The following is a 285,312-nucleotide window of genomic DNA, read 5'->3' as shown; positions in this document are numbered from 1 at the left end:
AGGAAAAGAATAATCCTGCCTGTGTGACAGCTGCTTTATTAGTTATTCTATGGAAGGGAATGTACCCCATGAGCAGGGGCAGGGAGACGGCCTGATTTACTACAGGGTTTTGGGCAAATCACATAACCCTTTCATGCCTCAGTTTACTCAGCTATAAAATGAGGATAATGTGGGGTGGAGGTCATTTCTTGTTAGACACTTGCAGCTGGAGTAGGGTTCAGTGAGGCTGAGTGCCAGATGGATTAAAGAATCTAGCAAGAACACATTTATCAAAGGAAATCTCAGGAATGTGCCAAAACCATTGGGAATGGGCCTCTCCCAATTCCAGGGAGCTGTTGACATGGATGGCGGCAGGATGGGGCCCTGGGCAGGTTTGCCCTGAAAGGAGGAACATTAGGAAATCCATGAGTTAGTCTTTATGAGCAAGATTCTCAAAGGTATTGAAATCAAATGGCAGTTACATGCCTCAGTGCCTTTTGGGGAGCTGGGCCTCTGTCGCCAGGATGGTCTACCTGGCACATTGCCCTAAGGTTTAACTAGCCTGGATTACTGGCTTTGTCATACACTCCCTTTGTGAACATGGAGAAGTCACTGCCCCCCTGTATGTCTCCGTTTCTCGGTCTGTTTAATGGAGATATGACTTCCCTGCCACACATCTGGATACATCTTTGCCAAGCTCTCTGAGAGCTTTATTGGGAGAGTCTGTGAAAGTGGAACATATCAACGTTATGTTAGCTCGTGGCTGCAGCCAGCTTTTCTGGGAAGAGATGTCATGAAGCATTGCATCACCTTTATCTCCCAGGATGTGCGTTGTGTAGGCTGGTGGCACAAGGGGAAGTGGAGGTCTTTTGGGGAGAAAAATTTGCGAGAAAAATTCTATTTTTAATGAGAAGTGGCCTAAATTTTAATCCATCGCTATTTGCACCTGCAAAAATGGATGTTTGGTTAAGGCTGGGCTGAAAAGTGAGACCTGCTTTTTCAATTTCAATGGGGCTTCATTGGTAATCAGCACCTTTTAAAAATCAAGCCATAGGTGGCAGGTTAAGACAGCTGATTAGTGCAAGGGCTGGGATTAGAAATCAGGAAGGCCTTGACCACTGTACTATACTGCCTTTTGCTGGGAGCTGTTTAACTTTCACCTGCTATTTAACCACACTGCCAGCAGGGCAATAATAAGACAAGGCCAGTGTGGATAGCTGCATAGCAGCACGGCAGAGGGATTGAAATCCTTCTTGTTCCCCTGTAAGCAAAGAGAAGCTCCTGGTGCACTGAGCCAACAAGCATGCATTGCCTGAGTCCCTGTGACCCTTTGCATTCTGCTGAGAAGCAGGAAGGGCACAGGTGGGAAATGTATCCTTTGTGACAAAGGCAGGGAAATGGTTGTAGGCCCTTCTCTTCCGCAAAGCAGTTGAAGGGAGCGGCCTCAGGAACACTTTGTACTAAGCTCCTCCGTCAGCTCCTTGCTGTGCTCCCACCACTTGGTCAGCTGGGGGATGGGCAGTGGAGACATCTGTGATGTCCTTTGTACTTTATCTCATCCAGAGGCTTGAATTGCACTGATGTGAATCTGAAGTGCCGCAAGCCTCAGGGGTGTTTGGATCAGGAGTTTGGTTTGGCCCATTATACTTTACCTATCTACCTCTATCTCTCTCCCTGTCTAATATCTATCTACTTGTTTAATCCACCTACCTAATATCCACTTACCTGTCTAATCTACTTATACTTCACCTCTCTGTGCCTGTTTTCCTTCCTACTCTGTCTCCCTCATCTATTTAGAATAGAATATCAGGGTTGGAAGGGACCCCAGAAGGTCATCTAGTCCAACCCCCTGCTCAAAGCAGGACCAAGTCCCAGTTAAATCATCCTAGCCAGGGCTTTGTCAAGCCTGACCTTAAAAACCTCTAAGGAAGGAGATTCTACCACCTCCCTAGGTAACGCATTCCAGTGTTTCACCACCCTCTTAGTGAAAAAGTTTTTCCTAATATCCAATCTAAACCTCCCCCATTGCAACTTGAGACCATTACTCCTCGTTCTGTCATCTGCTACCATTGAGAACAGTCTAGAGCCATCCTCTTTGAAACCCCCTTTCAGGTAGTTGAAAGCAGCTATCAAATCCCCCCTCATTCTTCTCTTCTGCAGACTAAACAATCCCAGCTCCCTCAGCCTCTCCTCATAAGTCATGTGCTCTAGACCCCTAATCATTTTTGTTGCCCTTCGCTGTACTCTTTCCAATTTATCCACATCCTTCTTGTAGTGTGGGGCCCAAAACTGGACACAGTACTCCAGATGAGGCCTCACCAGTGTCGAATAGAGGGGAACGATCACGTCCCTCGATCTGCTCGCTATGCCCCTACTTATACATCCCAAAATGCCATTGGCCTTCTTGGCAACAAGGGCACACTGCTGACTCATATCCAGCTTCTCGTCCACTGTCACCCCTAGGTCCTTTTCCGCAGAACTGCTGCCGAGCCATTCGGTCCCTAGTCTGTAGCGGTGCATTGGATTCTTCCATCCTAAGTGCAGGACCCTGCACTTATCCTTATTGAACCTCATTAGATTTCTTTTGGCCCAATCTTCCAATTTGTCTAGGTCCTTCTGTATCCTATCCCTCCCCTCCAGCGTATCTACCACTCCTCCCAGTTTAGTATCATCCGCAAATTTGCTGAGAGTGCAATCCACACCATCCTCCAGATCATTTATGAAGATATTGAACAAAACGGGCCCCAGGACCGACCCCTGGGGCACTCCACTTGACACTGGCTGCCAACTAGACATGGAGCCATTGATCACTACCCGTTGAGCCCGACAATCTAGCCAGCTTTCTACCCACCTTATAGTGCATTCATCCAGCCCATACTTCCTTAACTTGCTGACAAGAATGCTGTGGGAGACCGTGTCAAAAGCTTTGCTAAAGTCAAGAAACAATACATCCACTGCTTTCCCTTCATCCACAGAACCAGTAATCTCATCATAAAAGGCGATTAGATTAGTCAGGCATGACCTTCCCTTGGTGAATCCATGCTGACTGTTCCTGATCACTTTCCTCTCCTCTAAGTGCTTCAGGATTGATTCTTTGAGGACCTGCTCCATGATTTTTCCAGGGACTGAGGTGAGGCTGACCGGCCTGTAGTTCCCAGGATCCTCCTTCTTCCCTTTTTTAAAGATGGGCACTACATTAGCCTTTTTCCAGTCATCCGGGACTTCCCCCGTTCGCCACGAGTTTTCAAAGATAATGGCCAAGGGCTCTGCAATCACAGCCGCCAATTCCCTCAGCACTCTCGGATGCAATTCGTCCGGCCCCATGGACTTGTGCACGTCCAGCTTTTCTAAATAGTCCCTAACCACCTCTATCTCTACAGAGGGCTGGCCATCTCTTCCCCATTTTGTGATGCCCAGCACAGCAGTCTGGGAGCTGACCTTGTTAGTGAAAACAGAGGCAAAAAAAGCATTGAGTACATTAGCTTTTTCCACATCCTCTGTCACTAGCTTGCCTCCCTCATTCAGTAAGGGGCCCACACTTTCCTTGGCTTTCTTCTTGTTGCCAACATAACTGAAGAAACCCTTCTTGTTACTCTTGACATCTCTTGCTAGCTGCAGCTCCAGGTGCGATTTGGCCCTCCTGATATCTTTCCTACATGCCCGAGCAATATTTTTATACTCTTCCCTGGTCATATGTCCAACCTTCCACTTCTTGTAAGCTTCTTTTTTATGTTTAAGATCCGCTAGGATTTCACCATTAAGCCAAGCTGGTCGCCTGCCATATTTACTATTCTTTCGACTCATCGGGATGGTTTGTCCCTGTAACCTCAACAGGCGTTCCTTGAAATACAGCCAGCTCTCCTGGACTCCCTTCCCTTTCATGTTAGTCCCCCAGGGGATCCTGGCCATCTGTTCCCTGAGGGAGTCAAAGTCTGCTTTCCTGAAGTCCAGGGTCCGTATCCTGCTGCTTACCTTTCTTCCCTGCGTCAGAATCCTGAACTCAACCAACTCATGGTCACTGCCTCCCAGATTCCCATCCACTTTTGCTTCCCCCACTAATTCTACCCGGTTTGTGAGCAGCAGGTCAAGAAAAGCGCTCCCCCTAGTTGGCTCCCCTAGCACTTGCACCAGGAAATTGTCCCCTACGCTTTCCAAAAACTTCCTGGATTGTCTATGCACCGCTGTATTGCTCTCCCAGCAGATATCAGGAAAATTAAAGTCACCCATGAGAATCAGGGCATGCGATCTAGTAGCTTCCGTGAGTTGCCGGAAGAAAGCCTCATCCACCTCATCCCCCTGGTTTTAATTTACATTAAAAGCTCTGTAGGGCAGCGACTGCTTCTCACTACGTGCTTGCACAGCACCTCACTACTGCACTACAAATAAACATCATAATAAGCTACCTACCTATGTTACCTCAATGCCCTCCTTCACTATGGTACCTAAAGATACAGAGAGATGAGCCGATCGCAAAGTTTGGATTGGGATCCGGACATAAATTTCCTCGTGGTTTGGAGTTATTTGGATGCAGCAGCATTGCTCATTTCATCATCCCCCTTATTTTTCAAAAATGTTGGCAGAGGGCCCTGGCATTGCTTCCAAGTTTGAGTCCTCTCCACATCCGTGCAAGGATCTAAACACTGGGTTCAGAATTGAAAATCTGAAAAGTCTAATGCATCAAATCTTAAAGTAATTATACTGCCCTAAACCTTTATTGGCTTTCAAGATTAACTTCCCATCTCTGGCAAGCTGGCTCCACTTGCTCCTTCTCTACAGGTTTCACAATTTGAATATGAAGACAAATGAATATTGATCATCCTGGAGATTATTAAATGGGATTTTTCTATTTCTTTTTTGCAATTTAGATTTTTTTTAAACAAGATAATGTCAGTAAAACTGTTATAGGAGTAAGAGAGGGATTCACTAACCACTCTGTAAAAGATAGGCAAAGGATCACAAAACTCCATTTACACCAAAGCCTGTTCCCTGTGAAGTCAGTCACAGAACTCCCATTGACTTCAGTTCAATGGAAGCAGACTCAGGCCATTAGAGAAGGAGCAATTTACTAAACACTGGTAAAAGCAGGGAGTGATTCACTAAAACACTGCTGAACCAGCCATCCAATGATGTTTTGCAAAGGCATCATTAAGGAATAAATAATAATGATACCTGATGCTTATGAAGTGTCTTTCATCTGGATAATCCTATAGTGCTTTACAAATTGTATATATTAGGGCCTCTCAATCACCACTGAATTGCAGGCAATTCTGGGATGGAATGCAATGGGTATTCTGCGCCACCAAGAATATAGCAGGAGGTGCTGGGAGAGGGAATGAAGAATGTCAGAGCCGACTGATGGCATAGGGAAATGTCCTTTCCCAGATTGGTATATGGCCAGTGTGGCAGGTCTAACGCTCCTGCAAACGTACAATGTCACATTACTCTCTAAGTAATCAGGCGGAGTCCAGGACGAAATCTGATATCTTCTCAGTAATGGGGGCGGGAGATTGCTGTTGTTGCTAGTGTAGTCTCAGGTTCCAATGAAATTACATCCAGAACATAATGGATGACACTGGATTCAGTTTCTCACTCAGAGAGACTCTATCTGCCTCCATGTTTCTCTGAAGCCTACTTACTCCCTGCTCCTTTACTCCCTGTTAGATACATGCAGTGTCGACAGTTGGCACTATGCCACAACACAGCCTTTCCTAATTTCTTTCAACCTGCCACAAGTCAACGTTTTGGGGCCCTGATCCCCAAATCAAGAGAGACAGGAAAAAGTCTTCAAGGAGGAGAGTTCAGACAGCCTGCGAGGATGTTTTTACTCTCTCACAGACAGTATTTCCTACAGCTTCAGATTCCTGGCTCAGCATTCCCTGCTGTGCCTCGCTGACAAGAGGAAAAGTGAAACGAGGTGACCTTTAGGCGGGACACAGCCAGGTTACCATGAGGCTAACAAGTGAGGGTAGTGTCAGTCCAAAACAACCTCCAGGGCAACTGAGAATGAAAGTTCCTAATACACAAATCCAAGGGTCAGATGGTTTTCCACACCAACATGTTTGTATAGACCTCTATCGTATCTCCCATCTCTTTTCTTCTCTGAAAAGTCCCAGCCTTTTTAATCTCTCCTCCTATGGAAGCTGTCCCATGTCCTAATCATTTTTGTTGCCCTTCACTGCACCTTTTCCAATTCTAATCTATCTCTGTTTAGACGGGGTCACCAGAATTGCCCCATCTAAACAGAGATATATTAGAATCGGTGTGGGCGTTTCATGGATTCATATAGTAGCATTATGATATTTTCTGTTTTATTCTCTTTCCCTTTCCTAATAGTTCCCAACACTCTGTTAGAGTTTTTGACAGCCGCCACACACTGAGCGGATGTTTTCAGAGAACTGTCCATGATGACTCCAAGATTTCTTTCTTGAGTGGGAACAGCTAATTTAGGCCCCATCATTTTGTATGTATACTTGGAATTATTTTTTTCAGTGTGCATTTCTTTGCACTTATCAACGCTGCATTTCATTTGCCATTTTGTTTCCCAGTCACCCAGTTTACTGAGACCCCCTTGAAAGTCTTTGTAGTCAGCTTTGGACTTAACTACCCTGAGTAAGCTTGAGTAGATGCTGCTATGACTGACAGAGTGGCCATCCCTTCTTTGATACCGACTCAGAGATGCAGGTTACGAAAGCCATCTTGAAGCCCTGCACATCTGAATTCACATGGACTTTGCAAAACCTAGGGCAGCATTCAGGGGGAGAAAACTGTCAGGCACCGGCCTGTTGGTGTCTGAAAAGGATGGCAAGCTTGGCACTTCAATTACTGTTCAGTCTGGATCACTTCCCTTCTCTTCTGTTGCTTTCTTATCTGCCTCACTCCCAGCTTTGCGCAGGGCACTGAAAAACAGAGTAGGTATTGCCTGGCAGGGGTCCATCTTGGCATGATAATACTCCATCTAGAGGAGAAGAAGAGAAGTAGCAAACTAAAGAACAAGTCAAAATAGCATCAGCTCTGCAAAAAGATTAAGTAAATAACCAGACTATCTTCCCTTAAGTCCCTCACTCATAGAAAAGAGGTGGGAGGGTTCTTCAAACACCTGCAATAAGACGTCTGCAGTTATTTTTTTGTCTCCTAGAAACTGGTAAATAATTCAAAAGTACTTTTTTTGTTTTGTTTTTCATTTTAATTAATCCATGTAGAATTTAGTCCTCCATGCATAATCATTTCAGCCCGGAAACAGCAGGTACAGAGAATCTCATTACCGAGCTTAGCAGCCAGATCCTGGAGCCGTTATTAATAGAGACTTCATTGCTATGAAGAATTAATAAAACTCGACTATAAGAGGGAGAAAAATGCTCTATTAAGAATGCACTGCCCTCTTTGTTTTAGACTCAGAATATAACACTTTAGAGACCGCTCATGCTGAGAGACAATGCACTTTCCTGTTTGGCAAAGTCTGGGGAAGCAACAGAGAGTTTGTATTCATCAGATTGTGCATTGCCATTATTAGACTACTACTTTCATTGCAGCTGAGGTAAAGAATGCAATCTGTTAAGCTGCTTTAAATAAGGAAATGCACGCAGTATATGAGGGGCAAAGCTTGTCTCTAAACTCAAGCTAGGTACTGATGGCTCTTGTAAGGATGCATGATCTGGCTAGAGCAGGGACCTGGGAGTCAGAGACCTGAGCCCAGATTGCGTATTCCATGGCAATATCTTAGTTACTTGTATGATCTCCATTAGTGTCATAGCTGATCATCTCACAATCTTTAATGTATTTATTCTTACAACATCCCTGTGGGGGAGGGCAGTGCTATTATACTTTTGGCCCCCAGCAATTAGTCACCCTGTGGGTGTTCCAATTAGGAGCAGAAAGTGTTTGTAGTCAGGTATTTCTTTGATTATTTACAAAGGAAGTACAAAGCCCTGTGTCTCTGAGCGCAGAAGGAATCAAATAGCAGGATACAGTTTCTTTTGCTCACGGCACCAAGTGCACTTTTTCAGCACCCGTGGCCCAAAAATCTCTCCTCAGATTTCTTCCAAAGTCAACCACCAGGCTTTTAGGAGCTCCTTTTTGCTGTCTCTTCTTGGTTTCTTTTTGTTTTGCCTTCACACTCACCAGCAATAGCTCCTGGGCAGGTTCCCGGTCTCCTTTTGTCTTAGCTGAGGCTTATGCTTACAGTTATGTTAAGTGCAGGGTGAGTTTACGCATAGCAGCCTCGCTTCCATAATAAGAACGGGAGGACTTGTGGCACCTTAGAGACTAACAAATTTATTTGATCATTTGTATTCCTGTTCTTTTACCAGATACAGACTAACACAGCTGCTACTCTGACTCCCATAATAAGGTTTCACCCTGCTCATAACAATCCCCATTTTACTGATGGGGAACTAAGGCACAGAGAGGCTAAGTGACTTGCCCAAGAACACATACTGTCTGTGGCATAGTAGGAAACTGAACATGGATGTTCCAAATGCTAGGTTACTGCCCTACCCATGGACCCATCCTTCCTTGAGATCCATGATACAGTGCTCTGGGAGAATTGAAGATTCCCCCTGCAGGGTTCCCCTAGGATCTATTGAAGGAAGAGGGTTTACTTGTCTGGAATGGGCAGCGGTTCTGCCACCGAAACACATAAGATGTGCCAGAAGCCAGATCCATTTGTACTGAGTTCTCCAGTCCTCCATCTCAACTCTGAATGCATCCGATGAAGTGAGCTGTAGCTCACGAAAGCTTATACTCAAATAAATTTGTTAGTCTCTAAGGTGCCACAAGTCCTCCTTTTCTTTTTGCGGATACAGACTAACACAGCTGCTACTCTGAAACATCTCAACTCTGGGACCCTCCTCTGGCCCCCCGGTAGTGCAGATTCCCCCAGCTATCCCTGCTCCCAGCCTTTGCCCAAGGAAATATGCTTAGCACAAGAGTCACAGAACAGATAATACAGCCTTTAGCTTCAAAGGAATTACTCCCAGTTTACTCCAGAGAAACTGATAGCAGTAGCTGATCCTTGGCTTTTACTCGCTCAGGTCCACATCGATGAAAGCTGAGAGCACTTCACACCTTGCAGGACCAAGGTTCTATGTTAATCACACAGAGCAAGGGAGGGATGTTTCTGTATCATGCAAATCAAAGTGGGATTCCCAGGCAGCATTATTCATGTGTTCTGACATCCAGAAAACACCTTCTTCATTAATACCAGATGATGGGTTTCTCCTTGCCTCAGGAAGGCAAGTAAATCATTGATCTGACAGCATTTAATAGTTGTCTTAACAATGAGCTAGATTCTCCGCAATTCTCAAACTTCACTGCACTGCGACCCCCTTCTGACAACAAAAATTACTACATGACTCCAGGATGGGGGACCGAAGCCTGAGCCTACCCAACCTCCATCACCCCAGGCGGGGGGGCCAAAGCCCAAGCCCAAGGGCTTCAGCCCCAGGCAGGGGGCCTGTAAACTGAGTCCCACCACCCAGGGCTGAAGCCCTGAGGCTTCAGCTTCAGCTTTGGCCCTGGGAGGTGGAACTCGGGCTTTGGCTTTGGCCCTGGGCCCCAGCAAGTCTAACACAAGCCCTGGCAACCCCGTTAAAACAGGGTCACCACCCACTTTGGGGTCCCAACCCACAGGTTGAGAACTGCTGACTGAGTGCACCCAAAATTCAATCCCTATTCTCTTTATTCTCCAAAATAAGTATACAATGAAATATCAGGGGTTCGAAAACAGCCAGTCAGTGCTTTGGAAAGGAGAGTGAATGGTGGCAATTTACTAAGGGCCAGATTCTGATCCCTGTACTCCCATGTCAATGGTATTTCTAGTGGAGTAAGATGCTGACCAGTGGGAGTACAGAGATCAGCCCTTGGCCATCTATCTGGGCTAGATTGTTCCCAGCCTGGGAACAGCCTCACATAAGGGATAGGAACCCCCGTGAGGTCCTCCTCTAGGAGTTTCCATTAGCTCATTTGTCCAGGGTGTGAGGGTACAGAGTCCTCCACAGCACTTCCCTCCCATGCACAGAACAGCCAGGGGTTCAGCCACCAAAACCCACAGAGTTCACAAGATCTGCACAGATATTAGCAGAGCTGTTACAGACAAGAGCCATTGGAACAGACTCCACACCCCTCTGCATGGCACCAGAGTCCCTAGGGCATCACAGCCATGAAGTGATGCTACTAGGGGTTCACCTGAGGACACTGCCCCCAGTATACAGGGCAGTTCCACACCACAGAGGGAAACCACCTAATGTAATGCTGACTCAGCATTAACTCGGGCAGGTTGGCCTGCATGATACCATGAAGGATAATTGCCGTCCTACCCCCAGACTTGCCCATGCTTGTCCTACCCCCTGTCCAGATGCAGAACCCTAGAGAGAACCTGCCGCGTGGTGAGAATTGGGAACCATGACACAGAAACTGCCCACACCCAGGTCCACTAGGCTTTCCTCCCCTCTGCCTGCAGAGGCCAATAGCTGCAAGAGGGGCCTGCACCGGATGATGCTGCTTCCAGAGAACAAAAGCAGTCTCTCTGAGAGAGCACCAGTCTCCAGGAAACCACACAACACAACTGCCGACAGCAGAGTCCTTAGCAGTTTAAATGTGCAGCATGCTAGAAACAGAGGTATAAAAGCTACCAGCCAAACAGACCATATCCGTGAGCAAAATGTCTGGAGTGAATGATCCAAGCCCTGCCTGTTGGGGAGAAAAAAAGGAGTACTTGTGGCACCTTAGAGACTAACAAATTTATTAGAGCATAAGCTTTCGTGAGCTACAGCTCACTTCATCGGATGCATCCGATGAAGTGAGCTGTAGCTCACGAAAGCTTATGCTCTAATAAATTTGTTAGTCTCTAAGGTGCCACAAGTACTCCTTTTCTTTTTGCGAATACAGACTAACACGGCTGCTACTCTGAAACCTGTTGGGGAGAGGAACTGTCACACTGGGTCTCAAGGGTGGGAGAGGACTAAGAAGTGAAGGGGAAAACTGACTGCCCCAAGGATTCATGGTGATGGGGGAATCATAGAATATCAGGATTGGAAGGGACCTCAGGAGGTTATCTTGTCTAACCCCCTGCTCAAAGCAGGACCAATCCCCAATTTTTGCCCCAGATCCCTAAATGGCCCCCTCAAGGAGGGAACTCACAACCCTGGGTTTATCAGGCCAATGCTCAAACCACTGAGCTATCCCTCCCCCCATCAATCAGTATTCAGTATTAAAGGACTGATCCTCAGTGGCCCAACACCTATACATAAGCCCTGTGGCCTGAAGTCCCTAGAGGGTAGAGAGTATTGAAACCTATTGGTGAAAAGAAAGAAGAAGCCCAGAGCTGTTTGAGGACTCCAGATGGACAGGGACTCCATAGGAGAGGGAGCTCTCTGCCGGCCTCTGTTGGCAAGCAAGGTGAATGGACTGAGTGGGCCAAGCCTCATTTGCATTTCTGTTATGTGACAGTTTGGGACATTTTGGTAAAAGTTCAGTTAAGTTTTAAGTTTGGAGGCCATGAAACTTTATTATCCCTGTTGGAAAACTAAGGGACCAGTGAACTGTATCAAGCATTTCTGGAGTGAGGGGTCACCCTGACCAGCAGTTTAGTCTGGCATGGTTGTGTAAGGGAGCCTGGACAGCCTAAAAAGGAAGTGGTAGAAAGGAGATGTTATTCTTTACTAGGAGTATTTTAGTGGTGATAAGGACTTTACTGAGGTGGGTAGTGCTACTTAGGTAACTTGTGCTGAAGCTACATAGTGTGCTATCCTTGTTGATTGACTCTTGGGAGGCCTTCCTATCCAAGCTGTAATTACTTAAGCTGGGAGAGGTGATAGATTCCCCTAGAACAACCTAGGCAGTTCTTCCCTTTGGGACTGCAGAGGGACTTGCCTGGATTTTGGACTCCGCCAACATTAGACAACAAATTGTGAGTGGGGAGCAGCAGAGATGGGGTTGTGGGGAGTGGCTAGCACTAAAACATATTGTCTCAGCCATTCACAACCATGAGAGCAAGACTGAGGGTTAAGCTATTGCTAAGACTCCCAGGTGGGAGTGTCTTACCTAACAGAAAGTGTTGATTTATTAATTGCTGACTTTCCTGTGTTGATTCCATGCACCCCTCCCCACATAAAGTTCTCTTTGTTTGAGACCCCTGGATTCACTGCATCAGAGTGGGGAAGTATGACCTTTCTAAGATGCTCAGGGAAGGTAATTTAGTTTTCTCTGGTTTCTGGCTGGGGGATCAGCTGGCGGTGTATAAATTTTCAGGAGGGAGCCCTAGATAATTGAACCTGGCCCTTTTTTGTTGCCAACAATGCCTGGTAGAGGGGTTTTATATATATATATATATATATATATATATATATATATATGCACCCAACTCTCACTGATGTAAATGACCACCCAAGGTGCTTGGCAACAGAGAATCAGGCCTTCAGACTGTGTCACAGGTGGATTGGGCCCTGGAAAGAGGGAACTGGTCAAGCCCACCTGCACTTGTGATGGAGCTGATAGAGGGAAGGTGGCCCCTGTAAAGGGGGCCAGAAAGAGCAGGGAATAGGAGGAGGAGGAGGAGGTAGCGCTAGCAGAGACTGTAGAAAAGCTGCAGGAGGCTACTGCAGGAGGTCCATGAGTGGAAGAAGAGTTTGGGCCTGAAAGAACACTCCAGCTAGGAATGGCTGGGAGTGGCCGGCTAAAAGCAGGGAACGGAGTTGGATTTTGTAGACTTTGTTTGCGGACTTTGGTATTAAGAAACCCAGAACTTAAGGAGGAAAGTTTGAATGGAGACAAGCCTGTGTGTGAAGTTTATGTAGTTGCCTGGAAGAAGGGAAACTGAGGCAGGGTATTGCAGGGCCACCATAGCCATGAGGAAATGTTCTAGAGATGGTTGACCCAGTTACAGACTGCATTACAGAGGGAACCTTTATCCCAGTAGATCTTGTATGCACGGCATGCCCATGTAACGAATCACAGGAATGACAAGACTGGTGGCATCTGAGCTTGCCTGCACAGACATTGCTGATTGACAGGACACAGTTGTCCTGCTATTTTTTCCCCTCAGTTGAAATCTTTTCTTCGAGTGTGCTGAGGCTCATTGCTGTGGATCCGCACCTAAGTTCAATCCGCATTCTGCTGCACTGGGTCACACAGAGGTGTGATTCACTTAGGCTCCATGGCATTTTTGCCTTGATCAGCTACACTTATACAAACAGCAGTACATCAATAAGCAGCTTTAATTAGCAGTGTTAATAGCAGTGGGAGCGTGGGGTAGCCCATCACAGCAGAGGGAGAGAAAACTGCAATCCAAGGTGAGAGGAGGGGCCAGACCAAACAGGATTCTCGGGACCCTCTTTTCCTGTAATTCATAACCAGCGGGTGAATGAATGAAGCCCTAGGAGACCATGGGTAATTGCCAGGGAAATGTAAACCCCATGCTGGTTATTCTGAATAATTCATGCAGGTTTTAGCATACATTCATGTTTTATGGATGAACCATAAAGCCAAGGCCCTGACCACTTGTGATCATAAACCACCTCCTGGAAAGATCCCTTAGGATGAAGTGGTACAAAGCTCAGCAGGGGATCTGGAGCTAGGTATCTGAGACCTGGGCTGTAACTCTCTTAGGGTGCGTGTCAAAGGAGGTGCACTTTCCCGCATGGCTGGGACAGGTAGATTTGTTGTTCAGTAAAAGTGTTGCCTCAAAAATGAACCCCTCGGGATCTCAGTAAGAGAAGGGGTGCCAGCCTTGGGGGATCCCCAGGGAGGATTCCTTCCTGACTCTCTCCAGAGCCCCACAGCCCCTAGAACCTCCACAAAGGGGGTTCAGACCACAGAGGGGGAAACTGGGTAGTTTAATGCTGATTCGGTTAGTCCCATGGGGCAACAGTTCCCTGGAGAGCAGCTGTCTGCCTGGATTCACCCTCTCCTGATCTCTGTGGATTCCATGCATTCTCCTATTTCACAGACATTTGGATTTGCAGAATCCTTGTCCTCTGGGCCCAAGGCCCTTAAGTGACTTGCCAAAGGCCACAGAGGGAACCTGTGTCAGAGCCAGGATTTAGAACTTGCTTGTTCCTGACTCCTGGACCAGTACCTAAGACTATTTTACAATTGTGTAAACTGAAGCACAGAGTGAGTCAGCCACCTGCCTAGGGTCACAGAGGGAATCGGCAGCTGAGTTTAGCAAAACACCCAACAATCTTGGCTTCTGGTTTTAGAATTGCACCTCTAAGATACAGAAAAACTGGCAGCTGGCCACCCCCCGAATCCAGCCCTTGGGGAGCCTCATCGCTGTCCCCTCCCAGGAGTTCCCCTCCCCAACTCCTTACCCTTCCCTCGGGTCTATCCGGTTCCACTGTCTCTGGCACCAAGCAATGCTGCTGCAGGTCAAGAGCCTAGCATGCTGAGCAGGACCTGGGTACTGCCTGCATTCTCAGCCATGCGACATGCATGGTAGTTACAAGGCGCCCCGCGCACACACAACTTAGAGGCAACGTTGGGATAAGTGACAGGGCAGGTGGAACAGCCCATTAAATCTTTCCACCAACAACTGGCAAGTCGGTACAAAAACTGGCCAGGTAGCTACTCTATCTGGTCTCCAAGCCCTATGCCACACAGGATCACAGTGCCAAACAGGTTTGCCCTGGTGGCCCTCGTTTGGCCTGGCAGCCCCTCCGTTGGTGGGCCAAACCTGAGTGGTGCTGTGACCCCGATGCCAGGTTGCAATGCCCAGAGCCAGGAACTAGGCCTAGTCGGGCTGCCGCTGTGGGGTGAGCACAGTGTGGGCTCGCTCTCCAATCCCCCCTGCTCCAGCTTCTCCTCAATGGTAATTTTTTTGTAAGGGGAGGGGGCTCCATTTCAGATTTTTACCCTGAGCCCCAAATCCTCTGTGTGGCCCTGTCCACTAGAGGGCAGGCTGTGTCAGGGAGGGCACATTTTCTCTGCAGCCTCCATCAGCAGGGAGGGCTTCCATGGAAATAACAGCTGTCCCCGTGGGAGGGTGTTGGTGGGAACGCAGCCGGCCCTCGCTGCGGCCGCTCCCCACCTGGAGCCTAGCAGCCTTTCCTTTGCACAGCCAGGGAGAATCCGGCCCGAGAGCTTTGTCTAGTGGGGAGGGAGAGGAAGAGACTAGTAAGCCTGACCATGACGTATACTTCAGCTGAGAGTCACTGATATCCAGGGATACCTCAGGCAGCTCCATGAAGTGGTAATCGAGCGTGAGTCTCTGGCAGGCCAAAGAGGCCAGAATCTCGTGGGCTCAAAGGCACCACGCTGGGAATGGCGTTTCGCTCTGGTGAAGGACACCAAGGGGCTGAGTATTGGCTGCGGCCATGCACTCTAACTTCCCTGCTTTCCTCCCTTTCCATCTGCCTGGTGATGGCTGGCACTTCTAACATGGCCATCCAGTGGGCAAGCCAGATGCAAAGAGGCACCGCTCAGGTTGTCAAATCAAGCTTGAAAAGCCAGGTGTGAACCAGTTCTTACTGTTCTGCACAGTGTTCCCTGCACCGCCGGCCAATGCTCTGGTATCGCACTATGTCCTGCAGAAAAACACACACGCACCGCTCCTTCTAATGACCCTGTGTGACTGACCCCTGCCTCTTTGTGGCACTTGCCCCATAAACACCCTCCTCCAGTCTTCAAAGTGCAGCTATGCAGGCGTCAGAAAAAAGAGAGAAAGGATACCATCCAATCCCCAGGTAAATCTGTGCACTGGCAGAGCTCATGTTTGTGCAGCACCTTGCGTCCCTCAAGATCCAAGAGAGCTTTAACATAGGCAAAAGAATTGCTACTCAATCAAAGCAGAGGACAGTGAAGGACAGAAGCTCCCAAGGCATCCTCTGAGGTGCTGTTGAAACCACAGTGGGTGGGGAGGATGGAGATAGGCAGTGTTTAATTACCCAGGGTCCTGGTGCTATCATCCATGCCCTGGCGTTTACACAAAGTGCTGTCACTGGATCTTCTGTGATCAGGACATTGGTTTTACAACTCATCCAAGTGGCGGGCACTTAGCCCCATGCTGGCACATGGGAGCACTGTGGACCTCAGAGGGAAGAATGTCACAGTTTGAACCACAAATACCTAAAGGTGAAAATCTGACCACAACAATGGAAAGTGCCAGGGGCACTTTTTTTTTTTTTTAAGTGCTTGAGAGGCAGGAAGGAATATACGAATTTAGCTAAATCAGAGATTGTAGATTGCAGTGACATCAAGGGGAAACAATTAACCTGGATATTTTCCAGGCATGTGTCTTTCCATTTTACTTGTACCTGTGATCCTTGTGCTCTCATTGACTAGTGACTTGGTCCACAAATGGTACCATTGAAAAAAACTGGAACTACACGTGGAGTACGGTACTACTCAACACAAGCAAAGGTATCAAAATCCATCCCTTAATGTTCTCTTGTTAGCCAGGATGACTTGGATTCTTGTTCTTTGGGGGGGGGGAGGTGGAGAGGAGGGGGAAAACAGCATTCTGTGAACTAAGCAGGATACAGTACGACTGACTGACTTTGTGACCTTCAGTGGCCACCTTAACATCTCTCTGCCTCGGTTTTCCTGTCTGTAAAGATAGCGATGATGACACTTCACCATCTTGTTAAAAGCGCTGTGTGATTTATGTATGAAAAGGGCCATGGAAACATTAAGATTTCTTGTTCCTATTAATCGTAACAGATAATCCCAATAGAAAACTCGTCACATCCCTGCTCAGAATGAAATTATTTATTTTCAACACTAGAATTATCTTTTCAAAAAATCTGGCACTGCAAGGGAAAAGGGAATTAAAGCTAACCCTCCAAGAAATTGTCTGCCCCTGGGATATCTTCCAGTTAAGCCTGCCCTCCCTAGGGTGACCAGACAGCAAATGTGAAAAATCGGGACGGGGGCAGAGAGTTATAGGAGCCTAGATAAGAAAAAGACCCAAAAATCAGGACTGTCCCTACAAAATCGGGACATCAGGTCACCCTAGCTCTCCCATGCAAGAGCTTCCCCCATTTGCTGCCAAAGACAAGGTGCTGAGGGGCAGGAAGGAAATCAAAGTGACTATCGTCACTCAGGGAATGTTTCCCAGCTGCCCCAGAATGAGTAAACACCTGTAGCCCTCACCCAGGCACGAGGGAGATGCCAATAGAGGAAGCAGATGCTCTTGCGCTGACACTCCTGGATGGAAGGCAGAGGCTGTGCTTAATTACAGAGCACTGCAGAGCCAAGGGTATAATGGACAAGAGAAGTTGTAATGAGAAGGGGCTGTCGCTGTCACTCACAGGCTGCTGGAGGTCCCATGGGAACATAAGGAGTCAGCTGTCAGCACCAGCTTCACCAGCTAAGGGGGCAGTTGCTCGCAGCTTCTCTGGGGTGGCTGTCTGCTCTGCTGGGCAGGGGCAGCATCAGAAACGGCTCTCAGAGCCAACCATCGATCCCTCTGGTGAGCAGCTACTGGAGAAGGATGGGGATCATGGCTGGGTGGATTTGATGGGTGGGGCTGTTGAGAGGCAGGGTGGTGGGGAGGATGCTATGTGGCCAGGTCCAGGGCCCAAGGGACAGTTCAGTCTTTCTGGCTGTGAACAGGGCCTGCTGATCCCAGAGGAGAAAGTCATGTTAGATACTAAGGCTGGCTCTGGACATTTACCCTCCTTAGTCTCTAGCATGAGAAACAGCTGGAGATGCCTATGAATAAAACCGTGAGCTGCCTGGGATGCTCTTAGGTATGAGTGGGATTCAAGGACATTGGGCTCAAATAGCACATTCAGTTAGGCCCTTTGAAAATCCACAGGTGTGGTGTATGCACAGGCCCTTCTGGGGCTGAGGGAAGTCATGACAGGTCCCACCCACCAGTGGTGTTGGAACCATTTTTACAGTGGGGATGCTGAAGGCAGGAACCCTGTATTTGGGTTGTTATTACTAGTTCAAGCCAGGGGGTGTGGCAGCACCCCTAGTTCCAGCACCTGTGCAAGACACCTGCTAAATCGGGAGGGCTCAGCCACATGCTCCAGCACTTTCACTGCCTGCCTCATTTTCCCTTGTAAAGACACAAGTTCCAGTGTGTCTGTAGCATGTAGTGCATAGCGCAGGGCTGTAGCACCAGGCTCCCATGCAAAAAGCGCATAGGTTCAGTTAATATCTGCTCTGGTCACCCGGTCCTAGGAACTTTCTTTCATCAGAATGGGAGAAATGACCTAGATTTATGTTCAAACAGCCACGAGGCCAGCCCCTCTCATGCAAGGAGGCTGAGCGCATGTGCATGTCCCCATAAGGTGCTGATCAGTGTGAATCAAAGTAAACGTCAATTCTCCCACCACACACACATTCTCCCACTGGAGAACAGTGCCCCCACTTCACTGCTAGAACACACATGCACGCTGCTGAATAACGATAATTAATAGCCTTCTAAAAGCACCTTCTATCCACTGACCTCAGCGTCCTTAGAAGACACTGTCTAGCTAAGTCTCACATCTCCTGTGCAGTAGACGAGTACTCTTATTCCCATTTTGATATGGGGAAACTGAGGCACTGAGTGGTGACTTGACTTGCCCAGGGTCATGCTGAAACTACTCAGTGGCAGAGCTCAGGAACCCTGACTTCCAGGGTGTGATTCTCAGTTACTCCTTTGCTGAGGTGGGAGCAGAGTGTGCTCCCCTGTGTCCCGGGGCTGTTCTGGGCCCTGTCCAGCTTCTTCAGGGTGCCTCTAACTTATACTCTGCTTCCAGGGGACCCCCAACATGGCCCCTATGCCAGGGGCTGGGAGCAGGGCTGGCAGTGAGCCCGTGTGCTAGTTATCCTAGGATGGGGAGCCCCCCTATACAGGGGATATTTTAAAGGGGCTAGAGCAGCATCAGGGGACTTTGGTGTCACTGAGAATTAGGCCCTCAGTCTTTTGCTCTAAGCACTAAACCCAGAACTGCCTAGAGCCTTCCCCATGGATCACCCAGATGCAGCATGGAGGCACAGGGGCAACGGTATCTACTGCCCATTTCTTAGTTCCCTTCAGACAGGAGGCCATTTGTCTTAGGCCACGGCCACGTGAGAAGCACTTTGCCAGCATGGGGATACCAGTCCGCTGTTCCAGCAGCACTCCCAGTGCGGGCGCCGTTCTTCCGGCAAAGCTGCGCTCTGTCCCAGGAGAGTGCCGCACAAGTAAAACAAGCTGTTCCGGCAGCCAGCGCAGCGACGCCCTCAGGGATCACACCTCCCCACGCCCTGGACAGATGTAGCTGTGCCGGCTGAAGTCTGCAGTTTCGACCCGGCCTGACTGCAGAGACAGCCATAGAGCGAGGCCACGAGTGCTGCATTCGCTCCCAGCTTGGAGGCTGCATAGGCCCCCTCCTTGGTTTCCTCTGCTTTCCTGTGGTTCTAGGCCTGAGGCGTATGGCAGCGTCCAGGAAGCCTGGGTGGGCTGAGCTGCGGTGACGGTCTCACTCCAGGGGAGGAACACACAGGGGAGGGGGGGGGATCTTGGAGCATCTTTTTTGATGTTGAAATGTGCAATCTTCAATGCTTTTAGCGCTGGCATTGCCCTTTCATGTGCGATTGGGAGGGACGCTCACCTACTGTGTGCTATAAGCATGAGCCTCTGTCTCCTTGGAAACGGAGCTGCAGTAACTGGCGGGGGGGGGGTTGTTATTTCCCTTTAGAAGACATGTGAAGATGAGTTCTGAGTCCCTCCGTGTTCATCTTTCCGCTTGATATCCCTCAGCAGGCAGGCAGGCAGAGACCAGGAAGTGCTCCCAGCCTTGATGTGCCAGGCAATGAATGGCACCAGCAGTGAAAATGACTTTTCTTACATGTTTCAGAGTAGCAGCCGTGTTAGTCTGTATCCGCAAAAAGGAGTACTTGTGGCACCTTAGAGACTAACAAATTTATTTGAGCACATATTTGCTCAAATACATTTGTTAGTCTCTAAGGTGCCACAAGTACTCCTTTTCTTTTTTCTTACACGGTGGATCCTCAGAGCAAGGGTTTACTGTAGGGACTAGAAATGGGCCCAAACCAAAGAGCTGGATGTGGACAAATATCCCCTGACCATAGGGACTCCCTGTTCCAAATCCAAACTTCTCAGACGCCCTTGCAATACGCTAGTAGTCCCTTTCATGACCAGTGAATCTGGGACAGGATTTAAGCAGACCCAGGGTGATAACCTTAGGCAAGACAGCGGTGAGAGGTGAAGCCAGAGGATCAAAAGACTTTGCCTAGGGAAAGCATACAGGGAGAAAAGAAGGGAGCTGAGAACAGAGGCCAGGAAAGGTGGGAGAGGCTAGAAGAGAAGCCACTAAAGGACATGTTGATGGTAGCCAGTAAGACAGGAGGTGAATCCAAAGAGCAAGCTGTGGAAGACGGCATGGAGAAGGAGGAAGGGACTGAACGTCCCAAAGGCAGTGGGAAGATAGTCCCCTATCATCTGATGGCTTAGGTCAGTGAGCACCCTCCTTGGAAGCTATCAGGGTGGCATGAAACCAGTGAACCATGCTTAAGACTGTGAAGTAAAAATGTCACTCCCTATTCTGTTCCTCGTGGGATAATACAGGCTGATGAAATGCAGCAATGTTTTTATTATAGGATAGTGCAGGGGGATTTGCCACAAGGGCATCCTGTTGCCACCCCAGCTACCGCATGTTAGTAGTACCATTAACATCCGTGAAGGCTTTTCCTCTTGATGCAAAGGACTCAACCTGCCAAAAGATAAACGTGTGAGAAGGACATCCAATAAAAGACACGACATTAAAGAACCGAGAGGAACATTTCTCTATTCCGGACAGATTTGCCTTTGATCTCCGCTTCCTCATTCTACAGTCCTGACAATTAATTTCCCTTGATAAAAGCGAAATGAGGGGGCAGGTGGACTTGTGTCTGAAATGAGCAGTGGCTTTCTCAACACAGGATGTGCGGGAGACAGCAGGGGTGAAAGGGTTTCTCAGAGACACAGCATGATCTTCTGACCTGTACCTTGCAATATCCTTCCAGGAAACTGCCCCCTCTAGCTCTGCCTCTTTTGCCACCACTATGCTCTGAAGAGATGAGGTGGGAAGACCCTCTTGCACTGATGCAAGGAAAGAGGCTTTGAATGTACCCAATATGGCTCTGTCTACACTACAACCTTTAACCAAGTTGGTAACTAGTTAATGGCAAGATTGGCGCTAAATGCGGTTGTGTCTGCACATAGCTAATAAATACCCTGCTAGGAACAGTGCCACCTAACCATGACCCCCGTTCGGCAAATCATCAACTTTCAATGCGGGCTTCAGTCCATCCCTGTTCAGCAAAACACTGGAGCATATGCTTAATTTGAAGCTGGAACTGGTCAGAGAGGGGTTTTGTTTTGTTTTGTTTTTTTAAACCTTTTTCCATTGGAAAATGCTGTTTTTGTCTAAGCCAGTTTCTTTCCTGAAATCATATCTATTGTGATGAAATTTCCCACAAAAGTTAAAGTTGAAATAAATTTTATTTTGAAATGAAATTGTTCAGAAACAAAATTTTCAGAATGGATTTTTTTTGTAATTTGTTTTGTGGGAAGTTTTGCCAATGTTTGGATTTGTTCTGATTTGGACCAAAAACAAATTCCAAAACATACTGTGAAATGGAAATTCTAGGAAATTCAACCAACTCTGCTTGAAACATGTGCTGCCAGTCAGCCCAAAGTTGGGCTTAATGTTTAGTACATGCTTAAGCACTTTGCTGAGTTGAGGTCCTGGCCTAGGCTGGCAAATGGTGGTTGCCTTGAAGCAGATCATTGCCTGGCTTTTTTGCAGGGTGGATGGCATCTATCTATCTTAGAGTTTTACACTGAAGCCCATCACAGTAGTATCTGAACGCCTTCCACATAAAATGCATAGGAGTAGTGACGCCTCTAGTAGACTTCCTGGAGTCTGTGGCTCTCCTTCCTTCTCGGGGTCAAACCTCTGGGGTGGGCTTTTTGGGAAGATGGGAGTTTGGTGATAAAAGGGGTGTTGAAACTGTGAGTGTCACTTATGGTGGAAAGACTTTTTCAAAGAGGACTCCCAGGCCTATGTACCTGCCTGTGTCAGCTCTCCTTCCTCACAGTTGTCTGTGCAGTGGGACATTTCAGGGCACATTGTCCCATCTGCTTGGAGGCATTGCTCTTGTGTGCATGTCCTCCGAGCACTCCGTCCCCTGCTGAAGCATTGCAGGCCCGCGGCCCAGCTTCTCCCAGAATACACTGATACAAATACATTAAGGCAGGGATGAATCTACACATACAGTTGCAACGTGGCTGCAGTGTGTGGAAAAACTGGGGCACAGGCACAGCTCAGCTGTGTTGGTTGTAACCAAGTTGGAAGAGAGTGTCACAACCGAAAAGTGCTTGTAAGCTGAACCAGAGCCTTTGTCCCAGTCCCTCCAGTTTGTTCCTCTGTTAATGACCAGGGTAATTTCACCAGGATAAATCAACGCAGTCACAATTTACACCAGTGCCACGTGTCTACGCTAAGGGCAGCAAAGCCCAGCTGCACAGTGCAGCTATGCCAGTAGCAGCTTGACTCCATCAAGTTTTCTCTCTGACAGACTCTGACGCCCCCTCCCTCACCGTGTTACTCTGTTTTGTTTGTTTAAAGAACGCCAGGGAAAATTCAACTGAGCCAGGCCATCTCTGCCTGCAGCATGTTTCAGACATTTCAATTACAAAGCCTTCCTCAGAAGGAAGGCCAGAAACCTGAGCTCCTGAAATGCTGCCGGCTAGGAGGACAAAGGCAAGTAGTGCTGCTGTACTTGGACACTGTCCCCAGCCCTAATCTATCATTTACAAACCATCTAAATGTGTGCCAAGCTTTGCCTACAAAGAGGAGGGGAGTAGTAGATAACATCCTCCCGTCAGTAAGTGTTAACTGAACAGCGTTACTGTAACATGGCATTGATCAGGAAATGGTTTATAGCCATGTTTAATGAGCGTGTTGTCTACCCAGTGATGAGTTATAGCATTTGGTTTATCCAGAGAAAAGTCACCTCAGTTTATATGTTTAAGTTTATATGGAAATGGGTCATCACAGCATCCGTGATTTATACAGATAATGGGTTATTACAGAAGCTGCGGCTTCTAAGGAGATGGATCATTATAGCCTCCGGTTTATAAGGGTATGGGTTACTAATTATAGTGTGTGGTTTGTATAGAGTACAGCTTGCTATATCACCGGGGATTTATAATAACATGGGGCAGAATCCTTACCTCACTGAAGTCAGTGGAAGCTTTGTCATTGATTTAAATAGGATCCAGATTTCACTTGTAGTTTATTATTGTGTAACGTCCCCAGATGGGTCACATATGGGCACTGAACCTGGGACCTCAAAGCATGGGCCACCTTTGCTTGAGCTGAAGGACCATGTCCACTCATAAACTACTACATACTCTAACGACCAGAGAGAGAGACACAGCCACACAAGGTGCCACCGGTACTCCTTTTCTTTTTGCGAATACAGACTAACACGGCTGCTACTCTGAAACAGCCACACACAGTGCCTGCTCGGTGCAGGGAGTACATTTGTAGCATTATGATAGGCTATGTCTACACTACGAGCTAGGGGTTTGATTCCCTGCTTGCGCTAAGCTCTACTTGAGCTGGTGTGAGTATAAACAGCGGAGTAGCCATGGTAGCACGGCTAGGTATAGCAGAAGCTCAGCTGGGCCATGTTGAGCACATACCCACAGCCATGCCTCTGCTGCCGCCACTACACCCTGCTAGCGTGAGTAGGTGTACGTGAGCAGGGGAATCCCACCCCAGCTCGTAATGTAGACGCAGCCATAGTAGGATGTTGATAGTCTTTGGAGTATTCTGTTTTTGGGTATTAAAAGCTCATGTAAAGAGCTGCACACAAGAAGTCATTTGCATTGCACCATAACAACAAAACCAATCCCAGGACCATGTTCTTGAGTGCCATCTACTGGCACTTTACCTGGTAACTATTCACATACAGTGTAACCGACCTCTCTTTTTACAGAGCCCTCTTGTAACGGTCACCATTAAAGAGAAACCACAGATTAGCAGCTAGATCAGACAGACTGACGTGGGTTAATATAGCATGGGGTTTATATGGTTACAGGCTCTTGTAGCTTGTGGCTTATAACTGTCGGATGTTACTGTGTGTAGCTTATGAGTAAATAATTTGCACGCGACACTTCACACGTGACCGTCAGCAGTGCAGAGCTCAGACTAAACCCATGTACAGGGTAGGCCAGTTCTGTTTTGGACACTGCTGTCCTGGTGGATGGCAGAAAACGATGCCTCCACCATCATTCTGGCATCTCCTTATCTTGACGTTCCAGCTGCCACTGTACAACGGCCCTTCTAATAGCACAGCCGGGACAGAGTTTCTGTCCTGGCCATTGTTAATTTACACCTGTGAATGCCGCCTCCAGGGGGCACTGGGGTCAGCCTCCCTTCTCCCTGTTCCCAGACCAGTCCCCAGGTGCTGGCTGGCATTGTCACCCCAAGAGGGGGATCTTCACTTAGGGCTGCAACCCAGAGATATGCTGGGCACACAGGTAACTCCCACAGATGCTCATCAGCTCTCAGGATGTGGGATGTACCCCTTAAAATCCAGCTCTGTCCAGTCAGAAAGGGCCTGCTCTGGGACTGAGCCTGGCACTGCAAGTCTCTTGCTCTCCGCAGCATTGACTTCATAGTACATAGTTTGTACGCCTGGTTGAAAATTTTCTAACGGAACAGTTTTCTGTCAACAAATGCTGAGTCAACTAAACCAAAATGTTTTGCAGGAATGTATCAATTTTGTCAACATTTTGGGCAAAAGATTATCAAAATGTTTCATTTTAATACAGTTGAAGTGCTTCATTTTGCCTTTTACAATATGATCATCAAAACAATCAAGTTAAAACAGAGGAAAGTTGTTTCGATATTTCCTAAAGAATTTGGGGAGGAGTTTTGACTTTTTGTTCCTGTGTGGGACAAAAGGAAATTTCAAACTGTCGGGCTTTTTTACTGAATGGAAATGCCGAGTTCTGGCCAGCTCTCATTTTTGGTGTTAAGGACACGTTTCTTCTTACTGCTGCCAGGTGTTGAAAGGTGGTTTATTCCTGTGTAGCTTGCTGGAGGTTCTCTCCCCTGGAAAAGATGCTTCTGTGGGTTAGCAGCATAGGTGCTGGAACTAGGGGTGCTGGCTTGAAGTGGCTTCCATTATATAGGGTTTACAGTTTGGTTCAGTGGCATTCAGCACCCCCACTATAAAAATGGTTCCAGCGCCCTTGGTTAGCAGCACCCACTGCTAAGCAGCCCTGTCACAGATACTGTCTAATGTGACACATACTGATCTGGTTCTACTGAGGCAAGAAAGCATGGCATGGAAGAGTGGGGTGCTCAGATATTTGCTGTATTTGCCCATGCACCCATTGAGAGGATCCGGGCTTTATCATTTTCACTGCCATCTAATTATTGATCCATAAAGATACTTATTTCTGCCTTTGCAATCCGCTTTCCTTGTGGTCCGGGCAAGGGGTGTAGGTTGCTGCAGGGCTGGCTTTTCTACTGCTTTGCTGGTTGCAGTATGTCAGGGGTGTTTTTTTGTTGTTGGGGTGGAGGGCTGTTTTCCCACGTGTAAGCTGCACACATGCATGGTGGCGTCAGCAGATGCACAGCAATCTTCTAACTATGGTGCGCCGGTGACATGGCTGGGAGCGCTGCTGGCACAGTACCCAGGTCCTGCTCTGTGTGCTAGGCCTTCAACATGATGAAACAGTGGCAGCTCAGGCTCCTACTCCTCTCAGTGTCAGGGATCAAAAAGTAGGATGGATGAACCTGAGGCTTGCCAGCAGGGAGGGGAAAAGAGACAGGACTATGGTGGGGTAAGCAGGAGCTCCTGGGAGAGGATGGTACTGGGGCTCCCTCTTGGGCTGAGGTTCTTTGGATGGGATGGGTGTAGAGGCTCATGGGCCAGGGATTTTTAGGCCTGGGTGGGGGAGGTGCCTAAGAGGGGAAAAGGAAGGTCAGGCTGTGGGGGCGGGGCTAGAGTCTGTTTTTTCTGCGTCTCGGACATGGCAACCCTAAATGGGTGGGAGGAGAATCAGAGGTGGTGACTTGACCAAGGTCACCCAGAAGATCAGAGGCAGAGCTAGGAATAGACCCCAGGAGCCTAACTCAGGCTAGTGCCCAAGCCACACTTCACACAGGTTGGCTAGTGGTTTGATTCCATTGATTTCAGTGGCACTCCTGAAAAGCAGAATCAAGTCAGAGGTGTAGACAGGGTCAAAGTAGAAAAAACACCCCACCCCAACCCCCCCAAAAACTAGGGAAATTTCCCAGCAATTTTTTGTAATGTTTAATGCACCCCCCATGCAAATGCCCACTGACCTGTCTCATACATATTAGACCTGCACAAAGGCCCAGATTCAGCCAAGCACTTATGCATGTGTTTAACTTTAAGCATGTAAGAAGTTTATTTGTCTAAGTTATGTCTCTGGCCCCCATCACTGGAGTATCTGAGCACATTACGCTCTTTAACATTTATCCTCCTCACCCTGGGGAGGGAGGGATGCATTAGCACCTAGAGCTGAGCAAATGATTGACCTTTTGGTGTGGCGGCTGAACTAAAATAAAAAAATTTGCAGACTGAAACTGAAATTTTTGGGGTTTCTCTTGACAAAACGAAAAACAAAAACAGTCTGTTCACGTCGAATCAGAGCGCTATTTTCTAATTGACATGTCAAATCAAAATGTTTTGACGTTTCCCAAATTTTTGGTTTTTGGGATTTTTTTTCCAGCTCCCCCAAAATGCATTTTTCAGCAAATTTACTATTTGCTGAAAAAAATCTGCCCATCTCTTCTAGTACCCCGTATTACACTGTGGCGGTCAGAGAAACTAAATGACTTTACAAAGATCACACACTAAGTCTATGGAAGATCAGGAAATTTAAACCACGTCTCCTAAATCCAAAGCCAGCACTCTAACCACCGTGAATTCAATGGGATTTAAGCATATGCTTAAGTGCTTTGCTGAGCTGGAGCCTAAGCAACCAGTGAGAACTGCAGCAATGAAGGGAAAAACATATGGGAATGGGGAGCAGACTTCAAACTTATAAATGAGCTTTTTCCTTTCTCCAGGACGCTGGCTCCTGTCGAACCAGCCATCAAACCAAAAGGGTTGCATCCAACTGTGGGGCGGGGCAGTGGGGGAAACACATCCTATTAAAAATTATAAAAACCACCTTGACAGAGCCTTTTAATGTAATTAAAAACCCTATTTACAAGCATGCCAAATGTTTACTAATTACACAGCCACTTTATTCTGTAAAAATAGAGGTAGTTCAGGCAAATGCCAGTTTTTTAAGAAATAATTTGATAGGAAATGAGTTACTAAATTAAACCATTTTATGCCCATCCTTTATTGTGGGGGGGGGAGTGTTTTTGTTGTTTTTTCTTTCACTTGTGTTAACTCAGTCATTGTCATTAAGCCCCCTCTTGCTCACCTAGGCTCAGTGGTGATTTCTGTTACAGACCGACTATACCCTGCTTGGGCTCGGCTAGCCAGAGTGCTCCAGCCCGGGTGCCGATCACCTGAATTGCCCAGAAGATGTACCCCTAGAAAGGAGAAACTGGAAATATATTGCAGTTAGCTGATTTGCCCAAAGTCAGCCAGCCAGTCAGGAGCAGATCTGTGAATGAACCATTTCAGAGTTAGCCTGGGGTAGGGAGCCAACAGGAATTAAACCCAGGTTGGTTCCATAACTACCTGCCAAATGTGCCAGGCCTATCCTGATTTCCCTTGGAACTCAGACTGGGACTGCAGCGCTGGAGTGAAAGGACCAGCAGAGAAAACCTGCCTACCGAAGCCACTGTCACACATGGCACTCATGGGCACTGGCTGGCAAGCTCATCAAAGAGGGCAAAGATTAAGTGGGCCATGGAGAGGGAACGCTCCCTCCGCGCAAACTGGGCCCTCCTGGTTAGGTCGGAGGCATAGAGCAGGGGTGCCTTGCTGAGGTGACTGTTCTGAAGTGAGAGGAAGGACTTCAGACTCCATGGCTTCCATTCCGACTTCTTGATTTTGTTTAGTGAAAGGAACATAGGCCCGGCTCACCACCTCCCATAGGAGAGGCTGCATCACCCCCCTCTGCCTATCCCAACTCCCCCACCCGCCCCGCCTTCACTCTGACCACTGAAATGGACACAAATGTATGCAGAGATCAAAATAAGAAATCAGCAGGAGACTGAGCAGCCCCATTTCCTATTCAAGGATCTATTCCCAATAGATGGGGGGCCAGCTCCTCAGATGGTGTAAATCAAGGTATCTCTATTGAAATCAGTCTGGCCCTACAACACTAGCCTATTATTCTGCAACAGAACTTACTGTGAAAAATAAGTCAACCTACAAATGTCCATTGCTACGGAGTATAAAATAGTTAAAAACATGGGGCCCAGTTGCTCAGCTGGTGTAGATCAGCCTAGCTCCATTGCACACACATACCTAAACTTGCAGCATCATAGAACCTGCTCTTTTGTTAACAGTGAACAGAATCGATCAATCCAGTTTTGTACACACAAATGTGTCCTCCTGCTCCATCTCATGTCACCCCACAAGGCGACTGAGAGGTCTGATGTGACATAAGGTCCTTATGGGCTCCATCCCTCCTGAGATCTTTATTGAACAGGGCCAGATCCCGCAAACACTGGGGAAGGGCGGGGTGTGTGTGTGGGGGGGGGGTCATCCTGTTGAATTCATTTCTCTTCCCTCGGTGGACAAACTCAGCTGCCTGTGGTGCAATCTCACCTCGCAGTGGTGATCAGCACACTGCATTCTGCATCTCCCCACTGTTAAGCGTGGCTGCTAGCAGGCTTTCCCTGCACTAGTAGCCCAGGGCATGTGTAGGCTTACAAGTTTTCAAAACTCCCAGGTGGGACCAGACTTCCCAAAGATCTCACTTGATTTTCGGCACCTCAGTAAAATGGCCAGATTTTCAGAAGCGCTCCGCACGTAGCAGTTTCTGTTCTCATTTGCAGCTGCTGGTTGCTGAGCTCTATTGAAAATCTGACCCGTTAAATGGATAAAATGCAGTGCTGCCAGGCAGCAGCAGCATCTTGCTTTAGACGGCAGATGTGCCACCCGGATCCCAACCCCTCCAAAGTGTGGCAAAATTCCGGTTTAAATTTAAATTTGAATTTAAATCCAAATTTTGCATCTCCCCTTTATACACTGGCTTCCCATAGACCATCATATCAGGGTCTCAGTCCTTATCTTCAAGGCACTCAATGGCCTGGGCTCACAATACCTAGAGGACCGGCTAAAGCTCTGGGACGAAGACCGTGGTCAACACCTTCACTCGGGCTCAAAGGAACTTTCAAGAAGAAGGGTAAAGTTCAACTGTGCAGCAGTCAGAACTTTCCTGAGGGATAGTCTAAGACTGTGGCATGAACTCCACCTGGAACTAAGGGCCAGCCCAAGTCACAGAATGCACATTTCTTAGACCTCCCCTTCTGCCAGGGCCCCACAGCTGAACCCAGCTCCTTGCCCTCATCCAAGTCAGCTAATGAACGTGGCCTCCTGAAGAATCCAGCAGGCACATTCTTAAACCCTTGTCTACTCGGATTGTAAACTCTTCAGAGCCAGCTCTGTCCCTTACTACATCCATGAACAGCACCTAACACAAGGGGCCCTCTAGCCTAATTGGTGGCCCCATTGGCGCAGTAATGCAATCAATTAGTATGCACAGTGACTGCAGGGCCAGCATGAGCTGCAAATCTCTGCTTTTGTATGTGCAAAGCCCCAGGACTTTAAGGGTTAAAGTGGAAGGATGCTGTGTTCAGAACTGGTTCAAAAATCAGCTAATAAAATCCTGCTCTTCCCATCCAGCAGCGGCAGAACTGTTATAAATAAAATGGAATTTAAGCAGTCTACATCTGCCACCTCCTTCTGCAGATGGCACACAAAGCCACTCCTGGCCAAGGGTGCCTCTTACTCACCCTTCTGTGTGCGAGAGTGTATGGCAATCCATTCTACGTGGGCACATAAACCATCCGGTGCTTGTTTCATCCGAGTTTGTGTACATGTTTCTCAGCCCACCGGATCCACTGGCTCCTTCAAAGGGGAGGCGCAGACTTCTCGGCAAGGCCAATAACCCAAGTGTCTTCATTCAAGGGGGAGATGGAGATGGAGATGGTGAGGAGGAAATGAGGCTCTTGTGCATACTGCTAGCTTATTACGACTCTTAAGTGTGGCTGGCTTGTCGGGCCTTTGATAGCAGATGGGGAATCTGATTGCATTTGCTGATAATGGATTAAGAGGTTTCAGAGTAGCAGCCGTGTTAGTCTGTATGCGCAAAAAGAAAAGGAGTACTTGTGGCACCTTAGAGACTAACAAATTTATTAGAGCATAAGCTTTCGTGAGCTACAGCTCACTCAGTTCAGCTGTAGCTCACGAAAGCTTATGCTCTAATAAATTTGTTAGTCTCTAAGGTGCCACAAGTACTCCTTTTCTTTTTGCGCATACAGACTGGTCTCTAAGGTGCCACAAGTACTCCTTTTCTTTTTGGATTAAGAGGCTTATCTTTGATCTCAGCTTTCTCCTGGTTAGCCGATTTGCTGAGGGGCTCTGCGGTGAGGTGTTAGATTAGATTTATTAAGATGAACTCAATGGGCACGACTTCTGCAAAAGTCCCTTTCTCCTGATGCACGCTTAGAATTGGGGTGGGGCAGGGGTGGGAGTTGCCCATGTGAATAGAGCCAGAACCCCACATTCTTGGGCACCGTTTAAGGGACATTCTTCACAGTAACTGCTCCCTCCCTACTTAGGAGGGGCAGAGCTCTAGGGGGAAATTATCAATCATGTGGTTTTCTTACCAGCCAGTCCCCTGCCTGGATCGCTCAATGTCCTAGATAACTTTGCCAAGAGTCAGAGGCGCAACCAGAATTTTCCTAAGAGAGGACCCAGGGAGAAGTCTCCTCACAGCAGGGCACCTGTCCCGGGATGCCCTGCAAGCATGGCTCGGTTTGGTGCATGGCTTGCTGGGGGCAGACCCAGCCATGGACAGGTTTATGGGCCTGCAGCCAGGGAAGGAAAGTGCTGGGACTTGCTGAGCCCAGGCCCCAGTGCCAGGGCAGGCCACAGCCTGGAGAGTGCAGAGGGAGGCATCATGTCTACAGGCCCTAGCACCCCACTTCCCATGGAAACCCCAGGATCTGGATTTCTACCCCACCACTTGCTGCTGCCCCGCCCAGGACAGGAGACTTGGGGAAGTGCTGAGGTCTCCCAGCCCAGCCCACAGCACTGAGATTCTGGCAGGGACTCCAGCCTGCTACCTTCTGTACAGGTCGTGGGTCCCCAGTCATAGGCTGCCCTGCACTGCAGTCTCAGGCATGTCTGGGTGGGGAGGCTGAGGCTGCAGGGTCTCCGCTCAGAGCCAGACGGGGGGGGGGGTATCGGGGGGCTGTGCCCCCTGCCCTCTCCCTTCCCGTTGTGCCCCGCTAAGAGTATTTGACAGCATTTTCAAACATAGGTGCCTAAAGTTAGGCAGGGAGGAGCCAAAGTCCTATGTACTTCTAAGGAGACATTGACTTCTAGTGCCTAAAGGCAAGATTTCTAAAACACATTTAGGTGCATCAATCCCATGGGAGTTAGGTGCCTAAATACCTTTAAACAGTCTGGCCCAAAGTCACTTTTGAAAATGGGACTTGGGCGCATAAGTCACTGAGGCGCTTTGGAAACTGTGAGCCCTAAATAACAGCTGCTGGCCTTTCCGAGGTGCTGAGCACCCTCGGCTCCCCCTGAAATCAGCGGGGAGCTGCCAGGCGCTCTGCTCCCTGGGAAATCAGCCCAGTATTCTTTAGGGGTGGAGCTTTAGCCCTCTGAATTTGAAAGTGTTGCTCACTGTCTGCAGCAGCATTCTCTCTAACTCCAGGGGCTTTGTGCCAGATGACCTATCCTAGGATCTAAGCACAGCTCGATGGCTCCAGAGAGCGGTCGCGAAAACAGCAACAATGGGAAATGGCCACAGGCCCCCAGGTGTGTCTCTGAGAATACTCCGCGGTGTGCTCACAAGATGATGCTCTCTTACCATAAGAGGTACCCTTGAATCCACCGCATTATAGGGAGATGAGACACGCACTGATCAGCCCTTTCAGCCCAGAGGAAGTTGGGAGGAGAAAGAAAACTCAGACTTAGAATCTCCCTTATTTTCCTGCTTCAGCAGGAGCACTAATGCATGAACAGGGGTAAATCACCATGGTCAAATCCCTCCTGACATATGACACCCCAGATAATCTCTCCAGACCTTTCATAATAAGAAGCATATACATTGCTTTAAGCCTTCTTCTCAGCTGCCTACTTTGTACAGCACCCCCTAGGGGCTCCCACAAACCCTGGGAAAACCATCAGTTCTTAATAACCTTACATCTGGGGAGCAGACAGTTCCTTAAGAGTTAAACTTGGTAGTAGAGTTCTCAGCACATCTGTTTACAGCCAGAATATCCCAGTTATAGTCCCTCTAGAATCCTAAATGCTACCCTGCTAGCATGCTATGGGTACCCCATGTCAGACTCGAGCAGCTCCCCATAAAGGTGAAACCTAAACCAGAACAAGAGTCATAGACAGCTGCAACTACATATTAATTATAATTAATACTTTTCTCCAAAGCAGCAATAAGTGCACCATGAGGATTTTAGCAATATCCCCATCTTGCAGATGGGGAAACTGAGGCAGAGAAGGATACAGTGACTCGCTTAAGGCCAGAGAGGGAGTCGGGATAAGCACTTGAGAGTTCCAGGCTCAGACCACCAGACTTGTATCTCTTGTGCCACTCAATCACCCTGAAAGTGCTAGCTTTGGTGCTTTTTATTTCAGCCCTGGTTTTAAAAGGTGGCAGTGTCCCTTAGCTGTTTACTAAGCATTACAAAAAAGGAGGAGCCAGGAGAGGGGTGGAGAGGAGAGAGAGAAAGTGATGGGTGAGGGAGGAAAGAAGCAGAGGAGGGGGAGGAGTGAGATAGGAAAGCTAGGATGATAAATGTGCAATGAACTTTTGAGTCCCGATGGAGTTTTTACAGGCACCGCTCAGCAATGCTTTTTTTTGCCACTAGGGAACTAAACTGCCCTGTTTGTATTTGTGTCACTCTCAAACCTTCCAAAGGCTTTTAGCACAAGCAAAATGGTACAGCTGCCTCAAAGGGCTGTGCAGCTGGTATGCCAGGTGCTTGTCCTTGGAAATGTTGGGCCTGAACTTCGGGCCAGATCCTGTGCTGTGCCTCTCAAGGTGCTCTCACTTTTCCCACTGTTCCTTCCCAAGGAAAACAGTCAAGACCTAACAAAAACACAGGTCCCTCCCAATGTGGGTTATAACATCTCTGACTAGCCAGCAATTTCCATCACCTATAGGCTCCCATAGTGACTTTGGTTTTCTTTGATGATCTACAAATTCTTCTTTCTCTTCATCTGATGAAACAGCACATCGGGAGTCTTTAGTTCTGCATAGAAACTGAAATCCTTCCTGAGTTATTACCAGCTGAAGTGTATGCCCATCTTCTGCCTCAATACAGTCTGGGGCTAAAATATTTGTATAATTCCTTTTATTTCAGTAACACCTAGAAGCCTCAGCCAGGGACTTCATTGTCCTGAGCACTCAGGAAATGCTTCCCCAAAGATCTTATAATTTAACTAACTAAATAAGTAATTTGTAAGACTCTCTCAGGCCCTCAGGTCTGGTGCCTGTGTTGTATAAATGTATACAGTCCCAGGAGGGACCAGCTCTGATTAACATAATATTTATTAAAAGCAATAGCAGAGTTCTGCGGTGCTAGAGTGAATGAATGTTTGATAATGAGTGCTGAATGAATGTTTGATGATGCACCAAGTGTGGGGGCAAATTGGTGTTGCGATTGCTTTGTGCCTCTTCATCCATGTAGCTTGATGGGGCTGTTTCACTTCACTTCAGTTCCTATCTGCGTTGTCTTTGTTTTGAGCTTTGCACTCATGATCTATCCAGATACTTATAAGGGCCGCATCACCATAATATTCATGATCTCCCTAAAGCCCCCGTGGATCACTTGAACTTGGAGAGGCAGAGTGGCTAATGGATAGAGCATTGTCTAGGAAGTGAGGAGACGTGGGTTTTGTTCTTTGTTCTGCTGCTGGGTGGCTTCTGGCAAGCCATGTCACTGCTCTGTGCATCATCTGCAAGATGGAGATGATAAAGATGCTTCCCTCCTTTGTGAAGCACTTTGATTTCTCCGGACCAAAAGAGCCACATATTTTTACTGAACAAGGTTATAGTGCCAATGAAGGTGATTCTGATGCCATCACACACCACCATGCCCCCTAGCCATACAGCTTTGTTCGCAAAGAGTTTTCCCCCCACTGTTTATTCTCTGGAGCTGGTCAGGGAAAACATTGAATTTCAAAACTTTTGGCAAAAATGTTCATTAAAATGTCAATTGTTGGTAGGAAAGAGTGACAAACTCCTGAAAATCAACTTCCTCTGCCCCTCTTAAAATGCCTCTTTCCCACATCCCAACAGGGGGTCTTCACTTTAAACCTGAAGGGCTGAATTTACTGCTGTTGCATACAGGTGCAATGTCAAAGATGTCATTAGAATCGCTCTTGCTTATGGTGAACTTGACTCAAAGAGGTTAACGATCTCAAGGGGAAACTATACTCTGGGTCTAGGACATTCTGTTGGGCCAGGGCTGCTGTCTCTGCATGAGATCCTTCCTCAGAACATCATGATAGGCCTCTCATTGCTTGGGATATTCTGTTCATTTCAAAACCAATTTTCCCACCTCAAATAATTCCCTGCCTATGGAGCCTGGGATTCAGGTCCCAAAGCATTTGAAAATTCAGCTATTTTCTGTCTGGAGGGAAGAAGGGGGTTGGAGGGTGGGAAGTGGGGGAAGGTGTTTCCTACTGGTTAAAGCAGGAGACTACAAATCAGGAGTTCTGAGCTCTGTTCTTATCTCTATCACTCCCTCACTTTGTGACTCTGAGCAAGTCATTTAACCTCTCTCTATCTTTCATCAAGGGACAAAATTCTTCTGCCTCCATTTCCCAACTTGTAGAACATGGATAGTTGTACAGTAAAATCTCAGAATTACGAACACCAGAGTTACGAACTGACCAGTCAACCAGTACTTATTTGGAACTGGAAGTACACAATCAGGCAGCTGAGACCCCCAAAAAAGCAAATATTGTACAGTACTGTGTTAAACGTAAACCACTAAAAAATAAAGGGAAAGTTTAAAAAAAAAATTTGACCAGATAGGGAAACTGTTTCTGTGCTTGCTTCATTTAAATGAAGATGGTTAAAAGCAGCATTTTTCTTCGGCATAGTAAAGTTTCAACGTTGTATTAAGTCAATAGTCTGTTGTAAACTTTTGAAAGAACAACCAGAACGTTTTGTTCGGTTATGAACATTTCTGAGTTACGAACAGCCTCCATTCCTGAGGTATTCATAACTCTGAGGTTCTACTGTACCTACCTCCTAGGGGAATTGTGAAGTTTCATATGCTCTAATAAATTTGTTAGTCTCTAAGGTGCCACAAGTACTCCTTTTCTTTTTGCGAATACAGACTAACACGGCTGCTACTCTGAAACATTTAATAATAAGTAACTCTTTTATACAAAACTTTTTATCTATAGATCTTAAATCACTTTACAAAGGACAAGGAGGTAAGCATCATTATTCCTATTATATAAGTAGGGAAATTGAGACACGGAGCCGTGAAGTGAATTGCCCAGTAGGCCAGTGTCAGCTGGGAATAGAACCTGGTCTCTTGAGTTGCAGGTCAATGTTCTATCCACTAGATCGTGCTTTCCCCCCCTCCCCACATCAGTGCTTGTACAGTGCTTTGAGATCATCAGATAGCGCTTCCGTGATGGGAATTTTAGCACCACTTGGAGAATTCCAATCTGCCATGTACATCCAAGGCATTGCATTTAGCAGCTTGCAGAGCTAAGCTACTACGAGAAGCAGATAGCTTTATGCCCGTCATGGCATTTCAAAGTGAGCTGTTAAGTCATATGATATGAGCAGCCTTGGGCAGGAATCCAGCCTAGACAAGCTGTCTGGCTGCACCAGGGTATCTCCTGTTAATAAACAGCAATGGCTTGTGGGAAAGGCTTCTTATTAGCACTGGAGACAGAGAGCAGCTGCCATTGTCGGAAACAATGAGAGAGAATGAGGAACGAAAGGACTAGACACGGACATATCTTTGGAGAGTCCTGGGGTCCCTGCATGGGTCTGGGGAGAAGGCTGGGGTGGCTTGGCCCCTGTCCCCATGGGCACTAATGAAACTAATAAACACAAATACAGTTCCAGCCTGCAGCGAAAGAGAGGAGTTCAGCTCTCTAGCCAGGTGCCTAGCTCAGGGAGCTCAGCTAAGGTAGGGGGCTATGGGGCCTGTGCCATCACCAATCAGATTAGAAGGAGAAAGGGGCATCTCTAGGTCCTCTCATTTTCACTCTGGGGAGCATTTCCCAGGTCGGTAATGCAATCGGCACTGTCTGTGCCCAGGTGTGTTACAGCAGCTCCTGACTTGGAGAACAGCACAAATCCCGCCCAGTGACACTCCATGCTGGGGGAGAACAGCTGACTCTCTCAACCTGCTAGAAACTCTCTACCAGGGCCCAGCCCGCATTTGCCTCTGCATGCCAGTGTCTGCATTTGAAGGGTGGATGCAGTGGGGCCGGCGGAGTGGAGCAGAACTGTCTATGTCAGGCGATGGTAGGAATTTTAGGAGCTGACAGGCCAAAGCTAGACAATATGAGGGGGAGGGGGTCTTTCCTGCTGTTTGCCAGAACTTTGGACTCTAGTGATCAGGCCCCCTGAGGCGGACTGTCCTATCTCACAAACTCACTGCTAGCCTTGGAACAAAAAGGCAGGCAGAAAGCTGTCCACAGTGATACTCTCCTCACTGCCAGCATGCAAGGAGGGATGGAAAAAGACTGTAAGGCCTACCACATGCATCTCAAGCACACAGAGGAGTGTGTTTTATTTCTTGGAGCCTTCCCTTCCTCAGCTGCATGAAAGCTCAGGTTGGAGAGGGACCTTGGCAAGAGCACACTTGGGGAGACGCCCAAGACTCGATTTTGATCAGAATGTTATTGAGGTGAAAAAAAATCATTCTGTAACGTGTTGTTCCCTTACCTCTGTGCCTGAAAACATCTGGTTGCAAAGACAATGTGAAAGTATCTGGTCCCTTCTCTTGGTGCCCCACAGGAGCCAACAGTGGCTCAGACTGAAATATGGCAGCAATGGAGATCCCATCAGCAAAGGGATCAGTGAATGCCATTCCACTGACTACATAAGAGTGCCACTGGCTCATACCAGGGCTATGTCCGGTCCCACATGTCTGATATCACACCATGCCCATCATATATCGGCCTTGGTACTTGTTATGTAACCTACTGGCCCCAATTGTCTGAAACCCAGATGCTTATAACTGCATCCACACTAGGTGCCTACTGGGCACATTGCTTGCTCATTGGGGATGTGATTTTTACACTTTATAATCTAAAGATCAGAATTAAAGTGTGTCCAGCTTCTAACTGCATTTAGAAATATTAAAAAGCGGGCCTGGCTGCTCAGAAATGGACATCTGTGCCCATTAGGGAAGCAGCTTATACCATACATGCAGGTAGAAAATTTGCGGTTGCACATCAATACACAGGCCAAACCAATTGTGTACGTCCTGCCTCCATTTCAAATACCAGCGTTTCAACCTCCCCTTCATTTCCAGCATCAGGTTTCCATTTGGTAAAATGGAATGGGGGCTGTCCTGTGGATTCTCTGTGGGAAAGGCATGGATTTTGGGGTCTTGGGTGAGAGAGATGGGAGTTCTGAGGCCTGGCAAGGAAAAGGGGACTCTTGTGACCCACAGCCTGTTGGGGACATAGATTCTCAGCTCCTGTGATCTGTCAGGGATTCTTGGGCCCTGTGGCCACAGATCCTTGGACTCTAATTCCTCCTGGAGATGGGGGTAAATTCTTAGGTTCCATGGCCAATAAACTGCCATCTTCCCATTACCACAAGTGATTGCCCTGTTCTCCTATCTCCACAGATGGGTGTTCTAATATCTCTGTCATAAGCCCCTAATGCCCCCACCCACAAAAAACAAAACAAGGCAAAAAACACTTGGGGCCAATGAGCATTTGGTAAGAAGAACCATTAACTGGGACATAAGAATGGCCATACTGGGTCAGACCAATTGTCCATCTAGCCAGGTATCCTGTCTTCCAACAGGGACCAGTGCCAGATGCTTCAGAGGGAATGAACAAAGCAGGGTAATTATTGAGCGATTCGTCCCCTGTCATCTAGTCTCAGCGGCTGGTAGTCAGAGGTTTAGAGATACCCAGAGCAAGGGGTTGCATTGCTGACCCTGTTGGCTAATAGTCATCGATGGACCTGACCTCCACGAGCTTTTCTAATTCTTTTCCAAACCCAGTTATACTTTTGGCCTTCACAACATCTTCTGGCAGTTCCAAGGGAGGGGGGGGGGGGGGGGTGGGTGGGTGTGTGTGTGTGTGTGTGTGTGTGTGTGTGATTAAATACTTCTTTATTACTTGTATGATACAAAAGAGCCAGGGAACAGTGGTAGAATGCTAGAGGGGAAATATATAAGCCCAACGCTAATTAAGGCGTGGTTCCCTGTAGACTAGGGAGGGTGGCTACAGGTTAATTAGAGCACCTGCAGTCAATTAAGGCCCTGTCAGGATCCTCATAAAACCCTCTACTTCAGGCTGTTAGGGAGAAGGAGAGAGGACTGGAGCTTGGAGGTGTGCTGTAAGATCTCAAAGATTAGAGAACCGAAGTGAAGGAGACTCCCTCCCCAGTGTCTAAGGACTGAAGGTACCCCACCCTAGGGAAAAGAGGGTAAGAACCCGCAGGGGTTGAGAGGGGCTGGGGCTCAGAGTGAGGAGCAAACCCAGACCTCTTCCCTGTTTCCCTTCTCTACCACCTTCCCGGGCCACTAGTGGGGACTTTGGTGGCCCAAGAGCAGGGGCAAGGGGTGGCGTCTTAGCCCCCTGCCAAGAAAAGCGCAGGACCCACCATACTAACATTGGCCACCTTGTCATACTTGTCATTTATTGAGTGTCGCCCATATGCTTGGGGCTGCATAGTATGGCGAAGAAGGCAAGGTGGCTGCTCAAGAGTGTCTTTATAAAGCTACCATCCACTTGGCTTGTCAGTGGGGTTTGAACCCACAATGTTCAACACTGAAAGTGTAAGCCTCTACTGGTCCCTGCTGGCCTTAAAAATCTATGGATCTATTGCTTGAGCTAACTGGTATTCTCTTCCTTAGATGAGCCAGTAGAGAGAGAGAGAGAGAGAGAGACCCTGTGCTAGGGTGACTTTTGCCTGCAAGGATGTGCTATTTGATCCTTTCTTAGAGCTTGTCTGCACGCGCATGTTGTACTGCCTTAACTATACCAGTACAGTTGGGGCAGTACTCCGCCCCTAGTGTGAACACTGTTATAGTGGTATAAAAGGTATTGGTATAGCAAGAAGCTCCCAACCAAGATGCATACATTTGCAATAGCTGCCAAAGGTCATGCAAATCTTGAATTGGACTATTCAGTCACATGAGACATTGCAAACCATCTATGTCATAGGCTGCAATTCCCACCGTCCTTTGCAGACTAAAGGATGCCAATAAAGAAAAATAATGATTTCTATATGGGAAGAGGAATAAGCTGTACTGGTATAAGGCACCTCTCTAGCAGTACAACTGTGCCCACACTAGGGGTTGTACTGAAATAACTACGTTGGTTAGAAAATCACACCCCTACCTAGCACAGTTATATCAGTACAAAATCTGTGTGTAGACCAGGCCTTAGAAGGTGAGGCTAAACACGAATCTGAATGGGTTTGAGCCCCTGAAGGCTGGAGGACTCCGAAATCATTTTGTCACAGCCTATTTATTCCTTAGGTTGCTGGTCCTTGGGCTGCCGCTCAGCTTCCCATTGGGATGCTGTCATGGTTACAGGGCTAGTAAAAAGAAAAGGAGTACTTGTGGCACCTTAGAGACCAACAAATTTATTTGAGCATAAGCTTTCGTGAGCTACAGCTCACTTCATCGGATGCAACCGAAACGAAAGCTTGTGCTCAAATAAATTTGTTAGTCTCTAAGGTGCCACAAGTATTCCTTTTCTAACAAATTTATTTGAGCATAAGCTTTCGTTTTGGTTGCATCCGATAAAGTGAGCTGTAGCTCACGAAAGCTTATGCTCAATCAGACATCAAGAATTATAACATTCAAAAACCAGTTGGAGAACACTTCAATCTCTCCGGTCACTCGATTACAGACCTGAGGGTGGCTATCCTTCAACAAAAAAACTTCAAAAACGGACTCCAGCGAGAGACTGCTGAATTGGAATTAATTTGCAAACTGGATACAATTAACTTAGGCTTGAATAGAGACTGGGAATGGATGAGTCATTACACAAAGTAAAAATATTTCCCCATGTTATTTCTCCCCCCCCCCCCACCCCACCCCCCACTGTTCCTCAGATGTTCTTGTTTACTGCTGGAAATAGCCTACCTTGCTTGTCACCATGAAAGGTTTTCCTCCTTTCCCCCCCCGCTGCTGGTGATGGCTCATCTTAAGTGATCACTCTCCTTCCAGTGTGTATGATAAAACCCATTGTTTCATGTTCTCTGTGTGTGTATATAAATCTTCCCCTCTGTATTTTCCACCAAATGCATCCGATGAAGTGAGCTGTAGCTCACGAAAGCTTATGCTAAAATAAATTTGTTAGTCTCTAAGGTGCCACAAGTACTCCTTCTCTCTCTTCCTGAGTCCTATGCTCTGAGACAGCACTTTTTTCATTAGTAGACCTCAAAGCACTTCACAAAGAAGGTCTGTATCATTGTATGTCTTTTACAGATAGGGAAACTGAGGCAAAAAGAGATGTGACATGTTCAAGATCAACCAGCAAACTAGTGGCAGAGTGAGGAATAGAATCCAGGTCTCCTATGTGCTATGCACTAGTCCACTCTGCCTCTCCTTGGTATTAAAGGCCCATTCCAAAGGCCACTAAATGAAGACTTTCCATTGACTTCAGTGGGCACAGATGGGAACCAATGCAGAGATTTCCCCTATTACCTTGGTGCAGGGGTGTCTGGCTTGGTTTGTAGAGTTGCTGAGCACTTGAAACTCCCATGGACTGAGTGAGTGGGAGTGGCGGGTGCTTATCCCCCCCCCCCCCCCCTGAGCATCAGCTTAATAATGAGTGCCCCCTAGCATAGAAGCAGCAAACAGCAATGCTGCTTTAGAGTATGATCCAAAGCCCACAGAAATCAATGGGAGCCTTTTCACGGCTTGCAGGGGCTTAACGGAGTGGGAAAAGGCATTGGAGTCCCATGCATTTGCACTGTGGGAAAAGCGACTGGGAGGCAAGTCAGATTCCCCAGATGCTGTTAATGGCTGTAGCTGACTATACACATCAAAACAAATAAATAACCATACTGTCCAATTTGTCTGTATTCTCTGCAGAGTTTGTTAGTGGGACCCCAAATATACAAATCAAACTTCCAGCTTCAGCCGTGGGCCTTATTGTCATCTCTCTATTGTACAGCATCACACATGCTAGCTAACTATCCTTAACTAGTAACAATGATCATTACTAACAACTTGTATAAGTATCTGGGAACATACGAATTGCCAGGCTGGATCAGAGCCAAGGTCCATCAAGACCAATATGCTGTCTCAGGCAGTGGCCAGATCCAGATGTCTGAGAGGAAGGGGCAAGAAACTTCATAGTAGGCACATGTGGGACAATCTGCCCTCCATAATAGATTCCACCGTGGTCTTGCAGAGTTAGAGGCTGGGGTTTAAACCCTGGAGCACAAGGTTTAATATCCTTTCCAACGTTTTTGTTGTCATTAATTATGATAACTCTGGATATATGGTTGTTTGTTTTCTAAGTTCTGTGCAGGCAGCAGCTAATAACTAACATTCTGTACTTCTTACCACCTCTTGGTAGGGTTGCCCATTTTGGTTGGATGTATTCCTGGAGGTTTCCTCACATGACATAATCTCTAATTACAGATTAATTTTAAATTCCTGGCGACTCCAGGACAATCCTGGAGGTTTGGCAATCTTACCTGTTGGTGCACCGAAAAACTGGCTTACTAAACCAAGTGTAACCCTAAGCTCTAAACCAATGCTTCTGCAAATAAAGTTGCCAAGGAGGAAAAAATATGAAATAGAACATGGTTGGGTTCCAGCAAAAGATTTTTAATTTTTTTTTTAAGTTGCATTTCAGGAATATGCTGGTTGATAACCTCCCTGAGTTACAAGGAAGGTTTCTTGTCAGAGCTGACCTGAGTTGGATTTAATTGAAAGTGTGCTGTTGGCAGTGGGAGTGAGATATCTGAAAGGGCACTTTCATGGCATATACGAAGAGCAACTAGAAATGACACGCAGAGACCTTGTATTCTGGAATGGGAGGGCAGACACTCCAGTGAGTGAACAGCACCCTCTACAGGCCAATCCAGATAAAGCAGCCAACAATGGTAGCCAACATTTTCAAAAGTGATTTTGGAGGCATCCGTTTACTGGGACTCGCCATGAGACGCGGTGCTGCGTGCCCAGAACTCCAAATGAATAGGACCAGCAAGCGCAAAATGTGCTTGTATGATTTTATTCAGTTAAATTAACCCTGAGCCACTATTCAGCAGTTAGCTTTCTAAAACATTGAGCTCTCTTCAGTTTAAAATGCACAAAGGCAACTACTATATGAACCAACTCTGCATACAAACCCCCACAGGTGCTGGAACTAAGGGTGCTGCTGCACCCCTGGCTTGAAGCAGCTTCCATCATATAGAGGGTTTTCAGTTTGGTTCAATGGCTCTCAGCATCCTCACTATACAAATTGTTCCAGCACCAATTGTTCCAAGGGGCTCTGCCAGGGCTGGTAGGCCAAAAGTCTTAACTCCAAGCTGTGCTTTAGACTTGGGGACTTTAGACTTGCCCAGTTCAGGGCATTTGTCCAGTCTGCATTCCCAAGATACTAGCCCCTCTAATAGCTTCCATGGACATAGCAACTTTTTTTCTTAGCCCCCCTGTCTCCCAGTGTGGAACCCCCTCCCTGAAGAGATCTTGGTTCACTCAGAACCAAATGCAAAACCCATCTCTCTCCATACCTTATCTCCACCCCCATCAGCAGTGATAAACCTAATATCCTCCAAAAATTACCCATCGCTACCCTGCAGCAATCAGCAAATCACAGTGACCTACTGAACCACTCAGCTACCACAGTGATTAGAATGGCATAGATAGACAAGTAGACTGGGCACTTGGTACAGACTTGAACCCTTGCCTTCTGCCTCAGTTTACCACCTTCTACAGTGGATGCAATAACACTGACCTAGTGCCACAAGGGGAAGTAATAAGACTTCATTGGGCTTTCAGTGCCCTGGCTTGAAAGTGCTATCTGCATACAGAACACTATTATTGTGAAGCATCATGATCCAGAAGCCTGAGTACAGGGTTAGGCGGCAAGTAGTTATGAGTTCTAATCCTCATTCTGCTAATGATCTTGGGAAAGTCACTTCACCTTCTCTCTCAGATTGTCCCAGTCTGTAAAATGGGGTCATATTTCCCTACCTCAGAAGGATGTTCTGAAGACGAGTCAGCGAATGCCTGTGCACAGTGCTTTGTAGAAAGCACAATAAGCTGTTAGAGCTATATTAACTCTTTTTAATTCCAATAGAGGACAACATGTTCATCAGGCACTTCAATCATTCACCAGGAAATAATCCCTCTTACTCTTTAAGTTTCTAAAAATAGTCAGCAGCTTGCAGGAGAATATTGCATTCCTGGCCACCACACCATACTTTTAGTTGGTTGTAATTTATCTGGCTATTCCAGCTTCTTTCTATTTTGACACTATTCTAGCTAATCCCATAATGTTCCAACCTTGTCAATTTTTGAAACGGGGTTTAATCTTTCATGGTACATTGTTATCCTCCACTCCATTTTAAAATAAGTCGAAGAGGAGAAACAAACCCACCCCAGCACATCCCATGAGTTTAAAAGGTAACAATCATTTTTTACTGCGTACAGCCCCTGTCCTGCAACAAGCTCCCTGCAGAGAAATCCTTGTACCCGCACAGAGGCCTATTGAAGAAAAGGGGCTTCAGGCAGGCACAGTGGGCCATACACACACACAGAGCTCTTTGGAGAATCAGGTCCTATCTTTGCATTATGCCAAATTGTTTCCACTGCCATCTCTTTATTTTTAATACAGTGCATTAGAATTTAGTAACTGACCTGTTTTAATAGGAAAAATAATCTTCTGCTTTATTATATTTATTTGTGTGCCACTAGCACCCAGAGGCCCCAGTTGTGCTAGGCGTTGTACATTCCATGTGGATTTTAAATAAGCATGTTTAACATGCATTTACCTGCCAGACTGGAATGAGCCCTGAGATGTTCTGATCTATTGAGCCCAGAATGCTTGCAGCTGCCTGCATCCAGAAACCTCAGATTCAGAGATGGCTGCTCTACTCTCTTCAAGGGAGTGCTCTGGCCATAGAATTGGAAATGGCCTCATTCCAGTACTGCACTATGTATGTTGCAAGAGGGGCTTGTGTAACAGGTGGGGAGCATTCCAATATCTTTGACGAATTTAAATCCATTTTCCTTTACTGCCATGATACTTTTTCATCATCTTTGCTGTTTGCCCCAGCTAGTAGAGCTGAACCAAAGGCTTTGCGTCTTTGTGAATCCAAGTTTGTCTTTCCCTTTGATCCTGAAGTGAAGCCGGAATTGGAGATGGTAAAAGCCTGAAAGTTTGGATCAGAACACAGACTTCTTTTAGAGCACAGATGCAAGATTTGGGTTTGACCCATGAGAGCAGCTTTGCAAAACTACCATAGCTCTTCATTCATCAGCCCAAGCATCAGAATTGATTTCACCCTGCTGACTGGTGGTGGTCTTTCAATAGTCCTAGTGGCTGATCCACAGAAGAGGCTAATGAGTTTGCTGCAGCTACCAGTTAGGGACCTTAGGGCATAATCCAAAGTCAGGTGGAGTAATGCCATTACCTTCAATGAGCGTTGGATCAGGCCTATAGTCCTTTAGGTCAAGTAGTAGAGACTTGGAAAAGAATGGGATACAGCAAGCTAGAAGTTTAAAGGTCACCTGCAAATAAAACCTGAACACTGAGAGAACCACTGACATAGGAGATGAAGCCCCAGCTAACCAGGCTTTGGCTCAGGCAGCACAGAAGTACTGTCAAAATAAGCTTTTAAAGAAAAATGGTGTTCCACAAAAATCACTGGGCTGGTTTTGGGTTCACTTAAGCCTCCCCTAAGCACATCACCCTGGGTTGTCACAAAGCTGGCCAGATGCAGGACTGGATCAGTTCAGAGAGACTCAGGTAAAATAGAATTTTCTTTGCAACCACGTGTGTGTTTTTCAAACTTCCCTTTTGCACTGTTGCATAAGTGGGGAATTAAAAAGAGGAAAACTAAAACCACTCGGTAGATGGACTTTCCTATTTGTAAATGTTTTTCCAGGGGGCAGTGGCTAACAGATGAGATCCTTGCAACAGGGATAGTTCAAGAAAAACTGGTGTTCCCTGCAAAGCCATCTGATTGGATTCCCAGGCAGCAAGCCCCAGGAGTCTGTTTGCCAGCTCCATTCTTCCCCCGTCCCACCCTTCTGTTCTATACCCACAGCACAGACTAACCTTTTAGGCACAGATCTCATAAGGCAGCAGTTCTCAAACTGTGGGTCGGGACCCCAAAGTGGATTGTGGCCCTGTTTTAATGGGGTCACCAAGGCTAACGCCAGCCCTGCTGGGGCTGAGGCTGAAGCCCAAACCTCACTGCCCAGGGCCAAAACCTGAGGGCTTCAGGTTATAGGCCCCCTGCCTGGGGCCAAAGCCCTTGGGATTCAGCTTTGTCTGACCCCCCCCCCACCCGGGGCAGCGGTCTTAGGCTTTGATCCCCCCCTCTTGGGGTCATGCAGTAATTTTTGTTGACAGAAGAGGGTCATAGTACAATGAAGTTTGAGAACCCCTGTCGTAAAGTATTCTAGCTTGGCAGATTCCTGCACCTTCCTGAGCCCCACTGACTTCTGTGCAGCAGAAGCCAGGCTGTCTCCCTGTTTGGTGCCTGCGCACCATTCATGATGGCACCAGGGGTGTACACAACGTAGGGGGCTGTGGTAAAACGCTGCCTCAGAGTCAGCCAGGAGATGCGCACATCTTTTTTTTTTTTTTTTTTTTATGCATCCCAGAAAAGATGGTATGTATGATCCTGTGGTTAAATGTCTCGGAACAATGTAACAGCTGATTAAAATGAAACTTCTATTTAGAATCAAGTCTATGTAATAACTAAGACGATGTATCCATCTAGATTATATCAAGGAAGAGGCGACAGTTTAGTCACTATCCCTTTAGGCAAGAACGGGGTGCCACCTCATGCTCAGGCTGACCCTAAAAACCTCTGACTGCTAGAAGCCAGGAGGAAAGACAGGCATGGATTTCTCCAGAGTTCCCCATTCTATAAACTCCCGGCTGCTTGGAGACCAGATACTGGGCTAGACGGCCCATTGATCTGACCCAATATGACTTTTCTTATGTTTTTAAGAATATATCGGGAAGCTTTTGCAGACATGTGAAGCCTCCTTGCCTAAATCCTTAGAGTTGCTCAATGGGTCGATCCAGAGCAGCTCTGCTGCCTATCACTGACATGCTGTAACACCCTATCCCACCCCCCCAAAATTTAAGAGCAGGAGTCTACTGGCTAGGAGGAATGTGAGGCATCAAAATAGGAGTGTGTGTGAAAGGTGCTTGTCTGGCTAGACTGCTGGGGAAAAAACACTCTTTACACACTGCAGCGCTAGCTATAGTAATTGCCCTCTCTCCAGCAAAGTTTGACAGGCAGCTTCACTAATGAGTGGTGTTATGAAGTGTCTGAGAATTACTCACCACTTGGGTGAGTTATCTGGGTAGCACATTTGGAACCTCAGGCTTCTATATTGCACCAGTTGAAGCCATCATGTCCTCCCAACACCTATGATGGGGGCTTATTTGTTCACTGCTGACTCTTAAAAGCATTTTATTGCCTTGTAATCTTTTAAATCTGATTTTTCTTTGTATGAAATGAAACTCAGCCTGTAGCCCCCTCAGGGTCATAGATCTAAAACCAAATCACAGTGATATGAGCAAGGAGCCTTAAGGGAAGAGTTAAGGACTAATCCTGCAGAGTGCTGAGTGCCTTTTGGGTAGGACTGAGTGCCCTCAACTGCCACTAAAGTCAATGAGAATAGGGAGCGTTTTCAGCACTGTACAATGAATGCTCAGTACCTTCCAGAATTAGGTCCTCATAAAGTATAATGATTATTATTATTTACAGGCTTTGCTGGATTTAACTAGAGCTACTGCTGTTAAACTTCAGTGTGTTCACTCTGCAATAATATACACTGTAATCCAATGGTAAGACTTGTATGTTTCAGTTTTACTTCCAGGATTTCGCTCCTGTAGTATTTTCTTTTAAAACTTTAAATTATGGGATAATTTGTCATTCTCATTGGTGGATTTAATACTGACTAACTGTCCTAAATCCGACGTGATCTAACAAGCTAATGACGAGTGTCAGCTTCCCACCACAAACAGGCTGTTGGCTCCAACTACTGATGAGGAACTGCAACTCACTGCTGTTTCACTGTGGGGGAATAGCGTCCAATTTTGTTATGCTTCAAGTTTGAGGCATTGACACCCACATAGAGACAGACGCCTGAAAGATAAACATGAGCAGACTGATGTGTAGTCCCCAGCCTATATTAAATTGGGCCTACTGACATTGTGATACAGTACTTGTTTCTATCATTTCTTTTTGCTGCTGCTGTTATAAAATGCATACTGTGAAAAGCAGCCGTCTATAAATTTAGGATCAGACAATGTGGAAATTTTATCATGGGGGAAAATATTTAAGAGTCCACTGCTATCCTCTTGCTGCCTTTTTCTCTATCAGTCATTCCTGGTTGAGTGGGGAATGTATGTGTGTTTTAAAGAAATAACAGAACTGCATCCCACGGTTTCAGAAACTTCAACCCAATTCTTAAGTGGGTCTCAAACTTCCACCATTAAGACAAATGCATTCAGTCTATTGCTAATGAAGCACGTTGCATACATGGGAGGATTCCTTCTATGCTATGTATTCAGAGCACTGCCACATCACAGCCATCAAACTTCCAGTCAGAAAGGCACCCATAAATTCCCTTTGGAGCCCTTCATTTCTTTGTAATTGACTAAAGGGGCAATAAGGGACCTGTGACGGAAATTGAAAATTGGGCATGTGCCCGTGACATATGAAGAAAGCCTGATATTTCTTCCCCTGGCTGTTTTTGGGGTTGGTTTGCCCTGACTCTTTGGTGACTGGAGACTTAGTGAAGTGACAGCAACCCACAAGAGTGAGAGTTGAGCAACTGAGAGAGTAAGGGATTTTTAGACACATTGTTTAAAATGCTTTGGGCCAGACATAGCTGACAAGCAGACTGTTCCCAGCTCCATCACTGATTTACTGTGTGGCCTTAAGAAAGTCACTTCACTGCTCTGGCCTTGTCTTCACTGGGAAAAGAGGCGTGTTTTTACCATCTTTTTTTTTTTCCCAGTGTGGATTCACCTATTTTTCCCTCCCACTCTTGGACAGTCTAAATAGACAACAGACCCACGAAGTTCCTACCACAATGGGCACTGATCTCAGTTGGGGTCTCTCAGTGCTACTGTAATGCCATTCTGTTTATGTACATATGTGGCCATCATCACTATTGCACGAGCACCTCACAATCATTAATGAATTGTATCCTCAGAGGACCTCTGTGAGGGTAGGGAACTATCCCAAGCTGTAAAAATGAAGCTCAAAGTACATTGAGCAACTTGGCTCAGATCATAGAAGATTAGGGTTGGAAGAGACCTCAGGAGGTCAACTAGTCCAATCCCCTGCTCAAAGCAGGACCAACATCAACTAAATCATCCTAGCCAGGGCTTTGTCAAACCAAGCCTTAAAAACCTCTAAGGATGGAGATTCAACCACCTCCCTCGGTAATCCATTCCAGTGCTTCACCACCCTCCCAGTGAAATAGTTTTACCTAATATCCAACCTAGACCTCCCCCACTGCAACTTGAGACCATTGCTCCTTGTTCTATCATCTGCCACCACTGAGAACAGCCTAGCTCCATCCTCTTTGGAACCCATCTTCCGGTAGTTGAAGGTTGCTATCAAATCCCGTCCCACTCCTCTCTTCTGCGGACTAAATAAGCCTAGTTCCATCAGCCTCTCCTGGTAAGTCAGGTGCCCCAGTCCCTAATCATTTTCGTTACCCTCTGCTGGACTCTCTCCAATTTATCCACATCCTTTCTGTAGTGGGGGGGCCCCAAAACTGGACACAATAGTCCAGATGTGGCCTCACCAGTGCCAAATAGAGGGGAATAATCACTTCCCTCGATCTGCTGGCAATGCTCCTACTAATGTAGCCCAATATGCTGTTGGACCTTCTTGGCAACAAGGGTACACTGTTGACTCATATCCAGCTTCTCGTCCACTGTAATTCCCAGTTCCTTTTTTGCAGAACTGTCACTTAGCCAGTCGGTTCCCAACCTGCAGCAGTGCATGGGATTCTTCCTTCCTAAGTGCAAGACTCTGCACTTGTCCTTGTTGAACCTCATCAGATTTCTTTTGGCCCAGTCCTCCCATTTGTCTAGATCACTCTGGACCCTATCCCTACCTTTCAGCATATCTACCTTTACCCACAGCTTAATGTTATTTGCGAACTTGCTGAGGGTGCAATCCATACCATCATCCAGATCACTAATGAGGATGTTGAAAAAAACTGGCCCAGGACCGACCCCTGGGGCACTCCGCTTGATACTGGCTGCCAACTAGACATCGAGCCATGGATCACTACCCATTAAGCCTGACGATCTAGCCAGCTTTCTATCCACCTTATAGTCCACTCATCCAATCCATACTTTAACTTGCTGGCAAGACATGGGAGACCGTATCAAAAGCTTTGCTAAAGTCAAGATATATCATATCCACCACTTTCCCCATATCCTCAGAGCCAGGTCTCTCATCATAGAAGGCAATCAGATTGGTCAGGCATGACTTGCCCTTGGTGAATCCATATTGACTGCTCCTGATCACCGTCTTCTCCTCCAAGTGCTTCAAAATGGATTCCATGAGGACCTGCTCCATCATTTTTCCAGGGACCGAGGTGAGGCTGATTGGACTGTAGTTCCCCAGATTCTCCTTCTTCCCTTTTTTAAAGATGGGCACTATATTTGCCTTTTTTCCAATTATCTGGACTCCCCCAATTGCCACAAGTTTTCAAAGATAATGGCCAATGGCTCTTCAATCACAACAGCCAACTCCCTCAGCACCCTTGGATGCATTAGATCCGGCCCCATGGACTTGTGCATGTCCAGCTTTTCTAAATCGTCCTTAACCTGTTCTTTCACCACTGAAGGCCACTCACCTTCTCCCATACTGTGCTGCCCAGTGCAGCAGTCTGGGAGCTGACCTTGTCTGTGAAGACCGATGCAAAAAAAACACTGAGTACTTCTGCATTTTCCATATCATCTGTCACTAGGTTGCCTCCCCCATTCAGTAAGGGTCCCACACTTTCTCTGACCTTCTTCTTGTTGCTAACATCCCTGTAGAAACCCTTCTTGTTACCCTTCACATCCCTTGCTAGCTGCAACTCCAACTGTGCTTTGGTTTTCCTTATTACACCCCTGCATGCTTGAGCAATATTTTTTATACTCCTCCCTAGTTTCCACTTCTTTAAGCTTCCTTTTTGTGTTTAAGCTCACTGAAGACTTCTCTGTTAAGCCAAGCTGGTCACCTGCCATATTTGCTATTCTTTCTGCACATCAGGATGGTTTCTTCCTGCACCCTCAATAAGTCGTCTTTAAAATACAGCTAGCTCTCCTGGACTCCTTTCCCTCTCATATTAGCCTCCCAGGGGATCCTGCCCATCAGTTCCCTGAGGGAGTCAAGATCTGCTTTTCTGAAGTCCATGGTCCATATTCTGCTACTCTCCTTTCTTCCTTTTATCAGGATCCTGAACGCGACCATTTCATGGTCACTGCTGTCCAGGTTGCCACCCACTTCTACTTCCCCTACCAATTCTTCCGTGTTTGAGCAGCACGTCAAGAGGAGCATGGCCCCTAGTTGGTTCCTCCAGCACTTGCACCAGAAGTTGTCCCCAACACTCTCCAAAAACTTCCTGGATTGTCTGTGTCCTGCTGTATTGCTCTCCCAGCAGATGCCCTGTGATCTGGAAACTTCTACTAGTTGTCCAAAGAAAGCCTTGTCTGCCTCATCCTCCTGGTCTGTAGCAGACACCCAGCATGACATCACCCTTGTTGCTCTTGCATCTAAACTTAACCTGAAGGCTTTTCTCCAGTTTCACACTGAAGCTCTGAGCAATCATCCTGCTCTCTTACATACAGTGCAACTCCTCCACCTTTCCTCCTCCTCCTGTCCTTCCTGAACAGTTTATACCCATCCATCACAGTGCTCCAGTCATGTGAGTTACTCCACCAAGTCTCTGTTATCGTAGTTCCTTGGCTGTGCAAGAACATCCAATTGTTCCTGCTTGTTTCCCAGGCTTCTTGCGTTCATGTACAGGCACCTAAGATAACTAGCTGATTGCCCTACTTTCTCAGTATGAATCAGGAGGCCTCCCCTGTTGCACCCTCCTTCTCATGTTTCCTCCTGGTATCTCACTTACCTGTGGGCTTAGGTCCCCATTCCCCAGCGAACCTAGTTTAAAGCCCTCCTCACTAGGTTAGCTAGCCTGCCTGCGAAGATGGCTCTTCCCTCTCTTCGTTAGGTGGATCCTATCTCTTCCAAGCAATCCTTCTTCCTGGAACAACATCCTATGGTCAAAGAATCCAAAGCCCTCTCTCCGACACACCGGCATAACCACGCATTTACCTCCACAATTCGATGGTCCCTACATGAGCCTTTTCCCTCAACAGGGAGGATGGACAAGAACACAACTTGCGCCTCAAACTCCTTTATCCTTCTTCCCAGAGCCATGTAGTCTGCAGTGATCTACTCAAAGTCATTCTTGGCAGTATCAGTGGTGCCCACGTGGAGAAGCAGGAAAGGGTAGCGGTTTGAGGGCTTAATCAGTCTTGGCAGACACTCCGTCACATTCTGAATTCTAGCTCCAGACAAGCAGCACAATTCTCGAGTCTCCCGGTCTGGACGGCAAAGGGATGATTCTATCCCACTTAGGATGGAGTCTCTGACCACGACCACTCATCTCCTCTTCGGAGTGGCAGTTGTGGAACCCCCATCCCTAGGACAATGCATCCTATACCTTCTGGGTGTTGGGGTCTCCTTCTGATCCCTTCCCTCAGATAACTCTTCCAAACCATTCTCCACCATAATACCTGTGCAGAGAGCCTGAGAACAGTTTCTTTCCTCTATCTGCATTGGAGGTACATGGTTTCTCCTCTTTCTTCTTCTGGAGGTCACATGCTGCCAATTTTCTTCCCCATTCTGCACTGCCCTCTGATTCTTCAGCATGCTGTGCCTGCACTACTAAACGCTGACTTCTATCCAGAAAGTCTTCATTTTCTCTGATGCAACACAGAGTTGCTACTTGGGTCTCTAGTCCTTTAACCTTCTCTTCCAATATGGAGACCAGCTTGCCCTCTATACAGACGAAGTTGCTTCTATCCTCTGGAAGAAAGAGGAACATGGCACATCCTGTGCAGGTCACAACAGCTGATTGCCCACTATCCATAATATCTTCCTTCTCAGAGCCTCTTCAGATGTTCTATTTACTGCTCATAGAAGCCTGAACGGCAAAAGCACTCTGGGGGAACTCTCCCCAGGTGAACTCCCAGGCAAACCTTTTTGCCTGTCCTCTGGTCGCTGCTTACTTGATTTGCAACTGGCTGCTTTTTTATAAGGCTGCTGGCTTCAAAAGCAGTTGGCCCGGATCAAAGCCTTCCCTCCAATCAATCACTCAAGGCCTACCTCGAAGAAAGCACTCCCAATTCACAGTTTTCATACAAACAACCTCAGGGTCAAACAGTCCCTGCAACTAGCTCCAGTCTAACAAATGGTCACAGCAGAACACAAAGGAAATCTGTGGCTGAGCCAGAAATGGAACCTATATCTCCCACAGACCTATCCACTAATCATCCTTCTTCCATAGCAATCTCCACTGGGGCCTGTTGATGCTACTGTGACATAAATAACAATAATTCCCATTACTCCAAAGATTATCAGCCCCTATTGGCTGAAGTAGCCATACATGGGCTCAAAGAACAAAAGCTGGGTCCCCGTGTGACAGTGCAGACAGTCCCTATAAGGCCCAGAGCCGGCAATTAAATCTGCTTTTAAAACAGCTGCTTATATTAAAAAGGAGGAAAATCAGTACATTAGAAACTTCATTCACTGCTACCGGAATACACTTAGGTCCCAGTGAAGCACATTTCTATTGAACGTACATTTGAAGGACTTGCCTGTGAGAATGTCCTGCCTGCAGTGGGAGGAGAAAACACATTTCAGCTTTCCCTGGTACAATCATTTAGCACAAGAACAGTTAACAGAGCTGTATATCCCATTCCTTCTCCTGCAATCATGAAATAATGTATACCTATGAGGCTCTTTCAAGCAGGTTATTATCTATGTATTTTTTTCTTTAAAAAGATTTAATATTAGAAACAAACCCATGTAGGGCAGCCATTACCATATGATGAATGGCCCTGACAATAAGCAGAGACCGTTACATTTGCTATGCTTGCTTAATTGGAGCTAATGTCAATAAGTGACCTTAACAAATGGCTATTTTCCTTTAATATGACAGAATGAGTAATTTTTCATTTGAGGCACAAACCTCCTTTCTATATTTTTTTTTTTTTTTTTTCCTTCAGGCCATAAATGTGAAGTGCGAACTCCAAAATGGCTTTTTGGAAAGAAAACAAATCTGAATCTATTTTGTTGATTCCAATTCTTGACAAAAAAAAATAAAGTAACTGTTTGAATACAGAGATTTAAGGAAGGAACTTAAATATGAAACAGCAGAACTACTAACTGTGGTATGTAACCCATTGCTTAAATCAGCATCTTTCCAGATGACGGGAGAGTAACTAATGTAATGTTGATTTTTTTTAAAAAAGGGCTCCTGAGGTGATTCTGGTAAGCCTAATTTCAGTACCAGGCAAACTGGCTGAAATTTATAGTAAAGAACAGAATTATCAGACACACAGATCAACATGAGACAACTAAGGGGGGATATGAAAGATGTCTGTGAATGGGCAACAGGGGATGGATCATTCAATGATTACCTGTTCTGTTCATTCCCTCTCAAGCACCTGGCATTGGCCATTGTTAGAAGACAGGATACTGGGCTAGATGGACCATTGCTTTGACCCTGTTTGGCCTTTCATGATTTTATAAGAACATAAGAATGATGTAGAGAAAATGAATAGGGAAGTGTAATTCTCATAACACAAGAACTACAGATCACCCAATTAAATTAATAGGCAACAGATTTTAAATAAACATAAGGTATGTTGATAGAAGAGAGGTCCATTAGTGACTGTTAGCCAAGACGGTCATGAACACGAACACACACACACACACACGGTTTCCCTAAACCTCCAAACACCAGAAGCTGGGACTGGATGACAGGGAATGGCTCAACTGCTTATTCCTTCTGCAGCATTTGGCATTGGTCACTGTCAGAAGACAGAACACTAGGCTAGATGGACCGTTAGCGTGACCTAGTATGGATGTTCTTACCTCCTTAGAAATCAGAATATTGAAAGGATCCAATCCTCACACTAGTAGGAACACACTGAATTTTGTGGATGTGGGATATGCAGCATCCTCAGAGGAAAATGCAGCAGAGCAGCTTCCTCTGTGCTGGCCCTTCTGCATGCAGGTGTTTCCTACCCATGCTGCAGTCTTCAGATTTTTGTCCATACACCCTCCCTCATCATCCTCAGTTTTGGCATCTGACAGCCAAGAGAATTGTTACTCGAGTTGCTACTTTTCTAGTTTACTAGAACCATCACCTTTCAGTTCTTCATCACCTGAAGAAAACTCTGTTTGGTTCAAATGGTACATTTTAGCCAATTAGCTATCAGATTGAACAAAAATCTCTCGTCACTTGCATCTAATCTGACTCTTCAATAGATTCCAAAGCACCACAAAGATGGAGCCCATTAAACTGACTGATTTTACAAGAGACAAGGTGGATGAGATAATATATTTTCTTGGATCAACTTCAGTTGGTGACAGAGATGAGCTTGAAAGCTTGTGTCTCTCACCAACAGAAGTCGGTCCAAGAAAAGATATTACCTCACCCACCTTGTCTCTCTAATATCCTGGGACCAACAAGCCTACAACTACGTTGATTTTATAAGGGCATATCACAGGGACATGTGAAAGGAGTTGTGAAGGGAATATCAGAACTTGAGAAGTATGTTTATGGGTGGTAGATAAATCCCATGCTATAAAACTGGATGGAACCAAATCTTCCTTTCACTGATTGGGTCTAGTCTTCATAAAATGGGCTTGCAAATGGAGTGGGATGGGACAACTGATCAAGGAGAGGAAGTCAGATCTGTATTTCCACAGACATCTCAATATTCTACTCTCTATGCCATGATGGCTAGCACGAAGTGAAATCCTTCCTGACTGAAATGGAGTGCTGGTGTTCCAGGACACGTTCATTTTCTAAAGCAAGTCAATATAGGTGATGCAAAAACTTTCAGACATCAATCAACCCACATATTTTGACTTAACTTCACAAAGCCTCTCGCATGAGTCCACAGCTTAAAACGGTGACAACAACAATTCCGACAACTTAATAGGCATATTAGCAAAAATAAAGGCCATGATTCACTTTTATTTGTGTGGCTGTAACCACAAAAGAAATAGAGTAAGGTGTCTGTTTTTACTCAAAACACTCGCATACGATCAGTGTCTTCATTATAACATGGCTCCGCTTTCAGTTAATGTGACCTCAATTATAGCCAAAGACACCATTTTTAATGTAAAAAAGGCTTAAAACTATTTTAATAAGACTTCTGCATGACATCAAAATGTAAACAAAACAGAAAAGATGGCTTGGAGGAGGGCTTGTCAACACTGAAATAATAATTTAGCAGAAAAGAAATTGAATTAATGCCAACAACTAATTCCCTAAACATCCTTTTCATTGAACCCTGACCACCTCTCCCCTCACATGCTCTTTCTGACGCACTCTCTCTGCTTCCAAATATCCTTTCGGTTGCACTCCTATAGCTCTGAGCATATTTCTTTCACTACCTGCTCATTAGCACTTAATGTAGTGCTAGATAGTTTCTAAAATGACATTAGTTGAGTGTGCTAATGGAAATTGTAAAAAACAGGAATCTCAGCCACTGAACTAAACAGGTGATGTCACTGTGGAGTGTCTTGTAAAACAGAGATCTCTTAGACCTGGTCTACATTAAAAAGAGGTCGACCCAGTTATGCTACTCAGGGGTGTAGATTTTTCACACCCCTGAGCAATGTAGTTAAGCTAACCTAGCCACCGGCGTACACAGCGCTAGGTTAACAGAAGAATTCTTCCACTGACTTAGCTACTGCTTGTTGGGAACGTGGATTACCTACACCAATGCAAGGGGTTCTCCCATTGGTGTAGGTAGTGTCCATGCTGAAGCACTACAGCTGCAACACTGCAGCCCGGCCGCTTTAGCACTTCTAATGTGTACTAGCCCTTAAACGTTCCTTACACTGTGTTTTCTCTAAAAAAGAAAAGGAGTACTTGTGGCACCTTAGAGACTAACAAATTTATTTGAGCATAAGCTTTCGTGAGCTACAGCTCACTTCATCGGATGCATCAAATAAATGTGTTAGTCTCTAAGGTGCCACAAATACTCCTTTTCTTTTTGCGGATACACACTAACACAGCTGCTTCTCTGAAACCTGTGTTTTCTCTGAAATTCTACTAGGGCTGACATTTTACCATCATGTCACCTACAAAAGGTTAGAAGACATGGTGAAATATACATTGGAAGCTGGTCTCTGCTACTCCTCCCACTGTTGCTAGCACTGGTACAGCTGCAAGAACTCCAGAAGAATCAGCGTAGACACAGCCTTATAAGACTCATCTTTGCTAGAAAATTAGGTTATGTTAAACATGATTTAGCATTCATTGTAGAGAGAAAAATCACAATTAGCATTCTGCCAGCTGATCACAGCTAAAGCTATTGTTCGAGCTCAGTATACCCATGTCCATCTGGCATGATGTTAAACAAAATGGTCACTGTCTATATTGACTGCAAAGTTGTGTTTAACATTGTGCTACTTAACACAACTCTTCAAACATGACCTAATTTTCTAGTGAAGACACACTCGTAGGGTAATTTCTGTGAGAATAGTTAGCAACATTCAAACAGAATAGTAGCCATGGATCACTACAACTTTTGGGTCCAGATCTTCAGCTGATAGAAACCGGTATAGCTTCACTGAAGTCAATTGGTGGTTTGCCAATTTATACCAGCTGAGCATTTGGCCCTAGTTTTGTAAAATAAACCACTATAAGAGTTTCCCTTCTCATCCCAACCTACTAGTGTAGATTATACTCAAAATTAAAACAATACAAATTAAAACGTATCAATTAGCGAAGAACAAGGAATATAGACATCCAGACTGCAAAACATCTTTCCATACATTTTGCTGTTTTCATAAGAATCTAAACTTTTGAGAACTGCAAAATGAAGAGAAATTTACATACACCCTTATGCTTTTTCTGATGAATACAGGCCTATTTTAAAAAAAAAAATCAAGGGGGCGGGGGGTTGCATTCAAAAGTCAGGAATATCAGTTTTTACTTCCTCTTTGTTCCTAAGGATTTTGCCATTTGTTTAGAGGACTCACAAAGTGACATCACAGGAAGTTGAAACCATTACAACATTAAGAGTAAAGGGTACAAAAAACAAACAAATATATTTCTTTGCAGCTAACCAAGTTCAATCTATAGTTCTGCTTCTGGAGATAATTTCCCAGTATAAACCAATGCACCAGTGATTTTGAAGCATGCAAACCAGACTACAACAAATTCACAGAAAGCCCGGCCCTGCTCAAATTCACATTGAAAAAAATGGAAAGAACACAACTGAATTCAGTAGGCAGTGATTCAAATGCCAAGAGAAATGTGACTTTACCCCACTCATCTCAATTGGCTCTTACTGCCAGTGCTTAGATATGGTGATAGGAGCTTTAGAAATGCTTACAGAGATGGGAGCATAATTAGATGTCAACATTATTACCTTTTTATTGATCATCGTATCCAAACAGCTGACTAATGTGCTTTATTCTGTGCAGCTGAATGTATTTTTCATGTTCTGACATTCCACAGGAATAAGTCTGCAAGTTTAGATGTAGTTATATATCATATGGTTGCCTGAATAATTGAGGGTTTTTTTCTACTTTTCTTAAAAATTCAAATTAAAACATGATAAAGAGAAAGACAAGCTTCCAAGCTACACAGAGCTCTTCCTCAGGTCAGGCTCTGTGTATCTCAAAAGCTTGTCTCTTTCACCAACAGAAGTTGGTCCAATAAAAGATATTACTTCACCTACCTTGTGTTTCTAATATCCTGGGACCAACAGGGCTACAACAGTAGTGCATACATTTATAGGGTATGCAGTTTTAAAATGTTTGATATTCGTAATGTGGCTTGAAGAATTTTGTAAATTTCTTATCAAACTTGGTTCAAAAAAGAAAACTTAGTTCACTTTAATAACCTAATAAGTAATTCTGAGCCTTCCTTGTGTTTTACATTATCTGGTTTTGAGTCAAACCAGATAGAATAGAAAAAGAAAAAGGCTCTGGATGTTCACAGGTGCTGAGAACCCCCAACTCTAATTGTCAGCAGTGGGAGGTCGGGTACTCAGAACCTCTGAAAATCAGATCCAAAATACTTGCTGAAATTGTGAAAATTTAGAGGTGAAAATCTTTCCCTACAGATTTTACTAACGCATTCTGTATACTTCTGTTATCCCAGATGAACAACACTGCACACAGACATCCATTAAAAAAGCACCATTTTTAAAAGCAATCTCATCATAAGTATTACCTTCTAAAATGAAATTGTATTATTTTAATGCATTTGCAAGGCTCTCATCACCATAAGCACCAATTTGCTCACCCACGTATTACCAAACAGAATGATCCTTGTGATCTTTTAGCAATTAAAATCTTCTCCCACTGGTGTGCAGAGAACAGACTACAAGAATAGTATGAAGATTGATTTTTTCTCTCTCTTAATTAAAGTTCTTTATGCCTTTTGGTACTTTGAAGAAAATATAAAAAAGAATGCAGTAGGAAAATACCTAATCACTGAAGGATTTCATAATGTCTTTACTTTTCCCCCCCTCATGAATGGTATATAAAAAAATATTATATTTGAAAAAAGAAAAGAAGTACTTGTGGCACCTTAGAGACTAACAAATTTGAGAAACAAATTTGTTAGTCTCTAAGGTGCCACAAGTACTCCGTTTCTTTTTGCGAATACAGACTAACACGGCTGCTACTCTGAAACCTGTCATTATATTTGAAATTACTGAATAAAAGAAGTGGATGGGAGGCACTAATGTGCAGCCAGCTACATCATATAAATTGATTCAATTTGGTTCCATGTCCTGAATTTCCCCTTTGGTTTGACTGACAAAGTAGAATTGTTATATTAACCCTTTCTCCCCTTTCATATTCTTCTCCATCTCACTCCCTTTTACACTTTATTCAGTGAAACTCCTGCTGACCAATAAGGTTTCCTTGAGTTTCCCTCACCTATCCACTTCCCAGCTAAGTATCTGGGGTTTCAATAATCCTCTCACTAACACCTTTCTGACCTCACAGCAGAAACCTGGAGTGAACCCAAAGCCAATACCCCTAAATCTGTGTACAGTGCCATTTTACTATGCACAGGCTTGGCTGTGCATAGGGTGACCAGATGAAACGGACAAAATATCGGGATACATGGGGGAAGCAAAAAAAAAAAGGCTGCCAGAGCGGCCAAAGCCACAATATTGGGACAAATGGCATCCCGACCATGCATCAGTTGGGATGTGGGACAAAGAACTAAAAATCAGGACATCTGGTCACCCAAGTTGTGCCATATGAGGATTTCACGTAACGCACCACTTTGAGACGGGCACGAAGATACAGAAAGGTACAGGGTTCCCCTAATTCAATACCAAATTTATCCTCCATACTCGCCTAAGTAGTTATGACATAGTATGAGAAACTGAAACATCATTTAAATCTTTCTTAATCATCTTTAAATACAAGAAGCCAACGTACCAACCGTGCTCATCAAAAGGTTTGCAGTCTAACAAAGGATGGTACTTTGCTAAAAATCAAGAATGTTTCTAATAAGGTGTTTCTAAAAAGTTTCCACCTTGGTATTCAGATTTATTCTTAATTTCTTCAGAGTTTTTGACTAGTAAGCAAATTGATAACTGCCAGCACTGGAAGTTCAACTAGGTAAACAAAATCTAGGTGTGTTATATCTGCTGCATACATTATCACCAATTACAGTATAACAATTCTGCATCCAAAACTTAGCTGCCAGGTTTTTTTGATGATGCAGAATAAATTATTGCATGTTCTTCCTATGTTCTATTGAGTAATAAAATATGTTTGTCAATCAGCTATTCAGATATTACTTAGATGATGCACATGGAGCAGATACTGTTTGTACAGTAACGAGACAATTTTTACAGTCCTCTTTCCCCTCTAACCAGGCTTTAAAGAGGTAAATGGGAAAGCGTGCCCATCAAAAGATGTCATTACTAACATGTACATCTAACATAAGCCCTGATCTTGTAAATACTTGTACACCTGAGTAACTTTAAGCATGAATAATGCCAGTGAACCCAATGTCTGTAGGCTGAAAGCCGTGTCTTTATGACTCCTTGTATAGCATTTCCTGGAGAACGTACTGGCAGCCAACCTAATCTATAGCCTGATCCTGAGAGGTGCTGAGCACTTACAATACCTGTTGATATAAATGGGGATTCAGTTGCTCCACATGTCTCAGGTTCAGGCCCTTAATCATCTTGGCCTTTACTTACCCTTCTGATAAGCTTAAAATAAAGAAAATCTTGTCCAAATTTATCGAATATACTTTACATCAGCCCATAATACTTACAATCTCTCTTTTTTTAAAAACTGATCCTAGATAAAATTTTAAGCTATAAAATAGGGTATCAACAATGTTACGTACTTAGGAACCAAGGGTTGGAGGGGCACAGCATCACAAAATATTCCCCTTAGAACACCTCTATTGCGACAGAAGCCCCTGGGTTAGATTGGCTTCTCGGATACATAGACATGCTGCAGCACACTGTATCCTCATACACAGAAGGAATTTTTACAAGTTAAGAGTCTGCAGAGCTTGGATCTAAGTAAAATTAAAACTATTTGAGAGGAATGAAACTAGAATTTCTATAGTACCCGATCACAAGGAGAGAAATTAAGAGAAATAGGCACTCAGCAAAGGGATGTAGCCGAATAAAATTGATCAATGCACAGATCCCCAGTTTTCCTTCCATTTTCTAATATGTGATTTCTGCACATCAATGTCAATTAAAATAAGAAAGAAAGCCTTTTAATTTTGGCATTTTGTTTTTCTATGTTTCATTATGACTGTTCCTGTCAGTTACACTGAAAGGGCTTTAACAGAGGCTTCCTTCATCCCTGCCTCTCTAATGTGATCTTTTCACCTTCTCAAGTCATTTCAATAAATATGTTTCTGTGCATCTCCTCACATCAGGCTGATGGAACACCTGGATCAAATGCTCCTGTAATCAGAGCCACGGGCAACAAATGCTGCTGCTTCCCACTCCACAGTAAAGAAGGAGATTGTTCCAAAGAACCCAACCACTGCCATGATCAGGAGCTGCCACTGAAGAAGAAGGTAGTTGCTGTAGAAAAATGCGACTGCAGCACAGATGGACTGAAAGAAAAAACACAAAACACAGGCTATCACTGCAGGTATGCAGTCTAGCTGTTCTATGTAAAGATTATCATTACTGACATGCATACAGAATGATATTTAGCCTTTAATTCTCTTAGAAATGTACTCCTTTATCAGATATTAAATGTAAAAAGGCTTCAATATATTTATTTTGGTCTGATACACTGAAAATTCAGTTTTAATTTCTGTCATTTTAAATGGGGTTCACTGGATGAATTGAACACCGCACAGAAGGGTGTTTATAGTATCCTATATGCAATTCTCTGGTACTGAAACCACTGTGTCTCATGCACAACATATCCAAGGAATGAGTACAGTATATAAAACAATAATCTGAATAATTTTTTCCCAGTATTACAGCACTTTATTACAGAACCAGAGGCATGCATGTATGACATAACTGCAAATTTCTACCAAGTGTAGCTCTTAAATGCACTCCATCCTTGTTAAGGATTCAAGCTACAACTCATTAGCTCCCAACTAGATTAAAGAACTTTTATAATTAGCTGACCCATCATCACGTTAAATACTTAACTATCTTGGATAATGTTATCAAAACAGAATGGTGCATCAGGAAATCACTGGAAATAATAAAGTCCTTACAAACACAGCAGCTGTGATCTAGTGGATTAGGCACAAGGCTGGGAGACAGAACACCTGGGCTCTGTTCCCAGCTCCAATTTATTGTGTGACCCTGGGCAACTCTTATCACATCTTCATGCCTCAGTTTTCTGATCATCACAATCCAGGATCTGGGAAAGCTCAAAACCACAAAGGTTTCCACTTGGGCTCCATGTCTGCTATTTATCAACCCATTCAGAATAGGAGAAAGCAATCATTTATGAGAAGGGCTTCTAATTTAATCCACAACTGACAAAATTATAAGTATTTTGGGGGTGATGGTTTAAGACATGTGAAATGACCATTTCAATTCTTCTTATGCCCAGGCTCCCCTCACCAACTGTTGGGCACAACTGGTAACTCCAAGTGACATGTGGTACAAACTTTTAAAAACTTGGAAACCAACATTTAACCAATACATTTGCTGTTACCTACTACCCAATCTAAAGACTTCTTCCAGTAAATAAATATTTAAACCAAAAATCAGAATCTGCATATCTGAACATGCCTTTAGACATTAAAGCAGAACCCACCATTATCAATAGCTCACACTCAAAAACCTGAGAGTGCCTGATTCCTCAATACATTAACACAGCACTTTTATATTGTTCTCCTGAACCAAGGGCTGCTACTTGAACCAGTTTTTGCATAGAAGACAGAACAGGCTCCCATCCTTTCTGGGAAAGATAGTATTAAATTTATTGGCTCACTAAAATAAATCTGTATTATTTCAGTAGAATACTAATTATTCATATACCCAAAAGACATTTTCACATACACAGTGACTTTGCTATTTGACTAAATATAATACCTGGACAAACTTGAAGACAGCGAAAGCAGGTGCACTGTCTTCTGAATAAAGGAACCCCAAAATACTGAGGAGTTGGGTGTTAAAGCAGCTGTCTCCTAGTCCCAACAGAAAGCTGCATAAAATGGCCAACTCTTTGCTGCAGGGAAAAATGAAACCAACTTTAATTCAGCTACTGGCTAGTGCTAGTACACATAGAGATTCTCAATATAAACAACCTGTTTTGTCAGACTTGTCTTGGAAATAAAAGTAGAAAATTGAATTCAGGTTTAAATTTTGATGGAAAACTACTGATGTGGGTTGTAGATATATTTCCTTACAGGATTTTTGTACTCTAAAATTCTAAATTTTCTGCCAGTGCTACAGCCAGTCAATCCTACACTGAATTGGAGCTGCTAAAACAACTATCTCACTTTGGGACTCCTCTTCTGTTAATGGGCAAGCATATCTGGATCTTAATGCCTGCAGCCACCAAGCTCACAATGCTTTTCCAGGCAATAGAAAAGTAGTAACACAAATCTGATAGCCACAGATATGGAGAGCATGAAAACTGTATGAATACGGGAGGCTTAAAAAGCACCTTTCAAATTGCAGAAAATTTCAGATATAATGCTTAACGCAAGTCCATTAATATGTTCACAATTTCTTACATTGGCAAATTAGCAGTTACTTGTATTTAAACATGGGATTGCTCCCTTTCAACTCATTCTCCTTCATACATGTGTGTGGAGGAAACAAGATGGTAGAACAATGGGGGCACAGAAACAGAGTAATCCTGCAATATCCTGACCACAGACATTAGAATTCTTCTTGGCCCTTACCTGGCTCATGCATACACAAGGCAAGAAAGTTTCTGATGCCCACTCCCCAAACTGAGCACCCAGGAAATGGACAGGCAGAATCTGGCCACAAGTTAATGGAGTGGACCTGGACAATGAGTATTCAATTGGCTTTAGAAATTGCTGTCATAGTGTGTGGTATAGTTGTGCCCTCTGGTATATTAGAATAACTGAAATCACTGGCATCTATGATAACTAAAGTCATTTCTCAGACCATCAATAATAATGTTCACAGACAATGCACTAGTATGAACTGACACCATTCTGACCTGCCATTTAACCCCATACATTTTGTTATGAATTGCTATAACATCTGAAGCTACTGAGAATGGAGAACTGTGGGTGGAAACCTTCTCTAAGATCTTGATCACTAGTCAATGAAAACAGCTTGAAGCTGCCTTTCCAACAGAAGAACAAGCTGCTTCTCTCCAAGGTTGTTAAAAAGAGGACAGCGATAAACTCTTTTCCACATCCAGCCAGGATAGGACAAGAAGTAATCTGCTTAATCTGCAGCAAGGAAGATTTAAATTAGGTATCAGGAAAAACTTTCTAATTACTGTATAAGGATAGTTAACCTCTGGAACAGGTTACCAAGGGAGGTTGTGTAATCCTTGTCATTGGAGGTTTTTAAAAACAGGGAAGACTAACACCTGTCAGGGATGGTCATGATATATTTAATCCTGCCTCAGTGCAGGAGGATGGACTAGAAGACCTCTTGAGGCCCGTACCACAGCCTTACATTTCTATGCTTTCGAATTACACTGATCAAGAGAAACAAAACACTTTGTACCTTGGATTCATATAAGCACTATTATCTGTTCCTTCGAAGGAAGCAATGGGGGCATCATTTGGTATGTTGTAAAAAATTATATAAAAGGCTAAAAAATGGACCACAATGCCAAGCATCACAACTGGGTTCCTGCCAAAGCGATTATCTTTGTTCACTAAGCCAAAGAATCCTCCACCTGTAGGAGGGGAAAAGAATACATAATTATTAGGTTTCAGAGTAGCAGCCGTGTACCCGTGGCACCTTAGAGACTAACAAATTTATTAGAGCATAAGCTTTCGTGAACTACAGCTCACTTCATCAGATGCATCCGATGAAGTGAGCTGTAGCTCACGAAAGCTTATGCTCTAATAAATTTGTTAGTCTCTAAGGTGCCACGGGTACTCCTTTTATAATTATTAGGATTAATGACAAAAAGAAAGAAACATGTTTAAAAAGTTTCCATTTAATTATATATGTATAGTGTAAAGAAAGAATCCAAACTTCAGATATGGCAGCACATGTTGAAAATGTACATTAGAAATTTATCTATGATAGACCCTGAAGGAGGGACTGGCAGAGTTGAGATCAACCAAGTGGTACCTTGGTTCCACAGTGGGAGGGATGCAACTTGACAGGAAACAGAGGTGAACTCTCTGGGCTGTCAGAGCCATCAGTGAAAGGTGGGCAGGAGCTTTGTGGAACAGTACTGAAAGGGCTAATTGTATTGTTGCAGCTGCTCTGCCAGTACTTACTATCTACAGAGGGATTGCAATGGTGAAGGACAGCAGGTCTCAAACTGTGAGTCAGGACCCCAATGTGGGTTGCGACACCATTTTAATGGGGTCGCCAGGGTTGGCATTAGACTTGCTGAGCCAAAGCCTGAGCTCTACTGCCCAGGGCCACAGCCCAAGTCCTGAGCTGTGGGTGGTGGGGCTCAGGTTACAGGCCCCCCACCTGGGGCTGAAACCCTTGGGCTTTGGCTTTGTTCCCCCTGCATGGGGTCATGTAGTAATTTTTGTTATCAGAAGGGGGTCGCAGTGCAATGAAGTTTGAGAACCCCTGCTGAAGGGTAATAGTGGTGGATAATACTATGCTTAGCCTCATTCAGAGCAAGTGCAATTACAACCATGGTGCGAATGCCTGTGTGGATTCAGGGTGTTTCACAAGTTGTGGGATTTCAATGGTGTTAGCTACATGAAAATACTCTAGTGTAAGCAAAGGGTAGGATATTTTGATTTAGTAAACTGAGATTTGTATTCAGTCATTTTAATTGAGTACTAAGTTTACTCTTGGTATACGTTTAGTCTTTCATCTCTAAGCGTACAGCCTTAGCTTTTTATTATAAAAAAGAAGATTTAGACTTAGCAATACAAAAATCAGTTTCAGAGTAGCAGCCATGTTAGTCCGTATTTGCAAAAAGAAAAGGAGGACTTGTGGCACCTTAGAGACTAACCAATTTATTTGAGCATAAGCTTTCGTGAGCTACAGCTCACTTCATCAGATGCTGTAGCTCACAAAAGCTTATGCTCAAATAAATTTGTTAGTCTCTAAGGTGCCACAAGTACTCCTTTTCTTTTTGCCAATACAAAAATGTAAATCAGACGCAGCTAACCATAAAAGCATGATGTACAAATGCTAAAAATTGCCTATTAACACTATAGACTGGATTCACTATTGTTCTCGTCTTACATAGTCATTTATATCAATGCAAAGTGGGTGTAAAATGCTAAGACTCTTATCTGGTAATATTCCACATCCTTCTCTGCATTCAATTTGTACTAGTGTAAATGACTACACAAGATGCAGCACAATAATGAATCACAGAATTATAGGGTTAGAAGGGACCGCAAGGGTCATCTAGTCTAACCCCGCCAAGTATTGTAGCAGATTTTAGTTGTACTTTACTTCTTGCATATGCAACTTTTCCTGCAAGTCTGACATGTATAGTGCACTGTACATTTGTTTAGAAACAACCTTTTCAATAATCTCAACAACTTCATTTTTTATACTTAAACTTTAATTTCTTTAGACTCACCTAAAATTTCTCCAATGCCAATAAAAATACCAGAGAGTCCAATAAGACTTTTCTCTTCAGTGCCAAATCTATTCACAGCACCAATACAGGTTCCATATACTCCAGAAAAGAACGTTAATTCCAGACCTTTAAGGAAAGGCAGACAAAAGTTGACAGCTGTAGTATTATGCATTATTTCAGACACCATTATGCAAAAGTTCCTTTTATCTAACCAGGTTTCAGAGTAGCAGCCGTGTTAGTCTGTATTCGCAAAAAGAAAAGGAGTACTTGTGGCACCTTAGAGACTAACAAATTTATTAGAGCATAAGCTTTCATGAGCATCCAATGAAGTGAGCTGTAGCTCACGAAAGCCTATGCTCTAATAAATTTGTTAGTCTCTAAGGTGCCACAAGTACTCCTTTTCTTTTATGTAACCATTCTCTCTCACAAATACATGGTTAAAAGATGAAGATTGTAGATGCAATCACTTTAGTTTAGGAGTATTCCAAGCCATATAATTATATGACTTTCATAAGTCGGAATACATAAACTATTTTAGAAAAACCCACACACCATGACATGTGAAGTTAGTGTCATATCTGCACCTGGGGTGAAATTCTGGCTCCATTGAAGTCAATGGAAAAAATTACATTGACTTCAATGGGAGTAAGATTTTACCATGGGTCTTTGACCTCCCACCAAACACTTAATAAATGTATGACAATATAACCACACACCTATTGTGTATCACTACTTTCAGATACTGTGGAACAATATATAACTGGAAGTTGGTTATAAGATTATACAATGGGGATGTCAAACCTATAGTCCCAGTGACACACCTAGAATGATCATTTAATATTATATTAAGTAGGCCTGCTGCCAGCAGCAGCCAAAACAGTGCTTCAGTCATTTACACACACTTCAAAAAAGCACATTACAAAATTTGGAACTCTGTGAGAGCCTTAAGACTTATAGTGGCTTTCACAAAAATAGGTACTGCAACATGGGCTGCACTAATGCTATGTTTCTGAGGTCACTACAACACAGAAAGACGTTGGTCATTTCTGGTTAGATCTCGGCTTGGGAAACTCTTTTCTGACTTGTTAAATTCTGCATGAATATTCACCTATACCATGAAGCATCACTATTGTTGTTACATTGCATATACAATGCATATACCACTTTGTTTATTTTGTGTATTATATCCATTCATAATATTTATCGTATACTCTTCATCTTCAAAGTGCTTTACAAAAAATCCCTAATCCTCATAATACCCCTAACATGAAGTAAGTAACCATTATTATCCCCATTTTACAGAGGGAAAAACTGGCCCAAAAATGCTAAGTGACTTACTCAAGGCCACATAGCAGTCAGAAGTAGAGTTAATAATAGAACTCAGAGCTTCTGACTACTAGTCTAGCTCTAACCACTAGACAAACTGCCCTTGGATTGTTAATACTTTTCTACACAAATTTTGTTCTTTGTTTCGTAAACTTTATATATTTCACAGCTAAAAAAATACCTAAGGTGCTCTATAAATAGCTGTGTTTAATTAATACACTTCCCCTAATGTTCTAATAAGATATGGTATTTTTCATGCCCTGTCCTAACCTGTGATGTACTGTTACTGCGGAATGTTGACCAGCTGCGGTGTTCCATCCCAGAGGTAGCTCTATTTTAGTGATGAGCAATGTGATCCCTACAGACAATATGTATTTCAGTTTTCAAACTGTTTTGGGAATTCTTGCAGATGAAAAGTTCCACAGAATTATTATAAATATCATTTCAGGGAAACAGTCATATAGTCAAGTCTTTAAAGCCTGACTTCAATGCAGGAAAAAATTCTTTTTTTTTTTTTTTGGTCCAGCGATGGCATTTGTGAAAAAGAGCCCTTGTCCAAAGACTTATAAAGGAAGTGATAGATTCCAGGTTAAGCTCCTAATATGTACTACTACTTTCAATACACTTATAATTAACTAAAACTTAATAAAAGTAAAACTAAACTCTATAAGACCAATATTTTGCTTGGTACTTCTCTACCCTGACACTGTCATTAACATGAGAGAAGGTAACATGGCTGAGTCCCAACTAGGGTGACCACAGAACCATGAGTCATGCAATAAGATTTTTCAATATAGAGAGTCCATTTTATCAATGTCAACTCTTCCATAGCAAGTATATTTACAACAGTGCAAAGAGATTTACTTAAACCAACACAAAGCCAGGCCAAAAATGAACTCTTAAGTAAACCTCTTTGGCCTTTGCTATTGCAGAAAATATAGTACACCATATAAAGATCTAGTAATAGTAGGTGATTTTACATGGAATGTGAGCAGTAAAGCCTCACAAAACTTTGAACAGTTTCAGTAACAGAACCACAACAATTCAGAATCACTATCTGCTTTTGGAGCTCTTACGATGAATTGTACCAAATCACTTTACAGTACAGATGGTAATGGTGAATTTGAGCCACCAGATGGCAGCAACATATTTCAAGCTAGATGAAGTTTCTGACATGGTTACTTTAAGAGCCCAATGCAGCCTGAGTTACACAAAACTCCCATTAAGAACAGGAGTACTTGTGGCACCTTAGAGACTAACAAATTTATTTGAGCATAAGCTTTCGTGGGCTATAGCCCACTTCATCGGATGCATAGAATGGAACATATAGTAAGAAGATATATATATACATACAGAGAAAATGAAAAGTGGAGTAAGAGGCTAATTAATTAAGATGAGCTATTATCAGCAGGAGAAAAAACTTTTGTAGTGATAATCAAGATGGCCCATTTAGACAGTTGACAAGAAGGTGTGAGGATACTTAACATGGGGAAATAGATTCAATATGTGTAATGACCCAGCCACTCCCAGTCTCTATTCAAACCCAAGTTAATGGTATCTAGTTTGAATTTCAAGCTCAGCAGTTTCTCACTGGAGTCTGTTTTTGAAGCTTTTCTGTTGCAAAATTGCCACCTTTAAGTCTGTTAATGAGTGACCAAAGAGGTTGAAGTGTTCTCCTACTGGTTTTCAAATGTTATGATTCCTGATGTCAGATTTGTGTCCATTTATTCTTTTGCGTTGAGAAAAAATTCTACGCAAAAGAATAAATGAACACAAATCTGACATCAGGAATCGTAACATTCAAAAACTGGTAAGAGAACACTTCAACCTCTCTGGCCACTCAGTAACAGACTTAAAGGTAGCAATTTTGCAACAGAAAAGCTTCAAAAACAGACTCCAATGAGAAACTGCTGAGCTTGAATTAATATGTTCCATTCTATGCAACCGATGAAGTTGGCTGTAGCCCATGAAAGCTTATGCTCAAATAAATTTGTTAGTCTCTAAAGTGCCATAAGTACCCCTGTTCTTTTTGCGGATACAGACTAACACGGCTGCTACTCTGAAACCTGGCAAAACTCCCATTGATTTCTTCTATCAACTCAGCACTCTCTACACTAGGGATTAAGCTGACTTATCTACGTTGCTCAGGGGTGTGGACATGTGTCTAGTCAGCTGACCACCAACTGGTCTTAAAACAGGGCACCTGTCCTGGCCCCTAGAGGAAGGTGATCACAAGATGAAAGCTCAGCTGTCTGAGAACAGGAGAGACAAAGCCTGGAGAATCAGAGACTAGAAGTATCTAAAGAGAGAGAGAGAGAGAGAGAGCGAGCAAAAAGTTGCTTGGATAGAACTACAGGAGACCTGGTAGAGAGAGATGAGTTTTTCAGAGAGCTGGATCAGAATTGTTGGTGAGACCTGACCTAACTGGGAGCCTCTGATGAGCAGAAGGCTTGGCCAGGGACCCCTATCCAGCCTGGTGAGAAGAAGCTGGGCCTTGAAGCAAGAGTTTGGGCTCTCAGCATGGGTAGGACTTAGGCAGGGAGTCCTGAGGCCTGGAACATAGTGAGGAGCTCTCTTGTGGGCAACCTGACTTGAGGACTGTGGTAAAGTTCATGAGACTGGTCACTCAGCTGGACAGCCTGGAGAGTAGAGCAAAAAAGGAAATGGGAACACCGTGCCACATTGACTCTCAGGTGGGTGATCTGGAGGCATTGTCTCTGAAGAGAGGACTGGAAAAATTGTTGTATCTTAGTATTCTTACTGTGAGTTTGTCAAGAACAGTTAAGTTGCAAGGGCTTTAGGGGAATTACTGCACTGGTATATATGAACAAATTATGCCGAGAGGCAGGTTTTGTATCAAACAGTGAAGGTATATCTACACTACGGAGACTATACTGGCATAGGTATGCCAGCATAGCCCTGTAGTATAGATGCAGCCTTCAACAACAGTTTGGGTTTTCCTCTCAGCATAGGAACACCACTTCCCTGAATAAAGTTGGCTATGTCAATGGAAGCCCTCTTCCATCGACATAGCTGTGACTATATTTTGTCAGCATCACTAAGTCAGTAAGGGATGTAGTTTTTTCACAGGCATGACACAGGCATGCAGCTATAACTTTTCAGTGTAGACCAAGCCTAAGAGTCTGTCATGGGCAAACAAACGGGAAACTGAGGCAGGTGCAAGGAGAAAGGTAAATAGTGGTGTCTCCCAGGGATCTGTACTTGAACCAGTATTATTCAACATATTCATAAATGATCTGGAAAAAAGCATAAACAGTGATGTGGCAAAATTTGCAGATGATATAAAACTACTCAGGACAATTAAGTCCAAATCAGACTGCAAAAAGCTACCAAGGGGTCTCACAAAACAGTGTGACTTGACAACAAAATGGCAGATGAAATTCAATGTTGATAAATGCAAAGTAATGCATTGGAAAACATAACCCCAACTATACATATAAAATGATGGGGTGTAAATTAGCTTTAACTACTCAAGAGAGAGATCTTGGCATCATATGGATAGTTCTCTGAAAACACCCACTCAATGTGCAGTGGCAGTCAAAAAAGTGAACAGAATGTTAAGAATCATTAAGAAAGGGACAGATAATAAGACAGAAAATATCATATTGCCTCTATATAAATCCATGGTACGCCCACATCTTGAATACTGTGTGCAGATATGTTCGTTCTATCTCAAAAAAGATATATTAGAATTGGAAAAGGTTCAGAAAAGGACAATGAAAATGGCTAGGGGTATGGAACAGCTTCCGTATGAGGAGAAATTAATAAGACTGGGACTTTTCAGCTTGGAAAAGAGATGACTAAGGGAGGATATGATAGAGGTCTATAAAATCATGACTGGTGTGGAGAAAGTAAATAAGGAAGTGTTAGTTACTCCTTCTCATAACACAAGAACTAAAGGTCACCAAATGAAATAGGCAGCAGGTTAAAACAAACAAAAGGAAGTATTTATTCACACAACGCACAGTCAACCTATGGAACTCTTTGTCAGAGAATGTTCTGAAGGCCAAGACTATAACAGAGTTCAAAAAATTAAATAAATTCATGGAGGATAGGTCCATCAATGGCTGATGGGCAGGCATGGTGTCCTTAGCCTGTTTGCCAGAAGCTGGGAATGGGCAACAGCGGATGGATCACTTGATGATTACCTGCTCTGTTCATTCCCTCTGGGACACTTGGCATTGGCCACTGTCAGAAGACAGGATACTGGGCTAGATGGACCTTGTCCTTTGATCTGACCCAGTATGGCCGTTCTTATGTTTTTACTGTGTAGAGACCTGTCTCAGGAGAGCACTCCACGTGGGGGTTGCCCTACTACAGAGTCAAATCAGTGATTGCAATGTAGGAAGTCTTTGCAACATTTTCCTAATGCACACATGGTTTTAGGACAAGGGCTCTTACAAAAGTCTCCTACACTTCATTGCAAGTCTGATGGAGCTGATATTAAAGATCTCATCTATAAAAATGAGTTTAATTACCATTATTAGACTTCACTGCAGTTTAAATGTGTTCTAACATGATTCAATCTGGCCAGTATGAACAGGGACAAACTGTGTAATAAAACAGATTCATAAACCATGCCCTAGCCAAGATATAAATTGGCTGACCTTAAACTGGGTTTAACAACTCTTATTAAATCCCATAATTTTGGCAGGGTTGGGTACAAAAAAATTAATCTATAGAAGAGCATTTTTCAGAAACAGAGTATAAAAATACTACAAAAGGGTAATAAACTCCAATACATTAAAGTAATATATACTGGGATACAGAAATATAATCCTGATCGAGGGGTACTCATTTAGTGTCCCATAAAATGCCCTGGCACTAGCAAATGATTGTGTCCTTTTGCCTGTTTCATTACCTGTATAAGCTGTTGTAACACTAAGGAGCAAAATCTCTTTGGTGAAGTACAGCTTAATAGATCTCTCTGCAAAGAAAAAATATAAATGAATAAAATTCATTGACATTAAGGGTATTTTTTTTTTTGCTGTTTACCAAAGGCACAAATATGTTAAAGTGATGCAAATCATGAACTGATTTTTTCTCTCTTTGATTTAATAAGGCTGCTACATAGGGGGCCTTTAACTTAAAAGGCCAATCTGAATGTGGGGGGGCAGGGTAGAGAGGGAAATCAACCCAAATAAATTTTCCAGTGACTAAAGGCTGAGTGGTTTTATGTACTGTACTCTTGTAATCTCAATTCAGAATATTTTTATTTTAAAATAATTAATTGAGTTTTTCTAAATGTTTTGGGGCCAAATTCTGCTTTCAGATATCAACAGTTAAGTGCCACTACTTACAAGCTCCAATGGGAGCTGCACACATGTATCTGAATGAAGAATTTTTATTTTTTAAATTGTTGAACTTTATTGTAAATGTTGATGTAAATTCATACAAAAGGTAACTTGTACTTCATCTTGCTATTTCTTTAAGGGGAAACATTTTTACTTTCATAGAGTGGCTTTTCCTTTTTTCCTCCCCTCATCCCCATGATCTCTCCCTCTCACACCCTGTCCTCCCTTCCTAGTGTTAACCCTCTTTTTCACTTCCCTAGACTTGTTTCACTTCTGTCCTGAGATTGTCAAATATCCTTTGCTTCCCTCTCAACTCAGCAACTCGCACAGTTGTTCATCAGTCCTCTTTAATCTCCACAGAATGAGATCTTTGCTCTTTCCACTGACCCTTGAACCAGTAGGTGCCTAGAGCCTTCAAAACACAAATACAGCCTACTCTTTGCCTCAGTGTCATGTCACTTTAAAGCAGGCACCACTGCTGAAGACTCTAAAGATCCTGGACTGATCTGGGATATGAAGGATCTGGGCTACATGATACATTGCCTGAATGAAGAACAGAGGAGGGAACTGTGAGGGTTGTTTAGCTGAGTGATAAACAAAAGAAGATTAAGTGTCTCAGGATTAAGGAAGGGGAGACTGCAGGTCTATTGCCCTGCATTATTAAAGCCAAATTTCTGTTTAAAATTATTTATATATGGTTGTGTACAAATAGCATCATTTGACAGTTCATAGATCTGTTGTAATATTTTTGAGAAATGGTTCTAAAGTGCAATAATACTTACTAAATGCATCCACTGCCCTTGTCGCTTTGCTTTGGACAGACCTGGGTAAATATTTTTTTAAGATCAGAAAGATGAACCAGAGATAACCATGCTTTTACCATTATGATGGAAAATAGACAAATTCGTATTTTAGTTTTCTGTACATTTTCCTGCCCATAATTAGCAATTTCAACACACTATGTTTAATAAAACATTTTTGTGAAATAATCCTCTAGTTGAAAAAGATATTTGCCTTTAGTGTGGGTGTATGTCATTCACTGAGTATCCTTTTATAGCAATGTGTCTCTGGGCTTTGTCTGTATCAGACTTGTTCTCTCCACTATATGTGCTCTCATCTTTCTAATTATCCTACAGCTAGGCTAATAAAATAACTGTATCTGCAAATACTGTTTCAGAGAGACTTTAGTGCTTATATCTATACATTTCTAATGTGCACATCAGAATGGTACCTAGGTCATTTATGTGTGATCTGCAGCTAAATAATAACTGATAGCTGAACAGATCTCTACAGGTTATTAAATCTGTCCAAACCTCCCCTGCCTACCACTGTGGCATGATATTTTTTTAAAACTGTTGGCCAGATAATCAGCCTACATTGCCACTGATATGACAAGCCTTGTTGAGCAGATGATTTTGAAAATCCAGACCCATACACAAAGCACTTGCCAAAGGGACAAAGTAATAAGAATTCTAAGCCCTATCTCCACCAGCAAACCAAAATTACAAACCACTTAGCTTCAAATAACTAATAATGGACAATGAAAGAATTGTTTAAGGTAAGGGGTGTGGATAAAAGGGTTTAGAAACCTACAAAGCTCTTAGAACTACAAAGGCACTTGACTACCAGATAAAAATTCTGATACGAGTGAATCAAGCTTACTATAATTCTCAGAGAGGCTCTGAAGGTTCTTTCTGTGCTGTTCAATAAGGAAGTCAGTCCTCTCTTGCAGAATTATTACAGAGACACAAATTGAGAATGTGCTTTTAGAAGGGAAGTAAACAGTCTCATCCCAATCTGACCCCAGGTCTTTTTTTACCTTCATAAACCCCCTGTTCTGCTTCTATCCCCAAATTACTTCCATGGTTGGAGACCAATAGTTACTGTTTGGAGATAAGGGCAAGGAAAAATATGAAAGAACATACATACGCTTAATAGTGAGAAGAGGGAGATAAATGAAGTCTCCCCAAAGACCCTTACTCACCAATGGAAAAACACTATTTGTTATGCCCTATCCCATGCTCAAGTGTACAGCCTATGAGGAGAACAAGTAAGGATTGCATCAACTAGTTAATGGCTCCAGGGACTCTCCTATACTTTATTCAAATTCTACATGCTTTTGGTTCGGAGGGAGAAGCAAATAAGGAGTCTTCCATTATGCACTAGGTACACACATAATTGGCTAGATGGTAATGTGTTATTGCTATAAGCACTTACGAGTTATCTACAGTGCTTTCATCAGTGGAGGAGACTTCCTCCTCCAGTGTGTTTGACTCCTCTGGTTTCTTAATCAGAAAGAACAGAAATGTACCCACGAGACTGAAGACAGTTAGAGCAATAAAGACAGTCCTGCGATCACTCTCTGTGGAAAATCAAAAAGGTGTCACACACCGGTCTGCATAAAACAATTCAAGTCTAGTAAACTATCTCCACAAATAATGGTGCACATAGCTAAGTTGTTCCCATGCTAAAGCAAGGTACAGTTTATAAAGAGGTGTATATAAAACATATTAACTTCAGTGGTGTTGTCTGACTTACTACCTGTGGAGCAAAGTGTCCTGCATGTTTGGCAAGTTCCTTTGTCATTGCTGATATGCCAATGGAATACAGGCTGATCAAAGAATATCACCACCACTTTTGGCTGTGGCTAAGTGGGGGTAAATAAAAGGGAAGAGAAAGTGCAGAGGCTGTTCAATAACAGTATCGAGTATTGCTTGCAGGGCAGAGACTACATCATCTTCCCTACACTGATTAGAAAAAACTGCCTTCCTCTCCAGCCCCAGGAACTAATGTTACATCATGTGATACTATAAATTGGTAGACCTATACATTTCAAAAGCCATAGGCTCATGAAACTTCACAATTTGACAAAAGATAACAGTGAGCATCTGGAGGAAAGATACCTGATGTTCCAGGCACCAGTCCCTCTACACTAACCAACTTGTTTGGCACAGTAAACTCTTTTGTGCAGAGGCTTCCCCTATTCATCACGCAGAAAAATTGCTGAGAAGCAGCTAATCATGGGTTGTGTTGAGACAAACTAACCTTTGGGCTCCCACTTCTCAACCCTAAAGATACTGCCTACGCTCTTATATTTATTTCTCCAATGGCTTAAAGGTGAACAGAATTTTTTTAAATACATTTTAAAAAAAAACCTGTGTAAGATTCCAAATCAATAACAATGTGTCTGTGTGTGTGTAGTTTTAAAAATAGTATTTTATGTGCATGTGCAAACAGCTCTTGTGGGAACCTGAAATAAAGTGTGGCAAGGAGGGACTGATGTTCAAAGGTAGGAACATTCACCTTCTAATGAAATGGAAGGAGACTCCTAAATTGTTTCAACATGCTTCAAGGGACTTTAATTCACTTAAAGTTAAAGGAAAACTTCAGTGTGAGTTCTGTTAAATGCTGTAATCCGAGGTGATTAGCAGGAGCAATATAAATCAGGAAAGATAGAATTTCAGATTCCACAGATTTATGTTTTTGGAAGAATTTAAGCTTTTGCTTTAATTCTTGGATGTTTGAATTTTTTATTTTTATATGTAGGCTGTGCTATTCAGTCTGCAAAGAGCCTGAATCAATAGTACAGTAACAGAGATGTGAACTGCCCTTTTCAGCACAAGAGGGTGCTACCTGCGAAGTTTGAGATGATCATTTAAAAGTCAATATTTCAAATTGTCTTTAGCAGAAACATCCTCCTAAAATGTTTATCCAATGAGGTTGAAAATTCCATTTATTTGGAAGGATGTCCTACAAGGAAAGGTTTCATGTTTTAAAGATGTGAATAGTTGAACGGTCTATCCGATATTTGAGTTCTTTTTTAGTACATAATATAGGAAACTCTCCTCCTCACATACACCTTACAGCAGGATCATCAACTCCATTTCGTATTACATTCTGTTTTTTTTCTGGGTTTTCTGACTGATTATATTAAAACACAGGCTTTGTCACCATTTCCATATAAATCAGTTGGCTTCTTAGGGCATGGCTACACTTGCAGTTGTAGAGTGCTAGGAGTTAAACCAGCCTTTGGAGACCGCAGCAGGGAAAACGCTGCCGAGTGTTTACACTCTCAGCTGGAAGCACACTGGCGTGGCCACATTAGCAATTCTTGCAACGCCACAAAGAGCAGTGCATTGTGATAGCTATCCCAGCATGCAAGTGGCTGCAATGTGTTTTTCAAATGCAAGGGGGGGTAGAGTGTGACAGGGAGTGTGTTGTGTGTATGTGGAGGGAGAGAGAGTGGATTTTTGGGGGGCTGAGAGCGTGTCAGCATGCTGTCTTGTAAATTCAGACAGCAGCAGACCTCCCTCCCCCCCACCCCGCGCCTCTCTCTCACTCACTCAAAGCAAGCAGCATTCCTCAGTAATGGTTCCTTTGTCCCGGAGCAGATAAGCAGCCAGCTGTCAGAAACTGAGATTTGAAAGGGCATATCCGCATTCCTACAGCGAGTTCAAAACAATGACAAGAATGGCCACTTGACTTAAGGGGATTATGGGACGTTTCCAGAGGTCAATCAGAGCGCAGTAATGCAACACCTCGTTCACACTGGCGCTGCGGCGCTCCTCCGGGGGGCGCAGCAAACGTGATTCCACTCGCCAAGGTGGAGTACCAGCAGCGCTGTAGCCGCGGAGTCAGAGCGCTCTACATGCCTTGCCAGTGTGGACGGGTAGTGACCTAGTGCGCCCGGGGCTCCTTTATTGCGCTGTAACTCACAAGTGTAGCCACGCCCTTAGTTGACAACCACTACCCACATATTAGTCCCTGCCTCCACCTTTTCACAGCAACTCAAGTCCCAGATGCTCTGTATGGAGCCCTACAGCTTTGACCACCTGTCACTTTCTCCACTGAATATGAGTGCACTTTGCTCCAAGTTCTACTCTGATAGATTTGGAAGGCTCCAGGCAGAATATTAATTATAATTCAAACAGGAAATTAACCTGGATTATCTGTATCAAGACAGGGACGCTGAGGGTTTGTCTGCAGCAGGATATTATTCTGGAACAGGTAGGATGTGAATTTAAACTGTAATAGCTATTCCAGAACAGCTCCCCATGTAGACATTCTTATTTCAGAATAAGAGTCTTCACATGGGAAGCTATTATGGAATTCTGCAATAAACTATTCTGATCAATTTCCCTCTGTACACAAGTCCTGAAAGAAGACAAAGGGAACAGCAGCCAGGAACACCGGAGATATTCACAGCTCTTGTATCACATGGCTTTACATACTAAGACTATGTCTATATTACGCAGCTTTTAACGACACGGCTATGGCGCTACAGTCATGCCGCTAAAAGGTGCACAGTGTTGCCGCTGTTTGTCGGCAAGAGAGCGCTCTCCCACCAACAAATAACTTCCAGCCCCAATGAGCGGCATTAGTGTTGTTGGCAGGAGAGCACTCCTGACTACAAAACGCTGTTCACACCAGTATGTGTCGTCGACAAAACTTTTGTCTTTCGGGGGGGTGTGTGTTTTTTTAACACCTCTGAACAACAAATGTTTTGTCTTTCAATTGCTAGTGTAGACAAAGCCTAAAACTAAAATACTCCCCAGAAAACAAATACAAATTTTACCTGCTGTTCCCTATGTTTCTAGCTGTCACAACTATGGCTATGTCTACATTAGCACTTTTGTCGGTCAGGGTGTGCAAAAAATACCCAGACAAAAGTTTCACGGACAAAAACACCAGTGTGCATCTCCCGCCAACACAGCTATTGCCACTTGGGTTGGGGGTGGTTTAATTATGCCGGCGGGGAAGCTCTCTCCCGCCAGCATAGAGGGACTACACAGGAGACCTTACAGCAGCACAGTGCAGCTGTGCCACTGTAAGGTCCGTAATGTAGACATAGGCTATGGCTGCTTCCTACTTCATTGTATCCATTTTTTCATATATTATGATACATCAAAGTATTCCTTCACACAAAGCAAGTAATACAAACCTGATATGTGAATTTTCCCACGCCAAGCAAAGTATATATAAAGATTTCCAAAAAACAAGCTGCAAACAAAAGAGGGATAACACAGGAATATAGAATTTATTATGGTAAGAAATTATATATAAAAGAATACGGTGTAAATATTAAAGAGAGAGAGGGTGCCTGTCCTCACACTGTCAAAGTCAAACTGCTAGCCCATAGAAATGTCAAAGAAAATTGAGGATTCACCTTCATTAGGCCAGCTCTACATTTCAAAGGGATCCAAGATATCAGAAATGACATTAACTTTAGTCCATTAGGAGGAAAGATCTGCAGTATATAACTCCTATTTACCATTAAGCATTGCTCAGTATCAGCAACAATTGTCACCTCCAGCTTTTCCTTTAGTTTCATAGTCTGTGGAGCATCGCTCTGAAGTATTGGAGACAAAAGTCTCCCTTGCTCTCTCATTGAACAACACAGCAAATACAGGGTGCATGTAACCACAGGGAAAGACTTAATAAAGGAAAGTTACCTGGACTGTAAAAGTGCCCAGAAAATTCCACTGTTTCTCCCAATAGTGTTTTCATCTGAATTTATTGTCAGGCAATTTCCCTGCGCAGTCCAAAGTACTGAAATTCAAGCAAAAAAGTTGCTGAGAAAGGAGGAAAAATAGTTTAGAGAGAGAGAGACAAATGTAGTGAAGAAGTACAAGCAGATACACATTAAGTGCAATACTTACCAGCAGCTGCTATCCCAATGAAAACAGAAGCTGTGTAGAAGGACCATGTGAAAGGCTGGATAAAAACCGCAATGTATATGCTAAAATATAACAACGTATTATATTCAAATTGAATGTGCACAATGTTATGCTGATTATGCTTTTTAACAATCAGATTTGCATCTTAGCTTCCTCTAAATCAAGTACTTATTCCTAAACTCATTTTGAAAAGACTCCAAGTCAATAAGATTTGAAACAAAAGAGTTTTTTATTACTCTAAACATTTAATGCTATTTTTCTAATACAGTCATTAGACTGAGGCCTGATCTTGGGTCTTTACTACAAGGTCAGCCAGGCCTGCCAAAGCTGTGGAAATAACATGGTCACTGTCTCTGGGGGAGGGAGTGCTCTGAAGTGACATTCCAAGTGACTCAAGAGCAACACTAATATCATTGCAAGAAGCCAAACCCTGCCCTCCTCAGCCAGTACAATTTCATGCATGACATGGTACCTTTTAAAGTAAAGGGAGGAAATGCATAAGATGCAGAAACTACAGATTTAAATGAATTACTTACCTGTAAAATAGACCGCTAACAAACATGGATAACTGAGGTCCCACTACAGCAACCACTGAAGGTGAAATAAGATTTGATGCAGAGAACACCCCATAAATAATGGCCATGCTACACAAATAAATAATAAAGATAAATAAGCATTTCAAATGAAATTCAAGAGTATTGGATAGTGTAGCTAATTTTATTTATTTAAGGACATTTTTCAAATGATTCAAAACTATTACATCAAACATATCGCTAGCCTATGTAACTGCATGATCTTATTATTTTAGCCCCTCTTTCCCTTCTATTGTTATTTACCCTTGTTTGTTGCACCTTATCTTAAATTAGATTGTAAACTCTTTAGGGCAGCGACCAAGTCTTCCTAAATGATTGCACAGTCCGAGCACAACAGGCCCCTGATCCTGATTAGGGACTTTGGTTGCTATGGCAAAATAATAAACATTAAAAAACTGCAAAAAGAAAAGGAGGACTTATGGCACCTTAGAGACTAACGAATTTATTTGAGCATAAGCTTTCGTGAGCTACAGCTCACTTATTGATTTCCACAGCTCTGATACCCTGATTTTCCTCCTGTCTTTCAGAGTGTTCCCTTCCATGTGACTGTTGAATTCTCTCCTGCAAGCTGATCTGCACAGGCAGACCCTGTACAAAGGTCCACACATACAGATAAGTTTGTAGAATCAATGCCTTAGTTAGCTGCTTTATTTTTCAATAATTTCACCACAAACTGCATGACCCAAGATAAAAAGCAAAGTACGGCATTGTTTCTCCCTACACAGAAAAAGTGCAAAACAGTAATGTGGTTCATTTAAATAGAAAGATATACGTGTAAAATTAAACTGTGTTTAAGTATGATAACATAATCTTGTTTTTAACGTGTAAGTTCAGCAGAACAATACAATCACGTAAGAGCATGTCCCTGTAAGTTTTCATTAAGACTAGCTATGCCTCTTAAAGTAACAAAAGGACATAAATATCTCTAAAAGAAAAGGAGTACTTGTGGCACCTTAGAGACTAACAAATTTATTAGAGCATAAGCTTTCGTGAGCTACAGCAAATTTGTTAGTCTCTAAGGTGCCACAAGTACTCCTTTTCTTTTTGAGAATACAGACTAACACGGCTGCTACTCTGAAACCTATAAATATCACCGTAACTTACCTGGTATAGCCACTGCCATGAAAATTTGTGTTGTTTAAATTCGTGATAACAGTTTGCTGTGTAGAGAAAATTATAAATAATACAGAAAGTACATTTTATAGTTTTCTTTTTAAATCTGAAAACTACAGACAGATTAGCATAAGAGAGCAAAGTTAGAACTGATTGTTAATAACAACACCCAAGGAACTAATAGTTTAGAAATGGCCGTTAAACCTTGTAAAACCTATGTGAGGAAGTAACTATTACACCCATTGTACAGTTAGGGAAACTGAACTGCAACTTGTTCAGATTTAGTGGCAGAGTCAAGGACTAGACATCAAAATTTTGACTTCCATCCCCCTTTTCTAATTACTCCACACTCCCTTCTCTTTTCAAATGAGCAGTACGCAAGCCTTTGAAAACCACATTTATTAATTACAGCCTAAGGCCCTGAACCTCAAAGGTTTTTAGGCTCCCAACTTCTTTTGATTTCAACAGAAGTTAGGGCACCTAAATACCTTAGAGGGATCTGAGACTAAGTCCCTTTGTGGATCTAGGCCTTCCTTCCTACACTCTCCCTCTGTCTACTGGTTTTCTGGTATGCTGGTTTGGTCACGGGGCAACTGCAATTTGAACAATGGAACCTAAATCCTGATTCATTCACTGCCGGACAATGGATATTTCTTGCAGACACTTTTATTTATGAGAGACAAGATGGGTGAGGTAGTATCTTTTATTGCACAAGCTCTCTCTCATCAACAGAAGTTGGTCCAATAAAAGATATTACCTCACTTACCTTGTCTCTCTAAGGCTTTGTCTACACTGGACTTTTGTTGGTAAAATTTTTGTTGTTCGGGGTGTAAAAAAAAAAACAATACCCGAACGACAAAAGGTTTACCGACTAAAAAGCGCCGGTCTGAACACTGCTTTATTGGCAGAACTCTCCTGTCGACAAAGCTACCGCTGCTCGTTGGGTATGGAAGTTTTTTGTCGGTGGGAGAGCTCTCTCCTGCCAACAAAGAGCGGCTACACTGTGCATCTTTTAGTTTAATATCCTGGGACTAACATGGCTACAACAAAACTGTATACAGCTTTTATTTATAAAAGTTCACCCCACAAAGATGCCTGGGGTGAAGCTGTCCATTTGAAACAATAATTAGTATTTTGTGATTCTTTAGATCTCAAAGTATTTAACAGACATTAACAAATTAGGCCTCCCAACACCTCTTTAATGTAAAACAGTATGAGCCCCATTTTTACAGAAATGGAAACTGAGACATGGACATGGTCTGTAGCAATCACAAATTGAATCTCTATTTCCAAACACTCTGTTCTGTGCTTTAGCCACAAGATCAGCCTCCTCCACCATAAATTAATCATACAATATGGTAAGGCAACCTTTATACATCTACAAACAGGGAATTCCTCCTGAAAATAAGAAAAGAGAGTCTCTAAATATGGCAAACACAGGTTTATAATAATAAAAGTAATAAAAGGGCAGTCTGCTTTTAAAGATAAATTGAATTATTTTTATGTCCAATTTGCCTGCAGTAAAGGAGAGAGAGATTGGCAGTAAATTATTTAGTGAGATGTAAAGTGACTTGGCAGTTCTGTCAGTTGTGACAGTATGACCACTCACCAGATACTGAATTCATACCCCTTCAATCTCCAATTTGTCATTACATAGAGAAAATGTGAGATTAAGGAAGATTAATTAACCAGGAGAAATTAGGTGACAAAGTTACAAAAAATAGCATCGTGGTCATGTGTTTTAAAGCAAAATTATAAAAAAGCTCAGAAACATGACAAGATCCAGTTTAATTCAATTGCTAGACAGATAATTGCCAGAGCAGATATTATTAAGATGAATGTGTTTAATTAACTTAATTTTTTCTAAGCAACCATGTGTTGTCTCATACCATTATTATTTCACTGCTATACTCTCTTAAAGAAACAGATTACTTAAATCAAGAGAAACACAAAAAGATAAAATGTAATGCTATCATGCATCTTAGATCCCTAAACAAAACAACCCTTAAAATTGGGGTGTCAGAAAGAAAGGTGAGGATGTGGAGTGTTTTGATATTTGCACTTACCGCAACATTTCCACACGTTTGAAAGGCAGTAAAGATAAACATAAAAGCAATTCCTAAAATAATTATGTTAAAAAGCTTTTTCGATTTAGGAGACATTTTGTTTTTTCTTAGGAAGTTGTCCTCTTCAGTCCGAAGAAATTCTATTTTCCTTTTAAAGTTCCCTTTTAAGTTCTGTAAAAAAAAACAACCAACAAGGAAAAAACCCTTCACAAACAGGTTATTTAAAACTAATTGTTAAGTGTTAAGAAGTACTGTATTCACTAGCAAGTCAAGAGGTCTAGTCTCCACTGTAAAGAAAAGAAAATTAAAAAAACAATAACACTGAAAAAAACTCAAGTCAACGGTTTAATAGGCGTTGTGAAGATTATTTAGATCCTTTCATATGAAGATATGCAGAGTGCAGTATATTATTTCTTCATGACATCCCTTCCCTCTAGAAGTAGTTTCCGACCTGCTGAGTTAGTAAATCAACTCACTTCCTTGCCACCATTGCTCTGAATAAGATTTTAGTCAAAAGACATTAAATCACCCGACAAAGGAAAAAAAGGACACTCATACACACAAGCCATGTCCATTAATGCTGAACAGGAAATAAGGAATATTTCACAATCCAGGTCAGCTGACTAATCAGGCTAGAACACCCTCATGCACTCTGGGAAATGCAGTTTCAGCATTTCTCTGACTTAAAAAAAAGAGTAAATCTAGAATATTACTTAAAATAACAATTGTATGTTTGTGGTTACTGTAAATAATATTCTGTAACCTTTAGACAATAATACTTTGGGCAAGAAACCAAATCTTTCAGAAAGTCTTTTAAGAAAACTGTCACCTACTGCTTTCAGTCATGCAAAGAGCATTCATAAATGAAGACTGAAAAGCTCAGGGGGTACTTTCAATAATACAGCAGAAAAGAAAGGAAAGGAAACATTTCATTGTCACTGACACACATGCACAGTCTCTCTCACTGTTTCTGTGTGTCACTCATTCACTCTGAAAAGGGAATGAAATAGCTGCCTCTACCATCATTCAATATTTTTCCTTGAAATCCTTCCAACAAAAAACCTGTTTAATTGCTAATATATTTATGTATTGAGTTTTGTAAAAAAAAAAATTAAAATAAGTAATCCTCAAGATCAGAAGATCCCTATTTTAAAAAGTGAGTAAAGCAGAAAAAGAAAGTCAGACATCTCATATTAACTCTAACCCCACTTCCTGCTATTATTATTTAGCACTTGTATTACAAGAGTACCTAGAGGCGCCAATCAGGATTGTGCTAACTGCTGCACAAACACATACAAAGACATAGGGTAAAACTAGCCAAGTTGAAGTCAATGACAAAACTCCCATGGCTTCACCCAGCATTTCTTCCTGTCCTGTAAGGCTTATCCAGAACCTACCATTCCAACAACAGCCAAAATCACTGTATTACTTATTAAGTATTTTAAAGATTTCTCAGCAATTATTTTGCAAAATTGTACAGCATTTTATTTTAAACTAGAGCTTTCTTGTTATTTATGCTAGTCAATAACACTACTCTTATGAGTATTGACTTGGAATAAGAGCCAGGGCTCAAAGGGGATGCCTGCATGGATCACATTGCAGGAGCAAAGCCTTGGTTATGTACTTGGGAACAGTAGCTCTTTCCCCCCATTTCTACATTATGAACACTTACAACAGGAGATTTCTAAGGGTATGTCTACACTACGAAATTAGGTCGAACTTAAAGAAGTCGATTTTTAGGAAGCGATTTTATACAGTCGATTGTGTGTGTCCCCACTAAGAGCATTAAGTCGGCAGAGTGCATCCACAGTCCCGTGGCTAGTGTCAACTTTCAAAGCGTTGCACTGTGGGTAGGTAACCCTCAGTTCCTGCAATCTCCACTGCCCATTGGAATTCTGGGTTGGACTCCCAATGCCTGATGGGGCAAAAACATTGTCATGGATGGTTTTGGATTTTGTCAGTCGCCCCTCCCTCTGTGAAAGCAACGACAGACAATCGTTTGCGCTTTTTTTTCATGCAGATGCCATACTCCTGTCAGCAGACAGTGCAGTAGGACTGCTAACCGCCGTTGTCATCCACCGCTTCTGCTGCAATTCTGTTCTCCTGCTTTTCTGGTGCAATGAATCCACCTCGCAGGTCCTCTTGTCGTTCTGTATAAATATCTACTCTTGTGGCACCCGTCATCATCCACCGCTTCCGCTGCAACTCTGCTCGCCTGCAGATGACATACCACGGCAAGCATGGAGCCCGCTCAGTTCACCGCTGCTGTTGTGAGCATTGTAAACACCTCGTGCATTATCCTGCAGTATGTGCAGAACCTGCAAAAGCAGGTGAGGAGGCGACGACAGCACGATCACGATAGTGATGAGGACATGGACACAGACTTCTCTCAAAGCATGGGCCCTGGCAATTTGGACATCATGGTGGTAATGGGGCAGGTTCCTGCTGTGGAATGCCGATTCTGGGCCCAGGAAATAAGCACAGACTGGTGGGACCACATAGTGTTGTAGGTCTGGGATGATACCAGCCTTCTGTTGCTTGGGCAGTCCTCTGGGGTAGAGTGGCTGGGTGCCTGTAGCCTCCCCACCCATGTTCTTGGGCGTCTGGGTGAGGAGGATATGGAACTTGGGGAGGAGGGCAGGCGGTTATACAGGGGCTGCAGCGGCAGTTTGTGCTCCTGCTGTCTTTTCTGCAGCTCCACCAGATGCCTGAGCATGTCAGTTTGCTCCCCCATTAGGCTCAGCATTGCATCCTGCCTCCTCTCAGCGTGCTCCTCCCTCCTCTCATTGCGTTCATTTAACGCTTTCTTGGACTCTGCCATTGTTTGCCTCCATGCATTCTGCTGAGCTCTTTCAGTGTGGGAGGACTGCATGAGCTCTGAGAACGTCATCACGAGTGCAGTTTTTTTTGCCTTCTAATCTGTGCTAGCCTCTGGGATGAAGATGATGGGGGAACGTTGAAAAATTTGCAGCGGCGGGAGGAAAAAAGGGAGAGTAGTATTTTAAAAGACACATTTTAGAGAAGAAAGGGAAGACTATTTCACACTGAATCAAGTGATTCACATTACATAGCACATGTGCTTTACTCCCTCCCCCCCCTGCACCTTCCGCCCCCACGTGGCTAGATCAGGGAAGATCCCTCTCAGCCAAACGCGAACAGCTCAACATGAACGGGCCTCCTGCCACCGCGTGGCAAAGGCTTTTAGAGTAACTCCAGGAGAGCTTCATGGAGATCCCCAGACACGTTAGCAGACTTTTCCAGTAGCTATGCTGGCCGGAAATGCTTCCAAAGTCTTCAGGGCAAATTAATCATTAAACATGCTTGCTTTTAAATCCTGTATTATATTTACAAAGGTACACTCACCAGAGGTGCCTTTCTCTGGCTTCATGGTCCGGGAGTCCACCTTGGGAGGGCTGGGAGGGTTATTGGCTCAAGGGTGATGAACAGTTCCTGGCTGCCGGGGAGAAGGGATTCTCCGCTTGCTTGCTGTGCGCTATCCTCTACCTCCTCATCCACAAAATCCTCATCCCTGTTGCGTGGTACTCCCCCTTTCAGGTGTCCACGGACAGTGGTGGGGAGTGGTAGGGGCCCCTCCTAGAATTGCATGCAGCTCATCATAGAAGTGGCATGTATGGGGGCTCTGACCCGGAGCAACCATTTGCATCCTTTGTTTTTTGGTAGGCTTGCCTCAGCTCCTTAACTTTCAGGCGGCACTGCTGTGTCCCTGTTGTAGTATCTGTCCATCGTGCCCTTGGAGATTTTGGCAAATATACTAGCATTTCGTCTTTTAAAACGGAGTTCTGCCTGGATGGATTCTTCTCCCCATACAGCGATCAGATCCAGTACCTCCTGTTCAGTCCATGCTGGAGCTCTTTTGCGATTCTGGGACTCCATGGTCACCTGTACAGATGAGCTCTGCATGGTCACCTGTGCTGATCAGCTCCTTACGCTGGCCAAACAGGAAATGAAATTCAAAAGTTCCCAGGGCTTTTCCTGTCTACCTGGCCAGTGCATCTGAGTTGAGAGTGCTATTCAGAGCAGTCACAATGGAGCACTCTGGGATAGCTCCCAGAGGCCAATACTGTCAAATTGCAGCCACACTACGCAAAATTCGACCCAGCGAGGTCGATTTTAGCGCTAAACCCCTCACCGGGAAGGAGTACAGATATCAATGTTAAGAGTCCTTTAAGTCAACAAAACAAGGCTTTGACGTGTGGACGGGTACAGGGGTAAATAAACCTAATGCTGCTAAATTCGTCCTAAACTCGTAGTGTAGACCAGGGCTAAGAGACATAGGAGGGAGACTCCCTCTACCATTTTGAGAGATTCACTGTAAAGCAGATTTTTAAATCTCTCCTGATATGAAGGATTTTTGTGGTGTGATTCAAAGAGAAATTTTAAATCTCACTGTTCTACGTGAAATGAATAAATAACAAGAAACAATAAAACAGACATAAAAACAAGAAGTGAGACATTATTTCCTTAATTTAGATTACTCATGCAGGAAATACCTTGCTTTTTGTTTTTATGTCAAAATTATTGCTTCTTGTTATATTTATTTTCACTATTGAGCAAAATATTTATTAAACAAAGCATTACACTAAGACCAAAGAGTAAAATCTCACTATTAGCTTTTAGAAATCTCTCAGTCACACTGTAATCCCAGTTAAAGAGAGATCTCTGGAAATGCAGTCTCTTCTTTTCAGTTTATTTTCTTTTTAAACAAAGTAATTTATCAAGAATACAATCATAAACTTTTAGGAATGAGCTACATAAGCATTAATCATTATTAATTATTATTATTATTTGACTAGTATCATTGACGAAAACAGTGTAGACAAGGTCAAATTTGCCACTGTCACACTAACACCGGTACTGCACCACTTGTTAGTGGAGTATGGTCACAGAGCTAGTATGGATAGGCCGATTGTCAGGGCCGGCTCCAGACACCAGCGTTCCAATCAGGTGCTTGGGGGTGGCAGTGTTTCCGCAGCGGCGGCAATTCGGCGGCAGCCCCTCTGTCCCGCCGGCCACGGCGGCAATTCAGGGCAGCTTCTCCCTTTTGCAGTCCAAGACGGTGGTTTTTTTCACTGCTTGGGGAGGCAAAAACTCTAGAGCCGGCCCTGCCGATTGTATCTCCTCTGCACCAATTTGAGCAGGTGTAGACAACAGAAAAGTAACAATTCCAAATCCTAGTCTACCCTAGTACTCCCACTATTGCTACAATCCCACTAGCGGAGCTACACTGTGGCAGTGTAGCAGTGGGAAATCTGAAAAAAAATGCTAGCAGTCTTTTGTGCCACTGAAGTGTATATGTGATGCCCTAGCACCTTGGAGTGGAGATGTGGAACCTATTGAGAGGTGATGTCCATGCCTTGGGGTCAGGGAGGTTTTTATACGATGCCAGCAGCAACATGGCAGCATACGTGTGCTTGTGCAGCTTTCACATGGCATCCCAAAATCTTGGCAATGTGCATGTAAGCTTTCACACAACAGCAGCAATACTGTCACAGATCACATATAGGGCTTTTCCACAGCAATCCAAGCAATATGATGAAGTACCCTTGGGGAGCTTTCACATGGCCGGAGAGGGTATATACATGCCTGGAGAGTTCACATGGCATTCCCAACACCATGGAAGTACATGAATGTTTGCGGCACTTTTACACACCATGTCCCCAGTAATGTGGCAATGTATATATATAATGTGTGAGGAGCTTGTGTGCAGCATTCCCAACCACAGGATGAAAAATGTGTGTAAATGCGAGGCGCTTTCATGTGGCACCCCAAGCAAAGTGGCAGGATGTATTTGGGAGGGAGCGCTGCTTTCACAAATTGCCTCCAACACTTTGGCAGCAGGAGGGGGTGCCACTTGCATGGGACACCCCAGCATAGTTGCAGGGAGTGTGTGTTTGGCAGGAGAGAGAAAGGGAAGGAGTTTCACACAATGCCCTAACACTACACTTGCAGCACATGGCAGCTGGACATAGGGCTTCATGCTGGCCTTACAACAGCAGAGCAGGCGTGCATGGATGTGCCGAGGGCTTCAGGTTGTATCCCCCACACTGTGGATTTGCGGGGGGGGGGGGGGGTTAAAATGCCACCTTTTGCATCTAGGTGGGCATGAATGCAGGGTGAAAAGGAAGTGCCTATGTATATGTAGGGACCTTCACGTGGCATTTGCTGCACCATGGCAGGGCGAGTGGGGGGGGGGGGGGGCTCATGCATGGACCCCATATTGTGGCGATGTAGGTGTGGGGGAGAAATGGGACTTTAATGGGGACTGACCAGCACAACAGCAGCATGCGTGTGTGCCTGTGAGGGGCGTACGACACGGTTCCCATCCCACATGAGGGGGTGAGCAGGGGCCTACACGGTGCATGGGGGGGAAGGGGAAAGTGCCCTCCCCAGTATCTCCGAAGGGAGAGGTCCCTAACCGATCAGCCCACGATAGTGGTGAATGTCATGTGCCCAGCTTGGATCTAACGTTGTTACAGCTCCCTCCCGCCAGTGCCCGTGTTTCTGGCCCTGTCATTCACACATGACACAGCCTGGCTCACACCTTCCCTGCCCCCTCACACCCACCAGCCCTTTCTGCTGATCGTCCGCCATTTTGACTCGTTTCCTTCCTCAGCTGCTCCCCCCTGCTTCGCCTCGGGAGGCTCGTCCCAGAAATTTCACGTTTAGGGTTTTTTTTTTTTCTCCTTTCCCAAATGGACGAACATTCACCCCAGATCTTTGTCTCGGTTTTCGGGCCACATTTCGTTCAAAATTTCCCCGCCTCAGTCAATCCCTTCCGGGGTCACGGCCCGGCCGCCCCAACGGCCATTTTCTCGGGTCGCCGAAATATTTATTTAGAGGCGTACGCGCCGCGGACGTTTCGCGGCCGCTTCTGTAAAACGCGCAAAGGGGTGAAAAATAATGAACTGAAAATGCCGGTTACGGAGCGGGCCCGGCGGTGGCGCGCGCGCGGACCCCCTTCGCTTCCGGGTCAGAAGCGGCCATTTTGTGGCGTTAAGTAGGAAGGCGCGGGCTCCACCTCGCTCATTTGCTAGTAGCGGCGGTAAGAGGCGGGTGACCGCTGCGCTGCATTTGCCCTTCCCCCCTTTTCGACTGTATCTCCACCGGGCCGCCTCCACGGACTCATCACGCGGCCTGTCGCTTTCCACCTTTCTGGCCTAAAGTTCGGGGCCCGCTTCGGCGTCCATTCCCTGGCTTGAGGGTCCCGACTCTCCTGAGCTCTTCGCCAGGTTTCTCTCCTCGGTCCCGCCGCCCCTCGGGGGCCTCGGCCCGCCATGAGCTACGGGCGCCCCCCGCCTGATGTGGAGGGCATGACTTCCCTCAAGGTGGATAACCTGACCTACCGCACGTCTCCAGACACGCTAAGGCGGGTCTTCGAGAAGTACGGGCGGGTGGGGGACGTCTACATCCCCCGGGACCGCTACACCAAGGAGAGCCGCGGCTTTGCCTTCGTCCGCTTCCACGACAAGCGCGATGCCGAGGATGCGATGGACGCCATGGACGGCGCAGTGCTGGACGGCCGGGAGCTCCGCGTCCAGATGGCCCGCTACGGGAGGCCCCCGGACTCGCATCACAGCCGCCGGGGGCCGCCCCCGCGCCGATACGGAGGTGGCGGCTACGGACGTCGCAGCCGCAGGTGAGAGGCCGGCAAGGCAGGAGTGTCGGTGGGGGGAGGGGCAGAAGGCCGCTCTCCCGGGGCTATAGAGGACTTGGGAGGCGCAGGGCTGAGGGTGGGAATCTTGGGTGCCGGCGGCAGCGGAGGTGCAGCCTGGGGGAGCCAGTGGCCCCTACGTGACGAGATGGGGGAAGGGTGTTTCCTGGTTGGGAAGGCAGGATCGGCGCGAAAACGCAGGCTTGCAGAACCACGTGGTGTCTATGGCGGCGGGGAGCGCCCGGCGGCGGATGGCCGGCTCAGCCCCAGACCGCTTCCTCGGAATAATGGCGTCTTGTAACCGCCGCGGGGCTGGGTGGGGGGGGGGGGGACACTTGTTCCACTTCCACCCTGACCGGCCCAGCGCATCGCGCCTTTCTCGCGTCTAACCGAGTGATTTTGACGTTCTAGCCCCAGAAGACGCCGCCGTAGCCGATCCAGGAGCAGGAGCCGCTCCAGGTCCCGCAGTCGCTCCCGGTACAGTCGGTCCAAGTCCAGATCCCGCACACGCTCCCGATCTCGCTCCACCTCTAAGTCTAGGTCTGCCAGGAGATCCAAATCCAAGTCGTCCTCCGTCTCCAGATCCCGATCCAGGTCGAGGTCCAGGTCCAGATCTAGAAGCCCCCCACCAGTCTCAAAGAGGGAATCTAAATCCAGATCCAGGTCTAAGAGTCCCCCCAAATCTCCCGAAGAGGAAGGAGCTGTATCCTCTTAGGAAAATGGTAATGTAGTTGGAACTCTATGCAATTTGCATGTTACTTCCTAATAATACTTAAGTGGGGTGTATAGGGGTAGTTCTTACCATATTAACAACCTGAATCAAGTGAATCCTATTGGGACACACTGTTAGCTTTTTGAGCAGACTTTTCAGTTATTTGGCTAGGGAAATAAATTTCTGCAAAGGACATTTTCATGTTTAGAGATTAATGGTTTGATTTTAATGAAATATTGTATGAGACGCAACCTATTAATGAAAATGACTATTTCTTGCTGTTTTTTTACCCAACATCTGCATTTTCCCCTTTAAAGCTGCGGTCTCCTGTTTGCTAAAAGAATATTGGCCAGTATTGCAGATTTTAACTGATTTGGCTGATCCTCCAGGGACCAGTTTCTGTGGGCGTGTTTTGGAGCAGGTTTGTCTTTAAAAGTTAAAGATACACTATCCTTTTATAATGGAAAATCCGTTCAGTGGTCATTGTACTGACTGGAGGTAAAAAAAAAAAAAAAAAAAAAAAACTTATATAAGTGGCAAATGCAATGGAATAAAAATGGAAACTAGTTTTTCCTCAATGATCTTTAGAGACTAAGGATATACTGGGTGGGGAAAGGATAGTGTGTCTTTAACCCCTCAAACTGTTTGGTCCTGTTTTTAAAATGGAAATGGGCCTAAGCTAGCTGTAAGGTTAAATAATTGTATGTTAAAATTAGTGATACTGTATTGAATGCCAGTTGGAAGATAACTTTAAGTCTTTTATAAAGTGTTACAAAAATGTTAAATTTCTTATATGGGCTGAATTCAAGTTAAGTGTATGATTTGCAGCCTGATGCTTGCTCTTCACTAACTCAAAGTTTAAACTAATGTGACTATTAAACGCTTCTTCACTATCACCTTCAAATTTGGCCTTTGACTTAGAGGTAATGTGGTGACAAATGGGGGTGGGGGGAAGCATGTGAAACACTATACATAATTCTTAATTTAAATTAGGCAAGGCCAGTTGAATGACAACCAGAAGCATACTTGAAGTCATCCACGTAATTGGGAAGGTGTGTGGTGGAAAAGTGGCTGAACTGTTCTCTCTTCAAACCTAGATGCATCAGATAAATGAGAAATCTACATAAAGGACACCTCTGGGGGAAAAGATCCTATGCATCTTCAGTCCATTGGAGAGACCCCAGGCACAAGCAACCAGCTGTTGAAAAGGTTATTTTGTAACATTTTTGTTTAACTTTTTACTTGTTTAAGTTGAGCCTCAAATGGCAGACTTTACATTTTATGTGCCATTTTGTTGCTGTTATTCAAATTTCTTGTAATCTAGTGAAGTGAACGACTACCGATTTCATTATTGGCTTGGATATTTGAGGTAAACTTTCATTTTTGTTTATCTAGTACTGACTTTTATTTGACTTTTTAAAAAAAAACAAAATAAAATTGATGGTAACTTAATTTGTTGCCTCAAGTTTCATGTTGAGGAAACATGCAGCCATTACATGCTGAGTAGCTGACTGTCAAGGAAGTGGTCTCAATTTGCCTTGGTTCCTTAAATAAAATTCTTCAAAACTTCAAATGTAAACTTCTTGTAAATGCTATTTACTTTGAATTTAAATAGTATTGTCTATTCCAAATTTGTATAAAACTTTTCAGGTGACAATTGATTTTGAAAGGATTGTTTTATCAGACTAAATTCTAATCTCTTCTCTTATGTATTTTTGTGCACTAGGCGCAGTTGTGTAGCAGTTGAGTAATGCTGGTTAGCTGTTAAGGTGGCGTGTTGCAGTGCAGAGTGCTTGGCTGTTTCCTGTTTTCTCCTGATTGCTCCTGTGTAACGATGCCTTGTCGTGCAGAAACAAATGGCTGTCCAGTTAATTAAAATGCCTGACAACTGCACTTCCAGTCACCCGGGCCTTGCATAAAAATAATGGAGCATACAGTGAGCACATCTAGCTGATGATATACACACCTTATTTTTTCCAGAATGGTAAAATCTTACCATCTACATTTATGAACTTGCATATAAGAAATGTAATGTTAAGAGCAAATGTTTCATTCCTTCGTAAGTACTGATTGGTGTATCTTTTGCTTATGACATTATGTACTATAACCACTGTCCCTGTAGTTACTATTAAACATTTTTCTTGGTGTTAACTTTTCTCAATCTAATGTCTTGAGTCAGCATTTATTTTTAGCCTGTAACAATCTCAGCAATTATATTGTGAATGTTTAAGGTCTCTTCAGTAACTTATTCCTGTCTACGGCTTTTAAATTGTATCAATAGGGAATGGCTGTTTCAACACTAATTTTAGTATATCATCTTAGTAACAAGATTTTTCTTTTTGAATACAAACCTTAAATATTGATTGCTTAGGCAAGGTGCCAAGCGGCAGACCAAGTCCTGTTTGTTAAAAGAACAAGCAATGAACAGCAGTACTTGTTGGATTTGCCTTTGTGCCAGCTTAAAAGTGAAGGTAGATAATATTGTGAGAAGTAATAGTATTTTTGAGTTAGACACCACTGGAGTTGTAACTGCAACCTGCAAACACGACATTAAAAAAAACACCTGTTTATCAAAATACTGGTTCAATGTACTTTAGAGGTCTTGATTACCTAATCATAGAATATCAGGGTTGGAAGGGACCTCAGGAGATCATCTAGTCCAACCCCCTGCTCAAAGCAGGACCAATCCCCAATCTTCAGACGTAAGAAGGATATGAATATCAGAGGGCTTATCTATACTTTAAAGTGAATGCAATCTTGAAAGTGCTTAAACAGAAACAAGGCACACTTGTTCCAGTATAAACATCAACAGTGGAGTTAACTTTGTGTAGATGTGCACTAAAAATTGGTGTCTGTCTAATACTAAGATGTCTAAAGTAAATTGTGAACCTTTAAACTAGAACTTTGTTCCAGGAAAATCTTAACTGTTCACGTAATTACATCTTGTTAAATACAGAAAGGACAATGGCATAAAATGAACATTGTTCAGATCCTTAAACTTAAATTGTTGATTAGCTATGTTTAGATCTTAAACTGAAAAAGTTTAAGAAAGTTTAAGAAATAGTAACTTCAGGCTGAACATGTAATAGTCAAGTCCCTAACTTGAACTTTGAAGAAAACCACAACTTGGCCATTTATAAATTCAGCATGGTAAGCTAGAGTATATAGATGTGAATGTTTTGCTAGAACTTCATAAGTTTTTTTTTTTTCTCCTATTGTGATGCAATTAAAGTAGATCCTCTTAATTTTATTCTCTAGGTATGAACACAACTTTTTAGAAAGTCACAACCAAACATTTTCAATGTGTCATTCATAAAGTGTAAGATAAGATGAAATAATTGTTAAAATTACTGTTGTAATCAGTATACCTGCTTTCCCAAGAATTACACTAAAGCCATTAGGGGTATGATAAATGACTTAATGGCATGGATCTGTGGAGGAAATGGATTCTGGCTTGTGGTAAGCAAATATTTTCCCTGCTTCTTGATCAAGTGGCATTAATTTCCCCAAACTTATTGATTCATTAACAGATAGAAATGCTGTTTCTCCAAAACTTGCTTGAAGTGGAGTGCAGTCAGTTTTGAGGTACTTTCTTGAATCAGCAACTGGAATATACTTAAGTATCACTTGCTCCTGCTAGTGAGATAATCATCATTTCAATGGTATGTCTTCCTGGGAGAAGCGAGCTAGCCAACTGTTCCTTGTCAGCATTAAAAGACGGTAACGGAACATGAACATTCTTCAGCTTCCATTTGTACAGCAAAGCTTCAATAGACCAGTTAGAACTGAAGGGAAGAAATGGCAGATGTACTGTTGTGATAGAACAAGCACTGAACTATGATTGTACTTTTATCATTCACCTACAGTGCATGAACAAGCACACTAACTACAGAAGTGACAAACTTAATACAAAAAGCTTAACTGCACATCTACCCATGTGTTTCTCTCACTCAGTTAAATGGCTTAAGGCCTTTTTTGGTCAAAACTCTGCCCTTTCCTACATAATCACTGTTACATTGCACCCACTTTTGTTTTGCCAGTAATACCAATTTTGCCATCCATGAATTGATAATGCCTCTAATATCACTTCTGTTGTGATGCCTAGAGGAGGTCAATGTTCAGTATGGAGGCAAGAGAGTTAAGGCAGTTTATATAACTGCAAACAACTAATGTAACAGGCTCTATACCTCAGTGTTGCTTTGTAAACTTGGGAAAGTTGTCTGAACACAATCTAACAGGAGAAGCCCTGAACCTGACTGGAGTATCTAATACTACCGTAATTTTTAAAGGAGTGTCAAGTTTGGATTACTAATCTTGTTAACTTTAGACTCTTAAAACAAAATGCAAACAAGTCAATTTCTCTTGATTACCTTCGGACCTGATACGTAGTCCAGAACTGAGCATCTGGGTTCCTTTTCATCAAGAAGTACACTGTAGTTATAATATCTTCAAAATCTGCATATAGATTTTAAACAACTTGATCTTCTGGTTACGTGCATGCTGAAATTTGTTGGCAGATTAATTGCACTAATGATTAGAGTACCTTCAGGAAGCTACAATTGTCTAAGGAGAGCTATATTTGGAGCATAGTTCTAGAGTAAGCCTTAGAACAACTGTTTGTTAGTTTAAAGTTAATAGCTAACTGAATTTTTTCATCCCCTTAATATTTTGATTTTGACCATGGAGTTTTGTTCCCCTAAAACTATTAGTCGGTTAAGCACCCAGAAGTGACTTCAAGCATGCATTAATTTGCAGTTGATTAGGGAGTGTTTTCTTGGTGCCGTCACCATTTTTTGCTTCCTCAGAAATCCAATGTTACCAACTTAGTAACTTTGTCACTAGAGTGACTTTTTGGTTTCCCTAGCCAGAAAATAAGTCAGTGACAAATCTAGCACCTTTCACTCTGAATGACAGTGACATGCAGAGAAAGTCACCACTATCTATAGTCACAATCATTCACAAGTAGCTCAACAGTGTTGTCAAAATCCCTTTCAGACTCTTCCTACTACATTCTGTTGCACACCAAGTCAGTGTCATGTCTCAGTTGAGCATGTCCTTAGAAGAAATCCTATTCCAGGGCTTCTTGGAAGGTGGGATGGGATGAGACAGGGCTTTGTGCCTCCAGGAATGAAGCCCTTACTACAGGATCACAGGGGGAGCTGTCTTGCTTTTAGTTGCCCTTTACTCCTTCCCCTGGCTTGGGGTTAATTGCCCAGCTGTTTCCAGAAATGGGGGAAAAGGCGTTTGGCTAGTGGATTAGTCTTTAAATCTATTTTCTTGGCTCCCTGTAGCACTACGGTCAGGTGAATGCCCTCTTCCCTCTGGTTCTGGCTGCTCACCTCCTGGATACCAACAGGACTAACCTGTGGCTCAAATCCAGGCTGTCAAGAAAGGGAGGCTCAGCTGAAATTAACTAAACCTAGCCAGCCTGGTTTGCAGTGTACAGAGTGCCTTTCCCAAAGAGCAGAGGGCACACTCCTGCTGCTGACAGTATACTGTTGGCAGTTGGTCCAGGCATGCAGAGTGTAATAAGAGCATGGAATGGATTTTATTAACACTATTGAGCCACTTGTGAAGTATTGTGACTATACTCACCTGTATATATGTGTATATATAAATTGTCTCTGGAAATTTTGTTTAGTGACATTTGAGTACTTAAAACAGCTACATCTAGCAACTTCAGGGTTTGGCTGGTGACTTCCTGCTATGTGGAGTTAGTGACACTGCCATGACTAAATTAAATACTATACTTCACTTTCTATAGCTTATTGTTATACATTTAAGACCTTTTATTTGCTTATGAATAGTCACTAACCTTCGGGTTCAAAAAATACATCAGAGGCTAAAATAATGTCTACTTCAGGCAGAGAGAGCAGATTGGGAGATATTTGGCCCCATGTGAGTCCTAGAATGCGTACTCCTAGAAGGTTATTTATCCGACAGCTTCGCTCACAGTTCTTCAAGCACTGAGGCAGCTCTTCAGTATCTGACAGTATAACTTCAGCCCCACATTTAGCAGCTACTATACCAGGTAGGCTCACGCCTGCTCCAATCTAAACAAAATAAAAGACTTTAATCTCATTCATAAATTATATTTAATGCAAAGAATAACTGAAGGATGGGGGAGAATGTTCTGTATCTTGTCTCAAGCTGTTTAATTATGCCATTCTTTTAGTTGAACTCATGGGAACTTTAAAACTACATGTTCATCTCTGAACTGCCCTCCTCAGAAGAATAAGACATTTGTATTTGATCTGTAGCAGCAGTGGTACACCACAGACACAAATTTAAGAATGTCATGTTATCTTAACTCTTTCTGTTCTTGTAAATATAGTGAAATGGATGGAATCCTACCTGCTGAAACATGTTATTCACAAAGCTAAATCCTGAAGTTCATAGATGAGTAAAGCTTATATTTAACAGGAAGCCCTTTCAATAGCTCATAACTGCTGCTTCCATAAATCAGCCTGCAAAAATCTCTGCTTTAATTATGGTTTTACTGTATCACTCCTTTGAGTATTTTGGAATTTTTCTAATGTTTGACCAAAGGAACTTGCAAACTGCGTCATGAATCTCCAACCACAAAAAAAGTTACCACAGTAATTTTTTTTTAACATAAATTGGATCAGAGATTAGACCATTTTAAGACACATGGGCAGAACAGAAAATAAGAAAAACCAAAAGGCAAATCACCAAGAAGGATCATTTAGAATTATAATACTGAAGCAGAAATAGGAAAAAAGCATCCTGCAGCTGCCCTAAATAAAAAAGGAAATCTAAACTAAAACAGAGTTAAGAGACAGTAACCCTGACCCTACTAATTTTTTTAAAGGTAAGTTTGTATGATCACAAATATTTCAAGACTACTTTTACCTCCAAAATTCTCTTGCCAGGTAGCATTCTTCTGTGAAACCATAGGTACTGAGCAAGAACCACAGCACAGGGCCAAACATACATGCCATATTGGGAGTCCAGGACCTGAAACAGTAAGACCTTTCTATGATCTTTGGCAGCACCACAAAACACTTTGAAAGAGGCAGAAAATTATTACATAAGTTCATTTTTACTCTAGTCCTGCTTTGGTCAGTCATTTTGAGCCTCATCCTGAGCTATCCCTACTTCAATTGACCTGTTGTTTTCTGCTCATATGTAATTGTAAACAAATTGCACATCTCTACAACTAAGTAAACTATTTTGCATATGGCTAGAGCTTTCCCATTTGATTAGCTAAGACTCTTGCCTCACACTCCTTCTGGTTAACTTTTCTAGATCAGTACAGATTTAAGTATGCAGTCTTGTGCTTTATCGGTACAAATTTGAAATACATCAAGCAATGACACTTCTGTCATCTTGCTTTGGGATATTATTCCACAATCTAATGGTCAGGTTCTGGAATCTTCACTCAGTTAAGTAGTCCTATTACATAGATAGGCACACATTAGTAAGGAATTCAGGATCAAAGGGAATCTGTTACATTTTTTTTTTCTGTGGTGAAAGATCTCTCCTGTAGTCTTTATTCAGGCAAAACTCCTCTTAAAGTCAATTTGTGCCTAGATTTGGTGATTTAGCCCATTTTAGACCCAATTATGAATATATCATTTCTTCACAATTTAAAGAAAATGAAGGCCCTCTGTGTCTACACAGTCAAAAGAAATGAGTTTACAAATGATTGGGACTGAATAATGGTTTTAGCCTAATTATTACATGGCCCTGAGGAGTCTATACAGGTGAGAACAAATAGGTTATATAGTGCATTTCAGCAACAGCTAAATTTGACTGAGTTGTAGAGATAGAGCCTAAGGCACTTATTGTCAAAAAGGCAGCTCACTTGCAGGGCTTCTAAAAAAGCGAGCACTAAATAGGTTTTTTCTTTTCTTAATGCATTCTCACAAATAACATTTTTTTAAAAAGTATTTTCAATCAATTCAAATTTTGCAGTAGTTAGAAACCTCAGATGTGAGCTCTTTGTTCAAATTTAATGAATGTAGAAATTCAAAAATAAAACCACTATTTGATCATTACATTCCATAGATTTGTTACTTCATCTTTAAGCATCCAGCACAGTAGAATAGTAAATGCTGTGCTAGAACTACACCTGCACTTGTGAGCTGAACAATTTGTAAAATTTACTTTCAACTTTCCTAGAATGTCCCATCCCCATCCCCCACTTTATTTTTTTCTAGTAATGCCCAGAGGCCCCAATCTAGGCTGAACCCTCCTTACGTTAAGGGCGTACAGTGATTTCTACGATACAGGAGCATATTGCGAGTCTGAATTTATTGGACTGGATAAGCACAAAGGATACAAAGAAATCCAGGGAAAGAATACAAACTCTATGCTTTACCGGTTTCAGAGTAGCAGCCGTGTTAGTCTGTATTCGCAAAAAGAAAAGGAGGACTTGTGGCACCTTAGAGACTAACAAATTTATTAGAGCATAAGCTTTCATGAGCTACAGCTCACTTCATCGGATGCATCTGATGAAGTGAGCTGTAGCTCACGAAAGCTTATGCTCTAATAAATTTGTTAGTCTCTAAGGTGCCACAAGTCCTCCTTTTCTTTCTATGCTTTACGTTGTGCTTAAAAAAAAAAAAAAAACCTGCCCCTCTTTTCCATTCCCACATGGTTCAGCGTTCCTCCTGGCCTCCGTGCCCCCTGATCAGGGGAGGAAGGAAATCAGGCTTCATAACGAACTGAAGGGCTACAGGTGTAAATGTATCAGCACCTCAGGAATCAGCACCACCAACTCTGGCCTCGACTCTTCTCTTTCTTGCTTGTCCTGCTCGTCCGCAAACCTGTACTCCTTGATATTGAACCGCGGGCCCTCCTCGCTCATTGGAACCACTTCTCCTGCCAGGCGGCTGCTGCTACAATAATGCACGCACGTCTTTCTTCCCCAGGGCTGACTTCACCCATCATCTGACTGACACCATAACAGACCAATCACAGGCAGGAACGTTTAAGGCAACGTCTTGTCAAGATCCAACCACCATTAGCTGGCTGGGGGGGGGGGGGTCTGAGACCCGGGAAGATAAAATGGCACAAAGGTCCAGCCCCTTCCTTCCCTTAATCCCTTCCCACAGTCTCCTAGCTCCTCCCCAGCAGCAGCGCACATGCTCTGAGTCGGCTGCTGCAGCATGACTCTGAAGTTAGAGTGACCAACAGCAAGTATGACAAATGGGGATTTTTGGGGGGGGGGGGGGGTATAGTTGCCTATATAAGACAAAGCCCCTAATATTGGGATGATCCCGATAACAACTGGAGGTCTGATCACCCTATGTGTTGCAGGAGAATAAAGCAAGGTACATTTCTGGGCTATTATCCAGGCCCACACCACCCCCTCCTTTCCTTAGGAAAACAGCAAAGATTTAAATTGCAATGGGCATTTGAAGACCAAATTCTATACTCCCACTCCAGACTAAACCTTCTGAGTTTTGATCCTGCTCCCTTTAAAGTCAATAGAAGATTTACAGGCATATGGAATGCAGGATTTGACCCATAGATTATTGCATAATTGTGGTCCTGATTTTTTTTCTAGGCACCATAGAGAGGTAGAATGAGCTTAGTGTATGATGATCAAAAAGAAAAGGAGTACTTGTGGCACCTTAGAGACTAACAAATTTATTTGAGCATAAGCTTTCGTGAGCTACAGCTCACTTCATCGGATGCATTTGGTGGAAAATACAGTGGGGAGATTTATATACACACACAGAGAACATGAAACAATGCGTTTTATCATACACACTGTAAGAGTGATCACTTAAGATGAGCCATCACCAGCAGCAGGGTGGGGAAGGAGGAAAACCTTTCACGGTGACAAGAAAGGTAGGCCATTTCCAGTGGTTAACAAGAACATCCAATGAAGTGAGCTGTAGCTCACGAAAGCTTATGCTCTAATAAATTTGTTAGTCTCTAAGGTGCCACAAGTACTCCTTTTCTTTTTGCGAATACAGACTAACACAGCTGCTACTCTGAAAAAAGAACATCTGAGGAACAGTGGGGTGTGGGGTAGGGTGGGGAGGAGAAATAACATGGGGAAATAGTTTTACTTTGTGTAATGACCCATCCATTCCCAGTCTCTATTCAAGCCTAAGTTAATTGTATCCAGTTTGCAAATTAATTCCAATTCAGCAGTCTCTCGTTGGAATTTGTTTTTGAAGTTTTTTTGTTGAAGCATAGCCACCCTCAGGTCTGTAATCGAGTGACCGGAGAGACTGAAGTGTTCTCTGACTGGTTTTTGAATGTTTTAATTCTTGATGTCTGATTTGTGTCCATTTATTCTTTTACGTAGACTGTCCAGTTTGACCAATGTACATGGCAGAGGGGCATTGCTGGCACATGATGGCATGTATCACATTGGTAGATGCGCAGGTGAAGGATGATGATCTCTTCCCTAGCCAAATACCTGCCCTGAAGAGTTTATTGTGGGAAGTTGCAATAATTAAGGAGTTTGATCCTGTGACAATCATGTGAGAAGTGTTACTCAAATCAGTAAATCTGCAGGATCAAGCCTTAAATTAGGTTTAAGAAATAGTCGCTCAATCTGAAGGTCATGGCCACCCTCCCTTTCTTCATGAGTAGGTGAGAGAGAGAACTTGGAAATTTCTTCTCCTGTAACTTGGGACCACAAAATAGGAAAGATTGAAGACTGCTGATCCTAGTGGAATCATATGGAAGACAGAAAGCCTTTTCTTGCTGACATTAAAACTTATGCTGATTTCAATGGGAGTTTTGCCAGTGCAGTGTTTTAACACTGTACAATTTTGCCCTAAATTTCCATCTAGTAGGACTTAAAACTATCTCTTGAAATTTATGTTAAAGGGAACTCTGTCTGGAATTCCCTCCTGCAACCCATGATCTCAGGATCTACCCTGGTTTCCATCATTCCATCTTTTTAGAAATCTCAATTTCCAAAAACCCAGTGACAGGTGTCAGAGTAGCAGCCGTGTTAGTCTGTATTCGCAAAAAGAAAAGGAGTACTTGTGGCACCTTAGAGACTAACAAATTTATTGGAGCATAAGCTTTCGTGAGCTACAGCTCACTTCATCGGAATGTTTCTGACTGTGTTGTGTCATTGAACCAATGAAAACAATACAATAGAGACAAACTCAGACGAACAGTTGTTACAAAAGGTAAAAGCTAATCAGTCGCTGGGCTGATTCCGCTGGCTACAGACCCCCATTTTAACCCTTCAAAGCCCCAACCCATGACAAGCTGAGTCACCTGAGCTCCCCTAGGAGTCAGAGGGACGGGACTGAGAGTGCTGCTCTGTACATTTAAGTGTCTGAAAAGTCAGTGGGCTGGGAGTGAGTGGAAGTGGAGGAGCATGGAGAGAAGAAGGGAAGGACAGCAGGGAGAGCACAGAGAAAGTGGAGCGAGGGGGAGCCTGGAGAAGGGAAGCACAAGAAAGGAGGATGGGTGAAGGAAGCAGCTACCCTGCTCAGCCCTAGCTGCCTCCCTTCTTGTCCCCTCCTACCTCTGACGTTTCCTTCCCAAGATGGCGGCAAAGACCCCACCTCTCTGGGTCCAGCACGGCCAATCATTGCTGGGGCTGGGCAGGGGCGCGTGGCGGAAGACAAGGCAGTGACCAATAGGATCGCGCCGCGGCGCTTGTAGGCGGGGCCCCGCTCTGGCTGAGGTCGAGGTAGCGGCAGGGGTGAAATTTCTCGAAGCCTCCAGGCCGCAGGGTTGGCCGAGTCCCGGGCGGCCCTGGGCCCTGGCCAGGAACGGAGCCGGCGACGGGGCCGGGATTCCCTAGCGGTGCCGGCGGCAGCAGTAGCGGGTCCTGGGGCCTGGAGCGGAGGAGGCGGCTGTCGGGGCCCGTCCGGGAGCGGAGGAGGCGGCGGGCCCCGGCCCCGGCCCCGGCCCCGGCTCGCCGAGCATGAACCACAAGAGCAAGAAGCGGATCCGGGAGGCGAAGCGCAGCGCCCGGCCCGAGCTGAAGGACTCGCTGGACTGGACCCGGCACAACTACTGCGAGACCTTCCCGCTGAGCCCGGCGGCCTGTACGGTACGGACCGAGCGGGGGGGGGGAGCCCGGGGGTCGGCTCCTGCCAGACCCGAGCCTGGGGAGGTGCATCTGGGGGGCCGACCGGGAGGGGGGCGCCTAGTTCCAGACCTGCGCTCCAAGGGGGGGCTTTACGGTGCAGCCTGGCCCGGGGGTGTCGGTTCCTTGGCAATGGGATCTCCAGACTGAACTCGGATCTTGGGGTAAAGAGCCTAGGGTCTCTGGTAAAGGAACGGTGGGGCCCCCTTCCCCCCCCCCACCCCCCGCCCGAGATGCCCCAGGAAGAAGCACCTAGCAAGGGGGTTGGTGTGTGTCCAGAGCAACCATCCAAGGTGTGTGGGGGAACTCGCAAAGGGGAAGATGGGAGACTTCCCCCCCCCCCAACTGCTCCACATATGAAGAGGAGTGGGGGAGGGAACTGTGGTTCCCTAGAGCAAGGGTTCTCAAACTGGGACTTGGGACCCCTCCGGGGGTTGCCAGGTTATTACATGGAGGGTCATGAGCTGTCAGCCTCCACCCCAAATCCCACTTTGCCTCCAGCATTTATAATAGTGTTAAATACGTTAAAAAGTATTTTTAATTTATATGGTGTGGGGGGCCGCACTCAGAGGCTTGCTATGTGAAAGGGGTCAGCAGTAAAAAAAGTTTGAGAGCCACTGCCCTGGAGGCAGGAGGTTGTCCTGGGAGAGCCGCGCAGTGCTGTGTCGGACCGGTGGTCTAGTACTGTGAAGCCAGCAAATTATTCACAGCCAGAGGTACAGTTGGTACTTTGCAGGCAGCTAAGAAATTGCCAGTGCCTGGCCCAAAGAGCTTTAGTCTAAATTGGGCATCGTTCAAGCTGTGGGAGAGCAGTGGACTGGCCAGATCATGGCAGAGGGTTGGCATGCATCACGTTGCCTTCTTACAAGAAGTAGCTTCCTCCTTACTTGAGAGAGGGAGAGAGCTCCTCCTGTTGCTCTTCAGTGAGTGTGACTCCTAGAATTCAGGTCTGGTGGAGCTCTCCCCTTCCCAGAAGCTCGTCAAGCACGTTTTTGATGCTGGAATATGAGTGGGGGGAGGGGGCAGAAACTAGATAATGGGCAATATGTGGGCTTAAAGGAAAGGAAAAATGCTTGGAAATGGAAAAAAGTTATTGTCATTTGGTTAACTGTCCTAGTGCTGCATGATTGTTGCTCCTACAATATTTAACTAGGTGACTTTAAAGGAGAGTCTGGGAGATGCATAGAAACGTCTGAGGAAGACAGGATGGGGGAATCGGAGGATGAATAATAAAAAAACAAAATAATAAAAACAGGATTGTTGACAAGGGACTTGGGAAAACCTCTGTTTTCTATAGTGGTGTGTATTTTTACTTAACACAGGCTTGTCTAATTCAAATGTAGCTTCTAAATCCCTTCCCCGTGGTATCAGGGAGAAAAAAATAGAATTCTCAAATCACAAATAGCAGAGTAAAATGCTGTGCAAGGGGAACTGTTTGCCAGGCTTCAGGCTGTGGATTTCCTTACCTCTAGTGCATCTTGTGTCACCTCTCCAGTGAAGAGAATTAAGCAAAATTTAAATATGCTCATATATCTCATAATGTTAGTGATGTGTGTAGGAGCAGGGACAGAGGCTTATTCTAGTTGCGGGCTGACAGTGCAGTATTGTGCAGGGGAAGTCTAAAATTGCATGCACTCTGTGTAATGTCTCCATATCCTCTAGATTTGAATGCAAGTGTATCCTCTAGATTTGCCCATGTAAGTGTAGGCCAGGCCTAAGCTGCATGTGGTAAATTTACAAGTTAGGTTGACATAGTTACAGCATTCAGGGGTGTGAAGAATTCACATCTCAGAGTGCTGTAGCTATGCCAACTTAACCTCTGTGAAAACGCAACTAGGTCAATGGAAGAATGCTTCCGTCAACCTAGCCTCTGCTGCTTGGGGTGTTGGACTACCTACAGCAATGGAAAAAATTTGTTCTATCACTGTAGGAAGTGTTTACACTATGGTACTACAGCTATAGTGTAGAGCTAATTTTAGGCACTGACCTTTAGAAACTTGGCTTGTGGTGATGAAGACAGTTTGGGTACATTGCAGTTCTTTTTTTCCAACTGTTCTCTGATTTTACAGGATAATGTGGAAAGGGCAGATGCACTCCACTTATCGGTGGAAGAATTTGTTGAGCGGTATGAAAAGCCTTATAAGCCTGTAGTCCTGTTGAATGCTCAGATGGGCTGGTCTGCCCAAGAGAAGTGGACTCTAGAACGCCTGAAACGCAAATACAGGAACCAGAAGTTCAAGTGTGGTGAGGACAATGATGGGTACTCTGTGAAGATGAAGATGAAATATTACATAGAGTATATGGAGAACACACGTGATGATAGCCCCCTTTACATCTTCGACAGCAGCTATGGAGAGCACCCTAAGCGTAGGAAACTCCTGGAAGACTACAAAGTGCCCACGTTCTTCACTGATGATCTATTCCAATATGCAGGAGAGAAGCGCAGACCACCTTATAGGTACAGTATCCATGGGGTGGCGATGAGATAGGGATTCCAATTTCTTCTGTCAGTTGCTCATGAGCAAACTAAATTTACTTTGATTATAAATATCTCAAGATTATCGTGCAAATACAGAACAGAGAGGAGAAAACTCAGAATAAGGACTCCTGAGTTCTGTTAACAGCTCTTGGTATAGACTTGCTTTGTGACTTTAGACAAGGTGCTCTGTGCCTCAGTTTCCTCATCTGTAAAATGAAAATAATGCCTACCCCAGAGCCATGTTGTGTGGCTGTAAAGTGCCTTTGAATTTTCAAATTATGTTACTGGGGTCAAATTTACTATTAAGTCTTCAATGAGACTTTGGTTATGCTTAAGCCCAGCCCTGCTAAAGCAAGCAGTATTTTAGGTCATGCCTAGATTAGGGCTAAAACTCTACAGCAATAGTGCTGTTGTAGCTCTTCAGTGTAGGCAGTATCTGTCTGCAGAGGTAATCCACCCTCCTCTGAGAGGCAGTAGGTAGGTTGATGGAAGAATTCTTCCATCAACCTAATGCTGTCTACACCAGGGGTTCGGTCAGCATAACTGTGTCTCAGGGTTGTGGATGTAAGTTTCCAATGTAGACCAGTCCTAGGAAAGTGTCAGATTTAGGTTAGACTTAGCTAGTTCATATTGGCTCCATATTTCATATAAGCTCTGCCTCTGAAAAGTCAGTAGGCTTCTACACTAGAGTTTTTATCTTAACTGCCTATCAATTAACTGCAATTGTCTCAAAGCAGCGAAGGTCTTTCTGAAAGCTGATTTAGATGCTCCACACACATTTGGACTGGCCTGCGGTACAAAGTTAACATCGATCCAACTATGTGGTTCAGGGATGAGAACAATTCTTGTGTTGGAGGTATTTGCCTTTTCTAGCACTGTCACCTGGTGAGCTGTAGCTCACGAAAGCTTATGCTCAAATAAATTTGTTAGTCTCTAAGGTGCCACAAGTACTCCTTTTCTTTTTGCTAGTCATAATTGATGTTCTCAAAGCATCTTATTGAAATAGTACTCACAATTCCCTTGTTTGAGTGCTGAATTCATAATCTCTCTTCTGCCCACACAGGAAGTAGCAACCTGCATTTATATCCTTCTCTTGTGGACATCTAGTAATGATTAACCCCACTTAAGATATCAGTATCTAGTATGATAACATTCTTACCTACGTTTTCATATCCTGTCCCAGACCAGTTGAGATCACTAAAGATGGGTGTAACTTTAAGCCTTTGAAGCAGTAGTTCTCTGCATGGAGAAAAATGACTTGCATATCTTCCCAATGAGGCTATTGGGGAATTAACTATAACTAGATAAGTGATGCGGTGGTGAATAGAAAGTCAAAAGTGAACAGTGTGTGGGTGATGGGAGCTGTCTTAACTGCATCTTCTTATCCCTCACCCGAAGATGGTTTTTGTTTATTCCTCATTGGAACAAGAATTGTAGAACAGTACATCTATAGATGCTACTCACAACTAGGAAAAAGCTTAGAAAAACACAACTACTATCTTATACACCAGGCGGTTTAAGCCCTTAAAATAGATATAATCATCATCTACTGAGAAACAGTTTCTGGTTTCTAAACTATATTTATTGTAATATAAACAAACCCTTGCTCCAAGAAACTAAGAAAACAATTGCCATTATTTATATAGGTCCTAGGCAAAAATGTTGTGCACCTTTTGCTGCAGTATTAAACTAACAATCCCTATAGTCAATGCTTTGCTGCAAACTCTGCTTCGGATGCACAAAGAAATATATAGAGAGCCGTGTTAATTTCAAGCTGTGGTAGAAATGGAAGGGAAACATTCTTGCTTAATGGAAAGGAAAGTTCATAGAAGAAAGTAATCATCTCTTGTAATGCACCTGGATGTTTTTTTCCCCATGTGCAGATGGTTTGTAATGGGCCCACCTCGATCAGGAACAGGAATTCATATTGACCCTCTGGGAACCAGTGCTTGGAATGCCTTAGTCCACGGACATAAGCGCTGGTGCCTCTTCCCTACCAGCACTCCCAGAGAGTTGATCAAAGTGACGCGGGAAGAAGGAGGGAACCAGCAGGATGAGGCGATCACTTGGTTCAGTATCATATATCCTAGGACGCAGCTCCCCACCTGGCCTCCTGAATTCAAACCCCTGGAAATTGTGCAAAAACCAGGCGAGACCGTCTTTGTACCAGGTAAGTGTGGCTGTCTCCAATGGAAATCTATAGTAGTATGGGAGAACACATATTTAGATGTATCCTTGTTGAAAAAGTATACACACTTGTCCTCCATTTTCCAAAACTGTATATTGTTTCAAACCATTTTTGTGTTGCTCTTTGAATATCCATGCATGTTTCCCTGTTACAGGGGACTGATGGCATAACAAGCAAGACATGAGACACACACAACATGCAGTGTGCTTGGGAAAGTGATCCTGAACTAAACTATACAGTGAGGAAGTAATCAAAGCATGAAAGAATAGAGGCCTTTGAAGACCAATAACTTTCTCTCATTCTCTGTTTGTTTTCTTGGGGTTACTGACAGTGGAACAAATGACAGGATTTGTGAGGTGTGAGGAAAGAGTTGTGGAAAGAAGCAGACAGACCCCCTCCACCTTATTTTTTCCACAACTTTAATTTCAAATGAAAGGTTATGCCGTAGCTTCTAAAAGTGTCTCTATTAAAAGGGCATAGCATTTCTATGAATACTGCACTGAGTCAAAGGATTATAGCTTTCCAATATTTCAGAGTAGCAGCCGTGTTAGTCTGTATTCGCAAAAAGAAAAGGAGTACTTGTGGCACCTTAGAGACTAACAAATTTATTAGAGCATAAGCTTTCGTGAGCTAAGTGAGCTGTAGCTCACGAAAGCTTATGCTCTAATAAATTTGTTAGTCTCTAAGGTGCCACAAGCTTTCCAATAGGGGCTTATGTACGGGGGGAAATTCTGGAATAAGAGATCTAGGAAAAAAGCCTGCAGGCAGTCTTCTGTATTTGGTCATCATATGGGGAAGATGTCGGAGTGTGAGTGCAGGGACCCCTAATATGAAGGTGTGACAATCAGGGTTTAAAAACTCAAAAGAAGAACCGAAGGTTTAAATCCTTAAAATGAGCAGTTGAACCAACTGATCGTATACTGTATTATTGTATTATAAAAGTGTATCAGTAAGGCCTTTTATGGAGGCTTGTAGTGTTCTGAACTTGATTGTCATGAGATGTGTACAACTGTGGTTATGACTTCATAATATACACACATAAATTCATAACCACAGAAAGGTCTTAATATACTTACAACCCCACCTCTTAATATGGGATCCATTAGCTATTGCTGATTCTATCTGCAGAGGAAGGATATTTCAGTGGTTAGGGCCCTTGCCTGGGACTTGGGAGAATCAAATTTAGTTCCCTGCTTTGCCACAGACGACATGTGTGACTTTAGGTAAGCCACTTAGTCTCATGGTGCATCAGTTTTCCAAATCACAGCACTGGGGTGTTGAGGGAAAATGTATTAGACTGCAAGGTGCTCAGATACTGTGGCGATAGGGTCCATATTAAGTATCTTAGATAGATGTATCTACAGTACTTTAGGTAAACAATATAAAAAAGTGTATTTAAAAGTTGCTCTTACATTGCATTTTGTAGGTGGCTGGTGGCACGTAGTTCTCAATCTCGATACAACCATTGCCATCACACAGAACTTTGCCAGCTGTACCAACTTCCCTGTGGTATGGCACAAGACAGTAAGAGGGAGGCCAAAATTATCAAGGAAGTGGTACAGGTAACGGTGCAGTAAATTCTGTTCATATTTCTAATTTCCAGGTAGTTGAAGGGATAGTCCAAACACTTCCTTTCAAAGCAAGACATGCAGCTGGAATAACACTAACAGTACATACTCATTTGTGACTTTCTTGGGGGAAAAACACATTGTGTCATTTTAAAGACATGTTTTCTAAACTATGGCCTGCTTTTTACAGCAACTTTTCTTGGCTCCCTCCCCTGTGAGTTGGTAGCTTAGTCTTGCTGTTTGGAGAAGGATCTGATCTAGATTGCACCTCTCATGGAGCTGACTTGATGCGTTCAAGTGATACGCATGAAACTCAGATGATGCAATCTGAAAATTCTTAGCCAAGCATGATAAAATGTAGAGGCAGTAGGTTAATAAACTCATGCTCTAAGTCAGGGATTCCCAAAGTGTGGTTCATGTTCCACGGGTGCTGCGTGAGTTTGATGTTCCATCAGTTACTTCACAATTTTTTAAGAAGGTGGTACGTGATCCAATATACTGGGAGTTGCTGCTCTAAGCATTTAAGGGGAATGTAATACTGGTGAAAGGATTTATGTTAGTGGGCGTGGAGGTGGGAGTTCCGTTGTTTGCCTTGGAGATGGAAGTCCGCTATCCCCTGGAAGGGATGCATCTTTTCCCCTGATCTGAAGAGATAACTACTATGGTGAGAGTATGTTCTTCTCCCTTTCCATTCACTCTCTGGCTCTGCAGAGACCACCACCAATGAGGCTAATTGTGATGTGGTTCTTGTGACATGGACGTTGCTCTAGTGGGAGGAGCTGAGATTCTGCTAACTAGCCATCAGGTAGCAACAACTTTTAGATCACTATTGAGGTGACTCATGTTTATCCATTTAATCGAAGTGAAAGGCTTAATATGACTTACTGATCTCTAGAGCTGTCTAGTGGCCAGATCTAGTATCTTATGGAAACCTTTAAATTCAAGGTATTTTTCTCACCCAGTAACCCCTGAATATAAGCACAGTTTACTTCTAACTACTTTAATAATCATTTTTAAAAAGCAACTCTGTTATCACTGCTAATTCCATTCTCCCTTCAGGGGGACCTTATTGATATCAAAACCTTGTTAATGTCCTCTACTCTGATATTCTGTTAGAATATTAAATTGAGGTAAAATAACTATGGAAACTATATAAAAAGCCATCAAAGCTAGAGTGCAGGAAGTTGCACAATGTTAGGTGATGCACCTTAGTAGCAAATTATTATCTGTTGCTCTTTTACTAATGTGGCAATGGACAGATTTTGTGGAGTATGCTAGTGTAACTTAAGACATTCTTTTGTTTCTCATTATGTGTTCTAAATACTAATCGTGATGACTGTGTTTAGGATCCTAAAACAAGAGCATCCGGAGCTGGCAGTGTTAGCTGATTCAGTTGATCTACAAGAATCAACAGGTATTGCTTCTGATAGTTCCAGTGATTCCTCCAGTTCCTCCAGCTCCAGCTCCTCAGACTCTGATTCAGAGGTAAGGATTTGCCACTGCAGATGACCCTTATCCCATGACTACGCTACCCTTTTCAACCAGTTGTCACAGAGTGTGGGGGAGTCCGGGCCCTGCACTCCTCTTCCTGAGATTCACTGTGACTCTCAGCCAGCCAGTAAAGCGGAAGGTTTATTGGACAATAGGAACACAGTCTAAAACAGAGCTTGTGGGTACAACCAGGACCCCTCAGTCAAGTCCTTCTGGGGGGGCAGGGAGCTTAGACCCCAACCCTGGGGTTCTCTGCGCTCCACCACCCAGCACCAAACTGAAACCAAACCCAACCCCCCCCTCTCTCCTGCAGACTCTCTCCTGCAACCTTTGTCCAGTTTCCCTGGCAGAGGTGTTACCTCCCCGTCCTGGCTCAGGTTACAGGCTCTCAGGTCTCCCATCCCCAGTGAAACTCCCCTGCCACATTCCCAGGTCAACACTCCTCCCGCCATGCTGCGTCACACCAGTTGTCGAAGGAGTCATGTCTGTTTCTTTTCTAAAAATACATACAATCTCCCTGACTCACAACTCTCAAGTGGGTTTGAAGATAACAGCTGAATAAATGTTAGACTCCAAAGTTAAATCCAAAATTGCAGAGGAAGCTAATAGTGTGCAAGTATAAAGCAAAGAACTGGACCAGTGGGGATCTTGGTGAGAGCTTTAGTCTTCTGTGAGGGGTGGTCCACTCCTCTTGCCAAAACAAACTTGGCTATGAGATGTTCCTGATTCTCTGGGGACCACAGCTCTCTTTATGCTTTTATGCTTAATGTACTTTGTGCTGCTGCTTTCACCATCTTCCAGTGGCTCCCCTGGCTTCCCATTTGTTTTGGCATCCAGCTCCTTGCAGATCTTCTTCCCTTGCTTTTAAGTTGCATGGATGTACTCCCAACTTCTTTGAGACCATGTCACTCCCATGAGTAGGCACTCGTGTAGGCCCTGCCGTCTCTTTCCCGCCAGACAGTGTCACGTTCTGACACCTGGAAACATTCTTCTCATTTTCTCTCCCATCCTTCAAACTTTCTTCTTTTGCCACTCAGTAGCTATATCTATTAACTGACTCTTATTAAATGTCATAACTAATTCTCTCAGGTGTTCAGAGGAAACTGAATGAGAGATTCTTGTCCAAAAATTCTTAGTGGGAGGGAGGTTTATTAGTGGTATTATTTATTTATTAGGTATTCTTAGTGGGAGGGAGTTCCCACCAACCTTTACAGCCTTTGAGAAAATTTGACGAGTTTAGTACTTGCACAGCACCTTTCACCTGAAGCTCTTTATTCACTTTACAAATATGTATCTAGCCTTAAATAGACAAGTAAAACTATCCTTATTTTATAAATGGGGAACAAGGCCACAGAGTTAGGGCCAAGATTTTTTTCAAACGTGACTAGTGATTTTGATTGCCCAACTTGAGACACCTTAAGTTACTTGACTTCTCAGAAAGAGCTGAGCACTCAGTCTGAAAATCAGGGGCTTCTGGGTGCCTGATTGGAATACCTGAAAATCTTAGCCTGAGTGTGGTGCAGTGCAAGGAACAGATCTGGAAGTCCTAGTTCTTAGTCCCTTACTCTAAACGGGTTTCAGAGTAGCAACTTGCATAATGACAGGTTTCAGAGTAGCAGCCGTGTTAGTCTGTATTCGCGAAAAGAAAAGGAGTACTTGTGGCACCTTGGAGACTAACAAATTTATTTGAGCATAAGCTTTCGTGAGCTACAGCTCACTTCATCCGATGAAGTGAGCTGTAGCTCACGAAAGCTTATGCTCTAATAAATTTGTTAGTCTCTAAGGTGCCACAAGTACTCCTTTTCTTTTTACTCTAAACATGCTCTCTTCTACAGAAATTGTGATGTTTCAGGGAAGAATATGCACGATAACTTCTCTGGTGATTGTACTAGCACAGGTGTGGTTCACTGTCAGATCTTCTGAGTAATAACTGAAGGTTTGTATTTCCCTATATTGATTTGCTTTTTCATTTTGTCTTTCTCTGTATTTAGTGTGATTCTGGCTCTGAGACCGAAGGGATGATGCATCGGCGGAAAAAGAGGAGGACTTGCAGCATGATGGGTAATGGTGACACTACCTCTCAAGATGACTGTGTGAGCAAAGAGCGCAGCTCCTCCAGGTGACCAGATGTGACAGCTCTTTCTTTTTCCAAACAAAAGACATTTTAATGCAGAGATGGTAGGGTTAGGTTAGACTGTTCTATCATGCATGGGATGGGGGGTGGGTGGGTGGAGGATGAGGGGACTGTCTAGATTGTGAAACAGCTTGCCACTGGTGATATCCTTTCCCTCCTTCCCCAATTTTAATTACTTTGGCCTGCTCCAAACAGGAACCTAAGATCTTCTCTTTAAAAAAGAAAGTGCCAAGGAGAAATTTTACATTATTTAATAAACAGTTTTTTATAACTTTTTCTAATCATTTTTTAATATAGAAGGAATGCTCCAATTGCTGGGGGTGGCCTTGGGAGTAGTGGGACATTTTGTGGGGAAAGTGGAATATCGGATTCTGTGCCCACTGAGGAGCATAATTGTGTGGTAAATTGGTAAAGGGAGGAATAACCAGCGGAGAACAAGTCTTGATCACCTGATTGTCCAAACTGAAAAGCTTCAAGCAACTATATACTTAGTTTTTCCTACTCCACTGTTGCCTGGACTACTTCAGTTCTGCCTACTATTCTATTTTTGTAAGGATTAACAGATTATAAACTTCATTCTAAGTCCTTGTTGCTTTAACACTTTAAAAAAAAAAAAAGTGGGGGGAGAAGCTGTGCCCCAGACTGAGATCTTAGCTGATTTGTGGAGGGAGACATTTTAAATAAATGACAATAGAATTCACTTGGTGTGAATTTATTGGGACATGGTCCTTTCTCCCATCCATGGGCTCTAACGTAAGGAGGATCGGAAAGTGTTAGGCACTTGGGAGATATTTACTACTAAGAAGCTATGGCAAAATGCTGGATTTAGAAACCTTCCTGCTTCTGAGCAGTTGTCTCTAATTCCATTGGGTAAAAGGTACAAGCTAACCACACTAAAGTGCTGCTTGTACCAACCCCATCGCATTCATTTATGCATCCTCTGATTCATCACAGACCTTGGGTTGCTCTGAATCTGTCTTTTGGTTGTAACCTCTGTGATGAATTAACAGAAAGATGCACATAGTACTGACCCAGCTGGAGGAGCCTCGCTTCCCAGACACAAGCATAATGTGCCCATGTAGGCCCCTGTCTGCTTTTTTGGTATATATGGCTATCTAACATTAAGGGATACAGCACTCAACTTCTCCAGTCTTTGAATAGAGTTAAAACACCAAACTATCCTTAAATGTTTGGAGTTAACTGAATTAGTATCTTATTTCCCAGCTGAGGTTCTAATCCCCTCTTATGATACTGTCCATTTCAGTTCTAGAAGCCAGTTCTGACTTCAGGCTGAGAATGAGCAGCAGAAGCTAATGAACACAGATCCTGGTTTTCTGATCTCTTAAAAATGCAAGCTATATTGCAGAGCTCCATCCTTTCTTCATTTTTTTCAGCCTCCTGCAGTGAAAACATTCATTTTAATATTTGGTAGATATTACAAAAGACTAATAAGTTAGCACCTTGTCCAAGAGCCCCTCTCTGTTTCCCAGATTTCTCTTCCAGGTCTTTCTGTGTTGAAGCTCATGATTTGCTTGTTACCTCTGCCAACTTCTTAGATGACATTGTAGTGTTGGCTGGGGTTTCTGCTGCAGTTGTGTTGAGGAATACCGTCAATATAAGCAGAAATGTTTCTAAGCCTTGTCAAGCACATCAGCAGCTTTATTGTTTTTAAAAAAAAAAAAAAAAAAAAGTAGTCCTTTGCTTTGGCAGCATCCTGCTGTCTTGCATTGTGACACTGGAGGAAAGGTTATCGTCATGACAGGCAGTTGTACTTTTTTTGACAGGATTAGGGAATCTTGCGGAAGCCGCACTCACCTGTGAGAGATAACAAGAACCGTCTAGAGGCAGCTGCCACTCGAAGCTAAGTTAGCAGCCAGCTTTGTTCTACCCCTCTCAGCTCCTATCTACTCTTATGATCCTTCTCAAGTCTTCACCACTGCTACTTTGATCCAAACTCCTATCTTCCATCACGTGCTGACTAAAGATGACTCCTTGCTAATTATTGGGGAGAATTCCCAAGTCTAAATGACTGTGCAATGCTTAGTGCCCTTCTATACCCCCAAAAAAGTGCACTCTATGATCGGAAAATAACCCAGCTCTGGGCAAGGACATGCCATGTGTCTTACAGTTCATGAAGTTGGCAAGGAAAACAGTCTACCTGTTTTTAAAGAATTGTTTTAAAACCAGCAGCTACATCCACTGTCTTACATTTACATGTACTGCACATGTTGAAACTAGGAGAGGATCTCAGCACCTTTGCTCTACACAAACATCCAGTGTATATTGTATCAGAGTGCTGGAAGGGAGACTAACTCTGTTATGTACTCTGAACACTGAGGTGACTTCAAATGACTAGAAATGGCTACCTGTGAGAAGCATCTTTTGTGGTCATATTAATCTATGTACACTCTGACTAAACCCAAATAGTCTAAGATGTGACACCTTAACCAGCAATGATCATATGTACTTCTGCTTGGTACCTGCCATATTAAGTATAAAAAAGATGAACTGGCACTTGGGGGTAGTATTGGGGCTTGAGGGAACAAGCTTCTTGTATAGCAGAAGCCACTGAAAGTCACCATCTATCAGCAGTTACCCATGAACCTTAGGTGTAGGGGGAAAACTACATAACTGAATTACAGACTTTATTCAGCCCCAGCAAGCAGCTGTCTCTTTGAGATCATGTGTTTAGGAGCTGAGCAGGACTTGCTCTGGAATCTGTAAAAGAGTACAGAAGGGGTGAGTATTTTGTCTTAAACATTTTAAAATAACACGTGATGCTTGGGTTCACACAGCTGCAGTGGTATTGTGCCAAGATAAACTCTCATCCCTAAGCAATCTACTAGGATGGCTGATATTAATTTACCAGGGCCTGTGCGTTAAAGCTTTCCTATAGCCTGCTCCCAGCCACCTTAGAGGCTGTGCTTGTGGGGGAGCGGGGAATAACCATCTTTCGCTGATACAAAGAACACCACACCCAAGAGCCAGCTACTTGGGCTGTTTCTCTTTGCACCCTCATTTCAGTTTTGCTGTTTGGCAGAGGTAACTGAAAACAGAGGGGCAGTGCACTCTCTCTCATATAAGCTGCAATGCCTAGGCATTAGTGCAGAGGTCTTTAGTCATGGGGCACGCCCTCGGGGGGGGGTGCGGAGTAACGTTTGGGGAGGTGAGGCGGGGGCCCAGACCAACCCTCACAGGGGGTGTGGAGGAAGTGCTGCCCAGCTCTGCTCCTGGTCCAAGCCTGGGGATCTCCTGGCTGCCAGCCCCGTGCCCAGGGATACACTCCCAGACACGGCTGCTGGCCCCACATCCAGGGTCCTGGCTGCCCACCCAGCCACGGCTGAAGGGAGCATGAGGTAAAAAATTTTGGAATCACTGCACTAGTGGCTGAATTAAAATGCAGATTGGCACCCTTAACTGTGAATTTTCTGTATACAGTGTATTAAGTAGACCCCCTGAATGTTGGTTTTTAACTTGTCCTTTACTATTTGTGTTCCCTATCCCATCTCAGGGTATGACTCAATCTGTTGTAAAAGTGAGCCCTACTTATTTTGGTTCGTCAGCAGTACAGACCTTTGTTTCCAAGTCTCCTTTGTGCCAGTCACTTTTATGTTGCAGAGAAGTGGGAGGGAGTGTGGAGGTGTGAGGCAGGTGGCTCATCAGTGCATCCCTAAGCAGGGAATCCAAGGGGTGCATTTGTGGCAATGGAAAACTTCAAAACTGCTGCAGCCTTTGCTGCAGGGGGACCCTTCCTTAAGACTGCTTAGATCTAAAGACGGTTTTGTGTCAAAATATCCAGATTCCCTGGCTGAGGATGCCTGTAATCTGCCTAGCTCAGGGGGCACATTGACAGCTTGCCCAGAGTCTACATGCTGCACGTTATCTTCATAAAATGGAGCAGGCTGCAGCTGCTATCACTTAGAACAAGATAGGGGGCTGCAGTGGCTACAGGATTAGAGTATCCCCCTCCTAATGGCAAGGGTTAACCTGGATTATAAAGCTCCCGGGGCTGTGGTTTGGGCCATTGCCTGGCTCTGAGGTGGCTAGCCATTACCTCCATCAGCATGGTTACAGCTGTGCCTCACCTTATTATTTTACTGTTTGAAAGAAGTCTGGGCCTTAGCACTTGAAATCTGTCATGGGGAAACCAACCTGCCTCCCACTGCCAAGAAAGGTGCTCCTTTTCTAGCAATAGCAGTCTGATGCTCCAGAGGGCAGAGCACTTCTCCATGCCTATGAACAGATCAGTGGTGTGACAATAAAGCTGTCAATTAAAATGGAAACAGTCTCCTTGTATTGAATGGTTTATAAGGTAACATTTGAAACTAGCAATAGGAAAGGTAATGTCAGCTACTGTAAGCTGACTTTCACAAAGCCATCCCTTGACTCACCTGAGAAGCAATGGCTCTGTTCAGGCAGCCTGGTACAAGGGCTGGGATTCTGAACTAGAGCTACTCGAATGTTCGTCGGAACAGGTTGACTTTGCATAGAGGTATACTGCATTTCGTGAAAACTTTGTTGGGAAGGTTCCTCAAGTATAGGATGGAATCTTTACTCAAAACCAGAGAGACAGACCCAGAATAGCCAAGGCACTCACCTGAGATGCAGGAGACCTAAATTTAAATCCCTGCTATGCCTGATAATAGGGACTTAAACCTGGGTCTCCTGCATCTCAGGTAAATGCCCTAATCACATGCCTATAGCACCAGGCACTAATCTGCTGAATATTTTATGATTTATACGAAGTGGAGTAGCTCCAGCAGCAGAGAGTGAGTGAAAGGGACTGACTAGCCTGCTGGAATGTGAACCTCAGCATTTTTTGTTTTAGAATTCTTGTTTTCAGCCAACCTTTCTCAGGACTGCTGGGTTGTAGTCTTAGGTCCACCACTTTCATGCTGTGTGACCTTGGCCAAATAGCTTAACCTCTCTGTGTGTTTGGTGTCCTAGCTATAAAATGGCAATAATGCATACCTTGCAGGGATGTTGTGAGGCTACTTTGAATTAATGGTTATAAAACACTTTGATTCTTCTGCAAAAGATGTTACAAATGACTGAATATGGTTAAGCCCCTATTAAGCAGGCTAGACACTTCTTTCTAAACTGGCACTAGGTCCTCCCACTAACAAGTGCTACAGTCACAAAGGTTCAATGCTTCTGGGCACCTGCTCAGCGATAACTTCAAAAGTACCCAATTCAAAACCAATTCATCCTACATGAACTGTGCCAAATGTAGAGGTATGTTTCATTGAGCTCTGAGATGAAAATGTATTGGTGCCTAAACTTGCTGAATTAAGATCCCAGGTTTGCTACTGCATGTCAGCTTTGCTGTCCTCTCTTCTTTTCTGAGATAGGGCACTGCTTTTCTACCTGTTTAGGAGCTGATGTGAATCAGTTGTATCCCAAATTCACATCTTCCCTTGTTACAGGTTAAAGGGACTGACTGGTGAAATCTTGTCAGAAATATAGCTACAGTTCATAGGATGCATGTTTCTTTGAAGATACCTACTCCATATTCATAAGGCAGGGGGAGCCTGTGGCTTCATAGAAGCTAGTAGTGGCTTCCCTTCCTCCTTTCTCTATCTGTGGTCAGATTAATGCCAACTTCTTCTCCCAACTGCTTACTAGAGAGATGTCCACCTCTGGTAAGATTAATCTAGAGGCCCTTTTCCTTCCTGAATCCCCAGCCATCCTATGGGGACAGATGGGTGGCACTGTGAAACCTCTGTGCAGGCTGGACTCCCAGAGACAGTGCTGTGTGTTCCTCTTGGGAGGGGGGCAATGGAGCCTGCTGATTCATTCCACAGTTACAAGCCCTATCATTGCCACTAACTTCTCTTATCCGTCCTCTGCCGGGCAGAGCTGCGATGCTCTGAATTGTTTTGTCTGGATGATGATTGTGTTGCTTTTTATTTTAAATAAAATGAGTATTTTGCATTACTCTATTTGTCAGTTATTCTTTTTCATCTAGTGATCTGGAAAAACTACATATGTGTAGCAGGTGCCTTTGTCATCTGCTGTGCTATAGCAGCAGACAGATTAGTTACAGTAGTAGTTAAGAGGAGCCTCCATCACTGTAGCATGAGGGGGAAGTGTCAGTCTCATTGTTTATCTCACAGTATCCCTGCTACTACCTAAGGTCTCAGTCATAGCCCTGTGCTGCATGTTTGTATCAGATGAGGCCAGTACACACTTTGGAAGCTTGTGCCACCATGGAAAGCTACTAGGGATATGATGGTGGCCAGGAGAGGGACCCCCATATCTAATATTCATTGTCAGACTGCAATCAGTGGGAGGGAGGGGGACAAACAAGTGAATTGCTGGAAATTTGCTTCCTGCTGCATGGCTGTCTTGTCATAAGCCAGCAGTGGACTTGATCTTGTGAGTAGATGGGGTTGCATTGAAGCCAATAGAGCTGACACATGCAGTGTAGAGGATGACCAGGAAAGGGTTAAATTCAAAGTACAGTGCAGTGATTTGCCCCTCTCCACTTCTTAAGTGCTTTGGTTTTTTTTTCTGGTGGATTAATGGAGTTAGCCTTACTGGAGGACACTGGACTATTCTAGTTGTCACTGGCAGAGACTAGATGGGACTCATCTATATGTTAAGCCTGCCTATATACCTGTGTGCGTGTATTGGAACAACATTTGGAACTTATCACAGGGTTTGTTGTAAATTTTATTATGGGCCTTTTAGGAAACCAGATTCCTAGGGTCGACAAGTTAACACAAAGCACGTGTCAGCAGGGAGGGAGAGAAAGCCCTGAGGAATCTAAGAAACTTATTTTAAAAATATTCCAGAAATGGTGGAAAGAAAAAGATCTGAAGGAGAAATGAATTTGTGGCAACGCCGGACAAAAATCTTGCTGACTTATGCCTCAGCCTAGGTCCATTCCTCTTAAGTTTGCGCCTTTACCTGCCGAGAATTGATTTGAAAAACAAACTTTCTATTACTTTTCCCTCCGTGGAGCTCTTGCAATGGAAGAGATGCACAATTGCTCTCTCTTCCCTTGCCTGCTGGAAAATTGGCTGGAACTAAACAGTGAACCAAGAGCAACCACATTGTTAAACTAATCCAGGCCCCCAGCACATCTCCTTCGGGAGAGTTAACATCTTGATGGAAATGGAGCCATTGAAATGCTAACATTGTTAAGGGCTGCAGTTTGGATTAATGCTGAGCTGCAGAAGTATTTTTGCAATGGCTGTCATTCTGCTTTTCATCCCTAGAATTCCCATGATATATGCTTTCATATGTCCCCAAATTTAGGCTGTCTGCTGTTGTAGCCTAGAAGGACTGCAATGGCCTTCCTCTATTCTTCCTCAGATTTCTTTGATGCTTTTACCGCAACTGCACCATGGTTTCTCCCTCTAGCATAGAGGATCGGCACATTGATCCTCTGTTTAATTGCTGCTAATAAGCTGCTGGAGGAGGTTACATTAGTTGGAATGTAAAGCTGTAATTATCATGTGACAGCATTGAAGGTCTGCCTAGCTCCGCCATCTTTCCCCTCTTAGCCTCAATTAGAGGCACACTTGCCAAATAAGGTAAAAGTGGCCCCCTCCTTACAGGGTCTTATGTAAAGTGAATGTCATGGACCTCAGAAAGAAGATCGGTTTCACAGTGAATGATGTTTCACAGTGAATCTTGAATGCAGCATGTGCAGTACCCTCAAACAGTATACTAGAATGGCAGTGTTCCCACACAGCTGCTTAGCAAGGGCCACCTAACCAGCACTAAATACAATGTGGCTGCCACGGTTAGGTTGGCCAAATCCGTGGTGGTTTAAAAAAAAATAGTGCACAACTGGCCCTTCCATGCAGGGATCTCATAGTGCTTTACAAAGCACCACCCATATCGCACAGCTGCACCTGGTCTGTAGATTTTGGATAAGGGCAAACTGAGGCACGTCTGGCCAATGTTTTCCATGGACCTTGTGAGTTTGGGGTACCCAATGTGAGACTCCTGGGGCCTGATTTTCAGTGAAGCTGGACTCTCATAACTCCAGCTGATGTCAATAGGAGCCATGGGTGCTTAGTAGCTCTGAGAATCAGGGGTGCAGGTTGACTATTCAAAAATGAAGGTAGCCAGAGTTGGTGGACACTTGAAATGGTGGCTTGAGTGTCTTGCCTAAGTTTATACAGTGAGTTGGTGAAGTCAGCACAGAATCTGCTGTAAGCAGAGACACATGATAGGGTGGTTAAAACAGCAGCACTAGTGCTCCCACCATTGCCAATGGAGATGCTCTGGCGCAAGAACAGAGTAGGGGAATTTCAAAAGCACCTCTGGCCTAGGGCCTTTTCTTTGGCAATACATGGGGCCAAATTCTTCTCAGTGCTTGTTACAGAAAGCAAGATGGGCCCCTAAATTATAAATCAGTTTGGCCTTCTCTTTGGGGACAGGATCAATCTATTAATTTATTTAAAACTGTGCAGCAAATAACTGTAGTTCAGGACCCTGTGCTAGCAAAACTACTATGTTGGAAGACCATGTTGTTATAACTGTGTGTGGCTGGAACTGCTATCTGTCCTCATCAGAAAACAAGTGCTAGAACCCTCTCAGCATCAGCCATGCGTATTCACCCAGAGTTGGGGGTGGGGACAACTGTCCACTGCCATTACATACATCATCCCGGACCGAAACTATTTTCAACCTCTGTCTGAGGAAAGGAGTGGTTGCTGGTGGGGAGGGGCTGTGGTTGACACCTAAATCATTTCTCTGCTACAAAGGCTCCTCTGAAGCTGTCCATCTGCTTCCAGGAGGCCACATCAACCCGCATGTGATGTTATCTGTAAGGTAGGAAACTGACATGGCCCTGGTAGACTGATGAGATAAATTTACCTCTTGTCAGACCTGTGTATGCTACTATTGCAGGCAGCCTTGTTAACAATAATGGTGTCGAAGCATGGCATTTGCTAGCAGTTTCCTTGGATAGCAGGATATTGCTCCCATCCATGCAGGAAAGATTTTAAAGCATGAACCAACCCACACCCCAATCTGGCATTTTTGAGACTATAGAGCCCTTAGTAGGGTTGTTGCTAGCACAGTTTTCGTCCCATGTGGGCAGTAACGCAGCTGATGTATTGAGCCAGGATTATACCTGAATAGAGCAGGATCTTGTCTTACTAGAGAAACTGTCGCAGGTTGCTTTAGCTCTACTGTGAATGGGTGTGTCCCTTCTGTGCCAGAGGCTCCTGAGCGGACAATTAGATCTAATTCCTCTGCCCATTAACTGAATATATAGAGCTGGGAGACTAGCAGCAGGTCACATTTTTAAGCACCTCAATTTTCTGTCCCTGGGGAAATGCCCTTTGTTAAATCATCTCCTTTTGGCTTTTCTCTTCCTTTTTTGTTAGTTAAATATCCAGCTTTTTTCAGCCCCTCTGATTAGATCCATCTACAGAGAGTTGGCAGAGATGGCTCCTCTTAGTCGGATGATCACTATGCTTTTACAAAGCCATTGTCTGCCTTTCTGTGTAGACTAGCCCTTTTCCATGGATTATTTCATACCCCTGTTGACAGTTGACTGTCTGATGTAGAGCCAACCTTTTCCCAGTAGAGGGCAGCATGCTCTTCAAAGGTGGCTCACAAATACACTGGCTTTCTCAAAAGCTAGCCCTACGCATTGAAAAGGGGCTGTACCCATTAACAAACAGTACTTTACCCCCCTTTTTAATCTTAGTGAGTGGAGTCCTGTGTGATGTATGTCCCCAGAGTATTAAACACCATCACAGTTAGCACTACCTGATCCCCTCGGTGCTGGCAATGGTAGCAGAGAGGCCAAAAATTGAATGGACACACACAGTGGAGGGTAAGACAGGGTTGATTGACCAACTGTATTGCACCCTTGGCAACCCATGCTGCTAAGCCTGGCAAGGGCCCTACTAAGTCTTTTTACATGGTAGGCAGGAGCAGAGCAACAATCAACAGGGAAGGGAACCTGAATAGCTAATTTGGCAGATAATGTGAAGATCAGCCATGTTCAGCAAGCTGAGTGTTTCCAGCCTGTGTTCTTGCTATGTGAATTCTTGGTCTCCTGTCCCTTAGTCCGCTGCAGTCAGACAAGAGCCAGGGGCATTAATCCTGCTGCTGGCTTGGAATCCCCCTCTTCTTGGTCTCCAAAGGCATGGGAAGGTCTCCCCCAGTGGCTATCCTCCTTTGGGATCTAGGAAAGGAGGTCCCGATGAGCCCAGACCTTTAGGGAGGCCAGTGGAGGAAGCAGCTGGCTTACATGAGCTTGGCTTTTCAGGGGTCTAGAGCACCTTGAGTTTAAGGGGCAGAATTTATGTGAGGAGGAGATGATAGAGCTTGGTAGACTGCCCAGCCTGCCTCTCCACTCTCCCCCCCCCCCCCCGCCCCATACATGCTGGATTGGGGGTAGGTCTACCTGGCAGGTGCAAAAAAAGATGCACGATGAGCCAGGATCCATCTGCTCCTCGAAAGCAATATAAAAGAGGGGAGGGCCACTAGCTATCCTCAGCAAATGGGTAAATGTGTATGGTGTATTCAGGGCCCGTTGTGGGAGATTGTTCTTCGGAGGTGGAGGAAAATTATATTCAGGAGACCAAAGAGTATCTGAAGGGTGGAGGGAGAGCAAAGTCTAGTGATTAGAGCCAGAGGCTGGACTCAGGAGATCTGAGCTCTGTTGCTGCTTTTCCACTGACTCACTGGGTGAGCTTGAGCTTGGGTAATGGCACTGGGTGACATTTTCAAAGACATCCCAGCATTATTGGATGCCAAACTTCCAAGACCTATGGCTGGTTTTTCAGAGGTGTTGAGTCCGTGCAGATCCCACAGACATTAGCTGGAGTTAGGGGTGCACAACATCTCTGAAAATCAGGTTCCAGGTGTCTACAGTCAGGCACCTGAAAATTGAGGCTCTCACATCAGAGGCTGCTATGGAACAATTTGGCCTTAACTGCTCTGTGCCTCCGTTTTTCCTTCTTTAAAATAGGAATAATGTCCCTGAGTCACCTGGGGGTTGTGAGGCTCAGCTCATTTGTAGTGATGTGAGATCCTGGGATGCAAGGTGCTAAGTGAGGCATGACCTGTGCCTAGGAATATAAGCCAGAGCCGAAGAGTGGGGTATTTGCCATGCCCACTTTGAACAATCAATATTCCATTCAGTGCCAAAAAGGGAGCTGACAGAAGCCAGGCTCTCAGCCTGACAAGGCCTAGCTGGGGAATAATGGGCCATTATAATAGGAGACAGTTTGAGAAAGAGGTAGCCTCCACCAGCTATAGCACACAAAGACAACTGAGATGATGGAGGATTCTTTCTATGGCACACCACATTCTTTTTCCATTACCTCTATTTAATGAGTCAAAATTTCTGATGCCCATAACATTACCAGTCTCAAGAGTGGAGGAGAGAGTTAACAAAAAATGTGTTTGACTCAGTAGCTGTAAATCATTCGTTATTGTTTGGATTCAGCTGTAGTGGGGCTATGATGATCTCCCATGAAACCTAAAGCTGCACAGAGAAGAAGAAGATTAAGTGCTGTGGATGTTTGTTACTAAGAATACAGTTATCCATAGGCTAATGAACTCCTGCTTGATAGGATTACCCAGAGCAGCAAGAATCAGCTCCAATCCATTTCCCCCCTCCCTTGGGATTTAATTTGGATTGAGGAGAGGGGGCTATTTTTTAGTCAATCAATAAACTGCCCACTCACCTATGCAACCACGGAATGGTCTCTGGGGCAGAATTGGGAGCCAGATTCCTGTCTGCTCCCCTGATGCTCCACTGTGGCAACAATAATTAGCACTCATAGAGCACCTTCTATTTTCAAAGTGCTTTGCAAACCTTTACTGAGCCTCCCCCAGCAGGGAATGCTGGATGGCAGAGACCTCAAGACCTGACAAATCACCCAGTCCAAGCTGTGTCCAATGCCCGATTGGTCCCCGTGAAGCATTTGGCCCAGTCTAGTTTTTAAATGCCCCACGCAATGTCCCATCACTCCCTTTGGGAGACCATTCCACAGCCTAAATATAAGCAACCCCATCTGACAGATGGGAGTAATACAGACATCTAATTTTCCCGGCTAGTCCTTTTTAATCCATGCAAAGGACAACCTGGCCAGTCCACAAGCCAGGGCTTCCTGTCACTTCCAGCATGGAGGGGGGGAGAAAGAGGAGGCATTCTGGGACTCTGGCATCCTCTTACCTCCAGATCCACCTTTCCCAAGAGCAGCCCTTCCATTACTGAACAAAGGGATAATAAGGTGTAAACTATTCACTACCAGGGTCCCCTATCCTGCAGTCAGATCCAAGTCAGTAGATGCCCAGGCACGGAATTTGATTGGGCTCCAGGAGGGAGGGGAGGGTCTGAGTGCCAGGTGCCCTACAGAGGAGGACAAGGGCGCTGCCTAAACACTGCTACAGACACTAGGCTAAACAAGGCTCATTTAAATTAATAACTCGATGAGTCCCCGGAACTTTCTGGAAAAAGCCTTTTGGACACAGCCCGCTTCTCGCAGAGCTGATCATTTCCATCAGGCGGGCTTGCTTATTCCCAACATCACCCGCCGTGGGGGGGGGGGGAGCTTTCCTAGGGGAGTGGAAACCCGGTTCTCAGTGCTGGGGGGGGGGGGCTGGACCCCGGCTGAGAACACACTGAAGGAGAAAGGGGGAGAGAGAAAAGCTCATCACTTGGGCTGCCTGCGCGGGGGGAAGGCAGCTGTGGGCAGGGCCCTGGGAAGTGACGCTGCCGCGGTGTCTGTTGTGAAACCCCATCCAGCTTTAGCAGAGCCGGGATTTCGCTAACAGCGGCGGGCAGATTGCGCTGCCCCTTGAAATTCACCAGAGCGGGTCAGTTGTTCCCAGGCAGCAGCCGCGCAGGGGAGCCGGACGGAAAACCGAGCAAGCAACGCCCTTGGGTCCATTGCAAATCGGCTCCTGCCCAGAGATGGACGTGGCCGTGGATCTGTACCTGGCGGTCCCGCTGCTGTTCACAGTCCTGGCTGTGATCCTGGCTTCGGTCTTTGTGAAGCTGAGAGCGGCTGAAGGGGACAAAGCTGCCGAGCCAGCCAAGGGGGAAGGGTCCCAGGGCAAGGAGGCAGCGGCCGGCGCGGCAGCCGAGCAGGGGGAGGAAAGGGAGGATGGCGAGGGGGAAGGGAAGGAGGGAGACGCGCTGAAGGAGGAGGGGATCCCGAGGGGGGAGAAGGACGAGGAAGGCGCGAAGGACGAGGGGAGAAGGATCCCGGTGGAGGAGATCGGGGCTGAAGAGGGGAAGGCGAAGAGAGCCGAGGAGGAGGAGGCGGTGGCGGCGGCCGCAAGGACTGCAAAAGCGGGCAAGCAGAGTCACCCTCAGGAGATGAACATCCCCCGCCAGGCCGCTGAGGCGGTGGAGGAAGAGGAGGAGGAGGAGGAGGAGGAGGACGAGAGCAAGGTCAGAGCGGGGAGCTTGTCTTCCTTGTACAACTTTGGGAAGTTGGGTTGGATCCCGCGGCCGGCCCTGTGGGGGTAGGTGCTGGATCTGGGGGAGCTGCAGCACCCCCTGGCTTGAAGTGGTTTCTCTTCTGCAGGGTGTACAGCTTGGTTCCATGGCTCCCCGCACCTCCCCGCGTACAAATTGTGCCAGCAGCCCTGCCTGTGGGAATGGCGTGTGTGCAGCTCCCCGCCTAGAAGTTGTGTTGCTCTTGCCTGGTGCGTGTGACAGCGGCAGCAAATGCTACGGTTGGCCTGAAACCTGGTGTTTGTCACAACCCCCCTGGCAGTCCAGGCACACCCATACAGTGCTGTGCGCAGGGTCTGTACCGATCTCACGCACTTTGCCCAGAAGTGCCTCTAGCCAGCCAGTTTTGTTTTTCCTTTGTGGCCTCCAGATCATCCCACCCTGCCCCAAACCGCAGATCTGTTTAATCTCTCTCCTTCCCACCTCCTCTGATCTAATGAGTTATGACAAGCGTGTTGCTTCTGGGAGTGTGTGTGTGGGGGGGGGGGGGAGGAAATGTTGCTTCGTGTTGCTCCACTGAAATTTTGATTTCGGATTTTAACTCCCAACCCTTCCCCCAGACCCCCGCCCATACCTCTTCTGAAAAATAAAATAGATTCTGAAAATTGAATGCAGGCCAGATTAATCATTGCTTGAGCTGACCTGAGTCTGCAAATCTGGTTTGTGAGGCTCCTCCCTCTCTATCACTGGCCTCACTAATCCAGATAAGGAGAAGGGGTTCAGAGGGTTCCTCCCCCCAGTCTCCTTTTTGCACCCTCTATCTAGATGTCTCTGGTGCAATCTGGCTTCTTGTGGCTCTGCATATATTGGGGGTGAGCCCTTGTGAGGTGGCCTCCAGTGCCCCTCCTTCCCCGTGCCAAGGAAGGAAAGATTTGAACGCACTGTCCTGCAGTCTCAGCATGAGACGACTCCCAGAGTCTAGACTCGGTGTCCAGGAGCCCTGAAAAGTGCCCTGGGTATCTGCAGTGTGTGCGGCAGTCACCCAGTAGCGTGAAGCAAAAGTAAATCCTCTCACCACACCAGATCTTGGCTGTTTAAAAATAAATGAGCAATCCAAGGTGGGTGAAGAGCTCATGCTTCCTTGCTATCCCTCCTCCAGCACAGCCAGGACTCCAGGGGGCCAGTCGCCAATGGTTGGTAAACTGGGCCTGATGCTTTTCTCACACTCTTTTAAACATGAATTGCCTGCTGAATTGCAGTTACCAAAAGCTTTCCCCCAGGGTTTGCCTGGTGGTTATTTTCAAAGGCACTTTGCATCTGTGGGTCATTGGATGAGTAGCTTAAAGGTGGCTTTATTAATAAAAAAAAAAAAAAAAAAGTAAAAATGTGTGTTGGGGCAGGGGGCGATGTCTATTTAAAACCCATACTCCAGACAGGATGTTCCAGTGGAGAGAGCACAGGCCTGGGGGCCAGAGATGCCTAGTTATGTTGTTGTTAGTTTTACTTTTAAAATGTTCTGGCCACGGTACAATAGACACAACAGAGCCAGCCCCTGCCCTGGAGAATTTACAATTCTTGGCTCACTATGTGACCTTGGCCAAGTCACTCTGTTCCTTCATTTCCCTACCTGTAAAGTGAGGTTAACGCTTCGTACTGTGCTTTGAGCTCTATGAATGGAAATGTGCTAGATGATTTGCCAAGCGCTATTAATTAGTATGGAAAGAAGACTGAAGCAGGCATGGTGACTTTGGCACACGGATGCAGGCCTATATTTTAATCACGCTCTTCCTGATCTGTAACGTCTCTGTAGTGGGGCCTGGGCAGCATCCATGCTCAACTTTACTTAGCTTCTCACTTTCAGAGGTGCTGAGCTCTCACAACACCTGAATTCAGTGGGACTTATGCATGGGCAGCACCTCTGAAAATCAAGCTACTCTAGCTTGGTCGTGTTGTTCCTGAGGACCTCCTTATCTCTTGTCCCACTGAGGATTGTCCGTATCATTGGTCTCATAATGGGAGTACTTTGCCTCTGGAATAAAGAGGATGATACCTGGAGACATAAGTTGGGGAGATACTAGTCTTGCTGTTGAAAAGCTTATTAGCCAGATTTCTCTACACTACTCAGTCAGCTGCAGGGTCCAGTATGTGTCCCAGCTTTTCTGGCTAGAAACGGACAGCATCCTGTTGAAACTGCTGACTTTATAGATTTCTGAGTGGTAGCCATGTTAGTCTGTACCAGCAGAAAGAACAAGGAGTACTTGTGGCACCTTGGAGACTAATACATTTGTTAGTCTCTAAGGTGCCACAAGTACTGCTCGTTTTTTCTGACTTTATAGAGGGTTCCCATCGGCACCCTTGGCTTTCCTCCAGGCTTATGGCTGCTGTAGCATGGCTCTTGTTTCAAGATCTCTTCATCCTCTCTCTCATACATAGTCCCTATTTCAGAGCTTTGCTAACCAAAGCCGCTCAGATCCTTTTAAACTAACCTCTGTTAGGGTTGGATGCTCATGCTCAAACCAGTAACTTGATCAGGGTGACCGTTATCGTGCAGGCTTGCATCATCCCCCAGCTTGCTCAGAGTTCACTCCAGAACCTGGCTGGGTTTGGTCAGTGAGTGGAGAAGCTAGTCAGGACATTTCCAGATGGACTGACAGGAGCCTGCCGGTTTTACAAGGAGAGCGATTGCAGCTGAAGGCGTCTCTTCATTGCTCAGCGATGGGGCTGGGCAACTGAGATGAGACCCCCGCCCACAGTGAAGGTGTCTCAACCAGCTTGTCTGATCTCCTTCCCCAGTTGGCTTGTTGTCTCCACAGTTCTGTCTGGGCTCCACAGGCTTGTTGGCAGACTGCAGTTACGTTTCTCTGCCTCTCTCCCCAACCCCATCTTAAAACACGGGTTGTGTCCCGAAATCTTGTTTAACCCCTTCAGCATCTTGCACTATTGAAGGATAGGAGTCTGTAGGGTGGCATGGCTGTCTCCTTGTAAGGTACGTCCTGGAGACCATAAAGCATGGGGCATATGTGGGTGGACTAGAGTTGTGGTTCTCCACCTTTTTTTCATTAGTGGACCCCTTAAAATTTTTTTGAATGGAGGTGCAGACCCCTTTGGAAATATTAGACGTAGCTTGAAGACCCCTAGGGGTCCACGGACCACAGGTTGAGAACCACTGGACTAGGGTCCGGTGATGTATAAACTGGAGATGTCTCCCATAGAAACTGGACTCTGATGTGCTCTAGAGGGAGAGGCGTGTGTAGATGAGATGTGGAGAGTCTGTTTCGAACAGCAGTTGCTGCAGAGGAGAAGGCTCCTGCACCACCGTTGTTGAGCTCGTGGGAAAGGATAGAGCAGGCTGATGCTAGATGAGTGCCAGGGGAGGGGAAGGAGAGCATGAGAAGGGCCATGAAGCCGGCAGAAGGCAATGGAGGGCTGGACCTGAAGTGATTTTAGGCAGCCAGGGAGGTGGCTGATACGAGTCATGGCACCTTGCATGCCTGCCGGCAGGCAGGTTGCTGTGCTGCTTGAAGGCTGGTGCACTTGGCTCCCCAAAAGAGCCCATCTTGATGACTAATCAGTTAGAGGAGCACAGCTAGGACACTGACCCTGCCTGGCACGTAACCAGGGCATGGACTCACTGCAGCGCTTCCTTTGACAAAACAGGGTGAGGGAAACTGCTCTGTGCCACCAGGAGCCCTGCTCCAGGCCAGCCCCAACTGCCCCAAGAGCAGAGCCCAGTTCTGTGGCTTGCAAACTCCCAAGGGAAACAAACTTGGGGCAATAGCTTGGTTCCCTACTGTGCCCCTTTCTCCTCTCCCTGCCCACCCTGCTCCCTGACATGCACACTCCTGGGCTATGCCTCCTTCCCTCCATCACCCTCTTCACCCCCCAGGTTCCCAAAGTGAGTTAAAATAGGTCCTTTCTGCCATACAAGGCATTTTTTTTTCCTCCTGAGAAGAATGCCTTCATTCAGGTCACGATCCAAACAGCCTCTCTCTGGTGGACCTAAGCCTGTGGATGGAGAAGGTGGGAGGGGGACATTTTTCTGTGCTGAGTGAGTGAGTGTGCGAGAGAGAGAGATCTAGCTTGTGCTAGGACTTCTCTGAGTAGGGCGTTTAGTTTTACAACAAGCGCACTAGGTAAACAATCTGATTCAGGACAGTAGAGCGGAGGGAAGAAGATGTGCCATCCCAAAGGGGAATGGGTGTGTGTAGGGAAGGGGTGGCGGGGACTTAATACCAAACCACTAATGCCCCATCACTGTACTTCTTGGCAACTGCTCACCTAGACAGAGAGGCGTCTTTCTCTGGCTACTGTAAAAATGACAGGGTCTCTGTCTTGGGGTAAGGTATTTAGCTCTCCCCACGCCCCCTCTCTCAGAGGAATTTTCAGAACATGCCGCATACACTAAGGCTGGGGTGTGACTTTGCCAGCCACTGGCCTCATGTTGATTCTTCCATCAGCAGACTGTCTGGAGTGTGAGAGCTTTCCCTGTCCTTGGGCTGATACCCTCACCCTGCACCCCTGGAGGAGAGGGGCCAAGAGAGGAGGTGTGAGTGGGGGGATGGCAGTTCTTGGTTGTGTTTGTTGTTACAGAACGTGTTTGGGGCAGCACGAGGCAATCATGTTGTCCCATAACTTCTGTGTATGCTAGAGGCTTTTAGTAGATGCGAAAGGTGCCCCAGGAATGGGCAGGGGGACTAGAGAGGCAGAATGGAGCTGAGCTAAGCTGGTGCTATCCAGACAGCACCAAGCTTAGACTCGGGGGTGTGGAGCTGTCTCTGACCCTCAGTAGATTCTAGATTCAGGTCCAACATCCTGGCTGCAGCCATTTTATAGGCAACTTCTGGGGCTGGTACAAATGTGTCCTGTTCAATGGGTCTAATCTAATCTGGAAAACTGCAGTCCCCCAAATGACTCAGCACACAAGATTCCCAGATGCAGTTGGCTGGGCTGTCTGTTCCGTAGCAATGGCAGGGGTTTGCTATACGGGCTGAGAGCTTTATAAATGAATCAATACATCAGACTGAGGGGCGGGGGGTGTTCTGCAGTGCCAGCATGGGTTTCTTCCCTTCATCAGCAGATGTACTGCCTCGGAGTGGTCCAACTTCACTGCAGCCATTAACCAATCAACCAGAACGTTGAGGGAGAAACGCTTTTCTGAGCAAGCAGCACTGGAGTGTCTTAGTCTTTTGTGCTGACTGGCTGGGGTCATGAATTCTGCTATCTCCAATTATTTTCCCTAATATATGCTCATGCCATGCTGAGCTTTCCCTTAGCACTGCCAACCAGCAGTGTCTGTTTAACTTTCTCTGCTCCTCTTCCTCCGACAGCTTCAGAGTTGTATGCAGCGGTGGTGTAGCCTTGTTGGTCCCAGGATAATAGCGAGACAAGGTGGGTGTGGTAGTATATCTTTTACTGGTAGAAGCTGGTCCAGTAAAAGAGATTACCTCGCTCACTTTCTCTTGCTTCAGAGAATGTTACTCTTCAGTGTACCGAGATGATGTACGGTCTCTTGGCTAGAGCAGTGGAACTGGGCACCAGGACTCCTGGGTTATGTGCCTGCCTCTGCTGCTTGTTTGCTTACTGTGTGAACTTGTGGAAGCCCCTTAGGAGTTTGGTGCCTCCGTTTCCCCTTTTGTGATATGGCTACAATACAGCACCCCCATGAGGTGGGGCCTAAGGCTTAGCTAATGTCTGTAAAGTGCTTTGATATCATATGAAGGGTATGACAAAGAGACCTTTTCTCCCTCCCCCAAAGGATAACACGTTTGCCTGGCTTGTTTTTTTCACTTGTTTTGATCTACATAGTCTAGTAGGATGGAATGTGGTGACCCCTCTTCTACGGGGTGAGGGGCGAACATACAGCATGGGCTCTCCCAACCTCTTCTCTTGCTGGCCCTGGCGCAGGGTGAGTCGGTGCAGAGGCCTGGTGGCCAGAGAAGCTTGCGTCTAAGTGCCTTACCGCCGAGTGAGCTGACTTGGGCTGGTTCAGAAGTGGTTCAAGCTTCCCAGCTGCTTGTCATGCTGCAAAGCCTTGATGTGGAAGCAGTTTTAACTGGGATCTAGCGCCTGGCCAATAACTGTCATGGGTCAGACGAGAGGAGCTGCCTCCTAGCAAAGAGTAGATGAGACAAGGCCCGGGGTAGCTTGTTGCTAACAAAAGGTCACGCTCATCCTTTCCACACAAATGTCCCTTACAGACACCATCTCAGTTAAAGCTAGTGGAAAGGAACAGACATTCAAAAGCTATTAGGGCTTTACAGGGTGCTCTCCAGTCCTAGATGTCAAAGTGCTTTGGAAAGAAGGGTTGGGGAGAGGTATTCCTATCCCGCAGAAAGCTGGGTAAGAGGTGCAGTGACTAGCTCAGTGGCAGATCTGGGAACAGAACCCAAGTCCCCTGACAACCAAACCAGGGCCTTTTTCTTCCGGACATCTCTTGCATGTGAGAATCTCCCTCTCCTTCTGATGACTTGAAGTTTATTGCAGAGAGTTTGTCCATGTGTTGTTTCGAAAGTGAGCTCAGTGTCTGAGCACTCCCTGATGTTGCCTTCTCCAGGTGCTTCCAGCTGCGGGTGTGAAAACGTCCAGGCTCTGGCCCAGCTTCCTTGGGAAGATCCTAACAGAGAAGCTGAGGCCAGCACTGAGTGAACAAAAGGGATCAGATCCTTGCCAGCAGGGCAGATAACTGATCCAGTGATTTTATCATTTTGGCTGTCACAATCTGCTTTGCTGGCAGGATCCTGAGAACTGGGACATATCGGAAGTGGGGGAGCAAAATGGCTCTGTTCTAAAGGAGATTCTTACAAGCTGCCCCGTCCTGTAATGTGCTGAACATCCTCGACTCCCAGTGAGGTCAGTGACAATGTGCAGTACTCGGCATCTTTCAGGATTCGGCCCCAGGTGAATAGAATGCTCGGCACTTCCCTAGCATCTTTTGTGGAAGGATCTCAAAGCATATTATCAACATATTCATTTTTGCAACCAACCTATGAAACAGGTAAAGATTCAGACTCATTTCACAGATGGGGACACCGAAGACTGAGGTGAAGTGACTTGCCTGAGCTCACAAAGCAAGTGAGTGGCACAGCCGGAGAAGAGAACCCAGGAGTCCTGACTTCTTTAATCACCAGTAACACTTCCTCCTTCCTTTGATTAAAAACTGATCCTGCCAAAGTACTTGATTTTTGATTGGTGTCTAATCGTCTGCTCTCTGATAACCACCCCCTGCTCATGCTGTCAGCTCCATTAACACAAGAAGAGTTTATATCATGAGTTCTTTCTGAGTGTGAGAACCAGACCAAGCCATCTTTGAAATTGACCAGTCTGGTTCCTGTGAGAAACTTAATCCGAAAATCCCAATTCTATTCTTATTACAATACCAGGCGCTGTACAAACACCTACCAAGAGAGAGTTCCTGCCCTGGAGAGCTCATAATCCAAATAACCAAAGGGTGGGAGGGGAAACAGAGGCTGAGACAGGAAGTCACTTGCCCAATTTCACCCAGCAGGTCTGGTGGCAAAGATGGGAATAAAGCTGACTCCTGACTCCCAATCCAGTGCCCTAGTCACTAGGGAATGCTCCTCCCCTGCCCTCTATTCTAAGGAAAGCCTCAGGGCTGTTGTCCGAGGTGAGAGAGAAACGTTACAAAGCCCTGGTCCTCCCAGAAAAACTGCCCTTTTCAATTTTCCTGTGCGAGCAGCCCTGGTAACAAAAACCAGAATAGGGAAGGAGTGTGAGTATGGGGGAGACAGACAACAACCCTGGCAGAACAGCCTTTTAAAGGGGTTGTTTTCCATGAAGCAGCAGAGAGGGTGTCTGAATGTCTCTGGGTAGGAGCCATCACAGGACAGAGATCTCCTGCGGTTACAGATATGGGGAAGGTAAACAATTTCCTTTCCTTGGTACCTCTGTGTGAGGATGGGCTCAGTAATCTCCAGCCCACCAGCTGCTTTATCCACAGCCCACTGAAGTCAAGGGGAGGCTTTTTTCCAGTGACTTCAGTGGGCTTTGGATCAAGCCCGTCTTGTAGAGGGTTAACCACCAAGTCCAAGCGCCTTACACTAGAAACTGCCTGTCGGCCCAAGCAGTCGGAGCAAACAATGGCACTAAGACTGCAGAGCAGTGAGCAGCCTTGGGCTTCTTGCCGGGGAGTCCAGGCTGTGAGAGGGCAGGCCACGTGGAAGGTGAACTGTGCTAAGACAATGCTGGCCTTCTTCTCCGGATAAACTGACACTTCCCCCTGCCAAGGCAGCTGGCCTCCCACCTGGGGTATCACTTTGCAGGCAGACAAGGCCCTGATTTATGGCTGGGGGTGGATATTAGCTGAGCTGCTCTGATGGCCCTGCTGTGTGAGTGGCTGGGAGGCCGTGATGGTTACCCCTGGCATCAGCTGGGCATGGGGTAGCTCTTGTGAATAGCCACTTAGGAAGCTAAGACCAGGATTTGAACAGGGCAAAGGGAGAGAGATGGAGAGAAACTGTAAGGAGGGAGCAGAGTTTCAGTGTGATGGGGAAATCCAGCTGCTGCTGGGTTTAAGCCTCAGTCCTGCAAGCTGATCTGTGCCCTATGTGGAGCCCCTCAGTTCAGCCTGCAGGATTGGGGCCGAAGTCACAGCAGCTTGCAAAATCAGCATGGAAACATACCAGCTCAGGCACAAAATGCACTTGTCCAGATGCTACCACTAGGATAGTGAAAGCACTAAAGAGATTTTGTCTGCCTGTGAAAATCCCTTCTCCTGTGAAGTGAGGTTTCTCAAGGCCTCCCCTCCCCCACATAGCATGCATCATGCCAGCATCTTTATTACTATGTGCATGCTCTGACCCACAATGCACTGCAGTTTTTATTTTCTTTGGATTCGCATGAAACATTGCAAAGTATTTATCCAAGGGCTCTGGATACCTCTGACCTCTGGTATGTTTAAAAATACGATTGTCCTGCTACAGACAGAGATTAACCCAGCAGCCTCCTCCGCACCGGAAAGTAACCAATTCCTCCCATGAATACCAGCTCTTGCCATGTTCCTCCCTTCCCCAGTACCTGCGGGGATGAGATCTCACCTTGTCATTATGTCTCATGAGACAGGCATTAAGTGGCTATCAGCAGCTCTTTTGGGGTGGATTTGGGTTCGTCCCATGCTGCTGCAGGAGTATGGTGTCTGCCCTTCCATCCCATGCTCCTGATTCTGCCTGGCCTGGTATGGGCTGTTAATGAAAACCACGTTCAGCCTTTTCCTGTAGGATTCCAAATCAGAAGTTTGGGAAACGAGCGCGACCTGAATGTTATCTCCCCTTTGTATGTGTCTATCACTTTCTTTCTCGTGTCCCTGTCTTCCCCCAAATCTGGGTGTGCTTCTGAGGAGGTGCCAGTTCTGGGGACTCTAGAGCTGTTACTGTGTTGTTCACTGTAGTCACTTTGAACTTTCTGGAGGCAGACGTGGGGGTAAACTCCGATCCTACTGCTCTAAGAAGCACAGGCCTGGTCTGCTAAGGCTAAAGAAAAATCTTCATTAGCAGTATAGGGTCTATGATGCCCCATCAGACCGTTCTGATTCCATCCAGTAGAGGGCAGTGGTTCACAGACACTAGCCAGTTCATGAGACTACTGCATAACTACTCCACTGGGCTGGGGTGTATAACTACTCCTCTCCCCTCCCAAATTCAATTTTGTTTCTAGCCACTTGCTAAGCTTTTGAATCCAGGTTGGCCATAGCAATTGCGGATTTCCCTGGAAGAGGAGGATATACTTTGCACTTGCAGCCCCTTTCATCCAAAGATCATCAAGTGCTTTTAAATCAGTGGGTGAGGTTTATCCCAGCTTTACAGGTGGGGAAACTGAGGCACATCAGGGTGCCGTGACTTGCCCACGGTCACACAGTGGGAGACTAGAACCCGCTAACTCCCTGCCCTCTAACTGCTAGAATCCTGCCCGGTTAGTCCTGCCCTCTAACCGCTAGAGACACAGCTTCCTTTGGTTTCCTAAACACAGTTGGGAGGTGTCAGTGCCGGCCGGCCAACCTGTGACTACACTGACTTAGCGAATTGCAGGGCGAATGTAGCCAGGGTCCTGGTGCTGACAGACACAAGACATCCCAAGGAGACAGAGGAGTCTGATTGCAACGCAGCCCTTCTGTTACAGCTCACAAGGGAGATCAGAGACCTTGGGCAGGGAGGTGAATAAATAACTTGAGATTCATGCAGCCGGAAATCTGACTGTAAAGGAGCTGCCTGGGCTTGGTGCTGCCTTGGCAATAATTCCCCATCTGGGATGCTGCAGGGGTCTCAGGTGCAGCTGGCAGGGCATGTGACTAGCTCCTGAGAGCCATGTTCCCCTGGGTTCCCAGTCTGCCTTGGGGGAACGGTGTGTGCAGAGAGTTCAGTGCTAAAAAACTAGACAAGCTTAAGAAGTGCCTTCTGTGCTGAGCCATGGAGTCTCCTCTGGGTAGACCTGCTCCTTTGGCCGGTTCAGGATGCACCTTCACTGCAATCACAAGCCCCTTGGCTGGCAGGCTGCAGCGACTCAATGGCAGTAACCGGCAGGCGGGGAGGGTAGAGGCTGAGCCAGTTGTCCTGGGGGAAAAGGCTCTCTAAGTCAGGAAATGTGTAGTGGACACATGGCACTGGGGAGAAGGGGAGATTGCTGGTGGTGTTGCTAGCTGAGCTGGGAAGCAGGGGAGGAGAGGTCAGCTGGGCCAATGGTTTAATCAAGTGATTTACAAAGCAGATTGGCTAAAGCCCTATCTGGGCTTTATCTAGACTAGCATTTTAGTCCTGGTGCTGCCCCACCTGTGTGAGCAGGGGGGCTAGGACAGACCAGCTGCTGGAGTTTAGCCCCCCTGCCCATAGCTGGTCTGCATGACCCCAGGGTTAAAATGCCAGCAGCTGGTCTACACTAGCACTCCCAACGTTGTCACCAGCAGCATGACAGCCCCAGGGGAAAGTGCTAACGCAGATGAGGCCTTAGGGGGGCATAGAGGCTATTGAGGATTGGGGGTACAAAGGAACAACAATCCATCCGGGCAGTTGGACTCTCCCTAGGAATGTTTCATTAAACCTAGTTGCCAGCTGGGAGGTGGGCTAGGTCACCCAGCCATGGAGAGATTTGCTCTTCAGAGAGGGTCAAGCCCGCTAAAGGCAGGGAGGTTCTCACCAGCTTTCAAGTCTAAATCTCAGAGAGGCAGCACAATGAGCGCCTGGCTTCCCCCGGCTGCTGCGGGAAGGACTCGCAGGATGGGAAGGCCACTGGCAGGGCTCTTCCACCACAGGAATGTCTGTAACAGGGAAGCAAAAATAGGTCAATTCAAAACCACCCTGGCTTAGGGTTCAACCCCCATCCGGGAACATGGCTCTTGCCTCCTTCCCAAAGGTATTTCCTGGCACCCTAAGCCCCACTTCATTGCCCTTCCTTTGAGCACTTGGGCAAGGGGAAGGGGTGACTGAGCTGAGGATTAACTCCTCAGTCGTCAAGGGCCACCCAGTGCCTCTGCCCCCTGTCTCTCACCCACAGCAGAACCGAGTGTGGCTCCCAAGATGGTCTAGGTCCCCAGGTCTGGCCCAAGGTCTGGGCTTCACACAGCTCTGGTCTCATGGTCCTAGAAATGAGAGGCAGAAAAGAGACATCCAGTCATAGTGTCTACCGCCACTACGTACGGCCCAGCCCAACTCTCCGCCCTCCATTACCTCAGGATCTAGCCACAGCAAAGTGCTGTCTTGGCTGAAGGGAATGGCTGGTGCAGCCGGAGAGCTGGCTGAGCTTGCCCTTCTGACTCCCTGGTGGCCCTCGACTTCATCTCATGCCACCACAGCTGTGAATAGCTTTGGCAGGCAGGGAAGGCATGGAGGGTGACCCACCAACGCTATCTGCACTGCTGCTCCCCCTTCTGAAATAATTGACAGCTCCCCGGGCCAGGTTTGGAAAGCGCCAGGCTCAAGAACGCTGCCCTGTCCAAAATGGCCACTCAGCCGCTGGCCCGAGAGGCCCTGCTCCCCTGAAACGCTCAAATTCACCCACTCTCCAGCCATGTCCGGGATTTCCACTTCGAAGAGCCGCGCTGCAGCCGGCAACGTGTTTCATTGCATGGAATCGTGAAGTCCCCGTGCTTTCGTCTGCTGGAACCACCAGACGACTGTTTGGCTGAGCCCTGCCTGGGGAGTGGGCTGCAGGGCTGGGTCTCTATCCCAGGGGTGTGAGCTAGTGTTGGTATCTTTCTCCCACCTGCTACCTACTGTAGGGTAGCTGTGCCCAGTCCCTTCACCCTCTGATGCGCATGATTAACTTACCCAGGAGTACCTCCCCCACCCCGTACATCTCAGTACATCCGCCTAACACAGGAGCTGTTTGAGTGTCCCGGTGGTGCCAGCAGCCGGTTCCCAGCTGTCAGGGCTGCCTGCTAAAGGGGTGGGGGGTGCATTCTCCAGCCATCTCAGGGGGCTGCGGGGAGGAGCTCAGTTGCATGCCTAGTCCCAGAATGCTCCCGTAGCTCATAGCCTAGTGGGAGGCTCGGCTGAGCCCGTGGAGGAGAAGAGTGGCTGGAGGTGGGATGTGGGGTGGAGTGGCTGGGTCACTTGCAAGTCGGGATGTGAAACAGGTCCAGGGCAGCGAGGACCTGCATCTCCTTGTTCTGTCCTCTACCCTCATCCCCTCAGAAACTCCACCGCCATGACCGCTCCACCGCCACACCAGCCTTTTCGCCCAGCCAATGGATACATGTATATTTTTGCCTGGCAGGGCACAATTGGACTGGGCAAGGCAGAATTTGATGCCTCCCTATGGGCTAGAAGGGAAGAATATTGCCCCATAGCTTCAGTGGGGTTCCTTGCCCAAGGCAGCTGCCCACTTGCTTCTGCAGCTGTTTCTTGGTGCATGGGAGACCGGTAACTCCCCAACTACATGGGCTTGGGATGGGGGCAGCGCTGAGCTAATGATGGGGAAGGGATGGAGGGGGCATTTATGCACTGAATTGCAGCCAGGCCTGAGGTGGCTCGCATGGCATGTCCTTTGTTGGCCCCTCAAAGCCTCGCTGGCCAGGATTATTTCATGGGGGAGCAAGGAGGTTTTATGCTGTAGCAGCTGCTCTCCTAGATGCACAAACGAGGCTGAGTGGCGTGATTTGGGTCAGAGGGGATGTTCTGTGTGGTGACCATCTGCTTGGCCAAACTCTGCAGAGAAGAAGCCCCTTCTTTCCCCCTTTTCTCTCAGCTCTTCTTTTTTTATTCCCTCTCCTCTCTGTCTGCCCCTTTCTTTCTCTCTCTTGCAATGTCTTGCATCAGGCTTGGATCAGAAAGTGCAGCCATAAATGGGAATGTGTTACTCATGTCTGCGCGGGGCCTGGGTGGTTATTCCAAAGCACACGCTTTCCCTCCCCTCTTCTGGAGGCTGGCTACTCACTTCTCCCTCCTCCTGCCGGGGTAAGAGACACGCTGTTCTGACCCAGCCCTCTGGGGCAACTGGAGCTTCACCTCCCAACAACGAAGGGCAGCTAGATGCACCAGCCCACTTGGCCAGATTTCGGTTGCCCCCTTTGCTAAAGGGAGGGGAGACTTGGGCTTGAGGGAGCTCCTTGCAGGGAGGGTTTCGGCTGCACAGAGGAAATGGGAAGAGGTGAGGTAATGGCTCGCATTGTCCAGCATTGAATTTAAAAACAGATTATGATACGACTTTGCCAATGGGTGGGGGGTGGACTAAGGGGACAGACTTGTACAGCAGAGAGTGAGCTGAGCCTCCCTCCTGACAATCTTTTCTTCTGATCCTTCCCATTTCCTCTCTCTCTCTCTCTCTCTTCCTGGTCCAGGGGTTAGGACTTTGAGTGGGCTAATCATTAACCGTTGTGTGTATTCAAAGCACTCTACAGGTATTAAGTCAGTCTCACCATGAGTGGGAGGTGGGTAGATCACTATTGTTATCCTGATTTTACAGGTAGGGAAACTGAGGCAGGAGGTGGTGTGACTTGTCTATCTTAAGGTTTTACACTGCCACCTATCATATATCCTGACTGTCTTCCACATCAAATCAATAGCAAAGTCCCTAGCAGACTTCAAGGCTCCAGACTGGCAGAGCCAGGACTAGAACGCAGGATAGCCTAGCTATCACCTCTGGACCATCCTGCCAGTTCTTAAGTCAGTTAAAGGCCAAGCTTTGCTCTTAACTTTTTTCAGCATGCAGAATTCTTGGGATTTGATTGCAAATCTCATAATAATTGGTGTTTTTCTTATAGCCCAAGCTGCTGGAGTCATGTGAATACATGAGAAGCTCAGCTGTTATTTAAAAAATTCGAGGAAATGAAGTTTCAAGCTAGGATGACCTAAGTTCACCCTAAAGGTTCAAACACCAGAAAGCAAATAACAAATAATTTTGGTTATTTTTATTATTTTTAAATCTCATGATTTTTAAGCCAATCTTGTGGTTTTGGGGGTGCCTGATTCAGAGTATTTTTCACGTTTGGAGTTGGCGAGACTGCCTTTGGAAGCATGCTATGCTATCCTTTTGTTTTTGGAGGGGTGTGTTGGAAAGTGGCCTTGTTTTGTGGTGATGCTGGGAGTCAGGACGCTGGGTTCTGTTCCCAGCTGGGAAGCTGACACTCTGTGACCTCAGGTGGGTGACTTAACCTCTCTGTGCCTGTCTCCTGGGGTGTCATCATAACTCCCACCCCTCCCATGTGTGCTGTGAGGTGTCACTGTCTGCAAAGTGCTTAGAGACTCTGAAAGAGAAGACATTTCACTGCAGTGTTGTTTTTGCTTGGAGGCACCAGCAGGGGAGGTGCTGTAGAATGGGCCAGGTATGGCAGGGGTCAGTGAGGGCTGCATCGGCCAGGGTGGCTGAACTATGTCTCTGGCGCTGGGCAGTTGCTGCACAACGAGGTCAGTCGTTAGGCCTGCAGTGACGTGATCTTTGTCTGTTACAGCAGCTGGCCCGAACTGCCTGTGTAACTGTCCTCCAGATGCTCCCAGATAATTATCGCTGTGTCCTGCCTCCCTAAGGCAAGCAGGGCTTTTCACTGCGGGGAGGTGTCCTCCCTAGGAGCCTGTGCTTGTTGATGCAGCCAGCGAATTGTGGGGAGAGGAGAGGCCAGGAGAGCACAGGGTTTATGGGCTCACCTAGCCAGGGTGCTTCGGATTCTGCTGCCAGCTGATCTGTCCCCTTCTCCCAACTCTAGTGCTCCCTTTGCTTGGAGGGGCAGCTTGCCCTGATGTCCCTAAAACGTCTCCCTGCACCTCCACCTGGCCACTTCCCAACTGGGCAGAGCTCAGGGCCCAGCTTCACACCGAGCCTGGGCCCGCTGGGCTGTCTGCCTGCTGGAGTTGCTGCAGTTGGCTCGGCTTCCGCAGGTCCTGGAGCCTCAGTCACACTCAGGGCTTGGCTGGGGTTAAAAACCAAACCCCGTCTGTATCTGCAGTGTCCAGGCCGGGGGGCCGCCCGCTCTGAAAGCAGGGTGAAGCCCCACCCCTCTATTTCACACTTTGGGAAGCAAATGGGGTCCGGAGTGAACCCTTTTCATGAGCTGATTATTCTAGACTGGGATTCAGTAGCTCTAGGTTCGGTTCCTGGCAGGTTAAAAGCTCAGTGTCAAGCTGCACAAAGGAAGCTAAAGCTGCTGTTGGAGCATAACAACAACCAGTTTCATTAGTCCTGCAAAAACCCAGGAGCTGTGCCAGGTATTATAGTGCAACACCTGCTGGTCCCTTCTCTGTTAGCTAACTATTTACATCCCTATGGACATGAAGCAGTCCTGTAATGTCTCTGACTCTCTGCGTGACCTTGGGCAAGTCACTTAGCCACTCTGTGCCTCAATTCCCCACCTGTATAGGGGATCATAATCCTCCCTTTCTTCCACCCTGTGGTCTTGTCCATTTAGATTGTAAGCACTTTGGGTCAGCAAGGAAGGGCACCAAACCCACCAGCTACTCCCACTTTCGCCTCACTAACCCCCCCTCTGCCCTATCTACTGGCTCTGTTCCCCTACCCTGAAGGCCTCCATGCATTTCCCATACCCTCCTGGGGCAGTAGGAGGGTCCTCAGGCCTCTGTCACTGAGTCCCATCTGTCATGGAACTCCCCTCTCCGCTGTGGGGCTACAAGCTGCACTTCCCAAGCTGCCAGTATCCCCCTCTCCTTGCCTCCCATCTTGTCACAGGGGCTACACAGTGCGAGGGGGAGAGCTGTTGCTCTGGTGGCTTGAGATGTTCTCCCCCAGTATTCCCTCCACCCCAGCTGGGGACTGTGGCTCTCACTCAGCTTCTTGGCATGTCTCCTCAGAGGCAGGGAGTGCTTATACCAAACTCCCTGGGAGAGGCATAGGGAGGGCGGATGGGGACACATCCCCATTATCCCCTTCCATCCCAAAGCTGACACCTTTGTGAGCCTCTCTTCTAGCCAGCAGCTGGGAGGGGGTGCACGTCTTGGCCTGGTCCTGCCTGTTGTGAAGCAAATTGGACACAGTGGCCCCATATCCCTTCCCCCGTGTTAGCATCGGCTCTCTGCTAGGTGCAGTACTGTCAAAGCCAGGGAGAAGAGTTTGTGGTGTGAAGGGTTGGTGGGGCAGGTAGGAAATAGGGATGGGCAGGATTTAAACAAATGTCTGCGCAGCTCCGCTTCCGCGGGGTCTCAGCAAACAGGCAGCACCGAGCTCTGTACCAGGCTGGGCATGTTGGCAGGTGGCTGAAGGCTGCAAAGACCCTTTGGAATGAGCAGCTGTCCAGGGGAGGCGAGTCTGTCACACAGACCCTGCAAGTGCTCATGGGGTAAGAGGCTGCGTGCTTCTCCTCTCCAAACTTCTCCTGCAGCCTGCTAGCCGAGACTCAGTGCCCTGGCATCTAGGGGAGCGGTTCTTATCACCCTGCCAGGAAATCTAGACAGGCCAAGCCTTGCAACAGCTGCGATGCCTTTGTCTTAGATATACTTCCAGCTGCTTTTGAGGGCCCTTAGGAGCCAGTCCTTTTAGCTTGCACCCGCCTTTGTTCATGCTGTTGAAAAACTCTCGACTGTAGGTTTGTTTGGCTCCTTGCATTATCTGGGTCCAAATCCTGGCTTGGGTCACAAGTGAATCAGCTTTTTAGGTCTCAGCTTGGTATTTACCAATGAAACAGAGATGACGCATGACTGTTGATGGGGAGGTGGGGGCGACACAATTTCAAGGTTCTGATGGTATGTAGCAGGGTTCAGGGCAGGGCATACAAACCCTGGCAGAAATCCGGGGGGGACATGTGACCCCATGTGCCTCCTCCCCCACATGTTGTTGCCTCTGAGCTTGAAGGTCAGTCTGTGCTCAGGAGAGGCCCAGGAATGGAGCAGCAGGGTCTGCAAGTCCGTTATGGGGTTTACCTGTCTAATACAAAGGCTGGTTGGTTGGTTGGTTAGTTAGATGTGCCCATGGGCTCTCTCTGCCATGGGCTCGCTTTATTGGGGTTTGCCACATCAGTCCAGATGCTGCAGCATCTCTCGCACTTTTGTGATCAGGCCTGTGTGTATCCAAATAAGGGTCCACGTCACCATGCCAACAGCTTTAGAAATGGGCAGAGGCAATCCTGAGAGGGGTGGGAGTGTGGGATTGCCCTCCCATTAGGGCTCTTCTGAAAAGTCCATTCGAGCACAATGAACCAAGTTCTGGGTGGGCCTGGGCCTGGCGGCAGGGCTGCTGCTGGGGCTGCCTGTGAACCACGGTAACTGCGCTGACATGAGGGAGCCATGCTACCCGAGTCACGTATTGTTCCAAGCTAATGCCAGCTGCAGAGGGGCAAAGCCCATGTGGTCAGGTGATTAAAAGCTGGGAGGTTCTTGGCTGCACAGAGATGCCAACTACTTCATACAGAGGAGCGAGGCTTCGGGGTATAGAGTCGCTGCTTATAGGCTGTGCACAAGCCAATGGCTTTGCTATCCGGCAGAGGTCTCTTCTCCACGTTAATGAGTTGGCAAGTAATGCAAAGCACCAAGGCCCTTGAACTGTGTCACAGATCTAGCTATGGAAGTGGGTTAAGAAGCCTGTCGTATCAATCTGAAGTGCACCTAGGAGTCCAAGGGTAGCGGATTTGCTGTCAGAGGTGCAGAGTAATTTCCGAAGCACAGTGGTGGCCATGAAAACCGTCAGACCATATCCTCAGCTGCTGTAAGCTACCGTAGCTCTCCTGACTCCCATGGAGCTGCACCCGCTGAGGAGCTGAGTTAATGTTTGCTTCCTGGCTGGCTGCCCTCTACCTAGGGTGGGTAAGGACTTGTCTACATGGGGAAACTGACGGGCATAACCACTCCCATGTGGGCGCTGCATTCCAAACAGTAGGGTGCCATCTATGTACGCAACCCATGCACTGTTTTCAGAGTAGCAGCCGTGTTAGTCTGTATTCGCAAAAAGAAAAGGAGTACTTGTGGCACCTTAGAGACTAACAAATTTATTAGAGCATAAGCTTTCGTGAGCTACAGCTCACATCCGATGAAGTGAGCTGTAGCTCACGAAAGCTTATGCTCTAATAAATTTGTTAGTCTCTAAGGTGCCACAAGTAACCCATGCACTGTGAGCCCGTGTAAGCCCTGAATACGTCTTCCTGACCAGCTGTGCCCACAGGACGATTCCATCTGGGCCCTGAACATGCACAGAGGATGCCATTTTGGGATCCTCCATGCAGCATGACCTCACAGGCCCTGTACATGTGAGGTCATGCCTTGAATGCAAGTGTAGAATTGCATGTGTTAGTAAAAATGTCCTGGCATGCTCCGGAGTCCAAAAATAAGTATTCCTAAATAATTGCTCCACTGCCCACATTCTGTATTTATTCTGGAGTTGCCCCTGTGGTGTGAGAGTGGGGGGATCTTGGAGATGGGGGGGCTGGCTCAGCTAAGGTGTGTAGAGAGTGGCAGGGAATCAAGAGTGGGCACGGAAAGGTTGAAATGGACAAAATGAGTAGCCAGGATGAGACCCTGGGAGGTAGACTAGAGGACCTTTTAGTCCCTTCTAACCCCCCCCACGTACAGCACCATGCACTTCCCAGGTCTGGGGTTTCCTGATGCTGACAGACGGGAGCTCTAACTTCTGGCTCAATCCAGTTAGTGCAGGATAACGTTGCACCCCAGCATGCAGAGAGGGAGGGATGGGGCTGTGCTCAGATGGGTAGTACCCTCTTCCTAATGGGAGCCTGAGCTGGTCTGCTGCTAGCTCTAAGGATGCTGGGCTGGGTTCAAAAACCCTCATTGTTCCCTGCTGTAGATATTTCTTCCCCTGTACTGGAGCTGAGAAATTCTTCTGCATGAGGAGTTATGGGACTGCAGACTCTGGCGGGACCCAGGGCCTCAGGATGTCCTGCTGGGCTTGGTGGGACCCACAGCTCCTGATTGAGAGGGTTTTCCACACTGTTGGTGCCCTCCTGTGCAACCCAGGCCAGGGGGAGCTCCCAAGGAATACCTGGAAATCTGACTACTGAGCCTGCTTCTCTCCCCACCTACTATCCCCTCCCAAAAATATGCACATCTACACACAGGCATGGAGAGCTCCTCTGAGGCACCACTGCAGCTTCGCTGCTAACTGAGAGAGAGAGACTTTGCGAAGGAACTGCTCCCAGGAGTCCCAGGGCAGTGCTAGCCAGCTGGCTTATGCCAGTGCTAGCCTAAGGCTCAGCACCGCTTTGGAGGGGACCCTTCGTAGGGGAATGGAGAACAGAGCCCATGAGGCTGAGGGATAGTCTCTTGGCCCATTGCTGCAGAACTAGGCTGGACAAAAAAAAAAATCAAGTCAGGGCCTGATTTTCTGAGGAGCTGAACACCTCAGACACCCGTAGGAGAGCCAGGCAGCTCTGAAAATTCAGGCACACAACAACTCCGTAGCAGCTCGGAGATGGACTGGAGGAGCCCAGTGGGCCTCTTCCCATCGCCACCTCCTCTGATTCAATGTGGTAGCCCATGCCAAGGACAGGAGCTGCCACGGCACCAGCCTCCCTGCAAGGAGAAGACACCTCTGCAATGAAGCTCTTGGTGTCCTGGGACCTGAGCTGAGTTGCCCTCCTGGCAATGCCACTAACATTCTTTCCACCACCGTTCATAAAAGAAAGGGCTTTGTGGGCTCCTCCATCCACCGCTCCGCCCCCACCCATGCAGGCCTGGGAAGAGATGAATGGAGAGTGAAAGGGAGCTTCCATTTTTGGAAGTGTGGACCAAAATAGCTGTGGTGGGATGTGTGAGAGATGATGGGCGTGTGTGCTGTCCACAAGCCAGGGACCGGAGGTGCAAGAGGAGCCCAAATGGCCGTGAATAATGCTCATTCCCCGCTGATGACATAACGTGCCGGTCCTGGGCTCTGGGCTACATCCCAGATTCCTGATGTTTATTATAAAACTATGCTGAGAAACTCCACTGGCCTGTTCTGCAAGGGGGCAGCTCCTGTCCTGCCTTTCATCTCTGCATTGCTGACTGAGTTCACCTGCACAACGCCTGCCCGTGGCTCAGCGAGTCGGCCCTCCCAGCCATCTTGGTTCTCCTTGTCTCCTCTCCCATGCAGCTTGTCAACCCCCTTCCTCCCTAACTGAGCTTGGCAGCTTCTCCTGGCTCTTTCTGCTCGCACACAAACCCAATCCCTGCCCTGTGCACCCCCAGCAAGCTGGGACAGCTGTGAAGGAGCAGTCGCTTTGACTCAAACGTGGGAAGCCAGACGAGCCGGGGTGGAGGCAGGAGCCAGGACTGTGCACCCTCTGGATTCTGACAAACTGCGAGACTCCTTGCCAGTGCTGGGGAGACAAAGAGAGAACACTCTGCCTGCTGCCTTTCTGAGTGTGTGTGTGTGTGTGTGTGTGTGTGTGTGTGTGTGTGTGTGTGTTGGAGAGAGGATGGGAGACACTCTGGAGCATCACGATGATTTTGGAGGAAGAAGACTGGTTTTCTTCTCCCTTTTCCCAGCCCATTCTCTGTGGAGAGTATCCTGATCAAAGTCTGGGGCGGTTTTCTTCCTCATGCTCCCCCCCACGTTTGGGACAACCCCAATAACCGTGGCCCCTTACAGCCCTCTCTGAGGTGCCACGGATTTTGGATCCTGTCCCAAAATTTTAAAAAATGCGGTGCTGCTTGTTCATTATTCCTTTTTGTGGTTTAGTTGTTAGCCCTGGGCTGGCCTGTAGGACCGAGAGGCTGGGCTCATTTTGCGCTGTGGGACAAGGATGGATCTGGCCTGTAGGACCGAGAGGCTGGGCTCATTTCGTGCTGTGGGACAAGGATGGATCTGGCAGTGCTCCTACCCCTGCAGATTGTTAGAGTTGCCAGACTCTTCCCTTTACAAGACCCTTGGTTCCGTTGCTTACGTCTTTACCAAAGTGTAATAGTTTGGGCTGAAGTATGTTCTAGCACCCACATGTGTTGGAGCAGGGTCTTGAAAGGCAGGGAGGTGGCCTTTGTATCAGGGATGTGCCTTTCAACATACCTGTGAAAATTGCCTGCATTTGGTCAAGTAATAAGCTTTTGAAAACTCGCAATTTGCTAATGCTCTATCAAGTCTCTGCTATGCCTTGCAGCTTAATTCCCAGAAGAGGCCATCCTCACTGAAAAGGCACCAACCTGGCATTGAGGAGGACTTTCCCTGCAGTTGCAATTCCTGACTTCTGGGCCTTGCTGGGTCTAGTTCAGGCATAGGAAATTAGAGGATGCTTCTACATAACATCATGTGGAGGAGGAAGCTGATTGAATCAAATGCAGAGTGGATAAGAGCCAGACCTGGGAGACACAGGGGGGACTGGAAGCTAATGGAGGGGCAGCTGATGGAGGAGGAATGAGATGGAAGCTGGGAGTTGGGTGAAGACTGGGAGGAAATGAGAGTGGCTGGCCAAAGAAATTGGGACTGGAAGCCAAGGAGGGAAATGGGCAAGGGGGCTGAGATTAGACTAGGGGAGACTGGGACTGGGAACCAGTCGAGTGGAAAGAAGAAGGTTGTGGGTGGGGGAGAGCTGACAAGAAGCCAGGGCCTGACTTGCAAAAGTGTGAGTATGCTCAACTGCACCTGAAAGCACTAGGAGCGGTGCCTGAGTACTGCGAAAAAACAGGTAATGGTTCCTCATCTCACAGGAGTGCCACAAAGATAAACGAACGTTTATGGAGCACTCGGATACTGCAGTGTCCTAGAAAATCAATAATTCTCCTTTCAGATCAGGATTTGAATTGTGTGCTGTAAATAAGACCTAGGGCCATGCATGGAATAATGAAGAGAAAACAAAATACTGAATAACTGATCATTAAATGAGCACAGTCCGTCCTGGGCAACAAATGTGGCAGGGGTCCTGTGGAAAATATAGCATGTGACAACATAATTAAAGACTGTATCATAATGTATGTGCACAAGGGGGGGCGCAAATTAAGGATGCACAGGCAACCATAATGTTCTTTTACTGTAGTTTGTGTGTCTGTGGAATATATAATCTTATTAATAAAAACTAGCTCTTTTCATCCATAGATCTCTATGCAGGTCACAGAGTAGCAGCCGTGTTAGTCTGTATTCGCAAAAAGAAAAGGAGTACTTGTGGCACCTTAGAGACTAACAAATTTATTAGAGCATAAGCTTTCGTGAGCTACAGCTCACTTCATCGGATGCATCCGATGAAGTGAGCTGTAGCTCACGAAAGCTTATGCTCTAATAAATTTGTTAGTCTCTAAGGTGCCACAAGTACTCCTTTTCTTTATGCAGGTCAGTATCATTACCCCTATTTTAGATGGGGAAACTGAATCACAAAGGGGAAATGATTTGCCCAAGGCTCACCCAGCAGCCAAATGGCAGAGCCAGAAATTGAACCCAAGTCTGCCATGTCCCAGTCCATGGTCTGATTCACCGAGCCATGCTGCCTCGGGGAGCTCCGTTTGCTCCACACACTGTTCTCACCTCTGAACTGCTCTGCTCTTCATTCTCTCCAGGAGGAAGATCAAGACTGGGAAAAAGAGAGACTGGTGGTGAAGGAACCAGAGCTGGATGATGGTAAGTGCTGGCGACGCAGCAGCTGGTGGGAGAGAGGGCGTAGATAGCGCCACGCTGCCAAGGGCCAGCTTGGGTCTGAGCTGGAAGCTCCTGAATACTGAGAGTGAAATTTCCCTCTTCTAGAGTTCTAGGCAAAATGGGGGACAAGGCCAATGTGTCCAGGGTCATAAAACACAAGGAGAAAAAATTATATAAAACCCCCCTACGCACATTGCGGGGCCTTTTTTCATACTCCATAAAAAAATAATCCACCTGCCTCCCCCTGAAAAAATAGAGTGGCAGGTGACACCCCCCTTTTCTCCTCCCCGATACAGATCACCTTTCAGTTTGTGGGGTGTGTTTCCTTCCACCCATAGGTGCTGGAATTGAAGTGGGTTTCCATGATATACAGGATTTACAGTTTGTTTCAGTGGCTCTCAGCACCCACACTATACACATTGTTCCAGTGCCCCTGCTTCCACCAGACCCACATTGTGTGCAAACACACTCAGTGTTTCAGTAACACAAGGGGCACCTGACTTTAAGTGTGCACAGTACAATCAGATCATGGAGCGGTGGGGGGTGTTCGGCAGACTGACAAATCTCCGTTCTTGGGACTTTGGCAATGATAATGCTCCAGTGGCAGAATCCAGGAGGGTTGTGGGCTAGATAGTGTGGTGGGAGGGCAGGGGGGGACAGAGGACTTAATAGAAAGCACAGACCTGGGGTAATGTGAAACAAATGGCAACCTCACAAGTTGAGGGGACCACCACAGAACTCTGCCATTGAGATCAGAACCCGATCAATTTACACCTTCGTCGTCTTAGAAACTCTGTCCCAGCAAGAATGAGGCTGAGGTCTCTGTCCCTTTAAATTCCCAACTGGCAGAGAGAGTGGAAAGAGAAGGGAGGGCTGCAGGAATGCAATGGCCTGGACATTCCTTGCCCTGCTCATTGTGTGCCAGGCACAGAGTCTGGGGTGGGAGGGCCTGTTCTAGGACAATGCTGGGGAACCATTGTCCAGCTGGGCAAGGCTGTCACTTACTATAAATACAGCCCCTGGTCAGCAAGGCCTGGAAGCTGCTCAGCTGCAAGACTCTGGGGGAAGGCTGGGGATTAGCTCCCTTCAGCAGCTGACGGCTTCCTCTTCCTCCTGATTATTGAGCTGTTAATTCGCTTGGTTGGGCTAGAGTCAGCGGAGCACAAAGAGCAGATAGCATCACTGGCATTTGTCATTGTGGCGGCAGCCTGGCAGGCCCTGGGCGGGGGTGGCTGGGGAGGGGGAGGGGACCAGAATGAGCCATGCTACTGGGTTCCACGCTGCACAGAGGATGGAGAGTGGGGACAGGCCAGCAATGGATGAACACGGCTGCCCCCACCCGGGGCTTAATCTTTTAAGACTGCGTGTGGCACACCAGCTCGACTGCCGGCTCTTGTGGGTTTCTCTCACCTCCCTTCTCCTTACATTGGTTTCACCCCAGCAGCCCCCTCCCCATCCTGATGACAGATGTGCTGTGCTGTCTGCCTCCAGCCTTTGGCATGACATGAGAACAAAGCCTGCCAAAAAGCTCCTTGAAGGCACCAGGGGATCTCCAGAGGGTTTAGCTAGAGCTGTGTTTAACTGATTCGTCAATGACTTTACTAGAAAATGATTAATTGACTAATTGGGACAACAACACAGGAACCTTGCTCATAACTCTTCCCCCCCCCCGTCCCAAACTAGATGATGGCAGGCAAGTATGTCTGTGTCTGTGTTTGTGTTGACCAGGAGACTGTCCCACAGCAGCACCACGGTTAATGTGATGGCTTCCAGAAAAGCCTCCATCCTGGGGGTGCTGGGGTGATAGGAATCCCTCCTCCCTGTCCCACTTCCTTGCTAGCCTTTGCAACCCCCTGTCACAATCACTCTGGTGCAGGAGGCTTATGATGAAAATCCTTGCAATGCACCTTCAAGGCAGGGAGCTGCTGTCCCCGTTTCGTAGAGAGGGGAGTGTGGGGGACAGAGCTTGGCACTGCGAGCTGGCCTGACTTGCCCCAGGGAAACACAGCCAGTGGGTGGCGGAGCTGTGACTAGAACTTGGGTATCCTGACTCCCAGTCTAGGGCGCATGCCACTCAACTGTGTTGCCTTTTATCCTGACAAATTCCCTTCACCTCCTGTAGACCTTCAATTCTACTGTCTGAAATGCAGCTGCCTCTGGGGTGGGAGAGGGCACACAGCAGGCCACACAAGGGAGGGGGAGGGGAGTTTGAGCCCAGGATCCTGTGGCAAACTGCAGCTGTTCTTGCAACCAGTCTGTTGTTCAAAACTGTAAGAGAGCCCTACCAGCCAGCCTCAGGAGGAGGTCAGCCTGGGCTAACGACACTGGGATTTGGAACTTGTGCTACCAAGGAGTCAGAGCTATGGCAAACCCATGCTTGGAGTGGGGCTGAATTAGGAGTCCCTCTATTGGCCATTGGCCCCCCACTTTAACTGGCTAGTGGGGTCAGTGTTGAGGGGCTCAAGGCTCTTCCCTATCTTCTCACACCTGGAAAAAGCACCCCCTCCTCCTGCTCTGGGTTGTCTGCGCTGCCCCAGTCCCTGCAGCACAAGGCTCCGTGCATGGTGTCTTCTCCAGGCCACCCGCATGGCAGTACCTGCTGCATTAGCCACAGGTTTGTTTTGCTAAATGAGGGCCTTCACGATGATGTGCCCCCGGCCAGCATTACAGTAAAGGATCAAGGCTCCAGCCTTTTCCAAGCTGTTAAAAACCTCTTGCTCAGTTCTCCTCCTTTCTGCCTTCAAGAGCCTTGGGCCAACATTATCAAAGCGCTTAGGCCACAGTTTTCCGCACTAAATTCCTCTGGCTCAGCCAAGCTCAAGTTGCAAAGCTCAGCCATGGAAACTGATCGGAATCTCACTAAGCTGCCCATCTCCAGCCTCTGCATTTCCCTTCCCAAACTGCTGTTCGCCCGGGCACTCACCCAGCAGGCTCTGGCTTGGGTTCTTCAGTGTCGGTGACATTGTCATTGTTGTCATCGTTATTTTATTAGAAAAAACAGAACCTGAACACTTTTCTCTCTTCTGTTTTTTCCCTCCCCCACCCCCACACACTCCTTGTTCAGTGGTAAAAGGGAAAAAGGAAGTGAGATGGGTTACCCCATTCTGCCTGCCTGAATTCCTCCAGCAGTTTGAAATTAGGGTGATCAGATGTCCCAATTTTATAGGGACAGTCCCGACTTTGGGACTTTGTCTTATATAGGTGCCAATTACCCCCCACCTCCATCCCGATTTTTCCCCTTTGCTATCTGGTCACCCTATTTGAAATTGATGCTATGATCTTCAGTTCATGCCCTAAACTGTATTGCTGGGTGCTGTTAAAGTGTTACTATGTCCCACCGCTGAAGTGGCTGCATTTCAGGGTTAGGTTAAGTGTTCCCTATCCACTACTGGGATGGGGAGGCAGAGAGAGTTGTGATGCTTAACTAACCATCCTGTCCTTGGATAAATGGTACTGTGGACATGCAGGCTGCAATTCATTCCCTTTTAAAGGAATGTTCTAAATAATTCAGGCATTTTAATGGACTGGATAAGATGATGACTCAGTCTGGCCAGTGGGGATACTAAGCCATGTTTATGCATCTAATATAACCATAAGGATCTCAGATTGTCAGCCAGCTACCTTTTTATTTCTTTAATGCATTTTCTATCTACGCACTTATATGGCCTCCATTGCAGTAGTGTCTGAGCACCTCACAGTTATTAATGAATGCATCCTCACATCTTCTGTAAGGTGGGAAAGTACTACTGTCTCCATTTTACACATAAGGAAACTGAGGCACAGTGTGATTAAGTGATTTACCCAAGAACACGCAGGAAGTCTGTGGCAGAGCCAGGAATAGAATTCAGGTCTATCTAAATATTAGTTGAATGACCTAAACACAAGACCATTCTTTCTCTTTTCTTTCAAGAAGTAAAGTTGTACAGAAACCTCTGGGGAGCTGGCAGGTTCCTGGAACTAGAGCCAAGGTGTCTGGGAGAGTAAGAAGCACTGGGTGTGGAGAGGTAGATTTGAATTAGGACTCTTTTCTTTTTACCAAATGACGGCCAGTAAGAAAATACTCTGCAAACCCAGCGTCTTGGAAACCTGCAGACATTGGCGGGGGAAATACACAAGACAAATATCTTTTTTTAAAACTCGCCTCATGGCTGTTCTATTTAAGTAGATCACTTTATACTCTTAAATATTTTGCAGTTCCTGGGAAAAATCATGCCTAGAATTTTCAATGTATTTCCTGACGTTTATCTCCAATCTGAAGAGAAAGAGAGCCCTTGAGCACTGAAAACTTCCAGCTCTTTCTTTCAAAACCTACAAGCACAGGTTGGCAGGCAGATGGGCGGATGGCTATTCCCCTTCCCCTCAATTTCTAGAGTCCCTTCTTCATTCTGATCTGAACAGCCCCTGTTCGGGGAGGGAAAACTGGCTTGGTTTTCTACCAAGCAAAAGATGTTAAGAATAAAGATTTCTGATGTGAAGGGCGCCGATGAAGCCTGATTCTCCTTTCACGTACCTTAGTGAAACTCCACTGACTTCAGAGAAATGACTGCTGATTTACAGCCGTGCAAGTAATAGGAGACTCAGGGTTAATATCTCCCCGAGCAACAACCGGTTAAAGGCACGTTTCAATGGCACTTTTAAGGCTCGTTTTTAGTGCCTGGTTAACTGAGCCTAGTGTCTGTTTGCTTCCAGTTGATCAGGCTTGTTTGCCTGCCAGTGCTGAGCTTTTTCCATTGAGGGAAATGAGACTTTATGGAGCTGCATTTTCTGGACTGTGGAGCGAGGGCACTGTGACAGGCTTAGGTTTGCTGAGCTGTTGGGCAATGGGTGTAGCTTTTCACAAGAGGCCAGCCAGCAGCCTTTGTTTTCACTCCAGCGCTACGGCTAAATGATTAGCCCTTGAGTCGGAATCTTCCTCAGTGGAAAACTGACCAGGATCAGCGTGAGGCTTGTTGACATGCTGAGGTGCAGCGACTGGGGAGTGAAATGTGAAATATTTGTGGAGGTGATGGATGAGAAGAAGTTCTGTCTGGGAACCTCTGTTTCCTGTTAAGTCTGCAGTTTTAACAGATTTGTACCAGTAAACATTTGTTCACACTAAAACCTGGATGCATGCTCTGTGGGATATTTTTTTACCCTAGCAATGACTGTCATGTAATAAACATGACACCTCGGTTCTATTCCTGGCTCTGCCTGTGTGGCCATGGGCGAGACAAGGTTGGTGATCACCTTACCCACCGTGTCTCCCTAATATCCTGGGACCCACATGACTACACAACACTGTAAGCGGCCTTCGGCAAGTCATTTCACATCTCAGTTTCCCCACCTGTAAATTGAGGCTTGTACTTGCCTGCCCCATGGGTATTCTGAGGCCTGGAAAGTGTTTGGAGCTCAGCTGTGGACAGAAAAGCAATATGATGGCAGTTTTTGACCTCTGTTTTTCCAGCCCTTGAGCTTGGGAAGTAGGAGAAAATAGCTTGATCAGGCAAAGACAAGAGGATTAGCAAACAAAGGCTGGATCCTTCCAAGGTTCAAAAGTTCTCTCTTTCTCACACTAACTAGGGCGGGTACCAGGGATATTTACAACACCTCTGGTCTGTATCCTTCTCCTGTGCCGGAAGGAGCCATGCTAGAGTATCTTGCAGGAGGGAACATGGCACTATGGTCCTTGGAGTGTTGACTTTATCTCAACACAACCGCTAGATGTTTGTTTTATTTTTTTATCAAGCCAACAAATATGCACAAGCCCTGACCCTCCTGGGATGCATTTTGGGCTGACTTTGTGCAGGAAGATAACTCCGAGAAGTGGGTTAAAAATAAACAAAGAGCTCGAGCAAAATCTGCTGGGAGAAGCTAAAGCTCTGGCTCCACATCTGTGAGCTACAGAGTTTTAATTAGCAAAGAGATGTGATCTAGGGGCTTGGGCAGAGGAGAGAATGCCTGCCATAGAGCAGTGGTTTTCAACCTTTTTTCATTTGCAGACCCCTAAATATTTCAAATGTAGGTGCAGACCCTTTTGGAAATTTTAGACAGTCTGTGGACCCCCGGGTTGAAAACACTGCGTTCTACCAAAGGGATGCTACCCAAACTGGGTAATAAAGAGGATCCTTTTCCCGTTGTGTCTATCCATTGGCACCAGAGGGACTTCAGCATCACTGCAATCACAGCTGTTGATCGGGTCAAGAATGCTTTGGACCATCTCTGTTTGCAGCCCAGGAATTTGCCGCATGGTGTCTCCCTTTCCCAAAGCCATTTCTCAAGCTTTCTTGCAATGCTCCTGGCTACTGGAATGTTGTGATTTCGAAGCCCGGAGCACAGCCAGGATGACTGGTCCATCGTGAGTTTGAATAGATTGTGTGGCATGTGCCCAGTGTGCTTACAGCATGGTCTCCTGAGCGATTATTCACAAACCCAAAGCATGAGCATGGGGGTCCTAGCTCCTGTGGAAGGGGGAAAGGAATGTCCAAACAGAAACAGAGATGAATTCTGTAGGCTATGGTTACCATCCTCCTGCTAAGCCCATTGAGTCTCCAGAGCTCTGACTCCAGGGGAGAGAAATAGCCCAACAGGTTCCCTATGCGCTAGAATTTAGTTGTATCTCATTTCAAAGGGGATAGGTCAATAACGTTGGACCACAGATTGTTGCCAACTCCAGGTGAGTCGGGCAGACTCAGTGACGCCAACAGCATTAGATGGTTGTGATGTTAGTCAGCTGTAGGCAGGACTCTAACCCTCTCCCAGAATGACCAGGCCAGGGTCTTGTTAAAGGTACCGTTTGTCTTCCACTGGCATCACATAACTTTTTTGAAGATTTTCGTGCCTCCAATCGGTGTTTAGCTGTCGAATGTGCTTCCAGGGTGGCGCATCTCCCACGCTAGGGTGCAACATGAGGAGCGCAAGGGATCCATCCATCCCATTGGCCACCTGCCAGAACTCACGAGGGTCTCCTTTCTCACATGACTGCTCTCTCTCTCCAGCAGCGGACGAGCAGATCTCCTTTAAATACAGCCCCGGAAAGCTGAGGGGGAACCAGTATAAGACAATGATGACCAAAGAAGAACTTGAGGAGGAGCAAAGGTACGTTGAGTTTCCTCTTACTTTGGACACAAGGCCACCTTGTGGCCGTCTTCTTGTAGCACAGTGTCGATTTTACTCCTCCATGAGTAGCAACGGGAGCTGTGGTGTGAATTGGTCAGTGCATTTGGTCCGGACCTGTCCCTTTAAGAGAGGCTGGAGAGCTGTTAGAAGCAACGTGGATTTGGAAGGTGGGGAGACCATGACACTGGGTTCCCTTGTATCTGTTCAAGCTCCTTCTGTAGATACTTTGGGTCAGATCCTCAAAGGTATTAGGTGCCTAACTCCCACAGAAATCAATGGGAGTTAGGTGCCTAAATGCCTTTTGAAGATCTTGGCCTTAGAGGCAGATCCTCAACTCATGTAAATTGACACAGCTACACTGAAATCAAGGGCAGAATCCTCATCTGGGGTAAATCAGCATAGCTCCACTGTCTTTATCAGAGCCATGTTGATTTAGTCCCGCTGAGGCTTTGGCCCTATCTACCTTTCTCCATCACTTACCTGGTGTGTTTTAATGGAAGGTCTCAGAAATGAGAGTGTTCAGAGATTGACTAAAACCCAGAGATGCTGGGACCCAGAAGTTAATGTAGGGCTTTAGTATTATTTTCCATGAATACAATAAGATTGTGCCCTGCAGCCTGAATGTATAGGGATGATGATAACTATTCAAGTCATTGTAAAATTACATGAGACAATCCTATGGTGCAACCTGGAGAGGACAGGGGAGAACAGAGAACTTGACATTCAGAAGTGCTGAGCACTCACAAAATCGAATGAGGTCATTGCGAAGCACAGGTACTCAGCAGCTATGAAACCCAGGTCCCAGATGGCCTAGTGGCTCTTTCCCACCTCTGATTTCTGTGGATCAAGTTCACAGTTGCTTGCTGAGAAGGCCTGAAGTTTGCTGCTCCTCTAGAATTCCACCTGGGGTGCTTTTCAAGGCTCTTTATGCCCCAGGGCTTGCCACATTTTAAGAAAATGAATTTAGCAGATGGAGTTGCCATCTTGCAATCTGATAAAGCCCAGACTAAGCTGCCACGCCAAACCGCAGCCTGTGTATAAAATCCCATTTTGAATGAACCGCTGTTCTCAGCTCAGTGACTACGAGCAATGGCACCAATTCAGATATTTCTTAGGTGGGGCAAATCGCATTTCCTCCCTCCCCCCCCCAGCAGGGACCCTGTTCGATTCCCTGCTCATCCCATCCCCCCCATCCTGTTCCTTCTCCCCCCACAGAGACCTTGGGTCTCCCTCAGCTGGGGATTCTCCTCTCTTTCTTACCCACTCAGTGCCTGAGCTGGTGCTGCCAGACGTCAAGCTCTCGGTGACTCCCCTGCACTCCGCGAACCAGGAAGAGACTTCCTGTGAGCCACGTTGCAATACCATTAGCTGAGCCCCCATGTGTCTGTACGGAGGGGTAGCTAGGTCAAATTTGAGTGGCGTCGCAACCCCACGCACCAGGTCACAAAGCCTCTCGTGGGTCAGATTTCAGTGGCACTGTGACCATGCAGCTGAAGCAATGCTCCATACTGCTCCAGCACAACTGTATGATTTAGTACCAAAAAAACACTGCTCAAAAGTGGTCAGGCCACTACAGCTTAAGAAATTTTGAGTGAGTGCAAAAACCTTGGAGATGGGGGCATTCCCACCCCCTCCCAGCCAGTCCCTCCTAGGTTCCACTAGCTACCAGCGAACTAGTGTGTACATTGCTGTACGGTCACTAACTCTATGGGGCTTCTCTGCTGAGACTGCATTCTATTAACTGGGGTATGTTCTTAACAATTACCTCCAGACAGTGTCTAGAGTGATAACTACCAGTACTGTACCTTGCTATCCACCCAACTTCTGCAGTTTCCTTTCATTCAGGCCAGAGGGGAAGATTTGCCTTACCTCCAAACAACAGAGCCCAGATTTTCTCCCTACATAACACAGCATATTCTGGGGTTTTTACCCATTGCCTTTTCAGAACAGTAATGAAAGTTGCATCGCTGATGAATTCTCAAAGGCTGCCTAAGGGACTCTTGTCTCTTAAGCTGTTCATTCCTATTCAGAGGACTATCTCCACTATGAAAACACATACGCGCGCACACACACACACGTCTCTATCAGCTGTCTGATGGACTGAATTTTCTTGGGACAGTTACAGTGGAGCAGGCCCAGTGTTTTGGGTCAATGCCATGGGTGGCAGGTATGATAAAAAAGCCTATGGTAGATCTATAGTTACTAAAGACTTGAGTGAAGTAAAGGAAGTTTATACCCTTGTCACTGCATCGCAGACTTAGCTGTTAGGCAAATTAGGCTTCAAGGCCTTGGTGATTCTTCCTGTTCAGTGTCCAGGGTTGGGGATAATGCTGGTTTTCTAACTTACTAACTGCCAGGGTAGTGGGTTAGGCAGCTCTTTTCCATTGCTAATGGGTTGGCCTTTGTGATGCGGCAAGTGGGGTTCAAACTGTTGGCTTTTCACTTTAAAGTCTACTTCCCCTATGGTACAACGAAGGAAATATCCACCTCTGCTTCTGTAGTGGAAGCCCTGGAGCCTGATTCTCCATTGCCCTGCATGTAGGTAATCACATACGTTAGTGCAGAGTGGGTGTAAAAAGCTGCTAAATCAGAAGGGTAACATTGTACACCTATTCTGTACTGGTGTAACTGCCAGCACAGGATGGGGCAAGGGAGACGCAAGCCCTCTGTTTTATCCCACCGCCTTGTGTGCTGGGGCATAGAAGAGCCATGGTCTGGTGAGGACCTGTTGAAAGCAAATTGGGAACTTGTGACACAGCCAGTCTATGAGAGGATCCAGCCCAGGACATGTTTGTCATAAGCCAGGTTCCCCTGGTCTTGGGAGATATAACAGAAAGCTGATGAATTATAGGTTGCTGCCATCTTGATCCTGGCAAAGCTGAGCCAGAACCGACCGTCTTATGGGATTTTCCCCTCAGGAACCCTTTGAGACTGTCTCTTCTCATCATGAGATCCTAGACATCATCCTTTCAGTGCCAAGCAGCGAGGGAGGGGCCTTGCTGGCTTTGAGGAGGTAAAGGAGCAGTGAATGACTTGCTGTGTTCCTAGTCTCCTAGAAAACTGACATGTCCGCCTTGTAAAATGCACCTTTGGGATGAGATGGGCCCAGTTCAGCTGGTGATGTGTTTCTCTGGGACTGAGGGTTGTAATCTTAGGGGAAGAAGTGCAGGATAAACTCTTGATTGCTGGGCTATGTGCAGAGAATGCCTAGCAAAACCAAACTCCTGCCCAAACAAGAAAAAACCATTCAATATGATTCCAGTTGACTGCCCTGAAGTTAGGTTCCCATGAGTGAGCCTTGCTTTCCCCTGGCTGTATACCCTTTCCAGCTCACTGGGTGGAGATCACCTTTAACTGTTACATTGCACTGGAGTTAGAAACTTTCAGCAGCCCTACAACTACCTTGCAGCCCGATGGCAATGGCATTTTACCCACATCCTTCTTACCGGCACATTGGAAAAGTGCTGTGGTCAGAAAAGTGACTTTCCATATAGGTGACTCTGTGGGGTTCTGTATTTTAGTTTTGCTCCAGTTCAAACTTGCTCCATTTATAACTCAGCAAAGGATTTCCCCTCCCCCTGTGCCCCAGAAGCTTCAAACTTCCCTGGGGATCTGAGAGTCATGCTGGACTCTTTCTCTCTCTTGCCCATCATCAGTCGTAAAGAATCTGGAACAAAACTTTGTTGCTAGTTTTGTTACTGATCCATGAGGCAGAACAGGCTCCGGCTAGCTCAGCTGTAGCTGTAGTGACCCTGTATTGGTGACAGCAGTAAAAACTTGATTTGCATTTCCCCTTTCTTTATATTTCTATCCGGACCAAACTCTCCACTTACTAACGTAGCAAGTTGGTCATGTCTGGTAGCTTCATCACACCATTTCCACTCAGACAAAGCCCTTATGGACAAGTCCTGTAGAACTGAAAGTGAATGACACCAATAGGGTTCTATAGAAATTACTCTTGGAAAATCTATTGAACCGAAAGACTATCCTACTCTACAAGTGTTTAAACCAACCTCTATCGTACTGTGTGCTCTAGCTCAACCAGAAGTTATGGGCTGGATGCAGGTATTGTTGTTTGAAGTTATGGCTTGGAATTCCTGTTCTGCAAGACGTCAGACGAGGTGATCATAATGATTCCTTTTGACCTTAGAATCTGTGGCTGAAATCCTAGGACACTGAAGTCAATAGAAGTTTGACCCTTGTCTTCATCAGGGCCAGGATTTCACCCCGTGAAATTAATTCTGGAGAAAGGTTGATTCTACAGGATGGCTTCCTCATCAGGTGCATTGACACCCAGCCCCAGCCTTCTGGGAACACACAGGATCCATCACCTATTTCCATTTAATTCCTTTTTAAAGGGGTTTCCTGTGAGGTATCGTCACACCTGGAACCTGTCGAGAACACCTGGAGTTGGCTATTCCACTTGGGGGTTCTTTTCAAAGTTCTGCTCAGCGTTCCATGTGAAGGGGCATTGGCCAACTGTTGTGTTTCTCCTAACGGCTCCTTTATTTTCTTGTCAATGTTCCATGTTTCTGTGTGTTTGTCAGAAGCTTGTGTTTTGTTTCTGGTTTCTTGTCTTCTGGATCTCGGCTGTGGCATCAGCAACTTTTCATTTCAGGCTTCACAGCTTCCTCTTCTCTAGCTGCTATATTGGGGCAGAGCTGCCCGCAGGTAAGATGCTAAGCAGATCAGTTGAGAGTAGCAGTGCAGCTCAGCTTCCTCCTTCGTCCTGCCTCATACTCCTTTACATCCTCCCCCCACCCCCCCGCTGCCAGGCACCTCCTGACAATGCTGCTGTTTTGATATGACCCAGGTTTGCTGCGTTTATATTGCAGGATTGAACTGACCTCTGACCTCACATCCCTGTAGCAAGTACCTTAGGTCCTCGGCCACAAACATTCTTGCAAATCTTTTTGGTAAGGAGATGATGTTTCTTAGAAGTAGTGGTACCACCTGATAACCTCTGCTAGTATGTTTTGTTTTGTTTTTTTTTAAATGAAGTAACCATGTCTGTCCCACCTCCCTCACCCCCACCTCCACTCCCTCCTCATAACAAATTAATAAATCTACTCTCCTCTGTGCCCCCATCTCATTTTCCATCAGCAGCACAAACTGATCCAGAGAAACGGGATATACAGACCTTTGTCTCCTCTAGCTATGGCTTGATCTGGCCTGTACTGAGCAGCTGTGACCTCTGCAGTAAAAGCCGCTCGTGCTCAGCATCTCTTAGGCTCTGTCCGTCACACCTGTGTGCTCGGCCTTTGAAACTTGGAAGTTAGGCCCCTAAATCCACTTTAGTCCCCCAAGTTTGAAAACTAGGGTCACAGCCTGGATGACGGAGCCATCGCAAGTTGTGCCTTAGGTTGTGCTGGCTAAAGTCGCACAGAAAGGCGTTTCGGTTGTTTTTCTGATAGCATCTCTTGTCTGTGCCTGGAGGAGTTGTCAGCCCCATTCAGGAAAGGCGAAGGGAATGCAGCAGAAAGGATTATTTAATAGAAAACCATTTCTGCTTCATGCCACCTCGCATTGCCTCAAAACTGCAGATATTTTTGCACCACTTTGCTTGATCCAAATTGAGGATTTATCCCTAAATCTGCCCTATATGCCCTAATATGGGGAGGAGTATGTAATGTTCTAGCTGCTGCAATTTCCTGTCTCTGATCATTTCAATCTTAAAAATAGAGGCACTTCTCAGAAAAAGAGAAGGAGGGTGACCAGACTGGTGAATGTTTTGGCTAAACATGGTTTACCAGATCCTGTTTCTTAAAAGTCTTGTCTTCTGCAGTAGTGATTTGCCCCAGTTCTGGCCATCAGTTGCCAGCCATAAGTGTAGCTGCCCCAATGCAAACCACTGGTGCAAACAGGCTAATCCACAATTTTCAGTGGTGTGGTTTACTCCGGTTTCATGCTGTACCTGTGCAAATCACTGCTTGTAATGGTTTAACCTGGCTACGTGAGGTGCTTGCACAGGTGCAGCTGTCCTGGTGGCTGGGCCACAAGAGGGTACAGGCAATGCTCTTAAATGCAACTACAGTGACCGACTGACATTCACTGACTATTTTTAAAGTAGCCTTTGTCAGCTGCTTCCCAAACTTTGCTCCAAGTCCAAAAAGAATTTTTTGCAACTGGGCAGGAAGATGATCAGGACTTCACCCAACTCTGTAAACTTCTGCAGGGCTGGCAGACAGGTGTTTTTAAAGAGGAAGTAATCCGGGAATAATTCCTTTTGGTCAGTTAATCCTTTTGTGACCTCTTTTCTTGGCCCAAAGCCTGGTCCTTGTAAAGTGCTTGGCAAAACTAGTATGGACGTTAGTGGAACACAGGAGTCTGCCCCCCAGGAGTCTATGCCTTTCTTAACACACCTCCCTTCCCAGATTTATTGGCTGACCTTGGCTGGAGAAAGGAGAGAGCAAGTGTGTTTGACTCAGCATGAGTGTTTGTGGGAGGGTCTCTTCTCCCTCCTCCACCCCTCATTCCAGGGGTTTAGGAGAAGGTGAATATAGCCAGAAGTACCCTGTAGGGTCTCTAATCCTAGGGGGGGAAACAGGGTAATCCGTGTGAGTTGGAGAGAGAAAGGGTGGCAGCTGTATTTTCAGCATAATCACCTTTCACTGGTGGGTGTCAACTCAAGCATCATAGATGCTTCTAATTCTTGCGTGGGCTACAGGCCTAGAAAGGGGCAATCCATACGCTTCAGACATTCTTGGCTGAAACTTTAGGGTGTCAGCTAAGCCCAGTTTGTATTAATATCGGAATGGGTTGGGGGAAGATGTTCACCCCCAGATTTGCCCAAGGGTGAGATTGGTCAGGAAGAAGTGGAACCCTGATCCTGAGTGTGCGAATTCCTCCCCATCCTTCTAGCTTCAGGGGTTATTTTTCCAGCAAAGCCATAATATGCCTGGAGTAGGAGCGCCCTCTACAGGGCAAAGTGAACCCTTTGGATTTGGATCTGGACTTCAAACCCAGAAGTAGGACAAACTAGTTGGGAGGCAAGATTCCTTAGTATGTGAGTTTGCTACTTAGTGGGAGCCACTGGAATTAGGGACTAAATGATCCACTAGACTGTAGCTTCTCTATCCCACCCTGCTTATTTCATGTGCGTTGTGCAGCCAAATCTGCAATTGCTTTGAGAAATCCCTGCCTTGCTCAAGGCTGGAAAGCTGCAGAAAGATGCGAGGGGGAGTGGATTGTCCCAATTGGGGGAAGTGGGCTCATTATCCAACCAACCAGTTGAACTCTTTGGGGGGAAGTTCTCTCCCTCCTTCTGAATGTCCCCCTCCCCTGCACTCTCCTGCCCAGTTCTTAGTAGAAATGAGCTGAGGGGGTGATACTTGGGTCTGGTTTAGGCTTAGGCTAGGGTTCAAGACTAAACAGGAGTCCAGCCCCAGGGGAGTTATAATATCTTATGAGGTGATCTCATGAGATTTCCATTCTTTTGGGCCTCAATTTAGAACTGGAAAATTGGCCCCTTTCCACTTTGGGTCCCGCCTGAATCTGAAGTTCTTGAAATTCAAAGGGACAGGGTGGGAGAACTGGTTTTCCAGTCTGCGCTCACCCCTAGTTAAGGATGGGGAGAAGAGACTCTGCCGTGATGTAGCATCGCAACATGAACCTAGGATCGAAACTGGGGTGCAGCTGGACATATAGAGGGAAGGTGATGGTTTTAAACTGGAGAGCAGTGGTGGCGACTCCTCCAGAACGGACAAGGGCTGCAAGGGGCTGGTTGATAGTCTGACAGTCTATTCGCTGCATATATTTCAAACTCCTCCATTACTGTTTCCCCCACGGGTGCACAGGGGGTGGGGCTGTAGCTGGACAAGTCTCCATTAGCATTCCCAGCCCCTGGGCTCTCCTACCATCGCCATCGCATGCTACCCTATGCTTGCTCATCGGTGTATTCTGCTTGCTTTCTCCTTTGTGTAGCATGGGGATGGGGTGGGCATTTTCCCTTCCTCCTTCATCTCTTCCCCTTTGCTGCTTGCTTTCTCCCTGGCCCCTTCTTTGGCAGCTATGCTTTCCTGTCCAGCATGGCGCTTCTTTTGGATGAGAGAGGCTGGTAAGTTTTTTTGTTGCTGTTTCTTTTTTTGCTTTTCATCTTCTGCAGCACGATAAGTGTCCTGGGGCAAGGGACAAGCAGCGAGGAGAAGGGGTTGGCACCTGCTGTTTTATTTAGGTCAGAATGATGTCCCTGTCTAGCAGCAGAGAGCATTATAGGCAATGCAATGCGTATTGCCATTCAGCCAAAAAAGAGTCCAATGCCAAGAAATGTTTTCCCCTCCCTACCACATCCCTGATGGGAGTCCTGTGTTTCTCCAGTGGGTCTATGTTGGGCCCACACTGCAGTTGGGGCTAACCCGCCCCCAGGCATAGTTGCAGAAGTGCCAACCCTCCCCTCCCCTTTTCTGGCCAAATATTTACCTCTTCCCACTGAGTCCCTACCAAAAAGGTCTTCTAATCTAAAAGAGTTAAGCTCTGGCCCATTTATTGTTTTCCAATATAGCCACTAAACTCACTGCAGCCTTAACTATGATCTGGAGCTACAAACGATGCTTCCATAACAGAGAGCCAACAGCATAATGGAAAAATCCCTGTTTCCCTCTCCATGCTTAATACCCAGACTTAAACTTTTCTGGGGTAGGGGATCACAAAGTCCTCTTGGAAGAAAACAGCCCCCTCTCCCCTGTTTGGTAGAACACCCTCTACAAATGGGGTGTTGCACGTAAAAAAATCGTAAGAGTCTCATGTAGAAAACATTGCCCGTGTCCTGTGTGTGGCAATGAGGGAGCTTTGAGAGCTCCTGGCAGCTTTTTCCATATGTTTCGAGTCTCTTCTCTTTCACTGTGTTGGGCTGAGAATATGGGTCCCACTTTGAGCTGCTGGATTCTCTTCCTTTCTCTGCTCAACTCCCCAGTTCTCCTCTGGCTCATGGCTGCTTCTCTGTGTCTTCCTGGTCCATTATTCATGACCTGTCTTCATCAGCTTCTGCTTTGCTTAGTCCTGTGTTCCCATGGGCAGCTTGTCATTCTCCATCTCCTAACTCACTGGGAGTCTCAAACTTCTGGCACGCCTGCATTCTTTCATAGCAGGGAGCTGCGGGTGCCTGTAGAGGAACTTGGGCTGAATACTCAGACAATGCATAAGTTACAAGCCAATAAGTAGGTGTAAAGCCAAAACCTGGTGTAATTTATATGCCAAATGGCCAGAAGTACTCATAAGTCTGCCTTTTGCTCCACTTTACTCATCACTTTGGAGTCTGGCCCTTTGGGCAGGATTTTCAGGAGCTGAAGGGACATAGGCCTGGTCTACACTAGAAAATTCAGTCAGTTTAAATCTGTCAGTCAAGGGTGTGAAAAATTCACACTCCTGAGCTATGTAGTTAAGCCAGCCTGAACCCCGGTATAGAAGGCGCTAGGTCAACAGATTTCTTCCATCAAGCTATCTACCACCTCTCAGGGAGGTGGATTACCTACACCAACCAGAGAATTCCTGCCATTGGCCTAGGTAGTGTCTACACTGAAGCTCTATAGCTGTGCTGTGGTAGCATTTTAAGTGTAGACAAGCCCCAGGAACACAAGTCCTACTGAAAGTCAATGGGGCTTGTGGTCCTAAATCATGTAGACTCTTTTCAAAATACCACTTGCCTAGTGTCCCTGTGAAATGATGGATGGGGGGGAACTTCCGGAGGTCACTTTGGGTATTTAGCCTTTTGACTTCTTGTTAACTCCATGCTGCAGGAGGCATTTGGATTCCCATTGATTAAAGCTTGTTCCATAGCCCTTTACCTTCCCTCTTCGTCTCTCTTTCTAAGCGTCAGCGGTCTCTAATGTTTTCTCTATGCTGAAGCAGTCTCTCCATGCCTCATCTGTTGGCAGAAGCAGCCAGAGAACTCAGGTTCGATGCCCTCTTCCTCATACTCAACAAAACCTCAGAGGGCTGTGGTGAATCAAGGAGAACAATTAAGGTCCCAGCCATGGGAGGCAGATAGATATACTGGGCACCCCTTGCTAGCCGGACCCTCTACCAAGTTTGAGATGGTAAGGAAGGTATGGAGGAAAGGTGGCGGTGGGAACATCCCTCACAGGAGGAACTGGGAGGCCAAAGGTGGGCTTGGATGCTGAGAGAAGCTCTTCCACCCAATGCCATGGTCTACCCAGTTCCGGTGGCCCTTCCTCATTGACGTCCCATCAGGATTCAAGCGTGTTTTCACTCTGGACTGGGAGGGGGTTGGCCCTTCATGGAGCCAGCCAAGCTTCTGCTTCTCCTTTCTGGATTTCATAGACACCAGAAGCTGAGCAGCTGGCACTCCGGGCAAAGTCAATGCTTCTGAAAATCAGGGCCTAGGTTAATCAGCTGCCACCATATGCAGCCTGCAAAGGCATTCCTATCTCCTTCAGTGAGCAAACGGGACCTGCGCTGGGAGCTACACCATATCCCCTGAAAGTCTGGTCCGCACCTCGATGTTAAGCAAGGGTTAATCCAAGTGCTTAATAGCTGGCCCATCTGGTGTGGTTTTCATGTGTCTGAGGGACAACTTAGCTGACCTCACAGTGCCACACCCCTGTCCCCTTCGGCCAGTGCGTGGAAAGTAACTTCCCCTTTGCTCTGTCAGCACTGCTTAGGCTATCCCGCTCTCCCCGGAGGCTGGTAGTCAGTCCCATTTGGATGAGGAAACAGAGCCACAGAAAGCCTAAAGCACTCTTCCCAAAGTCCCAGAGGAAGCTTCAGGTTTCAACTAAACCCTGATGTGTTCGTGATGTAGGGTGGAGGAGGGAGGCATTTGAAATGGAAAAGGAAGGAAAGGGACTCAGGAGCTTTTGGCTCCAGTCCCAATGGCCAGTTGCTAGATGGTGCTTCTCTCCTGATTCTGTGTCCTCCAGTGTAAGCTCTGGTGCCACCATTTCCACGCCACCTAGTCTAATGCCTGGACTGTAGGAACTCCTCCAGCAGGTGCCTAGTATGGAGTCCTGTTATCTCACATTGACTGGAGTAACTTCTACACCCTTCCTTCTGCGCCCCTGCTGTGGCACATCAGCTGTGGGAAGGGGCGGCACTGGAGATTCTGCTCTACCTGTGAAGAGGGAGGTCCATGACCAGAAGTCTTGATTCCCTTCACTCAGAGGGGACCAAAGAGCAGGGTCAGAGCACTCCATAGAGTTCTAACGGCCTGGCCTGCACCCGCCCTCATCTATCCTTGGGAGGTGCCACCCACAGAGACTGCATGTCCCCGCCTAACAGGATTCTGCTGGGATCAAGGTGGAGCATGGCCTTCTGGAATCTGCAGCATCCAAACCTCCCCTCGTGCTAGGTGAAGGTGCCTCTGCTAAACCAGCTGGGCGCAGTTTTGGGCGAGTTACCAATGTGGCCCTTGGGCAGGGAGCGTTTGGACAATCCCTGCCCCTGCTGAAGGGATGGGCCTCCCTGTAAAGGAGGAGCCTAAACTGAGCCTTTAGCACCATGTGAATTCATGCACAATCAGGTTAATAGCATTTGGCATAGAGAGGTTTTTTTAGCCTTAGATGAAAGTGTGGGGTGAGGAGTGTGGACCTCAATTAGTGACTCTCTTGAGGAGACTCTCAAGCTTTGATGCCAGGCCCAGACAATATGTGGCAGTCTGACTCTCCCCTTCCCAGCTTGTTTGGGGATGAAGGGTAGGAAGGGAAGGGGCTGGAATAGGAGACACATAAACCTGGCTGCTTTTTGAAAGAGATGCTTTGTGCTTTAATCATCTAACAGCTGCAGTGGCCCGGGTCCTAGGTGGAGAGGTCTGCTAAGAGACTCCTACAATGCATACAGCCATGGACCAGTCCAGAACAGGGAGTTTGGCTTCCACTTGTCCACGGAAACACAGGGCAAGGTTCTCATTTACATTATGGTCCCTTTACCCCATGCTGGCACCTTAAGGTGTAAATGTGATTTGCTCCTACTTTAAAGCCAGACCAGAGTGGTATAAAGGGGCTAGTGTAAATGGGGATCTAGGTCATACAGTTTGCCCTACCAGATCACAATAATATCCCATCTTATCAGCCACTGCCAGAGGCAGGATTCCAGACACCTGAGGCTTTGGATAAAGGAGAACGCCCCATCCCAGGATCCTCCCCACCCAGACACTCACAAATCGATACACTAAGCCAGATGGACAATGCTGTACATTTCTGGCAATTGAGAGGAAAATCCTTCCTGGCCCCTATAGCAATCAGCTTATTCCCTGAATTATGGAATCTGATTCTCCTTCTCTTCCCAACCGTGGCAGGATAATGATGACCTGACCCGCCCCACACAGTGAATCCTCCAGAGCGATTATCCCCTCTGAAGTATTTCCTTTATTCTAAACTGGCAGCCGCTAAGCTTGCTTGTACACAGCCCGGTAGTAGAAAAGCTTGACTGATGCTTAGTGTGCATCTCTAATCTAGATCTAGCCCATAAATTAGGCTCACTTACCTGTTGGGAGGTGAGGGTATTTTGCACGGAGGGACTGTACCCCTGCCTGATGCTGAAGACACTACTACACTATAGGTGTGGAGATCTACTTCAACTGAAATTAGGAGCAGAAATACGTCAAATGGGACTTAGTCTATGAAAAAAGTAGGCATGCTGCTGAAGAGTTGAGGCATGTTTGGGCTCGCCTTCCTATCCTTGGAGGTTATCCCTGCCTGCTCTGACAGGCATCCTATAAAAAGTATGAACAGTGGTCTAGAGACAAAGCTAAGCCTTTCCAAGAATGGAGAATTCCTAATGGTTAGAGCCAGAGAGCAGTGACAGAACTACTGTGTTCTAGCCCTGGCTCTGGCAATGACTTGATATGACACCTTGGAAAAGTCATTTAGCCTCTCTGTGCCTCAGTCTGTCCATCTATAATATTAGTCCAAAGCATCTTCCCTACCTCCTTGGCAGGTGCTGAGCTTTACCATTCCTAAAGCAATCCGAGATCCTCCAATGAAAATCAGAGTAATCATGTTTATGGATTGACCCCCCAGGCCTGCCATGTGACTATGTCCTGTTTAATACAAAAGGGACAGGCAGCACTAGAGCAATAGGTATTTTTTTTTTGGAGGAAGATTTTAGAAAGAACAGTCTTTGTCTTTACATGCTCAAGCCTGCTGCCGATAACATGAGACTGATAGCGAAGCAGTCACGTGTTCACCACAGGGCTTACTTCCTCCCGTTGGCTTGGTGTGTACTTAGGAATATTGAGCCAGGCAGGTAATCCAGTTGCTCTGGAATGCTCTGCGTGAGACAGTGGGTCCACTCAGAATAGAAGCTGCCGCAGCACCCAATTTGTAGGTCAGAAGGGTCTGAATTGTATTGGGTACCAATCAAGAGGGCATGCAGTCATTTGGCTTACTCTGTTGTTTGGGTTTAGACTATCTTGCTGCAATTGATGAAGCAAAAAGCCTCTTACTTTGAGGCACGGCAGTCTGCAAATGGCTCTTTGTGATTCAGAAACTTTCTTTGCCTCCCCCTCCGGCACCAAGTCCTTTTCCCTTGCTCGTTACAAAAATAATTAACAAACCAAACTCAAAAGGTGATATGACTGAAATGAATTCTCTTCTTTTCTCCTTGTTTCTCTTTGCAGAACTGAAGACTATATGAAGTTATCCCTAACCTCCTCCTAAAGGCTTTTCCCTTGGCATCTTAAAGGCTTGAGAGAAATACCAAAACCAACCAAACACACAAACAAAAGAAAAAAACAATAAACCCTCAAAACTCGGGACTTTCTCCTTGGCTGAAGTTGGGTTCTTCAAAATAACTCCTTGTGGTATCAAGGTTAAGGAGAATCTCTTGCTTGGGTCCCTGGATGCAACTAGGCTAGAGCCATGACTGGAATTGTGTTTGGGGGTTCAAGACCTAATATGGGACTGAGACCCCCCAAACAGAACCCAGAGTGGACACCAAAAATTCAGTGAGTCTATTGAGTTGTGTTAATCACACTCTGTCTGCCCTACCGAAATCTGTATTGTTCCTTTAGAGGAAATGGGCAAAAGCCAGATGTTATCTTAGATCTACCCAGATGCTGTACCCGAGTATCCAACCCATTTCCTCCAGGGACCAAACTTATCCTTTAGCTTTGAAAATTACAGCTAGAGATTTAAAACATTGTTTAGCATTGGGAGGGGGGTGGGGTTTGACAGACTATCACTAGACTGACTTAATCTTGCTCTGTAATCATTTCAGCAAAGAGCTGATCCTTTAGTTTAGGTAGAGAGCAGACCGGAGAAGTGAGATTGGTTTGTCCTGTAGCTCTACTGTTTGTGGTGACTTCCCATTGAGGAGCCCAAGCTTTGTTAATGATTGGTAGTGCCTGGATTTACTTTTCCCTGCTCCAGTTCCCAAGAGGGAGAGGGTGGAGGAGGTAGCCCTGAAATTGAGGGCTCCCTTGGGATTATGATGAGTTTCTGAGGGTGCCAACAGCATTTCCCGTTCCCTTCTCCACACCACCTTGCTGTTCTAATACCCCTTCCTCTTTCCCATTCCCTTTTGTCACTGTTGCTGGCCTGCCTGCTTTACCTGAGGTTCAACTCCTCTTCTAAGCCTTGCCACGTACAGGAGATGAGCTCTGCTGGGGATCAGCACCCGCTCAATTGAGATCTAACTTCAAATAGGGTCGGGTTGGTTTGCAGGAAGTCCTTCTAGGGGAAGAGGGTTTTGAGTCCTCTGCTGATATCACTTCCTGTCCTGCAGCATTACAGCATAGTTGGAATCTGTCCTCCAAGCTTCCCTTCATTTTTGTGGAGAGGCCGCCTCTTAGCTAAAGCTTCAAGCATATAAAAAACCAGGCTGCTTTGTTTTATTCCTACACAGACAATACTTGAAACTATTTACTCGGTCGTTCTTTGCAGCGCCTGGGTTTGGAGAATGTTTGTCTGTAAAAAGGGCTCATTTCACAAACGGCCAGAAGCTTCAGCTTTAAGGAAGCTGCCCCTTCCAAGCCAGTAACTGCTAGCACATTAAATGGATTGCTTATGAATCCTAGACACACAAGGCCGCTCTGCTTCAAGGTACCCAACGTGACTGGCCATTCTGTCTCCAATTTGTGCTGGAGGGCAGATTTGACGTTCCAAGCGTGTGACTATGCAAAGAATGCCTTATATACAGATATGTTTAAGTTATATGGCAAAATGTACATCAAGCAAGCAAAGTCTATAGCCGAGCCCAGATTTTGCAAGTGGCAGCGAGTTAATCTATTTCTTTAACAACAACAACAAAGGCTGTCTGGGTATTTTTTTTTACTTTTTTTTTTTTTTCATCTGAAGGTGGCTCTTATACACAGGACTGTAATTCTAGTGGCTTGAAACTGTAAATTGCCTTTGTTCAGTTCAATAAATCTTTGAATAGTTTATTTGGATGGGCATTGTGTTGTTTATACCTTTTGCTTTTTTTCCCTCCTTCTCTCTTCCACAGAACCTGTCTAGTGGTGTTTTATAGCATTACATCTGCATCCCATATCTTTCACTGCTTTTGCTGCACTAGCAGGGAATTCTTATTCACGTGAAAATACCCAATAAGGACTTGGTGTCATATAGAATGTGGAGGAAGACACTGTCCTTGCTGCAGCGAAATAATCATGGTGCTTTTACAGGGTGTTACTGCTGTGGAAAGCAACAGAGAAATTGTAAAGACTTAGAGAAGCAGCCGTGTTAGTCTGTATTCACAAAAAGAAAAGGAGTACTTGTGGCACCTTAGAGACTAACCAATTTATTTGAGCATAAGCTTTCGTGAGCTACTGCTCGCTTCATCGGATGCATTTGGTGGAAAAAAAATGTTTCCACCAAATGCATCCGATGAAGTGAGCTGTAGCTCACGAAAGCTTATGCTCAAATAAATTTGTTAGTCTCTAAGATGCCACAAGTACTCCTTTTCTTTTTGTAAAGTCTTACTCAGCAGATTTGCTTCCTATATGTGCCCAGAGTCAGGACTTTAGTGACAGAGGGCCAGATTGTGATGTCACTCTGTGAATAAGGATATCTTACTCCACAATATCTGCTTCCCAGCACAACCTCCAGAGACTCATTCCATGGTGGTATCGTCACCATGGAGTGAAATAAAATTCTGATGCTTTCATTAGTTAGCGAAAACTCTTGCTGCACAATCTCCCGTTGTCTGTCTCAGCTGCGACAAAAGAGTCCCTAGAGTTTATTACCAGGGCAAGGTGCCAGAATATCTGGGAGGTAAGGAAGAGACTTGTGAGGATAGGTTTGGCAACTGGAATGAGAATCTACTACTATAGACAGGAGGGCTGGCTGTGCCAGAAGCAGAGAATTCTGGGAAGGTGGGTTTTGGGACTGCAGAAACTGAAGGCCAATCCTCCACCCACTGTCAGCAGCCTGCACCAGGGACCAGTGATGCTGAGGGCATTTGAATCTGTGTGGACAGCACCAGCTCTGCATTTCTGACCTGCTGTGGGTCAACAGACTCTGTTCTCAAATGGGATAGAAGGGCAGTAAGAGCTTTGAGGTTTATATAATAACAAAGCCTTGTTCAGCCCTTGTTACAGTCATAACACCATGGCTCCTTTAGTTCTTATAATCCGAGGCAGAAGAGCCAAGGACTTTGTATAATAGATGGGGAACTTGCTGCACTCTCAGGGAGACTTGCAGTGAGACCACATCAGTCCTGGGTGGGAGGGATAGCTCAGTGGTTTGAGCATTGGCCTGCTAAACCCAGGGTTGTGAGTTCAATCCTTGAGGGGGCCATTTAGAGATCTAGGGCAAAAATGGGGGATCGGTCCTGCTTTGAGCAGGGGGTTGGACTAGATGACCTCTTGAGGTCCCTTCCAACCCTGATATTCTATGATTCTATAACCAATCCCAGCTATAATGAAACAGAAGCCTCTCCTCCTTCCCCTTAAAAAAAAATTAGGGGTACATATAACAGAATATGTCCATGTGCTAGGTTCAGGGCCAATTCCTGATGTCCATTACTCAACACTGGAAAAAAAACCTAGTAAACCCCAATGCAAGACTGGCTTCTCTCTCTGATCATTCATTTCCCAGTAGCAGACTAACGGTTTGTGTACACTTGAAAGTTAATTTGGATTAAGATAATATTTAAAGTGCAATAACAGTTCTAGAATAACTCCATGTGTAGACACTCTTATTTCAGAACAGAAGAGTGTCTGTAGACAAGCCCTAAGAAAGCTCAAAATAAGGGGGTATGTCTGGGAATAAAGTTGGTTACTTTAAAGAGTTGTATTGTGTGTGTGTGTGTGTGTGTGTTTGAGGAGTAGGTAATAAAGGTCAAATCCTGCTCACTTTATATGCACAGATTTGCTGAAGTCAACAGGACTCATAAGGTGAGCGTCATGTGTCATTTGACTCCATCATTGCTGTTCACAGTGCCTCTTGGAGGGTGGCTATTTCTCTTTTTACTTTTCTTCTTGACAGGGTTCAGAGAGAGCAGCTGACTGCCATCTTCAGGCTCATGAAGGAAAACAGTGAAACATTTGGAGAGATGACGGAAGGAGACATGAAGGAGCAGCTTAAACTTTATGATATGTAGGCTCACAGCCATTACAGTCTATGGCCTGCCGGCTGCCTCAGCCCTTATCATTCGAGAGACTGGAGAGTAGAGCTATAAAACTGTCACTAAATGCATAGTCAGTTTCATATTTTGGATGGTTTGCAAAAATGAATAGGCCTCTTTGAAATATTTCAAAGACTTGTAATTTCTATCTCTTTTTACTGGTTTTCCTAAAGGAGCTATTGCTGTATTTTCATCTCATGCAGAGATATTTCAACTCTTTCTGACCAGTTAGTAAGAGCCAGACCATACAGCATGGTGAAATCTGTAACTGTATTCTGACTATGCTTTGTAAGTATGTATTTCTTCACTCTAATCCTCTATCATCTTGGTGTCTGAAGGAATCGGAGTAAAGTAAAACAGCAGCTGCTGCACACTCTAACATGGATAAAATGGGAGGTTACCCTTTTAGGGTATATCTGTACTGCAGCTGAGAGTGTGCTTCCCAGTGTTCATAGACAGATGCACATTAGCTTGAACCATTGTGGTACAGGAAGCAGCTTGGGCTAGCCACACAAGTACAATCACGTTCAACCCCCTGTGTACATACTTGGGCAGCTAGACGGAGCCGCTGCCCAGGCCACCACAGCCACACTGCTATTCTTGGTGCACTGGTTCAAGCAGAGCTAGCATGTGTCTGTTTTCCCATGGTGGAGAATATGCTCCCAAAAGCAGCATATACAGTCAGTCAGGATCATGCCTATTGATTATTCAGACAGTATTGGGCTGCTGTCAGATGATTCACTGAAGTTTTTTGGCTGGAAACCAGTGATTCTGAAGGAGGATAAAGCTGCCAGGCACAGTATGTGAATAACTTCTGTAAGTGCATTTTTGCTATCACCCAGACCAAGTATCTGCTTATGGGCATATACTGACTGCATCTATAATCACCATCGAAACCTAGGTGGAACAGAATGTTCAGTCAAGCTATGTCTCATGCAAATAACTTTTCCATTCCAGTTTGGGAAATTTCATTCCCCCCACCCCCAATTTTGCTTTTCCATAAAAGTATGGGGCAACTGCTGTTTTTCTCATTCCATAATGCAGCAGCAGAAAATGCCACTTCCATTGGAATTGGAGTGGAAGCAAGACAGTGGCCATCTTTGAAAATGATCTTTGGTCAGAGCCAAGAGGATGGGAAGCACAGTGAGAAACTGATTTACATCTATGTCATAGTCCTTTGTGAGACAGAGTGAGGGAGAGCAAGTTTTAGATATAATTAAGGTAGGTTGTAGTTGTAGGTAGAGGATGGGAGTCAGGTCAGGTGATGTAGCTGATGGTGGAGGAGAAAGGGCAGAATGTCCAAAGTTTGGAAATACTATTCCTTGGATGAAAAATGGGCTTGTAATGTAATATTCAGTGTGGATCCTAGCCATGGTCCTGGGTCCCATGAAAGGAACAGAGCACGCTTCAAGAACACGTATAAAATGGGGTATTCAGTCCTGCTGCTGGGTGCCCAGCCATACTCTGCCAAGAAAGGAGAGCCACCAACATCGATGCCAGGCAGGAACACCTGTTGCAGATTGTAAGCTCTTTGGGGAAGAAACTGTCTTTGTTCTGTGTTTGTGCAGCCCCTAGCACAATGGGGCCTGGTCCATGATTCGAGCTCCTAGGCGCTATCATGATACAAATAATAATTAATAAAGGGGCATCAGCATCAAGAGGTGCTGAATTAGACAGTTCTCTCACACTCTGGTTCCCAATCCCATTGTTTATTAAATAAATAGCCAAATCGAATGCATTGGTACTTGGATTAGGAATCTGTTCCAGTTTCTCGAATCCTTTAAGGGCATGTCCCTTCCTCCTCCACACCCTACCCTTTCAAACAAGTCAAGATGGTCCCTGATGATCCTCTTGAGTACATAGATTCTGCCTATCAGGTTGCCTGAAGAAATACCACGTAACTTCAACCAAGTAACAAAACCCACTAGTAAATACACTGCCAAAAAATGCAGTGAAATTATTAAAGGAATTACCATGCCCAACTTGGATTAAATTTTCCTTGACGCAGAGTATTTGTGGGAAACTCCATTTCGTGGAAGCGCTGTGAATTCACAAAAAAGGGCATGTTTCAAATGTGTTTTATTTCATGATAAGTATTTTGAACAGCTCCTGCCAGACACTGGCACTTTTAGTTCATCAAGAAAATTGCCGTGCATTCCATATATTTGGTATGCACCAGTTTCTCTCTTCTTTTATGAAATCTTTTAAATCCCTTGACATCAGGGGACATTTCCTAGTTTATGACACTGTTGATGTCACCCAACATCCATTTAACAACTTCCAGCCCCGCCCCATTCTAAGGAATAATCGCTTGAAAAACTAAGATTTCTTTACATTAGCCTTTTAGGTTTGAGAAACCATCTCACTAGCAGAACACTTCTTCACCATGTATATTCCATAACACAATTACATATAACTTTTAAAAAATATCTTACTTTCTAATTTTTTTCACTTGGGCGGAGGACTTGCTTGCAGGCATATTTACTACAAGATCATGCTGGCTTTACCATGACATCATGGTTTAATATGACTTTCATGTCTGAAAATCCTGTAGTTTCAGGATTATTCCTTTGGCTTTTTTTATTTTTTTCCTTTACATTTGAGCTGCTTCTACACATGTGGAGTTCTGAAAATCTCCTAACAATACACTATCACTGATTACAGCAATGGTAGAAGCACCGGCGTAGACCATCTGCTGGCATTTTAACTCCTGTCCTGTCCAACCCTGTTTAGAGGTAGGTGACATGGGTGGTTAAAGTTCCAGCAGTGGTTGTGTAATGGTGAAAGATTCTCAGAAATTTGCCAGAGCTGACAAGGCCCAATGTAAAAAGAAATTAAGCCAATTATACTCCCTGAGCTACGCTAAGAGCATAATAGTTAAAGGGATTGTGAGATTAGAACCCTTTGCCGGTTTAATGTTCAGTTTCTTAACGTGTGGGGGAAACAGTGTACTTTCTTGGAAAGCTTTAATAAAGATAAGCCTTTTGTACATGCTTCAGAGTAGCCACCATGTTAGTCTGTATTTGCAGAAAGAAAAGAAGTACTTGTGGCACCTTAGAGACTAACAAATTTATTTGAGCATAAGCTTTCGTGAGCTACAGCTCACTTCAGTTTGTCTTGTAGAAGAGAAACACAAAGTCATTTTGTGTGCAAGAGTTTGTAGGTACAAAAACTTTGGGGAAATTCTCTTCTTTCATAAACTGACTACAAGTTTCCTCTCCACTTCTGATCCATCAAAAAGGGCCTGTTTACACTGAAAAATTTACCAGCATTACTATACCAGTATAATTATAGTACTATAGTTATACTGGTATATTTCCCCATGTAGACATCTTATTAGGAATAACAGTAGCCTTTTTCTCCTAAGATAAATCTAAACAAAGGCCACTGTTATTCTGAATAAGTGTCCTCACAGGGAGCTAGAACTGGTATAAATATAGCAATATAATTATACCAGTATAGTCATGCTGGTAAATTTTCCTGTTTGGCAAGCCCTAAAATCCAGAGATGGGCGTTCAAGGAATGGCAATTCCCACTTGACAGGTTGCGGATTCAATATTACAGATTTTTTCTTTTCAAATCTACAGGCCACCTTTAATTTGGATATTACTGTTGAAAGGTATCTGTGTAGGGTATGACAAGTTAAACGGCACTTTTAATTTAAATTTTAAAAGAACCAAGATTCCACTATAGCAGCCACTTTGAAGAGTGTGCCCCAATTCTTTTTTAACTCATTAAAAAATTATGTTTTTTTCAGCCCCGTGCTGATGTTGATAATGAGTTTTCAGCAAGGAAAAAACTGATTAGCTGATCTCATTTTATACTGAGACTGTATAAACTCTTTGCATCAGGAACCTTCCTTTGGTTAAGTTTGTACAGCACCTAGCACACTGGGAAGCTGATCCACAGCTGAGGCTCCTAGGCCCTGCCACTATATAAACGATGAATGACAATGACAGGTAGGGGAAACAACAACGGTTTGTACACAGGGCGATGGCAAACACACAGATTAAACATGCAGGCTGCCTAAGCGACGCAGTGAGACCCTGCCATGGGAACCCCCAGCTAAGACACTAAGTGGCTGCCATGGGAACAGACACCCTGGTCTGTCGTCATGGCAACCCCGCCTGAGCTCCTGTGTTGCTGCCATGGTAACCCCGACCTCCGAGGCCCCGGGGCGCCCCAACATCACACAGGCTGTGGGAAGATGCCGTCGGGGGCAGGTATGCATGGGGGGGAGGACCGAAGGCACTCAGCCATCCCAGGGAGTGACTGACTCAGTTGTTACTTTGGCTTGAACTGTCCCTGGCAGGATTCCGTAGTCAGCCTGCGCAGCGGGAGAAGGAGCAAACTAGAACAGCCCCTAAATCCAGTAGAGCGCATGCGCGTTCGCAGGGCCGCCCCGGCCGGGGAAAATGTGTCTTGCCTAGGGAGGCGGCTGCGAGAACCGTTAGGCGCTGGGCGCGAGCCGTCTAGAACGCCTAACGCGCGCTCTGCGCATGCGCCCACTCGGGGCTGGCGGCTGAGGCTCGTGCTTTGCGCATGCGTAACAGCCGGATGGCGCCCCGGTATTACCGCTCTAAACTTCATCCTTGCCATGCAAGGGTCCAGGGAATGGCCGGATGGAAGCGGCCGACGTCGCCCCGCGCGTTGTGCGCATGTGCAGTGTCAAGATGGTGGGGCGGAGTATGGGTAAGTGGCGGCTGGCTCGGCCCGCGGCTAGTTCTCACCCTCTCTTCTGCCTCTCAGATTTCAGGGACTGGCAGCTGAGGCGGCGGCGGCGGCGGCAGCGTCAAGGTAACCGGGTCTGGTGCCTGCCCCGCGGGCTCCGGCGCCTGCGCCCCCCGTTCCAGGGCCGGTGCCCGCAGCCGTGGCAAGTCGCTCGCAGGAAGAGAGCGGCCGGCGCCGGGCAGCGGGGTTGGCAGCCGCGGCCAAGGGCGGCAGCCGCCCCTAAGGCGAGAGCAGCCGGTGGGAGCGCGGCATCGGGCCCTAAGGCTAAGGCGGCTGGAGCGGCAGACCCCAAGGTGGCTGGCGGGGGCAGGGAGCGCGGGGGCCTCTGCACTGAGGGCGGCCTCAGGCGGGGGCGCAGCGGAGACGGCGGCGGTGGCGGCCTCAGGCCCCTGGGTGAAGGTGGCCCCAGAGCCCACGGTGAAGATGGCCTGCGGGAGCGTGACAGTGGTGGTGGCGGCAGCAACCTCGGGCCCCATGGCGAAGGTGGCTGGTGGGAGCGGGACCCTGGTAGCCCCGGGCCCCATGGCAAAGGTGGACGCTGGGAGAGTGGTGGGTTTGGGTCCTGTGGCAAAGGAGGCTGACGGGAGCACAGCGGAGACAACAATGAAGGTGGCTGGTGGGATGTTGACGGTGGCGACGACAGCAGCAACCTAAGGCGGAGGTGGCCGGTGGGAGCACAGCGACCTCAGGCCCCGTGGCGATGTCGGTGGCCTCAAGCTCCGGAGCATCGGGTCCCACAGTGAAGGTGGCCAATGAGATCATTCAGTCTCCCTCATTTGGGTCACGGGCGGCCACCCCACTGCCAAAAGACAACAGTGGGAATCTGTATCTACAGTGGAGCCCAACAGCAGCAACACGTTGGCTTTCAAGGGTTCTGTGGTTTCAATGGCAACCACAAAGAGGCACAACAACAACGTCCCTGTGTGTGGGACTCCAGAAGCCAAGCTCCTCAAATTGCCCTGGTCTGATGACAACCATAGTCCAGCCCTTTTGGAAGCCTTCAAGGCTGTGGTAGCAGCTGGTGGGAGTGGCTGGCTGGACCCAGTGGCAGTGGCTGTAGTGAAAACAGAACTGGATGTGGGCTGTTCCTCTGAGGAGAACCTATGAAGCGGGAGGAGAGAGACAAGTGGCAAGAGCAGTGAGCCACAGCAACTCACCTGGACCCCCACCTTACTTGTGACAGAACGCAAGAGAAAGAAGAAGCCCATTAGCCAGAAATGCACAACCTTGGTGAACTTTGTACCATCCACTGATAGGATAAAGGAACCTAAGCCCAACCCCCTGGGATCAGAGGAATGAGCAGAGGCCTACAATATGGAGCCCATGTTGTCATTTTTCCCACCAGAGTCCCCCATTAGAAGCATGGTACCAGGTGAGTGGAGTGGGAGGGCTTCAGCCTATGGAGTTGTATAATGCACTCCGCGGCCACACAAGATGTAGAGACTGTGGGTTCCAGGGAATGATGCTTTATCTTTAGAAGTAGTCTGAAGATCATTTGTGTATTTTTTTTCCTGTTTCTTTATGATGTATGGGAGAAAAACCCTAAAGAGATTGATATACATATAATGGTGCAGGAGAAGTAGAAATGATTCTATGATTTTCTGTAGGTCCCTGTTTCCCCTAGAAGATGATGGGTGACTAGAAAAAATTAGGAATAGGACATTTGAGAAGCCAGGCTACCTCTTCTCAGTTAATTATGGTTTTTGTTGGTTTTTTTATTTTTATTCAGACTGTTTTTAATATTTCTTGTTTTTGTTAACACTTCTATTTTCTCCTAATGGATGTTTGAGTTAAATAAATCTTAAATTATGGCCTGAGGGAACTCCAAGTTCACATCTGAGGCTTCCAAGGAATCCTCCAACAAAAACAGGGAATACCTGGCACACTGCTGACTCTTCCTGCCCCCCCTCCCACTGCTACCCCTTCCCCATCTCCACATTGGCACTTCAGTCTTCCTCTGTACTTATATTCTTCTTTGGTAATAACGCTTCTTTTTCGCTTACATTACTGGGGTACTTTGCAGCCTCTAATGTCACTGTGGTATTACCACCATAACAGTGAATGAGTGGCAGGGAAAATGTTGATCTGTAAGCAGTAACTAAATAACAGAAAATCTTAGTCAGTTTGGATATGGAGGTGCAGGAAATATAAACGGCTAACTGTCAAAAGAAGTCATGCTATGAGCTGAAGGTTACTTGTATACAGTGTCATTGTAGTGATTTCGGTCCCAGGATGTTAGAGATTCTCACCAACAGAAGTTGATCTAATAAAAGATGTTACCTCACCCACCTTGCATCTCTGGAGATTACTTGACTTTCAGTGAATGGAGCAATGGCAAGGAACTGTAGCAGGGAGTGCATTGCAGCTGATTCAGAATGAAAAGGTGGAGGTGAGTGAGACAAGTAAAGAAATCTAATGTCCTGTGGATTCTAATTTCAAATCTAGGGGAAAGTGAGCCCTCATCCTGATTGCTCTTTTGGAAATATGTAATGTATTCTGAAATCATCTTAATTCTAAAACAAAATTATGCCTTTCCCCTTTTTGATTTTTCAGTATCTTTTGTTGTTTTCTTACCTGAGGTTATGTGACTTAGTCTTTCTCTAATGCTTGATTTCCCAGGAAATGTGGGACTTGTAGGAAGTAGAGATGGAAGTCATATGTTCAATCAGCTAGTTTGCATACCTGCTACCTGACAGTGGCAGGATTGTTTGCTACAAGACTTTTTTTTCCCCAGTGCTGTCTAGGTCTGAATATCCCAGTCAATGGAGTTTCCACTTCCCTATTACACCGCCTAATATATGTCGCCACCAGGGAGTACTTTCTTGTATTCAGCCTTTTTTTAAAGCTTTGTTCCATTCTTTGCTGTTAGTTATTACTTGAATTGAGGTAATGCCTAGAGGCCGCTGTCAGGAATGGGTCCCTGTTCTGATTCATACTGTACATACCCACTGATGATGGTCACTGTCTTGAAATTTTCACAGTCCCCAAGCATTACTGTAAGTTATTTATCTTCCTCCTTGGTGTTTATATCGTTCACGTATTTGATTGCTACTTCTTGATTGAGTACCTCTTGTTGTGACTGAGGGGTGATATCTGTGATTGGCTGGATTTTTCTTTTTATGTTTTGGGTTTTTTTTTTTAAATTCCATGTTCTTCCTATTAAGGCTCTTCTTTCTTTTCTCCTTCATCTGTTTTTGACAGCCTTTGCTGCTTCCTGGTTTCTAAGTCTCCCCTTCCCAAACTCTGCTCCCTTTCCTCTTTGTGCTCATACACATCCATGTATCTAGTTGTCCCTCTTCCAATTCTTGCTTGTATTGCGGGCAGAATTGGAACAGGAGTACTAGTAGCCAGCAGATCGTGATTTGGGAGTGAGTGACTGGAATTAGCATGTGCTCTTGCAGTATGAGAATGCATGCATGCAGGACAGCAGTCATGCTGATGGGATACGAGGAATTAATACAGAAAAGCAGGAATGTTCTATGAAAATCTTGCTTAAATTTGATCATGGCAAGAATTTCTGTTGAGTGACCCTATAGAGATTGGTTTCAGAGTAGCAGCTGTGTTAGTCTGTATCCGCAAAAAGGAAAGGAGTACTACATGCATCCGATGAAGTGAGCTGTAGCTCACGAAAGCTTATGCTCAAATAAATTTGTTAGTCTCTAAGGTGTCACAAGTACTGCTTTTCTTTTTTCCTATAGAGATTAACAGCCTGAACAACATGGTATGAAGAATCATGAAGGCGACCCATCGCAACCTCAAAACCAAATTGACAACATTGTGCATCTTGTATGGGAAAGACACGTGACAACAGGAATAGGATTTAATTAAAACTCTGAGCCTATCAGTGAAGGATGTTTGTGGGGAGTTTGCTTTGAGCTTTAAGGGAAGTAAGGTGCATTTTAAAGTATAGATCTAAGGGAAACCAGCCTGCTCATCATGGGGTTGGTTTTTACTCTTTTCTTTGTTATAGTTTGGTACTTGAAAAACTTTCACACTTGTTAGTTTGGATCTTTGTTTTTAGTCAGCTAGGACTGGTGTTCCTGGGGTGATAGGATATAGACCTTATAGGGTCTGTAAAATGATTAACTGTATGGTGTTTTATTTTTAGGTGGTGATAACTTTATGCAAGCTGAACCAAAGAAAATATGGATTTGCGGCCATTCTGTGATTTTGGTGACAAAGAGGAGGACAAGCACTCACCCACATGGGCTGCAGCTGGGTTTCCCAAGTTCGAGTGCATTTTTGTATTGGCATGGCATTCAGGCAATGCTGTGGGATCAGCTCTTGCTTCTTCTTCATGAAATTTATCTCAGGTCTTTTCCATCAATTATAGTAATTCACCTTGGGGAAAATGATCTTGTGCAACACACCAGTATGTCACTCATCGTCAAAATGAAAAATGACTTGGGCATCCTTAGAAGGGCCTTCCCTGATGCCCATATAATTTGGTCTTTGCTGTTGCCAAGGCATTTTTGGAAAGGAGCCAAAAAAACAGTGAATATGAAAAGGCACGGAAGGGGATTAACAGGGAAATATCCTATTATTGCAGTGAAAATGGCATAATGTTTTTGAGACACGATTTAATCACTTACGATAAGCCAAATATGTTCCTGCCTGATGTAGATGAGCTGTCTGATGTAGGAGCTGATGTTTTTACAGCAGATTTAAAAGGGGCCCTACGTTCCTGCCTGGGCTTTGGTAAAGGCTAATCTGCTTTTGTCTGGGGAAATGAATTTTTCAGGACTGTTCCATGACATCCCATCTGTGCACGGGAGTCTAGGTTTTGCAGGGCAGGGAGGGAGATGGTCATACCAGTTGAAAGTTGAAGCTTCCTTGCTTGAAACTGACAGGAAGGAGCATTTTGCAGTTTCGTGCACATCCCATTGTCCTTGGCAAGTTCTAGATGTGGCAGAAGTTGAGATGGGTTTGGGTTGCCCACCCATGGAGTTTCACAGGTCTATGAGGTCTGTGCACAAAAGACTAGTAACTGGACAGATACATTAACTCACTCATGAGGTTATGTTCATTGTGTTAATTGTATTGTTCGTTTTGATCCCTCATAGCAGTATTGTTGTAGACAATAAAATGTAATTTAGGATTAATGAGTGTCAGATGACTCGTTCACATGTTTCCAGCTTAAATTAGATGTGTGTGGAATAAACATTTTTGTTTATTAGAGGTGTGTTTATACACACGTGCACGCACCATCAGTTGCTGGCTTCCTCACCATCAGTTGCTCTGCAATCTGTCCTCAAATAGCACATTAATTTCTGGCTATACTCAAGGACTCTACCTTCCAGCACACTACTGGCTTGGATGCTGACCTGCAAACAAGTCCTCTACCTCTTTGTGCCTCATCTTACCATTTCGTAGTCCCATTTCAAATATACCCATTTACCTACCTCAAGGGGTATGTTAAAGATATTAAGTGCTCAGTAGCTAGGGATTATAAATTTTTTTTTGTACTTCTATATAAGAACACATAACTAGTGGGAATTTTCTCATGAGGGTCCAGTGAGAAACTTTTTCTTGTTTTTGAGATCATTTATATGAACAGCGATCAAAGAGCTGACTGTTGAAATGCCATCTAATTCTTTCCCTATGTTTGTGTTAAGCCTACAAGTCATCGCTTAGAGGGATCGGAATAATGCTGTTGATGGTATACTGGCCAAAACACGTGTATATTATGTTTATTAAGTGGCTTATACTGAGAGGTCATTAGACTGGGAATGGCAATAATTCCATGACTTCCTATCTTTGCAGGGAATCTGGAATGAGGGTAAAAGGGGGTTGGAATACCATAAGCTTAATTGCCAAAAATGGGCAAGAAGAAAAGTTGTCAGTTACCTGTGCATCTTTTGGAAGACGTGAGGTGGAAAATCTGCGCCTCTCTAAGGCAAGGCTGTAATAATACCAGAATCTCCCAAGAGTGGAGAAATTGGCCGATGACCTCTTTCAATTGGCAATACATAGTTGTTGAGCATTTTTTTTAGCAGGAACATATTTGTAGTGTGAACAACGCTGTACCCTTTTGTACGTTAATAAAGTTATGATTTTTGTGTTCTCTTCAAAGATGTGATATATTTGTATGCCTTGGTGAATAGCAGAACCTTGCATGCATTTTGCTTTGCATTGCAACCCGAAAGTTAACATGGAGGGGAGAGCTGTTCCTATTGTGGGGGACTGTTAAGTAAAATTCATTACTACTTCATAAAGATTTTCATAAAGGTTTTCAGGTAGGACTGACACATGCTTACAAATTTTTTTTTCACCCCATTTGGTTTCTATAATGGCACTGGCACAATGCCACTCTTGATGTCTGTCAGTGACACTCAGAAATGAAAATATAATTAAAATTTAATTTGTCGAACAACTTTAATTTTTCTTGGTATGAAGTGAAACTTCAGAGTAGTGCTGAGTAAAACTTTTAATATAGCAATTAGACTGCCAGTCTTTTCCCTATGCCTGTGCCCGGTATCTCTATGAATAAGGCTTTATAGGCCTAAATGTCAGTGCTCCATAGTGATTAATATTGTAGTGAAAACAATTACACGGTATTTCTTTGTAAATGCTGTGGTAGCCTTTCACTTATTAGGTTGTACCAGCCTCTGTTTTTGATCTAGTCTTGGCTAGAACTTGCATGTGGTACTGAGGTACTACAATCATTTTAATATACATACCTAGAGAAATGGGGTTCTCAAGGAGTTAACCCTTTATTCCTCTGCTCCTTTTTCAAACTAGCATGATCAGACCATTCCCCTTAAAGGGTAGATCGTTTGTAATAAATACTAATGAATGATGGTCTGGCTGTCAGGTGGCATTAACAAATTATTTTATTATATTGTTGCCTTCTCTTTTGTCCCTCCCCAAAGGCCAAGCAGAGAATTTAAAATAAAAAATTGAGGGCAGTGTGATACTTGTCTCACTCTGATACAAGTGATATAAACGTCATTTTACTTTAATGGAGTTACTCCTGACTTGCACAGATTTGAAAGGGCAATCAGGCTTAGAGATGCTGTTAGGTCATGTAGTTTGACCTGCTGTGTCTAGGTGACAGTTATGACATCTCAATAATACAATTGATCCTCTAGCACAGGGAACAAAGGCCAGTGGTGGCTTCAACTTTCCAGCTCTGGTCTCTGCCCATGGTTACGTTGTCATTGGTTTGTGTGTATTTAACCTTTTAAATGGAACTTTCATACGCAATGTATTTCCATTCTGAATATTTAACGGAAGACTGATTCCCTAGAAGTATTAGCTACTTACAAAACATATGTGGGGAAAAGGACAGTGTTACTGATTTAGGCCAGAATTTTCAAACTGGGTGCCTAAATTTAGGTTCCTAAATAAGAGGCTTGCCCCCACTTTTTTGCTGTTGTAGAGCACTGAACCTTGTAAAATTACCTATATTAATGAACTTCTATGGAGTTAATAACATTAGCCTTTGGTAAGATGCAGTAAGTGTGTTACAGCTTCGTAAGAAGTGGTATGCAAATAAAATTTAATTCTTTTGGTTTAGACAGAGTAAAATAACAAGTTTGTGTTACTCTTATGAACTGCTGTATTCTTTTCTATTTATGAACAAGTCTTTGTCATCTTATCTGATAAGATGCACTTTCCCATGGATATATAGCATAAAATTTTTGTTGAATGCTTGCATTTACTTAGGAAAGTCTAGAATATAGTTTAGAAAATCTGTAATAATACTTAACCTTACATGGAGCTTTTTATCTGTAGGTTTCAAAGTACTTTGCATAGATGGGTAAGTATCAATAATATATAGAGAAGGGAAAACTGGAACATCATTATTAGCGCATATATGTGTATGCTGTATGTATCACTTCTATTTGATTGTTGCTGACAATTTAATAGCTTGATCTTCAAAGACAATATGCAAAGAAATATATCCAGATATTTCTAGTTTTCTGGAAACAACATAGGGAATCCAAGTTGTCCCATAGTCTTGTCTATGCAACGATTACTTGTAGGATACTGAAATGGGTATGCCATGCCCTCGGTGAGGACCTGTGACATTATCCAGGGTACAATCTGGACAGATGGACAGCTGTATTCTCTCAGATCTCCAACCTGGGGTGTGTTTTACACTGCTGTTGCTGCCATGAGCATAGAGAAATGGAGGAGAGAGGTAATTTGTGGTGTGTGTGTGTGTGTTTTCCCTATTCTTGTACCTTTCTCCCCTCCTTGAAGGTCATCTCCAGCTGGGATTCAGGGGGCATCCAGTCTGTTTACACGGAACTCCCAGCTGTTTTCCATTGCATGTAAATTTCTCACACCTTTTTTCCTGCCAAAGAATGGTCATTTAACTAGGTGATGATCTACTTGATTTTATTGGCTTAAGCCACCTGGCTTAGTTGCTGGTTTGTCTTTTGTTTCTGAGGAACTGGTTTGTGCCTGCTTTTCTAAACTTGGTGCATTTTACAGCAATGTTATACAGTAGAATCTTATAACTTTACATACAATGTTGAGACACATATTTTACCAGGACAATAATGTCCAGCAGATTGAGTTGTCAAATGATACCTCACAAGGTATACTTTGTACAAAATACATCATGGTCTTTGTAAAAAGATTTCCATAGGGTTATAGCCTGTCACAGGGTTAGTGCATGCATAGGACCTGCTCCAAAGCCCACTGAAGTTAGTGGAGTTTGACTTCAGTGGGCTTTGGATCAGGCCCACAATCAGGTAAATCTGTTTTGAGATGGCCATTGGCTAAACTGTTTTTTTTTTTTTTCCTCTTATGTCAATTTAGTCTGTGATAACCTTGGAAAGTGCTTGGACTGACAGCTTTGGAAACAGACCTGTTCACAGAAAGGTGCATCTGGAGCAGTGCAAGATGTACCATGCCATCCCCAGTAACATATCTTGTTGGACGGCATACTGGAATGAGAACTGGACAGATGTCAGCCAGGACAATAGAGGGCTGCAACTTTATTTTGATGTTCACAGTTATAAAATGTACATATCCCTGACCTCAGAATAACTGTGCTATACTATAAATCGGGAGTTAATCCTGGCAGATTAAGGGGCAGACTCCTGCTGTGGTGATTTGCTAGGTGCAGCAGAAGTGCTGTCAGAAAACTGTGATTGGCACTCTGATTCTCTCCCTCAATCCTGATGCAGGTTAGAGTAACCCTTAGGCTAGGGACTGCTGGAGTGTTACCCCTTAAGATTCTTCCCTTCCCTGCAAGTGATGTTTCCGTTGCACTGGGGCCGCAAAGCGGGAGATTCAGGAACTCTTTGCACATTGAAGATTCTCCCACATGGGGATTTGGGAGCAAGGGACTTGTGTAGATTTGCACTCCTTGAGTGCTGCAAAGGCAGAGATCAGGAGCAGAGAATGTGCCCCTGAAACTTGAAAGGGTCCTAGTACAATTGTGCTGTCAAAGCTGTGGCCTACTGGCCATAAATTATATAAAATGATGTGTTGAGGTAACTAGACATTCCCAACTTTCCTTATCAGGTTGATCAAATTACCAACAGTAAACAGCAGCTTTGCCTGTTAGAGGAAAATGCAGCTGGATCACTAGGTAAGAAATACCCAATACAACATTTGGCATTTTGTTTGGCTGCTCTCTGAAACTAACCATTTTAGACTTGTCAAGCAATGAATGGAGATTAGGGTGATCAAGTTTGAACTGATCTCTGCAAAATGCATTTTATCAGAACAAAATAGCCTAGGACATGAGAAAAAGTTGTAACAATCTCAGGATATAAGCCTGCTCTTCCTTTTGCAGGCCTTTTTTAAGGGAGAATTCTTTTGATAAAATCACCAGTGTTTGAAAACCTAGAATTAGAAAACTTGGAAGTGTGGGAATGCCTATCTGTGGCCATTCAAGGAACCTTAACTCTACCCCTGTATCCTGCCAAACTTCCATTCTCTTCACCTGTTGTACTTAATGAGTAAGATGGAGAACTTTTAATGCAGGGCTTTCAAATGAAGATGGTTTTGATGAGGACTAAGTTCACAGCCAGTGGCTGCAGACATCTTAAATCTGCTCCTGTTTGCCGAGCTGTGGAGTGCATGGGTTTCGTTTGGTACAAATGTATCAATTGTGAAGGTGTGATCTTCATGCTGTGGCTCATGTAAGCTACTTAACTTTTAGTCTAGCATTTGTAGTTCTAGGTACAATAATTATGCGTCTGTGCTAAGGGGTCAAAGTAAGGCATTCTTTGGGGCATTGTCTGGGTAATTTTCTGAATATGATCCATTTCAGTGAAGAGATGCAGTAGTGCTCTCTGCTGGAATATGGCCTTAAAGAAAGCAGGAGCCATTGTAGATATAGCCATGTGGCTTTCTTTCAGTCCTATACTGGCATTTGAGTGCTCCATATGGGTTTCTTCCCGTAGGCCACACCACTGTGTTTCCTACCTGCTGCCTTCCCTCCCACGCTCTCTCTCCATTGTGGCTATCTGCATTTAATGCAAAAGGAATTTGGATAGTATTTTGAATAACTTCCACTAATATATGTTCCTCAGAATTAATCAAAAGCAGCAGTTCTCACTAAGATACAACAAGCTAAAACAATGAGGAGTTCCTAGGCCAACCCATTTTGGAGTTATGAGCTAAAATTAGTTCAAGAAGTCAGATCACTTCGTTTTAATTAAAAAACAAACAAACAAACAAAAAAAGTCCGGTGGCACCGTAAAGACTAACAGATTTATTTGAGCATAAGCTTTCGTGGGTAAAAACCTCACTTCTTCAGATGCAACATATCTCTTAAACACTGTATCCAATTTTACTCCTATTTTTCAGGATCCTAAGAGCACAGTCTGCTTTTGCAAATTTTTACAGCGCTTGTTTTTCCCCAATATTAAGAGATTATTATTAGTGCCAAAGACTCATGCATTGACAAGGCAGAAGGAATGCATCCTGATTGAAAGAACAAAAAACCATTTTGGATGCTGCAGTGTTACGGTTATAAAATGATCTGTCTAGTTTTTTTAGAAGGTTGCTGATCACTGCGGGGTTTGAATACGGCAGTCCTGGGAAAAATATTAGGACTGCTATTTATCTTTTCAGAGTAGCAGCCGTGTTAGTCTGTATCCGCAAAAAGAAAAGGAGGACTTGTGGCACCTTGGAGACTAACAAATTTATTTGAGTATAAGCTTTCGTCCGATGAAGTGAGCTGTAGCTCAAGAAAGCTTATGCTCAAATTTGTTAGTCTCTAAGGTACCACAAGTCCTCCTTTTCTATTTATCTTTCGTTTTTATCAACTATCTGGATTTAGTTTCTTGCCTCAAAGATAAGACTTATATGCATTATGACTGATTTTGTGGATGTGATCTCTTCTGTAAGTCCTCTCTCAATGTCAAATGGAGGAACCAAGTTATTAGCTCGTGGGCATGTGCACATTTCCAAACTACATTTGTGGAAACAACACTGGGCAATAGGAATCTACAACGTTCAAGGTAAGTCCAAAAGATAAAAACGAAGCATTCCTATTTATAGGAATGCTTTTTTTTTTTTTCTGGCAAATGTCATGTATCCCAAACTGTGAATCCAAGTGTGTTCCCCAGAAAACAAGTGCTAAGGTTGTGGGTTGAGCTGAACATATAATGTAAGGCAGAATACGGAGTTGCTGTTTGTGTAAAAATGTCAGATGCAGAGAAAACGGAGATTAAATTGTGACAATTATTATGAAGTTGGCACAGCAGAAATTCAGGATGATTCTGAGAACTAGAATGTCAGTAAAGAGACTAATCTGTACATGAGAAGGTAGGAGGGTGCCACCAAGTTATCAAGTGTGATGAAAGGAATTGTTTGAGTATAGATAATGCAAGGGGTGATTAACAGAACTGTGGGCATCTACTACAGACATTCAGAACAGGAAGACAGCAAGACCTAAGAATTCATGAGATATTCTAACTGCCCAGATATCTGTTGGGTATCAAGCAACAGCAAAAGATTCCAGAGTTCTGCAGGGCGAAGCTAAGGTGCAGAACGTAGAGGTTTTCTACCAGACGAGAAGCAATCTGAACCCTGTTTCTTATTGAGAGGCAGGTGCTGCTTGAGATCATAAGATTGATGGGGAAGTGGACACAAAACACAATGGAACATAGGTTAGAAATACAGAAAATTAATGTCACTTGAACACCAGCAATTTGGTGGTTTGCATTAGAGTAGTGCCTAACAGAGTCCCCAACTCGGATTGAATTCCCATTGTACTATACACTAAAGGGAAAAGCTTTCAACTGAACTTAAGTCCCAAAAGAGACAGGCTCCTAGGAGCTGAAGTCTCAATGGAAATCCGTGGGACTTGAATGTCTAAGTCACTTGCACTTTAAAAATTTGACCCTGTACAAACACATAGTAAAAAAATAACCCGTATCCCAAAGAACTTAGTCTAGCTAAACATCCTTGAGGAGCAACAATTAAAATATATGCAGAGAAAAATAGGAATGTTGAAAGAGGCTTGGAAATGGTGATGGGCATCGCTTCAGACAAGAGGCTTTCTAATGTGATGTTGCGCAAAAAAAATAAAGGCCTATGCAATTTGGGCTGCATATACAGACACGCATCAAGAAGCAGAAGATAACACTTTCTTATACATCTCCAGTACAGCTGCACCTGGAAATGGCCCTTTCACTTTTAGACAGCTCAGAACCAGCAAGCTGGTTGGAGTTCAGAGAAGGACAATACAAATGATTAGGGTGTGAGAGGATGCGATTTAAATTAAAAGGTAAATGTGTCTAGCTTTTACAAATGACAGCTAAGGGGGAGGTGACGTGAGTTATCAATTATTTGAGATGAGTCTATGTAGTGAGGTGCATAAGGATAGAACTATGTAGTTGAGAGGGAAACTTGCAGAATTGTAGGAAAAATTTCTGGATTGTGAGACACTTGGATTATGGATAGTTTTGTGAGGGAAGAGGTGGAAGCACTAGCACTTAAGACTAGGCCAGGCAAAGCACTGCAATATGTAGAGAATAATCGTAAATTGGCACCTTTACCTTCTATACATTGATGTGTTGTGTTGTGAAACTGGTGAAGAAAAGATAAACGTGCTTTTGTTTACTTTAGTCCAAAATGAGATGTACTTAATCTTGTCTTCTGCACTTGGTTTTTGTACCCAACCCCCTATGCAAAATAGTCATGATGACACAAGTTTAACCTCTGAGAACTTTATAGTTTATCACAAAATGAAGCCTGTTAAATAACAAACTTGTCTCAATAAAATCTAGTGGAAACTTAATGTTCATATCCACTATAGAATTAACATAGTAACTTTGTGAAAGCTGTTAATTAAGAAGCCTAATATTTACAGGGCCTCATTTCAGAGGTTCTGAGAGTCCACAACACCAATGGAAGTTGTGGGTGCTTGGAGTTTCGAAAAACCAGGTGTATGTTGACTTAGAAATATTAAATGCTTCTATTGAAAAACAGTCCTCTTCTGGACTCCCAGTTCTTAAGACTATACCCAGGACTGTATCTTATGTTTTTGTGCCCAGAACAATGGGGCCTAACTTGGTTGTGGCTTTTAAGCATTACCATAATATAAATGTTAAACTTCCAGGTGAGAAGGATGGGTGCACACTAGAGACCATTCCAAGCTGGAAAATCTGGAAATAAGTATCCACAACTATGGGGCATCCCTTTTCCAACAGGTAAAATGAAATCCTGTCCTTTCCATGTGCTTTTCTCGCCCTAGTAGTAGATTGGGAAGGCTGTGGTTGAACTGTCCTATGGGTATAAAGGAAATGGAAGTATCATGTGTTTCACATTTTGAATGCTCCAAGTCATTGGCACTTGTCAGCTGCCAAACTGTACTGAAAATGACAAAAATAAACTAATAAAAGATAAATATCTTGTATTTAGTCCATGTGTCTCTTCTTTATTTCCATCTCCAGAGAGGCTGGTAAACATAAAAACAATCTGCATTTTCTGTTGGCAGCAGCCTGTTGACTTTATTGGCCACGACTATGGTTTTTATATAATAAACCAAACTACGGGGGGCACTAGGAAGGGGAAGAAGTGAAGAAGCCAATCACCTTCTCTTGTGGGGAAAGGGAACCCGTAGGCTCTCACTACAGCTCCAAAACTGGCAGCGCTGACTGTGGGAGTGGAACATGTATCAGGAGTACATGTTGTTTTAATTCATGACCTTGGTAGCTTCTGTTTGCAAAATGCCTGTGGAGCACTGGCTATAAAGTAAATCTGCTCCCCTCAACTTGCAGAGGGAAAACTCTTAATTTTGATATATGCTGCAACACCATGAGAGCTGAGCAAGTAATGCACAGTTTTGTTTTGCGTTGTGTTTTTAAGACGTTCAGTGGGGATAAGTGCAACATACCATCTTCAGAACAATGACAGCAGTGATATAGGGGCATCCTTGTTAGAAGACAATTCATCCATACGTGACTTGGAAAAGGATGGAAATAGGTAGCGCAAATGGACTTTCCAGCAGGCAGTGAAATATAGCTTTGTGCTCTGCTACCTTTTGTCACAGCTCAGCTGCGTTATCCTTTTGAATTGAACCTTGCCAGCAACCATAGAGAAATCAGAAACAATGCACTGGTAATTACTTGGTAGTCCACTGGATGGTACCGTCACTGTGCATGCTTCACTATTCTAATTCTGAAGGTTCCTGTGCAGTACAAAACAAAGATTATTTCAAAGAGGTAAAATGGGAGGGGGGAGGAGAGAAGTGTGTGCAAATCTTTTCTATTTAAAATGTAGCTCACATCCTCCAACCCCACATGTTTTGTGATCTGCCTCTTAACCAAAATTCCTCAGAGCCTCTTGGCTGGACTCTGATTAGTATAGATGAAAATGGCAAGTAGTGCCCTAACCAGCTGCCCTCATCATCCTCCTACAATTCCAGCCTTTGAGTGATTATGCAGCAACATGATGTCCAGTTGGGATTTTCTTGGTTTGTTTTTTTTTTTTTTTTTTTTAATTAAGCTACTTGCAGATATTATTGTGCCTAAGAAGAAAATAATGTGATGTAGCTCAAGATTAACATGGAAGCTTTTCCCTCAAAAGTGAGCATTGCTGAGCTTTTATGTATGTTTGCAGGATCAGTAAGGTGCAGTAAATTAGCCCAGAATCATCCTAGAAAAGCTTGCTATGCATTATATTTCCTGTTTTGCAGAGGAAACCTTGCTTAGCCAGAGCCCAACCGTTGAGTTTTGTGTTTGTTTTTTCCCCTGCAGTGTCAGATAGCCTTACTCGTGTGAAGTTAGGGGATCTGAAGATTGGTACTTGTGACTTGTTCTAATGTCCTGGTAAAATCCTGTTAATGTGACTTAATTCACTTCTGTCTTACTAAAAATGGGGAAAGTCTATCTCATAGAACACTTTTTCTCTGGACAGATCCTAAAGTATTTTAGTTGGGTGCCTGTATCTGCAACTTGGAAGGTGGAGCTATTCAGCAGTGCACAGCAATGCTATTGTGACTTATAGGAAAGGACGCAAAAAAAATAGAGTCCAGATGCAACTGTAGTGTGAGCTATTTCTGCTTCTCTAGTGTTGGGGTTTTCATGCGAGCCGGACAAAGCACAGCAGCCAATATGGTTGGTAGCTAAGCCGTTATTCTCTCATTGCTTTTATACACTCCTTTTACATAATATTTTCAACCCTCTCCAAAGTCCATCACCCGGTCACGGAGACATCTCGTTGGGCGAGCAGCCTCAGCACGGGCCATGCATGTGCGTCCTTCCTCTTGATTGGAGCACAGCTGTCCGCTATCTGTTGTCAACAAAGTCTGGTGTTGCCAGTTTGCCTGGATCACATTCCAGCCTGTAACTCTTTTCTCAAAGCTCATTAAAGGTTCACCGCGGCCTTGACTAGCTCATAAATATTCTTAACTAGCTCACAGATACACCGTGTTCCCTCACTCTAGTCCTGCCTATTTCCCAGTTGCTGGAACTGGGCTGTTGATGACTAGCCAAACTGAAATTTGTTCAGAATGTTGGTTTAAAAGAAAGATGCTCTGAGTCTGTGATGACGACAAGTGACACAGGCCTTGGTTAAACAGCGCATCCTAAAGATGGTGGTACTTGTAACATAGTTTCTTCCGCCAGCATGCTAGAGCAGGGGTGGCAAATCTGTGGCTCCGGAGCCACATGCGGCTCTTCAGAAGTTAATATGCAGCTCCTTGTATAGGCACCAACCCCCCAGGGCTGGAGCTACAGGTGCCAACGTTCCAATGTGCCAGGGGCTGCTCATTGCTCAACCCCTGGCTCTGCCACAGGCCCTCCCCCAGTCCACCTCTTCCTGCCCCCTCCCCAGAGCCTGCAGTGCCCTCACTCTTCCTCCCCACACCAGCCTCTTGCATGCCATGAAACAGCTGATTGGGAGGTGCAGGGAGGGAGGGGAAAGTGCTGATCGTTGGGGCTGCCGGTGGGTGGGAGGCCCTAGGAGCGGGGGTGGGGCTGATGACATATTACTGCGGCTCTTTGGCAATGTACATTGGTAAATTCTGGTTCCTTCTCAGGCTCAGGTTGGCCACCCCTGTGCTAGAGCATTGATTCTGCACTGACTCAAGGCGGAGTGCTACATACTGCATCACCAGCACGCTTCTCTCAGCATGTTGGGTTTTTCTTCAAGGTCCCCGCTGCGAATATCAACCAGACCTGACTCTAGCTTATGAAGTCTAGATGAAATAGTGAGTAGGTATGGCTGCAATGGATAACAGGAGGTGTGAAGGTTACATCTGTCCAGGATTTGACGATAGACTGCTACAAATAGGGGTTGGTGTTGAGAGGTTGCTGCCTTTTTTTATGGGGGTAGTTCCTTATTCCAGGGACTTCAATGGGAGTACTGGGGAATAAGGCCCTATTCAAGATGGAAAAGGGGATCAGATTCTGTTCTGCTTCAGTCTCTCACTTTGTGCATAAGCCTTTCAGACTCAGTGGAAGAGTTCCATACTGGGATATCTTAACACATGAATTCTAACTTTCTGCCTGTATCACCTAAGCCAGAATCACCTGAAGCTGACAAATGTGTATTGAAAAATTAAATAAATCCTTCCTTTCATGTCAACAGGGTCTTTTTTTTTTTCCAAAAAACCCAAAATATTTTGACTCAAAATAGAAGTGCCTCATAGGAGTTATAGTTGGATGCCTTATCCTCCAATTTGTAGTTATAAGGTAAGAAGCAACCATTGTGATCATCTAGTCTGACCTCCTGTATAAAACAGCCTATGGATCCTCCCTGAATTAATTCCTGTTTTCCAATATGGGCTTAGGTTCTTTGGCTGGACTACATCTCCCATGATGCATCATGGTTGGGGCTTCTATGATGCAGCCCTTCCTCCCCACAAAGAGGGCAGGAAAGTGGTGCATCATGGAAGATGCAGGGAGTTTAGCCCATAGAGAAGAATGGGTACATAAACTACAACTTCCATGGGATGCCATTTTGAATCAAAAGATTTTACTTCTTGGGTATTTGGTATTGTGATGAGCTATTTAAACATTCTGCAGAAATCAGACCCTTTTGTCGAAAAAATTTCATTTTGTTGAAAATCCAGTCTTCCCTCAAAACAGTTTCAACAGAATGTTTTCAGCCAGTCCTAATACACAGTTCTCATTTTTTTTCTGACTTGGCTGCTGGGCATAGCTTCCAGGCATCTGAGGGGTTTCTGGGGTTCTCAAGGCTGTCTCCACAATCTCAAGGTAAGGCCCCACAGGTCTAGAACCTAGACCCATAGAGCTACCAGACAGCTGGCAACTCCAGGCTGTCACCCAGCGGCAGCTGTAACCGACTTGCACTCCATTTCCAATGACCTACTGTGGACACAGACCATGGGAAGTACCGCCTCAAAGGTTTGAGACAGCAGCCCCGTCATTCCTGATCAGCTCCCTGCTTTATATAAACCCCAGGGGCATTCCAAGAAGTGTCCAGGCAACAGTGCAAATTTTCTATAGCTCCTGCTTCTTGCTCTTAAATTTCTGATTTGACTTTGGCTTGATTTGGACTTCACAACCTGACTCAGAGTCTGACCCTTGGTATTGACACTTGACTACAAACTCCTCAGCTACTCCTAGGCTCAGGTTTGCTCCTGGTCTGTCCCTTGGCCTTGATTGCCCTTGTTGGGATCCTGATACTCAGTTTTTGTTAGTGTCTCAATGGAAGGTACCATTGTTGTGATAGTGGTGTTGAGTAGAAGATCAGAGGAAGGCTGAAAACAAGACCGTTTTGAAAGTTTGGGCCCAGCTCTTGTCTAAGTTCACTAAATGTGGTGGTTGTAGTCCTGATTTTTAAAAAAATCTTCTCCACCCCTCTTCCCTGTTAGTTACTTATTTTTAAAGTAACCCAGTGAGGAAACCATCTGGCTGTAGAAGTAGCTGAGAAGACTAGCGGGTCTACTGCAGTGGTGGGGCATAGCAAAACATTTGCTGTGCTACAACCTTTTGCTTCTGGGCCATGCAGTCTGGACCTCAGAGAAATTCCCATGTTAGAGACTCCATTATTTGAAAGTTAGAAATGTTGCATCTACCCTGAACACAGAGGGTGAGTACACAAGGGTCCTGGTTCAGAGTTGTACTTTACTGAGAAAGCACTAGCCATCTTTTTTCTGTAAAACTTTCCCATCAGTGGTGCTCTACTAGATGGGAGGGCTTGTGGGGCCAGGACTTTGGGTGGCAACCAGCATGGTGAGCACTGTGCCATCTCGCACTGCTCAGAGATTGTCTATACAATATGATAAGCTGCTGGTATCTTTATCTGCACTAGTGCTCTCACTGTTGCTGCCACCAAAAGCGCGGCCCCAGCAATAGTAATGTTGGGAAATTGCAAAAGGAAAGAAGTCTAGTGTAGACATAACTCCACATAGGCTCATGTCCACTCTGTGGCAGAGAGGGGCAATGCTCTCTACTTACCTGAAGAGAACTGAGCTTGAGGGTAGCACCCAAGCAAAGGACTCCTTGGATAAGTTGCTGTTTGCTGGCAGATACCTTATAGTGAGGATCTTGCTGTGGGAAAGAGCACCATGGTCTGCCCTAGTGTGGGCTCCGTACAATAGGGATGGGGAAAGGGTGAGTACTGCCCAGTACTCTACTGAGAGCTTTTTTGGTGGCTCCAGTGCTCAGCAAGTCATCCCTCTTATTTGCACAGGGAGCTACTGTACCTGTAATACCTCACCTGTGAGACTGAAAACTCATAAATAGTTGTAGTGAAACCACCTGCAGGCTGCATGCCAGCTTTCTCATTAAACTTCTTGAGAAAGAGCCCATTCAGGTCCCTGTTCTAGGTCAACATATTGAGACAAGTCCTGCTCTCTGCTGCTGTTGGGGGTCCTGAAAGGCTACAGTGGAAGTAGCATAATTCTGCTACACAGGTGTTCTCCATGTCCCCCTGTGAGAGGAGTAGAGGGCAGGATCAGGACCATGCAGATCCACAAGCCATTCTCCCTTCTGGGCCAAAGGATAGCCATACTTGGGAGGAGCAAGGGATGTGTGTGTGATGGCTTCAACCCCACTTCTAGGACACCACCTGATGTATTGAGGTTTCACTGAGCCCCTCCTGATTCCCTCTCCCTGTTTTGCTGAATTAGGCTCTCCAGCCTCTTGGAGCGTGCGTGCACACACACAAGTAAGGCCACACCCAACTACAGCCACAGACTGAAGTCAGCTCTGTGTGAGAGGATTCACCCAGCACTCACATGCACACCCACTTTGGGGAATAAACCCAAACTAATACTGTCGTGTGCTGTACAGTGCAAGCTCATAAAAATTCGCCCTCTTCCTCACTATGAAGAGAGAGATGCACAACTTCTTCTCTCCCCTGTCCCCCAGCTAGAGATTACACAAACCGGGTTTAATAATAAACAAAAATGTATTAACTATATAAAAGGCAGATTAAATGATTATAAGGGATAGCAAACAGAACAAAGCAGATTACTGAGCAAATAAAACAAAACATGCATAATAAGCTTAAGATCTTAGAGACTGGTTTCTAAATGTTATTTTAGGCAAGTTGCAGAGTTTCTGTTGCTTAGAATTCCTGTTATTTCTTACAGACTGGACCACTGTCTCAGTCTGGACTCACCCCTGCCCTTCCCCTCAGGTTAGTTTTTGTCCCTTCAGTACTTTCAGCAGACTTTCTTCTTGGGTAGGCAATGGAGGAAAGTCCAAATTAACCCCCTTCCCAGCCTTAAAAAGGATTTACCTAAGGCGAAAAACCTTTGTTTGATTCCCTCTTCCCCTACAGAGGAAAAGTACCAATAGTGGCCAAGGTGGTATTTTGTATCTGGTGATCTTGCAGTGTCAAAGCAACTATGAAACCAGGTTTATTTGCAATGTCCACAGGAAGGAACTCCAAGCAGATGGGAGATCCACATCTCCAAAGACTAATTGTCTTTTTCTAGTGGCCCAATGGATTAAGGCTGATTGCATACTGTCTGGTGAGCGTTTCTCCAAGTACACACACAGTTGTAATTGTTATAATCAAGATTCCCTAACTTCAGATACAAAAATGATACATGCATACAAATTGGATAATCACATTCAGTAAATCATAACCTTTCCAATGATACTTTACAAGACCCATTTTTCATAAAATATATCTTAGGCCATATTCATATCATAACTATATTTCTATGAAGAATATGGGGTGTAATGTCACAGGGGGATAGAGAGAGAATTGTGGCAGGGGAAAGGATTCATCCCCCAAGAAACTTGCCAACACATAGCTGGGATATGAGTGCTGGGAAATGTGACCAAGATTTCACCCATTAGTGCAAATCTCCTTCCCCATCTCCCTCCACTAAATACGTAAATTAAATAAAAATAGCACATACCCCAAACAATAAAAGCTCTACCTTAATGCAATAAAGTTGACTATTTGGTTACGCAAGAGTTGGGACATTCAGCAACAAACATTCCCCTAATGTCCTTAACTCTGCCCACTCATGTGCATGGATTGCTATGCAGCCTTTGATTATAAAATACAAAAAGGCAGTACTACAAACAGTTGCATATGTGCATTTAGAGAAAAGGGTGATTTAGAGACAAAAGCACGCCCTTGAGGTTACTTAAACAGTAGTGCTGGAAAGTATGTTATTAAAAGTCAAGTTTAAGTGCAGTTGTGGTCAGGAAAGGGACAATGAAAATGGCACATTCTCATTCACCAGCTCTGCTCCCTGCATGTGTCATTTCTACATGCTGATTTTAATGTCTAACTGCTTTTTATTGCTGTTAGCCCTGCAGAGCCAACCTGGCCCTGTGGGGTAGGAGCTGAACCTTAGTCTGACTGATGCACCAGCACTAGAACTGTGAATTGAGTTTCCACTGCAGGCAGGGTAGCACAGGTGTAACTGAGGGCAGAATTTGGCCTGCGGGAGTTTATAGATTCATAGATATTAAGGTCAGAAGGGACCATTCTGATCATCTAGTCCGAGTTGGTGACAATGCACAAGGCAAAGAGCCCAGCTTGAGTCTGCCATTCTAGCTAGAGTTTGCAGAGCTGGCGATTAGAATAAACATCATTTTACTTGTAAGCGGAACCCATTTAGGTTAGAGGCACTGCTACACAATAAACATAGAGCCCCAGGACACCATTTTTGAAACATTTTTAGAGCAGAGATGCACTTTAAGAACATCTGCAGTGTACAGAGTGCTACCTACAGTAGCTAGGGCTAAGAGGCTTTTTATTTAATGGTGCTTTATTTTGTAAAAGTAAACCAGTAATTCCTCAATAAATAAACTGAAAGACTTAGGCATTGACAGGAGGCACTCTGTCACGAGGCACTCTGCAGGAGGCATCAGCAGCTGGAAGGACTGGACTTTTTCTGCAGGAGCAGTGTTACAATGTATTTGAAGTGCATATGCAAGAAAGAAGACCGGATCCCTCTTCAACTCCAAAGCTGCTTCCTTTGTTCTTCCGGTATGGATGTCCTAGGGGATAGAGAGAAAGGGACACATCCTTTCTCCTCTTATAGTCCTTTCTCTTCTTCAAGAATCATCTCCAGCTGAGATTCAGGAGACAGGAAGTTTGTGTGGATGGGAACCTCTAGCTGTTTCTTTGTGAAGATGTGACTTTTCACCCACATCCTCTTTCCTTCCAAAGAATGGCCACTTAACCAGGTGATGTTCCATTTGATTTTGCTGACAGCTGGCTGAGGCATTGGCTAGCCTTTTGTCTCTGCGGAACTGGTCTGTGTCTGCTTCTCCCTAGACTCAGAACATTTCTAATAATACTGTACCGGGGAATCATATACCTTTACATACAATGTCATCACACACATTTTATCAGGACAATAATGATCAGCAAGTTATGAGTTTTTGAATGATACCTCACAAGGCATACTTTATACAAAATGTATCATAGCCCTGTAAAAGGGTACAGACTGTCACAGGAGGTTAACTAGGGTAATATGGTTGTTATACAGGGGATGAGAGATATCTGATGGAATCTGTGGCAAGAGAGAACATCCCATAGCAAAAATTAATCAGAAGCTGAATTCATTCCGAACCTGACTCTGTGATGATGTTCTCCATTGGTCTCTGGTATAACTTCACTGAAGTTGGTGGAGTCACATCAGAGATGAATTTGGCCCTGGGAGTTTAATGACTATATTTCACAACTGAAGCTGTATTTTGTATTTAATTATTTAGGCCCCTATGCTGGATTGCATAGTGGCTGGGTGGGGATAGAGCCACACTGAGCACAGGTGCTGTAGTCTGCCACATATCATACTGTGTGGAATCGAGATCCAAGTCGACTCTTGGGGGACTGATGAATAATTAGGAGAGTGTCTCACCTGAGAGAATATACCATAAGTCATTCTTTTTAAAAGCAAATGAATGGTTCTTCGGGCTCAAGGCGCCTCTCCATGGGCAGGCTGGGAGGTGGGAATGTTAAATGCCTGTGCACTGCATGGCAGGGAATCAATGGAATAAAGGTCTGCTTGTCAGTGCTATCCCAAATCTCTTTGTGTTAGATCTTTACATGGTTAGGAGTATTATAATAACACAACAAGCTTTCATGCTGATTCTAGTTTTCTAGAGGTGCTATGCACTTGGAACTCACAGTGGAGTCAATGGAGCTGAGGGATGGGTAACAGCCCTATGGATCAATCCCATTTTGAGCAATTTTTATAGGCAAAGAGTTAATACTGTGTAAATGGAGAGCTGTGACTAGGTTGACTTGTGCAAGAGTTTGAAAGGAACAATGTGTGACACTACACCTCGTGCTTCATGGAAATATTGTTAGAACATGATTATAGCCTAAAATCTATTTTATGCAAGATGCGTCTTGTGAGATATCATTAGAAAGGTTCGTCACAAAATGGACCTGATTTTCTATTTTCTTGCAGCTGCTAGGGTCATTAACACCAGTGCAAATACACAAGATTCTCTGGACAAGACATTGAAAGGACTGTGCAAGCCAAGTGCAACAAGTGAGAGTTGCAAACTCTGGTAATTCCTGTTTATAATAGCAGAGCATCTTGAAAATTGGGTGACTGCATGTCCAGATGAGTGTTTGTGTGGGAAATTACCTGATGGTAATTTGGGCACCCAAAAATGGGGGGAGAAGGGGATTGCACAACTCAATAATTACACAGAGTTTTTGTTGTTTTAGTGTCTTAGAAAAGTGTTGGAGATGCCTTGATAAAGCATGGCAGTGCAGTGTTGTTCTCCTAAAGTTTGTGAGATATGTTAGGCACGCCACATATTCAGCAGTACAGCCATGAAACCTGGATTAACTGCAGTGTTGCACCAGGGAGGGCCTCTTGTTAAAATGCCACTGTGAAAATGTAAACAGCTTTGGAATGATTTCCTTAACTCAGGAGAAGTTCACTACTCCCCCTTTCCAAACTGCTAAATTACCCCTGCCAGAGATGATAATTCTCCATGTGGCTCAACATCCCAAAGAGCAGATAGTTTTATCTTTTGAATGGGGCCCATTGTATCAAGTCTCAGATACTCCTCCTCCATTTCAAATTCACAGGGTGAATACTGTTGTCTTATCTACACATCCATGTATCCTTCACGACCAGGATACAAACACTCCCAGGAAGAGGCAGTTGTAACCAGCTTGCTGGTCCTGCCTTGGAACTTTGCTCTTTGGCTGTAACTAGGAAGTATTTTTGTTATAATGGTAAAACAAATCCCTTCCCTCAGCCGCTCACCCTCTAGACTGTTGCTATCATTGGGGCCCGACAGGGAGAAATTCTGTTCAGTCCATTGTTCCTTGGCATGTTTGCACAGGGGACCCATCAATATCTGACACTTCACAACAAAAATGTGCCAGGCTGGATCCGGCCATTCAGGGACCTGGACTTTCATGCCTTTAACATGCCCAACGGAGTGATTTATGGGAGTGTTAGCACCATCTAGACCTTTTCACTTCTGCCATAGGCCACCCAGATTCAAATCCAGCCATGGCCTAACTCGGTTGTGATCACAAGTTCTTGTTCAGCGGTGGCCTCTATGAAATGGAGAGGTGGACATTCAACACAATCCCCAGTGGAACAGAAGCCCGTCACTCAAAACCCAGTCCCACAGCTGGACCTAATGAATTAGCAGTCTGACTGGTAGGCCCAGCAGAGAGATCACAGACCATGGAGACTGGCCTCATATCTTTACAAGTGGCTTGGAGTTGAAGCGCAGAGGCAGTAGAGCTGGGCAGAGAACGGTCATGCTATTTCATGGAGGATTTTGATATTTCCAGTGGTTTGGTATGTTTTGGAACATACCCCCTCTGTTTGGAAACGTTCCACAAAAAGGAACGGCATGCTGGTGCCACTGCTGCCCACCTGGCAGACTGCTCGGGAGCTGCAGACTCTCATAGCCCAGGGGTTCCAGACTCCATGGCTGTGGGACAGCTAGGCTCCCAGGAGCCAGCCAGACACGCTGGCGGGAAACCAGGCAGGGTTTGAAATGTGCTTGGGTTCCACTGGAACTTGATCAAAGTCACTCCATTGCTGTAGAACGTTCAATTCCGACAAAGTGGTAAACTCCAATTAAAAAAAAAAACATTGGGGAGGGGATTTTCCTGACCAGCTTTAAATAGGCAGGGGAGGCTGGGGGAAGCTTGCATTGCCACCACTGAAACTGTGCCTGCTGTCGAGAGGAAGAAAAAGTTTCCACCTCCAGCCGTGTTAATGTGGCACTTTACACAAGTACTAAGTTCACTTTAAAAATCAAATTTCTGATGCCTTATAATGGATTTAACTTTAAACTTGTTTGAGTCATTCTATTTTGGCAGAGAAAGCTCAGCATACAGAATTTATTACTATCCCTGAGTGCTGGGATAGAGGGTGTGCACCTACTGGCCAGGGATATCTAAGGAGTCACACGGCCTGCTTGTTCATTATGCAGTACACCTGTAGCAGGGAAGGGGAACAGCTCCAGTCCTGCCTAAAGTGAAGCCATGCGATCTCTCCGGAGGAGATTTGTGAAGGTGCCCCGGTTGATCTTCTGGCCCATTTTTGTGACAGTCTTTCTGTTCTTCGTTGTCTCTTTTAGCTCCTTCTTCGGCTTTGCAGAAAAATGTCTTCACAGGTAAGAGATCCAGCTCCTTCTAGGACAAACTATCCAGGTAGTGTACTGTCTCTAATCTCTCTAGCTCTAAGTGTGAAACCTTTTATATACGTGTGTGTGTGTGCGTGCACACCCAATACCTTGCACTAGAAAGCAAGATCTGAGTAATATCGGTACAAGAAAGATGATACACTATGTAAATCATCATGTCTCTTGACTATAGATATCTAAATATTAAATTAAAACATTATTTACATCAAAAATACTGCAGATATTCCATTAATACAATTGTTATTTATGCATAAAATATATTTAATGTTTTCTAAAACCTCTAATTCAGGACTTGTCTAATCTAGGGAAATTTGCATCAAAGCAAACCTTTAATGCAAACACTTTGTACCCATGCAAAGTAGGGAATCAATATACAGGTAGGGCAAATTTCCTTAATGTAAACAAGCACTCGGACTACATTTCAAGGGCTAAAGTACCATCCAAGACAATTCTGCCACTCTCCAAATTCAGTTCTTTTCGGGAGCCAGGGAAAGAAACCTACCTCTGTGCAGAATGAGATGCAAAAATTCCCTTTAGGTTTGGGGCAGCTGAATCATAACACTTGCTCTGCAAACTGATTTGATTTGGAGTTTGAGCCAAAATTATACTTTTAATCTCAAACAAACACAAACAAAGGAAAGTATGATTCAGAATCAAGGCACTCATATTATGCAAATAATAATATTATAGAAAGTAACCCAGCAGTACAGTTGTGGGATCCTTTCCAAAGGAACTGTTCCATGCAGCTAAACCCACCAAGATCTTCCTCACTGTGGAAGTGAAGAGGTATTGGGTTAAATTCAATGACTGGGGCTAGGAAGATGTGAACCTAAGATATAATATAACCTAAGATGTGAATTTAAACTGACCTCATTATAACCCTCCATGTGGACACTCCTATTCCAGAGTAAGTATGGCTTTGTTTGGTTTACCTTAAAACCCATAAGCAAGATAAACTAAACCAAAAAACCCCACTTTTATTTTCTTTAGATTTTAGATGATAAAAAGACACCTGTCCAAGGGCTCCAGCTGCCAAATATAATCTTAGCAGCATTAAAATAATCATCCCAACAGGAACTCAACCCCACAGTCACCGCCTGAAACTCCTTTCTACCCCTGCATCTACCCCTATGGGATGCAAACCCTCAGCCCACTCCAACTCTTCTATCAAACAGTTGGTTTATGTTGGAACAACTGTACCCTCATGGAAGTTATACTGGTAAAATTATATTGATTTCAGTTCACACCTTAGTGTATACCAATAAACTTTCCTATGTGGACAAGGCCTGTCTGTCACTGTTGAAAGCATGCAGACAACTGAATTTTCTAAAGAAAAACTTAAACATTTTGGCTCTGATTTTTTGGCTGGGCATCACCCCAGCCTCCATTACTGCAGGTGGAAATAATGGCACTTACAGCTGTATCCATTTAAAGACCTAATTACCTGGTTGTATCTGTAAATCAGGCAGTGGGGCTTCCAAATGACTCATAGATACTAAGGTCAGAAGGGACCATTCTGATCATCTAGTCCGACCTCCTGCACAGCGCAGGCCACAGAATCTCGCACACCCACTCCTACGAAAAACCTCACCTACGTCTGAGCTATTGAAGTCCTCAAATCGTGGTTTAAAGACTTCAAGGAGCAGAGAAGCCTCCCTCAAGTGACCCGTACCCCATGCTACAGAGGAAGGCGAAAAACCTCCAGGGCCTCTCCAATCTGCCCTGGAGGAAAATTCCTTCCCGACCCCAAATATGGCAGTCAGCTAAACCCTGAGCATATGGGCAAGATTCACCAGCCAGATACTACAGAAAATTCTTTCCTGGGTAACTCAGATCCCATCCATCTAATTCCCATCTCAGGGGATTAGTCCTATTTACCCTGAATATTTAAAGATCAATTACTTACCAAAATCACATTATCCCATCATACCATCTCCTCCATAAACTTATTGAGTAGAATCTTAAAACCAGATAGATCTTTTGCCCCCACTGCTTCCCTTGGAAGGCTATTCCAAAACTTCACTCCTCTGATGGTTAGAAACCTTGGTCTAATTTCAAGTCTAAACTTCCTGGTGGCCAGTTTATACCCATTTGTTCTTGTGTCCACATTGGTGCTGAGCTTAAATAATTCCTCTCCCTCTCCTGTATTTATCCCTCTGATATATTTATAGAGAGCAATCATATCTCCCCTCAACCTTCTTTTAGTTAGGCTAAACAAGCCAAGCTCCTTAAGTCTCCTTTCATAAGACAAGTTTTCCATTCCTCGGATCATCCTTGTAGCCCTTCTCTGTACCTGCTCCAGTTTGAATTCATCCTTTTTAAACATGGGAGACCAGAACTGCACACAGTATTCTAGGTGAGGTCTCACCAGTGCCTTGTATAATGGTACTAAAACCTCCTTATCCCTACTGGAAATGCCTCTCCTGAGGCATCCCAAAACCGCATTAGCTTTTTTCACAGCCATATCACATTGGCAGCTCATAGTCATCCTATGATCAACCAATACTCCTACAAATGGATGTAATTATGCTCACAATGTATTGGAGGCTATTTCTGAAAATGTAGGCATTTAATACCATGTATTTCAAAGCTTTAAAAAATGTAACCCTCTAAAATTCCCGGGGACTTGCTGATGTGTCCCTTTGCCTGTTGCATGTCAAATGACATGTGTATGAAGCCATTGGATTGACGAGCCAAAAGACAGAAGCACTCTGCACTAGTATCTGACATATGACCCAGGTAGTTATTACCTGTATACAGTAGAGCCTCATGGAACAATGTTTCCTTAAAACCAATTCATCTTTAAAAGCAAATGTCAGTGTATAGTCTGCAAATCCCATGTCCGCACCAGTGCAGAGATCAATGGATCAGTGCTCTGCACAGATGTTGTGGAGTCCCCCGGCATAGCCTCTCCATGACATGACCCCCCATGTGAACCGTGGAACTACCATGGTAACTTAGCTTTCTGAGCCTGGTAGTCCTGCATTGGGGGGGGCCAGGATTAGCCCAATTTTAATCTTCCATTTCAGGAGCTCAAAGCACTTTGCAAACACGTTGCAAAAGTCTGGGATGGTCAAAAAACAGAAAGTCGTTTTTGTTTCATTTGTTGGTTTTCCAGTTTTCTTTTCATTTGTCCAAAAAAAATGTTTTGGCTTTTTAAGGGTTTTTAAAGATTTGCAGGGAGGAGGGGGTTTTAGATAACGTGTGTGTGGGGAGAACCCTTACTTTTTTTTTTTCCGCTTAAAAGGGGGTAGGGAATAAAAATGTGAGAAAGTAACATTGTAACTGTGAGGGAATCTTCCAAAAATAAAAACAAAAACAGTAAAGCATTTTAAAAAACCCACAAATTTTCATTTTGATAATTTTTCTTCAAAAACCACAAAAGGACCCCTGACTTAAAGTGGTTTCCGTCATCAACAGGGTTTCCAGTTCGGTTCAATGACACTCAGTACCCCCACAGTTCAAATTATTCCAGCGCCCCGCCCACTGCCCTAATGCAAACTTGATGTGGGTTGTGCCAAGGTGACCTTGTTAGAGTCCATCTCTGCCTTCCTCCCAAGATGCCAGCCATGTGCCCTGTTGCAGGGTACTGTAATGTGTGGTGTATGTAGCTAACTGCTATGGGTTTTTTTTATTGCATACTGCAGTTCCAGTGTGTGCTGGTAAATGACAAATGAGCACACCGTGCACTCTGGCTGCCTTCCTACAGGTGGGTGCAGTAGGCAAGTGCCTCTCACGGTGGGTAGCTACAGGAGGCGTTACACCTCTGAGGCACATTGGGCTTCCCCCAGGAAGTCAGTGGAGCTTTGCCAATTCACATGAGCTGAAAACGCGGCCTGCTATCTTTACATCAACCAGCTCAGCTGCCTCGATGCCGCTAAGTCAGTAGGACTTCAGGCCGTTCATTGGTCAGCATCAGGAACTGCAGGTCTTCTCTAGACGCTAGTAAGTTCCAACCTTGTGGCTAGGGCAAAAGCTGAACCTGACAGAGGACTCCAGGCCTGGAACTTGACTGGCAGAATGCTAGCGGTCCTGAGTGGTCCACAGGTTCTATATACACCCAACACAGGAACCGGAAGTTGTCCATGCAGCTGAGAGTCACCCTGTTCTGGATTGGGTGCCTCCTGCTCCTGCTCCCCTGGTTTGGCTTCCTGGCATTCCGACGTGGCTTGACTCCTGGTGTCCAACTTGTGGTTCCAATCTCAGTTTGCCACCTGGCCTGACTCTGGTTACCGATTCATGGTTCTGATCTCAACTTTGTCTCCTGCTTCTGATATCCCAGTATCCTGATATGACCAACTGTTGACTCATGTCTCGTGACTGTGGACCTTGGCTCTGACCACTAGGTCTGGCTGTCCATGAGCCGGCTGTGACAGTCAACCTGGAGTGAAACTGAAACTGCAGGAAGAGGCAGAACCATGCTGTGGAGCCAGCAGCCTGAAGCCCATTTGAGTGAAAGATGAAGCTTTGTGACTTTGAAGCTGCTTTGCCCCATTGCTTGCAGGTGGCTGGAGATCCCTTGTATGACAAGCCCATCCAGCTGCTACCACTCGCTGCCCTGGGCTGGCACAGCATTTATAGTACACATGCAAGATGGGTTTTCACTTGTAATTCCCAAAGGGCAGGATTTGGTGCTGTGTCTTCATCCCCTTTTGTTGTTTTCCTTCTGCCTTGCTGCTGTTCCCACTAACATTCCATTGAGCTCACTGGGAGGTTGGGATGTACCTGTCACATTGGGACTGATCGCTAGAGTCCTGCAAATTGGCGGTTATCCACATCCGTGTACCTTGTTTGTGGATCGCATGCGAATATAAATTTTGGCTCTACTGATGATTCTCTCTAGAACAAGCAGTTATCTGTGATCTGCACCAGCTCAGTAGAGGTCCCTAGTCACTGCCAGTCTGCAAGGAAGGAGCAGTCCCTGTTCTCTGACTCGGACTGCTATGCGTTCCATACTTCGGAAATGCAGACTGCATAGAAAGTGACATTTAAGCTACAGGAACAAATCTCACCTCATTCTGACCTTACCTTACTCGAATCACTTCCTTGTGTCCCTGATTTTGGCTCTGGGTCACACATGGGGCTTGATCCTGCCATGTCTTAAGTACCCTCCCCTCCTATTGACTTCAGTATGGGTAGGGGACATCCAGCATTGCAGAACTGGGCCATAGTGTCCCCCACATTTGCACCTTGTTAGGTCAAGCGGTATGTAGCTAGTATCCCTGCAGCCCGCACAGAAGTCTTTCTAGACATCAGACGACCTCTTCCCAACATTGTGCTTGTTCTTCTAAGTATTGAAAAGCAGCGGTACCTGCAGTATATTAGCAGTCTAGTCCATGAATGCCAAATCTGGACCAGGAGTCAGACCCATTCTGGCCGGGAATTGTGAAGTGCATCAACATTACTCAGCGAGAATGCGAGAGGGAGAGCAAGGGGGCTACAGGTATAGTGTTTGTCCAGTATCCTGAATAAAGGCTCTGCTCTGTTTACTACACCATAGCCCTGTCTCTTTCATGTGGGATGTGTCAATGTCCTAGGATGATTGTCATGGATTGTGCCTAGCTGCAAATAGGTTCCTCCCTTCCTCTACATTGATTTCCAGCTACCACTGGTCATTAATATTTCAAAAACCGCCTGTATAATAGACTGAATTCCATATGATTTATTTCACAGGCAGAGGGGGGCAGATCACATGATTTCATGTCTGATGGGTCCAAGATGCTGAATAACCATTTTATGGCTAAATCATAAACAAGATCAAGTTCAGGCAGGTGTCCTTTGAGCAAAGCATAATAACAATTCCCTGCAGAAACTCAGTGAAGTGGAGTGGCGCCCTAGAGAGGTCAATTGCTGTACTCACTAGTGTCATAAAATGCTTGGAGGATAAGATAGCCATTAATGTGGTAAAGGGGATAGAGGGGGCTTCATTCGACTGAAGTACATGTGGTGTATTTGCCTTTTTTTTTTTTAATTACATTTAGGCCACTCATTTATTTGCAACATGCCAAAGAAATGCCAGAAAGGGACATCCAACAGAACAAGCTCCACGCTGTGCCCATTGAAGGGGATTCCTCGAGCCAGCTAAATGTGATACTGGATACAGACAGCAATAGACTGCAGCAAGATTTGGTTAAGAGAATGGTGGCAGATAAAGGAGAGGCCATGGAGGAGCAAGCAGAGGATAAGAATGTAATATCAGCATCCAGTAAGATGCAAACTCAGGATAAGAGTGCCCCACTAGCACCCAAGGGGAAGGAAGCCAATGCAAAGACCATAGCCCAAGACCAAGCAAAACCAAAACCAAAAAAGGCCCCTGTGTCAACTAAGCCCGGTGCGCTGAGACCCACTACAAAAGGCCAGGTTCATCCCAGCCTCCCGGTGCAGAACGTAGCCCCTCCCACAATGCAGAATGTCACGACTCAGGCTCCTACAGTGGCAGAAAAGAGGCGGCTGAGGATTGCCGATTTCAAGTCTGAGCCTCGGTGGGATTTTGAGGACCGCTATATCTTGGACAGTTCAGCCCTACAATCGGTAAGTGATTACTATGTGTTCTGACCACGTATTCAGCTGGATGGTCTCCTATAAATCTACCTCCTTGTTAACCTCCACATTAGTTTTTCCAATTCACCTATTTTCATGGATTTCTTGATTAGCTTCTGGCATGGACAGGTAGCTACACGCAGAGGAGCTGCCCTGAGCTCAAATGAAGGAGGCATGTGTGCATTGTAAGGCAGGACGGAATTGGCCTTTCATTCAAAACAATGAAGTTTAATATATAACTTTTGAGATATATATATTACCTCAACACACCTTGCCCAGCCCAACCCTGGGATTAGCCTTTGACACAGGCCAATTGTATATATTTAGGAGGGGCAGTCCTTATTTTGCTGTCAAAAAAAAAAAAAGAGAGAGAAAGAAATCCTCCCTCCATCCCTCTTCTATCCCACCAGAAATAAATCCCTCTGCCCCATTGTACTGCCTGGTGGATCCCTGTTCTCCCACTCTGGCTGCAGCTGGGAGCCCCCAGGGCCTTTAAATCACCCCGGAGCTCCCAGCTGCAGAGGCGGCTGGGAGCTCTGGGGCTCAGGGGAGATTTAAAGGGCCCGGAGCTCTGTTGCTGTGATGGTGGCTGGAGCCCTGGGCCCTTTAAATCCTCCCTGCAGCAGCAGGAGCCCTGGGTCCTTTAAATTGTTGCCCAAGCCCAGCTGCCGGAGCCCCGGGGTAGCGGTGGCAGGGCTAGGGTGGCACTTTAAAGGGCCCGGGGCTTCTGCCACTGCAGGGAGCCCCAGCCCTTTAAAGCTCTGTCCGAGCCCCACTGCCTGAGCCCCAGGGTAGGAGCAGCAGAGCTCTGGTGGTGATTTAAAGGGCCCGGGGCTCCGGCCACTGCCCTTTAAATCGCCAGCCTAGGGGAGCTGGTCCAGTCCGGCACGCCATACTGGACCGTACTGGCTTACTCTCCCCTCTGGATGAGGGAAACAAAAGGTTACACATAAAACAAAATCATAGAGACAAAACTTAATAGGCTAACCTCCTGTCTAAAGAAGTCTTATCTCACCCAAAGTCTACTGCAATGTTTCCAACCAAATCTGGTTGTGATCACATTTTCATGAATGTAAATGCACAGCCCATTTACTTTCTAGGTGCAGGATGCTGGGGTGTCTTTTTTGTTCCCCAAATATAGTCCAGAAAACCTTTTGAAGCATATCTCCATATAAGGTTCTCTTCCCCCCTGTGTTTTTCTACCTTTTAGTTCCTTTCTGAAATTCTTAGTCTTTCAGCATAGACAGGTGATGGGAGACCCACTTTGAATGAGATAATACTTAATTTACTTTTCAACAGCGAACTCAGTGAATAAACATCCCTTGTCTGACAAAAAGACTGTTTGTCAGCTCTGCCTTGATCCAGACTTTAAAACATATTTTCAGTATACGTACATAACTCCAATGGTATCTGTACATATATTTCACAATGATATGAATGACCAGTAAGAACTCCCATGACATTCTTTGGTGAACCAGAATGAACATATCAGAATCAGGATCCTGTAACCCACCTTGCCAGTTGTTATTAAGGGGTTTTTGGATCACAAATGGATCCCCAAATGAAAGTAGTAACTTTGTCCCCATAGAAATCACGGTGCCCACTGCTCCAATGCAGCCCCCTCTGGGGTGGAGAGCAATGGCTGGCAGACCAGCATAAAGTGACACTGGGTGGCAGTTTATGACAGGAAGTTACGAACACTTTATTCAGCTAAAACTACACAAAATTTCACTAGGCAGAACTTAATTGCTCATGTTGGATTTTGGCCAGCACATGGGGGATGACACCCCCAGAGTCTTTTACAAAAAGTGTCAGGGGATCTTTAATGAACACATGTCAGGACCTCAAGTTTTAGATTTCAAGTGGGTTCTAGCCCACGAAAGCTTATGCCCACATAAATTTGTTAGTCTCTGAGGTGCCACAAGGACTCCTCGTCGTTTTTACCCAAAATATGATCCATCACTCAGCCCCTAAGGATGTATAGGTTCCAATAGTGAGTCTCAGGGGAAAAGCAGCGCTTGTTACTGACTCACCATCTCCTGCACATCTTGCTTCACTGGGTTTTCCCCTAGAAATCATCCACCCACCTATTATGCCACACTGGCCCTGTGTGAATTTAGGAGCTGTGACAAGCTCTAAACATAGAGCAGTGTAATGTAGCTGCCGGCAGAGAAGGAAAGACCTGAGTCGCTAGAGGCCAAACTGCTAGAAGTTAAACAACACTTTGCTGTTGATACAGTATTTGTATGAATGGCAACAGACATATAGGAACATCCCCTTTGCTGTACTCAGAAAAACAAAGCAATTAGAATTAGGTGTGTCCTCGTTAGCGCAAGAAAGGAGACTGGCAGCACTTGCACGCACAGCGCACAGTTTCCTCTGTTGGCGAAGCAGTGTCAAGTGGGACTTTGCCCTCTGTCCTTCTTGCTTCGCCGTTGCTGGGCTCAGAGGGTTGTGGATGCCTTCCAGGCCTCTGCCAGACCATTAGTCTTCATTTGCAGCTTTCAAAGCTATTCAGGAAATCCACCTGTGCACAGAGGTGGCTAGTAGCTGGAACCTGCTGGAACCCACTCACCTTCTGCTTGTGGTGTTGTGTCTCATCTAGTGGCACCAAGACCATTTAGAGAGAGAGATCAAATGAGTCTGCTCTACAGTCTGAGCTAAGAGCAAGTTGGCTTTTAGCTCATGCGGTAGAGGCTCATGTACTAAGCTCCCGAGGCCCCACGTTCGATCCCACCACCAACTGGGGTCTGTCGGTGTTACGCTGGTACACACCGTGGTTGTCCCCATTGCCTTCAGTATTCACCAGGCTGGAGTCTGATCTCAATGGAAGGCAGTGGAGTTTCTCAGAATGTACAGCTGAAATGGGAGCTGTGGGTGCTTAGCACCACTGAAAGTCCAGCCCATATTGGTCCAATGTCTCTGTTTCCCCACCTGTCACATGACTTAATACTCATCTAACTCAAGAATAAGGAGGCTCTTGTGATTATAGCCGTTAAATGAAGGTAAGGTTCAGGATCCCTGGGTTCTATGCCTACCTTTGCCACAGACTTTCAGTGTGACCTTGGGCAAGTCACTTCACCTCTCTTTCTCATCTGTAAAATGGGGATAATAATTCTTCCTTTCTCCTGCTCTTGGCTATCTTGACTAGTTAGATTGCAAGCGATTTGGGGTCAGGGGTTGCCTGACTGTGTGTTAGCGGCACTGATCTCTAGGTGCTACCTTAATACAAATAGCAATAACTCACATTAGTGGAATGAGGCCATAGTGCTAGTGAAATTATCGAAGGAGACTTGGACAGTAGATGCTATCAGTGTGCAGAAGCAGGGATGAAAATCTCACAAACACAGAACTCTCTGGGCAGCCATCCAATACTGTTTCTCTATATTCATGTGATGCTTGAGTAACAGACTCGCATTCTGTGTGGACGGGCCACAGAAGGGGACATGTAACTCCAGCCAAGCCATGGATTAGACTCAACACATCCCTCTTGTGGTTTGTTGACCTACCATTGGGTGGCAGAGGTTGGAGTCTCATGGATCCGAAGGCGACTGGCTGTGAGCGTCTGTGGCCCCTCCATGAGCTTTCCAAATAACACCCTTGACTGTGAATGCTGCAGGCATGTCACAATGATTTCGCTGCATATCTGAAAAGTGCTGATGAGTATGAATGCAGGGGAGACTTGTGCAGCTGCCCTACAAGCATTAAAGTGCCTTTAACTAGTGCACTGCCTTGTGCAGAGTTTAGTTAATCTTCCAGTCAATGCTATAGCCTCAGAACTCAACCACTGTATAGTGCAATAATCCTTGACTTAGGCCATAAAGCTTCAGGGATGTGAAGCTGCACACAGAAGCTTGGGGCTTAAAGCCAACTTGCTGCAGGAAGTAACTAGATTTTGGGAAGTTTCCTCCTGCCAATCAGCACTTGCTTTGTTAAGCTGCCCAAAGTGCAGCCTGAAGGGCTGATGTGGCTTGTGAGATTTGCTACAATGCCGGCCTAAGGCAGCCTCCTAAGCCCAGATAAGATCAGGGCCCTAACTTGCTGGAAAGGAAGAATTGAGCTAGGCGTAGCCAGCTCATGCTGCAGTGAGTTCTGCTGCTGGAGGCGGTGTGTTGTTACTTCTCTTTCTGGTAGCTCAGCTAGAGAGGAATTGTAAATTCTTTGGGGCGGGGACTGTCTTTCAGTTCTGGGTTTGTACCGTGCCTAGCCCAAAAGGTCCTGGTCTGGGACTCGTGTTCCCAGGTGCTACCACAACACAAATCAATAATAATAATAATAATTAATAATAGTGTAACACGGCAGGCGGGATCAAACCAGGGAACCGCTGAGGCTTAGGGTTACCATATTTGAACATTCAAAAATGAGGACATTCCACCGGGAGGGGGGTTGCTCGCGCCCCCCCCGGCCCCACCCTAACTCCACTCCTTCCCTGCCCCCATTCCAACCCCTTCCCCAAAGTCCCCACCCCAATTCTGCCCCCTCCCTGCCCCATTGGATCCCTTCCCCAAATCCCCGCCCCGGCCCCACCTCCTCCCCTGAGCGCACCACCTTCCCCCCTCCCCCAGCCATGCGAAACAGCTGTTTCATGGTGCAAGGACTGGGAGCTAGGGGGGAAAAGCGGGCACTCTCTCAAGTGATCAGCATTCACTTTCTTTCTCGAATGATCAATATTCATTCTCTTTCTTGAATGATCAACTCTTTTTTGGGGAAAAATAATAGTGGCAAAATCTTGGACATTTTTAGATATTTAAAAATTCCTCCCAGATGGCAATTTAAGAACCAAAAAGCCGGATATGTCCAGGAAAATACAGACGTATGGTAACCCTACTGAAGCTAAATGCATGAGCTTCTACTGCATGAGCTAAAAGCCACATGGCCCTTAGCTAAGGCTGTAGAGCAGACTCATTAATCTGTAAGTGGTCTCAGTGCCACTAGACGGGACCTAACACCACACTCAGTAGGTGTGTGGGTTACATAAGGAAGGGCTGGCCTGCGAGTTGCATGAGATGCAACTTCTGAAAGAACAGTGCTGCAAACAGCCATATAGTCAGCTTGTGCTCAAGATCAGCCAGGCCACAGCTGCTCTTTGCCTGTAACTGTAGGTGGAGGATTGAACTGATCAGGTGCAGAGTTCTGTTGCTACTGCACGCAAACAGGTGACTCCTGGTCATTGCAAGTAGAAGCACACTGAAGGGAGTGATGCTTTTATCTTCAGTTTTTAAAACTGGTTAATTCAGAGCTGACAGCCGCCTGCACCGTGGGAAGAGATGCAGAAAGCAGGGAGGCATGTAACCCAGTGGAAGCAGCCAGAAGGGGATGTGCACCACGGTGACTGACTGGGAGGCTGAAGTGGGGAGTGGCTCCAAGGAAAGGAGGCGTGGTTAGGGCCTGGGGAGATATGCACATTGAGAGCTGGTGCAAAGGGACGTCTGGCTGTGTGCATGGCATGAGCTCTGTGTCGAGGAGCATAAGGCCATGTAGGCCTCAATCAGGGCAGGGGGCAGCAAGCACATTCAGCAAGGCCTGGTCAGCCACTGGGTGGGTGGGTATTCTAGCTCACCCTGCATCTGGAAGGCTTTGGCTCTTAGCTGCTGCAGCATGAAGGTCCTAGCTCAGTCCCTGATGTGGCGGCCAAGATGGCGGCCATCATGTAACCCTAGTCTGCTTCCTTGCAACCCTGTCTTCTGTGCTTCCAGCGCTGCCCCGATGCCGTGAGGGCCAAAGCCACCAAGTCTGCCTGGCTGAGGGACCTTTTCCTGCCCAACATCACGCTCTTCATAGACAGGAGACACTTCAACCACAGCGAGTGGGAACGCCTGGAGCATTTCAAGCCACCGTTCGGCTTTATGGAGATGAATTACTCATGTGAGTCCGGCAGTGGGATGGTGGGCTGGGCTGGGCCTGCTCCCTCCCTGATGCTCACAAGGTGCCCTCTCCCCACTTGAAGTGCAGGGACAGAACTTCCGAGCTGGGACACACCCTCATTGGGCAAACACTGGTTCCTCCTGCTGGGACAGGGAGGTGTCTTCCCCTTCTTTGTCAATTCCTGGAGCAGGCCAGTCCCCTCCATCAGCTCCCAATTTTGTGCTGACTCTGAGGCATGGGCCGCCTAATTCACCACTGCATTACTCCCATATAACCCCACTGAAGTCATGGCATTTCACTGAAGTCAAACAAGAGCAATGCAGTGGTGAATCAGGCCCATGGTTTCTTTTCATTGCAAAGACTATGGTGTTTTTTTGATGGCTCCTTTAGTTGAGGGACTCTTGAAGTAAGTAGTGTATTAAGTATCCAAGACAGTATGGGCAAGTATGCCAATAGGCAAGGCAGCAGCAGCCATGCTAGTTAGGATAACAGTTAGGTGAGCTGTCAGCCCTCATGCTCCAGGCCATAAACTGATTGATTGCCAGTTGGGGTCAGGAAAGAATTTCCCTCCGTGGTGTATTGTTGCATTCCAAAGATGTGGAGGTATTGCCTCTGGAGCATCCCACATGGCCTCTGTTAGAGACAGGATAACAAGCTAGATAGCCCACAGGCTATCACATATGGCACTTTCCCTGTGATCCCTTCCCAGCCCGAGAGCTCTCCCAAAATGCCCCATTCACTCATCCTCCTTGATGGAAAACCACCTGTCTGTGTTTCAGTGGTGAAGGAGGTCATAACGATGCTGCCACCCAACCCCTACCAGCAGGTCCTCCTGGCCAACAACACCAGGCAGAGGCCAACCTGTATCAGTTGTGCCGTGGTGGGGAATGGTGGGATATTAAACAACTCTGGAATGGGCCAGGAGATCGACTCCCATGATTACGTGTTCCGGTAAGAGGTGCAGCTTCCTGCTATTTTTCTTTCTCCATCATGCACTTTTCTTTATCCCCCCACTCCCTTCTACACCCGTCTACTGCATCTACAGAGATGATCCCACAAAAAAACTCCAGAGCCATGTTTTAACCATGTTTCCAAATCATTGCTATTGGCCTGCGAAGTCCAAGGTTAAATAACCTTTGTGCTCAACCTTATTCAAACCTCCCTGGTCTGTAGTTCAGACTGGAAATCTCATAGGGACGGGCTTTCTTATGCTATTCCCAGGTCGTCTTATTTCTGGCTAGGACAAAAAACTATAGCTGTGGCTGTGGTATTGTGTCTCTTCTAGTGCCACACTGGGACCCACAAGTGCGGAGATTGCAAGTGAAAATGGGGATGGGAGTCCAAAACAAAGTGTGAACAGCATGTTTCTGAGCCTCAGGGAAGGTTCCATCTGGATTAATTTCCTGCTGTGGCTGTCCACCCCAGAGTGTGAGGCGGTTCCTAGGTGGCTCAGGTTCAACGGTAGTTTTGGCTCAAAGTTATTTTGGCCAAACCAGTTCCCCCAGCCCTGTTGTGAACACCAGCCCAGTGATTCAACCAATACACTGCTGACTTTGCAATTCTGTTTGATTTTTCTGGCCAAGGGTGAGTGGGGCCGTGATCAAAGGTTACGAAAAAGACGTGGGAACAAAAACGTCCTTCTATGGATTCACAGCCTTCTCCTTGGTGGCCTCTATTGTGACGCTGGGGAGCAAATTCAGCAAGATCCCAATGGGAAAAGTAAGTCAGGCACCTGACGTGTGTACACATGCCCTTGGCAAGGTGCTGCTTTGCCTGTGGCCTGCGTTTCTGATCCTGACACGTGAAGGGCAACAGGGCAGAGGTAGCATCTCAGGTCACAGCAGAGTTAGTCCAGGTCTGGACACCTGGGTCTGGGAGCCCGAGTTAGCCCAGTCAAACATCCACACTGGCAAGGCACGCTTGAGTCATTCCTAGTAGCTGTAGCCAAACTGGTGCTGCACTAGCCCAACTTAGGTGTGAGGGTACAGATCCACAAAGGTATTTGCAAAAAGAAAAGCAGTACTTGTGGCACCTTAGAGACTAACAAATTACTCTATACAGCTAAATTCAGTGCCTTGCATAATGACAGGTTTCAGAGTAGCAGACATGTTAGTCTGTATTCGCAAAAAGAAAAGCAGTACTTGTGGCACCTTAGAGACTAACTAAGGTGCCACAAGTACTGCTTTTCTTTTTGCGAATACAGACTAACACGGCTGCTACTCTGAAACAAAGGTATTTAGGGCCCTAACTCCCACTGAGTGAGGCATCTTGGAGGAGCTGGACTTAGGAGTACTAGGAGTGTAGCCCAGGGTTCTGAGCGCTGCACCAAGCTGTGTCGCTCTAGTTGTTTTGCAGTGTCCTGTGGAAATGCTCTGAGCCAGCCAACACAGTAAAGCAAAGCACCCCTGGCTTGCTACGCTCCTCGCTTCTGTGACCTCTGTCCCGGCCGGTAGCACGGCATGGATCCAACTCAAAACCATGTCCTGTTCCAGCTGTTGGCATTAATGCAACTCCGTTCTGCCCTATATCACTCCAAGGTAGAGGCTTTTGGCCTGCTGCCACCTTGTGCTGTGATTTTTGTCAGCTCCCTTAGCTGAGCGGAGATGGGTTGGGTCAATACTTGGGTGGCAAGTCTTCATGGAACACTCAAGTGCTGTAGAGAAGCTATGTTGGATCGCTCTTCCGTCTGAGTCAGCCATGACCTGGCATAGTGGTAGGGTGCCATGCGATACTGGATGTGCCTCCTTTGGGAGGAGACATTATACTGAGCCCTGACCATTTGTGGTCATTAAACATCTATTTACACTTATTTTGGCAGGAGCTAGGCATTAATCCCAGTGTCATAGCCGGATTATGTTTCACCTACTTATCCGCCCCCCTGCAATTTCAGTTGGAAATAGAGTTCTTCACTTCCTGTTCTAAAGCACTAGGCAGTGTTGTTGTAGGCTGCTAAACAGCTACCGTAATTAATCCCAGAGGTGGATGATGTGATCTGTGTTCATAGCTGATCACTGTATAGCAGTTTGGGCACCTTTGAGATAAAATTTGCCATAGAGGTGTGAGATCACAGTACTGAATTTTGCTCCGATGGCTGGGTTACTGGGGAAAATCCAGTGGAAACTGTGGGGTGGAAGTTGGCCTTGGATCACTTTTCAGTTCAACTGAATCTAATTTTTTCTAACTGACTTGAGAGGTTGTCAGTCTGGAGGTTGGGAACAGACATCGGGGTCATGACTAGAGCTGAGTGAACAATTGATTTTTTCAGTTCTGTGGCCAAACTGAAAAATCTCCCCAAAAACTAGTTTCAGGTCGACCTGAAACAATTTTTGTTCATTTTCTCTTGGGGTGATTTTTGTTTGTTTGTTCTTTATAATAAATCTAGCTACACTTCTAATGAAACATTGTTTTAAACTGAATATTTGAAATGTTTCATTTTGAAACTGTTGAAACAAAGAGGTTCAAATTTTTCTAATTTTTGGCGAGGGGGGATTGTTTTTTTGTTTTTGGCCAAAACTATTTGTGAATTTGGGTCAAGTTCTTGAATAATTTTGGTTGGCCCCAGACTTCATTCTTCAACAAATAAACTATTTATCCAAAAAATTTCAGCCAGTTGTCAGCAAGACAACCCTGCCCTATCTATGTGGCTAAATTGGAGGGGAAGTCTGGTGACAGTGGTGGCTCTCAGTATTGAAAAGGGGTCCTGCTATGGCAAAGGGTTTGAACTACTGAGTTAATGATTCTCTTTCTGTAGTTATAGATCTGATCTAAAAAAGAAAAGGAGTACTTGTGGCACCTTAGAGACTAACAAATTTATTTGAGCATAAGCTTTCGTGAGCTACAGCTCACTTCATCAAATGCATCCGATGAAGTGAGCTGTAGCTCACGAAAGCTTATGCTCAAATAAATTTGTTAGTCTCTAAGGTGCCACAAGTCCTCTTTTTCTTTTTGCGAATACAGACTAACACGGCTGCTACTCTGAGATCTGATCTAATCTGTCTTTTCCCTCTCTTTCACCTGCCTCTCTTCCTACCAATCTATGTCTTGCTCATCACTGTGTCAATCATCATCAAACTAAGGGGTGTGTCTTTTGCTGTTCTTTACAAGTAAATGCACACAAGCTACCTAACCATTTGCTGCTCAGTTACCTCCCAGTTTTGTTTCCAGGGGATATAATTAGCAACAGGTGACCTTAGCTCTGTGCCCAAGAAACACAGTGAATCTGGGTTCTTGTTTGCTATTAATTGTTAATGCTCATCTCCCTCTGATGTCAGCCACTAACTCTTCCTCGGTGGGTTTTCTAGGAGATCAAGTACCTTCACTTCCTGGAGGGCATGAGGGATTTTGAGTGGCTGAAGGCTCTCCTGCTGAACAAGAACATCAGGAAGGGATTTTTGGACCAGTACGGGTAAAACAGGCTGCCATATACCCTATCCTTGAACGGTGAAGCTTGCTGCAGTCTCATCTTCCTTTGTGCAGAGCTGCATGAAAAATTCCCCTTGTAATTTCATTTGGAGAAGTCAGACTTCCCATCTGCTCCTTTGTGCATTGCTGCAGGAATGGCTGTCACGTGCTGCCCCTGAAGTGGCTGCATTTCAGTGATGGGTGTCTGAATGCTACAGCCTGTACATCAGTAGCTTGTAAAAGACTTTGTGATTCTCCTGAATGAAATGTGCTGTTTAGAGCTGCGTGAAATTTTTCAACTGAAACTCTTTTCCAGCAAAAAAAACTGCAGATTTGGGTCAACCAAAACATTTCCCAAGTCTGTGCAGATTTGGGCAAATTGTTTTGGTTGAGGAAAAACCAAAAAAGGAAAAATCTAAAAACATGGAAACATTTTTTCTTGTTTTTTGACATTTTCAAAATGAAACGTTTTGACTTTTTGATTTGAATTAACCTTTAACCATATTCATTTATTTATTTTAACTTAAAGGGGGAAAATATCTCAACATCAACATGAAACATTTCCCTCTGGGTCAAACTAAACATTTTATTCAACCCCAAACTAGTATTTTTATAAACTTTTTGATGCACTGAAAATTCTAAAAAAAATTCAGTTTCAGTTTGATACTATCAGAATTTTTTCTTTAAGCTTTTCAGAGCTGCCGGTGACATAAAAACCCATTATGGGCACATCTTTATTGTTGTTATTTATTCCTTTATCCCCCATTGAGGGATCCGGGCCCCATTGTTTTAATTCCTATACACACATGCCATGAAAAGATGGTCCCTGCCCCAAATTGCTTATATTACAAAGCTACAAGAAGGTGAAGATTTTGCGCTGTTCTGGGAAATGCTCCAGAATAAGTTAGCATAATTTCTGTCTGTTTCATGTCTTAGCAATGTGCATAATGGGGCCTGATTATATTCACAAAGTGAAATGTGTGGTTAGAGCACTCACCTATTTCCATTCCCTTCCCTAGGCCCAGTCCACGGGACAGATTCAGTAAGGATTTCAGTCTGGACAATTATCTGGTCATTCACCCTGATTTCCTCAGATACATGAAAAACAGGTCAGTAGCAGGGGGTTATTTGCCATGGCGAGTGCCATTTGTCAGACTGTCTCTGAAAGGCTGCTTGCCGGATTCTGTCTTCTTCATTCTTTCATCCCTGCCCTCTTCCTCACAGCCCCAATCACATAGTGGGTGAAATTGACTCCCATACAGAGAGTAAACACAAGTAATACTTAAGCAGAACTTCAGTGGCGTCTAGCCCTCATGCTGGAGTGGATTTCATCCATAAGAAGCTGAGAGGTGGAGAGGGAATGACTGCAGGGCAGTTTGCTTTTCAACATGCAACAGAAGAGAGTATTGAATTTGGCCATCAGAACAAATTAATGCCCTGATCCTGCCAATTGATCAGTGTAGGTGAAACCCCGCATCCACGCAGAGTTCCTCTGAAGTCAAGTTGCAGGATCAGGGCCAAATTATCTGGTGTCCTGCCTTTGACAGAGGCCAGTGCTAGATATTTCAATAGAAACCATAAACCCCCTAAAATGAATTTTCTTCCTGACCCCGCAGGTATTCTACGTCCTGAAGGATGAGGATGGATAATTTTTCATTACTACACTAACTAGTGTGATTGCCACTGCTATTCTTTTATAATTGTCTAATCTTTTTTAGAAACCTATGAAGTGATTTGCCATGGTAATGTCCGCCTGTAGCAGGTTCCATGTGTAGGAAAAACTACTACCTTTGCCCCCCTTTAAAACATGTTGCCTTTCAATTCCTTTGAGTGCCACCTGTGCTTAGATCCTGGGAAGGCAAACTGCAGCCCAAACGTGGACCATCCTTTATTTTACAGACATCAGCCATAGCTCCTCTGACTCTGCTCCTTTCCAAGCTAAAGAGTGCTAGAACTTTATTGTTTCCTACCTCGTGTCTCTGATCAATACATCATTACACAAAACACGCAGGGCCCCCAACAGCTTTCATTCCCCTTCTCTGAGCCTCTTCTACAACTGCTCTTTGTGTCCTACAAGTGGATAGGATCATGGGATACCTGAACAGTGCAACGTCCCGTAAATGCTATCCAGGAGACTCCCTATGTGTGTGTGCATCATACCGTCATGGATGAAATCAACTTTAGATACCAGGCCCGCAAAGCCAGTATTTCTGATGGATGGGACACCATTGTTGCAGCCAAGCAGCCATGTGTGGCAGTCCCATATTGTTTTCAGAGGTGGTACTTCCTGATGAGAATCTATGCATCATGGAGCTATTCATTCACCCAATCTTCAGGACAAACACCCCACCCCTCTGTGCGGGGGAAGGAGGATGAGTCCTGTTAGGGACCTGGGGGAGTAATTCTGAGCTCTATAGAAGCACATAGTGAGCCCAGGGTCAGGATGAGTCAAGAAGTTGGAGTGCACAGTGGCGAATTAATCACAGGGCCCAGGCTTAGGGGCACTGGCCAACTGGGGGCCCCCAGAAAAAATCCATCTGGCGGCCAGGCAGGTGGGGAAGCCCCCATGTCCTGACCCTGCTCTCCAGCAGAAGCCGTGAGATGCGGGAAGACTCAGCACACCCCACTCCGACCCCATCCCTGGTAGAAGGTGTGAGACAGCAGGGGAAGACCCAGCACTCGCAACCCCTCCCCCCCGACCTTGTCCCTGGCAGGAGCCACAGGGCGGCAGGGGAAACTCCCATGGCCAACCCGCACTCCAGCAGAAGCGCCAGGCAGGTGGGGCAGGAGAAGCCACAGTGCCCCGACCCTGGTCCCACGCAGAAGCACAGGGAGTGGCGGGGGAAGCCCCAGCATCCAGATCCCTGCTGTGGCCCTGGGACTGGAGGAGCTTTCACTCTTCCTGCTGCGGCCCTGATGTGGCATAGGGACAGAACTTCTCCGGTCTTGGGGCCACGGGGTGGGGAGGGCAAAAAGGAGTAAATGGGTTGGGGGCCACAGTGGGGGGGCAGAATCGGGGGGACCCTGGGTGGGACAGAGACAGGGCCCAGGAAAGAGGCACAAAAGGGTGGAGGTCATGGGCGGGGCCGCAGGCGGAATGGGGGCGGGACTGTAGGTGGAAGGGGTTGGGAGGGGGCCACCCACTTACTCTGCCTCAGGGCCCCAGGAAACCTTAATCTGCATCTGGGAGTGTAGCATCTCAGAGGGGTGGAGGTGCATGTGGGTGAGAGAGACCCCCCAACTTTCCAGCTGTCTGGTCTGATTTTGTGGTTGGACCAAATCGGTGCTTAATTTGTAATGAAAGAGGTCCCGGGGCTCAAGCAATTTTTGTACTTTCATAACTGAAGCGGCAAGCCCAGAGATGCTGGGGCTATGAACTGCAAAGCCCCCAGAGGTACCTGGGCTATGAACTGCCAAGCCTAGAGGTGCCAAGGCTCAGCCCTGGCAAGCCCTGGCACAAATTAAGCACTTGACCAAACCCAAATCAAAGGTTGGCTGACCCTTATCTCAATGTTGAAATGCCCAACATACTGTGGGCAGCACTGGCCTTCAGAATGTGTGCATCATGCATCAGACACATGGGGAGGGACAGGCTGCCTCCCCAATCAAGCCATCACATTTGGAGACCATGCTCCTCCTCCTTATGTCCTGCTGCAGGTTTCTAAGATCCGAAAGTCTGGATAAGTCCTACTGGGCTCTGTACAGACCCACCACAGGGGCCTTCTTACTGCTGACTGCCCTCCATCTCTGTGACCGGGTAAGGACTCCAGAGGGCTACTGATCCCTACCACACTGCCTGGGATGGGCAAAAGGCAGTGTCCCATAGCCCCTAGCTGGTGAGAGGGAGCTTGTATGGTGGATTGAGCATGGGGCTAGTAGCCAGGAACTCCATTCTAATCCAGCTCTGCCACCGAATTCTTCTCTGGGCTTGGGTTAGTCATTTAGGGCCTGATTTTCAAAAGCACTGAGCACCTGCAGCTCCTGTGGGCTTCTTTTGGAGTTGTGAGTGCTCAGCACTAAGGAAAATCAGGGGCCCTTAACTTTGCCATTTCTCCATCTGAAAAATGGGTATTATAAGCTTCATAAACAATGGGAGTTTGGACTCTGTAAAAACTGAGTGAGAAACTCACAATGGAGCCAAATAATAACACTGTATGGGATAGGTGCTTCTTGCAAAACATAAATCTTCAAGGAGTAAAATCCTAGGTTTGACAAACAGGTTTAAATCTCCTGATTATATTTGCTCAGGAAGATCATATTCCTGGCAGACCCATGAGAAGGGCACTCAGCCTCCGGGTATGCTTGAGGACCGGGGAAAGAATGGGATGAAAGGGCATGGTACGAGTCATGCATCAGCACCTGGGTTGGCCAGTTAAGGAACTACGTTGCAGACTGACCTGGTGACGGACAGTCTAAGTATCCCAGTGACTTGGGGAGAAGACAAATGGCAAAAATGCCCCTATGGGTTAAGAAGACCTGACCTGATCCTCCTCTTTCGTGGCTGGGAGCGTAACTCCCCTGACTTCCAAGGCGTTGGTGTGAGAGCAGAAGGACAATCTTTGGAGTGAAAGATTTCCTAGCTTGGTCTGGCTGGAACTCTACATGCAGCAATCTGGGAGGCAAACTGCCCCTTGCCCCAGCTGCAGGGACCCCACACTTACCTCTCCATCTGGAAGCAGCTCCCATCTCTGATAGCCATGCCCTCCAAGCTCTGTTTCCCCCACCCCTCCAGCCCCTGACTTCCCCATTTCTGAAGCCCTCTAACCCATTGGACTCTTCTGGCTTTTCCAGGTGAGCGCCTATGGCTTCATCACAGATGGCTACCAGAAGTACTCGGATCACTACTATGACAAGGAGCGGAAACGTCTGATCTTCTACACCAATCATGACTTCGATCTGGAGCGAAGGGTGTGGAAAAAACTCCACTATGAAAATGTCATGAAACTTTACCAGCGATCCTGACCTGGGGCCAAAGGGACATTGGTTGGAGAGTTTGACCCTCTCTGGCAAAAGGGTCATACGAAAAAGAAACTTGAAAGGCAGGGGTGTGTTCTGACTTCAAGTCATATTCTACTTATTTTCATAAAGGTACGTTAATTCTTTGGCATGGAAATCTTCTGTCTCAGGGCTTTGGTTCCAGGAATATGCACCTGGGCAACAGGCCAGGAAAGAAGCACTAAGCAAAGAGCATGGACCTCCCCAGCTCAGACCACATATGCAGCTGGTGCAGGGCTGATTGTTACTCTAGGGGCTACAAAAGCCATTGTCAGTTCTTTGGTTTGCAGCGCTGTCATTGGGAGAGAGGATTCCAAGCTGGAGGGATCTTGAATGTTTCCATCTAGAAGCCTTTTGCTAGCAGCAGATGTATCTGTGGAGTATCTGAACTGGCATTCAGCTGGGTTTCTTGGGAGAGGTGCAGCCGTCATTGGGGACAGGGAGTCTGCTTGGACTGCTGTGGTGAGCCCCAATTGCATGGTGCATCAGGAGTCCCATTTAACACCCCCGCTTGAGCCCACAGAATAACCATTGCCCTGCTCCCCACCCTTCTGCTGCAGCTCATGTGTCCCCATCCATCCCTCTGTGTAATTGGTGGGTGATTGTTTTGGGGAGAGGGATTTGTGCCTGAGCTCAGTCCAAGTCAATCCAGCCCCGATTGTCCCACTCTGGTTTAGCTCTTTTTTGCCTGTGTGCAATTAGACTGCTCCCATCGAAATGGGGCTAGTTTTTTTCCAGGCAGTTACCAACATGGTCTAATGGTTAGTTCTCGGGAATTTGGCACCAGGACTCCGGGGTTCCATTCCTGATGCTGCCATGTGATCTTGAGAAAGTCACATATCCTCTCTGTGCCTTGTACACTCCGTAAAATGGGCATAAAAAGGTTTTCTTTCTCAAGGGACTTGTGACTAGGGCTGCATCAATAACTGGCATTTTGGTTTGACCTGAAACAAAAATTTTTTTCAGCAAACTGAAAAAAGTGGAAAAAAAATGTATTTCACGTTGAAAAAATGTTCACATCAACCCAGCAATAAATATTTTGTTTCATTTTTGAGTTTAACCTTTAAAAACATGAAGTAAAATTCTAAATGAAAAGTTGTTTTGAACTGAAAAAATCTGTTTCTTTTTTGGGGGATTTTTTTTGTTTGTTTTTGCTTTTTTAGACCAAAACAATTTGGTGAATTTGACACAAATTCACAAAATGTTTCAGTTGACCTAAATCTGCTTTTTTTTTTTTTTTTTTAGCGAAGAAAAGTTTCAGCCCAAAGATTTTGCCCAGCTCTACTTACGAGGCTGAACTAGCAGAATAACTCTGGGAGCTCCTCTGGCAGAAGATGCTAGAGAATGACACTGTATTATTAATATAATACTCTTAGCTCTAGACATTTAGGCCACATCTACATTAGCACTTATGTCAGCAAAACTTTTGTCGCTCAGAGATGTGAAAAAGGCACCCCTGTGAGCGACATAGGTTTTGCCAGCAAAACACTCGTTTGCACAGCGCTATGTTGGTGGGAGATGTTCTCCCACTGACATAGCTACCGCTGCTCATTGGGGGTGGCTTAATTATGCCGATGAATGCTGTGTGGAGTAAGATGATCTGTTCTTGTTGCAGTCAGTGGGCCCTATCTGATGAATCATCCTCACTCGTTTGGGGCCTAGTCCTGTCCTAATGGGCGGTTGAGGTGCTCAGCACCTTGTCAGACACGCTCAGGATGTCATAGGATCAGGCACTCACAGCAGTTAGCATATCCCATATATTTCAAGGCAAATGATTTTGGTAATTCCTTGCCCCACCACTCATCACTGAGTGTCATATAGAGACGGCAAAGCTGGGACCTGCTATACACTAGACGGGGTTTGCAGCCGAACGACGCAGCTGTGTTTTTGGCTAGGGAGGCTTTTGCTCATTGCAACCTCAAGAGAAACGTGTTTATTTCACTCACCCACACACACGCTCCAGCAAACCCAACCACTTTAATGCTCTGCAGAAATCGGTGGAGGGAGGGGCAGGGATGTGGGGACGTTCCTATTAACACTCTGGCTGTGAGTGACATGACTTTTCTTTACCAGGCCATTTTGCAAGGCCACGGAAATGCCACTGAGGGAAGCACCTTAGTTCTAAGGGGAGGAATTTCAGATCTGTTTGGCAACGCAAATTGTAACCATCATCCGGCCGGCTCAGCCCAGAGTTGTTTCACTATTTTTATACATATGCTTTACAAAGGGTGACCATCTTCACACCTTGGTCTGTCAAACCATTTGTTCGTGTTTATGAAGGCTGGGTGTGTCCTCTGCTGGCAGCTCCCTGGGGCTTCTCAGCTACCCTTGGGATCCCCAGTGGAGTTGAGATGAAACGTGCAGTGTCACCTGTTGTGAATATTTTGCACAGCCCCCAAAGCTGCTCAAAGGAGACAATTCCCAGCAAACCAAAGCTGCACCTATCCAGCTTGACCCTTTAAAACTCTGATCCAGAGCCCACTAGAATTAATGGAAAGACTCCTATTGATTTCAACGAGCTTTGGATCATGCCTTTAGCCCTTCTGGCACTGGGTCCTGTTTGTCAGTAATCCCTCAGTTGTCTGGATCCAGCCTGGGCATGGGAGAAATGTACTGGCCTTGTCTACATTGGGATTAGCCCACCCTCCAGCCAAGCGTAGGCAGGGGTAAGTGCAAATCAAGGCTTTGCTTGTACCACGCAGGACTTTGCCATGTGCTGATGGCAAAGTGGTTTAAAGGTATTTCCTTTTTCAGTGCAGGGAGTCCAGATCAGCCGCCATAGTCCAGGTGTGTATTCAGAAGGAGGGAAGAGAAGGTTAAAGTCCCCCCCTGCACCGTAGATGAGGCTAAAATAGGGCTGTGTAGGGCACAGGTGAGGACAGACTATATCCCTCCAAAGATGCCAGCATACCACTAGACCCGCAGGTCTGACTCTCCTCTCTCATACCCAGTATAGCTCCTGTGGAGTTGTCCCTGAGTTACATCAGTATCAGAATCCAGCCTGACCCCCACCCCTGCACACTGATTGGGACAATCTCATCTTCCAGTCCCAAAGGAAGCCCATTCTCATGCTGAACACGCCTGGCTTTCCCAGCCCCGGCGGCCTGCCCCACTCTTCTTGGGAAGGCCCCCCAGGCTTTGAGCTCTCAGGAGGGTAGCAAGGAATCATTGTTCCTTACCAGCAGTGTCTGGGCCATGCCGAATTGCTCCAGGTTGCTAGGTGACCGTCTCTGCGCTGTTATTCTTCAAAGTGAATAGGGCCTTTTTATTCCCAAGAAGTTGGAAGAAGTTTCTCTGTCGCCTACCCTCCCCCCATCCCCTCCTCCTCTTCTCTTCCCTCCTTTCTTTTCTCTGCTGGGCTGGCAAGGGGGATTAGGGTATGTGGGGGGGAGGGGTACAGTCACCAAGGAGGGCCAGAAAAGCATTAGCCACAAGGCCCAGCCTGAGTCAAGGGCAATCCAGGGTGCCGGGCTAGGAACGCTGCAAATGGCTGGTGCCCAGGGGCCTTTCCAACACTGGGCCTCAGGTGCCCTTCTCAGCAGGCACAAGGCAGGAAAGCTCCCTTTTTACAGCTCACCACCTGACCCCCGTCCTCCCCAACAAGGTTCACATCAGCCCGTGTCTCCTCGCTGTAGCTAACGTGGGGTACACTGTGGCTATGGTGGGGAGAAGCTGGATGAGCACGAGGGGCCTTAGCACATGAGAGATGGACAGTGCTGGATGGGGAAGGATGTAAGCGTAAGCTCCCCCACGAGCCAGTCCACAAGGCTCTGCCAACGCAGGCTCCAACCTGCATCCCTCCTGGTCTTGACCCCGCACAGCTCTGGCCACACAATGCAGAGCTAAGATGCCATTCCAGTCCTGAAACCCCACACGGCTCTGCCAACACACCCCAATCCTCACCTGCAGTGACCACAGCTCTGCCAATGCACCCCAATCCTCATGTCAGGGTTCCTTCTCCACTCTGAACTCTAGGGTACAGTTGTGGGGACCTGCATAAAAGACCCCCTAAGCTTATTCTTACCTGCTTAGGTTAAAAACTTCCCCAAGGTACAAACTTTGCCTTGGCCTTGAACTCTATGCTGCCACCACCAAGTGTTTTAAACAAAGAACAGGGAAAGAGCCCACTTGGAGATGTCGTCCCCCAAAATATCCCCCCAAGCCCTACACCCCTTTTCCTGGGGAAGGCTTGATAATAATCCTCACCAATTTGTACAGGTGAACACAGACCCAAACCCTTGGATTTTAAGAACAATGAAAAATCAATCACGTTCTTAAAAGAAGAATCTTAATTAAAGAAAAGATAAAAGAATCACCTCTGTAAAATCAGGATAGAAAATATTTTACAGGGTAATCAGATTCAAAATACAGAGGATCCCCTTCTGGGCAAAATCTTAAAGTTACAGAAAACAGGAATAAACCTCCCTCTTAACACAGGGAAAATTCACATAAAACAAAAGATAAACTAATCCGCCTTGCCTGGCTTACCTATACCAGTTGCAATTTTGGAGACTTGGATTAGGATGGGTTGGAGAAGATGGATTTCTGTCTGGCCTCTCTCAGTCCCAAGAAAGATCAACCACTAAACAAAGAGCACAAACAAAACCCTTCCCCACCCCAAGATTTGAAAGTATCTTGTCTCCTTATTGGTCCTTGGGGTCAGATGCCAGCCAGCTTAGCTGAGCTTCTTAACCCTTTACAGGTAACAGGATGTTGCCTCTGGCCAGGAGGGATTTTATAGCACTGTGTACAGAAAGGTGTCAGAGTAGCAGCCGTGTTAGTCTGTATTCGCAAAAAGAAAAGGAGTACTTGTGGCACCTTAGAGATTAACACATTTATTTGATGCATCCGATGAAGTGAGCTGTAGCTCACGAAAGCTTATGCTCTAATAAATTTGTTAGTCTCTAAGGTGCCACAAGTACTCCTTTTCTTTTTACAGAAAGGTGGTTACCCTTCCCTTTATATTTATGACACCTCACCTGCAGTGACCTCAGCTATTCTGGTCCTGTGTGCCCCACACAGCTCTGCCAACGCATCCCATGCCTGACCTGCAGCCCCACCTGCTACCCCAGTCCTGAACTGTGCAGGGGTGAAGCCGTGTGTCTGAGGCTAGCACACATACAGGCCACTGAAGTCATGTGCCTGACCTCATCTGAAAAAAATCGCTCAGGTCAGACACTAGAATCTGCCATCTCCTTGGAGACCATCAGCTACACTTTCTTCAGGGCAGGAGGCTGGAAAGGGGCAGAGTCCAGCAGGCATGGGGAGCAGAGCTGGGGATTAGGGTGGGGGAAGGGCAATGTGAAATGACCATTTTTCAAACACACAATAGGCTGGGCAGAACTGATTTGTCCAAACGATTCAGCCACTGGTTACAAACAAACAACCCATTTGAAAGGCTGCAGGATCAACTAGTGAATGATTCACTAGGCAACAAAGAGGCTAAATTAGCAATAAATACCAAGTAGCTCCACCATGGCCTAGCACTGTTTCTCATCATGTACCGTGAGTGTAAAACATGGCCGCCAGTGTGAGAGCCGGCAGGTTGCACTGCACACCTACACCTACTTGGCACGGTGATGGCCCATATGGCAACACAGGGTGCCAGGCAGCCAGGGATCAGGCCCACCGGCCAGCATTGGCCACTCAACCTGGTCTGATGTTAGGCAGCATAATATTGTATTGTGGTGGACTGGCTAGCACAGTGCGATGCAATGCGCCACGCTGTGACACAAGCTAAGGCTATGTCTACATGCGCGCTTTTGTCAATAGAACGTATGTCACTCAGGCAGGGCCAGCGTCAGGCACCAGCGAAGGAAGCAGGTGCCTGGGGCGGCCAATAGAAAGGGGCGGCACTCCGTCCGTTGTTGGGGCGGCACGTCCGGTCTTCGGCGGCAATTCAGCGCCAGGTCCTTCACTCCGTCTCTTGGTCTTCGGCGGCAATTCAGCAGCAGCTCAATTGGGTTGTTTTGTTTTTTTCTTCGCCGCTTAGGGCAGCAAAAAAAGCTGGAGCCGGCCCTGCACTCGGGCGTGAAAAAACACCTCTCTGAGCGGCATACGTTCCACCGACAGTTACGCCAGCGTGGCCAGCGTGACGTAGCTCTCGCCGCTCGTGGGCGGTGGTTTAATGATGTCGATGGGAGCGTGCTCTCGCCTGTTGGCCTAGCGTGGCTATATGAGCGATCTGCGTCAGCACAGCTGTGCCCCTGTAAGCTTGCTAATGTAGACGTGGCCTTACTCCGTGCACCAGGGTTAGCCCAGTATGAGTGAGCTCCAGTCAGAAAAACTGCCTCAGATCTGTCTCCACGCAGGGTTGTCAGGGCTGAGGTAATATGGTGAGACAGTCTGTGGCAGCAGCTCTCAACGGCACTGTAGTAATATGACTGATGATAACATCGGCCAGTATAACAGTGCAATGTGATACCCCAAGATACACAACAGTACTGCACCCCAGGGCCAGATAAGCCCGGTCAGTGGGTACTTTTAAGACCTGATTAGCTGTCAGGAGTGGACGAGGTCCTGCCTCAGTGTGATGGGGGTCGAATGGACCAGAAACTAGAGGGCCTCATGTGTTCCCATCCAGCCCTACATGTCCATGAGTCTATGGTACTAGGCTGCAGCACCATACAATGCAAGCACCTCTTTGTGAGTGTCCAGAGTGCATTTTTTTAGGTTCAGTTCAGAGGCTCCTCCCTCATATGCCCAAGGAATTAACAGCCTGTGACTATTCCCTGCACCGGTCAGATCCTAGAGCAGATTTCGGAAGGAGAACTTTCCCCACCCCAGGATGCTTGGTATCTTTCTAGTTTGAATGTGATCACCAGGGAAGCCTCTGTTTATTATTTGTTCGATCTTTGGGCAGGGCCAAGCTATTTGGTCTATGTATAGCCAGCACCTAGCTCAGTGGGGCCCTGGGCCAGTTGTAAGGCTCTGAGGTTCTTCTGCAACACACACCACAAATAATTAATACATGTTAAATAATATTTAGTATGTACATTGTCCAGGTGCTGTACAAACACAGGACAGGCAGCTGGTCCCTGCCCCGAAGAGCTTCTAATCCAATGGGTGTATGTCTAATATTTTAGAGTTAGCACAGGAGACCAGGCGTCAGGATTCCTGGGTTCTGTTCCCAGCTGTACTGCTCACTTGCTGTGTGACCTTGGCTTAAGCCTCTGTGCCTTCTGTAAAATGGGTGCTTCATACCTAGCTAGCTAACCGGGCTGTAGCTATGCATCTACCACTCTGAAGTCTCACACACAGGGCAAAATTCATCTCTGGCATAAGTCCACTGGGGATGAATTTGGCCCACTGATTTAATACCCCCCTGAAAATGCCCCTCTAGGGTATGGCGGGCAGGTAACACTGGGAGTGGGGGCAGGCGACATGAGCTATTTTTGCACCTGATACGCACAGCAGGTGGAAAGCCCATTTTGGAAATCCCCATCCTCTGCTGCAGAACTGCCCAGGGCCTGGACCGCTAAGCTCCCAGAGAGGAAGGATGGCCTGGTGGTAAGGGCTCTAGCCTGGGGCATGAGAGACGCACATTCGATGCCCTGCTCTGCGACAGACTTCCTGCGTCACCTTGGGCAAGTCACTTAGCCTCCCTGTGCCCTCAGTTCCCCGTCAGTGCTGTTAATAGGGGGGGACAGCCCTGCCCTCCCCCACAGAGGTGCTGATAGGATAAATACCCCAGATGTTGGGAGGTGCTCAGATACCACAGCAATAGGGACCTTAGACAGATAAGCTCCCTCTGTGTCCTGGCCCTGAGGTGTCCCACTGCACTGTGGATGCCAGAGAAAGCTTCTTTCTGCTGTCGGAGGTATCACTACACTTGGGAAGACAAGAGTCCATTGTAGGTGGCAGCTTTGGAGGAAGCCCTGGGTTGGTTCCCGGGCTAGGTCAGTGCTGAAAGCTCCATACTGCCAGTAACTACGCACTAAAACCTGGCTAGGAAAGTAAAGACCCCCCACTGCTCTGCCATGGCGAGTGGGCTACCCTGGCTTTGCTCCTGCCCCTTGGCATGGGTGCCACGCACACCACAGCGCACAGCCTTCTACTCCCTGCTGGCAGCGTTTCTCACAGCCATGGGGAAGGCTCTGCATTCCTCCCTGTCAGGCCTTTAAATAGCACACTGCAGTCTCGTGTTAGCATTCATCCAAGGCCACGGGCTGTCAACCCACGGGGAATCGTGTGGGAGGGAGAGGCATATGCCCAAAGCTGTCCCAGCTAATTCACAGAATTAAAAGCACATGTCCCGGGGAGGTTGGGGGCAGTGTGGGGCAGCATGGAATAGGTGGGGCTGGGAAAACCCTATAGATTCTGGCTTATGCCCATGAATGACCCCTGTGTGGGTGGCTGGGTGTCCTTCCTCCCTGCTAACAGGCCTATGCTGCCACTGGCTTTAGCTTCTGTGCCCTACCCGCCTTGCTGAGAGGCCTGGTGGGCAGGACCCATGCATCCCCTCACTCCCACTCTCTTCTCCAGTACTTGGGAGGGGGAGGAGGGGATAGGGTATTCTAGATGTGCAGCTCCCCCTTCTGCAGTCCTTGGCGGGGGAGGGAGCTGGCCCCATCCTGCTCCCCCTGCACCATGCCATGGAGAGGAGCATCAGGACACATCTGCTGGAGGGGGATCTGGGTTGGGGAGTGGGGATGGGGTGAAACCAGCCAGCCAGCGCACACCGTTCCAGCTGTGCAGCACTCCCCACCCCTGGGTGGTGCTAAGCCAGTATTCCCAGCCCCTCTTGGGCCAGCAGCAAAGTGCCTCATGGGGGTCAAGAGCAACTACCATCAGAAGCAGCGAGCGGGGCTGTTGGGCACCATAAAAGAGCCCTGTCGAGTCCTCCTGAGTCCTTGCTGTGACCTGGGGCCAGAGCAGAGGATCCTCCAGCGGATCTACAGCTCTGCAGTGCTGGGCAGTCAAGGTGCTGATGATGGAGACATCCCCCGAGCCTCCTGCCCTCTAGGACACAGCCCATCTCTTCCTGGATGTCTCTGCCTGAGGGGTGGCCCTGAGGCTGTGTGTTTAGCTTATTTGAGGGTCAAAGGGCCCACAGATGTTGGTTATAGTAATTCCTCATTCAGTGCATTGTGCCCAGTACCATCTGGGATGGGAGTGTTTGGAGGGATTCTCTGGGCAGCCTGTGACACAAGCCAACAAAAGACAGGAAATTCAGCATTATGGCCCCCAGCTGCCCATCTATTCTTAACCCCCCATGGCTCTGTCAGCATTTCATGCTGGTGTGAGCTAAGGGCACAGCCCATGTACATGTAGTTTGACTCAGTTGTTAACCACTTGTGTGCTGCCAAGCATACCACGGATGCAGGAGCCTCATGCAGATGCCCCCATGTCTCCTGGACACCATGCATCCCTGGAACCTCTGTGCTTCAGAACAACATCACCGCAGCCCACTGTTGTCCAGAAGCTCCTGGATAATTCAACAAGGAAAGGGTTAATGGATGTTTCTTACCCAAATGTCTCGGAGACATGAACCACCTAGGAAGCAAAAGAGCCCCGACAATCTCTATTTATCTAACAAGGATGGGATGTTCAGTGTAAGGGGTGAGGTGCCCAAGCCGCACTGAAATTCAATGGAAATTGGACACCCAGGAGAGAGGAAGGATGGTCGAGTGGTGGGGGCCCCAGCCTAGGTGCCAGAAGATCTGGGTTCCAGTTCCTGCTCTGCCACAGACTTGGTGTGCGATGTTGGGCAAGACACACAGACTCTCTAGGCCTGAGTGCCCTACCTCTCCAATGGATTTCCCTCCCTCACATGGGTGTTGAGGACAAATGGATTGAGAGGTGCTCAGATGCTATGGTAATGGGCACTATTAGCAGCCTCTCTCCAGCCTCCTCACAAAGAGCTCCATTGCCTTGCCTCAGGCCTTGTGCACTGGAAGTGTGAATTGTATCTAACAATCCACTGTGGGTACTTTGAAGTAAATAACATTCTCTGTGTGACAGCCCTAGTACAAAACACCTTCAGATCATGGGCACCTTGTTTTCTTCTGGCTCTGACGCTGGCTGAATGGTCAGAGAGAGAAAACATTCCTCCTCAAACATTAACCCTTTTTTTTTCAGTACTCACAGGGCATTAGTACAGCTGGTGCACTCAGCATATGATCATAGATTAACTAAGCCTCCCATCCCCTCAGTATGGTAGGGAATATTAGCTTCATTCGGTCGATAGGGAAACTAAGGCAGAAATGTTCAATGACTTCCCCAAGAAGTCAGTATAAGACCCAGGACTAGCTTAGGACTTCCCATCCCCAGGTCTACACTACCGGACCAGCCCTCTTCTTTAGTGTGGAGGGTGTTTTGTCCTGACTGAAGGTCAGACGGAAGAGTAGGAGCCAGGGGTCAGGGCTCCTGGGTTCTATTCCCATTCTGCCACTGACTCACCAGGTTTACTGCTCCAAGCCTTTTTCTCCATCTATAACATGGGATAATAAAAATATACCTACCACTCAGGAGGGGTTTTTCATTAATGCTGTTATGCTATTTTGAAATCTTCAGATGAAAGTCACTGTTGAAATGTTTCAAAGTAGCAGCCATGTTAGTCTGTATCCGCAAAAAGAAGAGGAGGACTTGTGGCACCTTAGAGACTAACAAATTTATTTGAGCATAAGCTTTCGTGAGCTAAAGAAAAGGAGGACTTGTGCACCTTAGAGACTAACAAATTTATTTGAGCATAAGCTTTCGTGAGCTACAGCTCACTTCATCGGATGGGCACCTTAGAGACTAACAAATTTATTTGAGCATAAGCTTTCGTGAGCTACAGCTCACTTCATCGAAATGCAAAATATTATTATTGCTCTTATGCTTTTAATGCAGCCTGTGAGCAGTCCAGCACTGTTCTGAGCATCTCTGATCCTGCATATTAGGTCTTGCTCACCTTTATGTCCACTGCCACTATAATAGTGTCACTTGGGACTAATGATCTTCATGCTCAATGTGTCCCTGAATCCATAATGTCTGGTCACTTTGGTAAAAAACCACCCCAGAAAGCTAGGGAACCAACCCAAACACAGACTTGATGTTTCATCCAGCCAAAAGGCCAGCAATCAGTACAGGTCCTTGGAACACATGAGAGCTCTTATTAGCAGTCAGTGTTTTACATGTGCTGATGACTGCCAGATCTCTGTGACCCATCATCATCCCTTCATTATTATTCATATTGCAGTAGCACCGAAAGCCCCAGCTGAGATGGAATGGAGCCCTGGAATCCACTCCCTCCCATCTAGCCTTCAGTTCCGGCTGGTGTTTTGCAGGCTGCTTCTGCCCATAAATGCATGCCCCTTTTCTGGTGGGTGAGGTGGCAAGGGGCTGTTAGACACATCTTCCTCTATCTGTGCTCCTCATGTGTGCTATTGAGGGGCCTTGCATAAGCCTCCCGGGACATCTGCTATTGAATCTGTCAGTATGGTGCAGCATTGCCTTTGTGAGCACCGTATGCTCTGCTTTCTACAGCAAGGTTGACAGAACACAAGCTCCGTCGCACCAGATTTTGATTTGGAGGGAGATTTCCTCATGCCAAATTTTCTGCAGTTGGCTGAATACACCTCTGGCCTCTGCTGAACAAACTGGATCCACACACAGTCCTCTGGGTGATGTATGGAGATCGCCTTCCCCCAGTGTGATGATGCGTCACCATGCAGCATGTGAATTCAGAGCTTTCCAGCAGCAATTTGCTAACAACAGCCACAAGATGCAAAATGTTCTTGTTTTTCTCTCTCTAGCAACGTCACTGGCTTTGTTTCCAATAAAAAGTCATGGACAAAAATGAGAATCTCTATTTTTTATCTCGATTTCTTCTTCCTGGATTAATTTTTATGTGGCAACTTCAGTATTAAGAGACTAGTGCTCAAAATTTTACACTTATTCTGCTCCCAGATAAACATCACTTAATTTCTGGACGCTGGCGAAATGCATCCTAGCCCAAAAGAAGTAGTAATCCAGAAGGAAAACAGCGAGTATCATTTTTACCCAAGGCTATGTCATTTCCTAGATCTAAGTCCTAACAAAGTCCACACAATTACTTGGAACAGGGTGCATAAACCAAGCTCTGTTAACAAACAAACAAGGAGCTGCCAGATTGACAATCTGACAAGAGTGCGTAAGGCTCAGGGAACGAATGTCCCATTTGCAGACACATGAAAACAGGGGATTCCAAACTTCTTCAAGGTACGTTGTAGTTGTTTAAAAATGTAACAGTCTCCAATATTCAATTAACAAAAACTTGTTTTCAAAGAATATCAGGATTTACTGTGCAACAACTTGCAATCGCCCTCTTCCTGTGCATTCAAGTGGGAGCAGGATTCCCTGACTCTTGCTCAACTTCTCCAGCTTGGAGCACCTGCTGGGAAATATCAGTAAAATGATACTATCCACTGCGAGAACTCATCACAGTTACGGGGATCATGAAAGGCAATCAGGGATTGCTGTAAACTCTATTGAAAATGCACTTCTTATATGACGGACCTGATTCTCCTGTCACACCTGCTTTATACTGATGTAACTCCATTGACATCCTGATTTATTCTTGCATAACGGAAAGGAGAATCGGACCATATTCCTACCTAGAAAATATATAATTAACTATGAAAGGTATTCCTTAATCCCTGTAATTTTCCTCCACATTTCAGAGTGATGCATTCTGCCTTCAATGGATTGCTGCATTCTCGTTGCTCTGTATGAACTCATTCTCATAAGTTCAAAAACATCAGCAAACTCGAGCTCTACATAACTTTTTATGAGTGTTCCATCAGATATTGAGGCACTGTTCTAAGTATAGGGCTTGAATCTGTCTCTTTGTCATCTCCCAGGCATGCATGCAAACATCAGGGTAACTTCTCTGCTGCATAAATCTTATATGGCATCTGGCCCATTTGTAAAGCTTCTCTGCTCCCTCAACTCTTGGTTTCCCAGGAACGCATAGCATCTTGTGATTCTCCACAAAGCTGCCCATCCATGCTGTGCAAAGCTCTCATGTAGTCAACAAAGCAAAGCAACATCCTTCCACATCATGATGCAGCTGCTATATCACCAATAGTGAATGAATGAGGGTGAGTGCATGTGAGCATGTGTGTCAATGATTGTGTGCATCAAAGAGGTAAGTGTGCACATGTGTGTATTGGGATGCTTGTGTTATGGATGGTAGCGCATGGATTGAATGTTTCTGGAGAGTTTGTGGGGTATCTGTATGTTTACTAAAAAACAACAACGAGGAGTCCTTGTGGCACCTTAGAGACTTACAAATTTATTTGGGCATAAGCTTTCATGGGCTAAAACCCACTTCATCAGATGCATGGAGTGGAAAATACAGTAGGGAGGTATAAATACACAGCACATGAAAAGATGGGAGTTGCCTTACCAAGTGGGGCACCCAATGTTTTTTGAAGACAGTGACTTTTATTTTTACAAAATAATTGTTGTTGCTTTTATTTTTGCTGACATTTTTCATTGATTGTTTATTGTTTCCCATTTTCAAAATAAGTCATTTTCAAAATTGGATTTGTATAATTGAAAAATTAAATTCCACTGTGGCCAAAAAATTCACTTGTAAGATATTTCTTATTTTGACAATGGAAACCAACAAATTATAAATGAAAATGTTTGATTTGATAAAAATGTATGACAAAAATAATGATACATTTTTGGATACAAATAATTTTGAAAAATGAAAAAGTATTTAAACATTTTTCTTGACTTTACTTTTCATATTTTGACTAGCTTTAATTAGAGCACGAGGATGTGAATGTGTGTTGTGCATTGAGGAAGTATCTGTGGATGTGTATATTTGCAAGTATGTGTATGAGTATCAAGGAGAGTTTCGGTTGCTGTTCCTGTGTATGTGGGAAATGGCTTATGTAAATTTGTGAGAAGAGTGTATGTGTCTCTGAAAAAGTGTGAATATGAAGCTCTACCTTTTAGTGTGTTTTAAATACCAGCATGCACATGGAGAGTGCATATGCACAGGGCTGCTGGAACAATTTTTGTAGTGGGGGTGCTGCGAGCCATTGAACTAAACTAAAACCTGTATATAATGTAAACCATTTCAAGTCAGGGGGTGCTGCAGGACCCCACACAACCTTAGTTCCAGCACCTATTCATATGCATGAGAAAGACTGCAGGTGCATTTGGGAGAAAGTCTATATGAGCGTTTGTGGGTGTTTCTAGGTTTAAATAACAGCAGGTGATGAGAAAAGGAGTACTTGTGGCACCTGAGAGACTAACTCCTTTTCTTTTTATGGATACAGACTAACATGGCTGCTACTCTGAAGCAGGTGATGAGTGGCAAAGACAAAATTTAGGATGTGTGCACAGGTCATAGAATCATAGAATCATAGAAGATTAGGGTTGGAAAAGACATCAGGAGGTCATCTAGTCCAATCCCCTGCTCAAAGCAGAACCAACACCAACTAAATCATCCCAGCCAGGGCTTTATCAAGCCGGGCCTTAAAAACCTCTAAGGATGGAGATTCCACCACCTCCCTAGGTAACCCATTCTAGTGCTTCACTAACCTCCTAGTGAAACAGTGTTTCCTAATATCCAACCTAGACCTCCCCCACTGCAACTTGAGACCATTTTATCTTGTTCTGTCATCTGCCACCACTGAGAACAGCTGAGCTCCATCCTCTTTGGAAACCCCCCCTTCAGGTAGTTGAAGGCTGCTATCAAATTTCCCCTCACTGTTCTCTTCTGCAGACTAAATAACCCCAGTTCCCTCAGCCTCTCCTTGTAAGTCATGTGCTCCAGCCCCCTAATCATTTTGGTTTCCCTCTGCTGGACTCTCTCCAATTTGTCCACATCCCTTCTGTAGTGGAGGGATCAAAACTGGACACAGTATTCCAGGTGTGGCCTCAGCAGTGCCCAATGGAGGGGAATAATCACTTCCCTCGATCTGCTGGCAATGCTCCTACTAATACAGCCCAATATGCCATTGGCCTTCTTGGCAACAAGGGCACACTGTTGACTCATATCCAGCTTCTCATCCACTGTAATCCTCAAGTCCTTTTCTGCAGTCCTGCTGCTTAGTCAGTTGGTCCACAGCCTGTAGCAGTGCATGGGATTCTTCCTTCCTAATTGCAGGACTCTGCACTTGTCCTTGTTGAACCTCATCAGATTTCTTTTAGCCCAATCCTCCAATTTGTCAAGGTCACTCTGGACCCTATCCCCCCAGCTTAGTTTCATCTGCGAACTTGCCGAGGGTGCAATTCATCCCATCATCCAGATCATTAATAAAGATGTTGAACAAAACCAGCCCCAGGACTAACCCCTGGGGCAATCCAACTAGACATCGAGCCGTTGATCACTACCCACTGAGCCCGACAATCTAGCCAGCTTTCTATCCACCTTATAGTCCATTCATCCAATCCATACTTCTTTAACTTGCTGGCAAGAATACTATGGGAGACCGTATCAAAAGCTTTTCTAAAGTCAAGATATATCACAACCACTACTTTCCCCATATCCATAGAGCCAGTTATCTCATCATAGAAGACAATCAGGTTGGTCAGGCATGACTTGTCCTTAGTGAATCCATGTTCACTGCTCCTGATCACTTTCCTCTCCTCCAAGTGCTTCAAAATGGATTCCTTGAGGACCTGCTCCATGATTTTGCCGGGGACTGAAGTGAGGCTGACCGGTCTGTAGTTTCCCGGGTTCTCTTTCTTCCGTTTTTTAAATATGGGCACTATATTTGTCTTTTTCCAATCATCCGTGACCTCCCCTGATCGCCACAAATTTTCAAAGATAATGGCCAATGGCTCTGCAATCACATCAGCCAACTTCCTCAGGTGTCAGTGTGTTTATATGCATCTGTGTAAATGTATACACAATGATGACACAGCTGCCTGCCTCAAATAGTTACAAGACAATGGACAACCCTCAGATATCATCACCCCAAACACATCGCCAAACTCATCCACTTCATCCTCACCCATTACAATTTTACATTCAAACAACAACCACCTTTGTCCAAACCATGGGACCAGCCATGAGTGCTAAGATGGCTCCCCCACATGCCAACTTCTAAATAGGTCTCCCTGAAGAAGAATTTCTGGACAAATGCACAATGAAACCAATGATATACCTGAGATACATCGATGATATTTTCATCTTCTGGACAGACGACTTCAGCTGCCTCATAGATTTCCACCACAACGTCAACAACCACCACTCATCCATTAAACTCTCTCTGGAAAACTCCCAAACCAGCATCAACTTCCTGGACACCATAATCAGCTTCAACAAAGGAATGCTACAAACAACGATATTCATGGATCACCACACCTACCTTCATAGATCCAGTAACTACCCTAAACACACCAAGAAACCTGTTATCGACAGCCAGGCGTGCAGATACTACAGAATATGCTCCGAGGAGAAAGTGCGGGATATACACCATAGTGCACTCAAAACTGCCTTCACCAAACAAGGACACTCCACCAGAGGAGTACATCACATCATGGAACAGGCCACCCAAATACCCCAAGAGAACCTGCTTCAATACAAAAAGAAAAGGAGTACTTGTGGCACCTTAGAGATGCATCCGATGAAGTGAGCTGTAGCTCATGAAAGCTTATGCTCAAATAAATTTGTTAGTCTCTAAGGTGCCACAAGTACTCCTTTTCTTTTTGCGAATACAGACTAACATGGCTGCTTCTCTGAAACCTGCTTCAATACAGAAATAAAACCCCATCTGACCTCAACCCACTACTTGTTACCTACCACCACACATACCACACTGAATCCATATGGAGTATCATCAAACAACTACAACCCATACTCGATGGGGACCCCATCCTGAAAGAAATCTTTCCTGAACCCTGTCTTCTGGCCTACAAACAACCCCCCCAACCTTATCATCAGAAGCAATTTCCCCACAGACCAGGACACACCAACTCAAAGGGGCACCAGACTCTGCCAGAACAATAGATGCAAAACCTGCAGACATGTCCACTGTTACAATGATCAACACCCCCCACAGCATACCTTGCAAGATCCCTCATCCCCAGGTCCTATATCTGCCTATCACAACGTGGGGTGTACCTTATCCAGTGCACTAAAAGCCCCAATAACAACTATGTAGGTGAAACGAGACAATTACAACACTTTCAAATGAACTCACTGAGGAAAATGATAAAAGACAAAAACACCCTGTCACCTGTGGGTTAATACTTGTCACAAAGCGATCTCTCTATCTGCCCTATTATGCCTCTTCCTCAAAGGAAACCTGCACACCACTTTCAAAAGATCAGCCTGGACATACGCACCGACTTCCCCTCTAGCCAGGGGGTGCTCGACCCCACCTTCACACCAGGCCCCGCCCCAACACCACCCCTTCCTCCAAGCCCCTGCCCCTCCCATCCTGCTTCTTCCCCGCCTCCTCCTCTGAGTGTGCCCCATTCCCGCTCTTCCCCCTCCCTCCCAGAGCTACCTACAAGCCATCAAACAGCTGCTCCTGTTCTCCGCGGGCGGGAGAGGGAGGAGTTGGTCAACAGGGCCATGGGCAGGTGAGAGATGCTGGTGGGCAGGGGGAGCTTGGCTGCCGGTGCTTAGCACCCTCTAATTTTTCTCTGTGGGTGCTGGAGCACCCACAGAGCTGGCACCTATAAGCCTGGGAGCTTAAATCCATAACTTTGCTAGACACTAAAAATCATGGTCTTAAAAAACACTGGATTTATGGTTTATTACAACAATCTGTAATCCACTAACTCCTCTTTTTGTCCTATGACTACAGGGGTGTTAATGGGCTACTTCACCTCAAATTGTTCCTTAGAATATGTGCTAACTACTTATGCTAAAAGAAAAGGAGTACTTGTGGCACCTTAGAGACTAACAAATTTATTAGAGCATAAGCTTTCGTGAGCTACAGCTCACTTCATCTGATGCATTTGGTGGAAAACCAAATGAAGTGAGCTGTAGCTCACGAAAGCTTATGCTCTAATAAATTTGTTAGTCTCTAAGGTGCCACAAGTACTCCTTTTCTTTTTGCGAATACAGACTAACATGGGTGCTACTCTGATACTTATGCTAAACAATCTGTTCAATCTTGTATTTCTCTGTGACGCTCTTAGGGCTTGTCTACACTTACAACAGTGCACTGGTGCAGCTGTGCCTCTGTAGCGCTTAGTGAAGTCGCTACCTATGCCAATGGGAGAACTTCTCCTGTCGGCGTAGGTACTCCACCTCCTTGAGAGGCAGTAGCTATGTCCGCAGGAGAAGCTCCCCAATCGACATAGTGCTGTCTACACTGGGGGTTAGGCTGGTCTAACTATGTCGCTCAGGGGTGTGGATTTTCTGCACCCCTTCTTCTTAGCATATGTGCAACATCACTGACTTTGGTCTGCTGGTTGGATCATTAGCTTCCCCTGCCCAGCTACTGATGGGGAGCGTGGCGTGAACGCTTACTGATATAAGTCTGCAGTGTAGACCAGGGCTTAGGACCTTTCCCAGACCAGGAGAAGAGCTCTGTGTAGCTCCAAAGCTTCTCTCTCTCACCAACAGAAGTCAGTCTAAGAAAAGATCTTGCCTCAGCCATCCTGTCTCTCTCCGTCTGTGTCTACACTCGAGACACCCCTGAGTGCCATAAGTTTTGCTGACGTGGTAGTGTAGAATTGGCCTTCAAGTACACAGGGAAGCTAGGCAGAGGCAGCCTTCCTGGTTTCGTGGCCAGGCTCGGAGCTGTGTCCATTGTTTATGGGGGGGGGGGGGAAGAGGTGTTTTTACAGGTCAACAGTTGTGGTCCAGGTGGGTCAGCGACACCGGGCGCCTGCCAGGCCAGATTGTGGGCTCCCTGACCCCAGCGCCCACGTCCAAGGGTCGGCTGGCGGAGCTGGGGGCAGCGGGGTTGCTCTGGGTGTCCGGGAGATCCGTCTGCCCCGGGCCCGGGAGTGCAACCCTGGTGCGGCCTGGCGTCGGTTCGAGGGGCTGCTGGATTTGCCGCACGGTTGTAAGAAGCAGCCGGGGGAGGGGGGGGGGCGACAGTGGCATCTCCCCCCCCCCCCCGCCGGAGGGCCCCGGAACGCCTGGCTCCCCGTTCGAAGCGCTTTCATGGCTCAGCGAGCCCCCGGCCGGAGGCACCCGGAGCGCGGCAGGGCAGGAGGGGCCGGGGCGGGGCCGCAGCGAGCGAGCGAGCGGCCGGGCCGGGCGCGCCGGGGAGAAGCAGCCGCCCGGGAGCGGGGCGCGTTCGGGTGCCCGCCTCGCTCCGCGCCCGCCGGCGGCCGGAGTTTGCGCTCCGGGGGCTGGGGGCGAGGCGCGGCGCCGCAGACGGCTCGCCCCGGGATGGGGGCTCCGCGCTGGGCGCGGCTCTGCCTCCTGCTCCTGGCGGCGGTAACGCTCTGGGTGCTGCTGTGTGGGCGCGACCGAGACACGCAGGCTGCCCCGAAGCCCAGGTAAGGCGGCGGCGGCGGCGGGGGGTTGGAGCTCGCAGCGGACGGGAAGAGACAGTTCCGGGGAACTTTGGCTACAACATCGTGTCCTGCGGCAGCAGCCGCGCAGCACGTGCTCTGCGGTGGGGCCGGGGCAGCGGACTTGCACGCAGAGCGAGGGACGGACAGACAGACAGACACAGCAAAGAACACACCCCTGGAGCGAAGGGGGGGGACAGACAGATACATATAGTGAGGGACACACACACAGAGCAGAGAACAGAGAGACAGGCACAGCAAAGGGGGAAGGACACACACACACACACACACACAGTGAAGGACAGACAGACACACACAAACAGAGCTGAGGACACACAGAGAGCAAAGGGCACACACAGAGACAACAGAGTGGAAAACACCACCCTGGAGAGTGAGGCAGGCAGCAGAGGGCTGGAGAGAAGAGGGGCACTTTAATCTGGGCCTCAAGGGGCTGGGAGTAAAAGAAGACAGGGAATGTTAAGTGCATAGAGATAAGCCAGGCTTCTGGCTGCCCTTAGCTTTCTGTCAAGCCTTGGGATGTTTTGGCCAAGGGCTGTGTAATGTGCTGCACAGAGGTCTCTCTCTGGGCCCAAACCTGCAAGGTGCGGAGAGCCCTCCATTTACATTGGTTTACATGATCGAGCCCCACATGCACACAGCGCTAGAGCTTCAGCTGATGTAAATCAGCATAGCTCCAGTGACCTAGGCTAGAGCTACACGGATTTACTTCCCCAGCTGCAGATCTGGACCCTGGACTTCAATGGGCCGAGGCTGATTCATCCCAGCTGGAGATGCAGCCCTGTGAATTCAATAGAGCAGTGCTTTAATACACCCACTGGAGGCCTGGCCCCCAGCACTTTGAACATACCTATGGCACCTTGTGATCACTGACCTGGAGTGATTCCCAGCACCTGCAAAACTTTATGGACACCATTTCCTAATCTCCTGGGATCAGCCCTGCTCAGCCGCCAGGCCCTGAAAGGACCCTAGGAGGGTTCCATCCGCTGCCAACCCAGATTGTGACAATGTTGAAGTAGCTTGTAATGTAGTGGCCATGCATGTGGGAGGCGAGTTTCACTGCAGGGCATTTTGCTTCCAGGGGCATAATCCATCCTGCTTTGCTTCTTTTCTTTTTGCGAATACAGACTAACACAGCTGCTGCTCTGAAACATAGCTTGTGTAGTATTTGCATTTGCATTTACCTTTAGGAGAATTGCTCACCTCTGTACCACGCAGCCTTAGGTCAAGTAGATGGATGTAAAGAGCGTGGATGTAACAAGCGACTCAGGGTGATGGTTTTTACTGTATCAGCCTGCAAAGTGAGTCTGTGATTGGTACTGGTGCCAGCATCTTTCTGTGCTATATGTAAATACGGTAACAACAAAGAGTTCGATGGCACCTTAAAGACTAACAGATTTATTTGGGCATTTATTTGTTTTTGTGGATACAGTCTAACACGGTTACCCCCTGATGTAAAGACAGTGGGAATCACCCAGCTGTAGGGACTGGGGATTCATTTGGATATTACTGTGGATCTCAGACATGATCCACCCCCCCCTCCTTTCTAGCCGATAGCAAAGCTCTGCTAAATTCTCTGTCCCTAATATGCATTTCTACTCCTGTGAGTCCTTCTCCTGCTGGGAAGTGGCACAGCTGGAAACCTCTTTACCTCTGCTGCTCTCTGCAGCCCTGTTTAAAGGTCAAGCAGCAGTGGACAAGTTGTGGGGCAGCCACACTTCTGCACCCCTGTGTCTGCACTGAACAACAACATCTAATAATCAGGAGGGAAGAAGGAGAAAACTTGGCTCTCATATAGAGCTTTTCATCCTACAGAGTGCTGTAGAAAATGTTATTGTCCCCATTTTATGGATGGGAAAACAGAGGCATAGCGAGGTGAAATGATTTGCCCAAGATCCCACATAGCAGGATCAGTGTCAGAGCTGGGAAGAGAAATCAAGACTCCTGACCCCCAGTCCAGTGCTATAGCCACTGGACAACGCTGCTTCCGGGGGGCAGTCGGGATGCTAAAAAGGAGGAATATATTAGTAAAATCAAAATCCTAATCCCAAAACAAGGTTCAAAGTGCCAGCCTGGGTCATTAACCCCCATATATTCTAAACAAAACAGCAACACCTGCCACGCCATATTAAATCAAAACCCCTAGCCCTAAATCCAAACGATACAATCAGAGACATGGAACCAAATTCCTTATCTCTGTGCACTCCATTGAACTGTAATTACTTCCCTTGAATCATAAACCTAAGCCAATCTGTATCTGAACTGATAACCTCAAGGCCATTTCTATAGCCAGAGGCTGTGTTGCGTTTGTTTGGTTTGTACAACCAAGCGCCAGGCTCACAGAACTCAATCCCAGTTTAAACCAAGCATGCTGTTCCTGCACTACCTACAAGATTGGGAGATGAGCTTGCTGCCTTGCTTCATTTTATAGGTAGTTGAATTTCACTGTTGTCTCATGTTTAGTGTGTAGTTTGGGACCCTTCCGGATAAGAGGTGCTCCATATATGCAAGCTGTTCCTATGTACATGCCCACTGCCGCTCCATGAGTCTGATTCTCCAGTGCTTTTGCACAGCTGATCAGACCTGTGCAAAGTGGATGTAAAATGCCACACAATCCAAATATGATGCTCCAGAGCTATGAGCATGAGCTGCTACTTCTTGAGCTCAAGCTCCTTGACTACTTGTTACAGGTGCAATCCTCTGGCTTGGCACAGAGGGGGACCTGTAACACACACTCACTCACCCGTGGGTGACAGTTGCACAGGGTGTAAAGCAGTGCAGAATCTCATATGCCAAAGTCCGTAGGATTTCATGGAACATAAAGGCCTGGCTCCTAATTTTCTTTCCAAATGATGTACTTAGAAATGTCTGGTGTTGGCAGGATGGGAATGATTAAAGGAGGAGGGATAGCTCAGGGGTTTGAGCATTGGCCTACTAAACCCAGGGTTGTGAACTCAATCCTTGAGGGGGCCATTTAGGGATCGGGGGCAAAAATTGGGGATTGGTCCTGCTTTGAGCAGGGGGTTGGACTAGATGACCTTCTGAGGTCCCTTCCAACTCTGATATTCTATGGTTCCCTCTGAATAACCTTGTTGTTAATTATTAGCACACAGGAAAAGATGGTTGACATTTCCATAGCTCCGTCTGCCCTTTTCCACCAGTATGATCCTGTGAGGGGTGGGCAGCTGTCGGAGGGAGTGCCACATCTCGCAGCAGGTGCTCAGTACTTTGCAGAGCAAGGCCTTTTTCGGAAGGCCCTGCTTCAGTTCCCTCTCCTGTGGATTTGCTTAGCCCCTGAGTGTGTGCTTAAGGCAGGGGAGTTCCACTCGGGCTCACAAGTGAGTTATCTACAGGGAATGCGATGGGGAAATGAGCCATTGGAAATACCATCTTTTTAGATTCCAGAGCTATTAAAACAACCCACCTGCACGCTTTGGGGACACTGAAGGGTCCCAGGAAGGGTTGCCAGCAGACACAAGATCAGAGTAGTGCTTTGGTGCATCATGTGGTGATGTCATGACCTTTCAACGTGGTGCCCTGACAGGGAATCTGGAGTGGCGGCAGCTCCTGGCAGGCCTTGCAATGCCCTGATGTTACTGCTTTAGGTCATGGCCTCGCTCCATGATCATTTAGCTCAGCAGAAACTTGCAAGGAAGTGACCTGCCGGCAGAGGTGCGCATGCATGTGAGGCATCACATCACACAGGAAGGCACCCTGGCAATACAGGGCCTGAGGAGATCCTGGAATGCCTCAGGGTTTGACAAGCTCTGAGTAAAATACATCGGGCTTGAGGCTGAGATTTTCAAACAAGCCTAAGGGAGTTAGGCTCCCAAATCCCACTGGAATTCAGTGAGAGTCAGGTACCTAATTCCCTAGGCAGCCTCACTGCCCCTGCCAAACCTACTCTTCTTATTGGGGGCAACATTTTAACAAACAGCTACTCCACCAGTAAATACCTCAAATTTAAAGTGGCCCAGAACCACTTGTCTTTCCAGGTGGGGGGAGGGATAGCTCAGTGGTTTGAACATTGGTCTGCTAAACCCAGGGTTGTGAGTTCAATCCTTGAGGGGGCCATTAGGGATCTGGGACAAAAATTGGGGATTGGTCCTGCTTTGAGCAGGGGGTTGGACTAGATGACCTCCCGAGGTCCCTTCCAACCCTGATATTCTATGACTGGAATGCACCAGGGGCCTGATCCAAAGCCCACTGAAGACAGTGGAAAGGCTCCCATTGGCTTCAGTAGCCTTCGGCTTAGGCCCTGATTGAGTAACCCTTCCCGAAGCTCTTGCAGAGAAGTGGGTGCAGTTCCTTGCCTGAGGGAGGGGGCAGGGTCTGTTCTAAGAATCAGGTCTTAGCTGGCATGTGGGAGGGCTCTGTTGCTCCAGCTAGAGATGAAGGACACAGGTTCAGGATTGACCCACAGCTTTTGGGGCAGTAACAACCCCAAGGGGGGGATGGGATGACTCCTTCCTAAGCTGCCACTTAGGGGTGTTTTAACACTTCAGCCACCACCTCTTGCTAATCTGTCTTCCACTGTTCCTGCTGCAGGAATGCTAGGAATTAGGGGAGGGTTCAGTGGAAGGCAGAACAGATGGGAACAACCTTCCTTTGGTGGGGTGGAAGTCCCTTGCAAAGCTATGCCCAAAAACTGTGCCCCGGGCCTGCACAGAGAAGTCATTCACAAGTCAGCTTGAAGCTGGAGCGACTCCTGTCTGCAAAGCCCTTTGACAGTCATGACAACAGTTACTTACCTATAGAAGCCTGTCGGGGGTGTGGGGGAGGGGAGAGAGAGCCCATTAAAGGAAAAATAACTTTCTGGAGGGAGTGGGCCCCTGTTAATATTGGGCCACAGCTCCTTGTGGCAGAGGGGCTGGAGGCCAGGTGCAAATTCCCCTACACTCCAGGGAATTCCCCCCTGCTGCAGGGAGCCTCTGCACCAACCCTGGGTGCTGGAGTGTCCTGGAGCATGAACTGGTATGACTGGGGCAGGCCTGCACCTGGGCACTTCTGCACCCCTGCCATGGGCCATAGTGACCATTATGGAAGGGAGGGGGCATGCAAAGTAGGGCAGCTGGTAAAGGATTGTTCTAAATAGCACTGGGGCCTGTACATGCCCTTGTGATCCACTAAAAGAGCAGGCACAAGTTCTCTCTCCCTTGGTCCCTGCACTGGTGCCTGTGCAAGCAAAGGGATGAATTGGGCCCAGTGAGTTTAAACTGCTGGTTTGACACCATATAGTGCTTAATCACCACTGGGATTGCTTAGATCTCCCAGTGCCAGGAGCCTTAGAAAAATCATAGGGATGGGATTTCCAAAAATGATTGGCCTAACTCTGCTGCCATTGACATCAAGGCCAATGCTGAGTGCTTGCAAAAATCCTACACTAGGTAAGTAGAGGGAGAGAGACCTGTGTTACTTGGTTTGCTGGCAGATTGCAAGTTTTTCCACCTGTTTTGATTTTTCCAACATTTCTCTTGAAACATGTAAGTTTTTGATCAGAGATAGGCCCAGCCCAGGGCTCTTCAGCTTTGAGAACAATCAACTGTAGATCTGATTCCGGCTCTGAATGTCATGACTCTGCTCCTCTGACTCTACTTTTTATCTGATTGCATTTTGCAGTGGAGTCCCAGTCAGATGTAGGTATGTGCCTTAAGCCTTATTTTAGCAGGAATGGTCTGTACAGGATTTAAAGCTCTTTATAACTCCACATACTGTAAGGTCCCTGGAATACAATGTCTAGAGAGGGGAGGGGACGATCTTTCTTTTTAGTCAGGACCTTTCTTGGAGAAAGGGAACAAAATATTCTGTGCCACTCAATTGTTTCACAGACATATGCCTCAGAGATTCAGATCTTATCATCTCTGCAAACAAAGAGTCTGAGAAAGAAGGGTGGGGAGTCTTAGATAAACTAAATTCCCTTTCCCAGGCCTCTCAGACAATATCTGATCACAGTTTGGCAGGGTTGGGGTAGACACACTATTTCTAAGCACCGGTGACTTGACTATCTGTGTCTGAAGGATCATTCAGAGACTGGGAGGGGACAGATCTTAGGAATGGTCACAGTTCAAAGAAGCATCCCTGTGACTTCAATGGGACTTAAGTACATGCTTAAATGTAAGTGTATAACCTCCAGTGGACTGGCTGACAATACAGAACCTGAGGAAAGCCTTGCTGTTGGGCCTGACCTCTCTGTGGTCTCAGGGCATTGTCCCAGGAGCAGCTCAGGGGTGAGAACTTCAAAGCAGAGCAGAGTAGCTCTGGCTACCATCCCTGTGCTCCTATAACACAGGCAGGGATGACTGACAGGGGTTATCAGCCACTTACTATAGTGCATGGGGAATTTTTTAAAAATTATGTTGGGTATTGGATACGGCTGTGGGGAGCTAGGTGGATCACCCCCAGAAAGCACTGTGAATTTCTCCGTTTTGCCCTTGGAGTCACAGTGGAGAGCTGGGCTCCCTCCAGAACCCATCGATGGTGCTCCGTCGATTGGCTAGCGATGGATGCTGCAGCAGCTGGGGGCCTGATGTGCTTAATTAAAATACAACCAAGACCCACCTTGTGGTTTGCCGCTGCATATCCCATTCAGCAAACAAAAATGTATTGCTGCCGGCACAAGACTTCCAAACTCATTCCACCAATGACCTCTGCTTTGATGGGCCTGTAGTGCTTGCAGTTTGAGGAAGCATGGTACCAGTGAGCAGCCTGCTGTGTAAGGACAGCAGTCGCTGGACAGCTGCTCTGCACTTCAGCCTCTGAGCACCCTTTGCAATGGACACCTCACCATGAACAAACTATACAGGTATAATTTGGTTTCCCAGACAGTTTGGAAAGAGCAAACCTGTTTGAGCAGGGTAGATTTATTTAGATTGCTATCTGAATCATATACCCACACATGGGTAGCTGAGGCTAGAATTCGTCCTGTAGCTCCAAAAGTTCTCTGCCTCTTCACAGCGAGTTTGCGTAGCTGCTACCAGTAGCAGGTCTCTTATCCTCTCTGTACTCCAGCCTCTAGGGGGATGGCATCAACTGAAGGCTCTGCATGAGCAAGGCCTTTCAATTCATGCTTAACTTTATGTGGCATTGATTCAGGCATGGGCTTGAAGTAGATAGAGCCACTTTAACCCTGCTACGTGTTGTGACAGTTTCTAACCAGGATAACTAGTTTTTGAGTATTCAGACCTGTTCCTATGTGTCCTGAGGGACCCTGCCCCTCCATACTTGCCAGTAGCAGCTGCCATCTTGATGTGGTCACCAGCAGGTGACATCTTGGAGCCGACGGCATCCCTCACATCGGGTTGCTAGGCAGCAGCATCTTTGGCACCTGTTTCTCATCTGGTCCACATCACTGAATTGGAAAGAGTCCAGCACCATGAGTGTAAGTCCTGGTGCATGCCGCACAAAAGGTGCCAGGGTATATCTGCCCTTCGAGTTGGGGGCTGTTCTCAGTTCAAGGACATGTACCGGCTGTAGCTCCAATCAAGCCAGCGTGCTAAAAATAGAGCATAGGCATGGCCGCACCAGCCGTGAGAGTGGTTAGCTGTTCTGAGTGTGTATCCAGGCTCTCAGACAGGCACTCAGATACAGTTACTCAGGTTTGCTAGCCCTACTTGCCGGGGCCATGCTCTATTTTTAGCTCAATCAGAGCTAGTACCAGTCTGTCTCCTTGAACTGAAAATGATATGCTTGAAGTGCGGACGTAGTTGCAGTGCCTACACCTGGCCTGAAGCTGAGGCCTTGCCGGAGAGCCTGAGTACATCAGGAAAGGCCAAGAAGAGGAGTCAGGGGTGAGCTGTCTCTCAGAGGGGTGATGCTTGAGGAAGAAGGTGGCAGGGGCTCAGGTTGGGTTTTCCCCAGTTTATGCCTGAAGGTGGCAAACTTTCTCTTAGGAATCTCCTTCCGTACAAGGGTGAACGTGCGCTGGGTTGGCCAAAAATATCCTGAGCCTGTAGTGGGTCTGGAATGGGAAGACCAAAGCCCTGTAATGTCATAAACCAGGGGCGGCCAACCTGTGGCTCCGGAGCCGCATGCGGCTCTTCATGGGTTAATATGCAGCTCCTTGCATAGGCGCTGACTCTGGGGCTGGAGCTATAGATGCTAACTTTCCAATGTGCCAGGGAGTGCTCAACCCCCTGCTCTGCCATGCCCTCGCTCTTCCCCCCTCCCCACCAGAGCCTCCTGTGCACCATGGAACAGCTGATTGCAGGAGACATGGGGAGGGAGTGGTAGGCACTGATTGGTGGGGCTGCTGGTGGGCAGTAGGCACTGCAGGTTGGAGTGAGGGGGAGCTGATGGGCTGCTGACATATTACTGTGGCTCTTTGGCAATCTACATTGGTAAATTCTAGCTCCCTCTCAGGCTCAGGTTGGCCGCCCGTGTCATAAACTTATCTTCACCACTGGGCGATGAGAGACCCAGAGCTCCTCAGAGGCCACTGCTAGAGCATCCCTACTTGGGGCCTCATCTCAATCTCTCCTCCACCCGAGCCTCCCCTGTAGCTTATCAGAAGTCTTGTTTTTTCCCTTCCTCCCACCATGTATCAGCCTGTTTGCATAGCCCTTTCCATTCTCTCCAATCTCTGTTCAGCAATCCAGAGTCCTTCAGAATGTGTAAATATGCACGTAGGGAGTTAGAAAGAGCAGGCTAGTATGTTGTATGGGACAAGAAATCTTTATGAAAAGGGGTTACTGTCTATGTATAAGGGCTACCTTTCAAATCCAAACCTCCACTCTGTGCCATTTTCTCCTCCCAAAATAGCCAAAGTGGTAGATTGTTCTCTGCTGCCCACTTTGCAACCCTGCAACCCACGTCTGCCAGCTATGGACATCTTCCTCCTCCCTGAAAGCATCACAATCATTTCATCGCTGCTTCAGGTCTGCAGAAGTGCTGAGAATTTCAGCTAAAAGGGGGCTGCAGTCCTCAACCCCGGTCAGGCATACTGGGGAAAAAGGCAACTCACCATTACTGTATTTGTTAGGGGGTCAAAAACGCCTGCTGAACTGCCGGGTATCAAGCGAAACACAGGTCCACCATTAGTTTATTCAGATGACAGTAGTGTCTGCAGGCCTCATTGTGCAAAGTGCTGTGCGAATACACAGGCACCATCCCTGCCCTGAAAAGTTCACAATGTAATTAGACAACGCAGGAAGAGAGGGAGAAAGAGAAAGAAAGTTGCCCACGGTCAAACGGCAGGTTAGCAGCAGAGCTGGGACTCACCTCTCCTTCCCTCCAATTCAGAGCCATTTAGGTCAGCTGTACCAGACCAATCAGCAGATCATCTAGTCTGACCTCCTGTGTAGCACAGGCCAGAGAACTCCCCCAAAATAATTTCTAGAGCACAACCATCTGTCATGAGCCCATTGGAACATCAGTGAAAAGTATCAGCTCAGAAGGTGGCGTTGGGGGAGCCAGGAGGAAACAGCTAAGCTGGTAAAAAGACAAGAATTAACCATGTTCTTCACGGCTGGCTGAGACCAGGTTCACTGAGATTCAGCCCAGAAAGAAACTCAAACTGCAGACTAAGCAGATTTCTTTGAAGGGGGAGACGGGGGAAAAGGGCAGGGAAAGGACTCTATTGGCAATGCTGGTAAGATCTATGTTTGTGCTGCTCAGCAATTAGCATCTTTGCTTCCTCACCAACTGGAGCATTAGTTAAAGGAAAACATGCACTTGGTTTGATCAGCAGTTAAATCAGAAGTTTTCCCAGCCTGAAATAGCGCCTAGAAATCACAGGAGATAGACAGCCTGTATTGTATGTTAGAAAATAAAGAGGGATTTCACTCCGAGGAGGAGGCCACTGCGAAAGTGACATCCTTCCTGACGCTACAGGCAACCCTATAATTACAGTGTTTAAGGAGGACCCCTCAGCAGGCCCAAAGGAGGGGGCCACATCCCTTTGCTCCCCAGTGGTTGCAGCTGTGCATTCAGCCCTGTTTGGCACACAAGAACCCACCCCAGGTCTCACGGTAAGTAGGCAGAGGGCACTGGGGAATGGCATACGTCCTGGGAACCTAGTGGAGCTATCTGGAAACCCAATCCCGGAGCAAGCTCTGGCATTTTTCATACAGAAACCTGGGAAGAAGGGCCAGGAGGCAGGCTCCATTATCCGCCTGTCTCTACCTGTCCCAGGCTCCTCAGACAACGTCTCTAATAACATGCTTCTTGTCTCGTCCACAGTAAGGCATTTTAATATAGGCACCTGATGATACGCATCCCCTCCCCAGCTGGCCCCCTTCATCCAGAACAGAGGCTTTGAAGTGAACCATGGGAGTCGCTTTGAAGTGAACCTTCTGTTTGCTGATGAATAGGAACCTTTTCTCCCTTTTCTTAGGGGTCCCAGCTGGCAGGTTGGGATGTGGAGCTGCTGTAAACTTATCTCTCTTGCCTCTGAAAGTACAAGTATGCAGGTGGCCTACAGCCTCGGGAAGGCAAGCTCTCATCCACTAGATCCATCTCTCTCTTGCACACAGCACACACAGTCTGAGCACCTGGTACTGTAAGCCCTCCGATTTCCTACGGAGAGGTTTCAGGATCAGAGCGGTTTTCCATGGAAGTCAAAGCAGTTGCTCAGAGCAGTCTGGACATTACCCCAACTCTGTTGCACAGCCTTGATCAGCTTTGAGGCTTAGTATGTTTTGAAGGTGATCCTGATATACTGACAGCTGACATTGTGGACAGAGTGGTGGAGATAGGTTGGTTGGGAGGGCGTGTGCCCTTTGCTCCTCCTATCAAAGGTTTGTGGTTCTTTCTTGGCAGCAGCTGTGTACCAAGATCCTGCAGGACCCATGTAATCAATCTATCTGGAGCCTGCAGAACAGCAGCCTAGATTCAGCCTTTGGAATTCATTCTCACAGGGAGTCAGCGAGTCACATACGTAGGCTCCATTTTGAAAGGGTCTGGGAGGCTTGATGAGTAGATATGCAACCTGAGTGTGTGGTACAGATTGTTAACTGTTGTGCTTCCAGGGTAGAAATCCTCCCAAACGGCACAGCATTGCACAGTTGCCCAAGTGTGTGTTTTATCTCCATCGGAAACATGAGGGATTAGCCAGTGGCGGGAACTGGCTGCTGGATTCCAGGTTGATGTGCAGACATGTCATAGCTAATCCTGAGTTGTTCTGATCACTCCAAGAGAGGCTTAAGGAAGAAAAAGATACTGGAGAGGCTGAGAAGTTCAAATTGGAGGCTGTCCAGACCGAGGCCTAGTTTCAGCCCATTATAGATGTAGGAGCCAGACATGGATTTCAATGTTGGATCTGACTGAACTCTTCTCACTTTTGAGTGTGTTTCTATCCAGGGATTTGGCCTGGGCCTTTCTTTGGTTTGTTTATTTAAAAAAAAAAAAAACTCAGCAGGAACATGAGTCTTTTTCAAATTGCAAAGGAGTAAAGAAAATAATCCAGTAGGCTGGGAGTTGGTGACTAAAAGAGACTATTGTTTGCAGAGAAATTCTCCTTGCTCAGAGAGAGCAGCCCCAGTGAACAGGTGACAACTGGCTTCCTGCCATAAAGTGATCTACTGACAGGTGACCTCTCACCCCAAGGGGAACAGTAGGTAGTTTAAAGAAAGGAACCCCAAGGCTGCACCCTCCCCTCAGTGATCTCCCATTCTGCTCTGGGTCGTGTTACCATGGTGACTTTGGGAGCCATGTTAAGTCAGGGGGCTGGTATGGAGGGCCAGAACTATCTGAGCTTGGATCTGCTGGTGCCATGCCAGGAAGCATATGTTTCTGGAAGGGGTTGGGATTCCCTTTGGCAAATGTGAATAAACCCAATTTTCCCCATGTGGTTCTCCTGGACTGAAAATCACTGCCGTGAACACTGTTGTTCCAAAGAGACTGGATATCCAACCTGTAGGGGGCGCCACTCCCACCTGTTGCTGCTGCCCCTTCTCAGTGGGGCAGAGTGAGGGAGAGAATCCCTCACCACTCCCCTCACTTTTCAGGCCTGAGGACAGAATGAAGGAATAGAAGGGAGGGCCTAGGAAAGTCAGACTTCCAGCTCACTGCACCCAGCTGCTAGCATGGAGCTTCCATTTCACTGCCACGCATCTCTCCAGAGCACAGGGGCAGATTTGGATTTGCATTTACTGTTGACTTTAGTCACTGCTGTTTGAACTCCAGGGCAATGGCATCTTGACCCACCTGGCAGTGAGTCCATTGCCCTTTATGCCTGCACAGAATAACAGAGACTCCTAGTGGGCTAAATCCTGAGCAGGTGAGAGCACACTCCACTCCTGTCGGCTTCAATGGAAGGTCTCCAGGGCCCTTGTTTAAACTGGGAATTGGTCTGGCACCAGTTCCATTGCTAGCACAAATGGAGCAGCAAGAGCGCTAGTGCAGCCCAGGAGCTGGCATCTTTACTGTTCTGTCATCTAGAATCTAGACCTGCTCAGAACATGGTTAGTGCCATGATGCTAAACACACAGGAGCCCTGTCTACACTACAGCTGCAGTGGTGGTAATTACAGATCTTAAATTTGCCAGTGTAGATGCAGCCAGGGATTCAGGGCTGGAGCAAAGCTGCATGTCTGAGCCCCACTCAGGCCCTGAAGTGAGATGTAGTTCACGAAAGCTTATGCTCTAATAAATTTGTTAGTCTCTAAGGTGCCACAAGTACTCCTTTTCTTTTTGTGAATACAGACTAACACGGCTGCTACTCTGAAACCACTCAGGCCCGTTACTTTGCCTTTGAGGGTCAATGAAAGGCCAGGAGGCCCGTTTCTCTCACTGCACCAGGCAGAGCATATTGAGGGAACACCAGGGGCTTCTCTGCTGGTTAGCATCGGCTAAGGCCAGATTAACCCCACCCCACTCTGGGCTGGCCTGTTGTGTGCCCTTTGGGGGCTGGATTGTGTCTCATTCCCTGCATCACTGCCTTGATGGGCCACAGTTAATGTTTAAACAGACATTTTTTGCTGAATGATAAATACCAGTCACGAAGCTGGCTCGCTGAATCCCAGCCTAAAACGCCTCTCCGTTCCTCAGCCTCTGACTCCATACACCATGCCCTCATCTTCCTGAACCTCCTCTTCAGACTCACCCCCAGCAGACACAGCCATGGGCAAAGGCAGGACACTGTCCTAACCCACTTACCTCTGTTCTCAGCTACTTAAAAAGATAGAAAAACCTAGACTAGTTCTCTGCAATTGTGGCCTCTCTTTTTAAGAGAGCGTTTCTGCTTGTGAAGGGTGCCAGCCTTGAAAGCTGAGTTTTCTGTTTGCCCACAGGACAGTTACAGCATGGGCAGCAGCGGTACAAGCTTCCCCTATGCCACACTGTCAGTGCTCCTGTGTGTGGGGACCTCACTAGGGGCAGGAGGGGAGTTCAGTTTCCATTGGCCTCTCCATTGATTGCTTAGCCTCTCTTCTGAGAATGTCCACTTTGGGCAAATTGAATGGGTAGTTTCTCAGATGTGGACATGTGCCCACTAGGAACTCTTCTGAGACCCACCCACTCATTTCATGTGGGCGGTGAAATAGCCATCAGATGCCAATGACTACAGCTGGTCGGAAATTGTCTGATAGAACAGTTTTATCGGAATATGCTGATTGGACAAAGATCAAACTGTTTCCTGGGAATGTACCAATTTGGTCTAATGTTTCCTGGGAAGTTATCAAAATGTGTTTTGTTTGTATTGTTTTGACTTTGATATCATATTAAAAGAAGCATTTTGATAAGATCAGAGTGAAATATTTTCAGAATATTTCATTTTGCAAAAAGTTCTGTGAGAGACTTTTTGTCCAAGATTGGGACAAAACCAAGTTTTGGAATCTTGGAGTTTCCCCTATGATGGAAATTCCAAATTTTAACCAGCTCTACTAAGGACTTACTCCCAACCTGGGCTAGATTTTGACAAAAAAACCTAGAGGTGAATGGCTCCTTAGGAACCTGCAGGATGGTTCAGTGTCCCCACTTTTTCCAATAAAACAATCAAATCTGACCTCTTGAATTTCCCAGATTGCCCCAACTTCCATCATTGGTCTCATCAATTTGGTATTAGTTAATGTTGGTGAAGTGCTGGAGGCATAAAAGGTGCTAAATGCTCGGCTAATGGTGTAAAATACTGTACATCTTTCATGCTCCTCTGGCATGCCTGGAGTTTCTCATTTGGGTGTATTGTACAGTGCTATAGGATAGACTGGTTCCCTGCATGTCTCATGTTAGAAGATGTACATTTCACAATGGGCAAAACTGTCGAGGGCCCAGCACTGAAGAGGGAAAACCCCTGGTTTGATGTAGCACCCAAGTCACAGGGAGCCTGTCCAAGCCAGTGGCCCCTGAATTTTCCATAGGGCCCCCCAGCTTTTTCAAGTCTAGTGTCCCTCTACCTGAAACAGACACTGTTGGGGTTGTTGAGGCCCTTACCTTCTGGCCCATCCAGGCCGTGTTCAGATGCATCAAATCTCAGGTTGTCTCATGAATCCGGTTGATACATGACTGGTCAATGCTGCTGCTGGTACTCCTGTGCTCACGTTCTCACTTGAAGGGGACAGGGGAGGTCTGATAAACACGGGAGGTGATGGCTTGGCTGCACCTTCCCCCTGAGGCTATCTCTGCATGGTCTGTTCTAGCCTGCTGCAGCAAGAGTCACTGCTGTTGGTGCCTGGAGGGATGTCCCGAAATGCCGGGAGCCATGGCCTGAGCAGAGAAAGCAGCATGGTCGGGTGAGTAGTGCTGGGGTAAGAAGGAAATTAGTTGCCATCTCTCATGTTTTTTCCCTGCCGATTGTTCTCGTTGGAGGGGCAGGGGGGTTACCGTGGCCTCCTATTCAGGGTGGTTCCATCAGCATCAGACCGCTGGGTTTTGTTGTTTTCCTTCCCACGTGAAGGTTATGCAAGGGGAAGGTACTGGGCTGACAGCCCTGCACAGCAAAGCCCTCTAGGTATCCCCAGACCAGGCAGCAACAGGACCAGCTTCTACCTTATTTTGCAAATGCCCCTCAACCCAGCCCTGGAAGGCCCATCTGTAGGATGGGATGGAAGTTTAGTCCCCTGCCTCTGTGCTGAGACTGCCAGCCAGGGGCTTGCTTACTCCCAACTGCTTTCCCGTGATTGGACTGGAAGGAGGCCAGCACCTCAGCTCACAAGGGACCCCAGGCACCTGCCAGAAGGTGACAGCCTTCCGTGCTATCTGGACTGGAACTGGCCACTGCATAGTTTATTTGTTTCCATTCATCTAACTCCTTGGTTAGAGGGGAAGGGCTGCTCTTCCCCCAGGCTGTGCTGCCCATCTCACCTTCACCCCCCTCCCCCAGTGCATTGACCTCCAGGAGATAGCCCGCACCAGGCCTGTACATTACTGATGTCCCACAGAGTTTTCAGCCTAAATGGATAGGGGCTGTCACCCCGAAGTTAGAGTGGGAACCGGGGCAGAGAGCAATTAAGGGACTTGCCCACAGTAACGGGGGGCAGTCAGCAGAGGCGGTAACAAAATCCGTAACTCCCGAGTGTCTGTGCCAGAGCATGCTCGCTATCCCCCCCCCCGTGCCAGGCCACAGTGTGGCAGGGGTTCTTTACTGTCATGCCCCTTGTTGCTGGGCATATTCCATGGCTCAGCCCTCCAGCCAGGCCCCCTTTCCATTTCTGGCCCTTTCCAGGGGTAAGAGAAAAGTCGAAACAAAACAAACCCAGAGTCTCCAGGCCATGATGCCCAGCCTTCCATCCCCATCTGGGACTCCTAGTGCCGAGGCTTGTACTTCCCTCTCTTGTTTGGGGAGGGAACCCAGCCCACCCGCTCCTCTGGGTTCCAGCCCAGGGACCCGCGTGGGGCAGCTAAACGCTTCTCTTTATCATCCCTCACCGCTACTCTTGTCTTTGCCTTGTTTGTCAGCCTCTCTCACAGGGCTGCAGGCTCCACTGCCCCTGCTCTGTCTGTAGTTCAGTTTCATCATGTGGCTTCTTCCCAGCCATCTGCTGGGAGGCTCCCTAAAGTCCACTCCCTGGCAGCTGGGTTATGCCTCAGGCATTTAATAGCTCTCCCCTTAGCTCTTCTCCTAGAGCTAGGTTCTCATTCAAGCCAGCTGTAGGTCCTCAGCCGGCTTCTCCTTCAGTTGTCCCTTTCCCCCCTCATCTGCCCTTTCACCTTTGGGTGGGTGGGTGGAATGGCTCCAGCTAATGCCTCATCTGCCCCCGCTCTGCGGGAGGCGGCAGAATATATGCTAGTCCCCTTCCCAAAGCTCATCCCAATTGGCTGGGAGGGAGAGGAGCCTTGTCTCACCCACTCTGCAAGGCTTCTGGTCCCAGGCCCTTAAAGAAACAATAACAAGTTTGCCCCCCAGACACTACTTATTCCTGGGACTCCACCCCCCTATGTCTCCTATTCCTAGATCCCTGCATACATCTGCCTGGTGCCCAAAAGCTTAAAGGGCCATGCCATGGGGCAGAGGTGGGCTCCATCACAGTGTCAGTCTGGTGCCTTAACCTAGTGCTTAATTTGTGCCTGGGCTTGCCCCATCAGTTATGAACAAAAACAAAAACAATGGCTTGAGCCCCAGCACCTCTTTCATTACAAATTAAGCACTGCCTTAACCACAGGACCAGTCTTCTTCCTTATTGACTGCAAATGGAGTCACAAGGGCTCAGCACCTCTGAATCGCTGGGCATCTCAAACTGGGCTCCCAAAACCCAAGGCGTGCAAAATTAGTGCACAGATTTGAACGCTTAGAGCAAAGTGACTAGCTCAAGGTCACACGCTGACCCAGTATTGCTATTGGGACTAAACCCCAGGTCTCCTGACTCTCAGCCCCTGATGCACTAACCATTAGACCATCAGGAATCCCAGTAAGAGAGATAAGAAGAGCTACTGCAGAAGCTGTTGGATCTTCTTAGGCTTTCCCCATACATGAAAGAGAAATGCACACAAGTGAAATTCAGCACAAAAGGCATATTTAGCTCTTCTCTTCTTTTTTTTCCAGAGGGAAGCCATCTAAATATTCTTCTGAGCCTGGCAAGGCTAAACCCACCAAGGAACAGGTAATAAGCATATGCTTAGTACTGTCATTCTCATCACTTTGTCCTTGTCTTTCCAAAGTTTTTAGTCAGTTTGGGGTCTGGGAAAAAAAGGAAGGAAAAATGTTCTCTGAAAATAAGGTCTGTTTATTTGAAAGGTATTTGACTCACTCACTCACACCCACCCACCCCATGGCACTTCTCCTAAGTGACTGAGTGATCCTAGATTTGCAGGAAGGATAGGCAATTCTGAAAAGGTTGGAGGTTTGGTTTAGAGAAGCAGACAGAGTTTCAGCCACTCATTAGCTCTCTCCAGACCTCCTGGGCCTGCCAAACTGGATTGGGACTCTCAAGGTACAGGCATTTGCTTTTGGATGCAAATGACTTTTCTCACGGCATGTTTGTGCCTGAGCACCCAGCTCTGGTTGGAACCCAAGGAAGCGAGACCATGAAAGATACTAATGAAAAAGCAAGCCAAACTCTTCTGAACCTCAGAAGAGCTGCAGTATGGGGTGAAGATGGGGGAACCCCTTCTTTAATCCAACCAGCTATACCAGTGGCAGCCTGTGTGGTGGCACTGGACTAGTGCAGGAGTTGAATGTGAGCTGTATTATGTTTTGCCCAGGATGTGACTGGCAAGCAGTTGGCCTTCTCTGCATCTTCCCAGTGAAAATAAAATAAGCAAGAAGTCATAGCTGGTGGGTGGAAGAAGAGGAGCGTTAAGCAGCACGTGTGGGAGTGCTAAGCCCGAGTCTGTACTGTCCATACCAGCCAAACTATGGTAGAACAGTGGTGGAACATCAGTGTTTTATCAAGGCAGGAGCTTGCTCCAGTGCCATTTGAAGTCAGTGGGAGTTGGATCCAGTCCACAGTGCCTAGTCCTGCAGCTCTTGCTTACCATTGGGCCCACTGTTCTACCCATCTCCACTGGCTTGCCAAGCTGTGGCAAAAACCCATTTAGAACTCCGCTTTTGCATGGCTTTCACACGGGCTTGCCTGGCCACTGTAGATGGGATCTGTCTAGTGCTCAGCTTCTCAACCCTGTATTCATGCTTTCCATGGACATACTTGGTCTGGCTGCGACTTCAAGCTTTAAAACCAGCCAAGGAAAGTACATTTGAGCTGTGACGAGGAATCCTTAAAAAGGTATTGGAAGCCTCTTAACACAGAATAAGTCTGTGGAGGAGACAATACTGCTACTGTTTATAGAGCACTCTTCATCTCTAAGTAATTTGTGAGCTTTGATTAACTGCTTCTACAAACACCCCTTGTGAATTGGATATCACCATGCTCCTTTTACAGTTGGGGAAACTGAGGCAGAGAGCAGGGAAGTGACTTGCCGATAGTCACACAGCAGGTCAGTGGCAGAGCCAGGGACAGGATCTAGGAGTTCCCAGCTCACAGTCCTATGCTCAGACCAAGATGGTCACACAGTAGGTCAGTGGCAGAGCCAGGGACAGGATCTAGGAGTTCCCAGCTCACAGTCCTATGCTCAGACCAATATGTATAGAAGCTCCTTGGGGCAGGGTCCATCCTTTTGTTCTGTGTTTGTACAGCACCTAGTGCAATGGGACCCTCCTGGTCCATGATTAGGGCTCGCAATAATAACAAATAATTCAAACAGCTGCAGGTGCTGAAGAGAAATACAAAAACTTCCCTGTGGGGTAAGCAGATGTCTATAGGTGAGTGCATCCCTTTCACACCTCCCTGGCACCTGGTAAGGAACGGAGGTGTTAAGGAAAAGCGTGGGATAATTTCAAGACCAAAATGTGGTTCATCTTTCAGGCCAGCTCATGCCCCCAGTCACTGACGTCAAAAGTGAAGGCGGACCCCAGGTTTGGGAAGCTCTTTCGATTCCACATCCCAGTGCTGATGTGGGCACGGCACATCACCCAGGAGATCTGGAACAGACTGAAGGAGCGCAGCGTCCCATATGGCTGGCAGGGTTTGTCCGACACAGGTAATGGGAGTGATGGTGCACTGCAAACCCCTTTGTGACATGCCAGGCACCCCATTCCTGGTCCCAACAGCCATCTGAGGGGGACAACATTCCCTTGTGGCCCACCAAGGCTGGGACTGATACCTCCATTGTGTTGGGTCCATTATAAATGCCATAGGCTGGATAAAAGAACAAAAGGAAAGTGATGTAGAGATGGAAGATTATGGATCTCATCACCAGTTCTCTTAGCCGTCCGGCCCCTGCTTTCCATCTATAATTCCTAGCTCAGTTCTAGTTGTGTCAGCATAACCCTATATCCCAGTGCTGCCCCTGCAAGCTTCCCAGCAGACACCCATATCACAGAAGCCTCCAAACTAATGAGCTCTGACTGGCAGAGAGGCCAAGGAGTGAACGGGCCACGGAGCGTGAGCTCCCTGCTCACCTCGTGGAGTGGCTCCTGCTGTGGAGACACATGGGCAGGACAGTGGCAGGAAGCTGCCCATGCTGCAGCTTTTGGGAGAACTGCTCCTCCAGCATTGGGACAGGCACCTTCCACCAGCACTCACTTCCTGTTTTGAGTTGGGCGGCTATGTGGGATGGGAGGAGGGGGTGGGGCAGCTGGGGTGTGGGGAAGCAGGCCAGCTGGGGTGGGCAAGCGGGATGGGTGGGGGGCAGGGCAGCTGGAGTAGATGAGTGGGATGGGGGAGGGGAGCAGGGCAGCTGGAGTGGATGAGTGGAATGGGAAGGGGGAGCAGGGCAGCTGGGGCGGGGAGCGGGATGGGATGGGGCGGGGAGCAGGGCAGCTGGGGTGTGGGAGCGGGATGGGATGGGAGAGGGGAGCAGGGCAGCGGGGGTGGTGGAGTGGGATGGGATGGGGGAGGGGAGGGGAGCAAGGCTGCTGGGGTGGTGGAGTGGGATGGGATGCGGGAGGGGAGCAGGGCAGCTGGGGTGGTGGAGTGGGATGGGATGGAGGAGGGGAGCAGGGCAGCTGGGGTGGGTGAGCGGGATGGGATGGGAGAGGGGAGCAGGGCAGCTGGGGTGGTGGAGCAGGGCAGCTGGGGTGGGGGAGTGGGATGAGAGAGGGGAGCAGGACAGCTGGGTGGGGAAGCGGGATGGGATGGGAAGCAGGGCAGCTGGGGTGGGTGAGCAGGATGGGAGGAGGGGAGCAGGGCAGCTGGGTGGGGGAGTGGGATGGGATGGGGGAGGGGAGCAGGGCAGCTGAGGTGGTGGAGCGGGATGGGATGGGAGAGGGGAGCAGGACAGCTGGGTGGGGGAGTGGGATGGGATGGGGGAGGGGAGCAGGGCAGCTGGGGTGGGGGAGTGGGATGGGAGAGGGGAGCAGGACAGCTGGGTGGGGGAGTGGGATGGGAGAGGGGAGCAGGGCAGCTGGGGTGGGGGAGCAGGGCAGCTGGGGAGGGCGAATGGGATGAGAGGAGTGGGGTGGGGCAGCAGATTTACAAACCAAGTGGTTATGCTAAGATTTCCCTTGCTCCCCTCCTCTCTGTAGAGCAGCCATCTCATCCTGTGCCTGAGGGGAGCGGGGGAGGTCGGGCAAACCGCCTCTGAGGGTAAAGGGTGATCTCTGACAAGAGGCTCAGGTCAGGCTGGAAATGCTGGGGACTGGTTGCTCTACGAACTTCTTTGCCACATAGAGAGATTAGCCAGAGGGGCATGTATGGGCATGGCTGGGTAGAGATCATCCTACCGCCCAGGCCTTGATTAAAACGCCTGCTGTGTAACGAGAGAATTAAATACCTTTCAACTAAAGCCCCTCCTCCCCGGGGAGTCAGAGCCCACGGGGTAGGAGGGGACAGTTAGGAAATGCTGCAATCAACATCTTGTGACATTTTCCTGAATAAAAGGTCCCAGTGTCTGTGCAATTATTAACTCAAACCACAAGGCTCTCCAACAACACGCTCCATTGTTGCTGGCGACTGGCTGCTGGGAATTGTTTCCCTTCCTACCCCACACCCACCCTTTGCACCTCTCCAGCCGCCAGCAGCATGACTCCCTCAATGGTGAGGTGATGACGGAGGCATTTGGGGGCTGGTGGGCAGCACCAGCTGCCAAGAGTTGTGCCCGAAAGGGACAGGGCAAGGTTGCTTCTGTCTCAGCACCCCTAGTAGGGCAATGAGAGCAGAGAGCTCCATAGGCCCCTACCGCAAAGAGCTGTGACTCCAACAGTAACCTTTACACCTCTCCCAAGCCAGCCAGACACACCCAGGGAGGGCCGGGGAGCCGGTGGAAGTCGGGGCTGCTGAGCTCTCAGCTGGGCCCAGTTTAAACGTTGTAGACACCTGCACCTCTGCTCATGCAGTACAAGGCTGGTGCTGACTAGCCTCTTCTTGCCCGGATCTGCAGCCATTGCCTCCACCTTGCATCTGCTCAACGACTCTGCCAACAGCTGGCTGTTCGACAAAGCCAGGTTCCCTGAAGGCTGCATCCGCTGCGCCGTGGTCGGGAATGGAGGGATTCTCAATGGATCCCGGCAAGGCAAGGAGATAGATGCCCATGACTTTGTTTTCAGGTATGGAGAGCTCAGCAGCCCGCACATCCTGGGAGCTGTAGTTTGAGGGAACCAGGGGCACTTACCTTTGACAGGGACCAGGTCATTGGGGGCTGTTGTGCTCCTTAACTAGCAGAGGATCCTGCTTAAAGATCTTGTGTATTAACAGTGGGCAGGTCTAATGGGGTCCCAGGGCATTCTTAGTAGGGCAACTCCGGCTATACATTTCATGCCCTCTTGCAGCCATGGCTATTACTGCTGCCCATTGTGAGCAACGCTGCTTGATAGCTTGTCATGTGGCCTTGATGCTCCAGCAAATTATTTGACGTTAACAGAGACCATATGGCAAATCCCTGTCCCACAGTTCCTCTTTCAGGCTGCTTTGGCCTTTCCTGGGTGCCTCAGTGTAAGGCACGTTCCAGTCACTTTGTACCAGCACAGCCTCAGCCTGTGGGGTTATTTGCCCCAGGGTAGGATTTGTGCAATTAGGATGAAGGTGTAACCGCTGTCAGTGCTTCCAAGACTGCGCCTGCACTTCGGCCAAAGGGAAGGCATCAGTATAACACTGCACGCCAGTGAGAGGAGAGGAAATGTACGCCAAGGACATCAGAGCAAATCCCTGGTGCTGTAAAGGGACTGTGAGATATTTATTGCCCAAGCGAGAGAGACCTCAGTTTGTCGAGTCCCATCCGAGTGACGCTCCCGTCTCTCCTCATGCAATAACTGCATGGTACCCAGCATGGCAACCTCAGAAGGATGAGGGATGTTCACCCCTGCTGGGAACTTGAACCAGGACTCTAGGCCTTTCAAACTGCACACGTGGCCCTCTGTGCCATCCCTGTGTAAAAAGGTATGAGGGACTTTAGGTAACAACTCTACAGCCGTAAACTGGCACACAACCCCAATTAGCAGCAGCATTGATAGGGGGAGAATCGTGCTTAGTGCTCTGTGGTGAAAGACCAGTCCTTAATCAGAGCCTTGGTCTTCTTCCTTCTCCACCCACAGGCTAAATGGGGCTGTGATCAAAGGCTTTGAAGATGACGTTGGGACCAAGATATCCTTCTATGGCTTCACGGTGAACACAATGAAGAATTCCCTGATCGCCTATGGAGAGTATGGCTTCACCCAGATACCCCAGTCCAAGGTAAGCCATCAGAGCTGGGGGGTGTTGTGCAAATATTTGATTGGACCTGGAGAGTCATGCAGGCCATGTCAACGCCCGCTGAGGGATGGAGCTTTGTTGACCATCTTGGCCTTGCTGGCCATTGACACATCCACCTTAGAATCCGCATAAAGTGTAGGAGACCCTGAATCCGTGACTCTTCCTGTGAGGTCTCCCTGGTTCCTTTCAGCTCCACCAGAAACCTCCTCCATGTTTGAGAAGCGCTGTGTGTCCATGGCTCCCCACGCTCTATCTTACCGCCAAAGAATGTGTGTATGTTTAGTTGCCCTGCGTTTGTGACTGAGGCTCTTGCATCTAAGTGGGGCTGAGGGTGTGACAGGAGGGTGCGCCTCTACACCAAAGCATTGTATGTATTTTGTGCCTCCCGCCCCGCTGCAGGACCTGCGATATATTTTTATCCCCTCGGACATACGCGATTACATCATGCTGAAGTCAGCCATACTGGGCAGCCGTGTCCAAGAGGGGTATGACAGAGGCGATGAGTGAGTAATGCTTCCAACCTGCTTTCTGCCCACCCTGAGCCATCTCAGGCATAATGCTACTAGGCAATGGATGTCCTCCAGCTGCAGGGTGGATACAGCATAGACAGCATTAGTGCATACTGCCTTCTGCAAAGGTGTCTCAGCCCTCTCTAAGGTACTTATGTGACCCACATTACAATAGTATCCGAGTGCCTCACTGTCTATATGTATTCATCCTCACAACACCCTTTTGAGAGAAGGGCCATTATACAGATTAGAATACAGAGACTTAAGTGACTTGACTAAGGTCCCAAGGAAGGCTGTGGCAGAGTAGGGACATAGGTCTCCCACATCCCAGGCTCGTGCCCTAAACACTGGACCATCTTTCCTCTCTCTGCTCTGTCTTCAGGCCTCAGCAGCACCTCATTTTCACAACCCCGATTGAAGCAGCTCTGAATGTATCACCCAGACCTCCCCAATGCCCAACCCAGAAGTAGTTTAATACAGAAAATCTCTCCACATGAAATTATTCTCCTCCCTTCTATTAATGACAATCATTTTTCACAAGCACCCTTCATTTGTAAGCAAAGTTAGAGGGGAGCAGGATCAAAACAAGGCTTACACTGTACATCTGGCTGCAACCTTAAGTCCATAATAAAAATGAAAGCTCTTCAGTTTCTCTGAGTTTCTGCCTCAGAGGAAAAGTGTTAACTCTGCGCTCCAGGGAGTTGTATTTTTTTTTCTTTGTTTAATATTTTCTCTCAGTCTGATACCTCTGCTGCTGACAACTGGCACCATTGGTCAGTCTAAATATTCAGATTCTTTTCAGGTTGTAATATAAACACTGAGCTGTCTAAATACTGACTTGAAATGAAACTATTCTTTTTGATCTTCCTGCCACAGCCCACAGACATATTTTGGACCAGAGACATCTGCAAAGAAGTTCAAGCTGCTGCACCCAGATTTCATACATTATTTAACTGTGAGGTAAGGAAAACGAGGCGCCGCCTTTGAGGAAAACATTGTCTCAAAACACTCCAGCTCATTCAGCAAATAGCTCTGGAACTGCCCCAATTCTGTTTACCGCAGCCTGCCCCACAATCAAACTCCTCCACCTCAATCCCACCTGCTCACTGCAATCTTCCCCCATCACTGAAATGTAGTCCAGTCCCACTCAGTGCATTACATCCCCATCACTGGAGCCCAGTCCACTGTGATCCATCTTGGATTTACGCCCACCTGCTCCCATTCATTGCAAGCCAATCCAGTTTCTTGCAGGCCACTATGTTTCCATTCACTGCCATGTAGCCTCATCCTTTCCTCGGCAACCCATCTTGTTCACTGGGATTCAGTGCAACCCATCTCTCTCTATTTCACTGATCTCACCTATTATAATCCCTCTTTTTTTACAGATTTCTGAGATCTGAAATAATAAATACTCAATATGGGTATCTGTACATGCCCAGTACTGGTGCCCTCATGCTACTGACAGCCCTACATACCTGTGACAAGGTAAGAGCCTTCAGGGCTACCTTTCTTCAGTGCCTAGTACTCTGCTGGTCAGCATGAATAAAGGCTGATGGAATGAGTGTGGGGTGGAGTTAACGCATGTCCCTGGCTTGGTTCTTAACCCTCCTGTTTTAGGACCCAGAAATATTTGGGTAGAGCTCACGAGGCCCAACCTGGTATGAATTATTTCACTGATGGTGCCTGCTCCAGTGTGCCACATGGCTTCCAGGATGTACCATTTAGGACATAGCACTGAGGATGTACCAGGTACATGGGTCGGCACTGGGGCGGCACTCTGCCCCACACAGCTACGCTAGCAACGTCTGACTGACCAGGTAACTCCTTATCCGAAGCCTGGAGTCTGGTCTGCCTAGGACAGGCTGGGCACTGATCCCACCTCCCAACTGTTGTTACCCTTTTCCCCCTGTCTGCAGGTCAGTGCCTATGGATTTATCACAGACAATTACCGAAAGTTTTCAGACCACTACTACGAGCGGGAGAAGAAGCCTCTGGTGTTCTATGCCAACCATGACATGCTGCTGGAGGCGGAGCTGTGGAAGAGCCTGCACAGGGCAGGCATCATGAAGCTGTATCAGCGGTGAGGCTGGGTGGCATGTCCCTTCTTGCTGTAACGAAAGTAGTCCTTCTCCTCTTCCCCAAGGGCTCCCTTCTCCCTGGCAGGGGCCGTCCAGAATTCATGAGCAAAGGTGGAAAACAGAGAGCTCACCCAAAGCCAGCCTTACAAGCTGGAGATTGCATGAATTGCAAGGCTGCCTTCTGCGAGCCGAGGGTGCTGCCTGGAGGATTCTACTCAGATGTTGCTGAGATGGCAAAGCAAGTGTGGAGAGGTCTCTTTCCAGGGAACCTGCTGATTGGCTCAAGACAACAGACCCCAGACACGCCCTGGTTCCTCCCATCGAGTAAGAGACCTGGGGGGAGCAACTTCTGACACTAGAAAATGAAAAGGGGATTTCAGAAGCAATAAGCCTGAATGTTCAATGCGTGTCTCCCAAAGGGGCGTGATGGCCCTGAGAAGATGCTCGCTCACCAGCAAATTCCAGCTTCCCATCGCCTTCAAGAGTTATATGCTGAGCACAGAGCTTGGATGTGAAAAATACCCCGCCCGCCGTTTCCACCTTTCCATCACACATAAGGGTCTGCCACAACCCTGAAAAGCCTAATGTGTTCTGTGTTCAAACTCATTCATGGTGGGACACATCACAGCCACAATCCTATAGCTGAAGAGACCTGGATGGAGCTTGTTGACATTGCTCCTCAATAGACTGGGTGGGGGGGTGGGTAGGTGAAGAGCAGTGAGGCACAGCAGCCATAACTGTATGAAGGCCCATGGAGCCACCACATGCACATACTCTCCATTTTCCAGACAGAGCTCCCATCACTAGCAGAATACAGCAGAGGCTGACTGCCCGCTTCAGCCACACTGATCGGGCTTCAGAGTAGCAGCCGTGTTAGTCTGTATTCGCAAAAAGAAAAGGAGTACTTATGGCACCTTAGAGACTAACAAATTTGCTACAGCTCACTTCATCGGATGCATCCTTGGGCTGTCACTCCAAATTGTGATGTCAACAGAGGGTCTCAAACAGCTGGAAGTGGGGTTGCCACAGCTTAATTAGGTCCCTACAGTAATTTGGGGGCAGGTGGACCTGATTGGATGTGACCCTGTACATTATTTTGCATTACAAACCTAGGGGGCCTGTGTATATTCAGAGGAAGGGCCCCAGCCCTAGTACAGATGGATGGAACCCACCACTCCATTACTTAAACTAAATCTTCATCAACCTAAAAACCCAACTAGCCTGCAGTGAGGAGGGAAAGTTCTTTACCCTGAAGCTACATTTTGTAAGTTAATTACATGTAACTAGAAAGAACAGATCAGCAATAGGTTGGTTTTGTTCTACAGGGAGATTGCAATGATTAGTGATGGATAGATGCTAAAGCACAGTGGAGGAGTGTAATTTGAAACACTTTCCCACTTTGTATAATTGCATAAATGTTGAATGACCTTTTATGTTTTCTTTTGTTTTTGCTTGGGGTGAGGGAATGGGGTAGAATATGACTGGCAGAGGCTGGCACAGAAAGCAGAGCAGCAATACAGTGTGAATGGACATCAGAGGATCGCAGGGTTTAGAGGGAGGAGTCTGAGCTGGGGGTACTGCTGCAGTGAATTTCTATATGGGAGGGGACGGAGAATAGTTCTGTACTCTGTGAGTGACAAGTGCTGGCAAAGGCTGAGGGAAGTGGTCCTAACACATACAGGGGCTCAGCACTCACTTGCTTTGCTCTGAGCCTAAGAATTAACATTTAAAAATAGTTTAGGCATCGTTTGGCCAAGTCATCCTTGTAGAACAGCACTCAGCGCTGCAGACTGTAAAGGAGAACAGCTAGGGTACAAGACTGGGTGTCAGGATACCGAGAAACTCAACCTAGCTGTGCCACTGGGTCTGTTCTTGGGTTTGATTTTCTGTGTTGTAAAATACAGAAAATAGCAGTGTTCACGCTGACTCATTCCATACCTGTAAAGCATATACATGTTATAGCTCAGTGGTCTGAGCATTGGCTTGCTAAACGCAGGGTTGTGAGCTCAATCCTTGAGGGGGACAGTTAGGGATCTGGGGCAAAAACTGGGGATTGGTCCTACTTCAAGAAGGGGGTTGGTTCCCGAAGTCCCTTCCAACCCTGATATTCTATGGTTCTATGAATAGATGGGGGAAACTGAGACAGATGTGAATTGTCCAAGTCCACATCAGTGCCCCCTATGGATGATCTAGAACTTTAGCTCAGTTAGGGAACAGTTCTACTATACTCTACTGGTGCAAGCAGGTCTCTTGCCTTCTGCAGGTATAGGCTAGTCATGGAAGGCTGTAACCATGTCTGAAAACTGTTCTTCCACACGGGGGCTTATGGCTGGGTCTTATTTTCTCAAAACCCTGTAAAGTGCTGCATGTTACTAGGCTAGTGATGTAGCCTCTTTTAGTAATGAGGGACTTGCCCTTCACCTTGCAGTCTATAGTATAGACTGGAGTCTGACATGTCATAGGTGAAAGGGCTGGTTGGACTCACTTAACTTTGAGTTTAGAGCATCACTAAAACTCAGACACTTGACATTTTTGATTATTTATTTCTGAAAGATAAAACCTCCTTGGTCGAAAGTTCTCTCTCTCTCCAGCCAGCCCTGCTGGGGGGAAAAAACAAAACAAAACAGGATCTAGTCAGTAAAGAGAGACATTAACAAGCCCCTTTCTTCTGTGCTGTCAAATTTATTTAAAAAAAAAAAAATCAGAGTAGGGAAGGTGGCCAAGCACCAAGGACACAAAAGAGACTTCCATCTTTATTTTACCAGGAATACAAAGAAGATTGTTTGAAGAGGTTGGCGAGACTTAACTGAAATGATGGACAGGCCAGCTCTGACTGGCATGATAAAAGACCAGCACTTTGACAGGAACAGCCTTGCATCTATTAATGTCACAGCTAGCCTCACTGGAGCCATGTTCCCATCACTCCAAGCAATCATCCCTTTTCAGCACTCAAGTCTAAGACCCATTCTCGCCTTAACATACACGATGGAGCTATGTCAAACTCAACAGCAAAGAGGAAACCTTGCAGTTGCCCACAGGTGACTTCACTAGCACATATCAGGTACCAAATGAGAACTAATGATCAACAAGTACTATATAGAGAGACGGAGACTTTGCTTCAGATCATTTTCCCTCTTTAGCAGCAGCATCCTGAAGTTAGGGACTTATCAAAGTCAACTGACATGCAAAGTCTGCAAAAAACAGCTGCTATCTAGAAACAGCAAATAAGATTTGCATTGAACCAGTTCCTGAATCTCCGCAAGTACTGAACATTGTTTACTTTTCTAAAATTTTCTACTTCTAGCCGCTCTCTTCTTTTTGTTTTACTTGCAGCCTGGGAGCTGACAGCTCCAGTTTCTCTTACCCAATAAATTATGCCTTCTAATTAAACAAATGCTGACATTGCGCCAAAGTGTGACATTAAAAATCCACATGATAGAACAGAAAGTTTTGTACAGGAATTCACTGCAAATCTACTGCATATCAAACACCTAAAACAAATCCACTGCTTTTCTACTATATTCCTCCCCATCCCACATACCAACCTCCAAGCCTAGAGGAGTTCTGTTATCTTTGGATCCATTGTCCAATTCATTTCAGATCAGGGAACCATGCACATGTTACAAGGACCTCCGGCAAAAATCGATCACGCCTTCAAATCCTGTTGAAGTTTAAATTACAGTGAGTTGCTAGAAAGAATGCAGTTAACTGTCAGTCATTTGGAAACTTTTTTTTTTTAAATCCAAGATCTCAGAGTGCTTAAAAAGGTTAGTATGAGTTCTCCTCTTTCCTCATTGTGACATGGGCTACAGAAATTAAGTGACTTGTCCACGGTCAAGCTGCAAGTCAGAGTCAGAAATAGAACGCAAATCTTTGATTTGATATCCAGTCTCTTGCTGTCGCCTCGAGAGCAAGAAAATCCTCTTGCTCAACACGCTATTACTCTTTATTGTTTTCATAAAAGAATCAAGGGGTTATTTGGGGACAGAGAAATAAAGTGGAGCATGACAAAGGACAGTAGGGCTCTTGTGTTCCCTGCGAAGAAAGCAATGACTTTGCATCTTGCACTGAACAGGGCAGTGTACTGAACAGAGCATTATGCAATGCACTTGAAAAACACTATCCCAAATTTGGCTGCTGCCTATCTTGGGATAGGAAGTAATTATTGTCACAAGAGTAGTGGGGAGGCAGAACACTGCTTTTGCTCTGACATGCTAGTGGTACAGTACATAGATAAACAAGTAGTTAAGGACTGATCCAAATCCTGGCTTCCAGGAGTACATTCCTCTGATGTCACATCAAATCATGATTTCACTGACACCATAGAAGGCACGATCCAGTTATTATAGCCATTGTTTTGCCTATAGGTCTCCCCACCTGTTAGAATTAGTTAAATCAGCATTTTGCCAACAGAACAAGCTTCAAAGCTCATTTGGCCAGAAACAATGACAGTGTTATTGCAGGGTCAAGGTAACCAGCAAAAACGAGATTGTAGGTGAACAGAAGGTTGGTCACTCAAGTTAAGCACAAACATGCCTCAAATTCTCCCATTAGCCAGGGCAAGCAACATGAGTGTCTCTAAAAAACCCTTTGTCATACATGAAATCCACAACCAATTTTTTCTTTTTTTTTTTACTAAAGATTTTACAGAATGCACTAAACTAGGCAATGCCTGTTTTTAAGGGTTCCATTTATCCATTATGTCAAAAAAGGGTGGCTCCTGGAAAATGTCACGGAGTGCAGGTTCTATAGGATTTCACCAAGAACAAAGCTGTGATGATTGCCCTGATAGGATTCAGCACAGACACATGGGACACTCAAAGGACAGCCTGTCCTTTATCTTGTCTTTCAGATTTTAATCTTCTACAAAAGGTCACCAAGAAAATAAACTGCCGGGGGCAAAGTTCAAAAAGCCTCAGAATATTTGTTTTTCCCCTTCACAGCTGAGTTTTCAGACAGGGATAACATCACATCACTGGCTTATAGGCTTCAAGGGACAGAAAAGCAAACTGAAAACCTAGTTAGGATACACTTGAAGAGCTCTGCAGAGTGTTTCAGCCTTTCCCACTGCAGGTATAACCCAGGTATGATCACATAGATTAAGCAACTGGCAGGGAGGAGGAATGTGTGGAAAACTGGACTCAAAGTATGATCAACATCAAGTTGAGTTCTGCTCCTTTTGACAACACTTGGACCATCGTTTCCTCAGCCCTTTGTTATTCAACATGTCAGGTTATAGCCTACTAAGAGACAGGATCCCATCTGCTCAGGAGGGCAACAGCTTAACACACTAAGGATCACCCACTACATTCCTATGCTTCCCTGGCAAGTAATAGGTTCAAGAAATCAGCACTTTGCACACCATGACCCACCCCTGCTGACCAAAAAGCCTTTGGATTTATCACAAGGCACAGAGGCAAACATTTCTCTAGCAATTCCTTACCAGCTTGCAGTCAAAGTTACCAGCCCCTGGCTTGAGACAGGCACTTTCTTTAGTGCAGGATCATTGGGTGGAAGACACATTGCATCCTGTGAATGCAAGTAGAAGCCACATGTTAAAGATTCATCATAGTAGTCCTTAAAGTAAACTTTGATCCTAAAGTTTCATTAAAGCAGATGTGAAAGTGCTGAGCCTCAGAGAGTGAGAATTCCACAAAGGAAGTTTTTTTGTTTTTTGTTTTTTTTTTCAGACAGGGATAACTTAACATCATCACCAGCTCAGCACTAGAGACCTGCCCAGCAGGAGGCCAAAGGACTTCCTTTTTGCAGCTGTTTACTTGTCACCCACTCAAGAGTAGGCATCCACACCCCAAGATTTCTCATTATAAACACTTGCTTTCTGGGACACCAACTTAAAGCATTATCTATAGTTACTAAAATGAAAGTCTACCACTTCCCCAACCCCCTCCCAATTTGGGCCCTTTGTACAATCAACATTGAGTGATTAGAGTCAGTTTCCCCTGTATGAGAGAGAGGGCTGTAAAACCACCCACTGACAGGGACAAGAAGGGGGCGGTCCATTACCTGAAGCTATTTTAACATTCATATTTATTTACTATATTTCAAGCCAACAGCATCCCTCTTTTCAGTGCTCATGGCCGGATGCTAGTTTTGGGGCACCTCCACCAGCCACATACAGAAATGTGTGCTCTACAAACCAGCATCCTCCACATAAGGTGTTGTCACATACAGTGCATGCAAGTCATGCTGCACCGAGGACACCATTTTCTAGAGCAGGTCTACTGTGTAGTGGACACGTTTGGGGGCCACCAGTTGGACCACCCTGCGCTACATTAAGAACATAAGAACAGCTCTACAGGGTCAGACCAAAGGTCCATCTAGCCCAGTATCCTGTCTTCCAACAGTGGCCAGTGCCAGGTGCCCCAGTGGGACTGAATGGAGCAGGTAATCACCAAGTGATCCATCCCGTCGCCCATTCCCAGCTTCTGGCAAACATTATGTGGAAATGTTGTAACCTTCCCGGACTCACACATACAGGAAGAATCCACCAGCACTTTCTGTAAGGTTTCAGAGTAGCAGCCGTGTTAGTCTGTATTCGCAAAAAGAAAAGGAGTACTTGTGGCACCTTAGAGACTACCAAATTTATTAGAGCATAAGCTTTCGTGAGCTACAGCTCACTTCATCGGATGCATTTTTTTCACTTTCTGTAAGACATTTGAGGGCTTATTACATGAAATACACTTGGACATACGGAAAATAAACTATTAATACATCCTTTGGAGGTGCCTTTAGCTTTTATATTCCCTGTTGAGCCATCACTTGGTGATTCTGATCTATGCCTCCCCTCCAGCCAAAGAAAGCTTAAAAGAGCTTCCGTGTAAGTCTGGATCAATTCACACACTAATTGTTCTTTCACTAGCTCTATTCCTGTAACAAATATATTTGTGGGATGAGCTGCATCAAGTGTCTCCATAGCGGAGTGTTACCTAATCCCTTCATATTCCATTCTCCAACTCACCTTTTACGGCCACAGCACCCAGCTGTCCAGCCTAGCACACTGACAGACTTAAATCCCCATTCATGGAACACTACCTTTCCATCTTGTGGTCTTTGAAAGCAAAAGGATTTGCACTCAAGTGTCTACTGCACCACAGCAGCAGCCATGACTGGTGGGAGGGAGAGACCTAATAATTACAATAATCAAGCTACTGAGCTTTTATATATGCACTCATTAGCCATAGGGATCACAACACAGTCATCCAAAACCACTAAATAGAGCAGCCTTGCCTCCGTTTCCCCAACAATAATGAAAGGCATCTAGTTTTTTGACTGCAGAAGACAAATGCTAACATGCCTCACCATTGTGCAGATGAGCAGACAAACAGGGCTGATCAAAGGAATTTTCACCTCCTTCGTTAGAGACTCATGGGCAGTTAGTGGGAGGGATAATCTCATCCAAAAGCCTCATCCTGGATTTCCAAATGGAAAGAGATGCGGCACCCTGGGAATTTAAGAACAGATCACAGGGTTAGGGTTAGTCAAATATGATCAGACAAACTTCCATTTCTGAGTTTCCTTAAATCAACTTTGCAGTGCTGAGCTTCAGAATCACAATTCCACAGGTGAAAAGATCTTTTTCAGACAGGGATAACTTTGTATCATCACCTGCTCAGCTTTCAAAACAGTTAAGACCTGTACCAGGAAAAGTCGGTGCATGCAAAGCCAAAGGTTCTACTCTAACTGTATCCGTTCCTTTGATTACCATGCTCTCCACCCCATGTGACAACGACACCTGGTGGCATCAGCAGCATGCACCTTCAATATTACTCATTTTCTATTTTGGACATTTCAGTTAGAGGTTGTGTTGTGCAAAGGCAATGCAAGCTCAGCATGAAGGCTGTTTATTAGCCAAACTCATCACTCGCTCCAAAAACAAACCTTTCTTGTATCAGAGCATTGCTTTTGTAGTAGAATTCACACCAGAACTGCTTAGAGAAGCATTTCACACTGATGGGAAAGTCAGCTTAAAAAGAAATCAATCACTTCTTTCTAAATAAGTGTCACCATTACCAGAACCCCCTAAGATTAGCTGGAATGAAAAGTGTAAAGGCAAAGTTTATTTACAGTAGAACCTCAGCATACAAACACCTTGGGAATGGAGGCTGTTCATAACTTGAAATGTTTGTAACTCTGAACAAAACATTAATTGTTCTTTTAAAAGTTTAGTTGAACAGATATAATACAGCTTTGAAACTTTATGTTTAAACACAGTACTGTACTGCATTGCATTTGCTTTTTTTTGGTCTTTGCTACTGCCCGATTGTGTCCTTCCAATTCCAAACGAGGTGTGTGATTGACTGTTCAGACACATGCAGCATATTGTATCATTAGCTGTATTGTTAACCCAAATCAGTTAGGGCAATGGTTCAAACCTTACTGAAGTGAATGAAAAGATCCCTATAGACTTTAAAGAACTCTTCCAAAATCTCTTGGTTATCCCTGTTTATGCAGTTCTCCCACATAGCAGGAGAGAAACACACCATATACAATTACATGTTCATGTTTTGTATAACAGTAGTAGTTCGCAAGAGCAATCAGCAGCACCTGGAATGACTTAGTTTTGTTATATTGACTGGATATCCCACTGACTGTTCCCTGTTAAGGGAAACTGAAAGAGACCTTAAGAACACCATGCAATCCAAAAGCCTGTCCCTTCCACCAACAGAAGTTGGTCCGATGAAAGGATATTACTTCACCTACCTTGACTTAAAAGTGTCAAAGAAATGCATAAAATGCTTAAGTTTGAGCAAGGAAGGGAACAGACTCAGTCTCTGTTCCTTGGGAAAACCATTCCCTTTAGAAGTGAAAATTCTCAGACACTTCCCAAGAGCTACCAAGACCAGAAGTGCTTTTCAGTTTACAGACAAAAGGAAATGATTTCAGCAACAAAAGCAGGATTCAAGCTCTCCCTTCAAAGTACGCAATAATATACAGGAGTCATTGGAACAGAATATCTGAAGAAGTGGTGTCCCTTTGAATCACAAACCTTAAGATTCATGTGACATATACACACCCCAGACACATTTAGCACAGAGGCCATTAGCAACACCCAGTGGGTAGAATCAGGAACCATTATGAGTGCATATTATACAGAGAACCCTAGAGTAATTTAAGGCGGTGGTTCTCAACTAGGGGCCCAGAGCCCCCAGGGGGCCATGAACAGGTTTTAGGGGGTCTGTCAAATATGGCTGGTGTTAGACTCCCTATTTCCCAGGGCAGAAAGCCAAAGCCCCCCCACAAAACTACAGCCGGGGACCCTGAGCTGAAGTCAAAGCCTGAGCAATTTATCAATGCTCCCTGTGGCATGGGGCCCGGGCAATTGCCCTGCTTGCACACCACCCTGGCTTTTATATGCAGAAACACAGCTGCTGTGGCACAGGCGGGCCATGGAGTTTTTATAGCATGTTGGGGGGCCTCAGAAAGAAAAAGGTTGAAGGTTGAACATTGCCCTGTTTTAAGAGACAACTCAATGGCCCAGCAAGTCACTGTGACCTAGTAGGGGTGGGTTTTAAACTTGAATTACAGGGAGACTTTGGGTGCCTCAGCCCAGGCTCTTGAAAGAAGCTTTCCGGAGACAGGGAAGGGGGGAGCTGCCAGCTTTCCCCTGTGCCTGCACTGTCATTTAAGCTGCACGCTTACCAGGATCAGCAGGGTGCTGCTGGCCTCTCCGGCTGGAGCTGGGCTTTCCTCCCTCGTGCATGCTTTTGGCAGGGACCTGCAATAGGAGAAACCAGGGGGGTTAACTGGGGCCTCTTATCACCAGCCCAGAGCCAACAGTCAGTTGGCTCAGTTCCCTCTGAAGCTGCTGGCCCAGCTGACACAGGGGCACCCGGGCCCTAGTCACTCCACCATCGGGGGCGGGACGAGAACAAGCTAGAAGCAGCCATGGGACGTGCGGCCAAGCATCCTCTGCACAGGCTGATGGGGAGGGGGCAGCCCTTACACCACCAAAGCGACACGCTAACCGGGCACCAACCCAACTGATACATGGCCGGGACGAGGCACAATCGCCACCCGCTCACATATCACGAGACCGTATCTGCCTGCAAGACACCGTTACCGAGGATGGCATCGGATCCTGCCACACTCCGAATCTACTCACCACCAGCACAGCCACCATCCCAGCCGGCGGCAGGCGGAAGAGACCGTAACAGCCGAAAGTGTCCCGCCCTATCCAGGGCAAGTGTCGTTTCCCCTCTCGCCAGGCTGAGAGGGGGTTGTGGGAAATGTAGTTGTTTCGTCTGGCCCCTCTGAGGCTTCTTTGCAGGGAGATTTCAGAGTAGCAGCCGTGTTAATCTGTATTCGCAAAAAGAAATTTGTTAGTCTCTAAGGCGCCACAAGTACTCCTTTTCTTTTTGCAGGGAGGCTGAGTCTTGGGGGCGGGAGGGAAGGAATGGTGGTGTTTCCATCATACAGCCCGCTTGGGTCTCCCCAATATTTTACATGCTGCTGATCCGTGGGGCAAGCTGCTAACTTTGTTAACAATAAGAAAAGGAGGACTTGTGGCACCTTAGAGACTAACAAATTTATTAGAGCTTAAGCTTTCGTGAGCTACAGCTCACTTCATCGGATGCATCCTAAGGTGCCACAAGTACTCCTTTTCTTTTTGCGAATACAGACTAACACGGCTGCTACTCTGAAACCTGTCATTTGTTAACAATGAGTTTGCATGATGGGAAGGCCAAATTCTGCCCAGGATTGCCCCGGCCTGGGCAGTCAGAAGCAATGGGGATACAAATCAGAGCAGAATTTGGTTAATTTCTTTCTCCAACTCCTGTCTTGGTAGTTTCTTCCCTGTTAAATGCCCTACCTCGCAGAGTTCACAAAGCTGCTTCCATATCTCCATTCGAGCCCTTTCTAAAATTATTATTATTCCTCTTTGTACACCCACAGTGCCAGAGGGAACAGGTGCCACTGGACTAGGCATTGTACAAACACATAATAAAAGTCAGTGTCGCAAAGATCTTACACTTTATGTATATATGATGAAAGACAAACAGGTGGCTACAATAAATAGACAGGAAACTTAAGGCATCAGTGATATGATTTTCATTAGTGTCATAAAGAGTGATCACATTGTGCTTGCTGCCTAGCCATTGTCAAGTGTTTTGTAGGTACCAGAGCGGAGGTGAGTTTTAAGACAACATTTGAAGGACAGTGTAGTGATTTTGTGGTTTTATTATGGGGAGCTCCTTCCATAGTGGCAAGTACACTGGTGCTTGTTGGAAATTTGTCTAATGGGCATTAAAGGTTGGCATCAGTGGTGGAGCACTATACCATATACAAGATGATAGCTAAGGTGAGACTAAATGATGAAAGACCCAAAGCCTCATCCCTTTTGTGAAGGAGCTAATAACATAAATAAATAATTCTCTGTTACGCCCTTCTCTAAATTCCCCACTACATCTTGTCTTCTCTACACTTTTGTGACAAGGATTGTCTTATTTTGGATTTAGAACAGAGCCAGGCTTCCTGTTGGCACTTAACAAAGAACAAATAAAATAATAATAAAGAATGTGACAAATTCAGATCCTGGGCTTGGTTCTGATCTCACATATACAGCTGTCACATTGGTGTAACTCCACTCCAGCTGCACAGAAACCACAGCAATAGTACACTATAGATAGATGGACAGATTTGATTAGATGTCAATGAGTTTCTCTTGATTTACACGGATGTGAGTTCAGAATCAGGCACTAGTGCCTCAGTGAACACAGTATTAGCATTACTGGTTATTAATGGTGTTTGTTGAATCTTCACAATTAATAATAAAAATATGATCATACTTAGCATTGATACAGAGCTCTGCATCTCCAACAGGCAGTACCAGCCTTAACTTTAAATGGCTAATTAACTAGAGGTTTTGGATTAATTAGAGATTAATTAATAAGTGTGTGTATAATACTTTGAATATGTAATGCATTCTATAAGTGGTCTGATTATCATTTATTATTAAAAGATGCTGTAAAATTATTAGGGCCCCTCTCAACCCATGAATTGTAACAAAATTTAAATAGCCAAAATGTATACTGCTCTAAAAGAAACAGATGGAACAAAAGCAAAAGTAGCAAGTATACAAAGTATCCAATTCTAAACCTCTGGGGTTTATCTGCTCATGCGTAGATGTTATCCTTAACCTGCAGGTGTATAAGCTATAACACAGGAAAAACCCTGAGCATCTTCCCTACATTAGAGAGCAGAGGTTTTCCCCCTCTTTTCGCAGGATTCCTCCCCCTCCTCCATCCCCCCAGGAAGCATAGTGCTGATGAAAGCCCTCATGAATGACCTCCTAATTATTACTAATGCTACAATAGTGTAGTGTGCTGGGTACCGTATGAACACCCTGGGGAGGGAGAGTCCCTGCTCCAAAGAGATTGAGAGAGATAAAGCGTGGGAGGGGAAATGGAGATGAAGTCAGCTGAGGTCACACAGCAGGTGAGTGGTACATGTGTAAATAGAACCAGGTCTCACAGACCATTTCACTAAATCACATGACTGAACTGCCTCTGGATGTCACCCTCTGTCTAACCAGAGGCCTGGCACAGCATGTGCACCAGACATTCACCCTTACCCACCAGTGCTCCCCACCCCCACCAATGACCTGACCTGGAGAAACCATTTCCAGGGATGAGACTGGAGTTCAGTCTCCATGTCCATTCAATGCTCGACCTCTCTGCAGAGGGTGCCAGCTAGTGCCAGGTGCTTCTGTGAGATGTGGGCACCGGCCTATTAGGTGCTGGACTGAAACCTACCAACTCAGTCTCTCTGTCTCCCCTTTTCCCATAACCATATATTGCTATAGGTGATTGAAACATTCTGTAAACTTTAATCCACTTTCCCACAATTAGGATACATTTATCAGCCCAGTTATTACAACACCCCAAAAACCCTAAACTGGCCAACCAAACAAAAACCCTTAATAAACCAATCATAAAAAACAATAAAGGTGAATTAATAAAAAAAAATTTAAAAGCCAAAAAAATTAAAAGCCTACCCCATGCAGAACTTAGACCCTGAAAAGAGAGAAGAGTCAAAGACTCATTAGGAATTTTGCTATTGCTATAGATTTTGTATGGAAGGCATTCAGATACTACAGTCATGGGCAGCAGTAAAAGCCTAGGATAGATCGCTAGGCACCCATAGCAAATGAATTAATTTTGCTAAATAGCAAGCAAGCAAACCAACACAATAAATAAGTGCCACAATATGTACTTAGGTCCTTTATCTGAGATGAGTGTAGTTCATGGTAATTATTTAAGCTCCTACACTCACACTGAAGCTGAAAATGTTCCAGGGGCTATTTTGTAGAAATGAGAAAGTCTCTGGTTCCAATGAAATGAGCTGTAGCTCACAAAAGCTTATGCGCAAATAAATTTGTTAGTCTCTAA

General features: G+C 46.1%; 7 protein-coding genes, 3 long non-coding RNA genes and 3 other non-coding genes across 35 annotated transcripts; 7 read left to right on the top strand and 6 right to left on the bottom strand.

Moving 5' to 3' along the window:
• The first annotated feature begins 38,651 nt into the window (after positions 1 to 38,651).
• LOC122456712 lies at positions 38,652 to 41,711 on the top strand. Its single transcript, XR_006275736.1, has 3 exons — positions 38,652 to 38,761; positions 39,192 to 39,236; positions 41,385 to 41,711. It is a non-coding gene; the product is annotated as an uncharacterized LOC122456712 (long non-coding RNA).
• A 15,990-nt stretch (positions 41,712 to 57,701) lies between these two features.
• On the bottom strand, positions 57,702 to 86,184 carry MFSD11 (major facilitator superfamily domain containing 11). Of its 5 annotated transcripts, none has more exons than XM_038370578.2 (14): positions 84,549 to 85,962; positions 84,073 to 84,243; positions 81,998 to 82,053; positions 80,837 to 80,944; positions 80,283 to 80,362; positions 80,076 to 80,172; positions 79,565 to 79,623; positions 75,841 to 75,985; positions 74,406 to 74,446; positions 73,191 to 73,256; positions 66,983 to 67,108; positions 64,969 to 65,143; positions 63,343 to 63,478; positions 57,702 to 61,889 (listed from the first exon to the last, which is right to left on the bottom strand). In XM_038370578.2, the coding sequence occupies exons 2-14, from the start codon at positions 84,166 to 84,168 to the stop codon at positions 61,725 to 61,727; spliced, it is 1,350 nt and encodes a 449-aa protein (XP_038226506.1). In that variant the 5' UTR covers positions 84,169 to 84,243; positions 84,549 to 85,962; the 3' UTR covers positions 57,702 to 61,724. The 5 variants fall into 5 exon arrangements, with proteins under 5 accessions (XP_038226506.1, XP_043353249.1, XP_038226512.1 ...); XM_043497314.1 differs by having other exon boundaries at positions 84,602 to 85,962; XM_038370584.2 differs by having other exon boundaries at positions 80,837 to 80,891; positions 84,073 to 86,184.
• Positions 86,185 to 90,934: 4,750 nt separating this feature from the next.
• SRSF2 (serine and arginine rich splicing factor 2) lies at positions 90,935 to 94,617 on the top strand. 7 transcript variants are annotated; one of them, XR_005288753.2, is made up of 5 exons: positions 91,013 to 91,729; positions 92,156 to 92,466; positions 92,774 to 92,877; positions 93,554 to 93,665; positions 94,183 to 94,617. XR_005288753.2 is itself a non-coding variant. In XM_038370586.2 (3 exons), the coding sequence occupies exons 1-2, from the start codon at positions 91,368 to 91,370 to the stop codon at positions 92,457 to 92,459; spliced, it is 666 nt and encodes a 221-aa protein (XP_038226514.1). In that variant the 5' UTR covers positions 90,935 to 91,367; the 3' UTR covers positions 92,460 to 92,466; positions 93,554 to 94,617. The 7 variants fall into 7 exon arrangements, 2 of the variants coding, with proteins under 2 accessions (XP_038226514.1, XP_043353252.1); XR_005288750.2 differs by having other exon boundaries at positions 93,554 to 94,617; XR_005288751.2 differs by lacking the exon at positions 92,774 to 92,877 and having other exon boundaries at positions 91,029 to 91,729.
• A 1,074-nt stretch (positions 94,618 to 95,691) lies between these two features.
• Positions 95,692 to 101,446, bottom strand: METTL23 (methyltransferase like 23). Of its 2 annotated transcripts, XM_038370585.2 has the most exons (5): positions 101,179 to 101,446; positions 99,330 to 99,434; positions 98,272 to 98,509; positions 96,827 to 96,911; positions 95,692 to 96,241 (listed from the first exon to the last, which is right to left on the bottom strand). In XM_038370585.2, exons 1-5 carry the CDS (start codon positions 101,287 to 101,289, stop codon positions 96,073 to 96,075), a joined length of 708 nt encoding a protein of 235 aa, XP_038226513.2. In that variant the 5' UTR covers positions 101,290 to 101,446; the 3' UTR covers positions 95,692 to 96,072. The 2 variants fall into 2 exon arrangements, with proteins under 2 accessions (XP_038226513.2, XP_043353251.1); XM_043497316.1 differs by lacking the exon at positions 101,179 to 101,446 and having other exon boundaries at positions 99,347 to 99,418.
• Positions 101,447 to 104,057: 2,611 nt separating this feature from the next.
• On the top strand, positions 104,058 to 118,642 carry JMJD6 (jumonji domain containing 6, arginine demethylase and lysine hydroxylase). Its single transcript, XM_038371846.2, has 7 exons — positions 104,058 to 104,463; positions 106,569 to 106,957; positions 108,862 to 109,148; positions 110,593 to 110,728; positions 112,081 to 112,219; positions 114,217 to 114,344; positions 116,144 to 118,642. The coding sequence occupies exons 1-7, from the start codon at positions 104,335 to 104,337 to the stop codon at positions 116,178 to 116,180; spliced, it is 1,245 nt and encodes a 414-aa protein (XP_038227774.1). The 5' UTR covers positions 104,058 to 104,334; the 3' UTR covers positions 116,181 to 118,642.
• An 8,090-nt stretch (positions 118,643 to 126,732) lies between these two features.
• On the top strand, positions 126,733 to 178,286 carry MXRA7 (matrix remodeling associated 7). Of its 6 annotated transcripts, none has more exons than XM_038372333.2 (5): positions 126,986 to 127,743; positions 150,606 to 150,666; positions 157,662 to 157,758; positions 162,615 to 162,695; positions 171,353 to 173,114. In XM_038372333.2, the coding sequence occupies exons 1-4, from the start codon at positions 127,261 to 127,263 to the stop codon at positions 162,646 to 162,648; spliced, it is 675 nt and encodes a 224-aa protein (XP_038228261.1). In that variant the 5' UTR covers positions 126,986 to 127,260; the 3' UTR covers positions 162,649 to 162,695; positions 171,353 to 173,114. The 6 variants fall into 6 exon arrangements, with proteins under 6 accessions (XP_038228258.1, XP_038228261.1, XP_038228255.1 ...); XM_038372332.2 differs by having other exon boundaries at positions 127,010 to 127,743; positions 157,659 to 157,758; XM_038372330.2 differs by lacking the exon at positions 162,615 to 162,695 and having other exon boundaries at positions 126,733 to 127,743; positions 157,659 to 157,758.
• A 1,252-nt stretch (positions 178,287 to 179,538) lies between these two features.
• On the top strand, positions 179,539 to 228,394 carry ST6GALNAC1 (ST6 N-acetylgalactosaminide alpha-2,6-sialyltransferase 1). Of its 6 annotated transcripts, XR_006275697.1 has the most exons (10): positions 179,539 to 179,991; positions 211,514 to 212,063; positions 217,769 to 217,937; positions 218,717 to 218,888; positions 219,521 to 219,656; positions 222,239 to 222,342; positions 222,492 to 222,586; positions 223,358 to 223,447; positions 225,996 to 226,095; positions 227,130 to 227,170. XR_006275697.1 is itself a non-coding variant. In XM_043497311.1 (9 exons), exons 1-9 carry the CDS (start codon positions 179,681 to 179,683, stop codon positions 227,298 to 227,300), a joined length of 1,803 nt encoding a protein of 600 aa, XP_043353246.1. In that variant the 5' UTR covers positions 179,546 to 179,680; the 3' UTR covers positions 227,301 to 228,376. The 6 variants fall into 6 exon arrangements, 4 of the variants coding, with proteins under 4 accessions (XP_043353247.1, XP_043353248.1, XP_043353246.1 ...); XM_043497311.1 differs by lacking the exon at positions 222,492 to 222,586 and having other exon boundaries at positions 179,546 to 179,991; positions 227,130 to 228,376; XM_038371848.2 differs by lacking the exons at positions 179,539 to 179,991; positions 222,492 to 222,586 and adding an exon at positions 205,197 to 205,502 and having other exon boundaries at positions 227,130 to 228,394.
• Positions 180,435 to 189,050, top strand: LOC119843137. The gene is made up of 2 exons (XR_005288874.2): positions 180,435 to 181,402; positions 184,139 to 189,050. It is a non-coding gene; the product is annotated as an uncharacterized LOC119843137 (long non-coding RNA).
• Positions 228,395 to 246,456: 18,062 nt separating the features above from the next.
• Positions 246,457 to 273,112, top strand: ST6GALNAC2 (ST6 N-acetylgalactosaminide alpha-2,6-sialyltransferase 2). Its single transcript, XM_038371980.2, has 10 exons — positions 246,457 to 246,731; positions 261,334 to 261,426; positions 263,676 to 263,733; positions 265,495 to 265,669; positions 268,010 to 268,175; positions 269,160 to 269,298; positions 269,716 to 269,819; positions 270,702 to 270,785; positions 271,211 to 271,310; positions 271,742 to 273,112. Exons 1-10 carry the CDS (start codon positions 246,622 to 246,624, stop codon positions 271,907 to 271,909), a joined length of 1,197 nt encoding a protein of 398 aa, XP_038227908.1. The 5' UTR covers positions 246,457 to 246,621; the 3' UTR covers positions 271,910 to 273,112.
• A 1,319-nt stretch (positions 273,113 to 274,431) lies between these two features.
• Positions 274,432 to 282,111, bottom strand: LOC119843086. 2 transcript variants are annotated; one of them, XR_005288858.2, is made up of 6 exons: positions 282,027 to 282,111; positions 281,564 to 281,639; positions 279,224 to 279,365; positions 277,347 to 277,432; positions 275,449 to 275,564; positions 274,432 to 274,500 (listed from the first exon to the last, which is right to left on the bottom strand). It is a non-coding gene; the product is annotated as an uncharacterized LOC119843086 (long non-coding RNA). The 2 variants fall into 2 exon arrangements; XR_005288857.2 differs by having other exon boundaries at positions 274,432 to 274,503; positions 282,027 to 282,109.
• Positions 276,812 to 276,887, bottom strand: LOC119843419. The gene has a single exon (XR_005288945.1). It is a non-coding gene; the product is annotated as a small nucleolar RNA R38 (small nucleolar RNA).
• Positions 277,531 to 277,625, bottom strand: LOC119843418. The gene has a single exon (XR_005288944.1). It is a non-coding gene; the product is annotated as a small nucleolar RNA R38 (small nucleolar RNA).
• On the bottom strand, positions 279,460 to 279,537 carry LOC119843417. Its single transcript, XR_005288943.1, has one exon. It is a non-coding gene; the product is annotated as a small nucleolar RNA R38 (small nucleolar RNA).
• Positions 282,112 to 285,312: the final 3,201 nt, after the last annotated feature.

The sequence above is a fragment of the Dermochelys coriacea genome, chromosome 14 (genome assembly GCF_009764565.3).
Source record: "Dermochelys coriacea isolate rDerCor1 chromosome 14, rDerCor1.pri.v4, whole genome shotgun sequence".
Taxonomy (NCBI): domain Eukaryota; kingdom Metazoa; phylum Chordata; order Testudines; family Dermochelyidae; genus Dermochelys; species Dermochelys coriacea.
This window is presented reverse-complemented; position numbering and strand designations above follow the sequence as displayed.

Bases quoted from the DNA above. Each gene is read 5' to 3' on its own strand.
- ST6GALNAC1 (XM_043497311.1), top strand. From the start codon at position 179,681: ATGCGCGTTCGCAGGGCCGCCCCGGCCGGGGAAAATGTGTCTTGCCTA. The intron at 179,992-211,513 runs GTAAGTGGCGGC...AATTACATTTAG, and splicing joins GATGGTGGGGCGGAGTATGG to GCCACTCATTTATTTGCAAC. The intron at 219,657-222,238 runs GTAAGTCAGGCA...TGGGTTTTCTAG, and splicing joins GCAAGATCCCAATGGGAAAA to GAGATCAAGTACCTTCACTT.
- MXRA7 (XM_038372326.2), top strand. From the start codon at position 127,261: ATGGACGTGGCCGTGGATCTGTACCTGGCGGTCCCGCTGCTGTTCACA. The intron at 127,744-150,605 runs GTCAGAGCGGGG...CATTCTCTCCAG, and splicing joins AGGAGGAGGACGAGAGCAAG to GAGGAAGATCAAGACTGGGA. The intron at 150,667-157,658 runs GTAAGTGCTGGC...CTCTCTCTCCAG, and splicing joins GGAACCAGAGCTGGATGATG to CAGCGGACGAGCAGATCTCC.
- METTL23 (XM_038370585.2), bottom strand. From the start codon at position 101,289: ATGAGCGAGGAGGGCCCGCGGTTCAATATCAAGGAGTACAGGTTTGCG. The intron at 96,912-98,271 runs GTTAGTGACTAT...ATCTATATGCAG, and splicing joins TGTATTTTTTGAACCCGAAG to ATTTTGAAGATATTATAACT. The intron at 96,242-96,826 runs GTAATCAAGAGA...TCTTCCCTTCAG, and splicing joins ACTACGTATCAGGTCCGAAG to TTCTAACTGGTCTATTGAAG.
- SRSF2 (XM_038370586.2), top strand. From the start codon at position 91,368: ATGAGCTACGGGCGCCCCCCGCCTGATGTGGAGGGCATGACTTCCCTC. The intron at 91,730-92,155 runs GTGAGAGGCCGG...TTGACGTTCTAG, and splicing joins TACGGACGTCGCAGCCGCAG to CCCCAGAAGACGCCGCCGTA.
- ST6GALNAC2 (XM_038371980.2), top strand. From the start codon at position 246,622: ATGGGGGCTCCGCGCTGGGCGCGGCTCTGCCTCCTGCTCCTGGCGGCG. The intron at 269,299-269,715 runs GTAAGCCATCAG...GCCCCGCTGCAG, and splicing joins CCCAGATACCCCAGTCCAAG to GACCTGCGATATATTTTTAT. The intron at 271,311-271,741 runs GTAAGAGCCTTC...CCCTGTCTGCAG, and splicing joins CCCTACATACCTGTGACAAG to GTCAGTGCCTATGGATTTAT.
- JMJD6 (XM_038371846.2), top strand. From the start codon at position 104,335: ATGAACCACAAGAGCAAGAAGCGGATCCGGGAGGCGAAGCGCAGCGCC. The intron at 106,958-108,861 runs GTACAGTATCCA...CCCCATGTGCAG, and splicing joins AAGCGCAGACCACCTTATAG to ATGGTTTGTAATGGGCCCAC. The intron at 110,729-112,080 runs GTAACGGTGCAG...GACTGTGTTTAG, and splicing joins TTATCAAGGAAGTGGTACAG to GATCCTAAAACAAGAGCATC.
- MFSD11 (XM_043497314.1), bottom strand. From the start codon at position 84,628: ATGAGTGTCCTTTTTTTCCTTTGTCGG. The intron at 67,109-73,190 runs GTAATGAAACAG...CTTTCCTTAAAG, and splicing joins TGTTACAACAGCTTATACAG to GTCTGGAATTAACGTTCTTT. The intron at 61,890-63,342 runs GTATTATATTTA...TTTTTCTTTCAG, and splicing joins CTGTCTTCAAGTTTGTCCAG to TCCATCTGTGCTGCAGTCGC.